The sequence below is a fragment of the Mastacembelus armatus genome, chromosome 22 (assembly GCF_900324485.2).
Source record: "Mastacembelus armatus chromosome 22, fMasArm1.2, whole genome shotgun sequence".
Taxonomy (NCBI): Eukaryota; Metazoa; Chordata; class Actinopteri; order Synbranchiformes; family Mastacembelidae; genus Mastacembelus; species Mastacembelus armatus.
In genome coordinates this window covers 15,106,945-15,395,302 of record NC_046654.1, presented here as the reverse complement: position 1 = coordinate 15,395,302, position 288,358 = coordinate 15,106,945, and the positions used below count along the sequence as shown (strand labels likewise).

The following is a 288,358-nucleotide window of genomic DNA, read 5'->3' as shown; positions in this document are numbered from 1 at the left end:
GGGTTCTAGAGCTACTTAACATTTCAGTTTCAATTCAGTAAACATCTTCTGAAGTTTATGTCTGAACACTTAGTAATCCTAAAGTTGCAGTAGGCTATGTAGTATAAGCATTAAAATCTGTAAGAAACATCTTCCTAAATTTTTTATTGCCCAATCGAACATAAAATGCCTCAGTAATTAAAACTCATTTATTTAACTTTAACTAATAACTAATTTATTTGCTGCTCCTGGGCTTTTAAGACAGAATGAATGACAATGAGTTCACGTGTTGAGCGAGTGCAGGGGGCGGGGCCAGGGACCGGGCTGAAACCTGATTGGCCCTTGCCCCGTCACTAGTTTTGACTTGCAGCACTGCACTTCTGTGCATTGAATCCAGCCCGGCAAAGTCATTATATATAAATGAATTCAAGAGGTATTTCACAGCCACAATAACCAGGTATTGTTTTTTTAGAAAATGAGCAGTTATGTACATTATGTCTTTTGCTCAGTCAGATCCATTGTTGTGGGCGGGCCTCTGGAGGTAACGGCCACCCAAATAGATAGCAGCACCTGTTCAAGCTCCAAGGCGTTTTTAAATAAATTTTACATTCAATATATTTGAAGTTAAAAAACGCATTTTTGTGAAAACCTTTTTTAATTGCCCAGAGCAGTGGGTGGGTGTTATCTGCTGTACGTCCGGCGGTCGGGAGAATGTGTGTACACTCAAAGTTAGCTAATGGTGGTGTTAGCCACAAAGTATGGGAAATGGCTCAAAACGTCCTCCTGTGGCCAGAGAGAGTGTAGGGAGGCTTCTGTCTCTCATTCAGACGTTACAGGGATGAAAACCCACAGTTTCGATGTTGAATGTTGTGTAGGCATCGGTGCTAGCACTAGCTTTAGCCACGAACAAGGCGTTAGCATTAGCACATGCTAACTGAGGCCAGGACAAAACCATGTAGGCAACTGGGACAGCTCTGACCCATGGAGTGACATTCGGGAGCTTCAGCTGCTTCGTGTGAAAACTTAAATGTCTTCACTGAAAATCTACTTAGTTTGCTGTACAAAGCGAAGTCCTAATTCTGCTCTCTCCCATGGTGCAACATCATATTGCAAAAACGTGATACATCGTTGTTCGCACAGTAAAAGATTTCAAGATTACAGCATGAAAACTGCAAATAAAGTTGAATACAAGGGTCAGGGTGCCCTGGCAGTCCAGCGGGAAGAAGACCAACCTGTTTATAGTGTGTAGAGGTGTATGGCTGTTTTGTAACAGCCTGGTGTCAATTGCTCATCATTTAATCAAGGAAACACTGGATTGTTGTGCAGACTGGCACTGCACCTTGGGACGACACACATTAGGCTGCAGATTAATCAGCACATCTGTCCTGCTGCATTCAAATGGCTGCAGGGCTTTAATGAACTTAAGGAGAAACTTTTCATAGATTATAAAGCCACTATGCACAACAGGTTGTGTCAAACAACATTCACTTTGATGTATAAATACAGGCTGCTTTAACCATGCATGCCAACTTAAACAAGTCTTTTACAAGTGTCTGACAATAGTTCATTAACATAAGCATAATTTTTGATATTTCTATACATTTTTCTTCTTCTCTTCTTTCCTGTTCTTAATAAAATCAATAAAAGATGTCAGTGGAGGAAAGTAACAGATCTGCTTCTGGGATGTCTGTTCTTATCAGATCTTCTGGTGTTGCCCTTTTTATCCAAGTTGAGTTGTTTACGTGTGTGTTGCTTACGTTATTTGTGTCATTCTGTACTGTACGAGATTGTTCTTGGTGATTAAACTTGTAGGACTGAATGTTGTAAGGAGCTCTGTGAGTTTCTCAGACAGGCAGATCTGAGGCTCCTCTGATCACAGGAAACCATTTGGTACTCCTGTTGGTGATGAGGTGTTTGACACACATTGTTGGTGAAAAGTTGCAGGGGCTTAAACATAAACCCTAAGGACTGTTGCTCACTGAAAAAGGCATAGTTAAAATGTCTATGCGTTTTTGATGTTGATCTACAGAAGAAGTATCTCGTCAGTTTAGGTGTGTAAACCCTCTTCCTTTTGACTTTGGGTATACAAACTCCAGAGGTTCCTCTTGATATGTTTTTTTTTTAACCTTCAATTTGTGAATAGTAATGCAAAGCCAAAGGATAAGTCCACTGACACAGTCAGGTTATTAAATTGGATTACAGACTAATGAATGCAACACCTCTCCAGTCTCCAGTCAGCCCCTGTGATTCCAGAGCTTTCTTCTTTTTCAGTCAGAGGGGCTTATCAAAATCCCAAGTTCTCTGACATGAGACAGTGTGTTAGATAAATCAGACAGAGGGACATTATCCAGCAGGGAAATTCAAAATGAAGTTTACAATCTGGATAGACTTCTACAGAAGTACTGCTAATTGCGAAAGCAATTTGTTTTAGAGCTATAACTCTCACCTGAGCTGAACCAAAAAGCACAGAGGGCTCAAATACAAAATATTATTAATGTGGAATATTAATCCAACAAGCTTGTTTAGGGCTGCACTGGGTATTTCTATTGATAGAGTGGCTCCAGGCAGGTTTTAATAGATAATCATTACACTGCTGTCCATCACTTTACACTGGAGGGAGCTGCAACCCCATTTAACTTTAAACTGGTGTTTGTAAGGGCAGCAGGCAGCAGAGGGATTGATTTGTTTACAGCCTTAAGTCTACATCCTGTTGGTTTTCATCTTTAAAGGCACTGATTTAGGGGCTCAGCATTGTCTGGGTTACACTGTGGTCTTGTCTGTCTGCCTGGGCATTTCCTATCTGGTGCTTTGATGGTGGCAGCTCACAATTCACAGCAAAAGAAATTAAGTTAGGCAGCAATACAAGCTGAAAAATGCGTTGTGTGTGCCAAGGTGAAAAGGGAATTTCAGACAATCAGCAGTAACATAAAACTTCAGAAAGGGACGTTTTGTGTGGCTGTCAATGTAAACATTAATAAAAACAGTTTCTGTGTAGCAGGAAAACAGTAGTATAGAAACAATAAAGGATTAATACTCAGAAAGAAATGACATGTTTAACATAAGAAACGTGCGTTGTTGCCAGCGGATATAATTAGGATATTAATGTGACTCTGCACTTCAAAGATCTATAAGGCATGGCCATTTGTGAAGTCAGTGCTTTATCAGCTTTCCATTCTGTAGATAGCTGATCAGTTTCTCCAGGGTGCATTTGAGCGGTGATTTCTGTCCCAGTAATATAAGGATCAATGGTTGGATTCTTTAAACCAGATTAAATGAATGGAGGTGGTAATGAGAGAAGCAGTTAGCCTACTTTGTGGCTTTGTGATTGATATTGCTTTGGATTAAAGATTATATTGAAGGACCCATAAAACACATGAATAACTTCATGCTCTCTGAGGCAATCATTGCACACATTGTAGGGTTTTCACTATTTTGAACTCCTGTTTGAGTCAGCGCTGTGTATGATGCCTGGTTACTGAAGAAGAGACAGCATATTATCCCCACATTAGCTTCACATCACTGGCTCCGAGTGAAGCATAAGACTGATTTTAACATTTTATTGATCATGTTGAAGGCACCTTTAGGTGCTAGTTTAAGATGCTGGGTTGAAAACTACCCAATTTGGGTAGTTTTCAACCATTGGGTGCCGGGTAAAATATTCAGTATTCAATCCAAATGCTTGATCATATTTAACATCAATGTTGGGTTAATTTTAGCACATAAACTGGTTGAATGTTTTGTTTAGATGTTGCTCTATATTAAATGAAATGTTCGATTGATTCTAATTCAAAAACAGCATATATTTTATTATTTTCATGTTTTCCAGTAAGTCTGGGAAAAAAACTGCCCAAGTCTATTAAACAGTTATATTACTTTAATATACTGGTCCATTACAAAAACCTTCCAGGTTTTGCAAATCATATGCAGTAAATAAAACACTATTAAACAATGTTACAATCCTAAAACATTTAATTTTCAGCAACACAAGAGAAGACACAAATTGGTCTAAATTTCAACATTATAATCTGCTCATTAATGCCAGAATGTAGTAACTGCCCAAGTAGGCTGGGGCAGCTGCTACAGGACAGGATCTCTCAGGAACTCACTCTCTGTGACTTCAAGTAATCTTTCTGCAGCACAAAACCATGCAGCCCTGCTCTCACTGGAGGTCTGACTCTCTATTACTTTAGGCTTCTGTATTTTACAGAAAGAAACTGCTACCCACTATACAAACCATTTAGTGTGTAGAAGCATAGATAAGATAAAGGAACTACTCTGAGCTGATGGGCAGCAGAAGAAAAAGATCAAGCCCTTTAGTGTGGATTCACTTCCTCACATCTCATAGACCTGGATAAATTCCCACACAGGAGCACACTGCTTGGGATAGTTAATGTCAAAAACAAAATAAATATGCCTTGAAACACACATCTACCAGTAGTGTGCTTTGCTTCAGATCCTGTCCCGCCAGAATGACGAATGCCTTAGAGCAGCACTGGTCATCATCACACATCTTCAGCCTGCTGGAGGTGATCCAAAATGTTGGTTCCAACTTTAGAAACAGAGAGAAAAATGAAACAAAGTAAACATTTTGTTAAAAGGCAAAGATCAAGCTAGAGTATCAATTTAGTGTTTAATAGTATTGATACTCAATAAAAAAGGAGTCCAAATGAAATCAGGTTAGAGAATTGCTTTCCTTTGTTGCAGCAACATTTTACTTTCACATTTCTTCTGTGGCTAAAAATGTGCTTGTTGTTAACAAATAACCAGCGGCATACTATCAATGCCATACAGCACTGTACACACACTTTTTCTCACTATCAGGAACACTAGTTTTTTTATAAACTATAAAAAGACCATCACATTTATAGTCAATCCTGCTTTTCTGTTTTGAATCTGATTGTCTACACCATTTTGTGAATGTAAAACTACGCACAGATTATAGCTTGGAGGAGAAAGCACACAGTACAATGTCCCTGGATCTGTGGATTTGCTAATGTACCAATGTAGACTATAATTATTAGTATAATTAGAAATGCAACTTTTATGTTTTTTGTGTTCAGCAAGACAGTTTTTTTCCAAGAACGACTAATATTCCAGTATGACTTATCGTCCAGAAAATATGGTATATTTTTTATTAGCTTTCCCTTTCATTCCTTATGATAAATTGATGGGATATAATGCAAACAAGATAAAAAAAAAAGGTCAGCCTGACTGAGGAATAGCTACTTCCACTGTTTCACATTACTATTTTTTACACCCACTCGAAGGCAACAACTGAACCCTCCTAAATTTAGGGATTTCAATTGCATTACATATAATGGACAATTGTGAATCCCGGGAATACCATGTCGAATGCTGTACTTATAGGCTTATGGTCAGTGAAGGCCGACCAGGACTCCTCAGTGCTGTGCCGAGCCACTTTTCGACCAACTCTAAATCATAGGTGGCAGCAACTCATCAGTTTCAGGTCAAGTTCCCTCTTGGCGTCTATAATTGAAAACACATTACCAATATGATAATGCTGAATATCAAGGTTTAAGTAACCAATATGTAGACTCAACATGCTGGCAATGAAGGGTACCTTACAAAAGGACAAAAGATACAATGCTTTATTGATTTAAAAAAAAGAAAGAAAAAAACATTTGCTTATCAGTTAAGCTATCAGGCCAGGAAGCTGCCAGTCTGTTCATTTTCTTTTGACAAAATATGGTTTAACCTTAAACAAAAACATGAAGAAAGCTATAATGTTAAATACCAAAAATAAAATAGCAAAAATAGCACAGCTTTTAGCACAAAGGTCCCTGCCTGAAAAAATAAATAAAAAGGTAAGACTATATTGTGGTCTGTGTGCTATCATACTGGCCCATTATAATCACGTTAACGTTAAAGCGTTCGAGAGACAATAAATTGCAGCGTAACATGGTAATAGTATAGCAGTATTTTTCAGTCATATTTGACTTAATTGGGTGTAAATGTGTATACAGACTTTAAACAATCTGTAAGATATTAGAGGTTGTGATAGCTCTCTGGTCTCTGGAGCACCTTTCCAGCTTTATATCCTCCTGTAATAGTCACACTGAACACTAGAAAAGGTATAACATCCTGAATTCTTGCCAGTGAATTAAACATTGATACCACCCTGTCTGTTTGCTGTGAAGGTAAAGCCATGAGCCATTAGCGTATAGTGGAAATATCTGCGTCCCAGGACCTTTAAAGCTTACTAAATAAGAAGTTACATCACATTTGTGTAATTTATACAAAAACCAAAGTTATAAAAATGTCAGGTTGTGTTTTATGGGACACAGTTGGGGTCTTTCTGCTAAGATGAACTAGCCATCACATATTTCCCAAAATGTCAAACTCTCCTTTAAGCCATTTGTGATTTCCCTATGATATGATTTTATTTGGTGTCTGGCCATTTAGTGACTCTCAGACTCTGACTGCACAATTTAATCAATGCAAAAAAAAAACAAAAAAAAAACACTTTGCTCTTTTCTTCTCTCATTGCTAATTGAAACATTGACATTTTATTTGCATTGTCTTAATTAACACAGTGGTTCTCAGCCCTGTCCTGAGAAACCACAGTGCTGCCGCTTGTCTGTCCTTCCAGGTGGTTAATTGCAGTTAATTACATTCACCTGGCACCACAGCTGTCAGTTTTCCCCTCACTCGATGATCGCGATAAAAACCAGTAGTGCTGTGAAAACTCCAGTATGGAAAATCACTACTTTGAAAAGAAAGCATAGGAAGAAAACTTAAAGCTATTTCTGCTGAAACAAGCCGGTCAGTCGATGAGGTTCAGCACTTTCCAAAAGCTCGAAGATGTTCAGTCAATAGAATTTCTTGTAATTTGAGCTGTGCATCCTTCTAACTTTCAAAGGATGTAAAGTCACAACCAGCAAGATTCACACACACTGCAGATAATTAGTGTAGCCTTTGGTGAAGTTTCATGGTGTTTACAGTCGCAGTTGTGTATTAAATTGGCTGGAAATAATAACCCCCTGTGCAGTCCCTGTGTCATTCATCTGTGACAACTGAGCTCCAGAGATTCAGAAGCCCTTTAATTTGTTGTCTCAATTCACTGGGGTGCATGTTTTCCTAACCTTTAATTTCATAACATCTTGTGTCTCATCCACCATCCAGGCAGAGGCGATGTGAAGAACAGTGGCATGGCTGCTACTTGTTGAGTAACACTACATTAAAAGCTATGACCAAACAGATACTGGGTTTTTGAGGCTGATACCGATATGTATTATAAAATGCTAGATCAGTTGATAGTATTTTTTTTTTAAACAAAAACATAATCATTTTTTCTTTTCTTTTTTTTGAATGCAACCACATACTGGTTAAAAAATCTACTTGTCAGTGCTCTCTGGTGAGCAAACTTATAAGAGCAACATTGTTTCTCAAATACATCAAACCCAATTTGTTGTGTTGACAAGGGCCCTATATACATGATTTCAATCATTTCTATTGTGGGCATCTGATGAACTTCAGTCACATTTTGACTTGTTTTAGTCTTCACCGACTTCTGGGGGATTTGTCTGGTTCTTCACCTCCAAAATGTTCCGAGCTAGCCTCTAGCTTTGTCTGTTTTTGGTTTGCGCTGAATGTGCATCAGTATTTTTAGGGCTTTTTCAGAAAACAGCTACGTTTTATGACCAGAACCAGCATTAGTGAGAGTTTTGAGGCTAAACCAGAACCGCAGCCTTGAGGACCAGAAGCTAACAACAATGAAAATGTGGGTGAGGTACGTTTTTGGAAAAGATCCAAAGGTCTTGTAAGACACACACGCACATTTGAAAAGTAACTGATCCACCTGGCAACGCAGGATGTGCGAATACACGACACCATCATAGCCTACACTGGTTTTCTGTCTGACTTAAACTATAATGAAATGGCGACAGCTGGAGAAAACAAAGAGAAGATATATGGGTCAGTTTCATGTTTGATGCAATGGCATTACTGCTAAATACAGTTTTTCTCTTAAATATTTTGGAGTTGCTCTTTAGCTTAAAGAATGAAGAATGTCATATGCAGGTTATAAACAATGCATATCTAATTTTTGGTCTTTTATGGAAAGGACATATTCCATATATTTAATGAAACTTTTTATTTAATTTTAATTTAAAATATTTTGTATATTACCATAGTTTAACTAAATTACACTTAAATTAAACCCAATATATGTTAGTCGACTAAAACTAAAACAAAGCAGATGACTAAAATATGACTGAGACTAAAATATCATTTTAGTCAAAAGACTATGACTAAAACTAAATTAAAATCTGCTGTAAAAATTAACACTGGGTAGGATGTCTGGATAATTCTCTACAGGCCTATCACTGCAAACAAAATTTTTCACATACACAGTCAGTTCATCTGTTCTTCATAGACAAATATTAACTAGTTCATGGCTGAACATCAGATTGGAGGATAGTAAGTTTCAGTTGACATTATATCATATGTTCAGGCACTAGTACTGTACCACATGCATTCAATAAACAAATGGAAACGGTATTGCTGTATTTTACCTGTCACTGTTTTAAGGATTATCTACTGTAATCTCCAGTCCACTAATGCCCTTATAAGGATTTCATTAACATTATTGCTGCTCTTGTGTAAAAGCATGAATATCCTTGACAACGTAGCCTTCTTTTTGTAGATATTTGTTTTATTTCCAATGCTGGTATGTATATCAATTAGGTCTTTTGCCAGTGCATGAGTGCATATCCTTTGTGTTAATTATGTGTGTCGCCAGAGGGAAGCCTTACCCTTAATATGGTTATATTGAAGAAAATTAATTATTTAAATTATTTTTCATTTATAACACTTTGCATTATTATATATTCATAATACTTTTGCTATCACATTTTGTGCTCATTGTGTGATGCCTCAAGTACTTTGCAGTCTGTTGCTCCCTTTGTGCACTTGGCTTGTGATGCATTCTCCAGCTATTCAACGCCCACCTCTGAGCCACTTGTCACTTTTTCATGGTTGTTATCTCTCAGTAACAAGAGCGTTTATGCAAGATTGTATAAAGGATTGGCTTGTGTACATTTAATGTGCCAATAAATTGACTTCGTTTTTTGTTTAATTGCACTGCTAAGGTGGATTCAGTGCCCACTTCTCCTTGAGTTAAGTGACTGCAGCTGAAAATATGCGGTGTTGTCTGCATAAGTCAGGAAAATGAACGGTTAATGTAATTATAAACATGGCAGTGCAGTTTTGCAATAGGGAAGCAAGGCTTAATGAGGGTTGTTTAATGTTTTATATTGTTTTCAGTGCTCTGTTGTCCTGTAAACACATTTTCACTAAGTGGACAAAACATATGAAAGCTTTAAATTTAACAGTTTCCATGACCACATCCCAATATGCTGGATACTTTGCAAACACTAAACTCAATGTAGCTGCTTCTAATTCTGTGTTGTAAATCCTTATCCTCTGATCACTCTCTTTATCATTCACTAGGTATTGGTGGTAAAATGATTTCATTTCACATATTGAACACCATCAGCCTCTTATTACAGGAAGCCACTGGGTTATGCTGCTCTCTCCAATTTGCCTCCCACAACATAGTAAAAATGAACGGCAGCTGCAGTGTTGCTGTTGCTGTAAGTCACAGGGCACTTGACCAGCGATAAAACAATTAATGCTCTTCCTCCTATGCCAACCACACTCTTTATTTACCGATTTCTATCGTAATAGATCTCTTTTGTGTAAGACAAAGTCTTAAAAAACTCACACCACAGTGAAGTAAACAGAACTATTTTAAGCTCTAGGGTCTTTGCAAACTCGTTTCAGACCCAGCCCCCTTGTCCTGCAGTTACCCTCACTTTCCTACCATTTCCACTCTCCTCATCCCACCTGCTTCCTGTGTCAGAGCACTTAAACCAGCCCAGTTCCTTTCTCTCCTCACCTGGTTGTCTCATGTGACATACCAGTAGTAGCTTTCCCATCTGTTTCTGCCTTTTATCCTGCCTAAACCTTACCTGCATTCCCCCCCCCCCCGCACCTGCTCCTCATTTCCTACATGCTACCTTTATTAAAGGTAAACTGTTTTTTTTGTTTGTTTTTGATTTATTTGTGACCCTTCCCAACACGACAGCTGTGGTGTTCTTGTAGAATTCGTGGAGTTGGGTACGTCCAGAACTTCAGCTATTGCTGCAGGTGTTCAGCCTGTTGTCTAGTGTATTTTCTTGGTCTCAAAGCACATGCTCCTTCCTGACTGTCAAAGAATAAACTAAATGTCAAATAACTTATTTAGTAGGAAATATTATCAGAGAAACTAGACTGAACCAAACATCCTTTTGTTGTGTACTTACTTTAGAGCATGACCTTTAAACAGATTTCTGAGTTCACAGTGTTGATAAACCACCTGACTCAACACTTGGACAGCAGCAACATCTGTGGCAAAGCGTATCAGCTGGAGGTGCTGCTGTTTGTTTAAGGACAAGCTGTCACAGAACCTAACATCTCAGGCGTTATGTAACCACACTACATTTCACAAGATCACCAAGAGGCTGGTCAGTCATCAGCCAGGGACAGGCCACTACCTTAGTGGAGTGCAGATGGACCTGTGGAAGGCTTATATAACTTTCCTACTTTGGCCTCAATACATTCAGTTTAAAAATGTCTATAAATGTTCAAGAGAAAAAAAAATACAACATGTTCTGATGTGAGAACGTTTAGCACGCGGCCAAACCGAGCTTTTATTTTTGGTCTATATCAGCTATGAGCCAAAACGCGAAATAACGTGACGTAACATGTCTATGGTGCAAACATACTTTTTACTGGAAAATCGGTCAGACAGCAGTTTGTAAAATTCAATGCTACCAACTTGATTCGCCACCTAGGAAAAAACAAAACAAAATGGAATACAGCAAGTATGCTCAGCCAAAGGCTGTTGCTGCACTGAAACAACAAACACTACCTGATGCTTTTAAAAGAAGACAATCATTTCCCAGAGACAAGGCTAAAAAGATTACAAAGAGGGTTGCTGAGTTTATCGCACTGGATGAAAACCCCATGGCTGTAGTATAGAAGACAGGTTTTCACTGTCTCTTAGAGTTTCTGGAGCCAAGGTACGAGCTACCCTCTTGGCGCTCTACCAGAGCTTTACAACAAGGTCCGGGACCACCTAGGAAATATTTTAGCAGATGCAACCACTATTGCCTTTACTATGGACATGTGGATTTCTGATATATGCCCGATGGCACTGCTTAGCCTAACTGCCCACTGGATTGACTTCACATTTAAGTTGAAGAAAGCTGTTCTGCATGCTAATGAGTTTCTTGGGTCTCATACAGCAGAGCATGTGAAACAAGCCAAATAAAATAAAAAATTTTAAGGAGTAGTTTGGTTGCAGCCATGTCTTTAATGCATTGCAGAGCTATTAAATTGTCAAGCACATAGGACTATATTGGAATGAAGTTGATGTACTTAATGTAGTTGCACAGTACATATGTGATCTAAGAAAAACACAAGATAAACCTTAACTAATCACCAGGAGGATATTAAATGATCGGGATTGGATCGGGGTCAAATTGTAACACCAATGTTGTACACCTTTGTCCTTCATGCTTCATCCCAAGGCTCACACAGTCACAGAACATCTTTGGCATAATGAAGTCAAGATGGCATGATTGTTTACTTCAAGGCCTTGGAGGGGAGACCAAATGGTGTGCCTTCTGTCCCTTGTTTCTTTCCTTTCTGCACAACCTGAGCGAGTAAGGCGACATTTCTGATGCAAGTCAGATGCTCATGACCCTTAGGCTTCACAGCTATCAGACTCTAGGGCAGGGAAAGAGTAATGTTTTGCCTGTCACTTTGTCCTTAAGACATTTTAAATTTAGTTTATGTGGGGCTCTGCAATTAAGTGAATTTTGATTTTAATTTTAGCACAAAACAATCACAAAAACAATGTAGTTGAGAAAAAAATTATTTTATTTCATGTTATGAAGGAAGCACACGTTCACCCGTCCCAAAACCTAAATTCACTCAGCCTATACTGTCAGTGAAGCAAGTCGTGTGTGTGATATCTGGTGGTGTTTATAAGTAAGCGAGTGAAGATGGTGGAAGGAGAGCAGCATAAGAGTTTTGTCAGTAAAAAAACTAGAACCAATTCCATTTTCTGGGAACGGTTTGGATTTGAGGAATCTGACATGGATCAAAAACATATTATGTGCAAGATTTGCTACATGGCGGTGTCTGCACCACAAGGTAACACCATGCATCTTTTTAACCACCTGAGAGTGTTTTTTCAATAAATGCAGCATTTCCAAAGTGAACGAGTAATCATGTTAAAGGATTATTTCAGTATTCACCAAAATAATCCAAATTTCGATTTTTTTTTTTTTGTCCATATTTGAGCAGTGCTAGGTTTAAGTTAGGTTGCTTCCTCTGCTTTTAAATTACACATACGGTACTTCTTGCAGCTATGTTCACCATCATTATTATTATTGCGTTAAACATCTATGTCATGTTTTAAACTTAAGTCCAATTCTTTTGATGATTAAATAATAAAGCTCAAGGTTGCATATGGAACAATAACACAAATATTTGGACAGCACTCACACTATTAGATAGCAAAACTTTAAATATGACAGTTCGTCTTGGGGCTTTGTTTGTGTTGTTACAACCTCCCAAATTCTTGGCTTCCAATAATGAGCCTGCTGGGTAGTGTGGGTGACACATGCGGCTATTAATTCAGGACAAATTAGATGATTGCAAAAGTGACTTTTACTTTATAAGGCATAATTACTGTCATCGAGATCTGGTAGTGTGTGCTCCTCATTTTTGAAAGGGCTGTCTTTCTCAAATTAAGTTTCCTCTTCTGACCTTTCAAGCAAGATTAGAAAAAAGAAAATTGAAATGTCATGTAATCTATGCTTTAATCACTGGGGATATTAATACAGTGAAATAACAATTTCTGTTTATCAATCCAAAATGTCAAAATGCAAGTAACTTATATTTGCAGCTTTCCCACTGTCACTATTTACTCTTAAGAACAATTTTCCAGGGGTCTGCAGGAGAATGATACAGACATAAGGAGAATACTTTGAAACTATATTACAGACTGTGAAAGGAAAATTGATGTAGTATTTGCTTATTGAATTACTTGCTTACTTGTTCTTCTGTAAATTATTTATCTGCATTATAGCTGTCATGTTTACATTTCTTCACATTTATTAGAAATATATATGTTTTGCATCTTAACTCACTACAAGTCTGTACTGGTTGGTGCTGTGCACCCATTAATTGTGCCTTTGTCTTGTACACTGTCTAATGTACTGCCTGCACTGCTTACATCGTGTGCACTCGTCCACTTTATGTAGGTTAGCAGTACTACATATGTGTAGTGACTCTTGTGACTCTTCGATATGTGTATGGTTCCTGGGGAATATTGTTTTATTTCTGTGTGCTGTGTTCACTGGACGTGGTCGGAATGACAATATAAAAGTTCTCAAACCTTTTAGCTTTACTTATAATTTCCATAGATAATGCACAAAGACTGAGCTGCAGTCTAGTTGGGTGTTTACTAGTTAGTCTGAGAAAACCATTTGGATGATGAATATTCTTATTTCAGGCTTTTCATCTATTTGATGCACAATTTATTAGAAATGTTTCACATCAAAGGTTGCAGTGTGAAAGTACATAGACATATGCATTGTTTAATAATTGATGTTTTTATTTTTGTTCTGAATTGAAATTTTTGCAGAAGATTTTCTGTTTCAGATGTCGTGGGGTGTCTTCTAATTCACTGTAAGATGATCCAACTTTCTCTCCCTATACAACAATGAAAAAGAGCCATTAAATGTCCTAAAATGATTTAACCTGTTCTTCCACAGTTAAACCACTTATGGCCAAGTCTAAGACTTTACTGCCATGATAGTCAGCAGTACTTTGAGCTAAGTGCTAACCTCAGCATTCTAACACGCTCACAGTGACCTTAATATGCTAATTAGCTGTTTACCCTGTACACTGTCTTAGCTAAGGTATTAACTTTCAATAACACTAAGTACACCTGAGACCTTGTTTTTGTTTATGTATTTAAATCAAAAATCATAAACTGCTCTAAAAAATAAGATATATATAATATATAATCATCATATAATCATCACAGTATCACACCAAGTCAGCAAAACTTCAGGGATGTCAAGCAACTGTGGATCAGTTTCACCTATTTTGCTGTAAACGAAAGCGACAGCAGGTGCAAAGCAAGACAACTCCCCAAAAGGGGAGGTTTTGCATGTAGTGGCCACAGACAAATGCTCTTTCTTCATCCTTCCAGCTGATCAGGGCTGTGGTAAGGCAACAACCCAGCAGCAGGACCGGTATCTGCTCTTTGCTTTGAGGAGTAACACAGTGAGAGTCCCAATAAAATGACCTCCAGCTGCTGCTGGTGTTTTATTCTGACCAAACTGTCTTAAACAGATTCCATGACGATGGCCCATCATCCTCTAGTATAATCTGTGCTCACAGCCCAGCACTGTGCAGCTTGATTGACATTCACAGGAGAAGACCTGAATTGGTAGATCCTCCACCAGTGCCCAGTTCTCTTCACAGAGAAGAGCAGGTTCACACTGGGCACATTTGACAGTCATCAAAGAGTTTTGAGACGCTGTGGTGAACATTATTACTGTAACGTCATCAAGCATGATCATCCATGCTACAAAGTACCACCACAGACTTTCCAGGAGCTCATTGATAGCTCACTCACTCCCAGGTCTGGGAGGAGATCCCTCACGACACCATCTGCAGACTCAGTCTAGACTGAAGTGGTGGCCTTACATTGTCATCACTATCCTACCATTATGACTAAAAATATGAAAATGAAAAAAGGAACATTTTGTTTCCTGCTATGTAAAACTAAAAATTGAAGACAGAAATCAAATACAAAAGTTAAAACAGCCTATAGATGACGGTAGTGCATGGAAATACTGCCTTCATTAATCAAAACATAAGTATACTATCCACAGAAAATACACAGTAAATAACAGAAAGCATTGTTGTCATTATTTATATGTTGAACTTATACTGTAAGCACTTTATTGCTATTTCAAGTGAAAATGTTTGCTAGCAATGTTGACGCATTTGAGAATGAATATTTTTCTGGGATTTAAATTCCTGGGCTTCAATCAATGGGTTGTGTTAAAAAAATCATAATGGTGAGGTTAATTTAATATGACTGATTTGTTGTTCCTTTCTTAATTGAGTAATGTTCAATCTATCAAATTAAATGCTTTTATAGAGCCTGGAAATTTGATAGTAGTTGATGTAATTAAAATTGCTTTACAAAAAAAAAAAGAGACGACAGTGTATCAAACTGTGGTGGGAAATATTGGATGTCAGCGTCATGATTAATGGATGTGTAATGAATTATGGCGTAATGAAAAGTGTTCACGTCTACAGACATTTTAGGATGTGCTTTATTTCTTCCACAGCATGGTTGCCATAGATGCCAGAAGTCTGTCTGTACCCCTTTGGTCTCTGATTCTGTCTGTACTGCTTCTATTTTGGTCTGCCTCTCAGTCCGAAGTGTCACACGGCACAGGAGGGGAGTAGAAAGCCAGGCTCACCACAGGAAGAGAAACTGAGTGTTAGGTTGTCTAGCCAGAACCCCGTAGAGACGTTAGCCCCACAGGTACATGCTAATGAAGATAGCAAAATCAATATTCCTGCCATCCTCCCCACAGCGACACACACACACACATTTTCTACCACTGTGTTTCTCAGGTCCATTGACTACACTCCCCATTCCTACACCTGAAGAATGAAATACAACCTCAGTTATTCTGTTAAACATCATTCATTCAGTAAGAACTTTGCTTCAACCTTTTATATGACTTATATTTCCCAGAATGGCTTTTGTGAACCATCAAAATTACATGCTTTTTCAACAGATACCAGAAATGTTAAAGGGACATTTATCTATTTATATATATATATATATGTGTGTGTGTGTGTGTGTGTGTGTGTGTGTGTGTGTGTAGATACATCTCTCTACCCTTATGAGGACAGTTGGTCCTCATAAGAATAGAAATATATGAAAACTCTCAACAATTCTCAGGCACATCTCATATCTTCATTATGCCACTTGTGAGTTGGGGGCCCCTTGTGACTTAATTAAAGTATGTCACATTAAAATGATGGTAAGATAAAGAGAAGTGTATAAGTGTGAGTAAGGTTAATAAAGAGTGAGACTGAATAAAAGCTGTTTTCTGAGTAAAAGTCAAACAGAGCAGATAAATAAAGAGAGCAGAAATACAAACAGCGGAGGTGTATATAGTAGAAGCAGAATACATCCCAGTGGCACTCCTCTCTTTTTTGCCCCATGCTGTGAGTTGCAGTTCAGTGGTAATAGCAGACTGATTTACTTGGAAAGCTGGATTCCCATCATCCAAGTGGCAATCCAACAGGAATATGAGGACTTCCTGTAAAGCCTTCAAAATAAAACTATAAGCACATCACACATGTTTTTCACATAAATCATTTTTGTATAGAAAAAGAAATCATCTGAAATGGTATGAGATGTCAGTGTTGCTGATCTTTGAATGGAGGCATGAAATGAAATCCTTCTAGCAGGAAAGATTTGTTTTGGGTTTGACTCACCCAGATACCGACCTTTTCTTAAAACCCAGATAGGCTTATCTTGGAGTCAGTGATGTCTATCTCTGCTATAATGATTCATTTCTTTCAACAGAAATTGATTGGAGAATTAATCAATACTGGTTGTCTGTAAGAAGCAGTTCGAGTTGATGCTAATGTGACATTTTGATCTGATTCCACACATGCATGGAAACAGAGTTTGAAGGCATTAGACAAAAAGAACTAATACTAGATGTGGGTCTAATGACTATCAGAATAACATAGATTCAAAAAGCAGTTGTGTTTCACTAAATACTTTGGTCAGATATTCAGCAGTACTAATCCTAATCTTTCGATGACTGGTCAAATACAGTGGTCAAATAAATGTAATCAATGTATCTGTGCAAAATGAATGCAAAAAGAATAAAATAATCAGGAAACTGTTCTCTAAAATGCACAACAATTGAGGAATCAAATGATGCTAATGATAGAGTGTCTTTAGTTATATACAACTGCCTCACCCACTGGGTGTCACTTGTTAAATTCAAGGGAGTCACTATCAAGGTGTCTACAGACTTACTTCTGCTCTTGTGGGTTCTTCTTATTTGCATAAGAAACACATTCATTCTGTTAATGTTGAAGTTTTATTTTTTTCCCAAAGCCCTGTGGCCTTGGCTTGATTTTATAAGATGTTCTCATAAAATCACTCCTTTATTAGCATCACTTAGCTGATTGCCTTGTAGCCATCCACCCAAGTGTCTCTCACAAAAACTGGACTGTTACTGAATACTCTGACTACTGACTTACTAATTAACTACCAGACTACCTGAATTTCCCTTTGGGGGTGAGTAAAGTTTATCTTAAATATCTTTCGTCTCCTAAATCTAAACAGAACTAGCTGTAATAAGCAGCTCTTCCTGAGTTATCCCATGTTTACTAGCTGACCTATTTGCCTGCTATATTATACTCCCACCTTGGAGAGTGTGTCTAATTTGGTTACTCTGGCCAAAATGATGGTGTACTGCATATTAAATAAAAACAGGTTATAATATTGTACTCCTACTGTAGTATTGATTTTGTTATGCTAATCCTACTTTAGGGCCCTAGCACAGACATATGCAGTAGTTGTGCTCTGCATTTTGTAACTGGGACTTTGTATTTCAATTAGCATAATTGTTACATATAAAAAGAATGTTTGAACCTTCACATATAAAATAAAAAACCACCAGTTCCCCTAACCTAAATATATAAATTATATATATAGGTCCTTGGTCTGCCCTCTGCTATGACCGATAGGAGTGCTTCTATGTTCAGTGGCAGAAGGGATTCTCAGATTTGGTCCCCCATACAACAGCAGCAGGATTGTAGACATACGCATACATTGTTTTTCCAGACTTGCCAACATTTAACGTGCATAAAGGTGTTGTCAGCCACTAAAAATTTAGCTTTCGTTGTTTCATAGTCTGTATTAGGGAATTAATTTTTGTTTTAGTTTAGGCTTTTACTTTGAAGGCAAAATAGCCTCAGTGTGTCTGTAGCTGCTGCTGCTGGCTTGACACAGCTCTCTCTCTCTCACTCCTATCTGTCTCTCTTCCTCTCTCTACCCACCGTCATCTAGCACGGTGCTGATCCTTAATTCGTTAAACCTGGAGCCACCGTCAGGAAGGATGTGCTGCCCGGTTATCGGAAACAAAAACAGATTAAAATAAATAAATAAAAGGGGGAAAAAAAATCACAGGTTCTTATGAAGGTAGTTTTTCCATGGAAGACAGTGGAAGGAGAACAACTCAGGGAGAAGATTGCATTCACAGCCTGTGCAAGTGTGTGAGTGTGTATTAGTCACAGAGTGTGTGCCGCGGACTCCCACTCAGTGGTGTAAAACGTGAAGGTGGATTTTGGCATGTGGAAGAGCAGGTAAAAGGTAAGACTCATCATACTTCGTTGACCCCAAATTGCTTTTACTGTCTTACAGTTAAGGGTGGGGATGACTCCTGTGATTTCAATCTGTTGCCAAGATGAAAGAAAAAAAATTCTCTGCACGACTCACTATTAACTGGCTGTTAACTGGCAAGAATCAGCACAGAAACTGTGAAACAGATATTGACTCATGATTTCATCAGCACACTATAGGCGTAGTCCCTATGAGGGCAGGAGGTGTGAGGATTTTGGAAAGGATGCAAGTGATTTTATAAATAAATAAATAGGAGAAGTGATGAGGTCCCTGTGAGGTCTGTGCTGATGAATGGAGATAAAAGCTCTGCCTCAGTTTGGGAGTGATGGATGTGTTGAAAATGTGGTACATTCACTGTGTGAGTTTGGGTGTGTGGTGACACTTGGGTGTCGGGGACTCAGTCACTGTTAATAAATGACAGATTTTAGGTTTGAAATGCATGTGTAAAATTTGGCCTGGGAATGTGACTGATTTCTTTTCGCTGGGGATTGTTGCAGCAAAGAGATAGCAACTGCACACTGGGTGACACGATGACGCTGACAGACTTCTCAAAGGTGGATAAAACCCTGCTCAAGCTGTACAGTAGGGGATGACACACTCACTGTAAGTTACCGGCTGGCGGGTCTGCTCTTAGTCAAAGTGGCCCTGCAGCAGAGGAGCACTGTCCTTTTTTTGTACCCCCCAGAGTGGACCAGGATTTCTAAAAGCCTGCGGGGTATGAGCTATAGTGTAGATATATCCTTTTAATGCGGATGAGTGCTGGCAAAGAACCTCTCACTTTACACACTTCTATCCTGACCTTAACTATGAGAAATAGGACTGAATTATAAATGAGTAATGCTCCAGCCAAAGGGAGTCAGCTACTGTCTCCTGTCTGACTTCAGCCTGCATTAATTGAGTTTGGCATGACAACGGTAATTGTGTGCAAATTTAATCTTGTTGGTCTCATCTTTTAGGGGAAATTGCCACATAAAGGGGCATTCAGGAACAATATTTCAGTGAGCTGTAATTTATCAAATAATTTTTCATCTGCGGATTCTTACAGCTTTTTTTCATTAGTATACAAAAGTATGCTTTTCTAAGTTTTCTTGCGACAAATGATTTCAGGTGCAGGTACCTGAGGGTTTCGTCAACTGCTGCCCCTGCTGTCTCTAAGCAAAAGGGATGCTAATGGAGGAGAGAGAGGATACAGGCGTTACCGCTGCAAGATAGAGAGCGAGAGAGAGAGAGAGAGCATGTGTCTGCAAGACAGAGAGAGAGAGTGTGTGTGAGGCGTTTCCATGGCAACCTGTCAGGGGTGTGTTTGGTCCCCAGAGACAGTGAGGAACAGAGGGGAGGAGAGATGAGAGAGGCGAGGAGAAAACTATCCCTCGTTAAGGGTGAGAGGGGGATGGGAAAGGAGATAATAGAAGGAAGAGGGGAAGGTGGGATTGTCTCCCTCCCTCCTGTTGTTTGCATTTATTTTCCCCTTCCCTGTGCTGCGTTCTCCTCAGTCTTCTTTTTCTTTCCTCATGCTGCCTCCTCTGTTCATTTGGAAGTTCGTCTCGGGGCTTGTCATATCTGTGTTTGGGCTTTTCCGGTTGTTACCAAGTGCAGGAAAGCGTTCACTAGTTTGAACTGACTCGAGGACACAAAGGCACCAAAACCGTTTTCCACTCTGGTTACTCTTAACCCGCTTTCACACTTCCTTGAAAAATCTTTATTGCCCATAGTAACCACTACCAGAATCCTCACCTCCGCACCCTAACCAGTCAAATTCAAACCCTTGCATTTGCCTCTTCTTCTCTCTCCATATGTTTTGTAAGATACACAAATTCGAGGAAAAACAACTTAAGCCTAATGCAAGAATTCAGGTCTTTTTAATGATTATGTAAAATGTCCTTACCTATTGTTATCAGGACAAATGGCACATACTGCAGCAACAAGTGTAACACATTTTTTGTGTCATTTTAGAGATCCTAAATCATAGTTTAAAAAAACCCATGATACACAGACCTGAGCTCTTAAGGTGACCTGTAAGACTGCATTACATGTATGAAAGATTTTTATATGATTTAGGTAGTAATCTTTAAATAAAGCGGAAATGGCTGCAACAAATAAAGACAGACAAAAGTTCTCCAAATGCTGAATTACAGAGACAAGATAAAGTGCTTGGAGAGATGAAGCCACTTGGCAGCTGGAACTGCTTTTTAGGTAACGTTAAAAGCTCTCAGAGTATTCTCAAAATAGTCCCAAAACCATAGTGGTCTCAGTTTTCTTATACTAGGTGGGAGAAAAATCTAAACGGTGGCTGTCTGTCAGAATCAGAATATTTGTTAATATAGGGTGTCTGGAGGTGTTTATACCATTCAATTGTTATGTAAAAGAGATGGCAAGTGAAAGGATGTACAAATGTCTAAATTCAGATAAAAGATAAATCAGCACCAAGGATGTACACACAGAGTAGCAGAATTCGAAAGATGCACCATCACGGGATAAAAATGACACCATGGCGTCAGTACAGCAGTCAGTGCGCTGACTGTCCTAATCTCTGTGCTGAATACAGATTTGGTCAAAGTAACAGGGCAGTGAAGGATCTTTCCTGCAACACATTAGCGATGCAGGGAGTTATGGAGTGTTCGGTTGTTATTGGAGACGAAATTTTAGTTTGACAGGAAAGACAAGGCTAGTCTGTGGGGCCCTTTGCTGGAGTGTGATTAGCATTGCAGATGCAGGTTTCTGTAGGCGTCGGTTTCAACAAACTCAAGGTTCCCCTGTCTCCAGTACATGATTAAAATGTAACAGTGGTGCGTGGGAAATTCACAAGAGCAGAATTATGCTCCAGAACTCAAAGAGCCTATTTTTTGCTCAGGTATGTTGCACCTCCTCCTGCACACTCTCCTTTCGCTCTTTCTCTCGCAGATAAATACACACAAAAGGGCTCAACACCCCTGGGGTTTTCAGCAGAGCCAAAATCAGCTGAGAATCAGCCATTATTTTCTATGGATTTTCAATATCATAAATTAATGTGTGAATCTGAAGGAGGACAGTGCTGGAATGAGAGTGAATTTCCTAGAAAAACAAAAAAAAGACATGTCCCAAAGACATATTAAGGCAGCATGGCAATGCCTTTAAAGAGCAACAGTCACCTAAAACCTTCAAAATAATCATAACCATAGCTAACAATAATCAGAACCTTTGGCATAACAATAATAATAACCATAATAGTAATAATCAACATATACTATAGACATAAAAAGATCATAATAATCAGCACAACAATAACACCATATTCACGCTTATGTAATCTGTTGACATTACATGTGACATTAAAATCAGTGCGTGTCACGGTCCTACCACAGGCAACCAGTATGATAGCACTGAGTAACAGAATGCATTAATATCAAGCTGCAGTAACACACAGCTGAACATGAATTTTCCATATTTATTCACATTGAAATGATACATGTGGTGTATTAAGGAGCACAGTGACCATACTGTTCTGTACTCTCACTGCAGTTACACATTGCCTCAGAAACTAATACGGTTATTTGTTGGCTTACTGTGAGTCAGTGCACATCCTTTTTTTTTTTTGTTTTTTTTTTTTGTCTTAAAATTTTCTAGAGAAAACAGCTCCTGGTTTCTCTGACGACTGACTAAAAACACCTTTGAGGTGCTAAAAGTCAAAATGTTTCCAAGTGTTTGCGAGTCTCGCCTCTATACATGAAAGCTCTTACCTCTCAGCGATGTCAAGATCACATAATAGCACACATCCTTCTTATTGAGGAACACTGAAAATGAAGCAACAAGCAGGTCCCTGGAGGACACACTCCTGTAGAAGATGCTTAGTAGTAAAATGGTTAAAGGACTTTCAGCACAGTGGGGTTCGGGTTAGTGTGGGTAACACCGGAGGAAGGCTGACACTAGCCGTTCCTCACAAACCTATTTCTGGATTATGTAAAATTACAGTCCGTAAAAGGAACTGCGCGCCCTTTTAAAGCAGTACATTCATTAACTCAGCGGTGTAGTTTTCTCCCTTCTGAATGTAATTTTCTGAGCTTCTGACAGTCAGTTAGCTAATGAGGACTTTAAGCATACAGTAATTTGCTCTTGGGTGGCTATTAACCCAAATATCCAAATATCACCTCTTTACAACCCTGACCACACACCTTGTTTTCATTGCACAAAAATGAAAAGTCACATTTTAGCTTAATTATTAATGTTGTATTTAGTAAAATGCAATGTTGTGCCCTCTTGGTTGTTTAATATTCATTGCTTTACCAAAACTTAACAACTGCTTAGATAGGAGCAAAATTTAAAAGGAGTAACTCCATAACCTTCTGTTACACACAATTTAACTCTTGCAACATAAAGAATTCATTCAACCAAATTAAGTCAAATAAATAATCATTTTAGTACTCTTCAGAACTTTGTGTATAAGCTTTCTTTGTCTAGCCCAATAGAAATTCAAGTGAATTCTTCATTTGTTGCAGTCACAGCATTGCAAAGTGACATTTGAGAAAACGTATTTTTAGATAATAGCTACCATTATTAGTTCATATTTCTAAGAGAAGAAATTGTTTTTGAACCACTCAAATACCTGGAAGTTTTGCTTCTATGCTGCAGGATATTTGTGTTTCTCTCGGTTTTGTAGCACTTCAGTGAAAACATAAGAGGCAGATAATTAAATATGACATGAGCAAAGAGCCAGATTTGAAACCAGATTGTTAGAGTATCTGCCCTCACCCTCATCTCTTTCCATTTTGGTATTTATCTCAACAAAAAGCCCCATAACCCTGCATCTCCAGCAGCTCTGCCTGCATCTGGCCCAAATTCTATCATTAGCTCCCCTGACCTCTCTCCTGCTGCCTCCATCCAACTCTGCTATTAAAACTTTACTTTAACCACACATACAGTAAAAACGGACAAAAACATACAGGCAAATAGATAGCATGTTGTGCAGCTGGTAGCAATGAAAGATTAGAGGGTTTCGTGAAACTTAAAATGAAAACAGAAGTCTGCAAGGAGTAGTTATGAAGACGGCACTGAATTGGATAAGAGAGAGGAAATGATGCCAGAAGGCAACAGGGAGCCATTTGGCAGTGTCATTTAAAGTGCACAAACTGCACAGCATAAAATAAAGTAAACCTGAAAAGGAAAAATGAAACAAAGCATAGTGTGCAGTTGTGTGGGAGTGTGATCTAAATGGGATGTTTTGACCTAAAAGCATAATGTAAAAACAAATAAGATAAGATCTTCTGCGCTCTTGAATTCTTAATCTCACTCCACTTCTTGTGGAGCCTTAATATGTGTGCAAGAAAGGCAAAACTAATATTGTCTGTTTTTTCTTTAATTTAATTTCTTCTTATTATTTTTACTTTTGTATTTTTCTATATCATGTATTTTTTAATATGCCTGCAGCAGCAATGAAGACAAATTAAACTTCACAAGACATGATATATATAGTAATTCATTACCTTGTGAAATAAGGCAGTGCCTACATTGTGGTTGTTATCATGCAACATAAAATTTTTTACTGCTAGCAAAATAGTGCTCCAGTATGAATAGATACAATACATGTTAGGGTTCCTGGTCCAACCTGGGTGTAATAAATGACACCAGGTGATAGACAAACACAAATCAAACTGATTTCCTGATATCGTATGCGCGGTAATAAAAGCAACTGCTGATTGCCTGTCATGTGTGATAGAGAGAATGAGAGCACCCGCTGTTGCTCGTTTCAGAACAAATATTGTTCCAATCTAAAATGGTCAATATGGCGTTATTCACCTCTGTGACGGGATGCCGGAGTGCTCAGCAATAGCACAAATAAAGACAGTGAGTGCAGATACAAACAGGTTGTTTGTTTGGGTAGGGAGTAGAGCAGTGCTCCCAGGGAACACCTGCTATACTGTAGTAATGACCCTGTCAATACGATTGGCCCAGCGAGCTGTACTCTTAATGCACTCACCCTCTCACCATTATAAAGCACTTCAAAGAACACAGAGGCCATTAAGCTGACAGTGTAGCGCCAGGCTTGCATGTTTCCAGTCGTGGAGCCCATGGCCTCTCAGCTGTCCTGTTGTGTGGATGCCAGCGCTCTGGCTGATCCTCTGTCTGAGAGCACACTCCTTGCCGTGGGGCCGTGCGGCTGGTTGATGGCCAAAGCCACAGCTTGGGTGGCTTTTGAGGATGACAGCATCAGCTCCCCATGCCCTGCAATAGCTGTGTCTTTCTGTGCTGAAATGTAGTCAGCCTGCAGAGCTGCCTGTCAATTTGTGTGATTATATCTTTGGATTTTCGTCTGTTCAGTTCTACACTATATTTGAGTGTATAAGGCCACATTCACAATGGATGCTGTAGTGGCCTACATCAGATTTATGTTTTCCTCCAAATGATACGTCTTGTCACGGATGTGTAAACAAACCAAATCAAATTTTTCAGATCAGATCTGGACCACTTGACTATCTGGCTGCAGATCCGATTTATATTGAATTTTTTTCACTGTGCAACAGCTGCCAGATAGGTTGGATCAGAATTCATGGTTTTCTTTTTTTTTTTGAACATCTCGCTCCTTTGCACATCAGCTGTCATCATTCCAGTTAGGATCTCTCTGGTTATCACACTGAATACATGTTGAGAATTAAAGCCTGTGATGCGCACAGAGCCATAGCTTTTACATTTACATTATATTTACTGTATTTACCCAAAGTTCAGGTGGGTTATGTCATGGGCTTCGATATTTTTATTTATTTATTATTAGAATTTCAAGTGCGCTCGCCAGCTACACTGTGATGCTTTATCTTCACTACTTCTGTATCTGCACTCCATGTGCAAAGGACTACAGGTGAGACCCAGAACCGTGTTGTTCTTAGCTGGTTTTGATTCCTTGTGGAAAAGAGTGAGGGACCTAAGATGTAATTTAGCATGATAGGTTTTATATAATTATGTGGGTAAATGTCAGACAGTTTGTCCATTGAAAGTCACATCAGTCCCCAGGGCGTCTCCCAGTTTGTGACTTAGTAATATTTTCACATTTCCATGTAAATAGGAAAAGTGACTGTAACTTTTATTGCAGAAAAAAGTTTGTACTGATGTGAGTAGTTTGACTAGATACATCAAAGGTTCTGCAGACAGCCACAGATGACTTCAATAGTTTTCACTTTACACACTGACTGTGTGGAAAACTTAGTTACAGTATGAGACAGACAGTGGTGGATGAGAAAGGAGCAGCAGAAATAATTACATTCAAATTCCATTCACCTCCAAAGTATTGCGGTGGCAGATGAAATCTCAGCAGTTGACATCTCAAAACCTGATCAAATAAAACTGCACCTTAACCACACCCACCAGTGATGTCACGGCGTACTGACGCATCCTGGAGTACGTCGTCACTAAAAAGATTGTATGAGAGAAGTCAAGGTGTAAAATATAAATTATATTTTAAATTTTGTTTTTAAATAGAATTATGCTAAAGCAAAAATGTTCCCATGGTGGCAAAGTGAATTACCTTTTGCTGATTTGAACTGAAAAATATTACTAACACTGTCGTGGAAATAAAACTGAATGTAAATAAAAGTAAACAAAATTTTAAATTAAAGGCCTTCACACAACAGAGGTGAATATCCTGAGCGATTGTTTCGTGTGCCAACAATATTTTTCAACGACAGAATTTGACTGTGCGAAAAGTGGCATTTGTTTTTGTCTCTCCCAGGTCGATTTTACCAACTTTTCGCCAGTGACAGGAACACCTGTGACCAATCACAATCCAACTTGTTGGAACTCCACTTAAAAATATTAAAGCAGCACTATGTAGTTGTGCAAATGTAGTTGTAGACCTTCGGCATATGGCACGTTTCACTCGTAGCCTGCGTAGAGTTAGCCAACAGCTAAGTATAAGTCGAAACGGTCTAACATGAAATTCTAAAAACCAGCGCCATGGCAGAGCCAGTGAAGGAACCAAAGAGGGGTTTGTCAGAGCCAGTGAAGAAAAAAGAAATTCACATGTATTCCACTGCCTATGGGGAAGCTTATACAGCCACAGTATTTATGACACTGGTAACAGTTGTGCTTCTCAACCAAAAGGCGGGAAACCGTGAGCAAAAGTTGCATAGTGTTGCTTTCAACCTGTCTTATTAACTTTGTTTCAGCTAATAGAGTTCTTTATGACATGTTTTGTAGTTTTGTAGAGGTGCATTTAATTCGCCTCTGAATTTTCTGCTTTTTTGTGATAAAGGCCTTTAATGTAAAACTAAAACTACTCATAAAAATCTGCTTAAAAATATAAAATAAAATGTTCCAGGCCAGGGTATAGTTTTAAACACCAACATAATTTTGGAGCAAACAGGAAGAATAAGAGCTTTGTAAAAGGGATGTTACAACCCCACATTCATGACATGCCTGGGTTTGTATTAACATCTTCCTGAGTGCAGCATTAATGCACACTCTGCAAAATGAGAGTAATTTTATGTTAATAATAGTTTGCCAGAATAAATGCTTTTACTGTAATGCTATGAGATTATTGCAACCCATCCAGCAAACACAGAGTCGTATATGAAAGTTTTTCAGTCTAATTATGCGGGAGCTCTGAGTTTTTGCTGAAAGACAGTTTCGGCAGAACAAGTATTTCGTAGCTATCTGAAAGTCACACATTGGATTGGGTAAGCGAACAGAGAGCTGGTGTGGGGACAGTGACAATTTGACGAGAGAACATCCTGACTGTGTTGCATTTTCCTAATCTTGCAAAATGTGCAAGCATTCCTTCTCTCTGTGTTTGTCAGCTGCTTTAGGGATTAATTAGCATAGTAGTGTTGGAAAGGGATCCACTGCAGAAGAAGGCTGTCCTTTATTTCACACACTGTTAGTATGGCCAGCATCATACTCCCTCAGAATCCTCTGACGAACACCATCATCAGTCTATGTTACTTTTAGCATTTTGGTGAGGAAAAGTCAAATTCAGTGTCATGTTATTTAACCTATATTTTAACTATAAAAATACAAATATACTTAAATTTCAGTACTTGTTGATTTAGCAACAAAAGTTGTTTCCTTTCCTTTCATCATATAGCCATGATGAATGTCATCTTTATAAAATTCTGTAGCTATGCCTGTATAAAAGCAAATATGTTTCCTGTTTCCTTCCTTCAAGATGCCCTGCCCTGCTCTGTTGGATTACATTATCAGAATGGATGTCCTTGCACAAAATTTCATTCAGTGTTTGCGTTCAGTTTCTTATAGTAGCTCTGGGCCACCTTCCTGTCAGTCTTCTGCCTGCATGGACTCCACCACTGAAGCATAACTGAGTGTTAACACATTTAGTAGGTATAGTAGAATCAGTGATGTGATAGTAAATACCAAACAGGTTTCAACTACCATAAACCAAGAAGTTATATTTTGGCTTTCATGGAACGCAGCCACTTCTCTCCTCTATCTGGAGGTACAGCACAGTTTGCTCAATAACACGACGTGGGATACATTAAAAGCAGAATAACTGCTTGTGTGCTTGAGTGTTTTACTTAAGGAAAATTCTGCTGCTTCACTTAAATTTTCCTCATGTTGAGTAAATTGCTCCAAATTTCACCCACACACACTTGCAATGTTGCGCAACACGTCATTAATCTGTTGTTAAGTGCATTAAGGGATTTTTCCTGTGATGTAGAGTTGTAATTTGCTTTTTGCTGTGCCCACATTACTTTAAACTGCCACTTCTGCATCATATTTCACATGGTAAGTAGTTTCTATGTTGTTGTTTTTTTAGGAGTGTCATTTGACTTATCCCAGATGGTGGGATGGTCATAAAGGCATTCTGCTGGGTCTCCCCCTGCAGAGACATTTAATTTCCCTTAATTTAAAAAATGGGATGTTTTTGAATGGTTTTGCTACTGTACAAAAAGAACTGTGCAAACTAACCTGCTGCCAAGCACATCAAATAGGACATGGCTTGTTGAGCTGCAAAACCTTGACAGAAATTAATTAAGGAATTTGTTGCTGATCGGTCTCTGAAAAGTAAGAATATAATTTCTGTAAGCAACAAAGTGGTTGTAATGTTTCCGGCCATTTGTCACTGTTAATGGATCATTAAATGTGTGGACTAGCAGGGTGCATTCTGGTTGCCAAGATATGTGCTAAGTGCACTCAGGACCTGAACAGGACCTCGATCACTGAGCTTTGCCGTATCTGGATGATAATTTGCAAAGCCACTTATCTCCACAAAATCAATATCTATTCATGTGGTATTTGCGCGCTTTCTACCCCAAAAACTTGTTTAGATGTTTGGTTTTTCAAAAATCCTGATAAAGTATTTTTGCCACAAACCAGAATGAAAATGGGGACAGTCGATATTCAATTGTGTTGTGCAGCCTTCTGATATAAGTGTTCATTATTGCACGCTTGTGCTCATAAAGGCACTGCACAAAAAAGAAATACTGAAGAATATCCAGTCGTGATTGGAAGTGTTTAGTGAAACGAGCACTGAAATGCATGGCTTGTGACTGAACAGGGAAGAGAAAATAAACCAGAATGTTGTTTAAGTATTTCCCATCTATTTATACAACTGAATTAAAGGTTCTGAGAGAAAAAAGTAACCCAGATTTAATCTGCATCTGCATACCCTAAGATCACCTGTACAGTGATCTTTATTTAAATAAAAGAGCAGGAGTACACATGCACAGGTCGAGATTTGAAGGAATACTAGAAAAGGGTAGTATCCGTTGGTTTGAAATGTCTTCGGTAGCCAGAGCAGCTGCCACTATTTACTCTGCTCCTCTGTGTTTCATTGATAGAAAATAGATGAGGTGCTAATGGATGCATGCCACCAGTAGCTCTCCATCCTGTGTAAGGCAGGGGCTTTGCTACAGAGGCCGCTTTGTCCTCAGCTTCACTGTATTGATTTTCTGGCATATGCTTGATTTTCTAGAATAGTACAATTTGTAAGATTCATAATGCCAGGGTGGCTTAGTGACTGCAAATAGACAAAGCCTGCTAAAGGATAAAAATGCATGGCTTCACACTGCCAAAAACGAGTCGAGCAAAATGATTTTCTGTGCTACTTCCTTAACTGGATGATCTTTAAACTAGCTTCCCCAGGAGTTTTGCTTTTTAAGATACCAGTCATTTAGTGGACTATGTGAAAGAAGCACATTTTAAAAATATAGTGGTTCATTCTAAACCACCCTTCTTTTTGAGCAGAGACAGTATGAAGTATAGGCATGTTGCAGCAGAGGAAATTTTCTTTTTCACTTAGTCACAAGGCTTTCAAGTGAATATCAGACTGTGCATAATGTTTTGGAATATTTATGCATGCATGTGAATTCGAGTTAGCCAGGGATTTCAGTGCATTTAGCGAACATTTAACTGGTCCAAACTCACTCCATTCCCAAAAGAGGTCACATGTGCCAGGCTCCAGCTATGATTGAAAGCAGGCAATTATGCGGCAGGTGTAAAACGCAGGTAAGCAGCCAGTAAGCTCACACACTAATTTAATGCTGCTACATTAGGTCTGTGGATACACATTCCAGCATAAACAGATCACAACAGAAGAGCTTCTGTCTTAGCCACAGTAAGCCTCAGTTTTATTTCTTTCACAGTTTTTGATAGCTATCTCCTAACAGTATTGTGTAAGCAATGCTTGTATTGTGGGAACCTAAAGAATTAGGGGCATTAAGTAATCACTGATCTTTACTGCTTGCTTGAATTAATTGCTCCAATGCTGAGAACCCTGATCTCATGAGAAATCCATATGGATTTCAACCAGTGCTGAAAAGAAGTAGTTCATTAACTAGTTAATTAAGAGTAAATGTTACTATTTAGTTAATCTTTTAGTAAATCATAAAGTAAATGAGTCTGTTATTAAGTAAATATGCCAAATGTTGATAAATTGCTGCTTTTCTCAGTTTTTGATCATTATGAACTAGGCATGTGCCAAATATTGAATTTTATGTTGCATCATGATAAGTCGACCTCGATGATAAGAGCTGTCCATTTTTTATTTGATATGGACAAGTCCTCCAGCCAATCACGGAGCAGAAATAGGGAAATAGTTGACAACAACTCAAGTGTCAGTGTAAACAATGAAAACACCCAGACAGACACAGCCCAGGGCTCAGAAGACAAGAGCATTGTTGAGAGCAAGGACCTGAGGACTTTAGTAGTGTGGAGGTATTTCAGATATTTAGTCTGCAAAACATAAGACATATATTTGACAAAGAATATATGAATGTTCCACTTAAAACAGATAACAGCAGTAACCTTTTTACCACCTGAAGCATTGTCTTACTCTAGGGCACATAAAATGCCAGACTTTACAGTCCCAGACCCAAGCAAGTGTTGGTGGACCCTTAAACAAGAGTCACACTTGTTGCACAAAAACACACTGAGTTTATTTATTTGGAATTGATCAAAGAATTAAGTTTCTGTTGTGTAAAACGTGAAAGCAGTTGTATAATGTACTATGTTTGCCGTGTTCAATTTTTAGAGAACAATAATATTTTACTCAAAATTAACCTTATACCTTCTTATAAGGAACCTTTAGGTTTGACTGATATAGTGCTTTGGGTTATATCCTGATATGTATTAATATCGACTGATATGAAAACAAATTATCATTATAAGATTTCTTTTCATATCTCCCAGCCCTATTATAAACTGAACACCTTTGGATTTTTAACTGTGGGTTGGACAAAACCAAATATCTGAAGACGTCATCTTTGGCACTACAAAAGTGAGAAGCTTTTTTGCTGTAGTTTTTCTAGACCAAACAGTGTGCTGCATAATCTGCATTATTCAGACTATGCTTGGGCTAAAAACCATGGGCTGAATGGTGGAGGTGTTCTATAAGCAGGTCACGTCTTTTGGCAAAAGTGTTGATCGTTCAGAATGGTCTTACTGAAAGACAGGATGAAAAAAGAGCGTTATTGGTCATAAATGGAGATAATGGCGCACACTTTCAGGAAATGATTCCTTGAGGGCATTCATAATTTTTGGAGGAATTTGGGAAATCCACTTTTTAAAAAACATCATAGTACAAAAAATATAACATTCATCACAATGTAGCAAACAAAATCACAGACTAAAATGGAGACACTCACTAAGTAATAACATTGCTATTACTTTGGTACACCTGCTGGAGAACTGGGGTCTTTAGCTCAGTGGAGTGCCACACTGTATGTGGTGTAGATAAATTGTGGTATTAACCTGTCAGGGGCCCCAGGGCAAAAATGTTTTGTTGGGTTCCTATTGATGTTCCTTTGTCACCTGTCAGCTCCAGGTTCCATCAAGTACAATGCACACACACACATGGAAGCCAAACAATACTTACATTCTGTTTAAATGGCCTTAGTTTGTCTGTGTGGTGGTTCAATTTAACAAAACTTTTTTCAAGAATATGCACCTTTTGTTTACCACATAAAGTCTTAAACACAGATCTATCCTTTAATAGACAGAGCCATAAGATTATGTAACAGTGGAGGGCACATCTGCTTTATGTAAGCAGTACACATTTCTAGGCAATTATGCAGTTAATCAACTTACAATAAATTATGTACAACCAATTAAAACACCGGTAGAAGCTGGGGTGGTTTGGGCCTCAATGGGGCCCCACAGTAGCTGTGACTAATTTGGCAGGTTGGGCGAACGTTGAATCCTTGTTTCATTCATGCCAGAACTGATGGATTCAGTAAGTGTATTTGAAACTTTATTTCCATTCAAATTAGATTCATGCCCAGATATTGTTGAATTTTAAACTATTACTTTTCAATCTGTGCAAAAATAACAAAGTGACCCACGCAGGTGATTTGATCATTCAGCAGTACGTAAGCCCACCTGCCTATGCTCATATTCTCAATTAACTTCCACTAAATGTCTGTCATAGTAACATCATCGTGAGCCTGCTCCCTGTGTCTGTCGTATAGGGTTGATGTAAATGACTCGTTCCTTTCACTCCAATGTCACCTTGGCTGTCACGCTGATTTGAATTCGTTTGGAGTCTGAATTGTCGGGAGTGACAGTGGAGACTTCTAATCCGTCAGAATGATTTGGTGACAGGCGAAAGTGCTAATCCTCCCTTGTTATTCAGTGCCAGTGAGGACTGTCTAATCCCTCACTGAGGGTCTGATGTAAAAAAGCGATGACGCTAACTAAACGGCTTTCTAGGAAAATGATAGGAGGGTATGGGAGCAAATTCACGCTTCCAGTGCACACCGATGTTAACTCAGCCAATATTTACTGCTGCTCTGTTTGTTTTGTCATTAATATCTTTTGATTCAACACCAGAAAGTTTTTCACGTGCTGACTGAAATCAAATTTGTGTAAACATAACATCTAACAATCATTAATATGTCATTACTGCAGTTTTGATTAAAATAAGTAGTAGTAGTGTTAGTAATAAGTAGGGGTTTTTACTCATTACTTTTACTCATTACTTTCTGAATACTGGCTTGAGTGCAAGTGATGGTGCTTCAGCTTATTTCACTCACTCCCTGCACAAATCCAAACTGATTTGAAGCCGGTGAGAACAGCTTTGGCACAAAACGTCCACATGAGTTCAAACATCTGTCTGAAAAAACTAGCCACTCCGGAGATCAACCCAGCATTCAGGCTTTCATCATATTCTTGTTATTAATAATTGCTAACAGACAAAATTACTTCCTAGAAATGTGAAGCTGAATACGGAGAAAATACCAGGTCCCATGCTGACATATTTTGTAAGTGGAAGAGACTTTCCAGGGAATGAGAATGTAAGCATGAATGTAAGTTCTTTAATTAGAAGCTGGGACTGAAAATATATTACAATCATTACAATTTTTTTGAAGACTAGCATTAATTATAGTGCTGTCGGAAGCATCTTGTTTTGGTTTCCGATATTTGAATTAACTGCAGATAATGTTTAATCTCTGTGGAAATAATTTATTTTTTAAAGGTGGAAATTATAGCACGTACTGTGTGCTGTGACCAGAGGTAGTATACAGAAAGTAGAAATGAGATGTTGTTTTCCATCCATCCATTTTCTATACCCACTTATTCCTAACCAGGGTCACAGGGATCTACTGGAGTCTATCCCAGCTCTCTTTGGGTGAAAGGCAGGGGTCCACCCTGGACAGGTCACCAGTCCATCACAGGGCCACATAGAGACAAACAACCTCACACACTCACACTCACTCCTATGGGCAATTTAGAGTCACCAATCAACCTGACATACATGTTTTTGGACTGTGGGAGGAAACCAGAGTACCTGGAGAAAACCCACACAAGCTCAGGGAGAACATGCAGACTCCACACAGAAAGGCCCCTGATGGGTTTCAAACCAGGAACCTTCTTGCTGTGAGGCAACAGTGCTAACCACTCAGCCATGCTGCCCAGATGTTGTTTTTTAATCAGCAAATGAAAACCTATCTTTAAAATGCAGCGGTTGATCACCTAATTATTATTGCTCTGATGCTGTTAAGTCTGGGCTTTATTCACAGACATGAATCATCTTTACTGAGTGAACGGGTCTGAAGCACGGAGTGACTCAGCTCAAGAGATTGGACAAAACAAACCTTTAATTGTAGGGTATACAACAAGAAATAAATAAAAAAAAAACAATTTGATTCAACATTTTAGGAAAATGCATTAGATGAGAAGATCAACTTCAAGATCAATTTCCTCTTGTCTGTCTGTAATAAGCAACAGTCAGCAGTTGATTAGCATGTTATAAACACTGAAAACAATATGAGACGTCCAGTCTAGGTTTGTCCACCGGGGACAAAGTCCACCTAACAGCTCTAAAACTCACAGTTCAACACACGTTTAATCTGTACACAAACCAATGTGGAGAAATTTGTGGCGTTATGGTGAGTAGGGAAGATCGTTTTGCAGCCAGGAGCAGTGACCTGTCTCTGCTGGTTAGACTCCCGGACTCACAGACCAAAAAGATTTGAACAAGGAAGATATGATGTGTTAGTTTATGATGTGATGATGTGCTGTGGCAGCGTTTCAATCTTCTTGTCAAACTATCACCCAGAAAACAAATATTCCTTTAATTCTTTAAAGAATAATTCTTTAAAGAAAACATAATCTTAAACTGACCCCGGACAAGTACGTGAATGCACAAAGAGCAGGATGTGCAGCTTCTTGTATTCATGTATTAGTGCTTGGAAGGTTGGACTTGATTCTTTCCAAGATACCATGTGTACTTTTAAACATCATTTTAAGTCTATTGCATCATACCTGCCCTCCTAATAATCTGTTCTTTCTGATCTCTAGTAAACCATCAGCTCTTCAGAAGACGGACAAGATGATGTAGGCATCATTTACATTTCACTTCTTAAAGTAAATAAAAATGCTTATTTATGAGGTTCCTCGCTGGTTTTAAATGAGAGTACTTCCCTTTGTTCTCATTTCCTGTGAAATCTCAAGAAGCATCTCTTGAATCTTGAAATCAAGGACAGACTTTAATCAATACTTGGGATCGATATGGGTACCATATAATTGCAACAGGCCTCTACTAGGACAGTACAAATGCCTCCCATGAGTTTTGTGGCAAACATAGAAATGTTGACAGCACGAGACCATTTAACGTCAGTGGGCTCCTTTTCCCCCATTTGTTTTTAGAGTAGAGAATAGATGTAAGTTAACACTTGACCTTTTAATGTGGTCATGCCTCTTTGCCACTGTGGTTTGATGGCATCTGAAATTTAAGGAGAAAGTTTTGAAGGTAGCCATGTGACTTCCTCTACCTGTTAAAATTGTAAATCATATGTTGCATTGTGTGCAATGCAATAGATTTTCCTCGGTTAGATAAAACCTTGTATGTGGGCTACTTTGGTTTGCAATATGGTTGTTAGGATTTCACACAAGCTTAACAGATAATCCTAAAACCTACCCTGCTGCAGTAAGTCTTGGATGGCACTGCAGAAACGTGGAAGTAAATGATAATGCAGTTTTGAAACACATTACATTACATTGTTTGCAGAAGATGCCATTATTAGAATGACTGCTGTAAAAATCTGCTGTAATATGCTAAGGCAAATCTCATTTTGGTGAATGGGGAAGGGGCCTATGAATCAGTGCTTGGTATACATATACCATGAAAAATGGATGAGTTCCACCTACTGAGACTAAAATTAGACAGAAACCTAATATGTGGAGTGTCCTTCAAGTAACACTCTGATTTATAAGCAACAACAAGAGAGAGAGGGTGAGAAAAACCTGCCATTCTTCAAAACACTTGCCAAGATAGGTAGAGAAACATAATGCCAGTCAACACGGCGTGGAAAATCAGATTATTCCTTTGACTGGAAGACCAAGCAGTGATTGAAATAAAACAATGGTGTCTTTTCAAGCAATTATTTCTCAAAATATGATTACTGTGTCCTTCAATGACAACTGTGCTGAGGGAGAATATAAAGTGGCATGAAGAATAAATGTACAATGTAGTATGAATATTGATTAGCAGTTACCACTGGGAGGCAGATTCATAGTTAAGTGTGTGTGTGTTGTTTAGAAAGAAGTGAAATCATGCAGTCAGGTAACATAAGTAACATAAAAGGATAAGGATAAATGGTTGCGTTTGTTATTTTTCACAAATCCCAGACAAAGACAGTAACCAACAGTGAATTTTATGGACTCACCATAAGGTTGAGAATCCAGAGCCTGGTTTAGCGTATTCGTCTGCAGCGTAGACCTGGACTGTTGTCCGAAAGCTATTGAACACGCACGACTGAGATAAGATGTTTCTTCTTCACTGTAAATGTAGGGTGCACCTGTTTTCAAAAAGAGCTCCAAAGGATGAAAACATTACCTTTTACTGTTTCTGAAATGAATTAACTGCACAACCTTTTATTTTAATTGAATTTAATGAACATTTACTTGACTCTAGAACTTCTGATATTGTCCAGGCATAAAATAACAAGACTTTAATGGAATATGAATTTGAATTAAGCCACGTCCAGTAGTCACTCTGAGGCTCTGGTTTGATCACCATAAATCTTGAGAGAAATGTCTGGCTCTTTAATGGCTAAATGCATCTTTCTGTTCACCAGCAATGCTGCCATTTGGTGCTGGGCGGGTGGTATACAGTGGATTTGTTTTGGGGTTTTTTTGCTTGAAATTACTGTGTAACTCAAAACAGTGATGTTTATGTTTAAAAAAATACAGTACAGTGAATAAAAAGACGTTAAATATCCCCATAGCACTGAGAGGGCCTGCAGAACAGGGTAATAATTCTCTGTTAATTTGTCAGTATGAGCGACTCCTTTCACCCTGCAAGCAATTCATGTTATTCATTACCAATATAAAAAATAATGACTAAAGCAGCTTTTGGACTCTTATGTAATTGCTATTAAATCACATGCTCTAATTTTGGTGGATATTCATTCCAAAATTTCAGGTCTAGTTATTTATTTATTTTTGCAAGAGTTATCTTTTTATTTTTATGGTGATCTTAAAAAGGCGAACACAATGTGCATTTAGTTTCTCTGTCCGCATTTAACCTTGTGCTGCTGCTGCTGCTGCTTTGTCATTAATCTTACATTCAATTCAGAGTTGTGCCCTGTTGAAGGTCTTACTAGGTCCGACCTGGTAAAATTGTTGTAGAAACCTTTACATCCAGACAGAGGGGTAAAGCAACGTCCCTTGTGAGGCTGCAGCACAGCAGGCGTACAACAAGCCACATGGTGGAAGACAGGATATGTTGCTGATGGCTCAACAAGGCACTGCTACAGAGGAAACATGGCCAGTGGTGCAGAAAGGAACTGTTTAATTGGCAGAGTTTGAATGCACAAGCACTAATTAGCCAAAAAGAACACGTTCAACTTCCGATTCCCAACAGCATCCTGAAAACTCCGCTGACATTTTGCTCTCTGCAGGGTGGTCAGTGGGTGTGCAGACTGCCACAATTCCCAGAATAGAAAATGTGTTTGGCTTGTTAGTATTTGTGGTGAATACACAGTGAATTGTTATTAAACTGAACTTCGGCTATACTGAAAGCACAAAGCATTAGGAATGCTTTCCTGGTGCCATAGTACAATTCAATTCTCTCTGCTTCGCTTCTTCTACATCTTCTATCTAATGGTGTGGGCATAAAATCATAAAATCATGACATAAAATCAGCTGGGATGTTTTTTCATCAGGTAACATTAAAAGAATCCAATTCCATCATTTTATGTCAATTGTCATGCAACGTATGTAATTTTACTCATATTGTCGCAGTAATTGTCAACATATGAAGCCTCTCATGCAAAATTCCATTATTCATGGTGCTATTATATTTGGAAATGAGCAAAGCAAGGCAGCCAGGCCTTTATTTAATATTTCAAGGGAAAACAATAGAATGAATAAGACTTCATGGTTCCTATGGCTGTGGCGATCCAACGTGACAAATGAAAACTTAAGAGAAAATACATGTTTGCAAATGAGTAAACAAGCGTGAAGATATATGTCTGGAGAAATAATAACGGCTTCTTTCCAAGGCTCTGTGTGGGAAATGCGCCATGTAAATGAATTCAAAGCCCGTGAGAAGAACAGAGAGGATTTATGGTAGAGTTTATTAAACACCACAACCACAAAAGTGACCCATGATTTTACCTTTAAAGCACATATTAGGGTAACAGTGCTAATATCATTTAGCATGAAGTTACAGCGCTGATGATGGCACTCACAAAAATACAACACAAAGTAGTCTTTTAACGGGCACCGAAGGGCGAAGAGAAAAGTGTAAAGTACAATTGTGCCAATAAAACGTATTATTGTGTTTAATTAATTAATAATGAATGGGTTCTTTGACGATCGATAGTGTAATTTAGAGTTGTAAACAATTTGTACAGTCCAATTAAGTCGTCCTCAGTATAAAATGCATTTGCTTTGTTCCTGTCAAAAGCCACTGATTTCAGAAGAGCTGTGATAATGAACAAGGATGTAATGGTATTCATTGACGTATAGGCCCACAGATTAAAATCAGCATGTGCACGGAGCATTGCTTAAGTGTTATGGAGCTCTCTTGGAAGAGAAGTAATCAGCTTTTCAAACTTTATTTGGTCAAAATCACATTAGAAATCACCATCAACCCCAGCAAACAAGGCTGTTATATAATCTTGTGTGGATTTCCTCATTTCTTCTTGTATTTCTGCTTTATCTTCCACTCTGCTCTCTTATTTTTCTCTGTTCTCACTCTCACAGTGACTCATGCATCACCCTACAGCTCCTTTTCGGCTGTCAGATTTTCTACAGTTTCACTGTGACTCTAATCCAATTCAGAACCAAATCCCAAAACACTCAACCCTGTAGGCTGCCCTTCTCAATGACCCCCTTCACCATTACCATTTACCCAGAATTCTGTGGGATTGTGTATGTTTTCCATTTTGCCCATGACACAGTTGGCTTGAAATATTTCTAAAAATATGGTCGGGCTTGAAGGAGTAAAAAGACCCTTATTCCAGTACTGTATGTGTGCAACTGAGGTCGGCCCAGTTCAGGCTATCAGAGACAGAGTCACATGCCAGTCATGTGCTGACTTTGAGCCTTTAAAGGTTTTTGCATAATGGTAGGAAGTGGTGACGTGTTGTCCACCAGGGCACCAATCAAAGGCTTTCAGTCATCTGAAGTACAAACATTTTTACTTCTAACTTTTCATGAAAAATGACAAATTGAACACAAGCAGCATGATAATGTCTAGCTAAAATGATGGAAATCACTTTTATTTGATTTGTACTCAGTTTAGCTCATGTCCCATCCACTAACAACCCCATGTTAGCGGATGGGACATGAGCTATGAGTTATAGAACAACCAGTCACCAGCAGGGAATGGACTTACAGTTCACCAACTTTTTTCACATTATATAGCCATTTATTCATTGTTAATATAAAATATTAATAGATTAGAAGAAGTATTGGACAGTTTTATATTATGGTCTAATCAGTGCTGATCAGTTAGAGTATAAATTTGGTATCTCTTCAGTGCTACATGAAACCCTTATTTATTTCTTTGTGTTTCTTAAATTTGGGACCGCATGTCCCATGAACTGGCATCTCCTGTTCTAATCCTTACTCATGTTGGAAGTGATTTCGTCCCCATCTGCCTTAGACTCCTTCCACCAAATGCCATTGCCAGAAAGTCTGAAAAGGCTTTTGCTGTGTTTTGCCTGAAAAACAAGCTGTTAATCTTTGGCTAATTCTGACCAGGTGCTGTGCAGTACTAAACAAAATAGGTGCTGCAGAAGCTACAAGTCTTTCAGCAATGACCTCATATGACTGCATTCAGTCCTACCAGTATTTGAAGTGATAGCTATAGTTTTGTTATGTGCCCGCCACTGTCAAACTGCCTTTGTTGGGTATATGTTTCTCTATTATCTTTTATTATCTGAGACCACATTCTGGCTTATAAACAGATACTTGAAGCATCACACACTGTTACATTAGAAGCTGTCAGCCTTTATCAGCTGCCCTTTCAGTCGGTCTGTGGAAGTAGAAGCGTGTCATAAAGGCAAATCACTAAAAACCCAAGGAAAGAAAGCAGAGGACAGTGGGCTCCGTGTGCCAAATATGGATTTAGACATTAAACGCACTGCTGGTCTTCAGCAGAATCAAAGCTGTGTCATTTCCAAGATTATGCGCTCATACAAGCAGTGAAATAATATTTTAATCCACAGATATAGAGTCTTTAAGCAAGAGTCATTATTTTATCTCTGTTTGTATTGTGAAATCTGAGTCTGGACAGATTTTGTACTTGTATGTATTTACAGTTCAGTTCATGTTATTTTCTCAGAGAAGCCGTTTCGTCCCGTAAACTTCAAGATGCAAGAGTTTGCTTTATGCGATATGAGCTTAAATAACTCACAAGGCTGAACAGAGCCGTGTTAAGACTGCATGCTGCCTGACACGCAACTCTACAGCAGATCACCAGACCAGTTCCCCACCGCAGCAACACACAACTGGACTGTAATTATTAAACAGAGAGCTAGGGAGCAACAAAGGCTGATGGGTAGAGGCAGAGTGATAAATGCACAAAGACAGAAGCAGGCTTGTGCAGGGATAATAAGGTAGAGAGACAGAGATAGTTACCAGAGCACCAGATGGATGGGCAACAAGACAGGCTGACAAATAGCAAGGCGGTCAGAATGACAGCTTGGAAACACCTTAAACTAGGCTCCGCTATACCAGTGAATCTGAATTTCCATGAATGTATTCAATCTGTGTTCTCTGAATGTGAGGACTAAAGGTATATGGAAAAAATATCAGCCTCCTTACTCTATTTCTTCCTTTTTTCATTAATGTGATTGGCAGACTACATAGAGCGGATTGGTAGTATGGGTTTGTAGTTGCTGTGGCAACGGTCTGCTCTTTGTTAAAGGCTACATTCCTGGCATCTGATGTGTCTGCGCTGTGATCGATAAAAAAGCCAGCCTGCAGGGACTGATGAACGGACTGGGGCTTTTGCCAGGCCAGGCAGGACCGGCAAGAGAAAAGGAGTTAGGTGGAAGATGTGTGAACAGGAGGACAGAGAGATCAAACAGCGATAGAAAGAAGAGTGAAAGAGGATGGAGATGGAGATGCGAGCGGTGCAGCTGCTGAGCCGGGCGGAGGGGTGAGTGCTGTGGGAAAGTGTGTGTGTGTGCGCGCTCTGCGGCTTCTTCTGCCTCATCTCGGCTTTTTTCTGAATGTCACTCACTTCACTATCAAAGTAAGGTACGTGTCTGTCTGTGTGCTCATCATTGGCTTACCTTGGCAGGATTTTGCTTTGCAGTGATTGACAGAGCTCGGCAAGCAGTCAAAAGGCTTTTTAAAGCCTCCTTTCATACTTCTAGCATTTTTCTTTGCCTTTATGAACGTGTATTCAAATTTCCACTGCTCACAGATGTGTCTTACATTTTTGCACACCTTTCTGACAAAGATAGCTATGAGCAGAATGCAGATACTACTGGTAATGAGGCAATTATGGTCAGTCTCTGGCTATACAACCATCTGTCATTTCAACAACCTGTGGCTGCTGGGGTTTTTCTGTCAAGGTCTGTGTCTTTCTGAGCTGTGGTGAGGTATGGCTCTCAGAGAACATAATGTTTTACAGTTTTACCCTGCGTCCTTTCCCTCGTTACCCCATCATTATCTCTTCTTTCGATAAACCCTCCTGTGTGGTGCCTGGGAATTGGAGCCACATTTCACAGAGTAAATGAAAAAATTGTAAAAGAACTGAAAGCAAAGCAACACACACTCTCTCTCTCTTGTATACTATAATACTCTACAACCTGCAAAGGTGACCCTAATGTGCTTCAAAGTTAGTTTAATTTTGTTTTTTGGATTTCCCATGTAAGGTGCACTTATCCTGTTATGTAAAGCAGAAAATCCTACCATAAGGACACTTTTTTTCCCTTCTTATCAGAGACAATCACTGTGACTGCAGCAATGTTACACTACCATATGGTGTAGACTGGGATTTAGTCTGCAAGTAATATGCAAACATTAAACATCCACTGGATTTAGCATGGGATTAGACTTAACTGGTTGTTGTGGAAAAGACAGGTCATTACAGGAACAAAAGCAAAACAAATATATGGAATACAAAGATGCAGTAATTTGCAATAACAAGCGATAAAGCAACGAGACAAATAGAAACTGCTGTGAGGATTATGTTAATGTATTCATCTGTTCCGATTCGCATTGCCTGTGGTTGTTACTGGGTTTCTTATGGATTTTCAAATTAAATATGTATTTTCCATGAAAAAAAAAAAAAGGTATTTAAAAACGGCATCTTATGACTATATAACTGTAAAATGAAACAATAAGCTAATGACATTATACAGATGTTTTTCCATTCATCTGACTGTGTAATGTATGTGCTGGCAAACACGGCTGTAAACTCTCTGTGTTTGCTTCTATAGGTGAATACAATTTTTCATTTTATTTGCTCATGAGGTTGTGTCTTAGATTGAACAAACACTTAAGATATTCCATTCGCTACACCACTCCCCCACATGCACACACTGTCATCTGTGACATCGCCACACACACACACACACACTCATACACACATGCAGGAGCCACACATCCACACAGGCATTTAGCCTCACTGCATTCATTTCTTGCCACTGGCCTGAAACATCTTCCATCCTCATAAAACATCTCCAGTTAGCCTGCAACCTTTTGTGCTAACACTGTGATGAACGTTCACATTTTTTCTGCTGCTGATATTTCTCTTGCTGCGTCTTGCCCTGCTGTGAGTTTAATTCTATTTTATCCACCTTGCCAGGGAAAGGGACAGTTCATTATGGGAGAAAAGACTTGGCAGCTTAAGCAGACATAAAGTGTAAAGGGTTGAAAATGTAAGGAGGCGGGAGGCACAAACAGGTGAAGACAGCCTGAGATGAGTTGACTGTGGGATATTCTAACTTATTTCTTTTTCATCTGTTGTGCCTTACAGGGCTTGTCCGTGATGCTTCTCTGTATGGACAAGAAGCCGTGCCATGACAGAGGGCAACGTGGGTAAAAGAGACATGCGACACCCATCCCCGCACCACTGCCACCTCTTCCTGGGCGGGGCCTTGCTGCTTCTCCTGGTTAGCTCAGCTCTGAGCTGCCCCGCCCGTTGTGAGTGCTCTGCCCAAAGCAAGTCGGTTAGTTGTCACCGCAAGCGCCTGCCCACCGTCCCTGAAGGCATCCCCATTGAGACTCGTGTCCTGGACCTCAGTAAGAACAAGCTACGCATCATCACGCCAGATAACTTCTCTTCATTCCAGCAACTGGAGGACCTGGACCTTAGCGACAACCTCATCACCGTAGTTGAACCTGGCTCATTTCGTTCCCAGCTTGCTCTCCGTTCACTCAACTTCTGCAGCAACTTGCTTCAGCTGGTTCCTGCTGGTGTGCTGACAGGCCTGACCAACCTCACCCGCCTTGACCTCAGCCACAACCGACTGGTGGTTCTCCTGGATCATGCCTTCCAAGATCTGCGCAGGCTGACATCCTTTGAGGTGGGTGATAACGAGCTGGTTTTCATCTCTCAACGGGCCTTTACAGGATTACTTGGACTGCAAAGTCTGACCCTGGAACGTTCCAATCTAACCGTGGTCCCTACTGATGCTTTGGCACATCTGCACAGTCTAGTTGAACTGCGCATGCGCTACCTGAGCATCAGTTTTCTAAAGCCTTTCTCATTTAAGAGGTTATCTCGTCTCCGCCGACTAGAGCTTGATTACTGGCCCTGGCTGGACACTTTGCCTCCTCTCTCACTGCACGGCCTCAACCTCACAACGTTGTTCATAACCAACACTAACCTGTCTGCCTTCCCCAGTGCAGCACTACGCAACCTGCCCTACCTCACACATCTCAACTTGTCCTATTGCCGCATCCAGCACATCCATCAGGGAGAGCTGGGCCAATTCCCACACCTCCTGGAGCTTCGCCTTCAAGGGGCCCAGCTGTTTTCCATCGAGCCTTTTGCATTTGCAGGCCTCAAATCTTTGCAGCTACTGGATGTGTCACAGAACCGCCTGGACTCTCTGGAGAGGGGAGTGTTTGCATCACCAGACAGCCTCCAGAGGCTTTGTCTGGGTGGAAATCCATTAGTGTGCGACTGCAGATTGCTTTGGCTGCTCAATAGCCACAAGCCCCCCTCTCTGCAGATTCTGGATGTCCAGCCTGAGTGCACTGCACCCGAGCACCTCCTGGGGAAAAATCTCCGTGACCTCAAGGAGCCGCTGGTCTCCAGGTACATGACCTGCACCAAACCACGGATTGGACCCAACACGACACAGCTGCTGATGACTGATGAGGGTCAGCCAGCCCGCCTGAGCTGCATGGCAGAGGGAGCACCTCGGCCCTCTGTGGTGTGGATTACACCTCACAGACGCTACATCACAGCGAAGAGCAGTGGTAGAGTGGAAGTCCGAGCAGATGGTACCCTGGAGATCAAGGCAGCAGAGCTACATGACAGCGGGGTGTACTTGTGTATTGCTAGTAACCCTGCTGGCAATGCTAGTCTGTCAGCTTCTTTAGCTGTGAAGAGCCTGGGCATTGGGGACAGACCTCACTATAGTAACAGAAGCTCAAACAATCTAACAGACTCTAACAGCACATGGGGGAATGGTACAGTACTGTACAACATGACAGTCCCTATAGATATTAAGACTATCATTATATCTACAGCCATGGGCTGCCTGTCCTTCCTAGGTGTGGTTGTCTTCTGCTTCTTGCTTCTGTTCGCCTGGAGCCGAGGGAAAGGACGCCATAAGAGCAGCTTTGATATTGAATATGTCCCTCGCAAATCCAATGGGGCAGCGTCAGAGGCGACAGAAACAAGTGGCCCCCGACGGGTCAACATGAAAATGATCTGAAAACGATGCAGAGTGACGTTCATGTTAATAACGTCAAAAACACGGTGCACACATATCAGTTAAAAAAAAAAAGTTTTTTTCTAAGACACAGTGGATTTGTGACAAAAGAAGGTGATGTGCTATTATAGTGGGTGTCGATATGACAGTGATCTCGTTATAAAGTGGACATGTGAATATAAAAGTGATATATGAAACCGTGGACGTGTTTATATGAAATAATGTTCTCATACAGTACACTGAATATAATACTATAACCAACATATCAATATGGCAGTGATATAGTGCTGCACTAGGCATGTGTTTTAGTGGTGATGTGATGAGTAATGATGTTGTCCACTCACCGTGACATCAAGGTGAAGGAGGGAGCTACTGGGAGTGACAGGGGGTCATCTTCGCGTGGCAGTAGAGCTACCATCACTGCAACATGTCAGGACTAAATTGTCTGATATTCATCTTAGCTGCAGTATGAAAGGGTGTTCATGTGTGCGCGAGTGTGTGCGTGTATGTGCGTGTGCATCGGTGTGCGCATGTTGCATTAGTGTGTTTCTTTGTGCATGTGCACGCATTGCCTTTGTTGTGGGATGGAACAATTAAACCGAATGATAGGGTCCAAAGCATTTTTACATGCCTGTGTTCTTGTTTGGTCATTGTAACAACAGTATTGTCACTGTTGAGTATAACAGAGGACTATCTATGTTTGTATGCAAAATCACATTTATTATAATCAAGAAAAATGCTGCATAAATTTTGAAATAGGTCAGTATCCACCTTGGAATGACTTCAGTATTGGAGGGGATTTTTCTAAACACAAGGAAATGTTAAAAAACACACAGTAGTTACAATGTGAAGCCAGAGCTTTGTCTTTAATATAAAGCTCACTTTCGAGCAGCACTACACACCTTTCTGAGAAATAGCAGTGGTCAGTGGCGTTATTACTCTGGAAAAGCTTCCAGTTATAGAGATGGCATGTTAAACCCATTTTATAAGATAATAAATCATGGGCGGATTTTCCTGCCAGACAAATCCCTTGATGTGATATAAAAGAGTTGGTGACCGGACACAGTGGAAAAGATTTACTGTCCGGTGCCCTGTTTGGGACAAGACAGAGTTGAGCCACATAGATTTATGGGTCAAATTTTTCCCCTCTCTCATTTTTCTTTGATCGCACCACTCCAAGCTAGTGTGTCCAGGTTCTTCTCTGAGGCACCGAGGGGTTCTGGGTATTTAATAGATGGCATTTTGAAAGTTGTAGTGGAATCTTGTATTGTTTTTTTTTTTTTTTTTTTTTTGTTGAAAATGTTTTCAGTGTTTAGAAAAAATAAAAAAAAGGGCAATTCTTTGTAATGCAGGGATGTGGGTGTTAAATTGTGTGATCCTGTTGTGATAAAATGTTTAAGGTTGTATAATTGTTTTCATATGACAAATTTATGGGTATATTTTCAAATTGAAATAAATCTTAATCATACCCCTAAGATTGGAGTTCCAGTTTAGAGTTTGTTTTGTGACTTTTCGTGGACCTGAACAGTTTTAGATCTATTATATATTATAGTATTATTATGATATTTATTTTGCATTCTTATTATGACCACAATATTTAAAGATTACCTAATGTAAATCATTACATTTATGTTCTTTCACTGAGTATTGCATTATTACAGGCTTGACTCTACCAAAATTGTCCAGAATTTTATTTATTACTATATATTTGTCATAAAATACAGCAGTAAACACTATTGCACGCTTACTAAGTATTGAGTTTATAGCCTTTTCCCTCTTATGTTTAGTATAGTATTAGGAGAATTTTCTATACAAGGTATTTGAATATTTTATTTATTTTTGCAAGATTTTTGACAGCATGATCTGTGTCCTGTCCAGAAGGGTAAAAGGGATTATTAAAACAGGAAGTGATTTATCTACCCACTAATGTTACAGGTGGCACTAGTCAAGGTTCAATGCTATATTCATAACACATCTAAATCAGGAGCCCTGTACATGGTGGTAATATACTGTGACACTATATAGTGCTTGGGCATTATAGTGCCACTCTACACGTTAAAAATTAGCCGCTGGTGTCAACACCACAGGGCTTCAAGGCCAAATAGAGTCATGGTGCCACTGCCTATGTAGCTTCTGTAATTCAGTGCAGTCTGTCAGTGAACATTTCTGTCATTGCTCTTCCAGAAAAGAATTATCCTAAGGTTTGCTTTTCATTTTCATTTCTCAGATAAATCACCTGCACAAGAGCCATTGCTATAGGGAATTAAAACATTACCAAGTTTAATAATGGTAAAACAAGTATTATTTTGTGAGTGCAAAATAAAAGACAACTACTTTGTGGCAGAATGGGTGTTTACATCATGTTGTCTACAAACAATCAGAAAGTGTTTCACTATCTGCATAGATACTTAATTAATCCAGGAAAGTGAATGATCAAAAAATGATGTGTCATGTGTAGACATGTGATTTGTAGCTGAGAAAGGCTGGATCTTTAGCCAATAGTGTAGTAAACCGTATAAACAGCAGAGTAATGAATAATGTTTGAATAATGTTTTCATATTTATGGAACATTTCTGCTATCAATAAGCTGTCTTTACTTTCCTCTATAAAAATAATCAAAAACAATCTAGAAATAAGTTCAAGATGTGCTATCATGGAAACCACCAAAAAGAAAAAGCTATGAAATGAATTACGGTGGTGGTGGGGGCCATCCTGTAAAATTACAAATATCCTATCTCTGCTGTCTTTTTAGTTATTTAGATGTTTTTGAAATATACACCAAAATATCAGTCAGTTTTAAGGTGGTACGCAAGTACATTACACTCAAACGTCAAATCATACATTAGAAAGCGTTCACATAAGTGCTCCTCCCCGCCTGGTGCTTCACTGAGTGCATTTGTAACTTCTGTCGCTGGAGTTTACATTATAAGTGGATGATGAGCAAAGCAGGATGCAGGAATCTCTGCAGCACACGACATTCCTCCACACTTCTCACAAGTGCACCTTCGATATTCAAAACTAGTTTTCCTGAAAAATGCATTTACTTGATGTGATAAGTACCATTTCTCTCTTACATCTGTGCAGCTTCTTTCCCACACAGTGCATGTCTCGTAGTTTTGGCTGAATTGGCTGAATTTTCTCACAGCAACAGAGTCATGCCATTGCTGACTAGTTCTGGTTGGTGTATTCATATAGATATCCATATGTATATGCATGAGGTTGCACACCCTGAAATCTGACTGTGCATCACGTGTCCATGTGGTCCAGATGGAAATTGGAAAACTGTGACTCTGCTCATGTTTTTGCTGTTCACACTTAACAGAAAACATCAAAACTGGGACACATGATTCAATTGCATTTGGGACACTTCAAACTGCAAAGTGTATGCAGCCTAAATAGCCTGTGGGCAAGCGTAACATGCAACATTACAGTACATGACCTGACATCCAGTGAAGCTAAAAACCTACACAACCTTCATCCAAGCCACATGCCTCACTGTAAACAGTTTTCAGCAGCTGCCTTCCTCACCGCTTCAACTAAAAATCAGATAAAAGGAAATGCTACCCTGACATCCTGCGCTACCTGAAAGCTTCTCTTTCAGACAACACACAATGCTATCAGGTTAATGGTAAAACCAATTTCAGTTTGTGTTCATATGTGCTTCAGTGGCTGAATGAAGACAAGATCACAACCTCTCCAGTAGGCTTTTATTATTTTCACTGCAGTTTCCTTCTTACCAAGACAGTGCTGTAAACACTGAGGAGCAAAAATAATTAATCTATTACTACACTTTCCTCCATTCATATCTCTCATAGATGGAGGGTTTCCGAATCCTACCTATTTAAGAAGCTGAGCTCATATAAGAGGTTAACGTGCAATTTAAATTATAATGTCAAAGATTCCCCAGCTCAGTGATCTAGCAAAGAAACACCGTGTTATTAGCGTTGTTTTGTGCCTATGATGAAAACCTGAATTATCATTTTCTGCAGTAAATATACAACAGCAGTGCTTGAAGTGAATAAACACTTAAGGAGTGTGTGGTGGTACTCAAGTAGAGGTGTTCACACTTTGGGCCAGGCACCCCTAAATGAATAATTTCACACATCATAAAGGATGTTCATAAAGAATCTGTCACAACCACGCAGCTGCATCAAAGGGCATGAATCAAAGTGAATCACAGACTATGAGGCTGAGTGCAGTGCATCAGCGTTATGTTTAGATTGGTTGTTAAAAAGGAGCCTCATCACACTAGAAATCCAGGTTTCCAGTGGTGGATGAGCCATTTTAATGTGGGATCTCTGACCGGCTGGCCAGGGACTAAAATGAAAAGAATCTGCCCAGTGCCGATAGGGAGTTTCGCAGTGGGGGTTATAAGTTCATCCACTCTCATGAGAGCATCTTTCTTCCACAGCCAACCTTAATTCAGTATTTTTCAAAAACTGAGCTGATGAGAACTGACAGGTTTTACTATATATTACTTTTACTTTACTTTTCTTTAAACTTTGTTTCTAACAGAGCTCATGAGGTCTCTGTTCAACAGCAAAAAAACAATATAATATAAAACCTATAAACACACACACAGTCATGTTTCACTATAGTTGTGAAGACACTTACTGACATAATGCATTCCCTTACCCTCAACTTAGCCATCACAACTAAATGCCTGGCCTCAACCTTTACCCTAACTCTAACCTAAACCTAATTCTAACCTTAACAATAAAACCAAGACCTTAACTCTCCAAAAATCTATTGAAGCTGTGAGGACCACCCAAAAGGTCTATACAATCCAAAATGTCCTCACAAGAATGATATCAGAGTAAATTGTGTCTACACAACTACAAAAAGACGTGTACACACACACACACACACAAACACACACACACACACACACACACACACACACACAACACAGGTCATTTCAGGGGACATTACGCTGACTTAAATTTATTTCCTTGTGACTTATCCCAACCTTAATGATAATAAGTATTTGCATAACCCTAACCTTAACCCAAGTCATCATTCTAAAATTCAATGATTTACACCATGGGTGACCCACATTCATTGAAGCCACTGTTCTGTTTGTTTTCCAACTTTCCCTGCCCTGCTCACTGCTGATCAGGTGATAGGAGCAGGGGTTGCTCGCCCCGACTTACATGATGGGTACCACAATCTGGTCCCCACAAAGAAGGCAAAATCCCCACAATGTAAGTGTGTAAACAGAATTCAGTCCTCACAATATGAGTAATTCCATGCATGCATGCACAAACATTCACAATATTACCAGCAGTTCTTCATTCTGGATGGCAACGAGGCAGAGCTCATTTTAACGTAGGTCATACTGTTTGCAGACATATAACCTGCACATATGTTTTCTCCCAGCAGCACATCAGATGGGTACCCCAGCATCTCCTAACATTTTGCTTCAGATACACTTTTTGGGGCTTTACACAGCAGCCTCATACTGTCACTACAGGCCACAGTGAGACATACTAGAAATCAGTACAATTTGTAAAATAATTTTTCATCACTCATATAGTGAAAAGAATTAGAATCATAAATGAAATGTTATATAACACTTGTGGCTAAAACACGTTTTACAGTTGTTGATTGTAAAGCTGTGCTGACCTAGCCTGACTAAGGGTATACACCTATAATTCACAAACCTGTTTAGTTTGCCATATCTTTAGTTACACCCGCTAGTAAAACACAGGTACTGCTGACTCCCACAAACTTCCTCTCACAGGCTTTTATTTTGGTACACTACTGCCTTCCACTTCCGGTCCCTGTTCGTGTTTTACCTTTACCACTCATTACCCTCACCTGCTTCCCATTTGTATAATGAACTAGCCAGTATTTAGGTCAGCAGCCAAGGATCACTTGGTGACAGATTGTGGTGATAGAAGCGTCTCTCGGGACTCTCCAGCGGTCGTTCCGTCTGCTTTTCCTGTGTTTCCCCTGTCTACTCACCTGCTTTTTCCCCTGTCTGACCTGCTTTAGTCGCCTTTTTCACCGTGTTGTAGTTGTTTGCAGTTACCTCTCTAGTGTAATTTCACAAGTCAGTTATGTTATCCACAGTGTAATGCTTGGCTACATAAACCAGCCATCATACCTACCACTATACTCAGCTGTGTCACCTGCCTTAGTTCTTATTAGTTCTTTACCTGTGCCTGTCATCCCCAGTGTTTCTGTCTAATTATTGTTACTGTATAATTATTTCTCATTGCTAGACATTACATTAGTGTGTCCATGTTTACCTGCCTCTGTCCTTACATCCCGCTGGTCTGAACTCCAGTTACTGTCATTAAAGCACCGTTCGCTTTCCACTGTAGCCTCCTCTCTGCTCGGTCTGGCTTCTTAACTTACAAATAGACTTGAATATCATAGAGCAAGAACCCAGTGGAACAAACAGCAAGAAAAGGACAGTGTTCTTTATTAGAAAGCTTTTAAATGTTCAGCAGTTACATTATACCAAAGGTCTGTACTTTATTACCTCATAATGTTTTTTTACAAAGTGATCCCAGCTTCATTTTCTTCGTTGCCCACCATTACATATTGCTTTTGACTCAGTTAAACAGATCATAATCCTGTTTCCGCCCTCCGAAATTGTATCTGAGCCACTTAGTTCACGTATTCGATGGTTATTTCCCACCTTTCTTGTAAGTGAGTCAGAGCTTGCTGTGTTCTTGCTTTCAATATGTCACAGGGCATAGTCACTTGAATCAGCACATTTCTTGTCTTCAAATAAAGGCCCATGTTTGTCTCTAACTGACTCAACCCACACGGTGCAGTGATCAAGCCATGCTCCACTGACGTCGGTGAAGCTATTATCAGGCAAGAAAGAACCAATCAACCAAAGACTTATAAACCATTTTCTTCCAAACAGTACTGAGGTTATTTCACAACAGATTTCCTATGCGGTGTTATCACTAACATCCCATAATTCATGGCACCAATCAGGATTTAAATTTGAATTAAACAAAGCTCTTGACAAAGTAATTTTTAAATGATGGGAAAATACTTCACATTTGATGCCAAGTTTTCAGATGCTTTAAAAATGTGAATTCCATTTTTTTTTTGTCTCATTATATTCAGGTTAAAATAATAGTAATAATAAAAAAGGTATTATCATAAGCTAAATATTATTCATAGAAAATGTTATAAACATAAATTAGATAATCCATACATGTCTTGTCAAATGTTTGAATGGGGAGGTGCTGCACTGCTTAGAGCTATAATGATTTAGGATATAGCTATGGTCCCTGTGGGTAAATTAGTTCCCAAGGGAAATAGGATCAAATCTCATGTGACATGACAAGTACAATCCCACATTTTAATCTAGAGTTCGCTCAACATCAGACTTATTGTATATTAACAAAAACCCGAAGCATTTGTCCTTTCAATAAAGAGGTGTGCTGTCCTATACCCTGTCCTATATATGCTACCTTATCAAGTCTAACCAAACATGATAAGCTTCTGATTGTTTTCTGACTGTCCCTGCCTTTCATATATTACCAGTCATTATCACTGCTACATTTCACCGTCTGGTTCCTCCAGACGTGTGTGCTGTTTTGATGCATGCCTCACAATAACCCGAATCAATAAAAAATATTGGAGTTTGGTGCAGTGGTTCTTCCCAGTGTCCTGGGGCTGGCCGATGATGTACAGACAATAATGAAAGGTCAGTCGCTAATGGAGCTGGCCTGCAGAGATGGCAAGTTCATGCCACCCAGGGACCCAGAAGGCCCTCAGAGAGTAGCTGCAGAAGTGTAATGTTATAGGCTGTTGGTGCTGGTGGAGTAACTTTGTAATGGAACCTGGTGTTGTGCAGCCACATAGCTGAACTAATTCTCCTCAGACCATCCATCACCAGAGGGGTATTTACAGTACATCACTGCAGACACAGTGGGTACATTAATCACTCTTCTCATCGCTCCTGATGAAAATGATAAGAAATTAAACACTCCCATTAGTGACTTATCAGTTCACACACCATTGAGGTAATAACATCACAAAAAAAACTTTCTTTACTTCTCTGTTTTAAGTGGCATTTTGAAAAACAAGGTGCATATTCAGACCAGAAGTAATCACTTAATGATGTAAAATCTTAGTCAAGAAAACAGATGGAGCCCGAGATTTATAATTGTGTTTACAGCTCGGGAATGGAAGTGTTTTCTGAGGCACCCACAGATATATTTCTGCATCAGAGGATAACAGAAGGAAGCGAGTACCATGTGTCTAAATCTCATGAAGAGGATGAAAAATTCTCATGGTTTTTATATGACTTTAGAAAGAAGCAATGCAACACACATTGGCTCAATTTAATACACTTAAGGATTTTGCTACTACTAGTTACTTGGACTGGTGTGCCAGGTACTTGGTGGCTGAGAGTTGCCATCTAAGGTAGAGAGCATTGCTGTGTGACTGGGATGTTTTTCCTTCACATTTTCTCTCAACTGAAAATGTGTATAAAACAGGTGGATGGAAACACCTTGTGACATTAGTTCAGCTGTTTTCTTCTTCCGTGGAGATTTAATTACGCTTCACGCCGGAGAGCAGGGCATTTCATTTTGATTGTCAGTGATGGCAAAACTGCACTCGCCATCACCTCCCCCATTTAACCCCGCTCTGGTTGAAGTCGAGCACCACTCATCTCATCTCTGTGGATCTGCCCCCATTAAAACACGGCTTGTGGCAAATGTCAGCGAGAGGTGCGGTGTGAAAGATGAGAGCAATAACAGAAAAGAAGCGCATCACATTGCATCAGTAGTCAACCCCCGGGGTGTGGATTGAAGTGATATGTTGTCCAGAGCTCTGGGGCAGTGTGACGTAGTTTTACAGACTTTACCCCTGAGTTGGATTAGCCTCAGCTGGGAACTTATGAAGATGCCCTCCCTTCAGAGCATCACATCTGTACAAAAATAAAAAATAAAAAATTACAGCTTCTTGCCTGCAGGCAGGCGGCCCGATTTGTGCTGAGGCCCTGGAGAATTACAGTCACGTTAGAGTTGTCCCCTGGGCTTTACTTACAACCCCAATGAACATGAGTTTTAAAGTTATTTTCAAGGATAAAGTATGGAGAGAAATATGTCATTTACATATTGGTAAATGTTATCAATACATGTTAATTCATCTTTTACTACTGCGCTGCAGTTAGCCAGCAAGTGAGATGACTGATTATAAATGATTAATTTGTGAGTTACGACTCCCTGCCCCGTTTCCTTCTGCAGATACTAAATCACAGCAGAAGAAAAGTAAAGCTAGGTGCTGATTAATTCAAACATTAATTCTCCTTACAACAAGCCTCCCAGTCAGCTTTAAATAGGCCCATTGTTCAATTGAAATTCACTCTCACAAGCCACAGTCGTCTATTCATGGCAGCGTTCTTGCCAGTGAGTCACCAATTAATTTGGTCTGTTCTGGAGGGCTGACCAATGGCAGTTACTTTTACACCAATCACATGTATTACAAGTCTGTTTGAACATGTAATCCTGCAGCCTGCTTAGACTTTACGTCTTGCACTAATATAAAAAAATGTGCCATTTGTGGGGGATACATCAATTTTAAGAGCAATTCAAGCTCATTTGTAGTGCAACAAATGCCTTGTTCTAATTGCATGTATTGGCCCAAGAAGGACCCTTGCATGTCAGCCTGCAGTCAAAGTGATGAGGCAGACGTCAAAGCCTTTAGTGGATGAAGAGGTCACAGCCATGCTCCGAGGGTCAGCAGAGCTAATTTGGCAGAATAAGTGATGGGAACTTGAGGGGGTGAATGTAATTATCAACAGAATGAAAAGCATAAGCAGACAAATAATGTAGCTACTGATGAAAGTTAGAGGTTTTTTTTTTTTTTTTAAACTACCTGAAGTTAAAACCAAATGTAAGTTGCTGCATAGTTTTTGGCTCATTACCACACAGCACAGGCACCCTGAGGATCACTGGTGCATCGGAGTTTGTTGCAGGGATGAGTGTGCTGCCCTTCTGTCAGATAATTTGTGGACAAAATGACAACTGTGATGACAATGGAAAACTTTGTCTGCCTGCTGAATTAAATGTTGAGTTAAAATACTGCTGTGGATAGAGGCTACATGGATCACCTGCTCCTAAATATATACCTTCCTGTCTCAGCAGGTACAGGTGTCGCTTGAAGCATGTGTGGAGAGAGAAGCAGCCTGAATAATCATTATAGCCTGCTCAGCTTTTTTTTCTCAAAAAGAGAGCGATAACCAGAAGAAGTGCCTGCGTTGCATGTTTCATATTGTCTGGTTGATTGTTTGATCCGGGATAAAAGACTCACGGGAAACCCAGACGGCTGTCTCTGCTTGGCTTGCTTCCAAAGACTGACACTGCTTGGAAACGTCTGGGAGTCCCTTGATGTCTTGGCGGTGTATAGGGAGGATGTCTAGAGGAATTTAAATCAGGAGAAATAAGAGTGGGGTTGACATGCAACAGGGTCTGAAGGCAAGGGGGTAATGAGAGCAACAGGGCATAAATGAACCCCCAAAGACACATCTCAACACACAAATAAATTTCAAGTTCATGCAAGTCATGTTTGTGATATAGGTCAGATTCAAACATCTAAAAAAAATAACAGAAAATGAGTACCAAACTTTTTTTAATTTTTGCTTTTTACAACTAAGACCAGGAAAAGACTTTTTATAGAAAATACAGTTAGGCTGAGGCAACTGAAACATTATGATAATGGAAAATGAAAAGTCAAATGTTAATTGCAGATTTGTGTGTAAACATGAATTCAGTCAGACGTGCTACATGCGTATCCGCCAACTCAAATTTCTCAGCTCTACTGTCTGCCTCGTTACATTAAAAATCCATTAAATTCTGTTCAGTGCATTGGCAGTGGATGTTGGCACTTTCAAATCATCCAAAATTTGGTGTGATTCCTTGAATACTGGGCCATTGAAAACCTACATTTAAAACTGGATTACACAGTATCAGTTCAGCAATAAACAAAGAAATCCAAATGTTCTCCAGAACCGGGGTGCTTCCCAAGACTGTGCCTGACTGTTCAGGTCTGAGTTCAAAGTTGATGAAGCGCCACTGGCGCTAAGACATATGGAGCTGGAAAATACATTCAAAGAAGTTAGGTAAATGTTGGGTCTTGACCAAAGAAAATCTATTAAGGACAAAGCAAACCTGTTAGAAAACTGCAAGGTGCTAATAGCAGTGGTGCAGATACAAAAAGGAGGCAACAAAGTGTGTTAAAATAGATTCCACAAAAAGAGAGAAGCTTTTGCCATAGATCACAGGAAGACATATTAAATGACTCAGTATACTGTAAAAGAAGAGATTTAGATACACTCTGCAGAGCTGCTCTGGTAGCTGTTGCTGGAATATTGTAAAGACAGGATGCACGTACCCGTTTGGCATTCAGCTTCCAAACTGACTGAAAAGAGCACGTGCATTGCCTTTTCATGGTGCATCAGAAAAAGAAAATACTAGCTGTGGATAATCAGCTCGACATACAAATGCGTACTTATGAATGAGGGGGACCAGAAAATACCAGTATCAACAAATGGCACAATTCCATGCAAAATGGCAGAGCAGAGTTGACAAAAAAGCCATGAGGAGCAGATGTGAGGCAAGAAATCACAAAAACAGCCAGTGGAGCTGGACTGGACTACTGGTCAGTTCATGACTGCAACTTTCTCTCAGAGATGGGTATGTGACTTTTTTGCATTTAAGGTGGAATTTGATCAAATCTGAACTGTATCATCAGGTTTTAGCGAAATGATTTTGTCAGTGCAGAATAAAGGTTTTTTGATTCTTACTCTTAAAGCCCTCTAGGGATGGTCTCTGGCCTAGACAGATAGTGGTTGACAGAATATGTGGTGAAATGAGCAACATAGCTATTTATAGGTAGCATATGCCATAACTATCAAAGCATATCATTCATTATGTCTCTGACCGTTTTTAAAGTTTAGCAATTTGGGAAAAGCACAGGAAAAGCTGAAATTTCTTTTATGAATTTGCCATGGAAAGGTTTGGGGTTTATTAACGTAGGATAAAGGTAGCATTAGCGGATATTGTGGAGGGGGTATTAGGGTAGCATGGAGGAAGCACCTCATTCCTAGCTTTTGGAGAATGTCAGGAGGGATCTTTATTTGGAGCACAGCAGCAAAGGTCTTAGCAGAAAGAAAGTGAAGCCCGGGGGAGGCAGTTTTACAGGCTGCTCATGCAGCACTTAGGCACTATAGCACTGTAGGGCAGGTACAGCATAGACAGAGTGGTTTGGGTGTAAGCCTTTCACAGCCTATTTGGAGCATAGCAGCAGCTGACAGAGGGAAATAGAGAAGATTCAGATGCAACAGGAGATTGGTGGGTGTCCGTGCGTAGGCCACGTTATGAGGAGTTCCCACAGCAGAGACACTTTCAATACCAGGGTGGAATGTTGTGTGTGTTGTGTTTTTTATAGATAGGCATTTAACCTAAATCATGATCTGTTCCTAACCCAAACAGTTATACAATTGGTATACTATGTGCTTATTGTTGCAACCATGACAACTAAGGTCTATGGTGTTATAACAACCTCTGAGTGGATATGAAGGGACTTCCTATGGGCCAGCTACATAGGAAGATAGCTGCAGATAGCTGCAGATAGCTGCCACTAATAAGAGCAGATCTTGTATTGTGGTCAGAAGCACAATGGGTGGTGTATTTTGCACAGATGACAGTACACTGCAGTAGAAATAGCCTATAAAAGGGGAAAAACTTATAAAGAGCTGGTAGCAGAGACACCAAATACAGAAATTTCCTACACATCACACTGAGCATCATAAATCCTGATGACACAGAACCAGCTCATATATTTTTAGATGTATTTTATTTATCTGTAACCAGATGCCACAAAACTTCTTGCAGCTCAACCAGGACACACCTCAATGTTTAGTTATAAGTACTAAGACTCAGCGAGAGGAGTGTTTTGTCCCTTGTCCAGGAATTACCATGAGCCAGCAGCCAAGAACATTTGGTTTCATCTCTGACTTAGAACTAAAGGAACATCACCAAATCTGCTCTTTATCATCTTAAATATAAAACTAGAGTGTGTCCATCTGTTATATCCAGCAGAGTCGACTTACATTACACCTGTTTCAAAGTGCTTAACACTGGCTGTCTCTCAGTATCTGTATTGATTAAAAATAATGTACTTGTTTATAAAGCACTTCATGGTCTTAAGCAACATACTTATCTGACATGCTTCCAGGGTATAAACCAATTCAGCCTCTCAGGTCCTCTGGCACTTCTTAGTTTTTATTCCTCAAAATAAAGGGGCCCTCTCACTGTCTGACCCTGAGGAACTGAGAGCAAGTGTTGATGTTTTTAAATGCAAACCTAAAACTCATTAGCCTGGATTTTAATTACAGTATTTACATTCATAATGATTCTTTTTATGTATTTAATGTATTACATTATATCTTCAATATGTTTTCTTTCTTTTTTTTCTCTATCTTACTGCTTTTTTAGCTGTTTTATCTAATTTGAGACTTTATTGGTTTTTATTACTTTATTGAATTCCACCTTTTTAATTTTTTATCTGCATTAGTCTCAAACTTTCTATTCTGTTCACATTTCTTCTGTCTCATTATTATAATCAGTTGACAGTAAAGCACATTAAACTGCACCAGTCTGAAAGCTGGTATAGAAATATTGGCGTATTGATGGGTAACATCTCAAGATGAGTGTCTGAGGCTGGATCTGAGCTGTGCTGTACAGTAGCTAGCAGCGTGACTCTGTTTAGCTGCCTATTCCAAAGAACTTTTTAAAAACTCATTATAATGATTGGCCCGTGGCAGTGGGCCACAGTGCAGCTGGGCAAGAGGAAATGAGGTTCTTTGAAGTTCCCTCTTTTGAATAGCAACACAGATCGTTGTTGTGCCTTGTTTCAAACCTGCGGTCTGCTTTGAAACCATACAAAGGGATCTGGCTTATTATTGCCCAACTGCCTGTCCAGACTTTACCCTTTTTAAAAACTGCAAAGTAATTGGAATCGGCAGCTTTGGCCTTTACTGAGCGTGATCATGGACGTGACCGACTTCTGATGCTTGTGATCATACTTATATTATTCGTCTGTATCGTTTTTGTTCTTCCCATTCCATATGCAATGGGAATGCGATTCATCTCAGCATTTTATGTTAATAAATCTTGTCATTGTGCCCAGTGTAGTATGTAATCGGTATGTCCAGCATCATCACCCATACATGACATTTTCAGATTTAACTATGAACATGTGAAGGAAAAAGAGCAGCTATTTCACAAAGAAAAGTGGGGTGGGGTGGAAGTTTGAGGGAAGCCAGTATTCATGGAGGCCTTTGAGACCACTCTGAGGGCAGTTTTGCCCCATTTCTTGTGGCCATGTAGGTTAGTGGACTGATGTTAGAATCTTAAATTATGCTGGGAATGGGCATCAGGCTGCGGGCCTGAGCGGATAACAGGAGCCCGTCTGTCTGTCTAATGTCAGATGAAAAGAGATGCTGTGCTGTCAGTACTCTCAGTCATGTCTCCCTAAGCACAAACACTGATGCTGATGAAGTGAACCACAGCTGCAGAGACACAGCCACAGACTCCATAACCTCAGAGCTTTTAGCACAGATCACTGCTCAGTCATCCACTTTAGCTCTTTGTATATACTTAAAATCCCCACTTAATTGTATTAGCAATTCATAAGGTATTTACTCTGCCAAACGCATTGAAGATTCATTTGAAATGACTTACCGAGATGCTACAGTCACTAAAGATAGAAAACTAACATCCTTCCCTTAAAGCTCTGTTAACAATAATGAGCTGTAATTGAATTTAAAATGATTAATATAATTGAATTTGAAATGCTATTTAGTGTTACACAAAGCATTCATATCAAAGTAAAAGAAATAAATGAAGTAGGCTGCATAATTACCACTAGTGTTTCTTTTATTTGACAAGACAAAAATGTAGCCACACTAGGAACTATGTGGGGCACACTGGGGATTTGACCTAAAACAACATGTGCACAAACACAAAAATAACATGCTGCTGTTTAGCAGGTACAGTATAACGTTTAACATTAACAAATCTTAGTTTATCATGATAGCATGCTTAAACTGGTAATCAGCACTATATATGAAGTACACTAGAATCTAATGAGAGTGTAATTTGTTTGGCAAAAATAGGAATAAACCAAAGTATTAGAGAAATTAGTTTTTAGCTGATGATGATGATGATGATGATGATGATGATGATAGAGAAATATTTAAGGATCAGTTTGTAAGATCATACTGAGAGAGAGGCATAAATTTGATCTTATATTTCTCGAGACATTTCACTCAAAGCTAGAAATTGGAACCTGAAATTGGTGCTAGAGGGTTTCATGAATGCTCGTGCAAAGTTTCATGAAAATCCAGCCTGTATTTATTGAGATATTTTCAGGACCATAAAGATCAGATTAGGCCCCATTCAAGCAGCTCAGAAGTAAAACCCATTTTAAAAAAGTGGTACCAGGAGACACAGGGATACTGTAATGTAGGTGACATACCAACCCCAACACAGTCTTGGTCCCGGTGCAAAATGACACCATTGGAGTTTGCTAACACTGTCTGTAAATTGGTTATTGGCCTAGCCTGTTCTGACTGTGGGTAGTAAGAGAGTCTGATTGCATCTTTGTGGTGGTTCCCAGCCACAGAGTGCAAAGGTAATCTAATCCTTACTGCCCTGTCATCATGTTATATTGTTATACCCACATACAGTAGCACGTGGGTGTGTTCTAATGTGGTAGAGTTAATACTAAAAACTAAAAAAAAGTTAATTTTAATCTTATCCTTGACCAAACTGAGGTTAATTGTTCTCCAAATGTCATTTCTGAGATTTTAAAAAAGATGCTAAAAGCCAAACAGTCCTGGACCATAAATGGGGCTTTTGAAGATGAAAAAAATTATAAAAGGTAAAACTAATCTTGAGGCACTCTTAGCAAGGTGTGAAGGAAGGTGATTTAATGTAGCGTGATTATGTTTGAAAACGAAGACCACTCTGCTTCACAGGATCTTTATCAGAGCAGAGACAATAAGATGCACATTAATAATACGTGATTCTAGAGTTTTATCTCTGAAAAATGCAGAGAAGACTAGGAATTCTTGAGATCAGCCTCTAACTGCAACAGAGCGAGGCTGCGGTGCTGCCAAGAGGTACACAATTTCGAGAGGCGTTTGACAGTCACCTTGAAAACTTCAGGATTAGGCAACTTTTTCCTGTAGCCTACTTGGCCAACTGTTCACACATTGTCCGAGTTTGTTGTTGGTGAGCTCTTAAGAAGAAAAGGACTATCAGTGACTTCTGGTTTTAGGTGGCTCATGGATATTCAGCCATAGAAAGGAGGGCTGGCAAATAAGAAGATATATTGTAGGCACTGGGAAAAGACAGAGGGGATGAAACACAGAGGAGCTAAACAAAATGAATGTTTCTAAGAATATTTTGATATAATTTACAACAAATTTTTATATGTCTTACAGAGACAGTAATACTAGGACTGCTCCGGTATGGAAGGAAAATTAGTCCTGGGAGCCCTGAAGAGCATAAAGCTGCAACCAGCATTGTGTTATTTTAGTTTAGCTAAAAAAAACTGGAATCAAGGGGAATCAGTCAGCCTGCTCTGTCCAAAGTTCACCAGGCTACATACATACCTATTTATAATGATACCTAACTCCTTTTTCTACTAGATCAATGACTTCCTAGAATCTCATAGTAATCATGAGGTTGTTATGAAGCAAATCCACATATTACCTAACATGTCAAACCATTCCCCTTAAGTGTTGTGAGAGATAGCAGATTGGCTTAAAGGGTGCAGATCAGTACAGAATAACTACTAAATAAACAAAGTTTAGGCCAGTAAAGAAAGGATCGTGAAATATGAGTAGACATGAACCAGCACAGAGCTACTGATCTATTGATCTATTGTGGCCTAAAACTCATCAAACTGTTTACTTCAGGGACCTCGCAGTTCAGAGGGAAGATATAATGCAGAGGAGGTTTGTGAAAGGATTAAGCTGAACAGAAAAGGCAGAATAGCCTGTAGAAAATAGCTCCTTGGTGTTTGGGGCCTATCCTCCACTAGTTTACTCAGTGAGATTTGCAGCCCTGGATTGTAGCAAGCCACAAGAGACTTCAGAAGAAATGGAAAATAGCAGCCAAAGATGAAACTTGAGGAGAATGGCTACCAGTTGTGGTTGAGAATATATAGAAACCATTCAGGACTGAGACACCAAAAATGTCCTAAATGGCAGCACAACTGAATACGACACCTTTAATGTTCAGTGTAATTGTGTTATATAATTAGGGCTGACTGTTTGCAGGAGCAGGTCATTCTCTGAATGGCTAATAAGCCATTTAGAGGCAAAATCATCCACCATGCCTTTAGTATCTCGCTGAGACCATTAGGAGTAAAATTACGAAATAGTAGTAAAGTGTGTAGATAAATATAGAGTGCATAGAGCAATAATAGAGCAATAAGTGTGCAGGTATTTGGGTTTTTACAGTAAAGAAACCATGTTTCTGTGACGGGATGGGGCTGACTGGATTACTGCAATGGATGAACCAATCCTTAAGATAAAACAAGAACAAAAATGATTAAAAGTCTTATAAATTTGAAAATGTCAAATATGTCCTCGAGGAAAAATAACACAATTACCTATAAATCTGTGAACACAGTTAATGTTCTCCTGGAGGAGGTCTGCAGTCAGCCACTCCTGGGAAATGGTGTGAATGCAATTTGCAGTGGTGTGATTGAAGGAGAGGGATGACAAAGAAAAAAAAAAAACAGTATTAGGTCTCTACAACTGAAGTGGGTCACCATTAATTTGGACCCCGAGCAGCCTCTGAGGATGAAACCAAAGGCAAACACAGAGTGTTTTGCCTGCAGCTCCATCCATTTATGTGACCACACTCCATGTAAATGAATTTAAATTAGAAACTGTGCAGGTGGTCGCCTGATATAAAAATGACATCACTGATTTACGGTCCACCGCCACGCGCCTTTCACTAGAGGGCGCTGCGCGGCTCTGTGGATGACGTCAGACGTACGTAGTAGGAAGACAACGGAAGTGCTGCTGGCTAATCACATGCTATGCAGTATGTGCTACCTGCTATTGAAGTATTTAACAGAAAAACTGCAGCGATGCCTTTTTAGCCGCGTTTGACAGTCTGTGTGTGGAAACGCCGCTTTGTGGCGGTTTGTCGCTGAACGAGTAAGTTACGACAGTGTCGACAGTGTCATTCCTCTCTTAGTGTTGGTTCAGCTAAAGCTAGCCAGCGAGCTAGCCTGGTTTCTAAAGCCCGAGTTAAACACTAACCTAATCTTTGGTCTTTATTCGTTACTGATTGTGACATTGTTGCTTTCGTTAACTCTTAATTATCCATTAATTTCACCGCTGTATATGTTTTATTTAACCATCTTAACGTTGCATCATAACGTTATTCTGTTGCAGAAGCTTTCAAAATAAAGTCACGTGGCTCTATGCGAACATACAAATATCCCAAATAATATAACAACTATAAATGTGTAATTACTGGGGAGTGTTTGGTTCTCAGCATACTGCAAACAGCAGTTTAATATTTCATTCATCGACATTCATACTGAAATCTGTTTGAAAAGCCTCGTCTCTCAAATCTCCAACAATCTAAATTAGGACGGCTCCAGAAAAATAAACATAAAAAGATCATATTTTCACAGAAAATAACTAATAGATATATACCGAACTGAATATAATATCACGGGGATTAGTATTTTCTGTCGGGTAGGTATCTAATAAATGTATGCATTGTACTGAACAATTACAACTTTAAATTTCTATGTGTTTGAACAGAGTTTGGTGAAACCTTATAGAAGATGTGCATCAGTTCATGTTGTTGTGCTGCTCTAGGCTGAATATCATTCACCCTAAACAGAGACATTTCCAAGCCGCACCAATGTCTTCTGGCTGCCCACCCCAGTCACCTGCTGTGGCAAAGTCTGAGGTAGCAATAGAGGGAGAATGCCCACTGCTGGCTGCCACTTTCGCCTACTGGGACAACATCCTGGGTCCACGAGTGCGCCACATCTGGACACCAAGGGGTGATCAGCTGATGTTCCTCAGCGATGGAGAGGTCACTTTCTTGGCCAATCACACACTTAATGGAGAGATTCTGCGTAGCGCCGAATGTGGTGCTGTGGATGTAAAGTTCTTTGTACTGGCAGAAAAGGGCGTCATCATCGTGTCCCTCATCTTTGATGGCGAGCTAAAGGGGGACAAGAACACGTGTGCCTTGTCCATTATACTACCTCAGACGGAGCTGGCCTTCTACTTGCCTCTACACGCCATCTGTGTGGAGAGGCTAAAACATGTCATCCGCAAGGGACGCATTTGGATGCAGAAGGTACCCTGCTATTCCCACTGATCTCTTGACTTTTCATTCCTGGACTTATGCTTAGTATTCACACAAGGGTAGGCAAATTATTAACCTTTCCACTCATAAAAGGTATTTAAAGCCTTTTCCCACCTTAGTTCCTGATTCCAACAGCATATTAAGTAATCTATCACCTCTGTTTTACTCATTTGGGATTACAACAACATTGGCAGGATAATAAAGTTGCAGTCTCCTAACACAGAGGAGTAAGGTAGCTAATTGTGTTTGAGAGCTCCTGCAGAGGAAGCTGGTGTGGAGGTAATAATAGTAGCATACAAAATGAAGTGACGCACAATATACAAAAAACAAAAGCAGCTTAAAAATACATTGCAGGCAATGCTGTATGGGCCCATTCCTCAATCTGCTGCATTCTGTATATATTTATCACATCCCTGTTAGTTTTATTTTTGACTAGTGTTCCTTTCGTTAGACAGCTCTTCCTGATCTAAATACTTTAGTAGATTTGGATTTTTTGGTAATTTTTTTGGTCCTCTGTTAGTTCTGTTGTGTTACCTTGTAAGCCCTGATACAGTATTTTCTTGTCCTGGTTGCTAAGGCTGGCTGTTGTCAGTAATGGCACTACAGACACTGATCAAAATGTGTTTCTTGGTATCTGTACCTCTTAATGTCAAAAAATCATGAAAGTAGGTTTTGAATCTGTAGTCACTGTCATAATCTAGTTTACTAGTTCAGATGGATCCTGGCTGTTTTTTTTAAGAATACCTGGCATTTATAGTAATAGTAAATAATCTCCTACAGACTTTGATGGATTTTGGAAGGCAGTACTGACGAGAAAGCACATTGCACGTCATCAGTCGATGTCTGACTGTGACATCATTATTATTATTCATATGCATGCAGCTCAAATTTATCTGAAATCGTCACATTGTTCATAGTTGAATATTTTAAATAAACACAACAAGCATTTTTAACACAGAGCCCTTACATTTGTTCTTGTTAGTGTGCCCAATATATGTGCACATGAAGACATTCTTACATTAAGTAAATCTTTTACTATATCTACATGTATATAGACCTGGATAGATAATTGTGTTGGCATAGTATGTGGTGCACAAAATACTTTAAAAGTTAGAAATCTTCACCATTGGTCCAAGAAGGGCCAGCTGCCTTTAGCATTTTTCTGTTGCTTCAGTTCACTGTTTCCTCTTTCCTTTAACTTCAGGGCTACAACATCATTTCAGTGCTGAGCCTGGAAATTGTCCCCATCATGAAGCTGTTGGCCTCTATGAAAACACATAGTGTGCCAGAGGATATCGATGTAAGCAACACACACACACGCACGCACACACACACACACACACACACACACACACACACACACACACACACACACTCCCATGTTCTCCTACCTGATGAAGGTGGCTAAGATACACAGTCACATGTTAAATTTTCAACACTTCAGTAGATTTCACTCATTTCATGTTTTCACTTGGCCTCTGTTTCTGAGAGGTTTCTATTATCCAGATTCTCAGATGCCTAGATCCCCACTCAGTGGGATTCAACACATTTGTTCTCTTCTGAATATGCCAGTTAAACAAAAAAAAAGAAGCTCTCTAGGATCTTTCTCTGCATGTGAGTGTTTTCCACACTCTCATACAATGATGTTTTTTACTGCTTATTTTCATGGTAGTGTCTGCAAATGTGCCCATCAGCACTTTTGTCTTTGTTAAGCCCAATTTTTTATAATGACTCATTTGTATCGCTCCTGCTGAGTAGATAAAAGACACCGTGCTAAATGATGATGACATCGGGGACAGCTGCCATGAGGATTTCCTCCACAAGTAAGCACTCCGGCACGAGCAAATGGAGACAGATGATGAACAATGCCCATTTAACACCCATCAACCTTCCAATGATGAGTAATGGCTCTCCACTTAGCCAAAGTTTCCTCCAGAGAAAGGATGAGCATGAAATTGCTGTAAAGTGTTGAAAGCCCAGAATGTCCATCCCAGCAATAAAGCTCCCAGTTGATCAGAGTTTTGACAGGGTTAGCGCAGCATCCTGAGAAGATGATAGCACCTGTACATGTATTTACTTCTACAGGATACTTATAGCTCATGCCTCAATGTTTTTTAATAGAAAGAAAATAACAGACTAAATGCATATTCTTTCAGATCACACAAAAAGTTCAATTTAGGTGTAGTCAGGCAATTTTTTTTTTTTAACCAACGTAATAGTTAAAGTATGAAAAGGTCAGAGTATGAGCTAACCCACATGAACAAAAAGGTAAATTTAAGAATTTGTAAGCAGATGAAACTCTCAGAGCCAGTTATCATCTTACTCCCTCCTCTAAGTAAAATTTCCTAAACGTTTTTTTGGACAGAGTTCCTCTGTTTCAGTCATTATTCCAAAAAGCTGTCATTAGTAAGTAGAGTAATGCTAATGAATCTAATTGGCTCTAATTTGCATGTCTTTGTCTCTTTGGTTCAGGGCCATCAGCTCTCATCTGCAGACTTGCGGCTGTTCAGTAGTGGTTGGAAGCAACCCAGAGAAAGTAAATAAGGTAAATTTCTTGGATTAGTGGCTGCACACAAATGAAATTTGTAATGCATGCAATTTCAAATGGTTTAAAGCATGCTCTACAGTTTGTTCTGAGTTTAATGAGGCCCTCCTGCCCATTTCCACCCTGTTACTGCATGTGTCAGTATTTTGAAATGTAATTCTGTGTTTGGCAGCACAGTTACTGCTGAAAATGTTTCCAAAACAGAAGTTATGTGAGAAAGCATGATAATTAAAATGAAGGAATATCTGAATTAGAAAGAGACACATTAGGCATGCTCTACAGTAGATGGATGCTGTAAACCATTTGCCAAATAATTATCAGATGTGTACACATCTTTATGCGTGTGTTGTTGTTTTTTTTTTTTCATAAATTTACACAACCCATATAATGCCAAAAAGTTGCATTTGTGTCACGGTTTATGTTTTATATAAAGTTGAATACACTCTGCAAAAAAAAAAAAACTTGTCTAAAGTCTTCTTCAGGTAAAGAGTTAAACGGACAGATCTGACTCTTTTCTTGCAGATTGTGAGGACGCTTTGCCTCTTCCTCACCCCAGCGGAAAGGAAGTGCTCTCGCCTCTGCAAGGCCGACTCATCCTTCAAATATGACACAGGCCTGTTTGTTCAGGGGCTGCTCAAGGTATCTCACCAGCTCGCTCTCATTAAACACTACCATGTGAGGCGAACGTGAGTCTGGTTGCTGTTCTGTTATGTCTGCTTGTTTGATCTTGCCCCGTCTGTTGTTCTGACCTGGTTTCTTTTCTATCAAATCAATGTAATAAGACTTTTTTTTTTTTTTAATACCCCACGTAAGGTTCACATCTGTTTCAATGCATTGAGGTTTTTTTGTTTGGTTTCTCCTGTGTGTTACTGCTTAATGTGAACATGCAGCACAATTTTCTACAGTTACTTGGTGTAGAATTCTCGACGTCAGCAAACTTTAGGGTTTTCGGGAAATTTTCATGTTAGCTACCCCTGTTTTGTGAGGCAGGAAGACTTCAATATGGCACACATGGGTCATGTTGTGGAGCTCATGCAGGATCTTCCTATAGATTTCCACATAAAACGCATTTAGGGAACAAATGGAACTTGCCCAGGGAGAAAGGATATTATGAGCTCCCTGCGTTCCAAAAGTCAAATTATTTATTAATGCTTCTTTACATATACATGAGACAGACATAGAATGTTTTGGTAAGCTATTCTGATGTTCATCTTTTATTAATTGTATTTTTATATATGCACAAATGAAGTCCTAATAAATAATTTTGCTTTTTGCTTGAGAAGCTTCCCATTGTTTCTTCTTAAAGGAACAGTGTGCATTGTGCAGTTGGGAGGGAACAGATTTCTTGCACACTACTCAGGATAATATAAACACACTCAAAAAAAAAAAAAATCACATGAGGTAATAAGTATATTAAAGGGGTATGCTGATTGTCAGTATGGGACTCCCCCCATTTTTTTTTTTTCTCAGGACTCCACGGGCAGCTTCGACCTGCCCTTCCGCCAGGTGCTCTACTCACCGTACCCGACCACTCACATCGACGTTGACATAAACACAGTGAAGCAGATGCCGCCGTGCCACGAGCACACGTTCAACCAGCGGCGCTACATGCGGTCTGAGCTGAGTGCGCTCTGGAAGACAGACAGCGAAGAGGACATACCTCCTGATACAGTCATCCACACTGATGAAACCTTCACACCTGACCTGTAAGTCACACACACATCTGTGGAGTGTTTTACCTGGAAGTTATAGTTCTATATTTTATTCTGTTTCTATCACATTTCTTTTTTTTATTAACAACCACTTTTCCTTTAAAATGCTAGTATAATAACCACTTTTCCTTTCTTCTTAGGAATATATTTCAAGATGTCATGCATAAAGACACTTTGGTGAAGTCATTTATAGATGAGGTAAGAATGCAGTACATTTCCTGCCACCGTATTCTGTATTGTTTCCCGTGAAAAAGCTTCCAAACAAGTTCAAATAAGAGAACGTTAATAAAGAAATGTGAGGCAGGGGGTGCTATGGTTAGTCCTGCAACGAGACAACAACAGGCTCACAAATAATATGCACTATAATAACAGTCAGTTTTATTGTCCTCATTATCATCATCTAGAAAGAAAATGTGAATAAATAAATGAAAGAGAAGCAACTTCCATAATTATAAAAGGAAAAAAAACATACTCATTATGCTAGGACAGTCTGCTTACATTAAAGACAGTCCTTAAGTATTTACTTCATCATTGCAAATGCACAAACAAAAACATAAATATGGCAACACCATAACTGCTTCTGCTTTGAGCCAAATATGCTGCTGCCGTAGTGTGTGTGTGTGTGTGTGTGGGGGGGGGTGTGGGGGGGGGTCATTTTTGTCTCACAGTGACATGATGGAAATGATTAAAGAGTAGACATGGTCCTTTTCATTCCTGCTATGTTCTGTTGGTGATATTGAAGTTGTTTCTGTATGAAATATTAACAACGCAAGTGTCAGTAATGGGAGGAAGTGAAAGAATCCGGACTGGTTCAGTTTCAGTTCAAATCCCTAATGTTCTTACACACCAAGCTGAGCAGTATTTACAGTCTCGAGTATCTCAGTATTATCTTAATATTGTCAATTTTTGAGTTAGCAAGCCAATCTTTGCGCACAAGCCCAAAAACGGCATTCCCAAAGTAGAACAGCCAGTGTATTCAATCCTTTTTGGTTACATTTATGAACCTGGGGCTGTATTCATAAAAATTATAGGAATCCTCTCAGAGAGTTCCTAGCTTAGCTTAAAAATGTTTAGCCAGGAGTCTTAACCTAAAAGTGATTTAGCACCAATCTTAGAGCAACTCTGAGTGAGGAAACAACATGGGGGAAGAACATTAACCTTTTTGTGAGTGAAAGGTGTGAATGTCCAGTGGAAACAAAATAAACTGTGTCACAATATGAGGTTCTGCGCTCTGTGCTGTACTAAATGTTTGTGTGATCATTTTTATGATGAAAAATTGTGACAAGACCTGAAGCATTTTCCCAGTTGCCAAATATCTCTGTGATGACTTTCATTTCTGGAATGGTGGCATGTTTGCACAGAGTAGGAGATAGGATAAGATTGGATAAACTTTATTAATCCCTGAAGGGAAATTTGTATAGTCTTGTAGCAAGAATAAAACATAGTAAGTAATAAAAGTAGTAACAAATATGAGCGCATCTGTAGTAAGATTAAACACAAACATTATTCCTGCATGATCTGTAACGTTTGGTTAACTCACTGTCATTTAGAGTGTCCAGCATATTTGTTTTCCCTCTTTTCGTCTTTCTGGCGTTGTCTCATCTGCTTAAGAAACTCCTTAGCCTTAGACTTTTTTAAAAGTCCTCCTCCCTACTCCTAACCATTTTTTATCCTAGGAGCTCTTTTAAGGGTTAAGATTCTTCATGAATAACTTTTATCTTTAGTACAACCTATGCCTAAATTTGAAGGGAAATTGTTGGACAAGCCCACAATTCTGAGGAAGTTTCTTAAAATTTGAGCACTAGGCGCTACTCTGTGCACTAGAATTGTTTATGAATTTTTACTCTTAAAAAGTCTGGTTTATTTGTCAAACTGATCTGCTATTTTGCCTGTAAAATTTACGTAACATTCTTTTATTTGTCTCCATCCTTATTATAAAATGTGCTGTTAGACTCTAATGCGTATTTGCATGAATTTGGCTCAGCTCTTTTGTTTGCTTATCTGTGGGATATCTCTTTGTTTTTTTTTACTGCTGTGCATAGTATATTATTGTTCAAAGTTGCTGATTCACAGGCTTGAGTGCCTTGTTATTAAACACAGGCCAGGACTTGTACCTTGCCACAGCAAATACTTGAAATGTGTGCTCCCGTCTCATTGATTCAATCTCTAGAGCCCATAGATACAAAAGATTAGAAGCTATTCCCAAAAGTCAGAACCCATCATCCATTTCCATGAAAGTGCTCCCAGAGTTGTGGTTACAGGTTTTTATGGTGACAACAGCAGTATGTTTTATTCTCAAGGTTAGCGCAGAGGAGGAAGGGGTGTGTTGTTCCGACAGTTTCAAGCAGAGCCGTAGCCTGGACTACTAATTGACATCTTGTGTCCTACCCAGGTGTTCATGCTGAAGCCCGGCCTGTCCCTGCGGAGCACCTATCTGGCCCAGTTCTTGCTGCTGCTCCACAGGAAGGCCCTCACACTGCTAAAGTACATTGAGGACGAGACGTAAGAGCTGTCACTAATAAGACTTTAATCCAAATAACAAAAGGGATTGCCATGGGGAAATAGTCCACTGCACTCACACACACTGCACCACAGGAAGAGTCACATAATCTAAATACCAGAGCGGCTAATTGACTTTTGTTTCCAGCCACCGCTTTTGCATTGACTTTGTGTTGCAGCCACTGACCTTGCTTTAACAGCGATATTCACAACTGCCTCCCCATCATAGGACACATGGCCAAAAATGCCCGGCAGCCTTTCAGTCTGTGGCCTGATATAACACACTTTCCTAAGTTTGGATTCAAAATAGTCCCTTCAGTGTTTTTCTGCATCTGTTAATATTGTCTCTAGGGTTTTGCTGGGGTACAACACACAATGATAGGAAACTGACAACATTAATTCCAGTTGAGAAACTGCTTAGTTTTGAAATACATCTAAATTGTTGTTATGTAAATGGACAGTAAGGTTGCAGTGTGAGATTTCCAATGCAGAAAGTAGTGTCCCTGTACTTGCAGCATCCATGCATAGAAATGCATGGAAACATGGCAGAGTAATTCTGATTCATCTGAATGGAGGTGTACATCAGACACTCAATGAATAAATGAAGATGAAGAGCAGTATGTCAAAGACAGAGTGAAATATGTGGTCAGATTACCATGCAGAACTGTCGTGCAGGTTACTTTTTGCAGGAGAAGCAGTGTAAAGAACACTGCACTGTTTTTGCTGAGCAGTAGAAACAATTCCTATGATCAGATGAGTCATACCTCATCCTGCTCTGGAGGTGTGTTGAACAATAGGTCTACAAGCGAGGAGTGTTTTAGCTTCTGTTTTGTTACTCCTAATGCAATAGGGTACATAAGGAATTTTTTTTCATGTTCAGTTGAAATGACAAATTTTAGACATCTGATGTTACAGTAGTGACACCACAGATATAGGAATAGCATCCCATGAAATAATGGATTTCACACTTTAGATTTTGTATAATATTCACAAGTGAGTGAATGGTAGGTAACAGATGGCAGCTATCCCATCTATGAGACTAGAAAGAAATGGAGCATAGGGTTTGAAGCAGTGAGGGAAAGTTAAAGCAGAGGAGTGGCAGGAGAGACATGAGGCGAAGTCAGTGCATGAGTCAAATGACGTACTGCTACTTATAACTCATTCAAATTTGAACACACAGATGCAATATTGATATTCTTAGATTTAGTGACTTACACTTCCTCACAATGACATTATCCTGTGCGTACATATCCATAAATACAGTTAGAAATCACAGAAGAAAGATGCTCCTTGTACTTTGTAGTGTTGAAAACACATTTCTAACCTCCAGTTGTCCGTAGCACCAGAATATCAGACATGTTGTTCCTTGCAAAACTTATAACATGCTTAATATGATTGTATAAACAAAATACTTGGTTTTAAGGTAAGTAAGGTAAGTTTAACACCTTTCTGTGTGAAAAGAATAGGGGAGGCATTTGAATGATTTCAGTATTCCCCTCCTCAATTTTTACACTTTAAAAGTGAAACACCCCACATTATGTATGTATGTACAGTACAAAAGAATAGACTGTAAGTAATGTGGTACCTTGGCACTTTTGAGGTTATGGGAAAATATCATAAGCGGTACACTTATCTTTATTAGGTTCTTGCAATAGAGTGTGCAGATATTTTGATCAACAACTACATATGCAGAGCAGAATTAGGCATATGGATTGATCAAAAGGAGATGTATAAACACTGCTTTGATAAATCCATGGCAAAACTATGAATAATTAAAAAAAAATCAACTGATCAGTAAATTATATCAGCTCTAATTTGTATATAGCGAACGATTCCTGAAATTGGTGAGTCAGGCTCACATGGCATGATGTTAATGAAGATGATTTGTGTTGGGAAGAAACTGGGATGAAGGGTCTGGTTGCCTAGCGACACAAGGTGATGAATCCTCTGCATCATCCCAGAATGACAGCTTCCCCAATCTAAACAGCACAAGAATAATGCGTTGAGCAAGAAAATGCTGTAAAAGCACATTCCCTCGCAATCAACACAGCTCAACTTCTGAGCAACTCTGCAGCAGCAACAGAGATGTTTTCCCTCATTATCTTCCCGATCAATGTGCTATGCCATGTTTTTATGATCATCAACTTTTGATGGCCCCACACCGTTAATGCACCTGATTTAAACAGTCCCCCAGAACACACATCAGCAATAAGTGAGAAACCAACAAGGTAGATTTATCCTATACTAAATCCCCTGAATTACCATCTTTGTTCAGTTTCTTGTAGAACTAGAAATAATTGTATCTCTGGTCATGCTCTAGGCCATCAGGGTTACAGTAACCACCTTCTGACTTTGCACCAGATCCCTCGTTTTAAGCCCCAGCAGGTTATCTGAGACTCTGCAGTCCTACATGTTTTCAGCTTCCTCTGTGTTTTTTACAGCACCCTCCCTGTGGCAACCTGCTCATTGCTCCATCTGTACTTGACTCATCTTCTTCTCTGCTTCCCAACAGTGAACTTCCCACCACTAGCAGTTACTCCCTGTTTGTTCTAGTTTTTTTTCTCTAGTTTTGCAAAACCTTGATTTTCTACTGTTTATTAAAGATTTGAAGACTAAGCCCAACTTCTTATTTATTCTGCATAATTGAAAAAAAAAAAATTAAACTAAGAATATTTCGATGTCCTGGTACAGACTTTTCTCCTATATAAGTTATAATGTTGGTCAATGTCAGACTTGTTCAGCTTTTACATTTAGAGTCTAAAAAATAAGGAATTTAACATAACTGGAGATTGATTGTTCAAGATTTATGAAGAACTTTTGCCAGTATTTGCACTCACTGAATTTATCTAACACTATGTAGAACTAACTTGATGACATAGCTTTTCATATTATGCTGGTCTTCTGCAAGGTTTTAGGTGGGAAATAAAAGCCATATCCACTGCTGAACAAAGTCATTATATGCAACATTAAAGTTGAAAGGCAATAATACAGAGAGAAGGATTTGCAAGAATCAGTATGGTAGCACTTCTCTCTTTACGTCTGCCCTCATGTCACTCCCATAAAGCTGCTGGATCACAGACTGGCACGATCAAACCTGCTCTTCCTCTTCTCTTCCTCATCCTCACCTCATTTACATGTTTTGACTTCAGAGCATCACATCCACTGTGGTTACACATATAGCAGCTTCTTATATCTGTGGCATCTTAGACTGCCAGTTTAATTACACGCCTCCACTAGGATTTAAGAAAATCTTTTTTGAACAACTGAAAGTTTGAGGAAGCACACACATGGGTTTGGAAAGGTTCTTGAATTGTTGAATGAAAAACAGTAATGACAACAACAACAACAAAAAAATGCATTCATACTAAACATTTATACACCTAAAATTTTGCACAGAAGAAATTGCTAGCTTTATTTTGGCAACTACTCATTCATTTTGTGTCATCTATGCCAGAAATTTCAAAGCTGCACTATTAAATCCATAATTTGTATTAAATGACTATGTGCGATATGAAAGGTGTTTGTACTGACAAACCCATAAGGATTAATAACCCAGCTCTGTTTTCAGTGGAAAAGCTCTATAAACCCCATGGTTCCTTTTCTTGCCCAGTAACAAACAGCAAATGTAAAACCATAGCAACTAGCTGCTGATCATAGTGGATTGTTTATCAGCTAAAAGACCCAGATATTTCCCCTAGGAGGTAGCAGACACTAAAAAGATTACCGTTTTTCCGGACTATGAGTCGCATTTTTTTTTTTTTTCCTCTCCTCTGGTTTTTCCTGTGACTTATATAGTGAAGCGACTTATTAGTGTATATTTACTGCCATTTGTTGAGTAGTCACTAATGTAAGATGGCACTGTTAACTTAATTGAAGATATTATCCCACTGAAAAAAGTAAAAACGCTTATGTTCACTCTAAACCCTTAACTCCTAGTGTAACACGAGTGAAAATGCTGCCCAAAAGAAAGAAAGAAAGAGCTATACTGCAGACATCAAGCTACAGGTAATAAAGTCTGCAGCTGAAACAAAGTTTGGACTGAGTGTCAGCATTCAGTCAGCCTCAGAGAGGAGGAGGAAATGCCACTTCATCTCCCTCCACCCTGATGTTGACACATTTGTTTAACGTTACTTGACACGGATGAATGAATTTCGTAATGCACTTCTGCTTGTTGTTGTGTCTATGTTCTTAATAGGCTAATTTAGACTATAATTAGTATAATTAGAAATGAGAATTATACACCGAATATATGGTTTTTTTCTGTTCAACAAGGCTGATTTTGCTAAAAGCAACTTCTACTTTGGTGCAAGTTATAGTCCGGAAAATATGGTAAAAAAAAAGATAAATATAATCTAATGCTAAAAGCTAAAGGGAAAAGAAGAGTGAATATTAAAAATTGGCACAAACACTAAATGTTAAGTTTATAAAGAAATTCTGTCTGTGTTGTGTTTACAGTTTGTTATACAGTGGCCAACCAAGCAGTCAATGCAGGTGTGTGAAGTCAACTATAAAAAAGTTGATTTTGAATTTCAGGAAGTAGGTAAACATATAGCACAGTATACAGAAGGTATTTAACCTGAGCCAGTGCATCAGACATGACAGATAATGGGCATCTTTATTATTAGACACGGAATGAGGTCTATACACAGTCTGTTAAAAATAGTTTGGAACATCTCAACATGTATTTGTCTATGTGGGACAGTGCACAATAATTGACACTGACACTGTAACTGTGCCAGCTAACTTGCACCTGTAGTCCCATCCATGTCTAATACACATTCATACATATTGATACCTATGGGAAATTTAGAGCCACCAGTCAGCCTAACCCGATAAGTGTGCATGGACTGTGGGAGGAAGCCAAGTAAAGCCTCACAGACATGAGGAGCACATGCAAATTCCACACAGAAGGTGACAGTGCTAGCTGCTGCGCCAATATGGCAGTAATTTATGAATCAATATACATTTTATAGATGTTAAATTTTTTTCTGATTATACAGTAAATGTTAAAATGATGAAAATGTTACGAAACATCACTGTGATTTTACTTTTCAAATGTGTGAAAGCATTATAGCAGTCTTGTATATGGTATTGTTAGCAGCCCGAGGTCTAAGGGCACACTATTTTACAGGTGCCTTGACAAGATTGTTTATGCTCAGTTGCCATCCTGCAGCAGCATACATAATTCATTGTGGCATGGTATTTCTGTGCACAGCTGTAACTCAACTAAAGGATAATGCAAATCCTCTGACCTGAAGTATTGCAAGTTGTTAACAGCCTCCCTATAATGTCTTTCTTCCCTCCCTCCACAGGCAAAAAGGAAAGAAGCCGTTTCAATCTTTGCGCAACTTAAAGACGGACCTGGATCTGACGGTGGAGGGAGACCTGAACATTGTAATGGCTTTCGCTGAGAAGCTGAGGGCAGGACTGCACACGTTTGTGTTTGGGAAGTCCCTCTACACCAGCATGCAGGAGCGAGATGTCCTCATGAGCTTTTGACTCCAGTCTTTTCCAGCACTTTATGTATTAATTGTTAATGGAATCTTTTTTTTGTTTGTTTGTTTTATTGTTAGATGGAAAGCATGTACACGTGTACTCGTGAGACAAAGCAACCATCAGCATGGATATCTGTTTCTGCTTTGCTGCAATGAAATGAGTGCTTTGCTTTCCTTTTGTGTCTTATTCAAGGCATTAATTTTAAAGGCTAATTGTTACTGCTGTTATGAGCCATTAGAATTAAAATTTTGATATACTGCTGTGATCAACTTGTAAGCATAATATGAGTTTAATATTTGTAGAAGACTTAAATTATTCTCTGCGGGATGAGTCATTTATGTATTCTATACCTTCAGTTAATAGAGGGTCTGTATTAATTTATGGTATTAAAATTGGCTGAGGTATCCACCAGGACGTTAGCAATTAAATTTAAATTATATTTATTAAAACATGCCTTTATTAGTTTTTCACTGCCTGTGTTATACAGCCTCAGCCATTGAACTTTGTGAACTGTTGTAAATTCAATTAAGAAACATGCATGCTGAGTATGAATGGTGCAGAACAGGTGACATTGCACAAAGGTCGCTGAGTAATCATAAAATGCAGCCATTTCATTTCAAACAAAGAACAAATGCAACCTCAAATGAAATTTTATCGTAAGCACTCCTGTCGTTTGGGTTATCCAGCTTGAATTTGCTGCAGTTGAAAGTTAAGCAGTTTAGTTCATGTGCTTTGTGTGTGGCTTCCAAAAATGCAAGTGATTCTTACATAATATAATAATAAGTACCATTACAACATATCAACATTTACATACAGGCGATGTTCATCAGAGTGTAGTCATTACATATGCATTAAATAACAAATGATTTTTTATGTTTTCTCAATTTTCTCCCTTTCTTTTATAATTTATTGAATACTTTGATTTAACACTGACCTTTTTTTTTAATTACCAGTGTGCGCACATGGGTTAATCAAAAATAAATGCTGTAACAACAAACAAAATGTTTACACTGTTTTCAGTTCTTTTAGAATTGATCAAAGTGATAGATGTATAGATGTAAAGTCAAGTAACCTCCTTAGGAGTTGACCAGCCCAAGCTCCTCACGACGAGCTCTAAAGCTGAAGTTCCCCTGTTATCAAAGGTCCAGTTGCCCTCAGATATCAAGCAAAGCTCTGACTCACTGTGTGATGTGAAAAGGTTCTTTATGGTTCTGATGTCAGCATAAATACAGATCAAACAATAAAACTAGAAACATAGATTGTTCTTATGAAACATTTTATCCTCCTTAAAAAGCTATAAGCTTATGTTAATTGCAGATCATTTTTATTGCTGGTTTAAACCTTTTCCAAAATGTCTTTGTATATTTCACAACATTTAGTCTTTAGTGTCCCAGGATCTGATACCGAAACCCTATAATGCAGATATACAGTTACATAGGCAGTGTCTCTCCACAAATTTAATTGAGGTACACTATGCATATTCATACATATCTATGCCATAAATTGAGTGTGCTGTTTTATTTACGGCTGCTGGCAGACAATTAAAGGTCCTTCTCTATTTTTAATCCTGTGGCCAGAACTTACTTAAACATCACTCTGATTTCTTCTGGCAAGCTTAATTTTGGCTGACCAACTATCAAAAGACAATGCTGGATGCTTCTTTTACTAAAAGAATATTTTACTTGATGTAAACTACTGTAGTTACATCATGTAACATCTGGCAAATGGTTGTTTGTGTCCCGGTGGAGGTATGTACTATGCAATAACAGCAGCACTGGGTGTAAATCAGCCTTGAGAGTACACCAGCTCAATCAATTAGATGCATATAATCAGTCCAGTGGGGAGCTGTGTCTATAAATGTAACCACCCCTTTATGATATAGATGAATAACATTGAATATAATGCAATAAATAGAACTGGTCTGTGGGGTCAGGCAGTATTAAGACTTAAAAGTAGAACAGTAGAATCATTGAGGTGGAAATAATTACCATCTTCAGCTGAGGCAGTTCATGAGCTGTGGAGTCTTCAGAAATCTGATTACAGTTTCACTGAGATTATCCATAAATGATATCAGCTGTGGAAAGTGCTTTCTCTAAACTGCTGGCTGAATAATGGCAGCTTGAATAGTGAAGTTTGTCTATAGTTGCCTCCAGCAAGAAAATTATAATTAGGTGTCCTCTGGAGGGTCTTGAACTGCTGCATATTTAATGCATGAGTTGAATGAATAAAGAGTGAAGGAGCAGTTAATCACTAATAGAATATCTGCATCGACTGGGACCTCCTTCGGGAATTTGGTTGAAGGAAGCTTCAGAAGATGGGGGGAGAAAGGGTTCATGTGAGATGTAGTTCCTTTTACAGACATTGCTAGAATAGTGTTGCTCTTGTGGGGACAACAAAAAAAAAAGGCTTTAAGCCTGGTGTTTGGCACCTTTTCAGTGAGACGACTCCTACATTTTCTTCAGGGAGACTTTGTTGTTGTTATTGGAGGAAGGCATGACAGCAGCTTCTTACCTTACACTGTACCCCAGAGTTCAAGCAATTCTTAGAGACAACAAATTGATATGTACCCTTAACTGTTTTTTGGTGCATTGGACATTCACTTGTCTTTGAATAAAACAGCAGATGCAGTGTCCTCTTGTATTCTCCACTTTAATTAACTTGCATTAAGTTGGGCATTTTAGGTGTAGCACTGACAGAAGCAGCTAAAAATTCTCAGAAATATAATTGTAGATTACGTGTCAAATGGACACAGCTACAAAAATAACTCATGCTGGCGTTTTGCTGCAACAGCACTAAGGGATAGTGGCAGGGTTGATCCACCACTTTGGCCCAGACTGAAACAAGCATTGGATGCGATGAAATACTATATAGAGATTGATGATCATCAGAGGAGCAATTCAGCACCACCATGAAGATTAAATTTTTTTACTGAGAACACAGGTAGCAAAGCTTCGATTACCTGTGTTAAATGCCTCAACATCTGCTAGTTGTTGAACACAGAACATTCATAAGTCCCAGATGATGAACATTTTGTCAGATAACACTTGTTTGAGAAGAGCCTTCAATAAAAAATTAAATACAATATTCACAACAAGAAAGTGTGAACCAGGCTGAATATAAAGTGGTGTTTTTTTTTGCTGGCTGTTTTCAGGGACACAGCAGTCAGTTTTTATAATGTAGCCCAAACAAGTACCATGCTAATGACTCTTAGTCCTACAGTATGTGGTGCCTCTAGCACTACATTTCACTGCTTCAGCACTGAACCTTCAATTCCCTACTGCCCCAAGGCCTTGTTTTACTGAAAGAGATTTGGATGGAAATCTGCAGCCATGTTGCATCATGTGAAATTTCCTACAATAAATAGTGAATCCATTCTGGGTTTGTGCAGAAAAGAAACTGATTTACAATCCTAGGCCACATCCGTTTTGATGACTTTCATTTGATGACACAAAAAGCAAAAGTGAAAATGTCAACATTAATCACAAACTTCAGCAACTTTGATTCTCCAGCATTCTGATTCTGAAAATGCCTATTTTTTCAAGTAGCTTATGTATATGTGCAAATTAAAGCAAAAATGATTTTTTCTTCTTTTATTGTATCAAATTGTATTAAAATAAAAATTATAAAATGCTTTTATTGTCTTCTGACTTATCTTTTACTTTTTGACTGGATTTGTCTATGAATTAGTTTAATTATTTTTCAAAAATTATATGTTTTTTGGGGGGGTGGTGGTACTGTGATAAAGTTAATGCAAAGACAATTAAAAATAAACATGAAAGAAACATATGAATGTTATCATGGTGTGAACCACCAAAACAAAACAGCACTGCTACAAATGCTACAAAATACTAGAAAAACTGCAAAAACGTTCGTGTTGATAGGTAGAAAATTCTGTCTGTCAACTCTGTACGTGGCGTCGCTCACGCTTTCATTTAATTGGTCAGTTTCTGACTTGCCTTTTTTCTTATTGGTTGATTTTGTCACCGCTGGCGACAGATCAGGAAGTGATGTTAAATGGCTCTTTGCCAAGTAAATATTCACCAGAGGATGCTAGCTGAGCCCGTGTCGGAAACGATAGAATCACAGCAACTCCTGCATAACTGGAGCAAAGATGAAACCACTTGCTTTATCGAGGACAATAAGGTATTCTGCGATCATTAAGAGACTTGTTTTCACTGTTTGTAAAACGGAAAGTAATAGGGTGCGGCCTGTTGTCGTTAGCTTGCTAGCTCACTGCTAACGTTGTGATATTTAGCTGCATTATTCCCAAGCTAAAACGTCCTTGTCCAAGAGGCTGCTGGCTTCACTGACCGGCTCAGCAGCTTCTTCTAATAACATTTCCAACACCAAACAACGAAACACCTTAGGCTGCAGCTCGTCACTGGAACATAACTAATGCTCAGGAAACGAGTCAAGACATGGGATTAGCTGGGTGTGTGGTTGGTTTAAGGTAGTTATGGCTCTGCGTGTCTGGTCGCATATTAACTAAAGTCTATAGGTAATTTATCCCCTTATACACTTTATCTACCTTATATGTAGACAGAGAAATGATGTCGGTGATAGCTTTATCACTTAAAATGTACACAACGCTTCATTATGTCTCATATTAAGCAACACACAAGTCAACACAATACCGAAAGTGCTCCTTTGTCAATTACCTGTGTGCCCAATAAGCGTTTGCAGCAACCCCGGCCAGAATTAACTAGGTGTTCTTGTATATGATAGGCAAGGTCAGATTTAAGATAATGGCCAGAGGTTTGGCGCAATGAGCAGGGCTAATGTCCCAGACATATTTGTTAGACTGCGTTAGTTCCGCTGTGTGTTTTCAGTATGGATGTTGTTACAGCGACATCACTAAATATCTTGGCAGTTTGTGTACCTGTGCTGAGAGGCTTAGTGCCCAGGCATGCTTGTGTGGTGGTTGCCAGACAGAAAATATTATCCACTGTTAAGAAAGTTGTGGTATTCTGGGAGCATCACTAGTAGCTGACTATGCTGGAAATGCTTAATTTCCCCACTCTGTTTAATCTAAGGAACCACTTCTAAACCAAAACTAAAAACACTCAAGTTACAGGGAACTGTGATGAGTCATTTTCTGGGATGGCAATGTCCGTTATATTAATATCGAAACTCATGAGATGAACTGTCCTTACAGGAAGGTACTGATCCTTACAGGTTTACTGAGTCCCAGTCAGTCAGGTTATATAAAAATCGTGGTGAGGTAATTGTGTTTATGCTTTCAAAAACTCAGGTACTATATTAGTTATTTAAACTAAAGTTGACCACACAAATTAGCATTTACCAGTGGTGTTCAAAGTACTCAACTTCATTACTTGAGTGAAAGTATAGATCCTCCTGGTCAAATATTAGCAGTGCCTTGCTCAAGGGTCTCACCTCAGTCATGGTATTGAAGGTGGACAGCTATTCGCTTTGTGCCACCAACAATTCCTGTTAGACCTGAGACTCGAACCTGCAATTTTCAGGTTACAAGTCCAACTCCCTAGCCATTAGGTCACAACTGTTTACTGGAACAGCATAACTAGAGAAGTGTTCATACAGAATCACTAAATGGGAAACAGAGGAAACTTTCTTTAGTGTAAATTCATTAATGGACCAAACGGGGACTAAATGTCTAAAATAGGTGTAACCTAGGACTAAACCAGGCCTAACCCAATTCTAAACTGAGATGAATCCATGTTAAAATCAGGACTATCCAAACAAAGACTGAAGGTAGCCATAGTAAACCAGTTCTGAACTAGGTCTAATCCATCCATCCATTTTCTTCCACTTTTTCGGGGCCACAGGTCAGGGCAGTAGCCTAAGCAGGGATACCCAGACTTCCTTCTGCCTGGTCACTTCCTCCAGCAAGTCTAAAAGTAGCAATGAAAATTAATAAATGATTAAATATCAAAGTACCACCAGGATGTGCTGCTATACAAAATTTAATATGGTGAATAGACAAAAGCACCACTGTTATTTTACATAACTTTTCAGCAGAAGTCACTAGGATTTAAAGTTCACATTAGAAAAACTAGCAACATATCTAAACATTAAACTGAAATGACACCAGGGCAAAATCAGGTCTAAACCAGGACTAAGCCATTACTGCCATGTACAGCACCAATTGCCTTATCTGATCTCGATGTAACCTGTATGGCAAAACCAGTGGGACAAACCTTCTTCTTCTTCTTAGCATGTTTAGTCACCACTTACTAAGTGGTGACTAAACAACAAACCCAAAGTGCCTCAGAGAGAGTAGGACTAGCACCTGGCAAGTGGCTGGTGTTAAGTGTCCTATGAGATCCATTAAATTACAGAGTATTTGAGAAATTTGTATTAGAGAAATTTAGAAATTGCGTTACTGTATGAGTGAGGGTGCTGCATTCAGCTACGCTGGTTTTCCAGCCAGCTTTATTTAAGATGTATTAGATGAGGATTTGTGTTTGTGTGTGTAACAGTATTCAAGCATTTTGACTCTCAAGCATGGCTGACTAGGATCATAGTATGCACGCTCACACGATCACTCACAGACAGACACAAACATGTGCAGCAGCCCCCTGCCACACACAAACAAAATAATCTTTCCTGTAGGAGCAAACTGGCCTCATGACTTGCACATATTGTATAACATATATATATATATATATATATATTGTGTTTTGTGCATAAGACTTAAGTCTCTTGTCCACAAATTGGACCAGTCTAGTTCATTTTATACTTAAATTAATTAATAGCATATTATTATATTATAGCATAATAGAGTATAGCAAGCGCTGTGAGAAGGCAAGTATGCTGTGTTGTTTAATTTTATTTTTGTGTCAACTATTTACGCCTCTTTTACTTTTGCACATTTTGCGGAAGATATAGCTTGTCATTAGATATACTGAAATTTTCATCCAACCATTCAACCATTACTTTGTAAGGAAATGTTTTGAACATGTGCATATTCACTTAGAACAATTGCTTCCTTTTATTTTATATAGCTAATATTGCCCTTTGCATTATTTTTTTTTCCTGTTGCTGTTAGAAATAGGTTGGCATAATTAGAATGTATGTCTCAATTTATATTAGTTTTTCGCATGTTGTTCTGGGGTATCTGCAGGTCTTGAAATGTCATAAAACGCATTGGTTTCAGTTGCTTCTTTTCCAACTCCTGCGTAATAATTAATTGATGATCTTATTAGGAATTAATATTACATGCAGCTAGTCTGATATAAATTAATTCACCTTACTGTTCTTACAACAGTGGTTACAATGCTATATTTCAGGTTAAACAGCTTATTGTACTTACTAAGTCTTCTTTTATGCTTAATGAACCCTGCAGTAACTCTGTGTTTGTATGATTTACAATGTCTTCAACATTTTTTTATTTAGGAACTATTTTATTTAGGTTTAGATGGTTCTACCGCCCTGAAAATCATTTGCATTGCCCATTGGTACACTTTGTCCTTCTTTACTGTGTTTTTCCTCCCATGTATTTTTGTTCCTATGCCATAGCAATAAGTTGACATTTGACGTTTGACGTTTTGGTTTTAGACATCAGACTGAAAGCCTGTAGCCATGGATGGGCATGTTCCCAAAAACAATGAAAGCACCTTCCCTAGCTACGTGGATCTTGATGACTTTCTAACCAAGCACAACTCAAATTTCATCTGGCTCCTCGTGGGTAAGAGCTCTGCATTTGCACAGTGGGATGAATATCTAGAAAAACAGATATTTTCTTGAGGCTTTACTGACAGAACTGTCAGCGCTGATTTATGTTGCTGTTTAATGGCCTGCCTGTTTTATTGAAGATATGCAAACTCCTATTTTAAACCAAAATAAAATTATTGTTAAAGTACCTCTTAAAGTTATTATTAAGTACTCTATTACACAGAGTTTTGTTCATGTAATCCAGTGGGGTTCAAATATTGACTGTGTTGATGTTCACACAAGGATAGCACAGTATCAGAGGCATAGCTGTAGCTCATTTGGCAAATGATAAGGACAAATTCAATAATTAATGTCCATTTATGTTAAGTTCTTTTGACAAATATGCAATAATGTTAAATCAATTAAAGTTTGTTGCATTGAGGTACACAGTATAAATATAAACATATTGTTCCCAGTGTGTTTAAGAGCTCAGTTAATGAAAGATTTTTACCTTATTTGCTTTTAATCACTTAGTCATCCTGGCTGTAGCTTCACTTCATTGTGATTAAATTGTATTAAAGTGTGACAAATGGTTTCTGGTTATTGCTCACTCTAGTTGTATGTCAGCAGGGTAAAAAGATTGCATGGCTCACAAAATGAAGCTGGCACATTCTTTGTGTCAAGCTCATTGTGTTCAAAGGATTAATCTTTGTTGATCTTATAAATAAAGCCATTCACGTGTAAAAACAGAGTTTGACTGTACAGAGGGGGCATTAGTGATCATACTTAAAGCAAGAATTTTAATTAAAACTGAGCTTCAGTTACCTTGATATGTCTTTTACTGACTGAGTACCATGTTGTGTTTTTCTCTCTCAGCCACCATTCTGTCCTGTGGATGGATCATCTATTTAACTTATTACAACTCCCGCAACATTGGCCTCATCCTCACCCTCATCATCAACAGACTCTACAAAGATGGCTACATTCACATTGGTGTGTTCATAGGGAGCTTTGCCACGCAGTGATGAATAGGGAGGCAGAATGCTGCCAAAGCGTTCACTTCGAGGCGTTAACTCCGTCTGCTGAATATTTCATGATGAGCCAGGTTCTCTCAGTGATTATCTCCACAGAGCCGGAACAGCCAACTGCAAACAACACCAAATTGAATTTCTTCATATAAATGACATAAGAATTCATTTAGAAAATATCTGGAGGTTTTAATCCAAACGGAAGTTTATCATTGTTTTTTAGCAAGTGATAAGGTGCATTGTCAGGTGCATCTGCTCTATAATATCACACTAAATACACCACGAAGAAGCAGAACACATCATGTAGATGCTCCTTTGTAGTGTGATATGTGTGTGTTGAACATTTTATCAGCAAATTGTCAAAATCATACATTTATTTAGCTTAACTTTAAGGTGACAGAAACCTGCAGCAAACTGGCTGTGAGTAAATAGCAAATGCAAGAGTAATTACCAAGACAGCATTACATTTTTAGTGTCTCTTTTCTAATGTGTAATTACAAAGAGAGTAGTCATTTTAATTGATTTGGAAGCTCCAAAAGGGGTTGATCCACTGCTAAGGTGATATCATATATCAAAAGCCTTTCAAGACCACAGACACTTGGAAATAAAGAGAAGCAGAAAGCTTCTTAGTTCCTAGTAACCAGCACAGTGTCTTGCTTAGCAGGTTGGGACATGCTTGAAGCTGCATCACTGGCAGGGCTAAGTTTTTTTTACAGGGAACTACAGATCAAAACAGGCTTTCTAGTGAGAGGACCTTTGACCGAGTTACACATCCTGTCTTCAGTCAGTCATGTGGAGACTACCAGAAACAGGAAGTGTCAGCTGCAATGATGATAGTTGGATGTGGTCACCCGTGTGTCATGAATTATTGAAAACAAAGGGAAGACTAGAGCCAAGCAAACAATAAAAGAAAATCATGGTCAGTTGGTTGTTTTTCTTGCTCACTGACCCACTTGTAGTGCAATTAGAGCCTAATTATTTTTTTATCAGTACTAAGAGGCTTAATGATCCCAGCAGCACATGGATGAGCTTTTTTTTAAAAAAAATATTGCTTATGCAACCCTCTTATTGCATTTTTATGGTGGTCATTTATGATGATATGATAATAGCAGTGTTTCTAAGGAAAAATCTGAACCTAACATTGTATTTGAACACTGCTCCACAGGCTCCTTCTCCTTCTCCGTGCTGTCAGGGAAAGTCATGTTCAGAGATGTCTATTACATCAACCAAGACATGTCTATCAGGTATGACCAGCACTACACACTACACTGCTTCTCTTCTGTTCCTCTGTGATCTTATAGTTTGCTCACTGATTGTTTTTTTTTTTTTTTTAAATGTGGCAGAGTACAGGATGGCTTCCTCATATTTCGTTGGTGGAAAATGTATAACCCAAAACAAAAACAGCATGGTGAGTTGACTGTGACTGTTCTTTGGATACGCTCTGTAAATAACTTTTTTTTTTTTTCTATATATGAAGAACTAAGGAGTTTGTAATTAGCATTTTATGACAAATGCATTTGATTTTTGCTTGGCTTGAAAATAGGTTTATTTGGATCAATCAGCAAATTATTTTATTAATAGTACAAATTAGAGCTGACACAGTTAGTTCATAGTAAATTACAGGGAATTAATCTGCCACAGTTGATACCTAATTGCTTTATTGTCTCCTTTCATGTCACCAGACCCAAAGGCAGAGACCAGGCTTTACGTGACAGTTAACGGCTTTGAGTTTCACGTCTACAATCGCACTGATGTCTACGCTCGACTGCAGGAAACATTTGGACTGGAACCCACACTCCTAACACCAAGAAAAGATGAAGAGAGGGGACGAGAGGACAGAAACAAGACTCTGGAAAGGTGTGACCAAAGGCCTCATTTTAAAGCTGTTTTTTTTACTTTAAGATGGTTAACTAGATGTAACTAAATATTAGGAGTAATATTTACCTTAAGAAGTTATAAGAATATCTCTGGATAAATTGTCTAGTTTTGCTAAATAATAAAGAAATGGAGTAGTAAACAAAATGTTTAAATGCCATAGTTTTTATTTTAATGTTTGTGCTTCTCAAGTATGTCTGAAAAATTACTAATTACTGAGTAGATATTTTTTTATTTTTTGCAATCAAGGAGTGCAGTTTTCTTACACTGCAGTTCACCATTGTTTAAATTACTACCAAAGAGCAGCTTCAGAGATGTGGATGTAAGCGCAAAAACAGGAATTAGTAATTTTCCAACGGAGAGGATTGATGAAGGGAGATTTGATGAATAAGCTGCGCTTCACACTTCCTTTACTCTGTCTCATCACAAAAAGTGTTAGGAGTATAGGTACAGGAGAGAGCTACTGTCATTTCCCACTGACATCCACATTTATTGTGTTGACTGGGAATATGGCACTACTAAGCTGCTGTAAGGCTGAATGTCTTCTGGTCATTGTACAGTGTGAACATCAAAGCAGAAAGTCCTGACCCCACATCGTCTTGGCGCTCCCTCATTCCTGTCATCAAAGTTAACATCAGCACTGTGAGTACCTCAGTAATTCAGTGTATGAAAGTTGGCCAGGGGGTCTAAGTGAGGAAGAACAGTTCACCTTTTAAACAAGTCTTGAGGCTGTTGTTTAGAAAAACAAGTCTTTATGAATGCCAAAAACTTCTTTAAGGGACCTCACGTGTTTGCTCTCCTGTAGGGTCGTTTGGCTTTTGGGAACCACCACCTGCCCCAGACTTTGTGTGTGAACTTTGAGGATGCCTTCCTGACGTACGCCACAAAGCCTCCATCCAGTCACCTCGACCAGTATATGCACATTGTTAAAGGCTCTCTGGAGAACGTGCGTGTCATGCTGGTTCCCAGTCCACGGTATCTGGGCATGCAGAACGATGAGTAAGTCCTAGTAGCTGAAACGTTTTACTCAATAATTAATAGTTAGTTAAAGCACGCTGCTGGAGAATCCTTCTTTTCTCAAAGGCTGGTAGTTCAAAAAGCTTTTCTATTTAAAGTAAGGGTGAAGCTCATATAACAGAGTAAACAGAGTAATTTTAGTTTTTATTCATTCAGAGCAGTTTTTACAATGTCTAAACATCATTTTTCAGTGCTAAAACTACTTTCTCCAGAACACAACAAAGATAAAACGCTCGCTCTTAACATCAAAATATCCTTTGCTACTAGAAAATGAGCTCATTATACAGTTTAAAATGGATGATTCTGGGCACCCTTCTCTCTGTTTCGTCCTATTTATTCTTCTGTATGTAATGTATAATGTGAATCATAAGCACAGTCGGGCAGAGGACACACTATATTTCTCAGCTTGTTTGCATAAAAGAAAACCAAAAAATTGGCTTTTTGGGCCACATTTATAAGGAGTTAATTCAAAATAAATAGTCATATTTGACTTTATGGGTTTTTACTTAATGCACAAGTGTTTTACTAATGCATAACTATAACTTCTAGTCTGCTGAAACTAGAAGCTGCAGCATTTGAAAGGTTAAAGCTATCGGATATCTTTAAGCTTTACTGCAGTGACCAGTGACATAAAGTAAAAATGTGTAAGGTGAAGGCCACTGCATTTATGAAATTGAAAGAGTGTCTTCATGCCCAAATTGCGCTTACATGTGGACTGAACACTTCATTCATGTTTGCTCATCCTGCTGTAACCGTACTTTTAGCTGTGACTAAATTTCTTGTCTAGACCTCCCAGACTGATGGGTGAAGGCTTTGTGGTTATGCAGTCCAATGATGTTGACATCTACTATTACCAGGATGAACCTGGTATGCACACACACATGCACCCAGAGACCATTTAAAATATAGGCTTTGAATACTGTACTTCATTTCATTACTAGCAGAGGAATCTGACTGATATATTAGCATTGCTTGGCTGATGATGAAATTAGCGCAGTGAACAATATGTCAATCAGCAAGCCGTGGGTAGTAAAGGCGCTCTTTGGTTTGGCGTTTGTGTGTATGTGCAGGTCTGGTCCCTGTGGAGCAGGAGAATGGGGAAGAGGCAGAAACATGCAGTGAAGATGATAAACTACAGGACTTACCTCCATGTTGGGGTTTGGACATTGTCTGTGGCAAAGGAACTGACTTCAACTATGGGCCATGGGCAGATCGCCAGAGGTACGTGACACACACATAAATTCAAATATGATCGGTCAATTTCAGCATTGTAAACAGCAATCATTAGCATTAAAATTTGGCCAGAAACCCTGCTAAATTCTTAGCAAATAATAAACACAAATGATGCCAAGTCCTGCATGTCCTCCACGTCTTCAAAACTGCATCTTTAATGTGATGATTTGATTAGTCAGAGCTATTTCACTGAGAGCAGTTCAATACGAGCCAGTTTATGATACTGGAATAGTAAATGACAAACTTCTGAAAACATAGCACCATCTTGTGTGTGTGTTTTAAGAGCTACAGATACAAATGTAAAAAATGTATGATTAGTGCTTTTTAATTTTGGACTTATTGAATCCTCAGAAAGAAAACAGCTGAGATTTTCAATGCTTTTGATTTGGTATGAGCAAACACAGCCTTGCATTTACCTGAGTGTGTATCTTTCTCAGGGACTGTCTGTGGAAGTTTTTCCTTCCAGCTGATTACCAGGCCATGAAAGTGAGCGAAGTTGCTCAGCCAGGAAAACCCAGGCAGATCCAGGCCTTTGAACTCCGCATGAACATTATTGCTGACGCTACCATTGATCTGCTTTTCACAAAAAACAGGGTGACTCTTCTTTTTTCCCACCCCATTTGATCTTCCTTCCTCTCCTCGCTGCTTTCCTTTCTTTGTCTTTATTCCTCACCATGTTTTAGCTACTGATGGTGCTTTATGTTTTATGCTTTCTCAAATTTCCATCCTGCAGCACTGCAGAGGTTTTTACAAATCTAAGTATGTGAAGTGTATGCTAAATAACAACTTAAATGCATAATGAATAAAAACATAAAAAGGCTTGTGTCAGGGGAAACTGACATTTTATTATGTCTTTTGAACATATTTTTGTTCTGAAATGGTGGCTTTCCTAGGCTTTTTAAGGCAGCCGAGTTGCCCTTTCTAATAAGTTGTGACAACATCTGTGTTTTTTCTGTTTGCTTTCTCTCTCTCCCCCATCTTTCTGTTACTAGGAAACCAATGCCATCCATGTGAATGTAGGTGCAGGCTCTTACCTGGAAGTCAACATCCCCATGACTGTAGGAGAGAATGGTAAGCATGTATTCCAAGTGCAGTAGACCAAAATCTTAAAATGCATTTTGTAATCATTTCAACCATTGAAAAAAAAAAAAAAAACTATTTTTGTACTAAATATTTTTCACAGTGAATTAGCAGGACTAAGGAGTGTGTAGTCAATATATCAAAAATGATTACTAAACCCTTGGTAATTATGTTGCCTAGAGGGCTTTATTTGCACCTATTAAGTAGGTCAGAATCCCAGCATGGCTATAGTCAGGGTTTTTTTTTTACCAAATAAATAGTCATGCTCATGACTGAAGCCAAAATAATGGCTCAGTAGTGTCTTTGTACAAACAAACCAATACTTACAATACAGGAGCTTTGCACTGTATCTGTCTTACTTCAGTAACTATTGTACTGAGACTTTACATTTACTATGCATGCTATTCATATGTAGGATCCTATGAAGCTGTGTGTTATGTAAATAGCATTGAAATCATTGATTATTGACAAAGACAAGAAATCCCAAAACAAAAGTGGTGTCAAACAAGTTCAAGACAAAAGTGGAGGAGACCATATTGACTTATTGCAGTTCTCTGCTGTTCTTTGCTGTAAAACTAAGCACATACTTGTCAGTCGGTAGGAACTATGACTACGCTTTACTACATGGGCTCAGTTGAGTGTCTTTCTGTGTAATACTCATTGCAAGAACTTAGTTGCAGCTTTGGGAATTGATGGCCTTGATTTTCTGCTTCTGTCTCCTGCTCTCAGGCTACTCTCCCACCATCAAAGGTCAGCTGCTTCATGTGGACACTACCAGCAGCATGCTGTACAGGACTCTGCTAGAGGCTGAGATGTTAGCCGTAAGTGGCAGGTTATTGCATACGAAACTTTTTAGTTGACTTTTTGAGAAAAGTTTGTAAAAATTCTCATTTTGAAACTGCAAACCCATTTTGCCTCTATCTTTTATTTCAGTTCCATGTAATAGCAAGTTACCCTCGGGTGTGGAACATGCCTCAGTCATGGCAGTGTGAGATTGAAGTGTACAAAGCCACCTACCATTTCATCTATGCTCAGAAAAACTTCTTCACTGGTGAGTACCACAGCAAACACATAGGACAAACAACAGACAATCAACATACACTTGAGTTTTAGTAAGCTTAGATAATTAGCTTTTGGCACTTTTAACAGTGATATCCATACAAGTAAAGAAATCACTCTGACCTTCTTTTTAGATTTAATCCAGGACTGGGCAAGTGACAGTGCCCCAGACATCTACTCCTTTGTCCCCTATTCTTGGAAGTTCAAGATTCTTTTCCACCAGTTTGAGATGATCTGGGCAGCGAACCAGCACAACTGGATTGACTGTTCGACCAAACAGCAGGAGAATGGTATCAAAGATGCTCTTTTTAGATACATATTCTTTCTACTGTACATCACAGAGTGATATGTTTTATGCAAGAACCAGACTAGATACTTTTGCCAAATTTGATGAAAGTAATTGATATTTTGGACTTTAGTTAACAGGTTAAAAAAGACAGGTGTTAAGTCAGACTTTATTTTATGCACATTGCCTAAATTTCTACAACAAACCTTTTTAACCTTTGAGTCAGACTTCAAACCACTGGTCTATTTTAAATATATGCAGACATTTAAGTGCGACAATAAGGAAATTACACTGCAGATTTATGTAAGGAGCCATACAGCTAGACATTAATGATTTAAATACTTCTCCTGAAATGAAGCACACGATTTTGTCCCATTGGGGAAAAAAAATAGTGAGTGAGTGATGCAGTAGTTTAAAGTCTTTGTAGTGTAACAAATAGACCTGCCATTATGTATGTCTGCACAATTCAGACCTAGCCATGAAGGCAATCGATACTTTAATGCCTCTTATACCTCTTATAGCCCTGGAAACTGCTGCCCATGACATGACATATTATACAGTACATATTCTACTTAATCCCAGAGCAGGCCAAACTAATCAATCGCCTTATTGATCTTCCGTAGTGTACCTGGCAGCGTGCGGCGAGACGCTCAATATAGACTTCACTTTGCCATTCAATGAGTTTGTTCCAACCACCTGCCATACCCGCTTCAGTTTAAAGGTAAGTTGTTCCTTAAGTGAATATGATTTGTTCCTAAAATACTGGAACTACAGTGAACACACTGTGGATTTTCCTATTGGTTAAAGGCTCATTTTGAGATTCATATGCTTCTGTTATGCACCATAAATGGGAGTACTGTGACACAAACTCTGAACGTGTGTGGGTACATGCTTTGTCCTCCTCAGGCAGAGCATACAGACATGCGACTGTCCCTGCCAGAGTGCCACCCGAGCCGCTATCCCCTCCTCACCTTGGCCAAAGACTACCAGAACATCAAGCTGCCCCCTGACATGTTCATGCCAGGCGAGAATCAAGGAGCTCCCCCTCCCAAACCCACAAAACCCCGGTGGAGGAAAATCACTAGCGCAGAGTGAGTGAAACCTGGGAATTATTTCCCTCTAGTTCTGGGCAGAAAGTGAGCGTGTTAGCAAAGAGCAGAGTGATTCATCACCATAACACTGACTCACCATCAGTGCTGAGGTAGAAGGTAGTAGGTGGTAACTTCAAGTAAATGTACAACCAACCTTCACTTTTCATGCTTTGGTTGGCTCAGTAGCTGCTGACTGTTGGTTTGAAGTAGCATGTAATTGCCTGTCTAATAGGACTATGAAACATTTTGGATTGTGTTCCCCTCAGCTGTGGGGAAAAACAATTATATATTCTTTTACCACCTTTAGGTTTAGGTATTCATCTTTTGACATAACGATGAGATTTATAAACTGCTGCACTATGTGTGATGTCTGTCCTTTTCCATTTGGACCCATTATTATGTAGAATACTGGTCTTCATCCATTTTAGTCTCCATGAGTTTTTTGGAATGCAGGGTCTGTTTCCAGACCAACATAAAGGGCTATGAAAGTTTGAAGAGTTGCTGAAGAGATGCTGAAGAAGCTTTGCTTAGCTTGGTAGCACATGCATTGTGCGCTCTGTACATAATAACTCAAAGCAAGATAATTTATTATGTATAACCCAAAGCCAGACTGTACTGATGGAGCACTGTAAGAGGCCCACTTTCCCCCCTGGGAGGTAACGATTGAACTGTATCTGTGCTGCAGAGAAATCTGGTGTGACCCATTTGCTGTCTCTTGCCTCTGCTGTGTGTCCTCGAGATGAACGGTTCATAAAGCAAACGATGAACTGGAAAATCCACTTGAAATGGTGATAAACTCAGCATTATGACTCTTCTGACTGTACATGTTTCTTCCTCCTTACATCAGTGCTGGCTGGGTGGATTGCTGGAGTGTTCCCAACTTCTTGCTCATCATTGACTACACCTGGCACCCCATTTATCCCCAGAAGGCTGATGAGCAACTCAAACAGTCGTGTAAGCTCACTTTATTATCGTTTCTTTGTTGTTTTTTGTAAAGCCACACATAAGCATGGGAACTGTGTTATAATCTTAGTTTGCGTTTTCTTTGCCTTTCATGGCTGTTTTCCATAATCTTGTCTAACCTGCTAATGAATTGTCACCCAGTATCTGAGATGGAGGAATCCATGCTGTCAGCTTTGCGGCCCCCAGAACACACCTCTGTACCCCACAGTGCGCCACCCCGCTACTCCTCTACATCTGCCACAGCTGCCCACAACCGGGTGCACACTGACCCCTCAGAGCTGCCCCCTGACAGACTTCATGTGGAGATGGAAATGTCGCCAGATTCCCAAATAATTTTGTATGGGCCTTTGCTACGAGCACTGATTTCTATCAAGGTACAAAATTCTTTAATAAAAATCTTGTTTTATTTTTTTTAACTATCTCGTTAATGTTTTTTGCACTCAGTGTAGTTAGTAGTCCAGTTTAATAATAAAGACAAGTTGTGTAGATTTTAATGAATAACATAAGCACCAGGAACCCATTGGTATAACAATAAATTAAAAGTCCCCATTCTATTAGAAGTCCTCCTGACATCCCTGTCTACACAGGAAAACTATTTTGGTGAGGACGACATGTACACAGACTTTGAGGAGGCAGTGTCCAGCCCTGTGTTGTCCACCTCAACCTCCTCAGGCCTTGGTTGGTCTCCTCTGGGAGTGGAGGACACAGAACACAAGGAAACCCCAGACATTCATCCCCTTGCCCTGCGCCCCTGGGATATCACTGTGCTCATCAACCTCTACAAAGTCCACGGCCGACTGCCAATAGTAAGACTGATGACTGTCAGTAGTAGGTCAGTGGTTTGGTTTCAGAAAGAGAAAGCCGTGTAGAAATACAGCAAATAAGCTGCAGTCAAAGATAATGAAACTATACCACTTAAAAATGCACTGAGGTCTGTATGCCAGACATGGGCACTACATTTGAAGTATAAAAATAGTGTGTACAAGTATGTTGCATACTTTAACTGCCTTTTGTCTCCTGGCTTGCAAGGAATATTTTTATAAACCTGTAATCCATGCTTTTTATTGTAAGTTAGGGTGTGTTTATGTTTATGAAAGCATGATTCTTAAGACTGCGTACTTTCTCGTGTGCCTCCAGCACTGCAGCAGTGAGGGTCCCGAAGGTCCATCCGGCTTCCTGGAACGCCTGTGTTTTGAGATGAAAAAGGGTTACAAGGAGACGATGCTTCAGCTGCTCCTGTCTCCCATTCACATCTTTATCAGTGACAACTACCAGGTATGAAGCACAGCTACATACCCCTCTGATGCTGCTTATGTTGGCTATATATGGTGCATACATTATTTAGATTTAAATTTCATTTGTATAAAAGCATAAAGTAAAACTAACTTACTGCAGTAATACATATTCAAACGATGTGTCATGTTAATAGAGCAAACATCACACAAAAACTTCTTTAATATAGTAAATCAAAGGGTGACTCACTCCTTGGAAAACACCCTGAGTAAAGCCTGCAGCCAGTGTTGTATAATGTGAAACATGCCAAACACAGCCACGTTTGCTTATGGTATATTCTTATTGAATTTCCACGCTCTTGCTGTAGTTGGATCCTGTTTGCTGCTCAAAGTGAATAACTTTCCCTAATACCTGTCAAAAGGGATTAGGGAAAGTTATTCCCTTAAAAATGTGGTGTTCATCTCTCTATTCCAGTTTTAGCTGTTGCTATTTAGCTGTTATTTCCTTTTGTTTTAGCTGAGTTTTATGATGTAAGCTAAACATTTGTTTGTGTAAATCACAATCACAGCGTCCCACAGCAGATGGGGTGCTAAGGGACGGCCACCTGAGTCTCTCTGGCCTACAGATGAGAGCCCATGCCATGTTCTCTGCTCAGGGCCTCCCCCTGGGCAGCGACACACTGGAGTATGCCTGGCTGATCGACATGCAGGCTGGTGGGCTCACCGGCAGGATCACAGTTCCACAGGTAGTATGTCTGTGTGAGTGGAATGTAGTAGAGATAAATGTGTGCAGCCTTGGATTACATCACAGAGCATCAGCCTGATAGGAGTGTTTGTGTAACTCTGGTCAAGCACTTTTCACACTGTGTTTTCTAAAGCTTGCTTGTATGAACCATGTATAGAATATAATACTGTATAAAATATCCATGGAACAAATACTACTTAATAATGTCAGAATGATTCATAATCTTTATGTTATACCTTGTGGTGGTGTTATATTTAATTGTATTATTTTTTTAAATGAGTTTAACTCCTGTTTTTTATTGTGTGTTTGCCCTTGCAATGAGCATAATTAACGTAATTTTGAAATACTAATGTTGTGTTTCTGTGTGTGATTCTTAGTTGGCTAGTATGATAGAGTGGGGTGAGTCTTTCATTTTCCATGTGGTGTCCCGAGAGTTCCAGCTAGATCAACCAAAGCCTTCTGTCATCTGTCAGCACGGAGCTGACCGCCGCATCTGCGATGCTAAGGTACAGTTAGGCAGTATAACATGAAATGCCAAACAATTGCCGAGCCTCATGTTCACTTCCTTTGCTGTGGCTGTCTAACTTTGGTTTGCACTAGTTAACAGCCATGTGTGTATGAATGTCACATTGGAAAGCTTTTAAATTAGCTCATTATAGCTGAATGCTTTTTTTTTTTTTTTTTTTACGAGATGAAACTTTGGCCAGAACTGTCTAGTGTGAAAGGCAATGTGCAGATGACATTGGATAATAAACAGAGACCACAGTGGACCTTTCTGTAACAATGGGTGACTCAGAAAGTACACTGTTGAAGAAACAATTTCTAACACAAAAACTATTGATCTAATCTCGGAATCTATACATAGCATGCATATATATCACGTATGAAATAAAGTTGTTTCACAAAATATCTTTTTTGTATGAGAATACTAACAAGGATATTTTTAAAAACTTTGCCTGAGAGCCCTCATTAGTTTCTGACAGCTAAGCAGCTGTGGCTACAGGCTATGCAGCAGCATGCAAAGCAGAGACTAAACACTTGTCTGACAAGTCAGAAATGGCTTCCTTGCAATCATTGAAAAGTTTCTGGTGCTGAAATTATTGTTTTTCAGATGAGCTGCCTGCCAGGTCACTGCCGCACATCAGAGGAACTGAAGTACACCATGACCCGACTTGCCATGGATGGAGTTGACCTCTTCATCGTGGAGCACGGTTGTGCTGCCAGCATCAAGGTAATTAGCAGCAGCTACATAGTTGTTTAACACCTGTCAGCTTAGAAACAAACGATAGGTTTTTGGATTATTTACACATCTTTTATTTCTCCTTTCTGTCTTTTCCTCCAGACGGGTATTATTCGTTTGGCCAACTGCAACCTTCACAGCCAGGCAGTGGGAGAGGGCATCAGTGCTGTGGTACAGGACATAAACATCCGACAGTACATTGAACAGCAGCAGCAGTACAGTGAGACAACCAGGCTGCAGCCGGCTGGACAGGGTCAAGGTCCGGGTCAGCCGTTAGGTCTCGGTCAGCCCCCTTTGCTGCGACGCTCCGTCTGGCTGGAAGCGGGTTCAGTCAACCTGAACCTCATCACGGCAGATATTGCCCTGGCCGCTGACCACCCGGCCAAATGTGAAGTCCAGAGGCATTTTCTGGAACTACACGATGCTCAGACCAAAAGGTAGAAGCCACCCACTGTCATCTGTTAATTGCTTTTTTAAGCAGTTAGCAGATGACACTTTGTGTGTGTGTGTGCATGCTTTTTGTGTATCTTTGTCATTGTGTGGACAGAGTTGTGTTTGACAGTAAGAACATTGTGGCTGGTGCTCTAACTTCAGAGGGCTGCTTTAGTGTTTAGACTTGGTTTCAGGGCTAAAGGTATGTTGAGGATTGTGGTTGGTAAGGTTAGGGTAATGGGCTAGGGAATGCATTATGTCAATGATAGTTGACGTAATGCACAAAGATAGTTGTTGTGAGGATTTTACACATTTGTTCCTCACCAGACACTGTAGCTGTAGATCATTGGCCACTATTGTTGACATTGTTTCTGTTTTAAAAACACCATTTAAAGACATGTCTAAAAATTCTTTTCAGATTCCCACTACCACAGGTCCATTCTGTTCTTAATTGTTGCTTTCTTCATCATTTTCGGTGATTAACTCTACCTTTCTCCCATTTCTACTCAGACTTTGGTTCTTATGGCCAGAAGAGGCGAGCATTCGAAACAAGCGCAGCAGGAACCGCTGTGGCTGCCTCGGAGGCTGCAGGTTCTTTGGCGGCACCAACGTGGGCTTAGACTTCTTCAAGCTTGAAGAGCTGACGCCCTCCTCCTCATCTGCATTCTCCTCCTCCAGCACTGAGTCTGACATGTGCTATGGTCAGTCCTTGCTACAGCCTGGGGAGTGGATCATTACCAAGGAAACACCCAAAGTGGATGGTATGGATTTGTTAACGTGTTATTACAAATGTTCTGATATCCATCAAAACAGTGTTTCTGCCCCAGAGGTTGCTTTGGGTTTCTTGTGAATATAAATATTTGTTTTAGTTCATTCAAACCATCTGAGGTTTATTATTTGAGAATTTGTGAAACATAAATGAGAATATATTAAGCTTGTTGTCATTGTTATGTCTGCCAAATGTATCTGATGAGACATGCATGTGGTTTAAAAATGCTGAATGTACCATGCTGATATGGGAACTGTGAACTTACATGTGCTTCATGTGAGATATAATGGAAAAGACATACCAAGCTGATGCCATAAGCCATATTTAGAGGGTGTTTGGTCCATGTTTTCTCAGGGAGAGTAGTTGGATTGAAAACAGACGCCCACTCACCATGCCTGCCTCCTGAGCTGCCTGAGAGGCGCGGTCAGCAACACCTGAGCCTACAGGTGCCCCAGCGCTCCCACAGCTCTGCCTCTTCCTCTGAAGAAAATAGTTCATCTAGTGCTGCGTTACCATTGCTGGCTGGAGAGAGGGACACCCCCTCGCCAAGTACAGAGGAGCGTGTGTTCCCTGCGAACAGCAAAAGCACTGCTGAGTGAGTAGTATGCAAAATAACAAGCTCCATGGGTTGTTGTCTATTTATCAATTCTTGATTTTATTTTAAGAAGTATAAGCATATGGAATCTATAATATGACAGCACAAGCAAGATTTCCCATGTCTGTGTAGATAGTCCTGAATTATAATAATAATAAATTGATTTATTGCCCTTAAACAGCCAGTAATTCTCTTAATTTTTCTCCTGTTACTGTGCAGCACTCTAACGGAGGTCCCAGAGGTCTCACCAGTCTCACCTAACAGCTCCCAGGATCGCTCTGCAGTGCGCTCACCGCTCTGTTCCCCTCTCAAGCGCCAGTCATCTGTACACTCAGGTCGGCTGGGCAGCACCAAGAGCCTGTCAGCTGCGGTCTTCACAGACAAACCTCCACCAGTTCTGTCTGGAGGCGTCCAGTTCAGCAGCGAGGTTTCCCGTAGCGATGAGAACGTCCTGGATTCACCACGTCAGCGCAGGAGCTACGGCTCCTTTCCCTTCACCCCATCAGCAGACTCCAGCACCTTCCATCAGTACCGCTCTGCAGACTCCAGCATGTCAGTGGCTGACAGTGAGGCCTACTTTTCAGCTGCTGAGGACTTTGAACCAATCAGCAGTGCAGACGAGGGTCCAGGGACATACCCGGGCCGCAAGAAGAAGAGAAAGCAGCAAATGCAGCAGCCACAGCAGCCACCATATCACATGGAGAACTACAGGTCAGCTTAGACCATAATGTATTTCATAAAATAGTGAATGGAATATTATGCAAACAGAGCACAGTTTCAGTGCAGATGACAAAAACCTTTGAAGTTACAGAGTTTGAAAATTTGAGATCAGACTGGTTGGAATCAAGTCCAAAGTTAATTGTAGGATTAAGATGACCATAGATTCAAGACAGCTCACAGTAACATCAAAGAGCCTCTTGTTTCTCATGTGCAGAGCAGATGAATGAATGACCTATCCAGAAACTTCTGACTTCCCAGATTGCTTCAAGTGTCAGTCCTTATTATTAATGTTAAAAGGCCATTTTCAAACCTTTTTCCCTCTATGAAAGTAAATGACAATTTTTGATGGTGTGATTATAGTCAATGATTATAATGTTAAGAATAATAATAAGAGTTTATAGAGTATAAATCATGTGAAAACATTGTGCCTTCTTGAAAACACAAACTAATGTACTGAAAGGTAATGTAACAGCGACATACTTCACACCGACCCTAAAGAATTACAACTTCTGATTACTTGCAGTGACAACTTTGCCATGATTATAAAATGCCTTGGTGGGGCGTCATGCAGGAATAGATGGTAACAGTGTCATGACATTTTAATTTTTAATAACCAACAGTTTTGAATGTCATTATGTAAAGTAACTTGCCCTGAAGCTAAACACGTTGCTGCTTTCACTTATTACTTTGATCCGATCATGTATGGATGGATGTGATGTAGAGGCGTTGTAGCAAATTAGATGTTTGATCCATGGGCAGCCACTTATTGCTGGTGTGTTTTGCAAATTGGATTTCAGTTTTGTTGTGCTATTGCCTTGTCATTTTTCTATTACCTAAAATGTTCTCGCATTGATTTCAGCTCGCTTTTTGACTGATACAGCCTCCACAGAAACAAAAATAATCCTTTCAGTCTTATGAAAGGTTTCACCTTGCATACGCCTGTGTAAAAATTAGGCTGAATTCATGAGCATAAATCTGTGTACAGAGCAGAGGTTTCATAGATTCTTGCAGGAATGCTGTTAAAAAGGTGGGTGATATTGTTCAATCACAGTTGATATATTGCATCTAAATGGAAGTGTACAGCTTAATTATGAAATAGAACCGTCAGAACAGCAACATAAAGTATAAATGGTTGTATAGCCAAACGTTAAGGCACCCCTCTTGATAATATTTATTTTAAATCCATGTTTAAATATTTTCACCTCCCTCAGCCGGAGCTCCATCTATCACAGTGTCGAGGGTCCCCTCACCTACCTTCTCAATGGAGAGCTGATCACTGAGCCACGTCCACTGCCCATGCCGCCAATACTCCCCCCTCTACCACCCCAGCCCCTGCCCAGCCACACATCCCAGGCTTCCTTTGTCTCAGCCCTGGCCATGGAGGAGGAGAGCTCAATGGAGGTGGAGAAAACAGCTGAACCCGGACCAGTCACCCGACAGCCACATGTCATGGCGTGTTACCAGAACTACCTGGCCCACTACCAAGTAAAATATTTCAAATTTATCAGTTTTTAGTTTAATTAATAAGTGACAGTTAATAGGATTGTCATAAGTTAATTGTCCTACTCTCTCGCTTTAGTTTAAAATGTATTTGTTTTATTTTGCCCTTCTTCCAGGTCTCAAATTGGTCTGTCAAGCAGCCCACCAATAAGAGGACTTCCAAGTCTTCTCTGCACCGCCCCCTAGATTTGGACACACCCACCAGTGAAGAGAGCTCTGCCTCTTTTGACCAACTCTCTGTACCCAGCTTTAAGGTGGCTTATGATGTTTAGTCTTAGTGTGTGTGTGTATTAACATATTTATAATCTTTACAGTAAGATGCTTTACGTGAAGTGGTGTATTCCTAAAAGTTTAAGCTGTAACTTTTTTTTTCCCCCACTTCAGGTAATTAAGCAGGGCCTCTCAGCCAGCTCTCTACTAGACAGAGGACTTCAGATGATGGGGGAGAACAACAGGTATTTAAGACACATTTTCCCCATTTCAACTTTTAAATCTGAATTTTGAATGGCAGCACCCAAGTGATGAAGTGCATCACACTGATCTTTTAAGTTGCAACCTCTGGTGTTTGATTCATTTAATATGCAAAGCATAATAATAGCTTGTCTGTTCTCCATAGTACACCATATACCCCCCTGGATAAGAGAGCCATGGAGAACACAGACGAGGACACGACAACAGATGACTGGACTCTGGAGCAGCCGTTAGCTCAAACCAGGACCACTGCCATTGTGGAAGTGAAGGGGGCCATCAATGTTGTACTCACACCCCTTGTGGCTGAGTCCTTGGACAGGTGTTTGTTTTTGTTTTGTTTTTTTTAATCTGTGTGTTTTTTAAGGTCTCAATATCTCTTTATTTAAAACAGTGTTTTGATATGTTTGTCATGCTGCTTTTCTTTACCACACCTCCTGGAAAAAAAGATTTTTACTCTCACTTTGAAAAACCTGGTTAAAAAACTTTGGCAACTTGTGGGCTGATTTAAAATCTTTCTCTCACTGCACATTTAATGTTAAAGTTTATTTTTAGCCAGAGGCTAAGATTTAACCTTAAGTCCCTTTAATCTCTGTTCATACTAAAATTCTTTAAAATTCTGCTCACAGATTTTTAGAATCTACAAGTGTGACACTTAACTTGGCCTGCTGGGTTAACAATGCTCTTACAAGCATCCACAGCAGCTCTTAGCTCGAACAGTTTGGCAATGAATTAATTAGCTAGGATGTTCAAGAGTGGCCAAGCATGTACTGACATAGTAAAGGTCAATTTTATATCTCAGTCAGTTTTGATAATACCCTTGTTTCTTAAGTCTTTATGTTACAAAAGTAAAACAACTGAATTAAACTAAATATTTACAATACTGCATTTCTTTAAAATTGTATTCCACCTGTCTGGATATCCTGTCTGTTTCAGGTACATTGAGTCCATGGTCCACTTTGCCAGTATCCGTCACCCTGCAGCCATTCTGGATGACCTGCATGGGAAAGTTCTCAATGAAGCCTATCAGATTAGCAAATCCACAGTCACTGAATCTGTAAGCACAACACACCCACAGATTAACATTATTTCTGAGTTTGTGATTTAACAAAATCAGCTTCTCACTTTAAAATGGCTCTGTTGCCTACTGACTGCTCTCCCTCTCTTTTGGATCTGGATCCACACAGAGCCAAACAGGCAAGCAGGAGCACAAGCTGTCTAAGACAGAGGGCACAACCCCTGGCTCCCTCAACATCTCCCATGGCCAGACAGACCTGTCTGTCAAACCAGATAATGTGAAAATCAAGGGCTTGCAAGCCAACGTCTCCATCCCCAAGGTAAGACCCATGACCTTGAATAATGAGAGGCCAGCAGGGTTCCTGAACATGATGAAGCACATAGTCATGAACACTGCTGTAATTCACATATTTTTGGTTAATATACAGCACACAGTGTGTAGAATAATTATAGTGGGCAATCTCATAAAGCCATAGCTCATCTGGCGGCATAGATTTGTAAACATACCAGTCACCTTTCTTAATATTTTCTCAGTTATCTCAGTAATAAAATACTCCCAGGCTTTTCTCTTCCTGCTCCCCTGAATGGAAGATTCTGTTTTTACTAAATCTTTGACTGGGTATGTAATAAATAACTTTTATTTGCAGCAATTGCAATAATGATTTTGACTTTGCACTCTGTTTATCTTCATATAGTGAGATCCAAAACAATTTGGAAAAGTAACCTCACAAACAGTATGACTAATCTGGCTATTACTGTGTCCATCCCTGTAGAACAATAATGTGACTTTATAAAGCTATTCCTGTGAGCATCGTTATTATTTATGTCCATAGCTTTTGATTTCAATATTTTACTGCACAGTGGGGTTTACTTCAGTTATGTGCTCTTGTTTTTTTTGTTTTCTTCTCCATGCAGGTAAACCTTTGCCTCCTGCAGGCCTCAGTAGAGGAGGGCTCGCCGTCATGCTCCAGTAAGTGCGTCACCCATGTGTCTCTGGTGGCGCTGTGCTTTGACAGGATTGCCACCCAGTTCAGGATGAACAGGTAATGTGTAGACTACTCCTCATGTTGTACGTGTGTGTGTGCCTGAATGTGTGGTTGAGAGAGAGAGAGAGAGAGAGAGAGACTAAAACTTTTTGGAGCATGTCCACAGGGCTAATAGAACTGCTATAAATTAAACTTCACATGCTTTAAAATGCCTGCTGGCTCATTCAGTTGTAGCTGTTTGTCATTTTTTCATCTTAAAACCAGTAGGGGTCATAATCTTTCTAATTCATTTTTCTGTCTAAGTACAAAAAAAAAGACAATATTTTTTATCATACTTTGGTATCCAACAGCAGTCAAGGTGAGATGCAAACACACATTTGCCTTTGTTCCTTTTAGGGGTATTGTAGAGGAGACACCCAACACCACAGAACATGGCCGGCCTTCTGTCATGTTGGAGAAGTATGCATCAGCCACTAAGATGCAGCCGCAGTCGTCTGGCTCTCTGCGCTCCAACGCTGGCATCGAGAAAGGCAAAGAGATCGCTGCGAGGCTCAATGTCCACCGTATCCACAGCCAACTCCGAGGCCTCGATTCCACAGGTTGGTTCAGTAAAATGGTAGCCCTGTTTGATTCATTGCACTTCTTTTGGAGACTGAGCCTTTATATGAACTACCTTTTTTACTATTGTGCCGCATGAAGTGTGGCAAAGTAACTTTTACCTGACCTACTAAGCAATAATGTTAAGGCTGTCCTGTATATTTTGTGTTATTTATTATTTTAAAAAGCAGATTTTGGGGTTTTTTTTTTCTTCTTCTCTCAAACATTGCAAGGAAGAACATGATAATGTGGCATTTTCTAACAGTTTTGTTGTTCCTTCTCCTGCAGACATTGGCACATGTGCCATTACAGCCATTCCTTTTGAGAAATCCAAAGTGCTTTTTGGCCTGGAGGAAATGGAGGAGTTTTCACTGGTAGATGAGACAGATCCCCAGGCCACAGCTGGCGATCTGGGCCGTTCCACAACATCTCTGGAGAAATGGGGATGGATCATGTTTGAATGTGGCATTGAGAACCTCACAGTCAAAGGTAAACATCCTAAACTCAGGAGTTACATTCAGCATATGAAAAATACACAGGTCGGTTCAAGGAGGTGTGAGTAATTGTGTACACATTTCTGACTGTATTACACATTGTGGTGCAGGGGGCCGCCAGTCTGGAGCTATTCTTTACAATGCATTTGGTGTAATGGGACGCTCAGACACTGGGGGGAAGACTGGTATGTCCAAGTCCAATGGTTCGACAGGCTCTCAGACAGGCAGTGGTTACAGCACTGACGTCTCTGATGACAACCTGCCAAATGATGCTATCAGCCCTGCTTCTGATGTCAACGAACACTCCGACTCAGACGACCAGGTGGGACACAGGAAAGCTCCACTTTTGATAGTGTTAATTTTGACTCGTGACTCAAAATTTTGAAATCTCATAAAGCTTAGTTCTTTATCACGCAACCCGCATACATTACTTGCTATGTAAGAATGACCCTGAGGCAAGCTGGTAATTTCACAGAGTGAAAATAGTGTCACAGAAGGTGCAGGTGTATGTGCATAGATGGATGGATGTGCAAATGCCTTTATTACCATCTTCTGATTAGGATTTAAGCAATTATCTTCCTGACACAACATTAGTACATTAAGATCAGATGTTTGTCAAAAACTAGACTTATTTGAAATAATCAATTTGAGCCTTGTCAGAGTGAGAAGAAAGAGATCAAAGTGATTAGACTAGCACAGGCCCACTGCCTTATTTTTATAATAAGTCATAGTTGCATATCAGCCTAAAATTGATGAAGCGTTCTCTGGTCACAGTGGATAGCAGTAAATCTGTTCTAAAGCTGCAATGCTAGAACTCATTCCCACCAGCAAATCTCATCCACCTGTTAAATCCTTGTCTTCTCTGCTTCATAGGATGAAGGAGTTGAGTCAGATGACCTGAAGAAAGACCTCCCCCTCATGCCCCCACCACCTGACTCCAGCAGCATGAAGCTGACCATCAGGGAGATCTGGTTCAGTTTTGCTGCTCCAACTAATGTGCGTTCGCCTGCACAGGCCATCTCCAGGTATGATTAAACTGACTGATAAAATGCAGATATTTACAAAAATGCTTTCATGTGGCAGCAACATAACATGCCATATTAAAATAATATCAGAGTATTGTCTGCTGGAGTAAATTTTTATGAATTGCTCTCCTACGTGCCCCTGGCAGTGGTTTTTAGCTGTTGTCAGCTGATGCAGACCTGTCAGCCTCACAGATTGTCAAACTGACAGCTGCACTCTGTTTTGTGTGTGGATCTGGGTTTAATGACAACTCATCTAACCTAGTGCACCATGTACCTGGGGCCTGCAGCTGAGAATAAAGGACCAAAAGTCAATTCTTAATCATTGCAAGCAAAGACATCATGATAATACATTGGTTACAGCTGTTAGCATAGTACCTGAAACAGGAGATAAAGCTACAAAAATGGGTATAAAGTGATAAAGCTCATCTGACTATATGTTTACAGGCAGTTGAATCTGCTCAGCACAGCCACGCCTGCCATCGGAGCCTGGTTGGTTCCCATCGACCAGCTCAAATCTTCTTTACGCAAACTGGACATGGAGGGTACACTGCGTGTGTGTGCTGTTATGGGCTGCATCATGACAGAAGCTCTTGAGGTCAGCATCTGTAGACCTGTGCAAATGATAATGTGACATCATTATTGAACCAGCGTATTATCAACCTGTAAATGTATATTGGTCCAAAACCCGCTTATGTCAATGACAACAATTCGCTCGTTTCAAATACATTGACAAAAAGACATGATTAGTTGAACCTGACTAAGCAGATTTCTTAAGGCTTCTTTGGCATGTCCCAGCATCCAATTTCTCATTTTCAAACCACAGTTCTTGTTTTCTTTGAATACATGCATTTTAAACCTTACCTTGACACCATTTTGTCATTTCCCAACAGAAGAAGAGCATCCACATCCCGATCCGCAGCAAGTACAACCGAGTTACTAAACGTGCTCGCTACTTACACGAGAATCCCTCCTGCATGCTCTGTAACATCCTGCACCGCTATCTGCAACAAGCTGACTACTCTGTCATAGAGGAGGCTACAATGGTTAGTGCAAGGCCATCAAATCTCAGTTGTTTTCTTGCTTTAATCTAACAAACTTTAACTTCACAATGCATAATTATATGGATATTCAATTTAATTGTAATGTTGCAATTTAAACCTACTGGCAACTATTGAAATTGCCTATTTGCTCCTCTTCACAAATGCAAGGGGTCCTTTACCAGTTTGAAACAGTAGCATTAATCCTGTTCTTTCCTCTTCTTGCCTTCCCAGAATGATGGGGTTCCAGCTCTTGTGACTCTAAAGAAAGGCCTTGTAGCTTTGGCCAGACAGTGGATGAAATTCATTGTGGTAACTCAGGGCTTCAAGGCGATTGGTCTGATAAGGCCCAACCAGCTAACCAAACCCAAGGAGCCTCAGCTGAGTGTGGGTGAGACGATGCTGGGCCTGGATAATGGTGCTGCGTTGCAAAGTGACACCAGCGCTGATGGAGCCGAATTTGAATTTGACGCAGGTGGGACCCTTAAAGCTTTCACTGTGTTGATATTATGTTGACCCACACTCCATCTGTTGCCACAGATGGTGTGTTAAACTCTTAACCCCCATTTCTGCAGGGTTGTGCATAGCAATAAACAGACTGTTAGCACTTGTTAGCAGAAGATGAAATTTATGAAATTATGAATCTTAAGATTTACTTCTATGGCAGTCATATAAACCTTGTAGGAGTTTTATTTTATGTAACTTTTGTGAAGCCACAGTGAGTGAACACACCATGTTGCTGGAGGGAGCATGCAGTCGTCCCCCGCCAAAGGAAGCCAACACTGGTACTGTCAGCGGAGTGGAGATCATGAGGAAGCTGTCCAAATCCCATACCCACAGCGAGTCTGTGCTCAGGATAAAGGTACAACTATGAGATGTTGACTAGTGTTGCTGTTTGTCCCAGTAATGTCCTGTTAGATAATAATGTCATTTATACATGATTGTACACATTTCCATATGTACTGTAAGAAGTCATCATTTGTATGTGCATATTATATATTAACACAGCCTTCACATCCTGTACATGTCTCCCACAAATGGCATGTAAACCAGACTGTGTAAATGGCAGGGTGTTATACTACACCCACTCTGCTTGTCTAATTATAAAGAGTTTCAAAAACAGGGTTTCATATAAAAAAATGATGCCATCTGCATATGTATTTAAGTATTAGCAAGGGTTACTTCACTTCTCCCAAAAGAGAAAGATTACATGGTAAGTTATCAGAGAAGGCTGATCATGTCTAGCTTTGGGAATACTGTTTTCCTTTCCTGGAGTGCATGAACAAGGCAATATCAATAACTTTGTCATTTGCACTGAGGGTTGAACCAGGACCAGCAATTTGAAGACATTACCTTAGGCTGTGGAGACTTTCATCACTTTGTGTCAGGTTAGCAGTAACCAGACCGTTGTACTGGATTGAGAGATTTACTTGTTACTCGGCTAACCTTAGCTTTGAACTAGCGCCTGCTTTTGAGCTTATGTTGTAGGGAGGAGAAAGAAATCAGGTGGAGCACCTTTGAGGAAGTTAACATTTCAGAGTGGTACTGCATCCTAGTTGTGATGAAAATATTCTCAACATTGTGTCTGGCACTATCATGGAAACAGTCCAGTCATGGTTGATTTTTAAAATAGTCACCTGTTGCTCATGCAGATTGATACTATATGAATGTAACCTCCTCTCAATAAAATGCACATTTGTCCCACCCAGGGCTCCCATCCATACCAGTCGCTGAGCTACACCAGCGGTGACACAGCGGCTGACTCGCCTGCCCATGTGAGCCGTGCGGGCCTGCCAGCCAAGGACAGCCCCAGGAAGGAGAGTCTCCTGAGCAATCTGACGGGCAGTTTTCGTAGTCTGCACAACCTGCTGGATGGCACACCTCAGAAGAGCGAGCCATCAGCCGCTGCCGCCGCTGCAGCCAAGAGCAGCTCCCTCACTCGCACAGGTACTCATCCCTGAACCTCTATTTATTACACTACTGCAAACTATAGTGTGTAGAAGATTCTGGCAACCACTTATTAAAGGTGTGAACTTGATATTTTTTTTTTTTTTATATTATTATAACCTGTCTGCTTGTCACTTTTGCTGCAATGCTGACCTCTGCTGTTCAGTAATGTGAAAAATAAAACAAAATAGGCTTTCAGAATGGTCCCTCTTTGGGCACATGCCCACTGTGAGCCAATATGCCATGAGTTATTAACTTCACTGTGCCACATTGAATGAAACCTGCTAATTAAACTTGCTTTTTGAAAGCAGAAACACTTCATTTAAATATTTTAAGCGGCTCTGAGGGTTTAATAAAACAAACCAGAGTGGAAACTAAATATGAGTGAAAAGAAAAATATGTTTGGTCTTTAGGTGTATAGCAATAGCTCCGTAGTTGTAACTTTTAAAACCCTCCATTTTAAATTTACAGTAACTACACGTGCTTCTATGATGCAAGCTGAAAGTTCTCACAGAGCTGCAGGCAGTAACTATGTGATGGCCGGTGTTTGTTTTTTTTTAGGCTGATCCATGATGTAATGTGCTCTCAATCTGTTTCTTCTTCTCTTCAGGAAACAGCTTAGGGACAGACATGCTGACAGAGCACCCGCTACTGTCGGAGCCCTCCCCCGTCAGTTTTTACAACTGGATGTCCAACGCTGTGGGCAATAGGACAGGCGCTGGAAACCAGGAATCTCCAGTCATCCGCTCCCAGCACAACAACCTACAAACAGGTTAAGCACTGTGGACTCAGTTTGCTTTAGCTGGTGAATTTTCTCTGTCAAAATTTAAAATATATTTCTTTTAAAATATATTTGATATATTTATCATTTCTTTGGACTCATAGGAGCAAACTTTTCTGCCTTTTTTGACATAATGGTGTTAGAATAGTCAGGGATTGTTGCTCGGTGTTGTGCTGATGGTGTTCGTGAACTAATTTGCTAGAAAGCAGCTAGTTTGTTCACCTCCCTTAGTTTAAGAAGAAGAAGTACTTTATTAATCCCCAAGGGGAAATTCAGTTGTTACAGCAGTTATTAAATTTGAGATTATTTAAATTATATTGATTAATAGTAATTCATAGAGTAATTAATAAAGTAATTAACTATTTATTTGGGGGGGTTTGTGTGTGTGTGTGTGTGTGTGTATGTGTGTGTGCGTACATGTATGTGTGTGTGTGTGTGTGTGCGTGTGTGTGTGTGTATGTTATTGTTAATATTGAGGAATTATAGAGTCTTATGGCCATGGACACAAAAGACTTCCTGAATCTTTCCCTCACCAGAACACATAACCCTATCTATCTATCTTTTAATAGTTTAATCAAACTCTGTGTCAATCTCTCCCAAAGAAAAACCTGGAAACAGGTTGATGTGTTGAAAAGATGAGATTAACTTTAGTCATTTTGGTCATAAGTGTGTTAATTGGAGCACCAAAAATTAGGCATAATTGCAAAATGGCAACCTCAGTCTATAATAAGTTTTAAATGTTTGTTTCCCACTACCAGTACAGTTATTGATCACTGGGACTCCAGGACTCTTTTTAAATCATTTTTTGAATCAGTATGCCTCATGGGTCATTAATTGTCAGTCAGTAAGGCAGCCTGCTGACAGGTTATTAAAAATCGGCTTATGAATGTAAAGTGTGGTTGATAGAGTTAAAATGTAGTTTTTTTTTTTTTTATATATACTTGGAGTCCATTGTTATTTGGCTACAGAACTGCACATGAAGAGTTGTCAATGACCGACAAAGTCGTATTGATAACCAATGAAACACATATTGAGAATACGAGTATGTTAGGAGTTTAGCGGCCAGAGGTTTTGTTCCTATCTTACAGCGTTGCTCTTTGCCACCCTCTGTTCCTCTGTGCTACCACTCATAATAGGAGTTAGGACCAGCTGCACTCTGCTTTTGTTTCCTCCTCACCCAGTATCAACTCACCATTTGGAAGCATCTTCACCATGTAGCACTTCTGATTGTGTAGGTACAATTACACACGTGTAATGGTTGGATTTGTGCCCAGGGTTATAAGCTCTGTCATTATCTATTCACACATCTGCCAGTTAGTGACAGCACAGGTAATTATTCGGAGCAGTTCCTCATAAACTATTTAAGTTTATATGATTTAGCTGTTTAGATTTCCACATTGTCCATAAAATGGTCATAAAGTTTCTCCTAACAATTTCGGTAATGTCAGTGATGCCCTTTTTTTTATTCCCTATAACATCTTTGTTATGAGGGCTGGAGTGGTTAAGTGTTTCGCCTTACAGCACTGACATTACTGCCAGAGCTCATGTGTTCTGGTGAGAGAATATTTTGGCCAGGAAACACAGCAGTACTTCCCAGGAACTGCCAGGTATTACAGTACCTGTATCTTTTTTTTAATAAACAACCACTTGTCCACACCTGCAGGTGGGATGTGTAACCTACCCACAATTCCCTCGGCGTCAGACTTCAACACAGTACTCTCCAGCGACCAGAACACTCTTGATGGGACCCACTCCCAGCATTCCCAGCATAGCACAAGCCAAGACGATATGGCCGACATCGAGGAGGGCAACCAGTGCCCAGCTGCTGTTCAACTGGCCGATGCTCAGGTGCATATGTTCACTTACTGTGCTTTGTCTAAATCATTATTAGCCTTCAAAATAATGTCTGCAGCTCATGTGAGTTTGTGGTTTTACAGTGGGCATAGTTTTTATTAGTGTTTACAGTTTGACAAAAGCCAAAACATTAAGGCTTAATTGACACTGGTTAGCAAAAAACTGAGTTTGCTCTTTGAAGGAGAGAAAGTGGCTTATTCCAATGGTCTACTGTTGTTACAAGTCATCATTCTGTGCTCATAAAGGCTGTGCTCACACTATAAGAATATTTCACCTGTATGACTGTTTTTGTGATTGAAGGTTCGTAGTATAGTGAACAAAAACTTGTTTCTGTTCCTTGATATGTGTTTTCTCCATCTCTCCAGGTTGTTTTCAAGCCTTTGCTGAGCTACACAGGCATCCAGGCTCAGGACACCACTCCTCTCAGTTATAAGATGTATTTTGGAGAGCACCTGTCTTTTTCTGGCAACCTCGAGTGTCTCAGAGCAGACATCGTTGACTCTGACACCTCCAAAGAGCGCAAGAACAAACGACCCAAGAGGTGAAATAAACCTGAACCGCAGTGTACCATCACTGCAAATTACAAAATGATGTAATTTTCACAGTAGCTGGGAAATGCATATATAACCTTCACTGTGTCTGTTCTCTATAGACAAGGCATGGTGAACCTCACTCCACTTGAGTTCAAACCTGCACTGCTGATTGAGACATTCAGTGTGAATGCAGTGGTGATGGAGAAGTCAACTAGTGCTCCTCAGGGTCCCACTGCCGTCCCGCTCTCCTTCCACGACCTCAACCGGCGTCACTACAACACATTCCACTGTGATTTCACAACAGCCTGCCAGGCCATCAGCCAGCGTGTCGACATGGCACTGGTGCGTCTCATCCACCAGTTTAGCACCATGATAGATGACATCAAAGCCACACAGACTGATATCAAGCTGAGCCGCTACACCGCCGGCTCAGCCTCCCCAACTCCCACCTTCAAGGCTCGGCCGTACCGCCATTTCCGGTCATCAGACTTCAGCCGCAGCTCCCGGGGCAGCCTTAACGGAGCAGGTCGCAGTGGAACCCAAACCTTGAAGAGCAAGAGAGGGGTCGGAGGAGGGGGAGGAGCAGGTACAGGAGTAGCTGGTGTTGGTGGAGGTTTACCACCTAACGGACCGCCATCAGGCATGGACACACTGGGGAGACGGGAACCACGAGGACGCGGCTCTCTCGGGCGCTCAGAGCGACGCACCTCAAAGGTAACAACGACGGTATGTTTAGGTTACTCGCTCAACCTTGCTCCTCTGAGTAGAATGAGAGAGACAAAGCTCAACTATAGGATGAAGAAGGGAGGTTTGTCTCATAGTGAGAGTTAGAAATGAGCAAAAGAGATTTGTGTCAGCTCTCTAAACAACAAAACACTCACTATGACAGACATAACTGTGAAAGCAATAAAAACTAGAAAGAAATTGTCAGAGAAGTAATCTAAGGACATCACATTTGGGCACTTTTATTGTATAGAAATAGGTTTAAACTCATTCAAGACTATATAACAACTCAGTGGAATTTATTTGTTTGGCAACATCTTATGCTCAGTCTTTGTAAAACGTCTAGACCTTTTCACTACATCACACTGATTCTCAGAATGCTTCAAAGTATGTTTTTCCATCAGGTATTGATGTTGGAAAATGCAGCAGCAGAAAATAAACTTGGATCCCATTCAGAAGGTTTACACCTTCAATGGATTTTCTCAGCAACTGCAGCAGGCTGTTTAAAACTTACATTGTTTCTTAGCGGTCTCTATAATTCCTTAGTCTAATTCCCTGTCTAAAATAAAATCACAGTAAAATCTCTAAAATAATTGTGGAGGTAACATTTTCTAAACACAAACTCTAGAGGGAGCCAGTAGATAATATGTTCGCCGAACATACACTATTCACTGAAGCACAATGTGATCTATTAAGAAAATATTTAATTCAGCCCACGGCTTTCAGGCAGAATTATAAGGTTATAGAATCTTCTCAGAAAATCTGTCTGCCTGGCTGATTATTACAAGGTAAGTTATTTTTTCTTTGGAAAGTGGGAATGTGATCTTCAAACTTTCAGAAGCAAAGTGCTTTTTAAAGCGTAGAGATTTTTATTAAAGTAAAAGATGAATAACAGAGGCTCATGCCAACCTTAAAGTATTTTTCCAAAGTATTATTTACTTAGGAACCTCTGTGTGCTCCATAAGTGAGTTACCATCCTGTGAACTGAAGTTCATTTCACAAATATCTGTTGTCAGTTCACAGATTTCCTTAACAGAAACTGTTGTGACAGCTTAATAACTATACTGTCACAGTAAACAGGCAATAAGGGAAGAAAAGTCAGCATGGTTACTTATTCCTCCTTCAACTCCATTAATACATATTGTGCCATTTGTTTCATAATGTTGAATATTGTGTAATGTTTTCAGGTGTCGAGGAAGGGCTCCCGCGATGTGGCGGACCACATGGCAATCCAGATGGACGATTCCGACTCCATCACAGTGTCAGAGCAGAGCGAGCCATCAGCAGAATGTTGGCAGAACATGTACAAGCTGCTCAACTTCTACTCCCTCATCTCCGATCCCACTGGCATCCTGGAGAAAAGCTCCCCAGAGAACTGCCTTTCAGGTGGGAATCAGTTTCTGCCGAGCCTTCTTTTTATTTTTGTCGTTTTTCACACCCCTACTCTTCTTTCAGCTCCACTTTCCACTTCTACTTTCTATGCCTTCTTTCCACAGATTATTTGCACAGCATCTTGATGTACCTTCTGCTTTTGTTCTTCTTTTCTACCTATCTGTATCATATTGAATACCTTCCATTTGCTGCATTATTATCTTGTCAGTTTATCCCTACATTACTCCTTTCTGCTGCTTTGACCTGAGGAGTTCATTTAATGTAGCAGAGTGTCTTTTTGAGGAGTGGCAGAACAGAACTCTTCATGGTTCATGGAAAAAATGTCTTCAAGGGCTAAAACTTGGCACAGTCCTTTATTATGTTGCAATTCTCATCACAAACTAGATATACAATGTTCAGTTAGGAAATCCACCATTATTACAACCTGCCTTTGAAACAGAGATATGATGCTGATTTTTTTTTATTTTTTTTATTTAATCCTTTCACTGGGTTTTGGTACCCATCTCTACAGCTGGTTGAACGCTCACTTATGTTAGTTATTGTCTGTTCAAAAGTAACATTTCATATCTAACTAATTAAATATTTGAGTCTTTGAACAATAGGGATTAAAGGGTTACTGTTTGCTGCCACAGTATTCTTATTTTCACTCTACCAGTGGAGTTAGCCTCCACTGGTAGAAAGGCCGTTTGACTGACACGAGGGGCAGTGTCATACATGTTGCCTGTTAATCGGCTTAATATGCTCAGCTGTTGGCCAATGGTGATTATGTTAAAAATCAACCGAGTAAATCAGCCAACCTCTTAACTTTGTATAACCTGTGAACAGCTCTTCTATATGTCTGCTTCTACTTTCTGCAGAAGGTGGGCGCCGGCCCTCAGAGCCCCTCTGTAAAGTGATCTTTGAGAACGAGCAGCAGGACCCCACCACGCCCAACAAGCCCCCAGGTGCAGGCGGGAGGCGGCGCAGCCTGGTGAGCGCTGAGCCACAGCACGTCACACTTATTGTGTTTGGCATCGGTATGGTGAATCGCACCCACCTGGAAGCAGACATTGGCGGGCTGACAATGGAGGCTGAGCTGAAGAAGATCCATGGAAGTTTTACGCTAAAGGAGAAGATGAAAGGTGGGAAGCAACCTGTGTGTGTGTGTGTGTGAGCTTTGTTTTTTTGATATTTTGTTGGCATATTACTATATACTATTTATAATTATATAAATATAGGGCTGTAGCTAATGTTAATGTCAAAATAAATGGCACTTCATATTTTTACTAAATTGTATTTAGTTCAAAACATTTGCAGTTTTTGTTGTGTGTTTAATTGAAGATAAATTAAAGGATAACTCATTATTGCTTGTAGCACTGGTGATTTTATTTTTGTTTAACCTCATTTTGTAACCGTCATGTGTCCTCAGATATCCTGCACCAGAAAATGACTGAGACTTGTGCATCAGCTCATATAGGAGGGGTAAACATTGTTCTGTTGGAGGGCATAACTCCTGACATCCAGTACGTACAATCTGTTCTTCACTTGAGCCAAATAACTAATTGTGATTTCAAAAATATATAAAAATTAAGACATAATTAAAATATAAAAGTTTTCTTCTTGTCTTGAAAGGAAACCCTTTAAAAGCAGGCTATATAATTATACTTTGAATTACAGTGTGTGCATTGATCCTACCATCTTTGAATAATTGTTTGTTGCTTGCAGCTTTGTTGTGTGCATGTGGTAAATTCATAATCATTTTATTCAGTAATTTTTATACCAAAGGGGAAGATTGATTTTTAACTGTGCTTGTTATTTTATAGAATAGTCTATGTGTTACTACTTGCCAAAATGATTATGTACTTTTTAAAAGATGAATTTGAAGAATACCTTATTCTGAACACAACCTAACATCCACATGGCTGCACTGATGTCAAGCACCTCCACCTCCATAGTTAAAACTAAAAAGTAGTAGCAGTATTTTCAACAGCAGCTCCTTTCCAGCCAAGATTTTTAAGTGGATTCTTTTCACAATGCTGCACAATAACCACACTAATCCGGTTACAAGCTGTGTAGTCATGCATTCAGACTGGCCCATGTGTCACCGCACTGCTTTGATTCAGTTACTTACGGCTTCTTCAATAAGATGAATTTTCTGATCTTGTTGTATCTAACAGATTCTCCTGCTGTGAAAATATAATTGGGACTTTGTCCTATTTTCAGGCATTATTCTGCAAATTAGGTTTATGTGTTTTAATTTTGTTGATGCTGACAAACTGAAACTTCGTACTTATTGCTCACTTATTGCTTTAAAGTTGACCAGTAAAAATTATTGCAGTGTCACTGGGACTGTTAAAATCCCTCAGTGGTTTCAGTTGGACCCCTTCACTTTTTGCATGCACACACGCACATGCACACGCACGCACACACACACACACACACACACACACACACACACACAGCCAGCAGTCTACAGTATACAGTCAGTAACCCGTGTAATGACAAAATAAAACCATGTCTTTAGAGTTAATTGCAAACTTGATCAACTGTAATCTCATGTGTGTAAAATTAACTAGAATTCCTTAGTCTGAGTCAACTGCCATAGCAAGAGGCTGCCACCACCATGCTTCACTACAAAGATGGTATTAGCCAGGTGTTGAGCAGTGTCTTGTGTCCTCCAGAAATAGTGTTTGGAGTTCTGCCTAAAAATTTGAGTTTTGTGTTATCAGACCAGAAAATCCCACACCACCTTTATAAATGCCAAGCAGTCTGTAAATTCTTTTACTCAGCGTGGCTGCTGTCATGCCACTTGTCCATAAAGATCCATTTGGCAGGTTCTTCTATTTCAGCAGAGGACTTGTGAAGCAGCTGTATGTTAGACTGTCTCCTGGGAACATTCAATGCTATAGAAATGGTTGTATGCTGTTGGCCTGATTTATGCCTCTCCTCAATTTTGTTGACTCCATTCTAGTTGTAGAGAAGGAGAATAATTAAAGCCAACAGGATGCACTGGACCCTGTGGAATATCACAGGGTTATTACGGATTATTGAGTATAGACTGATGGGCTAAAATAACAAATTTGTCGATTTAAAATGAAATTTTATATATCATATTGATCAGTAAAGTCTTCATAGCAGGAATGGGTCTGAATACTAGCCTGTCATCAGAAAAGGAACCTTAGCATCTAAAACAAAAATGCATGTAAGAGCAGTAGCCTCACATCTGAAAATGTTTTTATTTCAAGTGCCTCCTATTTGAAATGTTATATTCTCACTCTGTCTCAAAACTGTTTCACACTTTCTTCTGCTCCTCTTTTTTCCTTTGCTTTCTCTTCCTACCACTTGCATAGACTGGAGGATTTCCCAACATCTCCTACCAGCACAGCTAAACAAGAGTTTCTGTATGTTAATACTGCAGTTTAGGACTCACATTCCTAACACAATTGCCCTAATTGTACATCCTTCATTTGTCTGGATCAGCTGTCTACCACATTTACTTTCTGTGGATAGTTCTCTCCCTGTTCAGGTGTTGTGTGTGTGTGTGAGTGGTTACAGAGGCCAAGAGTAACAGATCCTGTTGATTTCATGAACCAGAAAGTTGCCCAAATGCTGAAATATCTGTTTGATATTTCAGGATATTGTGCCTGTTCAATAACATAAGCCATCTAAGAATATATTTCCTGCTAAAGCCATGATGAGGATTTTTTGTCTCATTAAGAGACCATAAATTCAGCTGCCATAGTGTACAGTTCATTACGGTATTCATTCGTAGTGAACCGCGTCATTATCATAATTGCTCATTCTGTCTGTACCCAGAAAACCGAATGTTGTCGTCAATCTGCATGCTGTTTGACAGTTTGATCTTAGGTTGCATTCTCACTAATATTTTTACATCATATGGCAACAAAAAGTTACTTTTTGGTTTATTCCATTTTACTGTGTTTCAGAACGGTGGTCAAATGTAACATCGCCAAGTCCCAGGCCTTGTACAGTGCCCAGCGAGGACTGAAGACTAATAATGCAGCTGTCTTGAAAGTTGGAGCCATCATGATCAACATTCCCCAGCACCCTGCTACTTTGCACAGCATGATGGTCCGCAGCTCCCATCAACTCTCCAAACAGATCTCCGACCTGATCCGCCAACCTTCCAACATGTATCTTTTCATTTTTCTCTTTTAAATAAAGTCCCAATTATTGACTTGAAAATAAATGAGAAACTCTCAAAAATGTTCTACACTTCTATTTAAAATTCTAAATGGATCCAGTACACAACACCTACTGTCATTAGATTGCTATTTGTCCTTAATAAAAATCTCATAAGAAGTCTTTCAGCTACATATTTGTAGAGCAGATCCACACTGTTGCCAGTTAACTCATTTCAAAGCCTGTGTGTTGTCTCTTTATATGGTAATACTCTGAATTATGTTAATATATTTATAGAGTTGTAGTTGTGCTTAGGATAACAACAAAACAACCTGTAATTTGATATTCACTGAAATATCAACCAGTATCTGCAAAGCTCTGCATAATAACACACACATAACCAAATCAAAGTTTCAGTTTATGGTTTTAGCAGTTTGCCTTAGAAACTGTTTGGTATTAATGTGATGTGATGGAAAATTCGATGTTCTCTGTTCTAAATCCAGTCCAACCAGCAAACACAGCAAAAAAGTATTTGATGGTATATATGTATGCGTGATAGTAGTATATATAAGCCTTCACGTATTCAAAGTCATGTTTTATTTTACGTAGTTAATGAGCAAATCTTGCCTGGGCCAATGAATGCTGTTTTTCTCCTCTTACAGTCAACCTCCTAATAGAGAGGACACCCCCACTCCACAACCCTCTGACAAAGCATCCAGCATCAATCAGACCCCTGTAGAGGCCAACGAGTTCCCCCAGCTGCCCGAAGGTCTGGAGAAGAAGCCCATCGTCCTGAAGTTCAGCGCCATGATGGATGGCATTACCATTGGGGCTGCCCTGCTGCCCTCACTGAAAGCTGAGTACAAAATGGGTCGCATGAAGAGCCATGGCATGACAGGTGTGTATGAAAAGAGATCTGACAGAAGAGACTGGCTCGTTGCCCACAATGTTATATTGATCTGCCTTTGTGCTTCCATTACATCCAAGTTAGGTTTTACATCTGTGTTAGGTTTTCCTCCTTATGTTTGTTTTTATTGTACAAATATTGTTTTACTGGAAAAATTGAAAGCAAAATACTTTTAAAATCTCATCTTTTAATATCAGTGTTAATATCAGAGACATACTTAGTCACTGAAATAAAGTAAGTACTAATATTATGTTTTTTCTGTCCTTTATTTGTCTACATTTAGGGGCACAAACCAGTTTCACCTTCGAGTTGCCAAACCACAAACTTTGTTTCCAGTCAAAAGTGTCCCCAGTGGACATGTCCACCATGCCACCATCAGCCAGTCTCACCCTGCCTCCAGTCACCATGTCAGGTGAGTACATCATGGAGGACCATGAGAGCCACTCAGACCAGGGCTGGGCACCGGACGACTTTCCAACAAAGCAAGGAAACTACCTGCAAGGCAACTACCTGCGCTGTGTGGCTGAGGTGAGGTGATGCCCTGATTGGACGTTTCACATTTGTATTACAGAGCAATGACTAAAAGCTATTTAGTTATTTAGTCAAGAGGGGTCACAGACTTTTCTTCTCTGATTGGTGCAGATTGGTTCATTTGAGCACAACCTGACCACAGACCTGCTCAACCACCTGGTCTTCCTGCAGAAGGTTTTCATGAAAGAGGTCAACGAGGTCATTCAGAAGGTGTCAGGTACTATACCAAAGACCAACACACAGTTATAAATTCTAAGACAAAGCCTCATGTAACAATAGAGCCTTGACAAAACTATATCCTTTGTTGCTGTAATGGCCCAGTTTTCCTCAGATCAGTAACACTGACTGATCCTCACAGTATTCTGTAGTCCACAGCTGCTGCTTTAGTCACTTGGAAAAAAAAAAAAAAACATTTTCAACACAACACTGCTCAAGGCACTGGCCTGGATCCAGTGGTGTTCATTTCGGCAGCAGTATTGATAGTCATTTGTTTCACTCACTAAACTTGATTGATGTAATTGCCCAACATAGAGAGAGAACGTTTTATGCAGTTTTAGGATAAGAAATAGTCCTTAAATGTAGCTGCAATGGGACACCACATGTTTACATACACACACACACACACATGCATGTTATATAGTTTCTCCAAGCACTCTGTGTGAACTTTTGAGATCAACTTATGAACTTCCTGTGCATGCAGGAGTTGAGCAACCCATCCCACTCTGGAATGAGCACGACACCTCAACAGATGCAGACAAACCAAAAATCCTGCTTTATTCTGTCAGCCTCATGTTCAAGGTATTTCATGTTGAGTATAAAATTGCAAACTGTCTGGAAATTTTAAGCTCCAAAATTTGTATTGTTTAAACCCAGTGAAGGGTTTCTCTCAAGAGATTTTTGTTGTGTTTTCAGTGAAGGTTTGAGGAATTTTATGAAATTTTTTTTTGTTCGCAGGGGATCCAGATGACAGCTACCACTCCTTCAATGCGTGCTGTGCGCTTTGAGACTGGCCTGATTGAGCTGGAACTATCCAACAGGATCCAGTGTAAGACTCAGCCTGGTGGCAGCAGCAGTTACCTGAAACTGTTCGGCAAATGTCAAGTGGATCTCCATCTAGCCCTCGGGCAGATAGTCAAACACCAGGTACAGATCTGCTGGTGAAATAAGTGTTTTCATGTATGGTGTTGTACCACAGATACAGAATCCAAAGTTTCACAGTGTTTTGTTGTTTTTGTACCTGACAACTATGTGACACCCATTCTCATCTTTTTGTACAGGTATATGAAGAAGCTGGTTCAGACTTCCACCAGGTGGCGTACTTCAGAACTCGGATCGGTCTGCGAAATGCTCTGCAGGAGGAAATCAGTTGCTCCTCAGACAAGGAGGCAGTTCTCATCACGCTCAACAGGCCAATTGTTTTTGCCCAACCAGTGGCATTTGACAGAGGTGCAGTTTACTCTTTCTCTACATTGCATCAAATCAAATGTTAAAAATGGCCTTATCTCACAAATCTGATTAAAGAATTGGTGGTGTCACCAATATTACTCATGATTCTCTGCGGCTACTGGAATAAAAACACCCAAAGGGAAGAATCCAGTAGCAAATGATATTAGAGATATTTGTTTCTCTTTTCCCTTCAACAAGTTATCAGGCTGTTCTGCTCATGTTAATGCAACTTATTTAACAGTGGTCGTTAAAGATGGATGACTCAACAAAAGTGGTCAGAAGCCTACACGACTTGTTCCTTAACATTTCTGATCCCAAAGCCACCTGTGTAAAAGACTTTCTCTATCTAATTTTAAATTCTTCTGCCCACCCATGTGCCATCCTGCAGCTGTGCTTTTCTGGCTGAATTACAAGGCAGCATATGACAACTGGAATGAGCAGCGCATGGCCCTCAACACCGACATCCACATGGCCACAAAAGAGGTGGTGGACAAGCTGCCAGGCATTCAGCAGACCTCAGCTCAGGCCTTCAGCACCCTCTTCCTGCAACTGACTGTCAATGACCTGGGAATCTGCCTGCCCATCACCAACACATCCCAGGTGCCATGCCATGCTTGGTTTTAATCTTGCATAGTTCATAGTGTTTTTATTTTTTATGTTTCCTTTAGGAGTCTCATTCTGACTATAGGTCTTTCTGATAACATTTGAAATGTTTTTAATGTTCTTGTTTTGATAAAATATGCATATAGAGAGCATTTTTGGGGAAACGCTAGATATTAATCACTGATGGTCCATATCATAATTGTTTTGTTATACTTAGAATATGTCCATAGAGACGCGATATACCAGCTGTTATGTCACACTTATTTCCATAGAGAGGACATGTACCAGTTACGGAGGGCATCAACTCTGAAGCTGGGGCCAGCACATCAGTAGGCCAGCATAAAAATGCACGAAAAGTAACCTACAGTTTATTACATCTCTTGTAATGGCTTGTTGTGGGACAATGACTTACTCTGATCAACGCATTTCCATACCACAAATGAACTGCATCACAAGTGTTCTTCTGCTTAAAATGTCAGGTCACACAACATTTCAATCACATTCCATTCGCAAAGCTGGTATAACAACTAATGAAGCTTGAAATGGTGTCTGAGGTGTGTTGGGTGTGTACTTTCTAAAAAGAGGTTATACCAGTTGGTGATTGGGGTCTTATCTGTTGCTGAAATGAAAATACTTTCTGCTGTGAAATGGTATAAAAATACACCAACAGTACAGTACAGTGCAGTGGTGCACTTGGGAGGCTTTGGAGTTACTACTTGTGCTGGAAAAAGCATGTGGCTGTTTGGAGTTCACCTGAGTTCCTGCACTAATTGCCCCAGACCTGCAGTCTAATATGTATCCAAATGATAATAATCATCAATTAGAAGGTAAACATAGACTGACTGCTTTTCTGGGACACATGTGAGTTAATCGAGAAATTCAGGGTTATCTGGACAAATCTGTCCTGCAAGTAAACACAATCTAACAAACTAAAAAGCTTGGTAACATTTCACTCGTGGGTGTATTTACATTAGCAGTCCTTATTAATTCTCTGCTATAGACATTTTAGATATGACAGCCATCATTATTACTGCTTTATTATTTATTAAAACTATGATTAGAAGTAATTTATCAGTATTACTCATGTAAATTCATATGAAAAATAATAGTAATGCGTTTACGTGAGAAAGCTGTAGAATGAAATGTTACCAGCTAACACATGGAAGTGGGTTCTTTTCCCCTGTATAATTCCTCCTTTACCTAAGGCCTGGGTAACTCCTCTGCTTGACCTTCTGCCAGGCCAACCACAGCATAGATTTTGACACCGGCTCAGCTCTGGTCCTGACCATCGAGAGCACACTGATCACTGCCTGCTCCTCCGAGTCCCTTGTGAGCAAAGGACACTTCAAGAATTTCTGCATCCGCTTTGCCGAGGGATTTGAGACCTCTTGGGACGACTGGAAGCCCGAAGTCCGAGGGGATCTGGTCATGAACGCTTGTGAGTGATGCCTTATAATTGTGAAACTTCTCATTATTGATTTTGCTTGCGTTGTCTTTGTGTTGCAGTTTTAAACACAAATACATAGGGGTTTAAGTCTCTTTTCAGAGGTAGCAATGTGTTATTCACTATTTGTGTGTAATCCTAATATCCTGTCTTATGACCTGACTTAAGCATATTTCTCATTATGCAGCATTGCTGAAATATTGACTCTGTGTGTGCGTGTGTGCGTGTGCGTGTGTGTGTTTGTGTGTGTGTATACATAGGTGTAGTCCCTGATGGTACATATGAAGTATGTTCCAGGACTACAGGGCAACCCTCTGCAGGCAAGTCTATTAACTAAGCTCTAGTGCATAAAATATGGATCAGTCCCCAGAGCTACACAATAAGCATGAGACTACCTTCTTAAGATTCTATTTTGCAACAATTTCATTTACATCCTTACTTGCCTTCTGGTATCTTCCTCCTCAAAACAGAAAGCAGCAGTGCTGGTACCTGGACTCTAAATGTGCTTTGGAAAATGTGTGGTATTGACGTGCACATGGACCCTAACATTGGCAAACGCCTCAATGCTCTGGGCAACACGCTGACGTCACTGACAGGCGAGGAGGACGTAGACGACATCGCTGACCTCAACTCTGTCAACATGGCGGACCTTTCGGATGAGGACGAGACAGACTCCATGTCACCCACCATCCACATGGTCAGTCAGGATTGGGCATACAGTTGGTACTCCAAATGTAGACAGTTGTGTTTCAAATTAGTTTTAATGACACAGCGTAATGTTAAGAAAAATATGTATCTCTCAACAGTAGATGTTTTTGTTTTGTGCTTCTAATAAGGAAGTTCTCAGAATCAGTTCTCATACTCAGTTTCTTTAGACGTCACTTAAACAGCTTGATATTGATTATATTGATCGTACTTTTTGTAGCAAACACATAATGGAAATGATCAGATTTTAAATGGAACCTTCAGATTTAACTTTAAAACAATAGCGGTCAATGTATGATTGAAGAATCAATCGGTCAAAGGCTGGCTACACACTAGATGATTTCTAATTCTTATTTAATTTTAAAAACATAGGAGACCGTTTTAACCGATTTGTACATTATAAAACCGACGCACTAGACTATCAGACCAGACTGGGAGTCCACTTTCCTGCCATCTGTAGTAACAATTTTACTTTGGAGGTTCTACAGATCAAACGTGACTTTGTGACCCACGCTTTTTTATTGTTGGCTCTATTGTGGTATATCTTGCACTATAAGTTAAATAGACACTCGTGTTCCCTACAATCATTGGTGGGTTAAAATCAGGCATGAAATCATGTAGTGTGTAGCCAGCCTAAGAAAGAAATTTAATAAGAATACAAATGATTTTTTCCTTTTTTTTCACCTAGTTTTGGAATTTTCTCGTTTCCAGTCTTTATGCTAAGGTTAACTGGCTGCTGGTAGCCTTATATTTAATGTATATATATATACGGAGTGCTGTCACTTTTCTCATCTCTGCAGGAAAACAATTACAGTTTTCAAGATGTCAAGCTATTTCATAAGCATTTGATCAATATATTTGGAAAAAATCATACCTGGCTTACAATAAAGCTCCAGAAGATAGAGTCTGACAAAAGGTCATCCACCTGTCCCTGCCGTTTACAGAGTCCAGAGAGCCAGCTCAGCCCTCGGCTTACATTAAAGAGGCGTCTGGTAAACCGTATCCTGGGCTTCCCCAGGCCACAGAGTGTGTCGGTCACAGCCGACAGCTCAAACTGTGCATCGCCTTGCCTCCGAGCGGGCAGTGTCAGGGCCCAAAGACCTCTCTCCTGGGCCTGTGTATGTAGCCACCCACAGTGTTAAACTCTTCTCTGGGTTGACAAAATCACTTGGGAGGTGGCGTTACATTGCAGTCACCTGCAGTTAATAGATGAAGGTTGTGCACTGCAAAATGCTGAGCATGCTATTTTATGCTTTATCTAGATAGCATGATAATGGAGAATAGCGTTGCTTAGCATTTGCTTTCACTGCCCTCCTCATTAAGCTTCAATGATGGGTTACACAATTCCTTGTGGCAATAAAGCTTTATTTTCTCCTCTTCTAGTTAGAGTGGAGTGGTGATGGTGGTGGTGGTGGTGTCTTCTGTTTTTTGAGATTTTGTGTGTTATCATCCCTGGTGTGTGGATTGAACTACAGTACAAATAACCACTTGTGATTTAATCATAATCAATAACCTTTAATGAGACAAATCTGGGAAGGATGCATTCTTATTTACAGTAGCTGCCTGGTGGAAATTAACCTGCTTTTCAGGAAAACATATTTTGGGCTTTGATCAGCAGTGTTGTTTATTTTGTTCCAAATTTTATCACATCAATGTGGTTGGGTGTTTATCATGGCTTTGACCCAACAGGAGACTATTGACCCCAGAAGGCAGATGGCGATGGGGAACCAGGGGACTGACGCTCGAGGGAGGAAGTTCACCAAGAGAGTGGTGGACATCAGAGAGTTGAACGAACAGGCCAAGGTCATCGATGACCTCAAGTAAGACTGATTTCTACCTGCTTGTTCAGGTTCTACTGTATGATCTGATCATACTATTTAAAGCTTCCACTGGTGAAAAAATGTTTAATCCTATCCTGTTGAAGCTATCTACATCGTCTTTTCATAACCCTAGGAAATTGGGGGCCAGTGAAGGAACCATTAACCAGGAGATCCAGCGCTATCAGCACCTGGAGTCTGTGGCTGTCAACGACATCAGGAGAGACGTCAGAAAGAAACTGCGTCGCTCCAGCATGAGGGTAAATTCACATCCATTCACGTTCAAACACAATCACCTTAAAGTAATACCTGAGCATTAGCTTCATTTATGCCTGTAAGAGACCTGTGTCTGATTTTGCGTTTGTTTTTTACTAGGCGGCCTCGCTGAAGGATAAGTGGGGTCTTGGCTACAAACCAAGCTACAACCGTTCCAAAAGCATCTCGGCAGCAGCAGGAAGACCACCTCTAAAAAGGATGGACAGACAGAGGTAACTAGAGGGCAGTTTCCCGGGTATCATATTATCCTAGAAATTGCTCTATTAACAGTGCATTTGATGCCACATGACTGAGTCAGTTCCCTGTGTGTCTAGTTCCAGAATAGGGGATATGGATGATCTGCCAGATATTCGTGTGGATGCTTCTTCTCCTGGGCCTCGAGTCACTTTCAACATCCAGGACACGGTAAACTTACTTCTACAGGCGTTTTCCATATCTTACAGAAATATGTCTTACGGCAAAAGCTTCAACATACTAACATACTGTATTGTAGATTTTTCACATTGATGTAGAAGTGTGCTGTTGAAACGTTTGTTTTAACCAAATCAACATGTTAAGTAGGTATTTTTATGTTTTGTGGCATTTTATGTTGAAATATCATCTCATCCTCCATTTCTGTGCTTGTTTGTCAGTGTGATGGATTTTCATGTACATGATGTTGTGACTCATATGATGTCCTATGGTTATGGGGTTTTGTAATTTATTTTAAAGGTGATTTTAAGGGAGTGACTACTGTGCTCTCTTGTTTTTCTTTTTTGGATGAGCTCCTTTTTAATAATTCTTTCATTCAATTGAAGATTGATAATCAGGCCTTGGATTCTGCACCCGCCAGTTCAGGAGTGGTATTCAAGGTATATGGTTTAAAGGAATAAATTTGACAAATAGAAATATCTAACCAGAACCAACAGATACTTCTGTTTCCTCCTCACTGTGATTACATTGACTTTGCTGACAGGATGTTAAATATGCAGTTCAAAACAGGATGATGAAATGAGCAGCAGTGTGTGCAGTTGCATAACAATTTAGTGTTAACCTGTCTCCTTTATTCTTAGTTCAGAGATCATCTGGATTTGTATTTATACTGTATGTAGCACCACATTAAAATTGATGTTCTAGTCTTTTATCACTTCTCTGATGAAACTCCAGTGCTATTCCATCAGCTGCAAAGAGACTGTATGTAGGAGTGTGAAGATTGCTGACCTGTCCATGGTTATTTATTTGCTAAGCCCAAATCAATCATGCTTTCAGAAATTAATTTGCTTGCTAAAAAGACTCTGTTGATGTGAGTTTTATTTGAAACCTGTTTTGTTGCACATTGTCATCCTGTCTTGAAACTGCATAGAAACCCAAATTAGCTACTCTTCAAATCTTGACATGAGGACTGATTTCTAACAACTATACATGGTTAGCCTCTGAACCAGTCTCAGCTATTGTCTGTCACGAGTATTACATAAAATACCAATTTAGGATAAGATTCAAGATGTACAACAGTCTAAATTTGACATGTCAAACATGGATAATATAACTTACCAATTTTTCATTATTTTGAGCACCATAAAGAAAATAGTTTCTAATAAAATGTATGGTGAAATGGACAAATTTGGCATCTCCAACCTTACTGACTCTTTCCCTACCTGAAAGTCTGCAGACTTAAACAGCATCACTTTGCTGTGTTGTGCCATAAAACACAGGCAGGTTATCCACAAAACTGAACTTTGTGGCACATATTGAACAGTGTAGCAGATTTGAATCTTCTAAGCAATGGCCATATTTGTTCAGTGTTATTTCATTTCATTTGAAATCTCTCTGTATATTTCGGACTGCTACTTGGCCAAGCACAGTGATTTCCTTGATATTGTGAGGTTGCCAGGCAACCAGCAGAGACTTCAGGACACTGAATCTAATTTCTGATTTTAAAAAATTCACACAAGAACTAGCTTTTATTGACAGGAAAATATTTTATACTAACCTAACTGCCGTCTTCTTAATAATGCAATTTGGACTGATGGTTAATCAATCTATGAAGCGTTTGCTTGGGTTATTTTCCCTGTTCCTGATTAAATGGTGATGATTGTAGCGGTAATAATAAAATCATTTTTCTCATTAAAAGGCAGCAGTTGACAGAGTTGTGGGGCTTTGTGATATTTGCAATAATCACTCCTAAAATGATGGCAGACCCAGACTGACTCTGTTTAAGGCTGTATGGCTTGATCTGTCAATCCTTCTGTGGTCATTTGGCATTAACCACCTACTGTCTCTCCTTGTCCGTACACTTGTCTGTCTGTTACAAGATTATTGCCTAAAAAGAACAGACTTTAAATGGTCAGAGGAAAAAAAAAAACAAACTGACAAGTAAAGCCAAAAGTTGTTGTTGAGCTAGCCTTGAACAAAATCTTAAGCCTGGATAGTTTCCAGATGCTGTGAGCAAACACTTTCAGCACTTGCATCAATGTTCAACAGCAGTCAGCCTTTGTCAAAAGCCGCCTTGGGTATTTATTGTGAATATTAACAACTGGAATTCTTCTTCAGCTGTCGACCTTTTTGGGCTTTTTTTCCCAGTCACTGTCTTGAGAATGGGTTTCACTTTTTCTCCTGTTCGGGTGTCACCATCAACCTCATTATCCTCCTCGTCTCACATGGTCTTTCACTTCTCGCAGAGAGTGCATGATCTCTCAGCTCCTCTGAGAACTGTGTTGAGCTGGTAGGGTTCTGCCATTGGACATGTAGTCAGAAATCTGGTGATTATTTAAACTTAGTAAAGACTAAATGGCTGAAATCGAGCCCAAAAAATCCCTTGTCCAATCCACAGAACACTATCTCCTTCAAAGTTATGATTCCTTGGCTAGCTTCCTACTTCAAACATCAGCTACATCAATACAGGATTGATGGATTGATGTTTCTAAGTAAGAAGCACTTTATGCAGATAAAAAAATTGTCCCTTTTGTGAGTTTGATTTCTTTTCCCTTCTCTAAAGTTTCCTGAGGAGACAGAGGTGGACCTGTTGTCTGTCACCATTGATGAGCCATCCCATCCTCACCATCACCTTCATCTTCATTCTCCATCTGTTATCGAGGGCAACCACTCAGTGTTCAGTGCCCCTGGCACCCCTGCTGTCTTTTCACCCATAATTCCCTTCCAGCACGACGACATGAGGCGTGACGACCTGTCCTCTACTTCCTCTGAAGACTCTGAGAAGGAGGATGAATTTGAGCGCGAGAGGCCACTGACCTATCGAAGGCCTTTGTGAGTCTTATTTTGTTTTTGTCAGCTCGGGTATTCTTATGATGAATGTTACATGAAGGAAATGTCATTAATCTCACATTATAACAGTCTTAAAGGTTTGCTTTTCTGATTTATGTTTTCTTCTATAAATACAGTTTTCAGAAATCACCGAACAATCCTTTTATTGTCTTCTCAGCCAAGCGCCTCACAAGAAGCCCACAGGATTTGCTGCTGTGACTCAACTGTTCAGTGAGCGCTGGCCGACCGCACCTGCCAACCGGAGCTTTAGTGGCACAACGACTGAAAGAAACATCGACTTCGAGCTGGATGTCCGTGTGGAGATTGACAGCGGGAAGTGCGTCCTTCACCCCACTACTCAGCAACCAGAGCATGAGGACGTGTCCTTCAGGAGGTACTGCCCAGTATTTACTCTGATAACCACAGATCGTCATTTTAAGTCGTAAATGTCGTAAACATTCAAATCAGACATACACTATGAAATATAATGCTGTAATTCAGAGCAGCGTTGTCAGCTTCTTCTCAGTAGATGCAGGAACTGAAGAAAATAATGCAGGCCTTCTTAATGATGGTACTCTTCTCCCTGCTGGTTTTATAGGAGTTGTGAGCGCAGCCTCAGGAGTCTGGACCAGGAATCTCCCCCCAAGAAGAAGAAGCTGCAGCCAACCTACACCTCTACCTCCCATCTCCTAGCTGGAAAGAAATGCCCCTCCTCTCTGCAGACCAAATCTAATGACATGGAGACCACAGTCTTTTACATTCCAGGAGTAGATGTTAAGGTTAGCATCTTCCTTAGCACCCAGATTGTCCACAAGTTTCTACTCCATGCAGTGGGTTTTGTCCTTTTAAATAAATATTTTTTCTTTTTCTTTCTGCCAGTTGCATTACAACTCCAAGACCCTGAAGACAGAGTCCCCCAATGCCTCGCGTGGATCCTCTCTCCCTCGCACTCTCTCCAAAGAGTCAAAGCTGTATGGTATGAAAGATAGCAGCCCTCCCAACCCTCCCAATGCTGTCCAAAGCAAGACTAATTCGCTCCTACCTCCCCCCCCCCCACCTATTCCATCAGGTACTGAGCATTCCCTCGTTTTTAATTGCATGCCCTCTCAACATCGTAGTCACCGGCACTCTATGTGGACCCACTGAATCAGATGCATGTGATTTCATCTTTTACTTTAAGGCATGAACCCAGAGGGTACCTTTAATCAAAGGGACTCATGCATACTGTTTCACACCACAGAGGGAAGACATTAAAGACTGTTTTATGAAGCTACTCTTCATATGATTGCAGCTATTTAAAGTGTTGTAGATGACATACAGTCCAGGCTACAGATGAAATTAACTCCCATGTGTCTTTGCAGCCAAAGGTAAGGGCAGTGGAGGGGTAAAGACAGCCAAGCTGTATGCCTGGGTGGCCCTCCAGACTCTGCCAGAGGAAATGGTCATCAGCCCCTGCCTGCTGGACTTCCTGGAAAAAGCACTGGAGACCATACCGATCACCCCAGTGGAGAGGAACTATGCCGGTGGGTTTGTTGGACTGTATATGAGAACACTTTTTTCTCTGTCTGGCATTTGCAATATACTTACTGCTTATGTCTTTGTGCTCCTCCACCAGCTGTAGCTTCCCAGGAGGAGGACATGGGTCAGTTTGATACAGTGGAGCCGCTTGAAGAATCCACCACCTCCCTGGTTTCCTCTTCCACATCAGCGTACTCCTCCTTCCCTGTGGATGTGGTTGTCTACGTCAGAGTGCAGGTAATGTCTTGTGATTGTTGCAGTTCACTTTGTTCAGAGGAGAATATTAAATGAGCCACACTCTCCAGCAGTACCCTGCTCCACCTCTGAAAGAAGAATTTCAGACTCTTAATATCACGTGTGTCTCCAGCCCTCTCAGATCCGCTTCAGCTGCCTGCCCATGTCCAGGGTGGAGTGTATGCTCAAACTTCCCTCTCTAGACCTGGTTTTCTCCTCTAATCGCGGTGAACTGGAGACTACTACAGCAGCCCACCCCACTGACGGTTCTCACCCATCCTCCTCCACTCCTCCAGGGCAGCATATCCCCAAAATACCTCCCAGCAAAGGTCTGTAGAGCATGACATAGCATTTTTGCTTTAGAAGATAATGTGGGGAAGAAGAAAACATTTAATAAAGTCAAAATCTATCAGTCTAAAGTCTATCAGACAGTGCAAGCATATCTCTTAGCTGTCACTGAAAGTCAGAGTCCTCTGTGATTTAATGTTCCTCACAGCTTGATTTCTTGCCTTCAATACTTTGCTCTCTGCTCTGTCTTTTTGCCATATCCTGTATGTTCTACTGTGACTTTTGTGTTTTGCTGTATTACAGTGCATCTTAGGTCTTATTTTTTATTTAGTCCACTCACATCAATAGTAAAAGTACAGTTTGCTCCAAAGCTATGAGGGTATTAATATTACAGTATTACATTAATATGCACATGATGCATTAATTTTTCAGCAGACAGCAGGTTGGGATCTCTGCTTTAATTAGCTTACTCCTCTCTGATATTAAAATGTGACTTTACTATTTGTCTTAAGTACGTGCTTGTGATAAGTGTCAAACTTAATCATTGTGATTCACTTCCTACTGTAGTATTTCAGTTACTATAATTACTGCCTCCTTTGTTTTTCCACTCTCCTCTGCATCCTTCCAGCGTCTCCTTTGCTGGGGAGCCCTCTGGGCAGGAGCCGCCACAGCAGCAGCCAGTCCGACCTCACCGGCCCCCCTAGTAACTCCTCAGGCCTTAGCTTCACTGCCTGCATGTCTGACTTTTCCCTTTACGTCTTCCACCCCTATGGCGCCGGAAAGCAGAAATCTGCTGTCACAGGGCTGCCTCCGGGCCCAGGGCCTTTAGGTATGGGAAAAAGGGATATGTTATTACGTGCTAATGATACAAGGATACAGTGTTTTACAAAAATGTGTGTCTTGTTTGTAATCCTCTTACTGAGGATAAGATTTCTGTAAAATAATCATGAACAAACATGACCTAGATCTAGTATAAGTGGGAACAACCTTGACAGCCAACTGTTCAATGTTAAATCTTTGAAATTGGAATAAATTTGATGATTATGATTTTATTGTGAAGGTACAGTAGATGAGGAGCCATCGTCAGTAACAGGAAGAAAAGACTCGCTAAGTATCAACCTGGAATTTGTGAAAGTCAGTTTATCCAGGATGAGACGGACTGGAGGCCCCACCTTCACTGAGAGCTTCATTCCTGGCAAAGGTGGTAAAATGGACACCACCCTCATCAACATCTCAGGTACACTGTCTTCCCCATTCAAGACATTTCTCTAGGAGACAGTCAATAGATTATAGCAGTCCTTCCTTTTTAGGCAGTGCAGTTTTGTAACGTCTCACTTATAAATGATAATATTCCCCTTGTAGCTGTGTGTGACATCGGCTCAGCTTCCTTCAAGTACGACATGAGACGACTTAGTGAGATCCTGGCCTTCCCGAGAGCCTGGTACCGGCGAAGCATCGCCAGACGCCTTTTCCTCGGAGACCAGACAATCAACCTGCCAGGTGACTGTTAGGGTTGGTTTGTTGAGTGATATACAAGTATGGTATGTTTACACCACTTTAATGCTCTGTAGGGAATTACTGCCTTACCTGAAAATTTTATCAAATGAGAACATTAACAATGTGGGCAGCTTTTAAGCTTTTATGTGACATCTAACAGAACAAGTAGCAAGCTTCTCTATGCCTCTGACAATGTTGCTGTTTTTATGTGTTTTTCCCAGGAGTGCTTGCTGTGTCAGTTGGCTTTTGTAAAAATGTAATGTTAACGTGGCTTCAAGTAAAACGAATACCAAGAATAAAAGAAAATGTTTTTCGCGTATACAGAATGATGTTATTAAATTTAGGATTTCTGAACATGTTTGCTTTTGTCTATATACTCACCTCTACGACTTTAGCTTGTGTTCATTTTTAAAATCCCATCTCGCTGACCTTCCTTGAGCCAACATTTTCTCCCTCTGCTCCATGTTGACATTTTCAAAGTTGTCTTACATCTCTGAAAGCTTACATCTCTCAACCTTTACCTTGTTTTAGCCTCTGGCCCCGCGACCCCAGACTCAGCTGAAAACATCACGCAACATCTGTCTCCTGAGTCCAGCCGGAAAGCCTACTGGAGGACCTGGGACGGCAGCACTGGGACGCAGCACATGCCCCAGTCCCCCAATGTCTTCTCAGACCACTCAACTGGAAGCAACATGTCACCGGGTGGCTTGGGCCACCTCAAGTCACCTGCACCTGGTCGCACCAGGAGCGTGTCTGACTCCTCTGCTCCTAGGAGAGGTAATTACTCTTGCTGTTTCAAAATGGACTTAAAACAAAAACACATAGTTGTCAAATATGTATTACCGAAACATGTTTTTCCATGTAAAATGACTTGAGCTACAATTTGGGGGAGCCTCCATAGGACAGTGTAGATGCCCATAAATGAAAATAGAAAATAACACAATGAATTGATAACATCTTTCCATAATCTTTGTTCATTCTCATTTAGATTCAGTGACAAAAACATCCACTCCTTCCTTCAGTAAAAATGGTAAAGCTGGTGGTCAGCAGGGGGCGCCATGGGAGACATTGGTGGTATTTGCCATCAACTTGAAACAGCTCACTGTCCAAATGAACATGAGCAACGTCATGGGAAATAACACGTAAGTGGTCATCCTATCTGTACTTTTTGCCAGACACGCTCAAATCAGAAATTAAAATAATGAACCTGGCTGAAAGAGAAACACATACTAATTTTTATGATTATTTTCTGGTTTTAGTAACTTCATGTGTAAAGTTTTCCTTCTGAAATTGCTGTGTTACTAAGTTTATATTAATCATTATTAATATGACAAATAAAACATTGCGTTTTATTGTATTGCATTTTTAAATATATAAACTTCTTTTCCAGTTTTACCAATCAATGGGAAGTACTGCAGTATCAAAAAAAAAAACAAAAACAAAAATATCATAGTTTAGACATTGACAAATGCCAGATGCACACCATCTTCTGCACAGATGCATATGGTGTTCACAACTATCTAATATATAGAACACTTAGAGAAGTATCTCTTAAGTGCTATCTTTATTTTAACTTTTTTCCACAGCATACCCCCAGCAAACATTCCATACTGTCTGAACAAACAAAAATGATGGTGCAATAGTTAATAAATATTTATACAAAAAGTGATATCTATATCATTTCCACCCTCAGGGATTCAAATAAATTCAGAGCTGCTTAAACCTGGCCTCAAACTGAAATGTGGAAGTAAAAGGTCTGCCAAATGAGTTTAGGCGGATGGCACTGTTGAGCAGTGGTTTGTGCTGTTGGCTCTTATTGCAGTAATTTGCACTTTTATCTCCGGCTACACATTCATTCTGCATCTGATATTTTTGCCTTTCTGGCCCTTTATCACCCACTCTTATGGGCTCAATTCATCTCTTGTAACTGGAATATTTTGCTGGTCACCACAATATTCGTTCATTACAACTTCCATCTCTTCAGTTAAATTGGAACTGAAAATCCTGCTGAATCAGAGTCAAACACAACACCCTTATAAGTAAGGCAGCACTGTTTTATGAGGTCTGTGTCACCACAAAGTGAAAAACGTGTGGACTCTGAGCAGCACACACACACCTCCTGCCTTCCCCCTCCAAGCCTGGCTACATTCGGCCTCTCTAGCTCGTATTTTAATTATTTATGGCTTCACAAAACCTTCTATCCTAAAAACGTATGCAAAGGTGGAGCCTTTGTTTAAAGCAGGGGCTTTATTGACTTTAGGGATTATCCTAAGACTGGGCTGTGGGATAGACGTAGTTGCTTAGATATTGGTAAATAATGGCACGTTAAATTGAAGCACTGATATGTGTGTACATAATGACATGTTGGTCTAGGAAATTTGACAGGACCTGTCAATCAGATCATTACTTTAGGTCGGCTGGTCGTTTCCCACAGAGCAATTGTACATATTCAGCTGCATTTCAGGAGCACTCATGGTCGTATTTGCCCCCGCAGCTGGACAACCAGTGGGCTGAAGAGTCAGGGCCGACTGTCTGTCGGCAGCAATCGGGACCGAGAAATTAGCATGTCTGTTGGCCTCGGCCGCTCCAAGCTGGACTCCAAGGGCGGGGTGGTGGGTGGCAATATAGACGTTAACACCCTGGAGATGGTCTGTAAGTAAACACCGCATCAACTTTCCAGACATCTGCTGTTTTTCTGCAACTCATTAGCAGCTGATGCTCTAGTAGAGTGCTATGGATCTGAGCCAGAGTTCAATGCAGCGTTCTCACACAACACTGGGAGCTGTGCAATGATCAAAAGACACAAATACATTTTCTGATTTTATTCTTACTTTTTTATACTTTATTTAAATATATGTTTTCTTTTATGTATTGCATTTGGTGTTTACAAACCTAAAACTAATACAGGATGTATTGCATCCATTTGTAATTAAGTGTACTTCATCAGACCAATAGATGCACATGATCCGCCACCTAAATTTTGTTTTGAATATGGTCTTTTTCACACTAATTTCTATATGTAACATTTAGACAACAATATAAAGCATTTTTCAAAAGTAAAAAAAGGTAGAAACAATCTAATCTGTTTGCTTATTTGTATGCATCAATAAGATTAAATCTGTGTGGAAATTCATTCATATGCATTCATTCCTTCTTTCATATTCTTTTCTTTTCATCTTAACTGCATCAACAGTTTTTCTCTTATATGAGTCTGTCACCATGTTTACGTAGAAATAATCATTAGCCGGTATAGTGCTAATCAGATTTCATGGTTTTCTAGCCCACATTTCCGAACACCCCAATCAGCAACCCAGTCATAAAATCCAGATCACCATGGGGTCGACAGAGGCTCGTGTGGACTATATGGGCTCCAGCATCCTGATGGGAGTGTTCAGTAATGCTGACCTGCAGCTCCAGGACGAATGGAAGGTCAACCTGTGCACTGCTGACACTAGCCTGTCAGAGAAGAGGTATGAAATGTCACCAAAGACTAATCAATGACACATCTGGTTCCTACAGTGCATCATATTTAATATAATCCTGTTTTATATCGTCTTGTTTTATATGTATCCTTTGTATTTACTTGTTTAGTTTGGTTCATGTAGCCAGATAAAACATTGTGATGGGAAATTAGAAAGCTCATAAAAATGTGTGCAGTAAAAGTCCTTTAAAATACAGGTGTTGGATCTCCCCATTAGGCCTGTATTCACTTTCTTAGGAGTGTTAAAACCTAACTAACCAGAGAAAACAACTGCAAGACATCAGGCTTTATGGAGAGGAACAGACAAATGTTTACATCTACACTGCCAGGCGTTCTGAATGCTTGGCAAGCCAGCAAAACAGTAGGATGTCAGCACTTGAGTGCATGTGCTCTTATACCTGGTATCAACACCAGAACAGAGGAATTACACCAGATAATAATCAGTGTTTATGATCACTCAAAGTTCAGTTATCTCTTATTTGCATACTAATTCTACCTGCTTACTTGTCTTCCTCCAATCTGTTTCCCACCCACTCTTTTCTCCTCATCTCCTTCCAGTGAAATCTTCATCCATGGAGACTTGCAGTGGGACATTTTCCAGGTGATCATTTCACGCTCCACCACACCAGACCTCATCAAGATCGGTATGAAACTGCAGGAGTTTTTCACTCAGCAGTTCGACACCAGCAAGCGGGCCCTTTCTACCTGGGGCCCAGGCCCCTACCTGCCCCCCAAAACCCCCGTCATCAGTGCTGAGAAGGGAGCAGCTGAGCTTTGTAAGCACACCTTCTTCTGTACTGCTGAGCATAGTGCACATCGTGTGTTTTAAGGGCCCAGTTGTTTATAGGAAGTGAAATGATTTGTAATTCTAATGAGCTTAATTTGTAGCACTTTATCAAACAGATGTCAGGGTAGTTCAACAACTAAATGTAATCAGAGAGAATTCAACTCCAAATGTACAAGTAGCATCAATTTTGAAAGGCTGGAGGTTATATAAGGATAAAAACAGCATAATATGCAAATCTTGATCTTGTTAGCACTGACAACATGCCTGATGTTCCAGTCAGAATTGATTTGTCTGCTGATTCCCTCTCCCCTTCTCATTTTGTGTCTCCTAACCGCTTTTCTCACACAGACACGGATGTGGCCCATCACCGCCACTGGCCTGGGGTGCTGAAGGTAATCGCTGGATGCCACATCTCACTCTTCCAGATGCCTCTGCCTGAGGATGCTGTTCAGCTGGGCGGTTCAATGAGCCTCCATGGCAATCACATGACCTTGGCCTGCTTTCATGGGCCAAATTTCCGCTCAAAGTCATGGGCTCTGTTCCACCTTGAGGAGCCTAACATCGCCTTCTGGACAGAGGCACAGAAGATCTGGGAGGACGGTGAGATAAAATGTTCATTACTGGGACATCTATTGTATGATGGATATTATTCAAACTGGCTATGCAACAAATGGAGAGAAGTGATAATATAGCGACAGTGAAATGCAGTAAGCAGTAGTCTCACCCAATATAAATGTATTAGTGAATGAGTTTTGATATTGTGCTGTCTTTTTAATAACTGGCATCTGTTTTTTTTTTTTTTACACCCAGGCTCCAAAGACGACTCCACATACATTGTCCAAACACTGGATTTCCATCTGGGTCATAACACGATGGTGACCAAACCCTGCGGTGCCCTCGAAAGCCCGATGGCCACCATAACCAAAATAACCCGGCGGCGACATGAAAACCCTCCACATGGGGTTGCTACTGTCAAAGAATGGTTCAACTATGTCAGTGCCATGAGGAATGAAGGTCAGTCAGGCCTTCCACATATAGTATACACTACAGGAAAAATGTTTTAGGCTGCCTGTACTTCCTCCGGTCCATGATACCTTCCTAACACTTTTAACACAATGGGCTAAACGTAAAAAAGTGCAGAATGCTTCATGAGTTTATATGAGGCTTCAGCAGCCAGAGTTAGCCAAATGGAATGTATTCTCTTTTTTTGCATGATTTTCCTGTTTGTTTTAATTTAGCAAGGATCCCTGTATAAGTGGTGATGATACTCTTTTGATCTGTTTAATCATTGTCCTGAAATCTTATATTAGCGTCGCCTGAAATTTTACCTGTTTACATTAGGAAAGGCCGGCAATAAAAAATATTATTCTACTTGTAAGAATGAAAGAGTTTCAAGACAAAAAGATGAAAGAATGTAAATCTAGCCTGAGCAATAACAGATCATCTTAATAAAGTCAGTCTTGGAGAGGTTATACTACTCTGATAGAAGTGTGATGGAAGAAATACTTTAAACATCTCTCAGTATATTGTAGTACAATCCAACAGCTGTTCAATCAACATCTAAAACAGTATAAACAATAACCGGACATGATCATTTTAATAAAGTTGAAGTCATTGAAGACGTTGTTCATTAGCCTGCAATTTTCTTTTTAGTTTCAGTGTATCTGATCAACTAGCAGCTGATTTTAAAAGATTTTTTTTTTCCCAAACATATACTTTCCTTGGGCAGCATTTAACCAGGCATGAACAAGAACCTTGAACTCTAAAACCTTTTGATATTTCTATCTTGTTTTTCAGAGTTGAACTGGCTCAGAAACGTGGAAGCCAACAACCAAGAGAGCGGAGCCGCTGCCAAAAGCTCCAGTCTGCTGAGCAGCTTCCGCAGCTCCTCTAGCTACAACCATGAAACAGAGACCATCTTTGCCCTGCCCAGAATGCAACTGGACTTCAAGTCCATCCACGTACAAGATCCTGATGAACCTTGTCTTGCAGGTACTCAACAAAGTAATGTGAGTTACATCAAGGCACAAGCCCCATCTGTTGAAGTGTTTTCGTGCACTGCTTTAAAAATCAAACGATACCTTTTTATCATGTCTGGCAGCGAACAATGTGTGAATTGTTGCCTTGACTACCATGACCCTCTCCACAAAGAACACATCATCACTTTCCTGCACATAAATGTTTGATTTATAGAAAAAAACTTTTGTTCTCTATTCTGGTTTAACAAAATGTGATTTCACTCCAAAGTGCTGGTGCTGCATTTGTCAATACTCAAATCTCCTTTTGTGAAAATACATTGTATTAAGGGAATAGTTTGACATTTTGGGAAATATGCTTATTCGCTTTCTTTTTCTGTTTTATGCTGAAGTCAGACCAAAATTTGGGTTTAATTTATTTACATGTGAAATGTTCCACATTCACTTTTGGTCGTGAATTGATTTGCATCCTTCACTCTGAGTCCAGTCTGATTGGGTTTGGGAAAACAACAGGATGACTGCTCATCCAGGAAATGCTGTTAGTTTGTTTTCTTGTCTTATAACTGTGCATTGAAGTAGCACAAGCAGCAGAGAAGAAGGAAGTTGTTTGGCTCCAGTGACTGGCAGAATTTAATGACAGTCATCCATCCATCCATTATCTGTGCCCACTTATTCCTACCCAGGGCCACAGGGATCTGCTGGAGCCTATCCCAGCTCTCTCTGGGTGAAAGGCAGGGGTCCACCCTGGACAGGTCACCAGTCCATCACAGGGCCACATAGAGACAAACAACCTCACACACTCACACTCACTCCTATGGGCAATTTAGAGTCACCAATCAACCTGACATACATGTTTTTGGACTGTGGGAGGAAACCAGAGTACCTGGAGAAGGTTATGACTCCAGCCCCTAATACCTGTCCCCTTCTGCTTTTGGCCGGGCCACACTGTCTGTTTTGTCAGTCAAAATGCTGGCAAAACTGATTGTACCTGTACCTGTAGCCGGACATATACATATCCGACTGAGACAGTAACTTCCGGGAGTCTTTGCTGGTTGCCTGGCAACTGCTTCCAGCCATGAAATAATCCTGCAGAGTCAAATTGAGGTTGTGCCAGCTGACTTTGTGTATGATTAAACAAGTGCTACATAGCAAGTTGATGAAATTATTGGGAGATATATATATATATTTTTTTACATGTTTGTCAGGTCCAGATCCTTTATTCACTTTGTTGTTAGTCATTTGTTATTTTGTTTTGCTTTTTTTCAACCCAGACTCGAGCAGCAAGCCCAAAGTGGAGTGCAGCGTTGTGACAGAATTCACTGACCACATCTGTGTGACCATGGACGCTGAGCTCATCATGTTCCTTCACGACCTGGTGTCAGCATACCTGAAGGAGAAGGAGAAAGGTTTTACCTTTATAACTTTCATTCATTCAATCAGTCCGTGAGAGTATGATTGTTGAGTCATTTGAGCTGTCCACACTGTGTGGGACATATTTCTCACTGAAATTATCCAAAGGAAAATAACAAGCTGAACCACATCTGTATCCGCGAGGTTGTTTGTATGCTGCCGGACACGTTTTTGGAGAGAAGCACGCAGCTCTGTGTTATTTTCACACACAGCGGGGAGGTCAGGGAGCCCAATGCAGGCGGCATTTCAATGTGTTTTCCTATTGTCACAAAGGAACAAATTTGGTCTCTTTATGCCGACGCCCTGCCATTCTTCATGACAATTAAAATAGCATCATTACTTTGTTTTGTTGATTGTGCGGCTGAGAACAAAGAGAAAAGAGCAGAGCCGGGACGGTTTTCATCAGTGTTTGATTAATCCCGGTTAATGGTAGTTGTGTAGATGGGTATTTAAATGCGTATAGAGTCTAGATCTATACCATCGATGTGTCGACTGTTCTTTCAGGGATATTAATGAATGTTTATTGTGCTTTACCTCTGGGTGTTGTTGAAGAATGTGTTTGCCATGCTGAAAAGAAAACATGAAGGCAGTGGTGCATTTAAAGCAGCAGCCTTCTTGCCTTTCTTCTTCCCTGTGTGTCCTTAGCCCTATTTGCCCCGCGGGTGTTAACGGCCCGGCCGGGACAGAAGAGCCCCACCGCTCTGCACGACGAAAGCTCCACAGACAAAGACAAGGACGACACCATCAACTACAAAACGGTGGACTGGAGGGAGTTCATGTGCAACACCTGGCACTTGGAGCCGACTCTGAGGTGAGCTTCACACTCAACCGCTTATATGACGAAGGCAAATTGAGTGACAATGGTCATCGAAATCATTGTGGGGGAAAATAGACAAGTGACATTTGTGACACCGGAACTGGATCATTCCTTATGAAATTGTGGCCACACCAGATTTTATAATGATGCACAGAACAAATATGCAAAACCAAAACACAGTCATGCATCTTTGTATGAGACTATGAGGTTGGTAAAAAAGAAAACATTTTCCCAGAGACACTGGTATCCTATACTATACTATTTATTGAAAGAGCATGCAGCTGTGTGTGCATTTCCAATATTTCTTTCTAGTAGAAAGAGTAGATTGAACTGAACACATGGATCTAAGTTCAAGTTGTTTTTGTTGCATGTGTTGACGACTTTGTGTTAATGGAGGTATACTAAGGTTCTGATGAGCACAGTGGTAGAAGTATAAATATAATATATATATATATATATATATATATATATATATATATATATATAGAAGTATAAATGTTCCTTAACAAGCAGTAAAATGTGCTTAAACTATCAAAAGTAAAAGTACCATAACATTATCTATCGACTTCTTATTTTTACTGATGCAATAATGTATAAACATTAAGTTATGTGTTTAAGTACAGTACTCGTCAAAGGACTTTGCTGTATTTGTTCGTTATTATTGAGAACAGAGTGAAATCATTTGTAAAGACTAAAACATGTGCACGAGTGAAATCGGTTTTCCCTCGGTCTTCAGGCTCATCTCCTGGACAGGACGTAAGATCGACCCAGTGGGCGTTGACTACATCTTGCAGAAACTTGGCTTCCACCATGCCAGGACTACAATTCCCAAGTGGCTGCAGAGGGGCGTGATGGACCCACTGGACAAGGTGCTGTCAGTGCTCATCAAGAAGCTGGGCACCGCCCTGCAGGACGAGAAGGAAAAGAAAGGCCGTGACAAAGAGGAACACTGAAGAACACTTGATCCACTTTCATCAAAGCTGTGCATATGTTCTCTACAAACACTGGATTACTGTACCACACTGGCCACTACTGTACAACATATTTGTCAAACAAACCCGTTTTATGTGGTGAAACCTGTGAATTTCAGCATAGTTGTTTACTGTGGTGGATGCCACTAACGGCTCTGACTGAAAACTTTTGCACCCTTATTTTCTGTATATTTTGAACAAAGTAGAAAATGTTAGTATTACTTGACCGCTTCGATGGTAAATCCCTGCCTCTTTTACCCATTGTAAATGACCCTACTGAAATCGCTTGAAAATGTATTTTAAGGCTTACCAATATTTCATAAGAAATGATTTCTTAACCATTTGCCTTTTCTTTGTTTCCCATGGAACACATGGTACAGTAGATAAGCTTTATGAATGTCACAGCATAGATCTTCAAGAACAGCTGAGTGACCGTCTTCTTGATTTATAGATGTGAACAAACAAACACTGGGAGGTTACAGCACATCATCAACACAGTCATAAAGATGACATGAACTTGTAATTTATAATTTGAACCAAGATCTTTATTTATGGTTGGGGTGAAATAATATGTGTTAGCTTGGTGTGTCAAGCTTATTTTTGTCCTTTTTTGTTTTTATAATCCATGCAGTAGAACCAGTGTACATAATTAAATTTCTTAAATGTGTTGATTTCCTAACTTAATAAAACTGTTGCCATTCAATTTTAAATAGGCCTCAGAGCTGTTATTTGGCATGTTCTGCTGGGTAGAACTGAGACTTGTAAGAGGCAATGATTTTGACCTTTTGTTTTTTTAGCACAATATGCCTAATTTCACAGAGGAGCAATACTAAATCACTACCACTTTAATAATGTTTCGTTTCTGCGTGTGGTGAACTTAATGTTAACTTAAAGCCTGCGGTGTGGCTTTTACTGTTTATTTTCCAGTCTGTGAAATGCATCACAAGTGACTCTCAGCCAGGTGTTTATAACTTCAAATGAGACTTTAATCTACTGGGAATGGGTTATGTTTTTTGAAAAAGCTTCATATTGAATATCTGAATCAAAGCTGTATTACATATTCTTTCTTCAGGCTGTAATTTGTTTCTGTTCTGGATTTTTTGGGTCAATTAATGAACGTGTGTGTGTAAAACTACAGTATTCGCTTAGTAATTTAAAACATCTTCCACCAGTATCTTTCGGTATTTGTCAGAAAACCTTGGCCTCTAATCCATGAAAAGGCTGCTGTGCTCACTGCAGGGTTTCGCTAATACAGTACTCTTGACTGTAAGACTCCCTCCACTGTGATTTTCCCCCCTCACCACGAGCCTTGTTCCACTTTTGGTTCCATGCCATGGTTTTGCATTTTTGATGGCGCGTTGGTGGGTGAAGGAGAGCGTGGTGGCACCGTGGAGAGGAAGTGAGCTGCTGGTTTCTTTCTGTGATGTCTGCTGTGAGATTACAACAGTGTCACCTGAGGAAAGCAAGACAGATCAGCGTGAGAGCGCCCTGAAGTCTTCGCTCTTGCTTGCCTGGACCAGGCAGTCTTTGATTTTTATTCTGTCTGCTGTACAGGCTTTCCTTTGAAGTGGTTTCTATTTTACATATTGTTACACTGTACTTCTTTTATTTGCTCCACTATGGTACTCACATTAACATGAAAGCCAAGCCAATGACCAGTAGATGGAGTCAAAAGCCAGTCGTCCCACAAGCTGAACTCCTTAATGACAGATCATAGCACTACTCTATACTGCCCTACTGCTGAATTGTAAAATAAGAACAAAGAAAACATTAAATAGATATGAAGTGGTAGGAGATGTTGAACAACTCAAATTGTCTCTTACTCCTGGATCAAACATTTCCTGGACGGTGTCCACTGAGCTCTGGATTGTCCAGTGAGCAACCAGGACGTGATCGGACTGGTCTTATTCAGGTGTGGACACAAAAAAAGTGAAGTATAATTTGGCTTTTATTAGGAAACAGGATTTACAGTGGGTACGGAAAGTATTCAGACCCCTTTAAAGTTTTCACTCTTTGTGTCATTGCAGCCATTTGCCAAAATTGAAAAAGTTCATTTTATTTCTCATTAATGTACACTCAGCACCCCATCTTGACAGAAAAAAACAGAAATGTAGAAATTTTTGCAAATTTATTAAAAAAGAAAAACTGAAATATCACATGGTCATAAGTATTCAGACCCTTTGCAGTGACACTCATATTTAACTCACATGCTGTCCATTTCTTCTGATCCTCCTTGAGATGGTTCTGCTCCTTCATTGGAGTCCAGCTGTGTTTAATTAAACTGATTGGACTTGATTAGGAAAGGCACACACCTGTCTATATAAGACCTTACAGCTCACAGTGCATGTCAGAGCAAATGAGAATCATGAGGTCGAAGGAACTGCCCAAGGAGCTCAGAGACAGAATCGTGGCAAGGCACAGATCTGGCCAAGGTTACAAAAGAATTTCTGCATCACTCAAGGTTCCTAAGAGCACAGTGGCCTCCATAATCCTCAAATGGAAAAAGTGTGGGACGACCAGAACTCTTCTTAGACCTGGCTGTCTAGCCAAACTGAGCAATCGTGGGAGAAGAGCCTTGGTGAGAGAGGTAAAGAAGAACCCAAAGATCACTGTGGCTGAGCTCCAGAGATGCAGTAGGGAGATGGGAGAAAGTTCCACAAAGTCAACTATCACTGCAGCCCTCCACCAGTCGGGGCTTTATGGCAGAGTGGCCCGACGGAAGCCTCTCCTCAGTGCAAGACACATGAAAGCCTGCATAGAGTTTGCCAAAAAACACATGAAGGACTCCCAGACTATGAGAAATAAGATTCTCTGGTCTGATGAGACCAAGATTGAACTTTTTGGCGTTAATTCTAAGCGGTATGTGTGGAGAAAACCAGGCACTGCTCATCACCTGCCCAATACAATCCCTACAGTGAAACATGGTGGTGGGAGCATCATGTTGTGGGGGTGTTTTTCAGCTGCAGGGACAGGACGACTGTTTGCAACTGAAGGAAAATGAATGCGGCCAAGTACAGAGATATCCTGGAAGAAAACCTCTTCCAGAGTGTTCAGGACCTCAGACTGGGCCGAAGGTTCACCTTTCAACAGGACAATGACCCTAAGCACACAGCTAAAATAACAAAGGAGTGGCTTTGGAACAACTCTGTGACCGTTCTTGACTGGCCCAGCCAGAGCCCTGACCTAAACCCAACTGAGCATCTCTGGAGAGACCTGAAAATGGCTGTCCACCAACGTTCACCATCCAACCTGACAGAACTGGAGAGGATCTGCAAGGAAGAATGGCAGAGGATCCCCAAATCCAGGTGTGAAAAACTTGTGGCATCATTCTCAAGAAGACTCATGGCTGTACTAGCTCAAAAGGGTGCTTCTACTCAATACTGAGCACAGGGTCTGAATACTTATGACCATGTGATATTTCAGTTTTTCTTTTTTAATAAATTTGCAAAAATTTCTACATTTCTGTTTTTTTCTGTCAAGATGGGGTGCTGAGTGTACATTGAGAAATAAAATGAGCTTTTTTGATTTTGGCAAATGGCTGCAATGACACAAAGAGTGAAAAATTTAAAGGGGTCTGAATACTTTCCATACCCACTGTATGTTAAGAATGTTATTTAATGTAGTGAAGCTTACCTTACAGAACTGAATGTGCCCAAATGCTACAATAAAGTAGCACTGTATGTAGTAGCGCTAGAAAATGCTTCATTAATGAGAAGGTTAGTGTTTTCAAAGTTAGAAGTTTGGTACCAGTTTCTAGCAGCTGAGGCTTTATGAGGTGAAAGCAATGACTTGATAATGGCTTTATAGAGCAGTTAAAAGAAAAGCTCCGGGGTTGTCAAGTTGTGTAAAATGTTTGTGCTTATCCTACAACGCCACAGCAGCTTCACCTTTCCAGTTTATAGTATTTTCATTAAGGTCAGAGAAAAAAACATTTAATAATAATTTAGTTTGATACATTTGATATTTGTGTTTTCTTGCTGAGAATTATGGGAGAAAACTGATGCCACTCGAAACGTGAAGCTACAGGCGTTGGTGACTGGAAGCAGCTAGTTTCAGCAGCCACCAAAATGAACTGGAACTAAAAACATATTTTCCTGCTCATACTTAGCTACTTTTTTCTGTTTGAGATGGAAAAAGTCAATCCTGTAGAGCCTCCTTAACTGTGACATAATACTCAAGACTGTAAGATTAGTACACAGCCGGACCAATGGAGAGGGCACCTGAGGGCTCCATAGATGTCTCAGGGCCCCCCAAGGCCGCACTCTAATGGACGTTAACTGCATTTTTTAATTACAGCAGTTTGTCTGGCTAATTTTAAATCACATGGAGAAATCAGACAAAAGTAATGTGGAGCAGACAAAAGAGAAGAAGAAAACAAGATGAGCTGGAAACCAGCAAGATAAAAGTACAGTATGTGTGAATGACACATTACAGTATTTTGCTTTAGTGAGCATCCATCTGGAGAAGGAAGAAAAATTTGTCATTTTACGAATGTTCCCCTTTGTTGTTTGTCTTGTTATGTTTCTCCAGCAGCACACAAGCCGAGGCACATTAGCAGGAGCAGCCAGTGAGGAGGGAAAAGGTCTGAGGAAGCTCCTTAATTCCCACTAACTAAACAGCCCCGACTCATACTTTGGCTGATGTTTGTGCCCCATTATTCAAGATAAACTTTATTACTCATTGGTGAAAGCATAACATTGGGGGCAGCAAACGGCAGATTTATTGTCATTATTATTATTATTTTCCATTTTAGGTCCGGTCTTCTCTGCAGACCAGAAGTCCTTCCATTCACCTGCAGCCGCTGATCCTGCTGTCTCTTCAGTGCCCCAGGTCAACATCTGCTTAGAGCACCATAAAGGCTTGGGCCAGCCCTGATAGTTAGTTACTCTCTATATCACACGTGACAGCACCACTAGGCCACAGCTCCTACTCTGCTCTCTTCCACCACGAAACATCATGTTTTTATCAAAACCTTTATCTTAACAAATCTCAGGTTTTTAGTGTCTTTATAGAAAATTTCAAATTATGATTTGTTTTTTTTTTTTGTTTTTTTTTTTACAGAAGTCCTCATCAGCCTAATGATGTCCTAAAATGTCTCTGAAACCTTTTTGAAAGATGAGCATTTCCTTTCATTGTGCCCAGGCGGGACGATAAAGACTGAACTGCACTAAATTGAATACCGCAGGGTGGCGTTTTGATGTTCAGCAACTAAACTGTCTTAATACAAATGAGCAGATTGAGAGTTGAGCTACTTCTTGATTGACTTTCTAATTGCTCGTTCTGCTTCATTAGCTTTCCCTCGATTTATTAGTGTATTATTCAGTGTAACAATATGGTTTGAAGTGCTGAAAGGAAAAGCTGGTAGTTAGTATAAACAGCTTAAACATGGCTGGTTGTTGAGTGCCCGATTAGTGGCTTTCTGGTTGACTTGGGAAATGCTGCCACACAGACTACATTAGTCTTCACTCACTGGGTGGTGACCTCCCTCACTGCTGTGTCTGAATCTGCTTGCCATGAACATGTGCTGTGGCTGCAGCGCTCTTATGTAGACTAGACTGAATATGGTGCCTCACTACTAGGGTCCCTGTGATGGACTGGTGACCTGTCCAGGGTGTACCCCTGCCTTTCACCCAAAGAGAGCTGGGGTAGGCTGCAGCAGATCCCTGTGACCCTGGTTAGGATTTAGCGGGTCTTTGGAGCTTTTCATCGTCTTTCACAACATTAATTTGCTTGTGTGTCAGGCAAATTAAACGAGCATTGCCTGTGTATGGCCACTTGGGGGCAGCACATAGGTAACCCACATAACAAAAGAATGTGTCAGCAAACCGGACTAACTAGACTGGCTGGACCAGTCCCTGCTGACAGTGGTCTAGTCTAATATTTTCACCAAGTCTGAGCTACATGCTAACTCTGTGTGTCATTTAGTGCTGCCATTACCAGCTCACTTTAATGATGTTTGCCATAACATCTTCATAAGGTACGTCTGTTATGTTGACACTGTGTTCCACTCAGGCGCCCCCCCCCAAAAAAAACACACAAAAAAAAAAACCCATCAGTGAATGTGGATTGAAACAGTGTCCATGTAGCCATTTAGCAATTTTAGTTTGACATACCCATATCAATATTCCAGATGGATGTTGCGAAACAGCTGAGAAAGACCAACAATAATTTCCAGCCCATCTAGTTTTATGTCTGCCAAGCTGAGTCCTGCCATTTGCACACGCTCAGTACTGAGAGAGACAGTTTCAAACCAGTCGATGGAGAAGATTACATGCCTTCAGGACCAGCAGGCATGTCACACCAGTGACTGCTCTCACCTGTGGCACTTGTCAGACTTATCTCAGGCAGTGAGAGATAGAGCCAGAAGGAGCACACAGGCTGGATGGTAGTCTGTTAGAGCCCACGTCAGCCAGGGTAACCAGGGTGCTAAAGTATGAAAGCCTGGCCCATGGATCTTCAGAAGTAAAAGATGTAGTGTTGTCTTCAGATCCACTGTAGTTTTAACCTCCCCAAACTTTTTTTTTTTTCCTTTTGTTGTTTGATGAATTCATACAGCCTGGTGTTTTAGATCAACATTTCTCTAGGCACAGTGTGAACTTTAGATATTTCTGCTATCTCGCTCTCATCTCAGTGACCCATGATTATTCAGATTTATGAAAATGAGGACGTGAGGTTTGCATCCTGGGACTATTTGCATTAAAAGCCTCATGGGCCAATCACCATTTTTAAAAAGGTTAATGAAGATACAATAGACATGAATATACTTGATTAAGGCTAAAGATGCTAATATTTACATTTTCGTTACTTTATTGTGCCTTTTCCAAACAGCTGTGACTAATACATTCAGAGAGAGCCAGATTACATGTGCACGAAGGGAGTGTGCGTTTGATTCAGGATCTTTTTTGAGAACTTGAGCAATGGAATTAAGTACACGCTTGAGATCAACAAGTCCACCACATTAGGCTTTTAAAAACCGAGAGCTTTAAGAAGATTCCCTTTAGATATTCTGATGAGTCCAGAGCATTCAGCTGCCACTCCTGAACTATAAAAAAAAAACAAAAGGGATGCAGCCAGGACATTACTCAGTCCTAATTCCTTTAGAACTCAGTGCAGCATTTGAGGTCTGATCATGAAATTTTAATCAACTCACTTAAGCACTAAGGTGGGTATCTGGCTCAGCATCAGATCCCATCTTTCTAACAGACCTCTGCCTGTTAGACAATTCATCTCTTAGAGGCACAAAGCTTCCTAAAAAAAAAAAAAAAAGCCCACTGAGCCTAATTCAATGTCCTGTTCATTTGTACCCCATACAGTACAAGCTCCCACTTGGAAATAGCTTTAAATAAAACCATTTATTTTCCCCTTTGGTGTGCTGACAATACCATTATATGGGCTGTTACAACTTAGTGACAACAGACACTTACACCCATAATGCCTATAGGTAAAGGACTTACAAAAATGCAAACCTTTTATTTAAACTGTTTTGTTGGAAAATGATGAATTCCTTTTGACCTTCAGTTTATACCTCTTTAGTTTTGGCTACTTCATAGTTGGAGATTTAAAGTAACGTATATGATCATAGGGTTTATTCTTGTCTTATACTGGCTGGTGGTTTTTAGAGGGTTGTTCAGTTATTGGCACTGTTTTTGTTTTCATTTTGGAGGTAGGTATTTCTGTTACGATGTCATTTCAGCTTTTTTTCCTTACCCATAGTTATTTTATTCTTAGTGAACAGCAGTAACTTTAGTTAGGGCTTTGTACCCTTCACTTTATACATTATCTAAGAGAAAACCCTTTGGAATTAAATCAGAGTATGTGTCCTGATGATGAAAATCATTCACACTTTAGTTGAAAGTTTACTTTGTTCCTTGTCAGAAGTTCCTGTGCAGTTCTGCTTCCCCCTATAAGGGCTGTGGAGGTTAGAAACAGACGCGTGTTTTGTAGGGTTATGTTTTGTCTAATGGAACAGTTTGGGTTGAAAGAAGACAAGAAAAACAGGGCAGAGCAGGAGGATGATGTACAACAGAGGTCCCAGGTCCCAGACTTGAATTCAGAAGGAGGTGATGGTTGCCTTTTAGCTCAGCACGAAATCACTCAATCCATCTGTGCCGACAAACACCTATCAATAATGAAGCTAATGGGAACTAGAGGGATGATTTCTTCTGTTAGCATCAGTTAAAAGCCTGTCAGGAGCCAGATGTTGAAGAGGCCTTTGATTTGAGCAGGAATAGAGAGAGGTGGCTTTGCAAATGTCTATGTTTCAGCTCATTTGGAACTTTAAGTAATTTCTAACTTTACAGAGATGACTTAGTATCAAAGACAGTATTTGGAAAGATTTTCCTATAATAGCAGATTGTGTTATAGGGCAACTGGTTTCTGTAAATGAACATCTACAGAAGCCTGAGCTGCCCTTTGTGTTTATCTGAAACTAACCAATATGATGAACATGGTAACTATTAATCACACTGGGACCCTATTGTTAACATTTGCTCTACCTCAAATCACAGAGCAGACATCATGGCTCTGGACTTTTAGGAACCACTTGCTTTGGTTCCAGAGTTAAAATGTGAAAATTAGATACTGATTTGATAAAGACTGCATGGAAAACAAGATCAGTGGCAATAGATGATGCACTGATGAAAAACTGTCCAAGAGATTTAGGAAAATTCTTTAAATGTTACACATTTTTTTTGCTAAGATTTGAAAATATGGCAGCTTGTATAACAGACGTAGCACAGAGAGAGAGAGAGAGAGAGTGAGAATGCAGGAAGGACCTTAGGCTGAACTCTGCCCCTCATATTGTGTGCAGAGGATTACTGTCTGATGAGTTTTTAGAAAAGGTTGTACAGTACAAGAAAGACAGGCACCGAACCAATTAACAACACTGTCCTTAATGCCAAGTAAAGAATTCAACGCACAAAAGCCCCGTTAAGATATATAGGGATTAAATCAGGAGTTTCACCAAAAGTCATTTTTTAACATTCACAATATAATATTGTCCTTCTTTAATCAGGGCAGCACCCCGTTCTGGGTATTGTTCAAAAAACCAGACAGAAAAGTTTCAGAAATGCATTACCCATCAGAATCACAAGTTTAGATAAGGTCTCCTTAGGAAAAGTTTAGCAACCTAAAGTTTAAAGGTGGCTGCTGCAAGATGTCCTCAGTTCCCCCTCACAGGCTCCTCTTTCAGAATATAATAGGAACAAGACCAACACCAACGTGCATCATTAATCTGAGTCGCTGAGTCAAAGAAAGGTCAGAATTCAGCAGAAACTAGCCAGCAACGATTCCTGAAAGAGGCAAAGATCCTGAGAAATTTAACTCTCGACACTTTTGCTGAAGTTTTATTTTCATCAACAGAAATCGGCCTGAAGCAGAGTCAGCTATGTAAAACACAACCCCAGAAAAGTGAGCATTTTTAGATATGATATCAGAGAAAACACGTCACTTTGAAGCTTTGACACAAGGGTTTCAAAGCCCTGCTGCAGTTAAAGATGCAAGAGAGAGATCCAGAGAAATATACTCGCACAGGGGCTTTGGAGCTTTAAATATCACTGACTGATGCTCGGACATACAGAAGTCGACCAGATGTTAGAGCTTCATCACACTGGAATATCACTTCCCTTCATGATAACAGAACATGTGTGATATGAAGGAGTCATATCCAGACTTGTAACCACCTTGTGAGAGTTTCAGCTACAGATTTAAGCAGACTGAACTTAGACAAAGGTGTAGGTGTTATCAGTCCCATAGCTTTAGAACATATTCATGGCACAAGAAGATTGTCATCGTGCTGGTGATCTCACTAAAGTGAGAAAAGCAGCTACTGTTTTTGTCCTAAAGTCATTAATCCAAGCACAAATGCTCAGGTCAAAGAGGGCAACACAAGATCAGCGGGTCAGACCAAACTTGAATGTATTCAAGTGACTCCTGACACTGGGTCTGAGCCATTTTTAACAATCCTGTTGTAAACAACGTGCCTGGGCTGGGAGCGATTTGTGCTGCCTGGATCTCTGCGGTACACTCTGTCTCAGTCATCTCTGGTGCTTATGGCTGTTTCTGCTGTTCTTGTTGAGACAGAAAGTTAGTGTGCTAACATCGACGCCTCGATTTCTTTTTGACGTCCAGCACATTGAATCACTACTATTATCAGTGTATTTACTAAAGAAAGCTTCCAGCACACAGCAGGTTGAAAACACATTTGCATTGAGTGAACATAAATTAACATATTGCTTTTATCAGCCGGCACAGAATTATGTTTTTCCATATGAGCAGCTCTATCCATGGAGTCCGTGAAGTGCTTTTGGCTCTGATGTTCCAGCTTTCTTTCAAACATTAAGGCTGTTTTGTCTTAATATTGGGTTCTGCCTTTAGAAATCTTTAACTAAAAACCATGGCTGCATAATGAATTCCACGAGCCTTGCTGCATTTGCAATAAGTTTGATATATTTTTTACTGAATTCCTTAACCAGCTTTAAAACATCACATATAACATATAATTTCAGGCTCCTACGTGGACGCCTGTCATTGAAGTGTGTAGTTAAAGTAGCTTCCCTAACAATGGCTGCTTTTAAAATCCCCTGATGATACCTTTCATACAGTCTGATGATAGTGTTGTGCTGTGATATAATGCACTGTAGCACTGTTACCCATCCAGACATGGCACACAGTCTGTCAGGTGTCTGTGAGTCTCTGTCTTTAACCTGTGTTGCTCCTGACAGTGATGGTATTTGTTCTATAAAACTGCCTGCGCCACTAAACTCCAGCAGCAGCACCGGCTCCCTCAGGCCAGCAGTGAGGAGTGAGGCGTAAGGCAAAAATAATAACTAAAAAAAAAAAAAAAAAAAATCTGACCCATCTCATCTGCACAACAAAAAATTGGTCCAAACATCCACAGAAAATTCATTTGTGGCAGTATCCATTAAAATTTGAGGTGCTCAGGGCAGCTGAGCTTCACCTGCACACTGACTTGAAGGACTGGATTTTAGTTAGAGCTGCAGTGATTTTCATGGTGTAGTTCTGGATCTTGGTGATGTTTCTTGCCTGAGGCACCATTGGATTGAAGTCATACTCCTCATAATGTTGTCCGCCATTGTCTCCAAAGCATGAATTAAAGATGCATATGAAATATCTGCTTGATGTATGCGCTCAAGAGGTGAAACGGCAGTGAACGGGTTAATGTCCTGCGCTTTGACGCACAAATGGTTAAAAGGAGGACAGGCAGCAGGTGGAGAAGCATGCAGGCTGATGAGCATACACACACGCGCGCACACACACATACACACGCGCACACACACACAGTGTGCTGTCAGATAGGGCTGAGCTGTGGACTCACAACCATCGACTGCTGTCTCTAATTTGGCCCTGCAGCAGGTAAAACTGCTGCAATCGCAAGATAGTGCCAGTTTGCCATCCTCCCAGAGACCACAGACATGGTTTCCTTTGCCTCTGTCGCTGAACGGGACGCGGGTGACAAACACTTGCAGTCGATCGCTGGATAAATGACTTGAGAAACTCTCGGCCAAGTCCACGGACGGAGAAAGCGGTTTTATGGGAAATGAATGTGACCGGGAAACAGCAACCTGAGCTGATCGAGCGACCCGCCAGCCTTTTGGTTCCAACTTCGGCAAGTATCATGTTTATTTGGACTTCAATCATAGCTCAGTTTGTCCGATTCTCTTGACATGTGAGGTGTATAGGAAGAGGCGCAAAGCCCATACACGCTGTGGGTTTCTTTGGTGTACAGGGGGAACTCCAGACTGCCTTTAAAAAACCGACGATTATCTGTTTCTTTCTTAGAAACACGTGAATGCTCAGCCGCGTTTGTCACAAACTTGGTTTCTAAATCAGAAACATCATCTCCGCAGTTCGGCGTACACTCACTGAACTATGACGCTCTCACACGAACTTATAACTTTTCATTTAGAAAAATCACCCGCTGTCATCCTGACGCAAACACCGTCCAGGGCAGCAGCGGCGGCTGTGCGCGATGCTGGAAGTTGAGAACAAATTTGGTTGAAACGCAGCAACGCGTGTGTCATTTATCGTCACACATATGCCGAACTCACCAGAAGATGATACCAATTCCCCAAAGCCCATTTGTCCTTTTATACGACACAAAGAAATTGACTGACAAGCAAATGCACATTAAACTAACAGATATGTGACTGCGGGCTGGCGTGACGAAACGGAGCGCGTTTTAGGCGATTTCTCACTAGTTGTGCCTTGATAGCAGTTGTATCCAGAAACACATTAACTCAACTTTACATTTTGTCAGTGTGTTTTTAGACGTCAGTGTTAGTCAGTATGTATTTGAACATGTTTCTGATTTATCTCCCTCGAAATATCTGTCATCAAATTATAAACCTCTTCCAGTAAGTTCCACATTCAGTCATTCATGTTATTACCTGCTGGATCTATAGTTGCACTGTAGGGATGTCTTAGTTATATTATGACTATTTGTTTTCAGTCCCAAAGGCTTTTATATTTAATTGGGGATGTGGTTGGACTGTGAAGAAAATAAATGATGATGAGCTTTTTAACATTTGCTGCACAGCATTCAGCTGTTTTTTTTTTTTTTTTTGTGCCTCCACTGGACATGTAGTGCCTTTAATTTCATCAGTCCCCAGAGTCCTTCTCTGTGGCCACTTTCCATTCACTAAGCATTTGCTTTTAAAACTGGATCCTTCAGCCTCTGGAGACCCAGGTCTGCAGCTTAATTCTGCTTAAAGTGTGTTGGCTTTTCACACATATCCCAGGCTCCATTTACCACTGAGGGATGGCTACTATTATACTGTGAGCAGTTTCTTCCACAAACACAGCAATGTCTGCAAGGATTGTAGTCAGTCAGGCACATTTATGATCACCTGGTGTGCAGTTTCGGTTTGCGTTAAGCACAGACTCCATTGTGCTTCTAATTAAATTTGTCATATCACTGGTTTTTAAACAATTTTCAACAGAAAAGCATCCAGTTATTTGGGTTTTGAGGCTGAATTAATGTTCAAAATTGCTAAATGTAGACGCCTTTTTCATATGTAGGGACATTTTGCCTTTGTCCTGCCTTTGGAATATTCCAGACTCAGGTTTTGTAACATAAAACACAGCTATAGTCCTACAGCTAGGCTTTGTGTCCCTACACACTTTTATTCCTGAGATGATTTTCGTATTCTGCCAGTTCATGTCAACCCTTAAAAACATGTTGTCAGCTTGAGCTCTTATTTTATTTAATTTTTTTTCTTTGGAAATGACCTTCAATTAAATTCAGATCCTCAAACAGATCTTCAAAATTCTACATTTTGCTTTCTAAAACATGCAAATACAGCTCCCTCATCATGGCACACTGGGAGCATCAAAGAATAGTAGTTGTTTTCTTGTTTCTGAATCATGATGAGTATTCACCATAATCATGGTCATAGCAGAAGAAAGAGGTAAATGAAAGGCAGATTGCTGCTGTAAAACAGGTTTCAACAGCTGTCTAGATCCAGTACCTTGAATCCTCCAGTCTAAACAGGTCTATGCCGGTGTATATATGTGTGTGTGTGTGTTTACTCTGGTTGTATGTTTGAATTGGATGTCAGGATATATTAGTGCTATGATGGACAAGCATGACTTTGCAGGGGGTTTTCCTGCCTCCTCATGCTGGGAGAGACTCCATCCATGTCTCCAAGCAGTATTGTTATGTGAAAACATGAAAATGCACTAAGCAGTAGATATAATTCAATGTTATTACAAAGGCTACAGAGGTTTTTGACTGGGTTACAACAGCTAATTTCATTACTGAGGTTTGTGTATAAAATCCAGCCTCAGGGGGCAGTAATGAGCCCATTATGGGTTGAACTAGAAAACTTAAATGGATAAGTGACACAAAGGTTAGATGTATGCTTCAACAGAAAGAAAAATTAAGGATGACAGGTTTTGCTAAGTTTCACCATTGAAACATCATTGCTAGTAAACAAGATACTAAATACTCACTTTAGATCATTTAGCAAAACATTAAGGTAACTTCTGCACCTCCAACCTGAAAAAAACCTTGTTACATCTGTACAGTTTCTCCTGCAGACCACTGCCTGTGAAGCATTACAGCTTTCTTTGTCAACACTGTCTGAACGAACATGGTAAACAATACTGTCACTAAAATATTTGTAAATGTAGTCACACACAGCCTTACAGAATTGCACTGACTGTTGGTGATATTGACATGTTGGTCAATATAACCTTTACAGAGGGAACAAGCAGTTAAGGACAATCCAAAAGTCAAACCCCTAACATGGAGTGTGGTGCAATATGATTGTCAGACAATCAAGCCCTGGCTTGTCCTATTCTAACCACATTACAAATAAGTGACATGCATGTCATATAAAATTCCCTACCCCTTGTGGTCACATGCTGAGAGTCTGGCAGGAGCTGCAGAAGTATAATTATACCCCAGTGGCATGTGAAAGTCAGTGCTTTTGTGTTCAGGGAGCCAATCATATTTTAACCAGATCACTCCTTTTGCCACATGAACATGTCTTTAACATTTCTTTTTCCCAGAACTACTCAGGTAATTGGAAAGGACACAAAGAAGTCAGAATTTATATGGTAAAACAGAATATTGGTTTCTTAAAGCAGAATATATTTAGTCTCAAATTTCTTCCTGTGATTGGAGCCATGCTCTTTAATAACCCTCCAAGAGTAAGAATGCAAACACTTGGAACATGTAGTTCCAGTCTTTCAGGCATTTCCTCCTTTTGCTGTAGTTAATGTTTAGCAATGGTGAAATATATATATATATATATTCCATTATTGAAGTAATTACTAAACCTGGTAGTGATTAGTCTTAATCAGGTGGTGTTTTCATTTTTAAATGTCAGGAGGATATGTAGTGTCATAGACTTATACATCAAAACAAGTTGTGCTCTCAATGTTAAGAACCTTTCTTGAAATGTTTCCATAGCAAATAAAAGGAAACCCGTCCTCTGCATTATTAATACCCACAGTGTTTCATTAGCATTTTTATTTAGATTCAAGGCAGGAAACTTATGCATTTTAATGTCCCCATTCATTTTCCAAGTGAGATATAAAGGAATCTACCTTTTCTGTCTTCCAGCTGTTAGTGGATAGTCGTGGACACTTTAAAACAACTGCACTGAAAGCAATAGTTGTTTGGTGTCTGAGTCTCATTGTTGAAATGGGAATAAAATAATTTGGGAAATATAAACAATCCTAAATTAGTTCCTCAAAAAACTACATTCACCCCAGTTTACTCCTCCCTTTGTGCCAACATAAAAACTCCTAACTTAGACCAGGCTGCAGTTTTATGTTGTGTCTATATGAGACAGCATATCTTTTCAGCAAATACTTAAAAAAAAAAAAAGAGGTAAGTAGAATGTCTCAAGACCAATTAGACTAATTTCTTTCGTCTAATTGTTGTCTCTCAAACTTACCACACCACATGCAATAATTTCACATGTGGGAAATGGTGGCAGTGCTGTTATTTCAGTAGTAAAGCTCTGTGTAACAAGTCTGTTCAAACAATGAATATACAGTGAAGAGGAAATACACCAGTTTGATTTAGATTTTCCAGAGAGACGTTCTGAGGTAGCAGTTATACAAGGATGATTGTAGAAGATGTAACTCTACATTTCTGTGGGTTTTATGCATACGGGGATAATGTGATCTTGGCTCTATATATCAGGGGTGACCAACCCAATTTTCCTTGATGGCCACTGTCCTGTTTTCCAACTATCCCTGCTCTACCCACTGATTACATGGAAGCTGGAAGAAGCTGGAATTGACTTTGACATCCCCTACTCCACCCCCTGCGATGGTATCGTCCAGCTTCTGTTTGGTTGATCCTGGTAATCGGCAGCGGGTAGGGCTAGGGATGGTAATCAAGAACCATTCCCTAATTGTTGGATCCGTTGGAATCGTTCACTCCCTTGCTCATTCATTCCTTTTATTGATACTGATGTTTTTCTGACAGCTGTGCTGTTTCATCAACCTCTACAGCTCCACTGTTGGAAACTTGAAACAAGGAGGAGTTGTAGCAGAGAAGGAGAGCTTTATGAAGTGTGATTTTAATTTCATGAAGATGACAGTAGAGCTATTTACTGTAAAATAATCAAAGCACCTATATGTCTTTTGACACAACAAATGAATGAATTGCCACTCTTTCCAAACCGAACAGCTCACCCGTTAGAGCGTAAATATCCTGTGTTAAGACATTAGCTCCACATAGGCAATAGAAAAAGTCAAATACTATTATACAAATATTCTCTTGTTTCATCTATTTTAGAAGATGGCATACTGTTACTGCACATGGCTCTATGATTTCTATAGTGAAAGCGTTGTGTGTGCAGCATATAGTGCTTCCTGCCAGACTCTGGTTTGTGTCTATATACACGTTCACTAATGTGCACAGGAAGTGTTTTGTTTTACTGTATTTCTATTAAATACTGATGATACCTTGTGTTTTTGTGGACATTCAATGGACGTGGCACAGAAAGGTTTGCTATATTCTATAATGATTTGTATTTCCCCAAATTGTGAACTATTCCTTTAAAGAGGTTCACTGTGTGCATTTGAGTGTTTTTAGTCTCTGGCTCTAACTGTAATTCCTTTTCATTACATAGGCTTTAATGCTGGTACCATCAGTACTGGTGTGTGGAATGTGAAAAGTCAACTCATTTGTCAAACCCTCAAATTCATCTGCACTGGCATTCTTTCATATTTTTAGCTGATCATGAAGAGACAGAATTCAATGTTGTTAAATTAGGTTTGGACATTTTATTCTTCAAAATGAAAACCTTGTTTGCCGCAGTTTGTCGTTTCACCCATCAAATCCATTTTACCAGATAAGACAGCTGTAAGTTAGCAGGTAAGATACTAACTTCTTTGTGCTGAAACATCAAACCTTGTCATTCCCATATTGAAAAATAGTAGATTCCAAGCTTTTAAATGAGGTATCACATGAATATGTTCTCCCATAGAGACACAAATCTATTCATAGGAAATATTAACGTAAGAATTAGATAGAATACGACATTGAAATTTCTAGTCAAACAGTTTTGTATTGCTTGAGCTAGACCTCCAGTTTAAGCCTGTGAAGATTTGTGCTCTGTGTGTTTAGTGTGCCACAGTCGGCCGTTGCTGCAGGTTTACCCAGCATGCCTGAGTCATAAGCTTTTGCTGTTTCAAAAACGCATTAAAAACAGCTTTTGCTTCTGCGTTTCTAAACCTAATCCGTCACTATAAGTGAGGTGACTGGTGACTTTTCCTTGTACAATATATGATAGCACGACTTTTATAACAGTCACTCGTATTTGAAGTACTGTAGGTCTCTCATGCAATAACCAAATCCTAAGACGGGCATTGTTTTTCAGATTTAGTTTGACTCCTTGCCTGCTACCACTCTTGATTTAAAGAAGTAAAAATACTAAATGTGGTAATAAACAGCGTGGTAGAAGCATGTTAGGAGAAATTACCATTTAAAATCGCATATTGTGTTCATCATTGCAGCTGTACCTCTGGGTCCCTCATTTTTAATGCAATGATTTTTGGCAAACCTATTCATATTTTAAGCTTTTTTTTTTTTTTTTTTTTTTTACGTTGAAGGTGCCAGCCAACACTGTGTGGTAGAATTTGCAAACAAGAGGTAAATTTACCACAGAATTGGCTCGATTTTTCAAACTTGCATGTTGGCAAAAGTCCAAGCTCACTTTGGGAAAATATATGTGCTTGCAGTTTTGCTGTGGGAGCCAGACTTATCTGCTAATTTATCATTGGAAATAAACGAGAATGTGCCCTTTAACCATCTATTGCAGATGGTTATTAATACAGCAAACACTTTGCTCCAAGTTATAACTCTCAGGTTGGATTTTGAAGTTTAATGATAAAAAGTTGTTTACTGTCAAATGAAACTGCATATCTGTAACAGTTTCATTACTGACACAACCCCAGGGTACAGTCAGTTGACCCTTACAAAGGACAAGCTAAAAATAGTGCTGGGTTCTGCTTTTAAATGTAAAGGATGGAGATGAAAACGTGACAAAGGTAGTAACACCTGGCACCATCACCCAGTACTTGACATACACACAGGTCCACACTTTTGTGCTTAATTTAGACTTTGGTTTCAAAGTTGGTTTAAAATGTCCAGGGGTTTTTTTTTTTTATATTTATCCATGAAATGTGTTATAGTGTTTTTTTTTTTGTTTTGTTTTTTTTCTTGTCCAGTCCATTTTTATACACATTATCAACCTAAAGGTTCAGATGAATGAGATTTTACTGTATTCTGGCCTGTAGCCAGGAGAGGAAATTAGGAGTGATGTGTGGTTTTGGCCCGAAGACAGTTCCACTGATCAAAATTCGTGAATCGCAGCTGAAGCTGTATGAACTCCATAATGAGAAGTTTCTTAAGGGACAACCGAACTGATGGAGCTAAAGTTTGATTCACTGGGGACGACTGTAAGAGAATGAAGGCCAGATGTTTTTATTATTATTATTATTATTATTATTTTGCATTCCAGTTATGAGATGTTGTGTGATGTATATAGATAAAAACAAATGTGTTCATCTAGAGAGTATATGCACAGAGCTTTGGTTGCTGGCTATCTGTGTATCAGTAATGTGCCTGTGTATGTGCTTTTCAAGGTTGTCAGTGTGTGGAAGGTTTAGTTCTACCGCAGCTGAAAACAAACTGATGAAGATACGTGGCAAAGGATACCATGAGATACATTTTATTCACCCCAGGGGGCTAATCAGCACTGAATGTTGTTAGTTATCACAATAAATTAATAAGCTACATAGTGACTAAGTGAAATCATTAGCTTTTTCTATTTTGGTTTTGTAATTTGGCAAGACTAAAAGTTGTGGACAGGGAATGCAAGAGTAAAGAGTAAATGGTTTCAGTTCAGACAGAGCTTGCCCAACACCATTTACAATTCATAGACAACTTGCCAATATTTTAATATTTTAGTTATAATCTTTGATCTGCTGAACATTAATTTGGCTGCCACTAAAAACTCTTTCTGCCTTATAGACAACAAAAAATTAAATTACAGATCTAAAGTGAAACTTTTAGGTCATTTATAGTTACCTGAGAATCAGTAAGGGATTATAAAAGATTCAGCTTTAATAAAATGCTGTTAAACCCCAAGCCAACTATTTCTGCACAGGCCTTAGGAGTTACAAAAAATTAGTTTTATGTTTCACCTGTGGAAATATTTCCATTCTACAGAAACATCATAGTGTGGTCTCACTCATACAGTGCTCTCTCCCTCCTGGTAATGCTTCATTTCTACTGATCTTAAAATGTGGCACTCAGTGAAATAGTCAATAAGAATGACTCCTTAGCATAGTTTCTAGCTAGAAAAAAACCCCATCCTGATGCTTATGATCCACTGAACATATTCAATCATATTTTTCTGCTTCGGTTGTGCCAAGCCAAATACGATCCCGCTCTCAAACACTTTTTTACTCTGAAAAATGTACTTTACCCCCTCTTCCCAATGGGGCCACAACTGTGATTTCTTGAAGGCCATTTGCAGTTGCTGTCTCACACAATTCAGAGGTGCTACTTGTAAAAATCATGACATTGCTCTTGAATCCTGCTGCTGTTGAAAACAACTGTCGTGATTTGAGCTGTTTGCTGTGGCAGAACAACAGTCCTCTCTGTTTTGTGTTTAAAGCAGCTATGCTGTAGATATGCTGTGAAATCTGGTCAGCCGTGCACAATGTAAATTACAGTGTGGAGGACGGTGATCTGTGTTAAATATATTCCACACAGGCCTACCAGTTCAGCAAGTTGTAATCAACCCTGTGGTCCTATCATACCCAGAAAGTCTTCACTTTTCTGTCCTTTCCTGCTCATGAACACTGCTGCTGGTGCCCTTTGGTGTTAATTATCTGGTTTTAGTGTTTGGGTGCATGTTTTGAATTTATTCAGTTCACTGTAGGTGTTTCTTCCGTTGTTGTTCTTACCTGCAGTACACATGTAATATACTGATGTAGTGCTAAAATACTAATGATTTCCATGTAGTCCTACACAGACCGAAGCTGCAGCTGCATGGATGTCCACAGTGTACTGAAAGTCCTCATTTGTCTTAAGTTTGGTCTACGTGGGCACAGCTGCTTCTTTAACTGTCAGATTGGCCAAGATTGGTTATTTGTGGCTATGAATTTCCAGGATGTCCGGACAACATGAGGTAAATCTTAAATAGCTGACTGCATCTAAACTTAAAAGGATGAAGAGAGACTATTTTCATGATGTGTCTGTGCAAGTTCAGGTTTCAATATGAGAGGAAATTGCTGGTGAGGTCTGAGATCTGTTAGGTGAGGTGAGTTAATGCAGACGGCACAAATAAGCCAGTAAAGATCGGTGAGAGCTCAGTGTAAACTTACTGGTGTTCATTCTATGAAAATGTTCATTTCACCTTTTTCATTACCTATGGGACTCTCTGTGAACATACAGTTTTTTTTGCATTGCCTGGTCTCTCTACAATGCAAATATTTAAAACCAAATTGTCTTCTCCTCATGCATCGCAAATGTGATCTGCACTGGCAACATGTTGAAATGCACTCCTCTAGCTATTGTGACCACTTCAGACACACTAAACGTGAACAAAAACTCAGCCTCGACCTGCTCTTGTCTTTGTAAGTGCAGAGACTCACACAGTGGGTGTACTGTGAACTGTCTGCAGCAACCCCTGCTGAGACTTTTCAAAACAGTCTTTATTATATGAGTGTCTTGTGGATATCAGTATTATTACTTGCAAACATTGATGGTTTTTGCATTGAAGTTGAGATGCTGTTTGATTGTTCTTTATACTTGCAGCTGATCTTAATACCACTGAGTTCGCTTGAATTGTGCTCACCGAATAAAACCTTATGCACCGAGTCTGACTGAAGTGATTTTGATTTGAGTTCTCTCACCCACTGTCTGTGAAAATACCCCCCAACTAAACTAATTAACTATACATGTCCTCCCTTTGGCACGATTTGTACTTTCACCACCTACTATAACGTACCGACTGCTTTAGAAAGATGTAGCTGTGATTTTTTTTTTTTTTTTTTTATTCCTACTGAGGACTTGTTGACCTCAGAAACCAGTTTCATGACCTTGTGTAAATGTTTAATTATGGAGGTAGCGTGGTGGAATTTTTTTTTTTGTTTTTCCACCTTGAAATTGATTTATTCGTAGAAAGTAGTGAGGGTAACTTTTTTTGGAAAACTTTTAAGGATTCTCTCACTTGATGTCATGGTCTTCATACAGAAATTTTAGACCAGTGAAAAAGCAACTTTAAACTGGGAAAGTGTGTGTGTGTAAGGATTTGGAGTGAAAGAGATTCTACACAGCTCCATTTCTAGTCTGGAGTGAACACACAGTAAATTAGACCTGGCTTGAATTATGTTCTGGGTTAGATCTCCATATTAAAATTCCAGTGGACCTGGGAAGACCTAATGTGGCACTCTTGTGACTACTACTGTAATTTTCAGCTGAGGTGATAAAACAGCTGTTTATATGACAACTTTTACTTTTTTAAAGCTAGGCTGCCATCGACAGTATGCATCAGTCAGAGGTCACTTCATCACAGCTCTTTCTACATAAATGTTTGCATGATAAAGATTTCAGAAAATATGATTCATCCACATATTATATGGACAACCTTGGATCAACCTTCCACACAGTTACACTAAAAGCACAAACACTGGACATTTTAAGTTTCACTGTGGATGTATTGCATTGCTGCTGTACTGGATTGCATTAGGTTGTCCCCCCTACGGTTTGGCTGTAAGGTTTTAAAAGGAAAAGGAGGCCACGATTTGACCACAGTCAGCACAACATGAACATGCTGTCACAAGTTTTTAACTCACTTCTGCCTTAAATATATTGCGAGTGCATGCGCTCCTGCAGTGACTGTGTGATCTGAATGTGTTGACCATAATATGTTGTGGTCCCACATGCCTGCACACGGTCACACGTGAATGAGCTGCCAAAAGCACAGCACTGATAAATGATAAACCAAAGAGCTGCTACATTATTTGGGAACATCAGTTCCCTTTTCCCACACATTTCCCCTCACTATGGGTTTCTTTTTCCTGGGGGCCCAATCACTAATTGAAAATACGTAACTAATCCATGATTACCACGGGAATTCAAAACACTCGCTATTACACTAAAGTCAAGCACAATAGATGTTGAATTTTTGCAGGTTTTAAAATGGGAAATCCCCCTTAATAATGGCCTGCCAAACCAGCATTGTAACTCATTCATCAAGCCAAGAAAGGTTTTCTTTCTTGTCAGACCCCACATCATTATTTTAGCACCAAAACAAACATGAGCACACTGGTGGGTTAGTTAGTGGGTGACTTCTGTCCCTCGACAACATTCAAAAATTTGACAGGACTCAAGTGACCAGACCAAACTCACAGCAAAGATTTATCTTTTAACCTCAACACTGTGATACAGTAGTTGAGTAGTAGTTGCGTAGCGTGTGTAGACACTGTGTGTCCTATCGCAACACAACCTATTCTCTAAGTACCAGGGAAATCACAAAAGCTACATTTCAGCTAACAACCCTGACTCCATTGCTTGTGGGACTGAGATTTTTTTTCAGTGTACGCCCTTGAAGAACACAAATGTAGTGTAGACTCTCAACCCCCAACTCATCAAAAGTTCTTGTTTTTGATATGAAGTCTACAAATAAGCTGCTGTTATTAGTACTACTGTAATAGTTTCTCAGATTCTTCATTATTCTAATGCTTCCAAATGTCTGTAGCCAAAAAAAATGTGTACACAAGCCCTCATTACACTGGTGCCTCCTCAGCAGAGTTATGTAAATCGTATGTTTGTGCGATTGTTTACATATGTATGAAGGTCATATGTAATCTGCTCTTGACAAAACAAATAATTAGCTTTGTAATGTGATGTGTTATTATTTAGACTTAATAGCTCTGTAGTTTGACAGAAATAATAATGAGAACATGACAGATAGCATAAGAGGTTGGGTGGTGACAAAGTAGGTGGTGAAACCTTTCCTGCATTATTACAGGCACTCACTGAGACTAACTTTGCCTGTTTTGGCTCCTCTGGATGTTTCCACCATATATTTTCACACGGCTGTGACAAAGCTTTAATAAACAATCTTCTTCGGCAGGAACACAGCTTGGCCTTCATTCCAAAGGCTCTTAAAAGAGAATTGGTTGATTATCGGCCTTTCTCACCTACACTGGCCCTTCCAAGTGTACACTGTGTATGGAAACGTCAGTCTTTTTCTGCTGCATTTCACGTTTTCTTGTAAACAAATGGATATTTCCTGTCCCTGTCTCAAATAATCAATTAAATAAAAAGAATTTCTGTGGTCCCAACACTTTAATTACAGTTGCCTGTCCAATAAAGATTAGCAATAACAGTGATAACCCTTATCTGTGACATTGCATCACGGCTCATGAATAGAGTCATTTGTTTAATAAGAGACATTGTTAAAACATTAAAATGTTAATAATACTTCAGCCAAAAAGGAAACTTGTTGGATAAAACCTGCTACACTATCAAATGAGAGTGGTTGGACACAATAACAGAAATACAGCAAAAATATATTGCAGTAAATCATATCTTCATGAAGCCTTCATTACCAACTCTCTGTTGAGACTGAGAAAAACATGTCCACATGACATATAGTACATTTTTGAGGCAATTGCATGTCATGGTGTATAGGACTGCTTAATGTTTGTGTTCACTTATTGAATATTATAGTTTTTATTTTTTTTAACCTTTCTCAGTAATTCAGTATTTTCAACCAAACAATAAAATAGTGTAGGAGTTTGTGGAAGTGACTTAATTGTTTTCCTCTGATATCTTTAACATCACAGGTAAGATCATAACAGAATCTCAGGGAATTATGTATCTCACTGCTGTGCTTTGACATTTTTAAAGGTTTGTAGACTGGGGCAGCTGTTCTCATAGTTTAGAACGCAGTGACAATTTAAATTCAATTCAAAAGGAAACATTTAGACTGTAAGTCATACACGAGATAAGACAACACACAGTATTGGTTGTTTTAACACTGTTTTGAAGGAACCTTCAATGACAAAATGTATGAATTGTTTTGTTGTTGACATGTTATAGCTAAATAACTTAATGACTTCAGTTCTACTTTCTGAATATACTTTTAAGAAGAAAAAAGTAGTCAACAAAAGTATATAATTTGTTACATTAGTCCTATTGAACACAGATCTTTTTAGGTGTTGCATTTTTTATTTTTCTTGTTTTACCTTGAGTTTTATTCTCCAGTTCTACACGAGACAGAACAATGTTGTTGTTTTGGACGATTGATTTCCTTTTTCCCTGCAGGCTGATCTCTGTTCCCTTTGTGTACATGCTATGTTTGTGGTATAGACAAGCAGTTACACAGCTAGCAGTGTGTGTGTGTGTGTGTGTGTGTGTGTGTGTGTGTGTGGCACCTAACGTGTATTACACGCATCTCAAAAATGTGGCTGACTGATGCAGCACTGTTACGTACTGATAGCGCAGGACAGTTTTTTAAATATCACGTTTTAGTTTCGCGAGGTCTCGTACCACAAGCTCTCTTCACACCCCCCTAAGCTTCAACTAAGTCATTCACTTAATCTTTAGAGGAAAAAAAAAAAAAACACTTCCTGAGCAGTTTTGAAGGTTTGTTTGACTTTACTTCTTGCTTCTTTCATTTATTGTTTGCAGATAGTGTCTGAGCAGTGAAATATCAGAAAATAAAGCATTACGTTGGAGGCTTGGATTAATCTGCACTGTGCGGTGTACTCTTCACCTCTGTAAAATATGATGTGTGATGTTTTTATTTTTTATTTTTTGGCTGTTTTCATTTCTTTCCCAAAAGTTAAATTGTTCAGTGCAATCACCCGAACTTTTGTTCATCCCTTTTTTGTAATGTAAATATAGAAAATTCAAATCAAATAATCCTTTTTTTTTTTTTTTTTTCCTCTTACACAAAGTTCACACTTTCACACTGTCAAGCAAAATCAATTAACCCAAAACTAAAACCAGGCCATTGGGGTACACGAATGACACATTGAGAAAAGAGGATTAAAATATTCATTGTGTGCATAATTGCTCTCCGTGGCAAAATGTCAATGCTCTTTTCAATTCCAACAGACAAAATCTGGAATTGCTTTGCTGTACAACGAGGAGACCAACAATACCTACGATGTGTGCCTGAAATTGACCAGAGAGGTATTAACTATACAGAAGCTGGATGTGGTTTGCACAAGTGGAAGTGAATCCCAAGTAAATGTAAGTGCGCCCGAGGGCTTGAGACTTGCAGTATAATTCATGTCATACTGTTTCAGTCTTCACAATATCCTTTTTGCCAATAAGAAACTCCCACTTTCTAAAGCGCAGAACTGTTGTACTGCGAAGACAGGCGACTGGTGGTCTGGGCTTAAGCATCAAAGTAAGTAGATAAGTTTTGATTGTGGAGGGGCTCAAGTGGAAATAAAAAGGCTGCAGAGATGACTGTTTGTCTGGCAGTCAGTCTCACCATCACAACTCACCGACATTCATACTATTCTTTCTCTCCTGCCTTTCAGGGAGGTGCAGAGCACAACGTGCCTGTGGTTATTTCTAAGATTTTTAAACATCAAGTCGGTAAGAAAATATTTTCTTTCACTCCTTTAATGTGGACTTCTAATGGTTTGCAATGCATTGTCATATGTCTTTGATTATAGAAATATCACTAAAATTAGGAGATGAATATTTACAGGTGACATTAAATTCACAATTAATGTTTTGTGTTTTCTGTATAATTAGTGATACAATAATAAATCAGTGATTCCTCCTTTCAATTCTGACCAGTCTCCCCTGTCACCATGCTGGCTGGATGGCACTAGCGAGGTGATGAGCAGTGCCTGGGGTTCTTGACCACTTACTCAGTTCGGTCTCTGTGCTCCTGGGAACACTCAGAGCTTAATGGCTTTTTATACCCTTGTCCTGATCTATGCCTCTCCACAGTCACCAGTGTCTACCTTGCACTTGATGGCTTGGTTTTTGTCCAGTAATGCAGTGTGAATTGTGAGACCAGCTGTGTGCCACAGGTGGACTCCAGTCAGGTTCTAGATACATCTCAAGGAGAATTAAAGCGCAAACTGTGGATCTGACCACAATTTCATATTGAGAAGAAATAGAGAAACAGTGCGAAGAGAAATCCAGAAATAGTCATCAGTGTGGAAGAGTAATGTGTCCATGCTGTTTGATTGCTGGAAGAGAAAAGTCTTGTTACATTGTGTTGAGTTGACAGAAGTGATGACCTGGCAAGATGCAAGAACATCACTTTAATTTGTGTTTTTGCCCACATCTCTCTTAATACCTTTCTGAATGCAAGAGAATCATGTCTTCATATCCCAGAGGATGTTAAGAACCCTATTCACAGAGCTTAACAAATCTTTTCACAACAGAGCTTTCATATTTCCTCCCATGTCAGTGCAAATGAGTTTATCTCGTGATTAGTTTCAGATTTCATGCTTTCCTGTGTTCTTTTTCTGAGCTGCAGGATGTTGCCCGAGATTAGTCAGAGACATTGATTGCTATTTGCACCACATTACCAAGTATGAAATGAGCAATTATTTTTTAATGTTTTCATTAACCTCTGACACTTGACAATTTACGCCTGCAGCCGATCAGACGGGGAAACTATTTGTCGGGGACGCTGTGTTGCAGGTTGGTAAATCACTTCATGGCTTACTGATTTAACGCCGGTTCGGGTCGCAGCCTAGAGAGGCAACTTGTTGCACGTTATGTTTTAACCCATTTTTATTTTTGACAAAGTGTAATTTCGGTGATGAAATAGGAAGAGAATCATTTAGAACTTTGAACCGCATGATTTTAATCAAACGAGTCTTTTCATGTCTCTCTGCTCTTGTTGATAGATAATACTGCGCTCAAAATATTCTGCCAGTTTAAATAAATTCTCAAATCTCATTGTCCCAGATTCTGGTGTAGATTAGTAATATGGGAACAAAAAAAAAAAAAAAAGCTTTTGTACATTATAAGAATCATTAAAACCCCAAAGTGTCAAGTATTTAGTAATGATATTCATTTAATCTTTTTGGAAGTCAATTTAAATCAGTGTGGCAGGTTTATTGGGTCTGCTGTTTATCTAGAATATCAAGTACATTCACTGGACAGCCAAGCAATATTAACATTCATATTGGAAGTTATTATGAATTGTATTGTGAAGTGAGTTGCTGTTGCTTTCACCTTTGAATCACCACTGGTTCATATTTATTTGCAATATGACTTATTTGAATTGTCAGCCCACATAATATTGCATCTATTTACATACTTTAAACCATGGCATGAGATCCTGAAAATTGAGGGCTGGGTTTAGAAACCTGTAAATGTGTGGGTGAAAACATGTTTGTAAAATTATTAAAAATGTAATGTCCTCATTCTTCTGCGATAATAAACATTTTATTCAGCAGAGTAGGAAGCAGATTCTATCTAGCTGTTGTTGATTATGCAACACCAGGGCTGCTGAAAGTTGTATTTAGTCATTTTGGGCCTGTTTTGCTTCTATTTGTGGTCATTTCATGGTGAATTTAGTGGTTGCTTTGTGCCTCTTCATTAACATTTTATTTTGTGTGTCTCAATGTAGTCATTGGGCATTTTTCATCTATCTCTCTCTGCTTGTCTTTAGTTTTAATTTTTTTTTTGTCTGTGGACATTGCTGTTCGTTTTTAGCTAAATTTTGTCTTGCCAGTCATTTTGGTCCACTTCTTAGTTGCTGTGTGTCTCTTTGTGGCCATTTTTGTTCTCTTTTTAGTCACTGTATACTTCTTTGTGGTTGTGTTTTGTTAATTCCCCCTCACATATTCATATTGCAGTAGGGCACATGCCACCACTTTGGCTCCAAAGATTTGCTAACTCACACACATTTTCCATGAAATATTTACTTATTTTTCCCTCTCTCTGTTGGTTTCTTTAGGTCAATGGCATAAATGTAGAGCATTGTACTCATGAGGAAGTTGTGAGTATATTTGTAATTAACAGAATGATGTATGCATTTATTGCTGATCTATCCTTCTATCCTCCTCCCACGTTTCACACCAAATTCCAGTGGGTAGCAACAGGGAGGTGGGCCTCAAAGCTCTGAGTTGTCATCTTGGCAGGAGGCTGTTTTTCTGGTTTACACTGTGACAAATTGAAAAGATTGAAAAGGAGTGGATCGGAATCAAAAGCTGCACAAGAACCAAGGGCAGTAATATTTGGCAGACTCTCATACGTGGACTCCAGTCTTTCTTTTGTTAAATTTCTCTCTTCAATTCAGCTTCTCACTTTTTAAATACTTCCCATTTTCTCTCAGCATCCCCCATCTCTCACACACAAACTCATCCTGTGTCTGTCATCCTTGTCTTCTTGTGCAGCCCTAAACAGCTGTTCACTATATTCACCTTCAGAGTGTCAGAACGTATAATGAGCTGCTTCTCTTCAGAACAAAATCCAGAGCTTTTAATGGCAGGCTGTCGCACTCTCAGCACTGACAGCTGCTCAAGTTAAAGTAACAAGGGCTACCACACATTGTTGGAGAGGGTAGCGTGTGATCTGATAGCTGTGCAAATATGGGGAGAAATGTAAAAGTGACCTTGCAAGTTAGATAATACTTTTAAGGGTCTTTTATCTCTTTTCCAAGATGTGTGGAGGGAAGAGAGATTACATCATTTGAGCCCTAAATGCGTCTTTGAAACCATGACTCCACATCTTTGAGGGCATATTTTATATCACTTAGACATCAGATAATCAGACTTTCGAAGTGTAATTGCTTTATGTTGTCAGCTGTCACTGTGCTGCTGCCTGTGAATGAGACTTGATGAATGACGATTTAAGTGAAGCCTTTAACATATTCTTCACTCACCTTCTGTTATGTTTTGTTTGTGCACAGCTCGTGTACGGCTCGACACCAATGTGGCCTGTTTCATTTATATGAGATTACATTTTATCTCGCTGCATCACTCACAATCTCTCTCTCTCTCTCTCTCGCTATCTTTGTCTATCTCAATCTCTCTCTCTCCACCCCCCTCGCTCCTGTCAGGTTCACCTCTTGCGTACTGCTGGAGATGAGGTCACCATCACCGTTCGGTACCTGCGAGAGGTTCCATCATTTCTAAAACTGCCTCTAGGTAAGAGTCTAGTAGTTTTGATACCATGTCAGCTCACAATAAAGTGCATTTAATCGAGCATTTTAACACATACAGAGTAAACCACGTTTATGGGAGATTGACTTTTTGTTCAGCTTTAATGCTTTAAAGCTGTTCGATAGGTGAGCATTTATTTCACAGCAATAAATTGTCATGCTCAGTGGCCTGAGGTGAGCAGTAATGTCAGAAACACACAGAGCTGCAGTCCCTCGCTTCTCTACTCACCTTCAGCAGCTTGAAGAGATGGAAACAGAGACAGTAAAATCACCCGTGCAGAGCTGGTAAAAAGTGAGAAATGAGATATGCAGGCAGGTGGGAGAGGTGAGGAGATGATAGTGAGCAAGAAAATAAGAAGTTGAAGCAATTCTAAAGACAAAAAATACATTATGAAAATCTTTTTTCTTTCAGCTCTATAAATGATTTCACCTGATTTTATTGTAGAGATGTAACAATTTTATTACAGTTGATTTAAAAAAAAAAAAAAAAAAAATCAACAAACGTTATTTCTAAGCTGATAAAACACCAATGGTTATGATCTTTCATGTCTTTATTCAAGCCACCCATTAAACATACAGGGTGATGCTGTAATGGCAACAGGCCTTTTAATAACTGGTTGAGCTACATTTGGCAGCAATAACCTCAACGAGGTGCTTCATTTTGGACCATTATCTTACAGCCATATTCTTAGGATGTCTGGCGTGAACAGCTCTCTTGATTCCGCAGCATCTCTGTCTTTGTGTCTCTGAGGCCGTTCTGTGGTGGATGTTTAAACTCTTTGTCCTGCTGTATCACCCAGCTTCTTCTGCGCTTCAGCTTTCGGACAACCACCCTGACATCTGGGGGTATTCATTTTGTCCTCCACAATAGCAAGTGGTCCAGGTCCGGAGGGTGGAACTAATCCCAAGTCCTGATGCTCTCTCCAATGTACTATACTGTTGCTATGCTTTTTTCATGTTGGTACAGGGTTCCTTTTAACACCATATACAGTGCTGTGTGTTCTTCCCAAACAACTGTATCTTTATTTCATATGTCCACAAGATAGTCTCCTAGTAGTGTTGTGGAGTGTCATAGTGCCCTTTGGCAAACTTCTTCATGTGCTGTAGTGATTTCTGGTGAGAGCAATGGCTTCCTCTGTGGTGTCCTGTCATGGATACCATGCCTGTTCACTGTTTTGTGTATGGTTGACTGATGGACAGAGATGTTTTTTGGCTCCAATGAGTCCTTTAGCTCTGGAGTTCTTATTCACCTCACTGAAGATTCTGCATTCTGGAGGGTGTCTGGCTGGGTGCCTGATTCTTTGGAGAGTAGCCACATTAACAAATTGTCTCCATTTACAGACAGTATGTCTTGACTGTGGTGTGATGAATATCTAAAGTCTTTGAGATTACACTGTGACTCCTTCCAGCTACATTCAAATCTGGACTGTAGGTCTTCTGGGATCTACTTTTGTGTTTTTATAAGTCGAGGTAGATCTAAACCACAACTCCACTCTCATTTCATTTGTCTCCAGTGTTGCTAACACCTGACCCCAGTTGACATTTAATGAAATCAGAAGTGTTGCTATCACTTTTTCCACCATAACTTTGTATTTTAATGGGTGTGTTTAATGAAGACATGAAAGATATGATATGTGTGATTTTGGTGACGATCAGATCGCATTTCATGCTGAAGGTCAGGAAATTGCAAACAGTACCATTACTTTTTCATGCAGCTACATGTGGTCGAAAGCTCAGGGAAAAGCTATGAAGTAAATTTCTTTTTTGTCAAAGGCAACAATGCATGTCCTCAGCTTCTTATCAAACAGTCATGAGCATGGTACAGTATCAAGCCTCTCATCTAACCCTCCTGCAAGCAAACAAAAGACACAAAATGCTGAACTGTTCCTATAAACATGAGAACTTGGCATTACAGTAAATCTGAGGCTTCAGATGTTCAGTCATGTGTGAGTGTAAACACCCAGTCTGCTGAGCCACCAGTAATTGTTGTCTTATGAATTAGCTGTGAGGAAAAATAAATGCACACCATGTAATACAAATTATTTCAGTCTCTGCCAGCAAACATAATGGACGATTTGTACAATTTACCTAATTATGAAGCGCACACAGATGTGGAAAAATAATTAATACTAATAGACGTGCATGAATATTTATAGCTCAGTTGATAAACCACCACATTCTCTCATATTGAAAATGGAAGCTGTGAGAAATGAAGCCGTCATATTTTGTGGGCGTCAGTGCAGAGATTTTTGGGGTTTTGCTTTAAGGTGTGTTTTCTTTCAAAAATATTTTTCATGTTGTATTCTTTGTAAGTCATCCTTTGTTTTACTGTGGAGAGGCCAGCAGGCGTTTTCCAGACTTGACTGTACTGCTCAGCTTAAAGGCAAAGGAGCAGAATGAATTCAATAACAAATTTTAAAATGTAACTCTGCCAACTTGAACCGCTGTGTTTGAGGTATAGGTGAAACTCCACTTATTTTCTTGTTATTTTACAGAATGAAAAAATAATATACATGAAATTGGACTACATGTTTAAAAATCATTCCTCTTAAGCCTTTTTTTATAAAGAAATAATCCTTGTTTCTTTCTTTGCCAGGTTCCCCTGGTCCATCCATAGATCACAGCAGAGGATCCTCTCCACTCTTTGACAGTGGCTTACATTTAAATGGAAATGGAAACACAGTAAGAAAAATCTGTTTTGATATTGCAAGTGTGTTGTTGATTTGCTGTCTGGTTTATACAAATAACTAATGCGTTCATATTTATCTTCAGCAGAGTTGCAGGTTTAACACTGTGCATTATTTATAGTAATCATTATTAGAGAGGCCATTGACTACAGTCATTACCACCTTCTAAAACATCTGTTACTAAAATGTTTCGATGTATTAATGCATTGAAAGTTGAATAAATATCTTTTTTTATTCTACTTACGTCTGATAAATATAGCTGACTGGTAATTTTATCGACGTCTTTTAACTCAGTTACGAATGTCAGTACTATTCACATTGGCAATTGATGTTTCTAATGTGACATTTAAATTACCCTATAGGTTCAATGTGTAACATTCAGAGCGATCTATTGGTACAAATCGAATATAGTATTCATAAATATGTTGTCAATGTGTGAACACTGGTAAATACTGGCGTGTGTGTGTGGGGGGGCTCAGAAGGCTGCATTCTGCAATCCCACCACTAGATGCTGCTAAATATATCACATTTTACTCATTGCACCTTTAATTGGAGCAATTATTAGTAATTGATTTTTGTTTGTGATAAATAGGTAATATGTAACTTATTACCAAGTGGCATATACATCCACCTTGCCTTTGCATAACGTTTTCAGCCGAATAAGAAAAAAAATATCCAGCTACGTTAGTAATCAAGCATTAGCATGGCAGGGCAGCAGGAGAGAAAATACTACCAATCAGCTCTATTCATTGGCTATAGATCTTCTGTTTTTATCTCACTCAGCTCACTCTGCAGGGCTAACCACCAGCCGGCCAGCAGCAGCACTATCAGCCACAGCCTGAGCCGCAGCCTGAGCCACTGCCTCTTTGTGGACTGTGGCTCGTACAAATCCGCTTTAACTTTGACGTGTTATTAAATGTGAAGTAATCCATAAAGTCTGCTGTGCGTACATGCTAGGAGAGTGTTCGGATGTCTGCTGTGTGGGTCCCAACCCCGAGAGCTGACCTCAGTGGAGCTGTTCCCCTGATAGAGCGAGGACATTTAAACTTATCTCAGCCAGACTGCCCTTGTTGTTCTTCCACCCCAGAGTAGAGTCAAAATAGGTCAGAGGGTGTAGTAAACTAGGGTGTTAACTGCACTGACATAGAGAAGATTTTGAGGCAACTTTTGTGGATTTTATAAATCCAAATCCCAACTTCTATGACAGATTAAAAAAAACTAGTGCAAAAAAATGCTCAATTTCAAATTAAATCATTCTCAAATGGCTGATATCTGAGTGATAACTCTATATTAGCATTTTTATAGCTTTTGCAGAAAAAAACAAGTTCTCTTCATTTTTAAATATTAAATGTGAAAATTCCACAGCAATTTCCATTTCATGTCTGCAGCCACATGATCAATGTATAATCACTGTATACAGCAGCAATAAATCTGCTGTGCATGCATCTATCAAAGCCTGTGGTTTAGTAGGAGGAAATGAGTCCAAAGGAAGAACAGTCAGTCAAAATCATGAATTTTGGTTCTAAATTAATTTGCAAATCCATTATTGGCTTGTTGAACTTGCTTGGTATTAAAGCAGTGATGGCAGTGATTAGTGTATACTGCTGCCATGACAGGTGGGGGTAGTTTCACTGTAGCTGATTCCACAGGGAGATGTTTCAATCTTACCAGAGCACAGTGTGGTGCACGCTGTTCATCACCTGTATCAACATGACAAGTTCAGCACTGAGTCCCAGAAAACGTACATTACATGTCATGGCTGTGCCCATCTTAGAGGAATGGCTCAGGTTAACTCATAATTACCAAAGAAATGTCTATTAATATGCACGGGTGTGTTTATTACGCAGAAATGTAAGCAAACCGGACTCAGTGTTTACATGTTGTATATCAAGTAGAAAAAAATTGAAATGTAATTTGTTATTTTCCCCAAAGCCAGAATTTCATTGTTTTATTCATGTTTTCAGAAAATTGCATATTTATATAGCGATCTTTAATGAAAGTAGTAGTTCGGAAGACTGCATCCATGGATTGTGATTTCATAAGTATTACTTAGAAAAAGCAAGGAGGACAGCAGGTGGCCACTCAAACCTTTCATTGATAATGTAGATTTAAAGTGTTTCCATTTAAATCTGTAGCAGGAGCTGGAGAAGTCAGAATATCCTTGTGCATTTCTTACAGTCCTCAGTATGTCCACAGGGTTTATCAGAGGAAACATATAGACCCTGACACACGCCCACCTATTAAAAAAAAAAAACCAAAACAATACACAAATGAGGTATGATTCAGTGTGACATAATTTGTAAACTGGCAGAAAAAAATTAGGAGTGGAAAAACACAAAATAGCAAGAAATGGCCTCCTGTTAGCTTTTGCTCATGTCAAGTGAGATTCTTCTTGCCTCACAAATAAGGACTATTATTTCAGTGGTTGTTCTTGGTCTTAGAGTAATTGCTTGTTGTGTTTTTTTTTTTTTTCAGTGCCGAATAACTCGTGAATTCACTTTAATGTTCAGAGTATAGTGATAGGACGCCTCCAGATAGAGATTTGCAGAAAAGTAGGGCAGCTCATAACTTTGCCCTCCCTAAAAAGAAAAAAAAAAGATATTGCATGTCATTAAGTCAACTGCATTGTATGAAATAGTCTGCAATGGAAAGGGTCATTAAGCCTGAGGTTGGAATGGTGATTCAGCTCATACATATTACACATTCTGTAGTAGATGAGATCAACTGGATGCTGTTTGAACAAAGGTTGTGAGTTTCTCATCTGTGAATTTTTCTTAGCAAAGGCAAACACTTTTTGTTTTGATGACTGATCCTTTAGAATTTAGTGGACTTGAACAATGAAGCACCACACTGTGTAACAGTGATGTCAACTTGTTACCTTGTTTTTTTTTTTGTTTTTTTTTTTGGTCCAAATCGCTCATCATCCATGTAAAATGTGCAGATCTACTAAAAATATGGAATGTGTGCAGGCAGAGGCACTTCTGATCTGCGTCTGTAGGCTGTTACACAGTTTTAGTGGTACATCAACCTGACCAATGGATAAGTCTATTATATATTCAAATAGCAGCTTCCCATTTTTATCCAGCATAGGTTTTTACTGTTGCTGGTTTAAAAAGTCAAACATGTTGCCAGTTGGTGCTAATTAGTGTCTGAAATCAAGGACAGGCCAAAATTAATTTGCTGTCATCAGGATTGTGTGATTTCTAAAAACCTGCGGGAAGCATCACAACATAACACAGATGTCGGCAATCTTTAAACAGCATTGACCAATCTGACTGGACAACTCTGACAGAGTGAGACATCTTGAGTAAAAACCTTCAGCTGGTCACAGCAGGTTCAGTAAGAATCTCCTGGTTTATAATTTGATTCATAGCATGTGAATAAGTCATGCAAATCAAATTTAGTTCTCAATCAGGACCCACCCAGGAAACAAGTTTCTGTTGGATGTACCAAAGTCAGTAAGCTGCTAATGTGTTAATGTATAAATGCATATTTATGCTGCTATTTACACAGTACTACATTTGTTTTTGTTTTTTTATACTGAGCTTATTTGACACAAACGTTTCTCTCATAATGAATTGAGTTTTGTCTCATTTTAGGTTGCGGCTACAAGAAAATAAAGTTTTATTTATTTACAATTTTACAACCTTTCATAAGTTGAACAGTAAACATAAGAGGATTGCAAGCACTCAATAAATAAGAAAATTCAGTATTAGGTGCAGCCTGGCTAAAATGTTAAAATCCCAACCCAAAGTCCAGTATAAGAATCAGTAGCCTGTACATGTGCAGGTCTCAAGTAAACCCTTTAGTCAATTTTAGTTTTTGCCCATGAGCTACACCTGCTGCGTTTTTAATATTTTTTTCATTAAAAGAAAAAAAAAAGATGCATTACTGTAAACAAAAAAATCCATTCTATTAGTGACTAGCTAGTGAACATAGTGGAGTATCTAGCTGCTAAAACTTAAAGCTATAGTTGTTCTCTGTGTCTGCTGAATGTGTAAAGGGGCGTCTGTGAGCTAACACGTGAGCCATGACGATGAGATGAGATAAACTTTATTAATCCCTGAAGGGAAATTCATATCCGCCATACGGCTTTAATCACTGTTGTCTTTTATAGTCAGGCTTATATTTTGGTGTCAGGATATCACAGCAATTTTCTCAATACATTTGAGAAAATATACACATGTACAATATACATGTACAAGAATATTTATATGCCTTTATGCCTTTTTCTAAAACATTTGTTATGAGTGTACTGGTTGCATTTGACTAGTTGGTTACATTTGAACAACCCAACTACAGTAACTAGTCTACAGTTTCAAACAATCAGCGTATATGAGCTCACTTGCCGGCTACATTTTCAGCTAAGTAAGGAAATGCTTTGAGTCTATTGCAGCAGTTAAGCTTCATATTGCTGTCCATATCTGTACCTTAAACGGCTCCATGCTGCAAGGCCAGCTGATCTCACTGGGGGATGTCGAAAGTCATTATGGAAAATGTAGTAAAAAAAGGTCAAAACAGGGGAGACAAGTTGAGGGAAGGTTTATACAGCAAAAAAGTAAGCTGCCCTTCCTTATCACAATATAATTCCTACAATGCTACATGGCAGCAATATGCGCACCACCATTAGGTTTATTACTCTTCCCTCATGTAATGATGAAAATTTAACACTGTTTCTCAATAATGCATAGTAATAATAATAATGCATTAATTGTTCATTTTTAATCTGCACATTTTAAAAGGTTATTAAGTTAACACCAGAATTTATCTCCATTTAAATAATTTAGGTAAAGGCTCTTATTAGAAATAGACAGTTGATCTACAGCACATTTCTGTCTCGTATCTATTCTGCTGCAATATGTTAGACCTTTTCTGTTTGTTTTGACAGTATTGCTCTGTTATTCGGGTACACCACCATTTTTGGTCCTGAGCAGCTGTTGGTCAGATTGTCATGGAGTTAGAGCACACATTTACGGCCTGTTCACTTTGGTGATCCCTTATTTTTCTTTATTTTGCCACAAGGGGGTTGATATTTTTTGGTTTTTTATACACATATTGTAATTATTGGATGAGTTGCCCTGAAATTTGGTACATCTTATTCAAGATGAACCAGAATAACTTTGACAAACCTCTAAATTTACCTTTACCACTGTCGTCATAATGTTCAGTTCGTCCAGTGTTTTGGTTTATGATCAAATGCCTGAAAAATAAACAGTATGCCCATCAGCCTCAGCTGTATTTCATGTTTAGTGTTAATTACCAAATGTGAGCATGCTAAAACACTAAACTATAATTGTAATAAAAGTTATTCTTCCTAAAAACCATTATATTGTGCCAGTGTTGTTATTGAGAGCAGGTTAGATACCAAGAGTGGTTGAATCAAATTTCACCTGTGATATTCTCACTGAATATTTCTTCATCATACGGTTACAGAGTGAATGAATGAACAGTTATGGCTTTACTAGTGCTATCTAGTGTTTGCCTTGACATTAAAAAGAAAAAAAGGTACATGCTTTCAAATAGCTATGTCTGACTCATGTTTCCTTTGAAAATCACCTGTCAGTATCCACAAAGGAGTGTTTGTGCCACTGTGGCTTTGGTTTGTAATTTTCATCTCCTGAGTAAAAGCACATCAGTGTAATCCACTCTGACATCCTGATAGGTTTCTGTTTCCTGCTACCTCATCGGCTCAAGTGGAGCCCCACTTGAGAGTTAAGTAAAACGTTTGGCTCTGGGTTGACATCAATGGAGTGAAGGATGATCATTTTTGTAGAAATGCAGTAGTTAGTGGTGAGGAGCTCCCAGGAGTCTACATGCAACAGTAGAAATGTGCAATTCATGTTGCAAATGTTTAAGCTGCAGTTTGAGCCACCCATACCGTTCAAACCACAGGTCAACATACCACTCACCCAGAAACTATGATCTAATTTAGTCAGACATCATGAACAAGAGAAAGTGTGTGATTTGGTTTCTGTGTGAACGCACACCTGTGTGTGTATAATTATAAATGGATTATGTGAGATTGTTTGGAAGAGTTTGGGGATTCTGTGCTGATAGATGATCTGTTCAGGAATGATGCATTGTTTGATGTTGCTAAAGCTTCACTCATTAGTTAATGCGTAATGCATCTGTTCATCATTAAGTGTGGTGTGATTGGCATTTAAATGTGCTTCTGTCAACATGCTGTGCCTCAGGACATTTAGAATGAATGCATTTTGATGCAGGGCTTCATTAAGCCTTAAAATTTGGAGCCATTATAAAAACATCTAAAACATGTCACAGTTATTGTTGTGATGCAACAATTCTCACCCTGACGCCAATGGTAGTAGAAAAATCAGTTAATAAATGGCTGTGGCATTGGATTATTGACTGTGCACTGTTCAGCAGGCTTGTAGTTAATGATTGCTTAAAGTAGGTATATGCTGCTCTGCACTCCTTCTAAAATCACCTCACAGAGAACTCTTCTTAGAGCTTGTAAGCTCTCTTTTCTGCATCATCAATAAATCTCTCAGTTCTGATAATGTACCAACTGCTTTTAAACGGCCATGCTCACTCCTTTACTGAAAAGATGTAACCTCAATCCTCCTACTCTAAGGAATTATAGACCAATTTCTAATCTTTCCTTCATGCCTATTATGTTACAAAAGGTGGCTGCCTGCCAACTTGCAGCCCATCTATCCAGTTCCAATCCTCTTGATGGGTTCAGATCCAAACGCATTCCTGAATTGGCAAACGACTCATTAACTCACTGCAATTGATTTTTATCTTACTTCTGTCTTTCTGTTTAGTGGATAAAGTGCTGCCTTTGACACGGTGAAGAATGATGACACGCTCCGAGATCCTCTTTGGTCTCAAGGGACTAGTGTTGCCTGGTTGTGCTCATATCCAAGTGGCAGAACACAATGGGTTGTACACAGTTACACTGTATTTTCTAGCTCAAAGGTTAAACATGGTGTTTCTACTTGTACATTGTTATGCCGATGACACTTGAATCTATCTACTTGGTCCTGCCAGCTGTACATCAGTTCGATCATCATCATAATCGAACATACATTTTGATGGCTGCACAGTGTTATTCAGTCCAGAATTTTGATATCTTTCATGTATGTTACTTTTGTGCAGCTTTAATTTTTCAAAAACGGCCTTCTATCAATCATGTGACCCAAGATGCAAACAGTATTATCTAATTTAGACACCAAAAGGTTATGTTCACACTTTTTTTTTTTTTTTTTTCCGTTACTGGTCTAACATATGTGATCACAGAAGTGCTGTCTTGATGTTTTTGAAATGACTGTCAAAGTGAGGGTGTATTTTCAAGTCCTCCTCCTGATGTACAAGGCTTTACATACGTTTTCTTTCTCCTACATCTTCAGCCCAATTACTTACTACTTTATAGACTCTTGATCCTGTTTATTTTTTATTTTGTGTATTTCTAAATTTAACAAAAATCCCTCTGGAGATGTAATAGATTTTCAGTTTGCAGATACTGAATTCTTATTTGAAGACCTAAGCTTGTATGAGAATGTTTTCAGTTTTTTGCAATAATGTTAACACGGCTGCAGCCCACCCTGACCCTGAGTTGGACCAAGTGGTGTAGAGAAGGGATAAATGGATGGATAACACTGTACTGACATTTTCCCTAAATATGACATTTTATTCTTTGTAAAGGATGTCCTCACTATTATACAGCAGCCAACATCGCCCATCATTTTATTTCAGTTGTGTAAAGTCTTCAGGTCAATGTCGAGGATGAAACCTTAGCACAAAGGATTTTCAATGTGAAGCATAGAGAGACCTAACGATTACACGCTTTTCACGTCTTCGTAATCTGAGTCGATTCTAATATAAAGAAAGAAGTACTGACCATTATACTGCTGGTGAATGGCTGTGAAGTGCATTCTAATATGAAATCTCACTTGCTGCAATGTGCATTGCTGCAATTAGAAAGTATCATAACCCAGTGAACAGCTTTCAAAAACAAAAGCTGTTCCTAAGCCACATTAAGACCTTCATTATTGCTATAAGACAGACATCCTAAAGCTGCAATCTTAGCTTTTCCTAATGGCTCATTACTGCCTTTTAAAAGCAGAAATGCATCTTTGCATTTGCAACTTTCAGAAGCTCATAGTGCAGCTTCACATTTTTCATTAATCTCCTGCTGTAATGACTTGCATTCAAATGCATGACAACAACAGCCACTGGATGGTTCCAGTGGGGTACCTTTAAAGGAATTGCAGGTAAACAACAGGAAAAAGAAAATCCAAAGGCGTAGTCAATGAACTAGCAGTGGTAGGAACATGAGCATTCAAAAACTAGCAAACAGTCCAACAGGAGCAAAGGCAAAAGGTAAAGATTCGAACACTTGCATGAGATCATAGACAGAAACTGGCAGGTAATACAGACTGGAAAACTATGGCAGGCAAGGCACAATAGCCAATCTGGCACCCAATGTATACAGTACATAAAAAGGAGTTATTAGGGAATGATGGACAGGTGGCTGAAAGCAGGGGAATGCAGAGTATGAAGGGAGGGCGAGACCCTGGATCGAGAGGGGAGTGAATGTTATTGCATAAAAAAACAATGCAGTATGAATGAATGGCTGACCGAACGGTCAAGACACAAGCATGACTTTATAACCTCGCCTGGGATTAGGGCCCCTGAGATTTTATCTGAACCTGTTTCATTCTGTTATTAATGAATAGCAAGAAGAATCTGTTTCTGTGTTTTATTCACTTCTAGATGATCTAGATTCTGATTCTGAAATATATATATATATATATTTTTTTTTTTTAATTTGTGGATGCAGCTATATACAATACAACAAAAATATATGCCAGTTGTACATTTATAGGTACAGATCAGTGTTATTTGTGTTCAGTTAAATAGAAGTTGTTTTCCTGGAAAGCTAGCTATTTCTCTGGTGACAGATAATAAGGAGCCAAATAAATGAACAAAAACAAATTAATTCTAACTTCCTTTTGAAGACCAGAAAGAAAAAAAAACTGTTGGCCTGTTTGCCTCAACTCTAATTTCATGCTGATATCTGGAGTAAGTAACTAAAATGGGAATAGGAAAATGTAACTGTTAATGTTCTGCTGTATCTGCTTCATTAACATCGTTAGGCAACACCAAAGTCACTGCTGCTGAGATGCAAGAGGTGGACATTAAGTTTCAGTGCACAGTGAATTTCAATTTTAATGTGTAACTTTAAAACTCAATGTCTTTGACTAAGTAAATTGTACGTGCAGTCATTTTATACAACCCCACTGATCTGACTCCTAATTTAACATGTTATATATATGTTATATATAATATAATATATTATAACAGCGGGGATAATTCAAAACTCCATTCTCTCCACTACACACTTCAAACTCTAAGGTTATGTCATCACCTTTGCAATGGAAACAATGGAAACACAGAATTAGTAGTGGTAGTAGGAATTACACTGCAGTATATTTAACATTTCAATACAGTTCATTAATGTCATAGTTCATTAGTATCATATTGTTAATTAACTAATTTGAATGATAATTTGAACACATGGGGGGAAAAGTGCTGCTGTTTGTACTGGTGTTTTGGAAGCCAGGTGGCTTGTGTGGCCTCAGGTGAGACAGAAATGCAGTGAACAGACAGTACAAACAGTACCAGGCCAGGTTGTCAATTAAGCAGCAGTGGTTAAAAGTGCAGGTGTTTTAATATTTGCTCATTAACTCAGGTTAAGAAAGGCTCTTTTTCCACATGTAAATGGTACAAATGTTTCATTCAGGCCTCATCCTTAATGATCAAAAGGACTTGGCGGGGGAAGCAGGAAGCTCATTGCATTGTTCATGTATTCCATGCAGGCTGCATCCCCCCCTTCGCCCTCAGCTAATGAACCAAAGTATGAGAAGCGCTGGCTGGATGCTGTCTCCCTGCCCTTGTTGATGGCCAGAGTCTCCAGATACAAAGCTGGCACAGATAAATTAAGGTAAGGGTAATCCAGCATGATATAATTCACCTCTAAGGTGCACAGTTCACTGGGCACAGTTGTTGGCTTAGCAAGCACTTTTCATTTAGGTAGGAGGATGTTAATGCCAATATCTATGCATGGGCATAAACGGCTTAAAAGGTCACCGCAGCTGTGAGGCTGTGGCTCAGAAGGTGTAACTGTGAGAACACTGGTCGCACTTGTAAATGCATTTCATCATTAGGCCTGTCCTTTTTTTTTTTTTTTTTTTTCTTTTACTGATTTTCATGTGTGTCGTAGTTTCACTTTTTTTATTTTTTTATTTTTCTATTTTCTATTTTTAAGCTGTGGGGCAAAATAAAACTAAAGTGTGCTGTTCATTATAGTCAACATTTTGCAGTCATCGCACATACAGAGGCATGCTAATATTCATGAGACAGTTACTCCATCCCATCATTTATTATGTAGTCACTGTTTTTCAGTTTGATTGTTTTTGTACTTGGTGATAACAGCCAAGTCTCATTTGTGGGCTTGGCACCTACTGCAAAATTTTATCATCAAAGTCTGATGAGAAAAGATTAAGACCTTTACATGTTTACATAACTTACTATGACATTTTTTATTCAAATTATTACTGATGTTAAAAACTACATTTGGTACCGTGTGTTTGGAACACAACAGGTACCCTAATGACGCATTTAATTTCTTCTTTTGTAATAGCTTTTTGGTGAAAGTGGAAATGAGTCACCTTCAGTATGAGTCTGTCTTATAGTTTCTTGCTCTCCTGCTGTAGCTGAAGCAGAAGTCTCTGTAGGGCGTGTCTTGGATGCATAATTCAAGAAATTGCAGCTACATAATGATAATAAATAATGGAACTCTGTTTGGCACAGTTAATCAAAATATGTATTAAACTTGTTTATTGGACACTTCAGTGGGTATTTATCCAATTTAAAGCTTTGGACAGCTGCCAAAGATAAGAAAATGGTTTAAAAAAAAAAAAAAAAAAAAACTCTAATATGCTATGCTCCATCAGTAGACGTTAAAAGTGGTGGTTAGTTACAGCAGAACAGTTCTAGGTCAGTAACATGAACCATTCACAGACTATAACTTATTTTCTTCGGTCAGCAGCTTATAAGAGAAACAAAAGGAAGAGGATTAAAAAGGAACAAAAGAGAAAGAATTCAGAATGAATGCTGAATTTTTGATAATGATAATACGTACGATGATGATGATGATGACAATAATTATAATATTTATCCTAATCATTATTTTGTACAGAACATTACACTGCAGATGTTTTGCACTGAACAAGACAGAGCAATTAATTACAATCATGTCTGCAAATCTGTGCCATGTTTTGACCTATTTCAACAGTGGTGTATGTTCAGAACAGATTTTTAAGAACCTCTTTTTTTCCATCATCTTAGAGCATCAAATACAATAAGTGGTGAAAAGTACCAAAGTGACATTTGTACATTTTGTTACTGACACTAATGTAGTTAAAACTTGTGAAAGATGTTATGAAGTGGATTTTTTTACATTATTAAATCTGATTTTAAATAAGAACTGAACAACAGGAATAGGCCAGCATGGCATGTTTTTAAAGCATCAAGTGGAAGCACAGAAGTATATTGAAAAAATATTATGAATGTTTGAGCAGTAGCAGTGATTCATTTAGCCATTAACGTTATACCACATGAACGAAACTTTGTCATTGAGGAAGAGCTCAATCGTGCAGTGTCAAAATGCATATAAATGTAATCAAAACATAAAAACAATTAGAACATTTACTTAAATATCATAAACTGTAAAACTATAAACTATAAATCCATATCCTGCATTGGTGAATAATGATAAAATGCAATATCTCAATATGAAGAAGAAATTAGATGTGTGGTAGCATAATTAAAAAGTGTACTTACTTAAGGTATAACTAAGGAGCCCACAGTAAAGCACCTACTCCTTGTCAGTAGCACATCACTGTCTGAGGGGTGTTCACATGCCTCCATGAGGAGATGCTCTTTAGGTTTTATTTGGATGAATAATACGCAATACTGATTCCGTCAGATGTTTTAGTCCAATCGACAGTTTAATGACCACTAAGTGCGAGTGAAATATTGAAGAAATGTATTCGGGGAGATTTGGAGCTTAGTCACACTGAACCTAATAACCCATGGCTGGATCAGGCATAGCAGAGTTCAGTCAATAAAGAGCCTTGCAGGCAGAGAGCACGTCAATATCAGTGTTTACTCTACAAAATATGGCTGACATGGGTATATCAAAATACACAAATACCAAGCTAATCAGTGTGAATGTCAATAGGGGTGAAGAGCTGAGAATATTTCACATGATGATCTCAAAGGAACATGTTCAGACCTGTGTTTGTCGGGTCAGATGAGTTATGATAATCCTTTCTGGTCTTAATTTAGTACAGTTATGATCTGTGATTAGAAAAATGTCATTTTGTTTTGAGTCAGGGTTACAAAATGGAAGTGTTTTTAGTGATTCGACACACATGCTTACATGATTATTCACACCTTTAATTAGTAATCTGATTTGGAGTTTTTATGTGTTTAACAAATTGAGCTGTAACAGCTAATTTGTTTTTGTTTTTATTTGCATGCAATGATTTATTTAGACATTTTAATAAGGGTGTTTATAGAGAATTTAAAATGGGTGTTTAAGCTGTAAGTAATGGTCAGGTTTGTACGACTTCAGTAAAAGGCCTTGGGTGTCTGTGTTTCTAATGAACCATTAAAAGAAGTTAGTCACTTGCAATTACAAATGTTAATAAATCACAGGTTATACAATTTATCAAGGCTGCAGTTGTAAATGGGATTTGGTCCATATGTCCTGCAGCAAGATAAGTGGCCCATTGGAAAAGGGTGTGAACCAGAACTATGAACTAGTGAGCTAAAGATACGAGCTGTGTCATGGTGCAGGTGGTTTTTCCACATCAACCTGGCAATGCAAAAGTTGTATTGGCATCCAACTAATCTATAAATCATATAGTAAATTAGAGCATAAGTAAATTATGTATTAACCATTAATAAATAAAGTGGGACTGAAATCAGAATACCTAATTAAATGTGCTAATGTTATCAGAAATTAATTCCTAAAAGGCCGTGAGGAAAATTCAGGATTAGTCAGGATATTTGTTGAAACCTGAGCTACATATGTTCATGTGTCGCCCTATGCTTTGAATTGTGTGTTACAGGATGCATATGTGCAGACTGACACATTCATTTTCTAAAGGGGGAAGTTCCTCTGTTTCTCATCTTAAGCTGGGCAAACACTTCGAGTTCTGTTAATTGTGTACACTGAGTTAAGTCACACTACATGTTCCAGCATGGCTCGAACCTGCGACTTCATTGTTCACTCTGTTCATTCCAACAACCGGGCACGATGTGAGTGACCACACTGAACATTTAATTAAACAGAACTCCTGAACAGGTTTCATTGACAATTCCAGTAAAGTTTGGCCCTATTCTCAAAGTAGTTGGGGGGCGATTGATTTGAGGCTAAAATCTCTCAAGTTTCTGCCCAGCTTGAATTTTTTTAATTGTGTACCTACTAGTAGGAGCCATGTGTGGTCCAATATGCAATTTAGGTGGAAACTAGAATCCTCAGGTCTCCAGCTCTTCAACTTTTCAATCGAAGATTGCTGGTTTTTTTTTTTTTTATGAGGGAGCAGTAGAAATAATTTTAGGAAATTTAAGCAAGTGATATAATTTTTTATCAGATTGAAATAATTCTTTGAGCAATGTATTTTATATATGGCTAAGACATGTCAAGGATAGATCTTTTAAATTGTATGGTCAGCTATTACAGGGCGGCTCAGAAGGTAGAGCTGCTAACCCACCTATCACAGAGCTGACAGTGGACTACTGTGTGTGCATGTGTGATTGGGGTGTGTGCGAGTGTGTGAGTATGTGGTTGAATAAGCCATAATAACAGTAAAGATACAAAAGCACTGTATAACTGTATTGATATAGTGCATACAGGAAAAACACCTAGAAATCCACAGATCTGTCCTCATAGCTGGGAGTTTACCAGTATTTTCATTCTTTTTCCTGAGCAGCTGCCAGTTGTGTCACTGGGAAGATGGTGTTATTACTCTTGTTCCCATCTAATGTTGGCATGGACTTGTTGTTGTGTCTGGAAGGTTATACAAGGTTGTAGAGATCCTACTAGTATTTGTGCTCCCAGTAGTGAGGACAAAGTTTTTCTCAAAGTTTTTCTTTCCATTACCCAATTTAAATCCACTCCATGAGGGGAACTGGGGAATTGTTCTTGTTTTCATGTTGAAATAAAAGGGAAAACAAGGCCACACGGAAAGCTGACGGCAAAGAAGCAGAGAGCAGACCTTCTCTCTTTTCTTTGCTCACATTTTCCTGACAAGACTCAAGTGTCAGAGCAGCTCATCAGCCTGACAGTGACGCATTCTCAGCCTTTTGTTTAAGCTGTCAAAACAGATATATTTGAAAGGAAAGGAACCTTGCAAATTAATAGGGCTTTGTCTACTGGTCGGTTTCTTATCTAAAAGAGAGCAGCCATTTGCGTTTTGTGTTACCCATCAGTTCTGTATAAATTACTTATAGAGTCATCCTTAAAATTTTGATCCTGGTGGATTTTGGTGCCGGCGTATTTTATATTATAGCAAACTCTCCTTGTAGAAGCTTTTGGGTTGTTGCTGCTGACCACAGTGACGCAGTGACTTAGCATTTACTGTGTAAGGTGACACAGCAGCAGCAGAGTGTTGTTATTCCTATAGTGAGTGATCAGCTGTGAGATAAAATTGCACTGGAATACAGGCATGGAAATACAGTATGCAAGCAGGAGCAAAAATGCGGTCTGATTTCACAGATATCCTATAGATTAACTTTAATTAAAAGATTATGATATTACACTTTGATGATCTAGGACCTTGTTTTTATTTCATCTGTTTGTTATTGGTTTGATTTATTGTCTTGGATTCCAATTTGAAATTACATCAAAGCACTTCTTGGTAGGAATTCAAGAGCAAGTTTTTCTCATTAATTCTGCTGAATACAAAATGCCCCAAAGCCTGTCTGTTTGCCTGCCTTCCTAATCATTAGACATGGCACGTTTTCCCTCTCATCGCCATTTGCACTATAACTAACAGCTGGATTCTTCCCAAAAACACCCCTCATATGTATATTCTTCTTCCTGAATGTTGACTGGGTGACATGTCTCTGCTCTGTCTCAGTGGATTTATTACTGCCTTGTCAGCAGGCGGGGCACAGTAATTTGGGCCGCTGGGAACGGTGCAGATGTATGAAAGAATCACGCTCTTCCTAGATCCTGTCTCTCAGTGAGGCTGTCCTGCTCGCTCCAGGTGGAAGGGCTTTGGCAGCTCCTCCTTAAACAGTTGTGCTCTGCCTGACATTGATCCGCCAGCTGTCCGTTCCTTTGATTAATCTCTTGCTTTAGTTTCTTCATTCATTGTACTTTCATGCCTTCTCGCATTTCCCCCATTACTTCACAGTCTCAAAGGTTCTGCATTAATTGAAAGAGATCTGACTGATAGACTGTAGAGTCTGCGCCTGTCATTTCATCAGTTGTTCACTCTATCTCTGCAGTATAGAGGCATTTTGATGTTTCTAGTTTGCAAGGCAAAGCTTTTTTTTAAAAAAAAGGATTCTGAACAGCCATTAGTGATGCTTTATAGTCATACAAAGCATAGAATGAAGCTCATTTGTGTGAGGGACTCTCACAAAGAAAGAATCTGTGCCCTTATTAAATAAAAGAATTACATTTAAGTCCAGTGAAAAATCACCCCTGGAGAGCCACTGGGTCAGTACACAGGCAGCAGAACATAGGATTTTAACAAGCCTATTGCAGATCTAGTATGAAAGTCATGCTCACCAGAGGATTTGTTAGGAATGCTGACTTTGTAACATCTGACCTCGAGGAACTTGTGTGTGTGTGTGTGTGTGTGTGTGTGTGTGTGTGTGTGTGTGTGTGCGTGCGTGCAAGAGGTGTTTGGTTTAGGAGCTGTTTTCAAACATTTCCCTCTTCATACTGGGCATTTGGGGCTTCTGTTGTTTATCAGGGTTCACCTCACATACCTCCAAAACATCTTTCCCACTTCTCGTGTGCACCTACCTAATATTTCTGAAGCTTTTAGATTTTTTTTTTCTCCCCCTAATGTTCCAGGTTCTCCACGCCGACAAATGGGATCGCTTAACCAAAACATAAAACCATTTTTAATGATGACAATCTCTGAGGCCAAAAGTAGCAGCAGTGTGCAAAGCCAGTGAAATTAAATGTCAGAAAGTATCATATTTTGCTGATCTCTCATAGATGACCTCATCAACAACCCATCAGCAGAAAAATGTAATTATGTTAGTAAAGCAATACGTTTAACCTAGAGGCACTCCAAGGGGATGACATATTCCTAAAGTTTACTCAGATGATGACGATTGCAAAAAACTTTGTACTGTGTAAAATAAAATCCTCATTTCCCCTTGTAAATTCTTTATGACAGGTAACTTTCTCAAGCTGAACTGCAAGGTGTATTATTTATTTCTTAGCCTGTTTGAGGAGGCCGTGCAAAGAGCTCATCCCACTTCTCTATGCTTGTTTTCTAAACAGTTAGTTCAGGACATGAGCACTTGAAATTATTTACCCTTGATATTAAAACATTAGAAACACTGACCATTTGACAAATAGTTTGATATTGTGTCAGAATTTTATTTTTTTTTTTGTGGCACTTACTGAAATTCACTGTAAAGTTTACAGCTATTTTTTCGTATATATCGAAATGGGGATGGTCTTGATCTTCTCATCTACCCTTTCTAGAAAAGCATCAAGATCTACTTCCTCAAAGTATTAAACTAGTCCTTTAAGCTTTTGACTGCAACCTGAATTCATTGCATGGCAACCCAGAGAGCTCCAGTACAAATTAACCATTGGCTGAGCTCTGCTTGATGTTTTGTGGAAGGTGGTCATTTGATTAATTCAAGTTTTAAACTTACCACATGTTGTATGTGATGAGAGGAATACTGCCACACCAACATGACCAGCAGAGTTCATGGCATATAAGGTAATGAAAGGGTCGGTCCAGAGCATCTGTTGTAGAGATATTTTCATAATTAGGCTCATGAAGAAGCTCTACTGTACATATTGCAGTAAGTAACTTGTCTGAAGTAACTACCTGCTCCAACTACATTTTCTGCGCTGTTGCCTTCAATCTTCTTCAGCGCTCATGTCTAATTTTGACCTCTGTGCTCCTCCAGGTCCAACTGTTTTGAAGTCTTCGCCTTGGATGAAGCCAGCACCAATATTCTTCAATTTTGCACTGCAGCAGAAAGCACAGACTGGCTCCAAGCAATATCTACAAATATCAGTGACTTGACACAGGAGAGTGTAAGTCCATCTCCAAACATTAGACGCTTGGCTGGATGTTCCCATGAGTCTTTATTGAAAATAAAAGTGAAAAGAAAAGCTGTGATTGTCACATAATTTTAAATACGTGTACTTGTGGAATGTGAGTTTATTGGAATAACACTGTGTAATGCATTAGATTTTTATCTTCTTTTTTTTTTCCAAGTTTTTTTGTTTTACATAATTAGTTATATTCCATCATCTGAATAATGTGACAGTAATTTTAATGACATAAATGAGCAGATTATTAGTTTATGGAATCATCTTTTGAAAACAGATAACACCACATTAATAAAAAAATTGAAACATGTAATAAATTTGTTTTGCCCATAGTTGATACATGTCTTTTTCCCCCCTCACACACAGACTACGGCATAGCATGGTTTTAATAGGCCCTTGCTGACAAGCACTCATTGAGTCGCAGTGGCACCTCTCCACCTCTGCTGACAAAAAAGAGGCTCTCTCATACTTAATTAATGACTGCTAAATAGTCATTCGACATGTGCACTTCTCCCTCTCTCATTTCCTCCAATTTCACTTTGATTATCACACTGATGATGTGACGCGTTTTGGGGAAAGATGCAGACATACTGTATGCCCGTGCTTGTCGATTGCACAGCTGCCTTTTTTAAAAAGCGTGATTAATTCATGCCTGCATCACCTAATTACGGACGTGGAGTGTGATTGCTAAATGGCCAATCAGGAAGTAATTGTGTTCCCGCTTTGGGAGAGAGCGGAACTTTTGTTTTAATGACCTACAACCTTTAAATAGACTGCCACACCGTTGGGGTCCTCTGTGTGCTTTTCATGTGAATGATTTATCTGACATTCTGGCGCACTATTTGATGCTGCTTAGTGTTGGTGCTTAGTGTATTTTAGAGAGACTACAACTGAAAGAATTGGGTAGCTTGTTAGTAGTAATAATAATATGACATATAACAATGTACCTTCCGTATGTATCTGAAGTGAGACAGTCCAGGAGCAGCCAATCATCCAGACTGTGCTGACACACAGTGTTTTGCAGCATTTTATAATAATTAAAGGAGCAGTTTCCAAACTAGTTAACCAAATCTGATCTGTTTGGCCACACACTGAGGGCTTAATTCACTTTCATACGTTTTACACAATCCTGGGTTTGACATTATTCCCATGGTTTTTTTTTTTCCCTCACACAGATGCTGACAAAACACAATTAAAGTTACTGTTTACAAACATATTACTGTGCAAGATTATAATTTAGGTGTTATTGTATTTAGCCATTATTTGTGCATCCGTGGTTCTAAGTGCTAAGCAAATAATGAGGAAACTACAGAGCCAAAGCTGCATAAATAGATGACACTTAAAAAAGTTAAACATGCTATGCTACCAATAGCTAAACTCATTAACATGAGTGGTCTCTGATGAAATATTATTCACAAACTGTATTACTTATGGGAACATTTTTCTTGAGTTGATATTGGCCATTACCTTTGTTTATTGAATTTGAGTTTTCTAAAGTAAATCATGTAAAAAAATCAAGGGGAAAGTTTATTAAGCCCAACATTTATTTTGGGTTTGAGGGCCAATACAATCAAGATAGCTATATATTGGCTAACAATAATATCTTTTAAAGATAACATAGCATAAACAGTCTAAAGGCAGATCCCTCCGATTATTTATTCGCAATTGTGATACAATATTAAGCAGGACATTTTCCAGTTGAAAACCTGTCAGTCTTTCCTGGTGACAGTTTCCAAATAACATTAAACCTACAGTAATTTGACAGTTTTGTTACTTATTAGTCAACATATCCATGATATTGATGTGTCTATAATATGGTAATATTGGCAGATATATCACCCTGGTCATGTGATCAGCCTAGCTGTAGTTTCTCACTTTGTATAGATATGATGAGCATGGATTTGATTATGGCCAAACACTGATTTATTTTAATTACATGAATAGAAGAGAATGTGCATATATGTATGAATATTTGACAGAAAATGTTAAACCATTTCTGTACCAGCTGTACTTCCTAAATAATGTATACCTTTAATTAGTATTAATTATAGTAATCAATGCATTTTCACTTTCCACTGATTGTCTTTTTATTTTTATTTCTCTCATAGATAAAGACAGTCAACAAATACTGCTCTTCAGATGATCAGGTATGGAGGCACTGGCAAAATAAGTTCAATTTTGGATAGAAATGGAACATTTTTGAAGCACATCTTTGTTAGGGGTATGGGTGTAGTTGTGTAATTCTGTTTATCACAGCTGAATTCTTAAGTGAGACTGTGTTTGAAGGAAGGAGTCAAGACCAGATGATTTAGGGGTGAGTGTGCTGGATGCAACAGTACAGTGCGCAGGATGAAGCAGCAAACGCTGCTTCACAGAGTGCAGAGAAACTACCCAAGTCAGACTTATGTAGATCAAAAGTAAATTGTTGGAGTGCAGCTGAGAGTGCAGCACAGCTGTACAGAAGGGTATTTGTTTATGTTTATGCAACACTGTAAATCTTACTTGACGTTTGCTATTATGAGTTGTTCATTGACCATGATCATAGGTTTACTGTGTATATCTTTTTCATTTTCAATGAAATAATGACATTGTAAATAATTTACATCTCTGCAGATTGTTCACATGGGCTGGGCGTGTGAATGCCCAGAGGGCAGTGCTGCTGGTCGAACCTCTGTTTTCAAGTTTCTGGCACTGAGAGGACCATATTTTTATATCTTCAGAAATCCCCCGGTAATTAGTCTTTTGTCATTTTCTTATTCAATAAACTTTAACTTCTGTGGTTTTCAGTTAATGAAAGTAGAGTTCATGGTCTGGTACTCTTGCATTTCAAAGTCAGATTTCTATATTTTTGAAAGAACTGCAATACTGTAATCAAGCTTATTTTAAACACATTTACAATGGTTTCATTTAAAATCTTAACTTTATTCCACTGGCCTATGTGGCTCACAGTCTACAATTGAGTGCAAATTAATAATCAGTACCCTGGATTCAGCTCAGCATAGGCATTTGTTCAGGGTCTTTCTGAATTTGTTTTTGAATATAATAAATGTGATTATTTCTGTTGCTCTGCTCATCTGTGACCGCCCCCCACTGTGTGCCACATGGTTTGTTTGTTTTTAAACAACTTGGCACCATCTGGAAAATCTTATAGCCTATGCTTCAGTCATTGCAAATGTCAGTATTTTTTTTTTTTTTCAAAATTAATCATTGAAATAAATTGAATCTTAAGCTGAAACTCACCATTGCTGTTATAGCTCTATAAAGTTTTCTTCTTACCTTCATTCAGAATGTTTTTGCTGAGACAAAAGTTAGTCTGTAAAGCACATTATGGAGTTAAAAATGTACAGCCAGATTCTGCAGCTGTGGATCAGGAGGTAGAGGTGGATCAGTGTGAGTGTCTTTGGACAAGGCATCGAACTCAAAATTTCTCAAGTCAGCCTGCTGTGTATTAGCTTACTGCCATTGGTGTGTGGGAGTGTATGAATGCAGGCTCAGTTAATATGACCACCCATTCAGCATTTAAGTGCATTTGTTTATGCATGTAGGTTGAATTCAGCCTTACTGACATTCAAAATGGTTCCGCTCTCTGATGACATTGACTCTCTGCAGGCGGTGCAAGAGAGTACTCAAAAGTCATTTCAGGCCGGAGGAACCTTTTTTGTACTTCTTAGAACCTTTGTTCCCATTTCTTTGTGTGTCTGCACCGCAGGAACTGAGAACTATAATAGCTGTTTGAACATAGTTGGGGGACTTTTTTAGCTCTTACCTAGAGTAAGTACTTTTCAGTACAATAGGAACTATGTTTACATTGAATCATTGGACACTAACCAATTAAGCAGCAACAGCAACTGCCATTTTTAAAAGTAGTGTAAACAACAGCTTTCATGTGCAAAAAAAAACCTCACAAATGGACCAATGCCGAAGTCTGTGCTTTGTTGAGCAACAGAGAAGATTCAGAGAGATCTTAGTGGATTAAAGTGAAATTTACACTAGCATTGTTGTTTAATGTTATGCAGAAGTGACGTTCATATGCAAATATTAACTCAGTGTTGTTACTGGCAGAGTGAATGCAAACAGAAGAAAGGCCCTTATTCTGTAGTTCTTGGGTTCAAGTCTTAGTGGCGTAGTTCCCAGAACTGATTCCCCAAAGCTGTTTGGTACAGACGCGTCACAGTTCTGTCATATCACAAATAAATAGAGAACAGCCTTTATTCAACCAACCTACAATTAGCTTTGTTTTGACAGAATTCAGATGTGGTCAGTCCTGGCTATTAAAACAGGTCCAGTATCTCGTCGTAGACTGGACCATTCCCACCTGACGGCCAAGGATACTAGACAAAGGCTGGATCCTTGTGTTCTCTGTTTGTTTGTGATATGACACAAGTGCTGCCCTCCCATTAGTATAAAAACCACTGTAGGAAATGTGTCTCTTTCATCTTCTTCATTGGTTTTTCTCAGGTTAATTACATTTACTCTGTGGATGCTGGGATTTGCAGCACCAGGGTGGGGTGTGCATAATATGAGACGTTCAGTCTCTCTTGACCTGTCTTGCCTTCTGTTAGGGAGCTTCTCTCACCAATTAACACAGTTTGACAAGCTATTCTGTTTAGTAGGCTCCAAAGAAGCCTTTGTTTGTTTGGTGGCTGTCTAAATGGCATTTTTCTCTTCTAAATATAACAGGCCACAAGAGGATTCCCATCATGCTTTAAGCGTCACATTATGGACCTATATGAGCCTGTGTGTTCGGGCTCTTATATAACCCCGAGTGTTTGCTATCACTCTTTGTTAGGTTTGTAAAATCTTGACAACTCTGTGTTTGAAGAAGGACCTCTCACCTCATGATGACAGTTGCAGCAGGATGGTGAGAATAGATGCCATTAAAGCTGAAATTCAGCATCTCAAGGATGTGATGCAACATTCCTCAATCCTTTCACATAAATAATAGTTGAACGTTTTGGGAAAAAACACTCATTAGTTGCATTGCTGAGAGTTGGATGTGAAAGCTGATACCTCGTGTGTACGGTAAATGTGACGTTAGCTTGGCGCAGCACAGAGATGGGAGCCTTGGAAATAGGTTGGCACAGTGAGAACCAGTCACCCAGGAATTCACTGAGAATCAGCCAGGAAAATAACCCCATCAATAAAACTACAACTATTTGTACAGATTAAACAAATGAGATATGGGTAGTGTTTCTGGGCTTAATGCTAAAATGAGATAAACCAGTTGCTGGCTGTAGCTTCATATTTACCGTACAGGATTGAGAGTGATATTGATGTGATTTCTCTCTAAGCAAAGAAGCATATATTCCAAAATGTCAAATGATGAGCCACAGTGTTCCCTCATGAATTTTGTAAAATAAAAGTAAGAAGGTCGCCCAGCAATCCTCCATTTCTAACCGTGGATTCTGCCAGCCCTGCCCTTTGACAGGGCACTGTGGAGGAAATGAAATGCTTCATCCGTTCAGGATAATGTGGATGTTTCATGCAATGCTTGTGGCGATGTGTAATATAAGTGAACATGGATTATGCCTTTGCTAGGAACCAATGCATTTCACCCTGCTCGCATCTACAGGCCAGCTCCACAGCAGGCCTGCTTTCTGTAGCGTGTTACATGGCTGTCTAAATGGCACATATTGGCAGTTCCCTCTCTACATCAGTGCTATGTGTAAGATTAGAGACAGTCACTCCAGCTGTTGGTTTCTGTGGTGGGGAAAAGCTGGGCTTGTTGATACCATCAAACAGGCCTGTGTAGGCCAGGCTGTCTTTTGTTCTGCCATAGCAAGGAGAGAACTATCACTGTTGGAGAGTTTTCAACAGCACAGTGGATGGTGCCTGCATTTCTCTACAGACCTCAGTCATCAGTGTCCTGTACAAAAGTTTCCAAATTCTTTTTGGATTTAGATTGTTCGAAAAGATTTGTAATGTGCGCATAGTTGGATATAATTGGCTTCCTTCTTCCCTCTGCAAAGCCTTAGTAAGGGCACATAAGTATATGGTACAAAAGCTGTAAAGTACACAGTGTTGCAGGAAATGTCACTGATCTCCTTTTTACAAAACAGGCCACAGGCAAAGAATGCCAAGATTTTTCTGATACAGACGAAAGTCTTTGTGAAGTTGGGGCTGAACTAAAAAAAAAAAAAGTTAGTGAGAGAAATCATCAGCCATAATTTTAACAGATTGCTTTAATCATAATGGATATGTTGTGGAGTCACTAAAATGACTTTAGGCATTATGCAGCTGGTAGGTTGTGAAATGCCACACCTGTCCTCTAGCTTATGATGAAATATAGCTTGTATCCCTGAAGTATTGTCTTTTATGTAAAAATGTGGCCACTGCTCACTGTAGTGTTCTGCACACTACTATCATAGCCATTTATTTTAACCTATGGAAACTTGCAGCCCCACTCTACTAATTCATATCTGTTAGTGATGTGAATGAGTGAGAAGTGTTGGTTTGGAAAGGGTTACTATTGCACTGTAACTGTATGTTAAACTGTATTCATCCTTAAAAACCCGTGTAACATTAGTTTACACTGAAAGGTTGACGAAGATAACAAATATGTATGTAAAAGATGAGTCTGGTGTATTTTTCTTTGTAATCTCATGAAGAGACATAAATCAACAATATGTTTTTCTGTCTGACTGCAAAATTTGAGATAATTAGATTCCTGATGAGACAAAATCTTGCCTTCATTTCACTGTGGCGACCCCTGAAGGGAGCAGCCGAAAGGAAAAGAAGAAGAAGAAATCTGTAACACACAAGGCTGCAGCCAAACTTGACAGGCAAAAATCACACACCCAAAACTACATAAAATGTTCGTGTTTTCATAGTAAAGAAATAAATGTATCACCCAGTACAATGATATTGTTCAATTAGGTGTATTTAATTGATTTTGCACATCAGTTATGCTGTCTGGCATACAGGAATTAGATTAATGTTATTGTAAAGAAGGTCATCAAAAATATGCATTAATTACAGAGGCATTGTTTTCTATCATGTTTATTGTGTTCAGGTTATTACTGTTCACAACTTACTGTTAAATCACTTTAAAAACCTCAGTGCTGACATGCCTGCAAAAATAGCCGCTGCTGCTCAAACTGGCAAATAGTAACGGTAAAGCTCCTGTATTTAAGCCAATCTGCATGTGCAACAGTTATTGGGCTTCATTCTGGGCCAGGTACAGCTAAAAGCATCTGTGCAGCTAATCTGTTATTGAGCTTTCATTTCATCTGTCTTTTTTCTGGGGTTTAGTCGAAGTATTCTACAATATGAGTACATTTTACTGCACCTGTATCAGATGTTGAACCTTCATGGTCTGAACAAAGGAAACAAAAGTGATGGATTTGTAAAGCACAGTTTTGTTAGCAGAAAAAAAACCAAAAAAACTGCTGCTCCTCAATAAAAATTCACCCGCACAGCAGCGCATATAACTATGTCATGGTAATGTCCATATCTGTATTCATAATATCTGCTGATGTTCTCATCTGTTAAATGTTAACTGTTAGGTGTGCTGTCTAAAAACATTGTCACCATGTTGGAATTAACTACAGCTGCTTGACTTCTTTATAGCAGACATTTAGATTTATATCAGAAATAGCACAAGTGTAATGAATAAAATGGCTGTTAAAATGGTTCTGTTTTGTATAAGCGTCTCAGTAAGACACTTGCTGTAGTAAAACCTATGCTGTTCTTCAAGTGAGTACTGGAGTTACTCATCTTCGCACTGGTTGTTACAGTAACGCTGTCATTTCTGTATGTGTTACAGCACTGGGATGCTGTAGTCTTAATGAATAATGCAAGTGATACTGTACCTTCTTGATGTAAATGTTTTACTTGTGCAGAGCGCAACAGGATAAATCCATTTTGTTCCCTGACACTGGCAGCCATGCAGGAATTCATACACCTAAGCTGCTGCCTCACCTTCATTTGCATTTAAGTTTTGGATAAGTAGGTGTCACTAGAAAGTAGAAAAAAGCTGTTTTGCTATGCTGCCTCTTCATCTCACACTCCTTGATGTTCATTTCTTAGATCAATGCCACTGACTGGGGACAAGCTGAAACAACGTATAACCTCTATGAGGTTCTTTTCAAGGTTCATAAGGTATGTTAAGAACGTGGCGCTGTCTGATGCTGCTCAAGACACTGCAGTTTTCATCTCAGAGTAGATGGCTGTTTTTTTTTTTTTTTTCCTTCTTCTTTTTTCTGAGTATAGTTGAAGAAGCCTTCTAAATAGGCTGTCTTGACCTGAGAGGATATTTCTGATGCCCAAACTAGCATACATACAGGTTTTCATTTCAACGGTGAATTAACTCATTTACTTCTCATTCCACCCAAAGGATTAAACATTAAAAAAGTTAAGAAGCTGCAAAACCTTTTCCCCAACATGTAATAATGAAAACCTTGTGTTACAGCTGTGGATGGCTGAGGACTGCTGGCTCCAGGCCAGGCTCTACTTGGGGCTGGAGCATTCACCTGAGCAGCAGGACAACGAGTCTCTGTGCTTCAGTATTCTGGTCGGCCACGGCCAGAGCCACACCTTCAGGGTAGAGCTGGCCACTGACCTGGCTATCTGGGAGAAGTCCTTCCAAAGAGCTGTCTTCTTGGAAGTGCAGCGAATACGGGTGAGCATTTCTACCTCTAGCGTTGCAGGTTTTCTGTTACTAAAGAAAGGAAATCTGTTTGAGTCTGTCTTTTTGCTGAATGCTACTTGGATTAAAGGAGTTCTCAAAGCAGGAGAGCCTCCCACAACACCTTTTTCTAGCCTCAAAGAGGCAACATGAAATGTTTGATGCTTTGTGTGCTCTCACTTTAGTTTTTAAAAGAAGGCAGATAGGTACCATCAGGAGCCTTAGATGTCAGCTAATATGTAAAGCATTCTGCAGAATACAAATTCTGACAAAGTCACGAAAAATAGAAGTTTTTTTCCCCCAGTGTTATTTGAAAACTAATATTAAGGTCTAATGTCATGGTAAGTTTTCCTTGCTGCATGTCTGGATAAATGATGTGTTATCAGTATAACAAAATGTATGGGGTCTGTGGGATTATGATATTTCTGATTTGAAACAAGCAGTGTTTGTTCTGATATTTCACTGGTAAAATACAGAAGGAGGTTTTGCATTTTTTAACAGCTAATGGGATTTTATCATCCTCACTGTTGCTGACTGTTTTATCCAAAGACAGATATTTAGGGGGGTTTGTCTGAGTGTATGTGATGCTGAGTAACACCTGCTGTGTGAGCTGCACTTCATGTACTAATCCCTGATCCTGGATTGACGATTAGCCTCACAGACCAGGACAGATTATTTAAACATGAATGGATTTGGCCAAATTATCAGGAGAATCATGTTTGTTTTTGTTTTTGTTTTTTATTTTAATCAAGGAACTATCTCAGTGCCACACACAGAGTACATAAGTGCTCAACACAGAGTTGCAGATTCATCCTCACCCCTACACTGTAGTGTAACTGTATTGTGTCTGTTATGTTGCCAGGGTATGTTACACTTTAACCTCATGTGACTTGTTAACTTAAGTTGCAATAACAAAGCTAGACAACAACAACAGCTTGAAAACAGTTCATAGCCTAATGTATTTAATTTGTAATGAAGTTTTTAGCAAACTATAGTGTTGCTTAAGACTCACTACATTAGTGCAAAACACTCATTTTAAATGTGGGGGATTGTTGTTTTGCTTTTTCTTCACAAGTATTCTACTTTAAAAGTGACCGAATGTGATGAGAGCTGTTTCCTGTTGACACATTATGTGTATAATTGAATCTTAAATTGGTCAGCACTCTGTTTTCTATCAATGATATTGTTCATTTAAATGCATTTGGAATGAGAAATCTAAAGAGTTAGACCTCACCTCAGTGAGCCAATAAATTACCTCTGAGAAAGTGTTTCTAAGAGAGTAAATTGTGAAGCAGAAGCAGTTGTCATGTCCGTCAAGAGGCACAAACATGGACACTCACTGAAAAATTTAAGAGGCAGAGTTCAGACCTTATTTTTTCTGTTTTTTTGCCATTTTCAAGTTCGATTTGAGTTTAAATTTTTATTACGTGCTTCACTATATTTTTATTTACTGCTGAGAACCCGCATACAGGGTCAGTTGGATCACTTTTAACGCCTCACACTGCAGATCAGTGAGCCTGCAGCCATTTCATGATGATACATGTCTGTAATTTAGTGTATTTTCCTGTCATGAATTACATCACTCAAATTATCTGATGTGACTTTGTGAAATACAACAAGATAATAACTTTTAGTAACAGTAACAAGTAGAATATGTATGTTTTATCACGGCTCCATTTTGACTCACCAGGCATTATTTATTTATGAGGAGGCAAGTATAGCAGGGAGTCCAGCAAAATTGACAGTCTGAGGTATTAAATATTAAAGATATTAGATAATATAAAGTATTACAGTATAAGTGACATGGTAATCTTAAGGTATAGTACTAAGAAAGTGTTTCAGTGTTCAGGTTGAACTGTGAAAAAGTGCAGTATGTTACTGGAATTACTGCATTGTGATTGTATGCCTCCAGCAACCATCCAAGTTTCGCTTTACATGCAAGTTAAGACTGTACAACACTACAGACTAGAGACCCCTGAGTTGTGGCTGGTCAGTTTGATTTGTATAGTGTGAGTAGAAAAGTCACAGGTTTTGGCCGAGCAGAAAGGCTCATTAAAGTGTGTGGCATGACTTAACACAACGTATAAAATCAATAACAAATTTGCAATGTGTGCTTTACATAACTCTTTCCTATTTCTCCTCTCTGCCTGTCACACTTTTCACATTTACTTTATTACATTATTTAAATTCAGTTGTGAGGAGCTTCGTTCTCCTGCGTCCCCTTTGCAGAACCTGAAAACATTATAGCACAGAAATAGAACATGGAATTTGTAACGAGGGCAATTATTCATTTTAATAAGAGAAGCTGAATTAAATGACCTAAAAAAAAAAAACAAAAAAAAAAACACTTTGCTACAAAATGAAGCTATTTTGTGCATGTTTTCTTGTCACATTAAATGTGGAGCTGATTTCTTTGATAAATTGTTGTAACACAAAATTGTCATTTATCAATCTGGAGCAAAATATTTGCAATAAACTCCAAGACTGAATAAGAGACATCTGTGCATGATTAGGCTTTTCCCTCTTTTTCATTTTCTTATTAAACGGAAACCTATTATTTCTTTTAGATAAATCTTAAGACAAAGATTAAAAGAGAAAATTTAATATTCTAATTTAAAAGAATAATTCACTTACTGTAAGTAACTTCACATATTAAACTTCTCTATTTAAAGTAAAACTTTATAATGATTCATAATATTTTGTGTAATGAGCTTCCACATAGCGATAATCACACATTGTATGTGGAAATTATGAAAGTATGCCATATGTCAAGTCAGACTTCATCATGGAAAGGCCAATGGTGCCTTTTATAATTGTACCCTGTTCCCACCCATTTACCCTCAAGTTCAGCCAACCAGAGATAAAGGCCAAAAACACTATGAAGCCGCAGGGCTCTGGTGCTCAGCGCCCTTAAGTAGGGACATTTATAAATATTACAAAGCAGAGCACCTGTCAGAAGACATTTGAGTCATTAGCAGACTGAAAACCTTTCCGGGTCAACATGGCAACCAGATGTAATTATAAGGCATCCTACTTCATAGTAAATGTGCGTATTATACCAGCATGACTCTGGCACAGGGCACTAGCTCTTTAGCAAAAACCATCAATCTGAATGTCTCAGAGACCATGTATAATCCTTTTATGTTCAGAGGGTTCATGTGGTCACTGAGAGTTTAGAGTCATAATTCCAACAGGCTCAATTACAGTCTCCAGTTAAATCTGTATGTGCTAATTCCTAAGGCTTAAAAAAAAAAACTTGCCACATGTAAAGAGGAGACCCATGTACTTTATATACAGCAGCATGAGATTTTTATTAGCTGAAAGTGATGAAAGTAATTGACGTTCAGTTAATTTAACTTTGACCTCAAATACACTGACTTTCACATGGTGTGTCTGATGGGGTTGTAGTATTTCTGGGAAGCAGACATCACACCATCTGCTTTTTATATTACGTAAGTGTCACATGTATGATTGTGTGTGATTGTCGGAGTATCGTGACACCCTCGAACACCTCGGGTTTGTCAAAGAATAACGGAGGCTGGGGATGTTAATATTGTTATTATACTAGTTATTTGATTTATATAGGAGGTTTATGTGATCCTCTTTGTTCTGTGCACTACCTCATGTAAACTATTAACTGTAGGGCATTTGCTCTGAACCTGGTGTTGCTTGGACTGGTCACATAAAGCTGAGATTTACTGTAGGTTTTAGTTTTTCATGTGAAAACGCTTCAAGGATGAGGACAGAATGAGTGGTGAGGGGGTAAAAAGGTCAGTATCTAGTAGTATGAGCAGTACGCAAAGCTTCAATGAGCATTTCACAGGGAAGCATCCAGTTTGACCATAGAAGTAGACATCTAAATTGTATTACATTGAGCTAAAAAGAAAGGTTGATAATGGACTTCATTCCTTTAGCAGAAGAAATAATTTCCTGGTTTGTTACTGCTCAAAATACTTTCTAGGTGATCCCATGTGCATGACTGAGGTGAGTGAAATCAGTGTCGACTTAAAACACTCCACCTGTGACCACCAACATACTGTGGGCACATGCTGTCATTGTAACTAAGAGAGTCGCTGGGGAAGAAATATTTAATTCATGTGTTGACTTAACCTCTAGAGTTAGAAAATCAGAGCACGCTTTATTTCCCTCATGCAAGGCTCTGCGGACACACTGCACTATCCAAGCAGTGCATCTGTGATTTCCTCAAGTACTGTGCATTGCAGAAATGAACCACTATCAAACCAACAAAGGTAGACATTCTTTTTAGAGATATTTCACAATACTTTAATTACTTCATATGCAGTTATTGTTCAAAGAAATGATCAGTTTCACAACGACAGAGACATGAGAAGTATATTCAGTGTATTATATTCTTTATACTGTGATGTAGTGAAATTATGCAGTTTACTGAGCCATGTTTGCTTCTTTCAACGCAGCACCTGTCATAGAAAAAGTATGATCAAAATATATATAAGAAATGACCAGACACAGTCACTTATATAGTACATACTGTGCTGCTGTTAAATAATGAGCCTCTATATCAGGGGTCTCCAACTCCAGTCCTAGAGGTCCACTGTCCTGCTTGTTTTCCCACTATCCCTGCTCTTCCAGTTTCTGATTGGCTGAACACACTTGATTCAGTTAATCAGCAGTGAGCGGGGCAGGGATAGTGGGAAAACAAGCAGGATAGTGGACCTTGAAGACTGGAGTTGGAGACCTCTGGTTTATATAATGAGGAGCTAATGAGGATGAACAGAGGGGTCTAACCCAGGAAACATGCTGCCAATCAGAGACTGCTGGTCCAAAACATGGTACAGAGGTCTTACCATCATACATGGAAATTTTACTGAACAGATTCAAATTTTAAAGACTGCATATGTGCTCTGTGCGAACAAAGCTTGGCAGGTACAATATATCAACAAGCCAGTGAAATAGTACAATAATTTATAGCTATCAGGCTGAATATCAAGACCATCTGCTTCATTTTTCATTTGCATGTGTAAAGTTTGAACTTGCCAGGTTTCCATAAAGTAATGCAGTCCAAGAAAGTCCATAAGGGAGTCCAAGTAAAGTGCTAGGATTTGTATGTTTTGGGAAGGTTAATCAATTTCCTTCCCCTGCTGTGGACACATTACCTGGTGGTGTGTGTTTTCAGTACAGAAGCAAATACAAGCTGCAGGAAGGAAGAGGGATAGATGTTATGGATGTGCTATCCCGTTTCTTTTTGCTTAAACAATGTCAAGTCAAACCAGGCAACGTTATGATATGCAGGGGTCTTTCAGTGCCACAGTCACCAGGTTGGCTTTTAACCAGCTAACAGGGCTGAACACAGGGTCTGAATATTACACCATGTTACACCCAAGAATTGAGCAACTACAATGATGCTGATGCAGATTTCAGTGTCAACTGATGTCAAACTAATGTCAAACTTCTGTTTGCATATATTTAGACTTCAGATTTAATGTACATCTGTAAATCTGGGCAATATTCAAGATAGGTCTATGCCCACACCACAATAAAAGCAGTGAAGTGGGTGTTTAATGAGGCTATTCTCTATTTATGACTCCTAGTCATGGCAATCTGAGCAGTTTTCACTGCATCACTATAAAAGCTAACACTATTAAGATAATGTAGCATTTTTTCAATCTTTAATGATGCAAATGTGGGACACCATCCTTTGGGAAACCAATGGACATGTTGAAGGATTTCAACTTGCTTGTGATTCTCTGTTCTCTAGCTAATTAGACTAGTCTCCTGTGGCTTCTGAGGAGCAGTCAGCTGAGTCCAACATAGGCTAACCTTCAAATTCACTGGGTATGTGCACTATATAAACACTGCTGATAGGGGCTGTAACTGACAAAACTGTCCAGCCTGCATCTTCCTGCATTTTCCTTTTTTGTAGATGATGAAGCTCAACATGGCGTTGATGTGAACTTTTAGCTCACAGCAAGAGTTGAAATTGTGCTATGCTTCACTTGTGGTGTATTCTTCAGGCTCCAGTGGCAATTCTGTGAGATTCTTGTTTTCCTTGTTTATAGGGAAAAAATATAATAAACTAAACATAACTGATAAGCAGATGTTGCTTTAAGTAAATGATATCAGTAATACCCCAGTACCAAAAGGCTCATATGGGTTTGTTTCACTATGGGACTCTGAGCTGTGTGAACAATTTACTGCTTTAAGTTTTAAATAAAAAGCAACACATATGCACAAAATCCAGATAGAGGATGAAAAACTACAAATTAAGAAAGCAAAGATGTAAAACACAACTGGGGAAAATTGTAGAAGCTATTCCTTTCTTTGCCTCTGGATGGCAGACTTTGGCATTTTTATACATCTTTCCAGTTGAATGATGCTGACTGGACCTGTCAGACGTTTGAATGAAATGAAACGAAATATGATCATGAAATGAAAATTTGAATCAGTAAACTGTATATACATATATGTATACATATATATAATAACCAGGATTCCAATAGTATTTTATTTTATATAACTTTTAGAATATGTCTGATTCGATCAGTTTTTATTTTAGAGATACTTGAACCAGGCCAGGGCAAAAGAATTTCACTCCTCCACCTGTCGTCTGAAATTCCCCACACATCCTTACTTCTGTCAGATTTGGCTAAGGGGATTTTCTTAAAAAATATATTTCATGTTGCTAATTCCACAAAATAAATAAATAAATAAATAAAACACTTCCAATTAGTGTAGTGTGTAGTCACAGCTCACTATGTCACAACATTAACATGTGGTGACAGCAAGAACTTAGTGACTGGTCTGCCTCTGTTTTTTTTTTTTTTTTATCCCTGTCACAGCCAAACTAACATTACCTCTAAAACAGGGGGTTTCTGTGAGCAGACAACAATTTCAGTAAAAGAACTGTACAGTCATATTTACTACACACTGCACTCTAATTAAAATCACTATGTCCCCGCTGTGCTCTCAAGTGAAAGGAAAAACAGGGATGAAAATATGAGAAAAACATAACACAAATAGAAAATCAGAATGCACTTCTTATATTGGTATTCCAACTGAGTGGACAACGCGGCACAAAAATGAAGTCATGTGGCAAGAAAAGCTTTCAGTGGAGTATTGCTCCACAGAGAGATGAAAGCTCACACGTCAGTGCTTTCAAAAGACCTGTGAAAGGAAGTGTGAGACACGTGCTTGTTTGTGTTGCAGCAGCAAAATGAATGTTAAAGATTTATGCCTTCCAAAATGGATTTCCTCAGACATGTCTTGATGGTATCAGGAAGCTACACAGGATGCTGCCTTTGCCAACAGCTCATGCAAGACAAAAAAAAAAAAAAATATAGAGAGAGAGAGAAATTTGCTCTTGTTATCAGATCATCCAAGCCCAACATGTCAGCCTTGACACTTTAACACTTTCTTTGATGCCCATATAAATCAGTTGCCAAGATCAACATCCTGTCCAATCACATTTACAGACTGCTAAAATACAGCACACTTAAAGGACAAGAAAACAACTGCTCAGAATGTAATTTGATGGCCAAGTATGTTTAAAGCACGCAAGCAATCTGCGTCAGGTTTCCAGTATTTTTTTTTTCAGTCTATTGTCAGACTAATCACCTGTACAGAAATTTAGTTATGTGATGATAGTATTCATTGCACACACAATTTTTTATTATTATTTTATTTCAGGAAATGAAATTTCCATTCTGACATGAGAATTTGACTTGACTCAATGGGCATTGTTATTTAGATGATTCATTTGATCAATGGGAGGTTTAGCCCATAGACAGGATTTGTTTGTTTTCCCTATTCAGAATTTCTGATCTCTGTATCTTGCAAAATATTTGGTTCTAGCAGCTTGGTTAGTTAGGGAGCACTCACAGTGCTAGTTGGTTAATTACAGCTGCTGCCTATACTAGGCAGTTGTGACCTTGCTAGTAATAGTCAGCCACCAAAACAGGTTGGCTGTCAACAATGCAAACCTGCTAGCTCAGCTTGCTAAGTGTCAGTCACAATTTATTCAGTCATTTGTAAAGACCTACACTCTGACAGAGGAGGTCACATATAACAACACAGCTATGATAGTTTTCATTCATTTTGGTCTCTCCATGCTCTCATCAACACTCTTGTTAGACTGCTTGTTAGCAGTAGTGCAAATCTGTCTGTCAGAGTTCACCAAAATGTATTCCTTTAAAATGAATTCATTTCACTGTGGCATTTTGAAAGGCTCAATCAAACCAAGAATCACTGCAGGTGGAGTCTGTGCTGACTTCCTGATTATTCATTGACATTTGTACCTTTATACACACAGGTGTAAGTAATACCATTAATGTGCCATTCGAGGTTCCTCTGCTGTGTACTCACTGACATGGCACCTAAGAAAAACAGAGCAATCCTTCCTGAGTATAGGAACATCTGTGCTTTTGCTGCTATGACAGCTCAAAATGTTGTAGGCAGAAACGCAGTGTTATATTAAATAAGACAGTAATTCGTGCTAGTTTTGAGATGTATGATAAATCTTAAGTGATTTTTTTTTTTTTTTATTCAGCTCCTGGTAATAGTTGGCTGCATTTGCTGCTGCAAACTGGGGAAAAAAATTAAGGAGATAATTCATTTACATCCAGCACTGTCATGTTTACAAGTCCTAATGTGTTTTCTGTTCTCTATATTGCTGTGATTTTGGATGCTCACACAGAGAAATGTACCTCAGTGCATTTTGCACAGGATGTTAATAAAAAAAAAAATGCTGAACAAGATATCGATGGATATCATTTCTTTCCCCAACAGTCCAAAAGCTACATGTGCAGCAGCCAGGGGAATGTATTGTGCTTCACTATAGACTTTGGGCTGGGGTTCACCTGCTCAGAAGGCACTTCAAAGGTAAAATATTACTCATTTACCATTGTTGTTGACATCTCTGCTTCACCTAATAGGCACCGCAGTCTGAAGTCTTTGTTTCATGTGTGGACACACTTTATATTCGTGTCCCCGTTCACTCAGGCTTCTATTGTACTTGGAAATGTATTTCAAATTAAATAAAAACCACATTTCCCTAAAACATGTAAAGATAGCATTTCAAATGTCTCAGATTTAACACAGTTGGCTCTTCAAATGATAGCCTATGCTATTGTTATAAAAGGTACCTTGAGAGATTGTTCTGGCAGCCTTGCAAAGTGTTGACTCAGCCCTGCAGTGGATAGATTTTATGTTCATTGAATCTCTTTGAGAAGGGTACAGCACTTATTTCCAAACTACTAATGTTCCTTCGTTATAAATTATATGTTTCTTCAAAGCACCGATGCACATTAAAATGTCACTTATTGATCATGCATGTCTCTTTGTAGTAGTAGTTGTAAATCCCTGTGCTTGTGTGTGGCATAATCCCCTTCCTCCCCTTGCAGAATATACTGTGGCGATATAAGTTCTCTCAACTTAAAGGCTCCTCTGACGATGGGAAAACCAGGGTAAAACTCCTTTTCAAGAATGCTGAAAGCAAACAAATAGAAATGAAGGTAATGAAATAGTTATTTGATTTTCAAAAGTCAAGATACACAGTAACGTTGAATTAATTATTTCTCCCCATGTTCGCACTCACTAACAGGTTAATTTATTGAACTTCTAGTGAGGCTTCCTCCCGAGTGTCTTATGAATAAAAATAGCCCACTAAAATTTTCAAGAGATCTCAAGTTTAAAAACTCTGCATTTTTATTATGAACATCTTGTAATAATGGATTTCTCTCTCCGTCCTTGATTTTTTTTTTTTTGTTTTGTTTTTTTTGTCTCTCCAGGAACTAGAGTTTGCTAATCTGACAGCCGTCCTCCACTGTATACATTCTTTTATTGCTGCCAAAGTGGCCTCCATGGACCCTCTCTTTATGTGCAGTCAAAGCTTCCCTGGAAACTACATGAACAGTTAAGAAGGCATGTCCTCGTCGTGAATCAGCAGTTATTTTATGCACAGAACAGATTGACATGCATATCTTGTTCTTGCTATTTTTGTATGAACTACCAAAAAAATAAATATTTGTAAATGACTGTAGAGGTAAATAATGTATGAAATGCTGATGGAAAGGACGGATGGACAAGGAGGAAAAAAATACATTCAGAACAGATTCTTCTAGTTTTTTTTTTTTTTTTTTTTTTTTTTTTTTCTCCTGTATTCATTACTACTGATTGTGACAGCAGGCTTCCCTGTCTATACTGGCACTTATGGTAGCACCGGTGCTTCCATATTGTGTCCCATCATTTGACAACATGACAGGATTTCCAAATACGGCAACACATCTACCTACATCTAGTAAATACATATTCATTGACTAAATGAATCTAATTCCACCGTACTTACTCACATTTACAATACACTAATTTAAAATGTTAACTTACTCCGTGTTTCTCTAGTTTGCTTATCTTTCTTTTATCATGTCTGTGATTGGAGCAAGACAAAAATAACAAAAACACCTTGCAATATATTTCACTCTCATAACTCAAATAACCACTGAATTCAAGCCCCCCGATATGGTTCCAACTAAAATGAAGCACTGGGCATGAAGGCAGCATTTACCACAGGGCTGCTTTATTGGCTTGGATTAAATTGTATAATGTTTGTGCTGTTGTGTTCAACTTTTGTATCTAATAAAGGCAAAATGCCTTAGTTTCTCTTCTATCTGGACAGTAAAAACGTTTCACTGAAATGGAATTTCAACGTGTTGTTAAAAACCCACTTTTATCAAGTACCAATCTAACACAGTGGAGAAAAAAAAATCCTTTCCTTGGTTGCTTTATGTAATGTTTTTTTTGTGTGAATATGAAGATTTTGTGTTTTCAATAAATTCCTCAAAATTGTTTAACCTCCTATTTTGCGACATGTCACAACTCAGACTGTTTGAGTGTATACTTTGAAAGTGATGGCGTCAGCAGTGGATGTCACTGATGTAGGATCTGCTGGACCAGCCGCTAAACTGCTCATCCCCTGCTTAGAGTCATCTCGCCAATATGTTGGACTGCTGAAGACAAAATGTGAGTTGCCTCCTTTTCTAAAAGAGCTTGTTTGCTGGAGAGGGTCCAACTCCACTGCATGTGCCTTTCCTACTTGTCAAAAAATGAGCTGAGCCGCAGTCTAGCACTCGTAAAATGATTCGACTCCTCCCTGATGATTTCGATTTTGAAGTATGTGACCTCAGAAGACAGTTTATTTTAAAGGTATATTTCAACATTTTTGGACTTTTGGAAATATGTTAATTCACTTTTTTTTGCTGAGAGTAAGGTTTATGTGAGGTTTCATGTTGGACTATTTCTATATCTTGACTTTCTGGAGTCTTTTCTTCACTGTGAGTTTGCAGCAGAAACTCCACATAACCCCTTGAAAAACCGCAACTTGTCAACAAACTTGTATGTACAACATAGTTTTTGAATGCATTTTAAAAAGTTGTATGTGAGTTTTGAAAGTGTGGGTAGGCACTTTTTTTTTTTAACCATCAGACAGACCCAAGCTAGCTGTTTCCCCGTTTCCATTCTTTATACTACTCTAATCTAGTTTTCTCCTGGTTGCCTTCATCTTCAACAAACTGATATAACAGTGGTATGCATCCTCTCATCTCTCTTTTTTGCAAGAAAGTAAATAAATGTATTTCCCAAATTGTCAAACGATATTTTTTTTTTGCAGGTATTTCATATATAGCTAAATCTTAAGTGCTTGGTGCCAGCTCCCACTGTTGGTGTGAGGGATGAGTTTCCTTTTGATGTGAGTCACCAGCTGCCTCTTGTACACCTCGAAGGCATATCTCACACAGATGTAAATGCTTGCCCCATGGTCCCAACTTCACAGTCAGACACAACAGTACATGTTTCTAATACTCTGTCCAGTGGCTTCTCACTGGTGAGTGATCACAGGTTGTGTTTGAGCTGGAGGGGTTGCTGCAGGAGACTTGAACCATGGCTTTCCATGATGATTTTTACCCTACATTCATACGTCTCGCAGGATGTTTGGACAGAAGTAGATTCTGCCATCGGTAATGTATGGAAGTTTAGTTTGAAAACAAGAGCAATGGAATGGCTAATGTAGTGTCAGGAAATTGAATCAAAGGCTCTAATTTGTAGACAGTTTAAAATTCACTTGGCAAATGAAACAGGCCTACAACCCTGCACTGCGGAACCCTCATATTATGCACTGTAATCACAAAAAAAACTTTCACTTAATACTGCAATAGGTAAAATTATATTTGAAATAATTTGGGTAGATCTAAAAGGCCGACAATGTAGGTGTTTCATTGTTGTCACACAAAAACACACACCTGGGTTGGGCTTTACAACTTTCACAGGAGGATTGACCAGGACAATGAACAGCTGTGCTCAAACCTGCCTGATGGGTTCATTACTTGAATTATTGTGGTGCACTGATGACGTAGCAGTGAAATGTTCTGATAATCTCTAGCTGGTATGTTGTTCAAACAATAAGGAAGGGACAATGGATGTCAGTCTTTATTTGGTTGCTATGTACCTGCTGTAGCCAATAACAATGGAAAACTCACCTTTGGTTTTGCCATATGCTATTTTACTTTGGACTCTACATCAAAGAATCCTGGAGGATACAATGTCTTAAATCTGTGCCCACAGCTAATCACTGACCTGACATTGACATGGAATTAACTTTGAGCTTAGCTTAATTTAAAAAAACAAACAGAAAACCCTCAAATGTCAAACAAGGTCAGCATTTAGATAAACAACCAAATTCACCTGAACGGTTAATAACTGCATAGTTTTGGACATATCCTCGATGGCCCTTAGGGACAAAGTGAAAATGTGAAAGAAGAAACATTAAGGAAATGCACTGCAAATGTTTTTAGATTTACAGTGCATGTCATGTATGTACTTTGATGTTTCTATGTGCTTGTCTCTAGGGACCACAGGACTTGTGTTGTACAGTGTATCTTAAATGTTCCTGATGGACTGAGCATTCAGCAAATACTACTATTCTGATATCAGCAAAACGTCACTTTGCCACTATAATAAATAATTTAAATGATGCAAATATCTAAATAATGAATAATTACAGTTGCATTTGATCATAACATGGATTTAACACCTCATAAATAACTAAACTTCAGAGAAGTAAGATTTATTGCACTTCTGTAGTGTCAGCTATTTTTTCTATCCTGTATATAATGATAATTTCATTTACTCTAAGTACTCAGTGGTGAAAGAAGTTCTGACACCCTGTACTTATAATGAAAGTATAAATACCACAGTACAATAGTACTCTTTTACAAGAAAAAGGCTCAATTAAAAATTTTACAAAAGTATTAGCAGCCAAAAGTAAAAGTACTCAATGGTCCATGTCACATTAAAGCATTTTGAACTTTTGGATCATATTTATTGATGCAGTGTTGTATATATAACTTTAATGATGAAGCCGGTAAAGATGGAGCTAATCTTAACTAACATATATGCTTAAAATTTACTTTACATTTTGCTGGGTAGCTTATGGATTTCCCACTGATGGTCGATAAAAATTTATGACTATATTGTTTTGTTTTATCCATTTGGAATTTCCATTGGGATGAATAAAGTATCTATCTATCTGTCTGCCTGTCTATTGATCTATCTATCTTTCTATCTATCTGTGTATTGATCTATCTATCTATCTATGGATTTAATAATGAAAAATAAGTAGTAACTAAAGTTAGAAAAATAAATGTTATGGAGTAAAAGTAAGATATTTCCCTTTCAAATGTAGTGAAGTCAAAGCATGAAGTAGCAGAAAACAGTAATAAGTGCAGATACCTCAAAATTGTACTTAAGTACAGTGCTTGAGTAAATGTACTGTCTTTCTCATGGCACTGAGTCAGATTATTCATATATTTTCCACAAGTTTTTCTTTGGATGTTAACTCACTTCATTCTAAATAAACTCTGATTCATGTGTTGAGAGGTTTGGGCTTAAACACTTTTGTGTTGAGGCTAAACCCACCACCATGACAAGAGTGCACAGACAGACACAACTGAGATGATCTGTGCTCGCTGCTGAAGTCACTGGCAGCTGCTGCCACACACACTCAGCATCATGAAGTTGCATCAGCACCATGTCAAGCATGAATTTCAAGTACACGGCTCAGCTATCAATGGGCCGTGACTCTCGCTGTTGACTCCGCTGGCGGCACTGAACCCTGAATGCTAACTGAAGTATTTGAAGTGATGAGAAGTTTCCTGGGCAACTTCAGGACTGTGTGTGGCCTTTCGCACCGTTAGTAATCCCTATATTCTGCATCTGAAACTCAGAAAATAGGCCTGGGAGGATGGAGGCATGACCAAGACAGCAGGACATGAACCCATTAAAAGAGTTCGATGACTGCTGCTGACACTGTGTATTTCTATTTCAACAATTTGGTTTTAAAAGTAAGGTTTGATAGTATGGTAGCAGCAATTATGAGAACCTGTGAGTGCAGTCAAACTGACTTTGGCTACATGTTAGGTTATTTAGTTATAACGTGATTCTCAAAGGGAGGTAAAATTGTTGTTCAACTTTACGTGACTTGCCCAACGAAGCTGATGTGACCCCTCACTGAGAAGTCACACACTGTACATACACCGAACACATTCATTTAAACATATCTCCATTAGTGCGACCTCACTTTACCTGTGTGTCTCTTTGTATCAGAGTTTCAGATTAAGGCCATGTCATGCTAACGTGTAAAACTTTTTGTGGAAATTACAGTTTTATTAGCACTGTTGTGTTTGTGGATTTGAAATCCACACTAATTCTTTGCATCAGGTTCACTATGGTGAACTTTTATTAGAAAGTCTGACCAGTAGCAAATGGTTAAAAAAAAATAGGCCATGCACAAATGTACAAATGTGCAAATAAACATTTTAAGAACTTACTTACAAGTTTTCTCTTGTTGCACTGAATTCCAGGACCTACCAACCGTGCAAGTGGCTGAAATAACAGAGGGGGAAAAAGTACTTTTAAAGTTATTCAACCCAAGACATGAAAAAAAAAAACAAACATCTGAGCTGCTCTGGTGTGGGCTGGTTTACTTAACCTTGGGAATGGGCTCCCTGCTATGTCTGAATTCATAAGGACTGGTTCATTTGGTCAACTGTGTACAAAATGACTTTTGTGCTAAAAGCCAACTGTGTTTTCTGTTATTTCAATTTATTTTTTCTTGTAATGTTAGTCAGTTTTTCTACTGATGAAGCCGGCCATTTCAACTGTGAGTAATCATTTTTTTTTAATAATTGCTTTTGTTGAAATCTATTTTCATCTAAAATGTGTAATAATCAGTAACTGTGGTTGAAATAGGAAGAATGGAAGGATGAATGAAGCGGAGAAAGGCAATCCATCCATAGAAATCAATAGTATTATCTCTCACTGAACTGTTTTTCTGTATATACCTGGCAAAATAATATGTTAATGTCGCTTTGTATTGAAACCAGTCTGCAGATTTACTTACTACTAAATCTGACACAATGACTTGAATGTGAAAATGCTGCATGTAAGGCTGAGGAGCTCTCATGTTGTAGAGACTAATGATGCCACACAATTGAAATGATCATTATGTATTGACATGTATGAGGCTCAGCAGTCTGTGTTAGGAGATACACTTAGATTTGTAGTATAAGTGCTAAAATCACAGTGTATAATACTCCATTATAAGTAGAGCACAGCAGTATTGTTAACAAATTTATTTAAAGTTTCATATATAATGTTGTCATCATCCATTCCACTGCCTGTCTCCTGTTTTGTAGTGTTTCCTGTTCCTTGTTCTCACCCTTATTACCTGATTCATGGCTGTGATAAATTCCTTGATTGTTTACCTGTGCCTTGTTATCTGCTGTGTCCTTGATTTTTTTTTAAACCCCAGCCACTTTGCTCTCACTGCTGGTTTGTTGTTTTCCTGGGCCTGTGTCTTATTTGTTCCCCTTTGTTTTGCTTGTTTCTCGTCCCAGCTCCCTGGTGGCTCTAACTTACACTTAAGACTGTTCCCCCCACTTACCACAGGACTTCAAAAAACCTTAGGACTTTATTGGACTCTGTTCTCCCACCCCCCACTGGACTCCGTGCCATGTATCACGTTTGTGTTATTTTCATGTCCATCTTTTGTGACATTCTTCCCTGGTTTCCCTTCACCTGTCCACACTCCTAGCTCCTGAAAATAAACCCGTGTCTGCCATTCTGCCTCTGCTCTGCCTCTTTGTTTGTCTGCATTTGTGAATAATTTACCTAGTTACTTTCCAACACTGTATACAGTTGGAATTCTGGTTATAGATTATGTATACTTTAATTTTTTTATGTTGTTGCGACTCTATATTTTCCAGCTACATCTGTCAGAGAATTGCTCATCTCATCACATCAGGAAAGCCTTCATATTGTAAACGAAGCCTTGCTCCACTTGAGACAACGGTAATGAACTGCCAAATGAATGAAAAAGACCTGTCTCCCTTTGAGACTCAAGAGGCCTAAACTTTTCTTTTTACCTCTCCACTTCTCTGCGTAGACGGAGCACACGCCAGTCCTCCACGCATGTGTTTACATTCCCTCGGCAAACTGAGCCTGAGACCCTGGAGATTTCCCGCGCCGCAGAGGTTTTTCTAACAACTCTGCAAGTCTTAAAGAACAGAGCAAGGCAGAGATATAAAAGGGATGTCACGACACCAGGTAGAATTGCTTTCTGTCATTAAATCCAGAGGTTCTCACCTTGAATCAAATCTTTAGAGACAGTTGGTGGACACCATTTTAAAATGGGTCTTATGCAACAAAAAGTTGTGTGTAATTGATCCAAGGTTCTTACCACTTTGAATATCTTTCATGAGCTGACTGCTCATAAAGGATATTTAATTAGATTTTATAATATATATTTTTAACTTAACTGTACATCAACTTACCTTTACTGTGCTAGAGCTGTTGTCATGGGAGGATGTGGAGCTGATTGCAGAGCTTTCTCAGTGTCTTCCTGCCACACATCCACATGTCTGTCAGCACAGCCACCTCAACAAATACCGCTCCATATCTGGCCTCTGCAATAACAGGTAGCTAATCGACTTCTTACCCTTGTCACCAGTCAAAGAACACGGACTACATGAAGTAAAAGATACTGGGTACATTATAAGAACCAATAATACAGGCTGGACCTGGAGCCAAAGTAAATCTGTATGTAGAATAGGATAACATTTAGTGTCCTGAAAAGTGAGATTAGGTAAAGCCCTTTTGGTAATCACACACATATTCACATTCACACACATCTAATTTAGTGAAAATAGTAGAAGCCCAGTTTCCTCTTTTCAATGTCAGCATTTAGGTAACAGAATCTCTTCCAAACTGAAAATGAAAAATCCATTTCATATTCACCATCGTAATAAGGGGGAATCTTATTGGAGTTTTCTTTTTCATTTCAATCTGAGAAATAATGGTGCAATTTGAAACTTTAATAAAACTTTGATTTTCACATTTATTTTGGATTTTATTATGGGTTGCCATGGTGGTTAGCACTGTCGGCTCACAGCCTACTTGCATGTTCTCACCATGGCTGTGTGAGTTTTCTCCTGACGCCAAAGACATGCAGTTTGGAGTTAAGTTGATTGGTGACTCTAAATTGACTCTAGGTGCAAGTGTTTGTCTGTCTCTATGTGTCAGCCCTGTGATAGACTGGTGATATGTCCAGGGTGTTCCTCACCTCTCAACAAATCTCAGGTAAGTGTTAGATAATGAATGGATGGATTTTGTTATGGCATTCACAATCGATGCAATCACACAAAAGTTACACTGTGATAGATGGTTTGATTTTAAAACAGTCCCCTAGAGACTACAGTTTCTGTATATAGATCTAATGTGCAACCATTAATAAAAATATGGTACAAAATCAGCTTCTGGTTAACAGGTTAAGGTTAAGGAAAGATCGAAAAATTTGATGGCAACGTGAAACAATATACAGAGGCATGTTTACCACATGTTTACCATAATCATCCATTTCATATATTAGTTACATTGCTTATCCTGTAGTCATGGGTGTGGGAGCAGAAAACCATAGATGTTCCAGATTTGAACTAAAATACTTTTCTTACTCAAGATGTGCACTTTGGCCCTTATTTCTACTATTTCACCTATAGAAACTTTATAACTTTAATCCTTAAAAGGAAATGTAAGCAGTTGATATTAATTTGTCGTTGTTGAAAATGCAATATTTTGAACTACTGATGGCAGAAAACAAATGCTGTTGCATTCAGTCAGGTCTTATGCTGTTTTGCGGTGCAGTATATTTGGAAATGCTTTGTGATTCTTTTTGTCAGGCAAAATCCTCACTGGGGAGCAGCCAACACTCCCTTGGTCAGATGGCTTCCAGCTGAATACGAAGACGGGGAGAAAGAGCCCAAGGGTTGGAACCATGGACGGCTCCATAATGGATTCCAACTTCCCCCGGTAATCTACAAAAAGCTGGCCTGATGGACACAAAAGTCTTGGTAGAGAAATTAGAAATGAAACAAGCTCACCCTGCAACACCAAGTTAATGTTGCATTCCATTTACTTTGCTGACCTGTTTTACAGCAGATAAAGTCCAGAGCTGAGCCTGCATGAGAGATGACACAGATTACAGCTGCATTAGAATTTTGTGGTCTGCTCTTTAAAAGACACTATTTCCATAGCTTGAAAGCGGTTGGTTTCCAATCATGCAGAAAAACATAATTTCTCTGAAACAGCAGATGAAACTGCTAAGCAGATATTTGCATTGAATTTCAGTCTTAATTTATTCACTTATTACACAGGGTGAGCTCTTTCAGTAGAGCTCATCAAATATGCATCAGTTGTATCCAGTTTACCTCCATCTATATGAACTACAATTTACTGAAGTGATAAAAAAACATTTCATACTCTTTGAACCTAACTATTCTATTTTATTTCAAAGGAGCTTGAATAAATAACATATTGGTTTCTTAATAATGCGTTGAATAAACCAATTTCTAATCAGGTGCGAAAGTTCTTTTTGTTGGAGAATTTAGGATATGAAAGAAAAGCTTGACAGAAAATATCACAGCCCCTTTGTTGAGCTCAAGTCATTTATCTATTTAGAAGTTAGTTAATTAAAAAAATGAACTAGGTCACACAAACAAGAAAGCTCTCATCCATCACAGCCCTTGACTGGGACATGATAGGCCTTTGTTCATTTCTGTTGTTCATGACTGATAAATGACAAGTCACTGCAGAGATGACTGGGGGAAAATTGCAGTCGCAAAGTGTAAAAGTTAGTGCACACTGTCATCTGACATAAATCCTACTGTATCAACAGCCACGGGAAGTCAGCAAGAAAATACTGCGCAGCTCTTCTCAAAGCAAAGAAGACATTTATTCTCATCTCCTGGTAGAATGGGGTCAGTACATTGACCATGACATAACCTTCACCCCCCAAAGCACCGGCAGTGCTGCTTTTTGGACTGGCATGGACTGTTTGAACACATGTGAAAATGTGCACCCATGTTTTCCCATTGAGGTAAATGAAAAGCACCACAGTCTCTACGTTTTGTTCACCTGCTTCTTGATTGTTCTCTGGCTACAATCCTGTATTTAAATGGAATAATTCAACACTGTGTAATACGCTTGTTCACTTCTTCTTGAGAAGTCCATGAGAGGCTGGGTGCCATATTTAATGTGACAGTAGGACTTTGCTACTCTAAAACAAAAAATGGTCCAGCTGAAAAATCATACAGTCCATTTTACAGGAAGGTTTTTCTACCCATTAAAAAACTGAATACATTACTGTTACTCTGTGAAGTGCTGATATGTGAATTAATTTACCTTTGGACAGCGTCATTTTTCGCTAAGCTTGGTTAACCAGCTTCATATTAAAGCAGCGACCTGACGGTGTTTTCAATCCTCTCATCACAGTCACCACTAAAACAGTGCTCCTTTAAAATCCATTGAAAACAACACCAAATACATCTTATAGATTACACGTGTTTTAAGATAGTATTGTCTTTTTGTCTTCTCTACAGACAGACGATATGCTCTCTGGTGCACAGGGCTGCATGCCTTTTTATCGCTCCAGACCAGCATGCCCCATCAGTTTTGGGTCTGATATAGGACAAGCTCTGCAGCGACAACAGATGAATGCGATCACATCCTTCATGGATGCTTCTGTTGTGTATGGCCACACTCCAAAGCTGGAGAGCTTCCTTCGTGACCTCTCTGGTCAAAATGGGAAACTCGCAGTAAACGATCAGTTCACGGATCCAAAAGGAAGACCCTACCTTCCTTTCGTAGCCACTCTGCCATCAGCCTGCCACCAGGAGCCGCAGGGGGAGAGAGTGGAGTGTTTCAGGGCTGGAGACAGTCGGGTCAATGAGGGTTTGCCCCTGACCTCTTTACATACACTGTGGTTTAGGGAACACAATCGAATTGCAGAAGCATTGAAACACATTAATGATCATTGGAACCCGGAGACTATTTTCCAAGAAACACGCAAGATTATTGGAGCTCTGCACCAGGTATGTGACAACTAACTAAAATTGTTTCTCCATGTCAAAATGAAAACCTGTTTTATGGCACTTAAACATCCCTGTGGTGACAGGCCACAGCAAAGAAAGTAACATTGCACAACATAAACATTAGATTTTTACCTTTAAAAGTTGATTGTACCTTTAATTCTAATTCTAACAATTGAATAGTTTCAGATACATTTCTAGTGATTTTAAATGAGCATTAATGTTTTCTGCCAAGCAGAATAGCTGCCATCTTTTTCCCAGCCTCACAGAGATCTGTAATTAAACGTAATTAATTGACTTTTAGTCAGCCATGACCTTGTGCATGTTTCAGCTTTGAGGTAAGTGCTCTTAATGCTTTTTTAACACTGAACTTGCATGCTTCCCTGATACTCTAATAATTCTGTTTATTGCTGCAACCAGCTGTAGCAGCCTAACTAGTCTCCTGACCACTGACAGGCCCATGTTGCTCAACAGTCTCCTGTCGCTGTTTCAGCAACTGTACCCATGAACACCTCATTCTTGCTATACAAGGTCGAATGTTCTATAAAGTTTCTGTTTACAAACACAGGATGCCTGAGGGGAGACAAACTACCATTTATGAGTGCGCTGATTTTATAATCTGCAGATGCCAGGAGTACAAACGTGTTGCAGTTGTTATTAAAAAAAGTGAAGAGTGTTGTCTAAAAAAAAAAAAAAAAAAGACAAATCTTTACAAACATGAATCTTTATGACATGAATCGTGTCTCATGGTCATTACACTGTTCCCAGTGCAGAGAGACATATGCTTTGACCGGAGCTTTTGAAACTAAAAAGGAATTCTTGCATTTATTGCAGAAGAACAGTAAATCTTTACAAAATCAATAACAAGGTTAATTAAGTTTTTAGGAACTGCACTCTGCAGCTGGGTGTTGAATTCATAAAACTGGCTATTTGCCTAGTTCTGAATGGAGGCCAGCTAATTAACACCATACATCATTAAAACATTATCACAATTAATTTTTTTTTTCCTTTTTGTATCTTTACACTTTAGAAACTATGCAGCTTAAAATCAGATGAAAGATGCATAATGAAGCGCTCAGTAATAGCTTCAGCCTCAGCATTAGCTCAGAACAGTATCAGTGGCAGTTTCTTTCAGGCATTTTCTATAAGCTTTTGTTTGGCACTTTAGAATTTATTGCAACGTCTAATTTCAGATGCTTGGTTGAAATAATACCAACTCATTAAATAGGACATCAGTTATTTCCACAAATGACAGAAGCTAGGTTCAATGAAACGAGCACAAAATGAACGTTTTAGAAAAGAAAAGTGGCAGAGCACACTATAACTGTTAAGATGTCCCTTTAAGCTGTCAGTCATATCACATGATCTTCATTACCTGATGGAGTTTGACCAGTTGTACGTGAATTATGGATTTGAAATTTTTTGAATGTGAAGTTTCTGAGCCAACACTGAACTGAAACCTTAACTGTGCTTAGAAAAAAAAAAGGAAATATTGAAGTCTACAATTATGTGTGATCGAACTCTCAGAACAGTTAATAAATGGACATTGTAGTATTACTGTTGACCTGTTTTTAGGGTCAAAAATGACCTTTGAAACTTAGATTTTTTAAATGATTTAATTTTATTTTAATATATTTGCTGTCTTTGATGATGGATGCAAAATGCATTGTCTGGATGGTAAAGGAATAGCCAAGATGTACCTATAATGAATGATGATGACTGACTGCTACTTATATATATATATACATATATATTTATATAAGCATGCTGACAGTTGAGCAAGACCTGATATATATCGAAGATCTTCTATGGGGAACTTTCTTCTGATTTAATTGATTCAGAACTTCCAACCCTGACAGCTGCTGTTTTAAGTTGGATGACTGTAAGAATCGACCAGCTGTGGAATCCACTGCTTTGCTGTCATTGTTATTTCTCAGGAGAAGGGTCTGTCACAAATCACCTCAGCGGTGGTGCTGAAATTTCCATAGTAAGAGAAGCTGGCTTCCAACAACTCCTCTATACCCATCTTTAATGATTGTAAGATCATTAAATCAGCTATAATCAATATTATATTACACAGTATGAAAAACGATGCTCGTAGTGACAAAGTCAGAGCTAATTTTCACTCCACTTGGAAGTTATCCTCAGCTCTGTGGAGCATTTCAGAATCCTACAGCTCATTACTTTGGTTTTCTGGCCTGCAACCTTACTGTTTTTGTTTACTCTCACTCATAGCGTGTTTACCGCCAACTGCAAATGAATGCTAATGTATAAATGGGCAACTATACACCAACAAGTTTGTCATATAATATAAACTTAGAAGGTAATAAAATGTAAGTGTTTGTTATGTATTTACAACTTGTTTCTGCTCCTCTGGCCAGAAAATGCATCATTGCATGTTTAATGAAACATGAATATTTTGTTAAGAATATTCTTTTTAATATTTCCAGCTAAGCAACATTTTATTCCTTTCCTGTAATTTCTTCTAAAGGGGAATGAAGCAACAGATTGTCTGGTTTAGGCATTAATCCTGCTGTTTTTGTTCACTATGTTTCTTGTAAATCAGAAACTACGCCCTAAATGGGTTAAAATGGTTTTGCTTTGAATGGCTTCTTTTTCTCACTTAATATCCAGCTAACATTACTTTGCTGTGCTTAGTGCAAAACAAATGCACATTTCAGCAGGTATGACTTTACAGCACACCAGGTGCCCAGAATCACAACCCTTCATTATATAACCATATATATCTGTCGTGAAAAAGAAACCTTCATGATGCATACCAGTCAGCACAAGCACGGATTACTTTATTTATTCACTATTGTCTGCATTTGTTTTGAATGTAGAAAACAAGACTTTGTTGCTGCTGTTACCTTTTTTTTTTTTTAATGGTTGCTTCTAAACATCTATGACTGTCAGGTTATAAGCAAAGACAATTGGCTACAGGGCACAGAAATGTAAAAGCCCCCCCCATCTCTGTAGGAGTAAGAATCATGCATTGAGCACCCACAGGATTTGTAATCAGCTTGTGTCACCTTGTAGCTGTTTTTCATCTCTTTTTGGTCCGTTTGTGTCCATTTTTACTTGTTTTGCATCAATTTACATTCATTTACATATTTTTACTTGTGTAGTCTATGTTTTTGTAGATTCCTTGCTATCTATATTTTGGCTGCAGTTAATTTATAGACCTTTGATTGACTCCCCATTGAATGGTTAAGTGCCCCCACATAATTATTTAGTCTAGTAGCCCCCTGACCCCCCCGACGCCCCTGACCCCTCAGGCCTCTGGGCCTGTGCCCAGTAGGCCCATGCAGTAATCCATCCATTACTGGACTGATTGTTGATAGCAGCTATTTCATTTACATGTACATTTAAAGTATTCTAGTGGTGCTGATGGGGTTATCCATTCTTCACATTATATGATAAACAAAATATGTCTTAATGGAAATATGTCATTGCTTCCACTGAAGGGAACCACTGACCCAGGTTCTAGACTATAAAAGTTTATGAGCAGAGGGAGAATAAGTTTGCAATCTTGCAGATTTTGGGAGCCTGATATTTGACTACAGCAGAGGATTAACAGTAGGTATTTTCAGGTGACTCAGGGACAATGGCAGAGGAAAGAGATTTACAGTATTAATAAGAAGTGGGTCTATGGCAGAGGGCTTGTTTAAGTAATTTTTGAGTATAAAAGGCAGGTGGGGGATTTACATACTGTGGCTGTAACCATGACAGCTTGCAAAAATCCTTGTACTGGAAGTGGAGGCAAAAGTGACGGACTGGCTGATCTGACCAGGCTGCAAACTGACAGATTATAACCTTATTTGTTGTTACATAGACAAAAACATCTGAAAGCTGAGATGGAAAATTAAAGAAAACATTAAAATGATCTGTTTTTAGTTCTCAAGGATCATTCGTGAAAGAAAACATAATTCAGGAACCTACATTAGATGATCAGCACAGAAAATGTAAAGATGTACTTTAAGCATAGGAAATAACAGTGTATATAGAATAATAGTTAAAAAGTTGTTAAAAACATGTCATGTAGCAGTGTTAGTTATATATTTCAGCTCATGCATGACTTCCTGTGATTAAAAGATAAACAGCTTTGACAGACTCAGATCTAGTGTTGTGAAAAGACTAAAAGCAAACCAGTCAAACATTTCCATGGAAGGTTAGACATGGTCTGTCACTTTACAGTTCTTTCTTTCTGTTCTCTCCAGTGTGTAGCCATGCGTGTCATTTCAGTGCAGGCTGTGTTACTTTAACACAGGAATGACCATAAAAAAGATCCAGTGCAAAACTAGACTGAGAAATAATGTTTAAACCACCATACAAGCCAATTGAGATGCTTAAAGGATGTTTATGGCGTTTTATATGTAAAGGTAGATAATCTGCACTGTGTTAGATGTTACAGTAATAGTAGTACATGTTTTGAGGGTCAACTTGTTTGCTGGGAGTTTAATGGAGGATTGAATCAGTTGCTCTGTATTCAGAGACCACACTGGTCTGGGGTAATGGTTGAGGTGGGAGACTCTGGTCTTTATCAGAAGAGAAGAAATGCAACACTAGGTAATTCCAAAGTTGCGTTATTTTTCATTTTGTTTTCTCTTTGCTGACTGAAGTGGCAAATGTGAGCCATATGTGCATGTACGTTTAGCATTCAACACCCATTCTAACCCTGCCCTGTGTATCATGACTCCCGGAGAGCTGTGTGCAGTCACTGAGGTTAAGCTTGCTGCCGGATGGTCTGTAAATCCCTCCAAATTGTAGGGCAGGGCTGGGCAAACCATGTTCCCTGAGGGCCACTGCCCTGCTTGTTTTCCAACTACCCCTGCCCTACCCATTGCTGATTACTTGGATCAGGTGTGTTCAGCCAATCAGAAATGGGAAGATGCCAATTCACTTTGTCCACTCCACCCTCAAAGACCTTGGGTTGTTGCAGGCTTTCCTGCTTGTTGAACAGCGATGTCTGCTTTTCTATTTTTACGTATGTTAAATGCAAAACATGCAACATGAGTGTGTGGAAGACTTGGAACAGTTTAAAAACACCTTCAGTGTTCAGGTAATTTAAACACAGCTGATCTAATAAACAACAGTGAGAAATAAGATGAAAGTGGAGTGCACAATAACCTGCCTGCCTATAGCCCTAAAAGTCGATGTACGGCTTTGCGTGAATGAGCTTGATTGGCTGTGGGTTTGTTAATTACCTCCTTGGAACACATGGCTAATTTAATGAAACAACAGAATATTATAATTCCAGTTCCAGAAGTATGTTTTTGTTTCAGACAAACAGACAAACATTAAATTTAATGAAGATGCATGCAACTATTCTTTACAGCTCAGCCAATTAATTAGCGACTTTAGCTGCCTCCGTTTTCAGTTAGGAACACTTGTCCATGCTGGAAAAGTAAAAGTGAAACAAATTTTAATAACATTCACTTTTTCTAAGTGTCCCAGTAAGTGATGGCACTGAACCAACTTTGCACAATAGCAGGGTCCTGGCACAGGCTCACCTGGAATGCTGTCATTGTTATTGTCATCAGTTACATCTGTGCAGTTCTTGATTTTGTGGACCGGCTGTGTTCAGGCTTCCCTGCCAAAACAGAAATCCAACCTTCTCCCACCACTGTTAATTTCTGCGCAAGAAATACATCACAATAGTGCCTTAGGTAATATAGTAGTGTGACTAATGTTCAGTATAATATTGCTAATATTAATTTTGAGCCGTCTGCCTGTACCCCAGTGTGGGGGGAAAAAAAAAATCCAGCTCATTGCAGCTTTCAGCTTATTGTCGGTCCATATGGACAGATTCCCCTACAACCCACTAAATCCTCAGGCAGCTGTTCCCAGGAAACAAGCTCACACAGTGTGAATGTAATGCAGGATGCGGTTTTCATTCTTCATTACTGACAAGTCACTGTAAAAGCACTACTTTAATGCATTCAAATATGTGCTGTGGTAGTAATAGCTAACCAAATAGCTAACCAAAAAATAAATAAATAAATAAATAAACACTTCCATGCCAAGACTAGTGTGCAATTAGCTGGGCAACAAAATAAACTGCTAAGTGTTGTTAGACTGGTGTTATTAAGTTGATGCTAGTGAATGTGGTTGCATTTATTCATTGTCACTGTGTGTGTCAGACACAACTTTGAAGCATGGATCACAGCTTCGTGGTCTTTACAGAGAAAAAAAGGGCAAATGTTTAAAATTCGCCCTAAGTGGGTAAATGTGATCGATGACAGAGTCTGTAGCAGATGATAACAGTGTCTAAATCGTCTGACTCTAACTGAAGTATAGGATTTTCACTATGGAAACAGAGAAATAGTAATCATACCATACAGGATTAAGTGTATTTACTGCTTACAGTTCTGAGTTAAAGTGGTCAACTGTTTCAACAGCTGCTGGAAGTTCCAGATATTTGGACAAAATCAGCTGCTAAAATAATAATTTTAAGACAGACTAAGAATTGGGAGTCACTGGGCTGTTCTGCTACTATGCTTTTTTCCAAGACCTCAGCCAAGAAGGCAAGTTTAAGTAATGGATCGATGGGTCTAGATGCTTGTTGAGAACTGGTTGAATATGTCTAAATCAGAACTAGACTTAACTAGTAATAAGGGATTTATTTTTTACAGATAGAGTAAATGGACAGAAACTTCTGTGTTTCCATGCTTGTAATATAAATTATCTTGAATAAAAATCTTACAATTTCTTTAAAGGCTGTAAAGATTGAATCTGTCTGAAAAGGCACTGAAATTTACCCCCGCCCCCCGGACATTACTTTTGCCACAGCCCGTCTCATACAGTATTAACAAAGAGATGGCAGCTGGGTTTAAATGCATAGGGAACATCCTTCTTCCCACAGTTATTTATAGAACTTGGTTTTTGGTAGTGACATGTAAATGTCATAGAACAACCCAGACAAGTGCATGCTGTACTCGTACTGAGAAAACCGTGAAATAGGTTACTGTATGGAAACATCTTCACCTATGCTTGTTTTTTATTGTCTGCAAAGTCCGACCTGAATAGTATGATGGGTACATTTTGTGTTAGTAAAAAGCTTTCAGTTATTATTTGACTCATTATCTATTTCCCTGGGATAGGAAGTAAACCTCCAGCTCAGTCAGTGAGAGAAGTCAGGTGGGAGCAAGCAGTTGAAATTATTCATACTTTCTTTTCAGGGCTTGCAAATGGAAAGGTCAGAAGCCATTTCAGTGCAGAATGAAATTCTATTATTTGCAGGACACTGGGGGAAAAAAATCAGCTAACAACCTTTGGTTTCTATCTGATTTGCACCTCAGTTGTGGTGCACAGTTGTCAAGGATATTGGTTCTCCAGTATGTAGTGTAGAGAGGTGATATTTCTGCATATTAAGTGGCCAAGAAATAGCAGGATTATTGTAAAAATCTTTAACTGGGCAGACCTGTGCTGTTTGGTGTGTTTCAGTCCATTAACTGAGTGAGCACTGAGTTTATGAGCTAAGCCACCAGAAAAACAAAAATAATTCAATATGTGAATTTGCTCTTTTCTTGGATTGAAAAGACAGTCCAGTAATTCAGTATTTCGCTTCCATGAAGTTTACTTGAACTAGCTATTGATTAAAGAATCTTCAAAACTGGAGCTATGATGTCCTGACTGTTAGCTGAAAACCCTGGATCCTGAATTTCCCATAATGCACCTGGTGTGAGTAGTAATCCCTATATGATGATGATGATGATGATGATGATGATGAGCTATGTTGAACAGAAACCTGAATGCATGCAGTATATACAGTGCACTGTATATAATCAGTAGTCAGGCTAAATGGTCTTTTAAATGTCGCACATGGATGCATCATGCAAATATATATTACATGGATGAAGAAAGCTATCTAGAACTGCAAATGCAGCAGTCTAAAATGTAATTAAATTAAAAAAGTTTGCAACAAAACATATTTAAAGTATTAACACTAAAGTTATGCAGAACAAAATTGCTCCAGTAACTAGTAATGTCACTGTACAGTATATCGCATTATTCAGCTGTTGTTTGTAATTTTCCTTTTGCAGCTGCTCAAGGAAGACATAATGTTAATTACTTTACAGTTGGGCAGAATAACCAATGCTACTTTTTTCCTGAAATGTTTGCAAGCGTTTGTGGGAGTTAAATAAATTAAATCACCCAAAGGGCTTCTAGAGAAAAATCAGGAAATGTCAGACACAGTGAAACCACTGGTTTGATCTTTATTCAATCAACACTATTAGCTCAGTACATTTTGTGTGTAAAATATTATTCTGAAAACTAAATATATGACTGTCTCATAGATGTAGTGGAGTAAAACTCCAACATGGAATTATAATGGAGATGAATTATTTCTACTTCTCCATTATAGTGAATTATAATGGAGAAGTAGAAACAAAGGAAAAATTAAAATACTCTTTACCACCACTGCATGAACTGTTCCCCTGAAATCACAGTCTGCTGACTGCTCCTCAGATGGTCCCAGAATTATCTGAAGCACTGAGACAGTCCAAGCTATGTTTTCTTCTCACTGATGACGTGTCTGATCGGCTTCAGTTTATGGAGAACGCTGCTTGCAGGTCTCTAACAGATAATAAACACATTAGAATGTATTTCTTTCTAGGTTTCCAGCTGGGATTGTGTGCTTGCACTTGATCTTGTTTCAGTCCAACTGCGGACTGTTGAGTCAGTTCAGCAGGTTTTCCAGTTTTGAGAGAATTTATATTAGAATAGCATAATTTTTCAGATTGGTGTCTTCCAAACAGAGGGAAGTGATGTTTTAAATTTGTGACTTGAAAACTACATGACACCAAATATGATCCCACTAATGTGTGTGTGTGTATGTGAATTTGTGTGCGTGCATGCATGTGTGATAAGCATTAAGATTCAGGTGGTGAACTGAGGCCTTTATAAATAATGATGAGGTCAGATGAAACTCTGCAGTGAACTGTGAGGAAACAATATGTGCAATCATATCTTTTCTTATACAAATAATCATCTCACTGGAAATGCACACAGTCCTTCCATGTAAGATTTCCTTACATGACTATCTTAAAAGATTTTTATTGCTTCTTTATGATTCTCCCTCTCTGTTTTTGACTCCCAGATCATAACCATGAGAGATTATGTTCCAAAAATTATTGGCCCAGAATCTTTTGAACGTTACATCAGACCCTATGAGGGATATGATCCGACTACTGACCCCTCAGCCTCCAACGTGTTTGCTACTGCTGCATTCAGGTTCGGCCACGCTACCATCTCTCCAATCCTCAGGAGGCTGAACGAGAGCTTCCAGGAACATGAGACCTTCCCCCACTTGAGATTACACAACACTTTCTTCAGTCCATGGAGAATAGTCAAAGAAGGTCAGTACACTTTTATGAAGCTGCCTATTGGAACTAATAATGTATCCTGCAAGCACACTAAATGCACCGTAAAAAAAAGAGAATGTGAAGTAAATGGAAAAATACTCTATTTAGGTCAGCATCAGCACTGACATTTTTGTTTTAGTGTAACAGTTAGCTGCATACAATTCTTGTGGCTCATGTATATTTGACCACTGAATAGACATTGTTATCTCGAGCTGATGCCTCTAACATGTCTCACAAGCTACCAGCAACTGACTTCCTGTTTTTGTGTGGCATTCCTATAGTTTCAGAGAAAGTATGTACACAGCATGGATGCATGCTACAAACAATAAACAGCATTTATGTCAGTTATGCTGTAAGCAACAGATAGGCTGTAGGAGATGTGTTAAATAAAGCAGGATGTATGTTTCCATGGATAATGAGAGTCACCTTGTGGGCTACAACATGAGCTGTGTGTTTTGTTTTTTTTTGGGTCCCGTATTTGTTTACATTTTGAAAAATGAAAATGCTAAATGTGCTATTAGTCATTCCTGACTGCAGTCAGTCACTTACTATGAGGAAAACTTACAGCTGTGGTGATCCTGAGGCAGATTCTGGATGGACATCAGAAATGACGAGACCTTTACAAAGTGCGAGTCACATTGTTTATCCAACACCTAATACACCAACACCCAACTGAATGCATCTCATGTATTTAAACTATAATGAAGGGAGGTGACGTGTGAGACAGTGGTATGTGTATATGCAATTTTTCAGCTTAAGGATATTCATAAATAATGTGAATAAATGTAACTAGTAATATAAGACATAAGTATTTTCATTTTGTCAAAGTAGCTCTCAGGGGAAGAAAATGTTTCAATATATAAAGTATAAAAACCTGTTATGATATGTCAACCCTGCTGCCACTCACTACAGTACGTGCAATAATCCATTTTACACACTGCAGGGACCTTTTCCATTCAGTATTAGTTCCATTAAGTATTAAGTCTTGCTTATTATATATTTATGTATAGATTTATCAAATACAGAAGATGCACTGTTGATGTGCTTATAGCTAATAAAGGCATATTTCAGTCGTGTTTTCAACAGCACTGGCATATAGTGGTATCGTCCTTTAAATTGGTATGATACAGTATTAGCATTCATTTGGAGTAATGTTTATGTCCATCTGGTGAGTGTAAGTCTAGTATTCACTCTCCTTAAGCTCCAGCTCCTGACAGTGATATCTGGCTCCTTATCTAACTGCTCCACCTATTCTCTGGCTTGGTCGGTCTGCTGTTTGGCACTGTGCATGTACTATACAGTGGGTTACATAGGAAAACAGCTGCCTGCAGCCAAAAAACAACAATGTGAGAGTAGTGAGAATGAACCAAAACAGTCAAGTGGAGGGCAAGTAGCTGCCTTTATTTCAATTGATACTTTATGTAAAATGTTAATTTATAATTTATTAATGCTTCAATATGTAACACCTTTTTTATGACTTTTATAAAAATGACCTTTCTGTCTCCCCAGTAATAAGCTAAATGACTTGCTGACCTGCAGTCCATACCTTGCTGCAGCGACTCAAAAGGATGTGTTCAGTTGTTCTACTGAGCACCTCTATTCCTTCTATGAAACCATGTGTTGTTATGATAAACAGCATATTCATCCCCAACAGTCTGTTCTTCCTCTTTGTTCAAATGAAATTGTTTGGACACCAGTGAGCCCAGGGGGAGCAGCAAATCCAAGCTTAGGAGTGATACACAGACCTGTTTTCTGAACAGCATAAAAACAGTTTTCCATCCAGAGAAAACGGTGCTCAACAACCGTATATCTACTATTTTTCTAGCACTTTTTTTGCTTCATTTTTGATAACACACTAGATTGGTTAAGGGTGCGTGCTTTTTGTGAGTAGGCCTGCATCCCACAGACAAAAAGAAAAATGCTCCTTTATATTAACTGTAAAAAAAAATAAAATAAAATAAATGTGTTAGCGTTTACTGTTTTGTGTCTAGGTGGGATTGAACCAATCCTGAGAGGTGTAATTGGAACTCCAGCACCAGATGTTAGTGCAAACAGGCTGGTGGCAGAGGAGGTAACAGAGAGGCTGGTTGTCCTCAATGTACCACAGCACGTGGACCTGGCCTCACTAAACCTGCAGAGAGGAAGAGATCACGCTCTTCCAGGTAAGCCCGTGGGCTGAGGCTTAGTGCCATTCAATGGCATTCACTGAAGCGTATCAAATCAGAGTGACGATTAACAGCCAATGCCCTGCTTAACCTTAGAAGTAGTTCTTTTGTCATTCCTTTAGTTAACATGCTTAAGCACGGTGTATTTATATCTCTATGATAACAAAGTACCTGTCTGTCAAAGCATTCACAAACAGTCCTCACCACTGTTCTTATTGCATTACAAGTGAAGACTAATACCACTCTGTCTGTATGCCAAGTATGACAGTATGAGGCCACAGCCAGGACCAGCTGGTCAGCCTAACTTAGTTCAATTGTCACATAACAAAGTGTGTTTCTGTTTGTTGGGGAGTCATTATTTTGTGTTGAAAGTTGTATAAAGCCAATTGAGACTCCTGAGGAAGCTGTGCAAAAACTGTGATGTTGCTGGAGGCAGTGACAGGTGCGGCTGCAGACTACAAAGTCTGAAAATGAAACCAGCAGCTAGAGGCTGCATTAGCTGCTGCTAGCAGAACACAGTAACATATAGTGTGCTGAAATTACCTTTCAGGATACAACAGTTGGAGAGCTTTCTGTGGACTGAAGCGCATTAAGACATTAGATGATCTCAAAGATGTTGTGAGAGACCACAGGGTTGCTGAGAAGATACTACAACTATACAAACATCTAGACAATATTGATGTTTGGCTTGGGGGGCTTGTTGAAACCTTATTGCCAGGCTCTAGAACTGGGCCCCTCTTTGCATGCCTGATTGGAAAGCAAATGAAGGTGCTTCGTGATGGTGATAGGTACAACAACACTTGCTCAGCACATTCAACATATTTATTGAAAAGTTTCATTTTAAATTGCGAGATCAACCTTTTTTTTTACAGGTTTTGGTGGGAAGCGGAGGGTGTGTTCACCCAGCAACAGAAGGCTGAGCTTTTAAAAGTTTCTGTGTCTCGCATCATCTGTGACAACACTGACATAAAGGAAGTCCCCCTCGACTCCTTCAGATTGGGGGAATATCCCTCTGACTTCCTGTCTTGCAATCATGTACCATCGATGAATTTGGAAGCTTGGAGAGAGGGGAAGGGCCAAGGTGGGCTTAAGAGACTTGTCGGGGTAGCCCCAGTTGTAGTATTAAAAAATAATACACATTCCTTAGAGTTTTATCATTTCATGACACATTTATGTGAAAAACTTTTATCACTCTCTTCCAGACATAGAGCGCTGTGCCTCTCCAACAAAGATAAAGAACGGGGATTTCATATTGTCCTCTACATCTGGCAAACTGGTGGCTCTGTACTCCTGTTACCATGGTTACAAATTAAAGGGTGCTGCTGCAGTAGTTTGTGATGGAAATCAGTGGAGTGATCAACCCCCTCAATGTACAGGTATGTGAAACTATTATTGCTACAGGCTGGTTTTATATTGTGCTTGCAGTGATGTCCTGCTGTTTATGTGGTGTACTTTAACATTAAAGGCAGGGTCCACTCTCAGCTGGTTGATCACTTATTGTCTTTTATGAACTTTTAAATGTTTAAACATAGTGGATACTTTGTCTGTGGTGCTGGACCACCTTGGTAAGAGATGGTTCAGCACCACAGACATGCCTGAGCACATGCAATAGGGTTGACAGGCAATAATATAGGGCTATTGTCTGACTGGAGCTTTACTGCTCTCTGCTGGTTCTAAGGGAGGAAAGAAAACATTTTTTAAAGCAGCGCACAGGGCTGACACATAGAGACAGGCAAACACTCACATTCACATTCACACATTTACAGGGAATTTAGAGTCACTAATTCATTCACCCCAAACTTCATGTCTCTGGACTGTGAGAGGAAGCCAGAGTATCTGGAGAAAACCCACACAAACATTAGGAGAACATGAAAACACACCTTCTGATTCTGGGAAACCACACCCATACTTTATGACATTATTCTGAGAAACCTAAATATAATACTCCATCCATCATTTATACCCACTTATTCCTAACCAGGGTGACGGGGACCTGCTGGAGCCTATCCCAGCTCTCTCTGGGTGAAAGGCAGGGGTACACCCTGGACAGGTCACCAGTCCATCACAGGGCCACATAGAGACAAACAACCTCACACACTCACACTCACTCCTATGGACAATTTAGAGTCACCAATCAACCTGACATACATGTTTTTGGACTGTGGAAGGAAACCAGAGTACCTGGAGAAAACCCACACAAGCACAGGGAGAACATGCACCAGGAACCTTCTTGCTGTGAGGCAACAATGCTAACCACTTATCCACCATGCTGCCCTAAATATAATACTAAAAATAGTAATCATCAGTCTCCTCATTAACACAGCTTACACAATTCAATACTAAATCAATAACAATAAACATGCATGAGACCTATGGACAAAATGCCACCAAACAGAGGACTATTAGCCTAAAACATTCTCTTTCTGTTTAATTGCCCCTACCCTTCTGCAAAAAAGTTTCTCAGTCCTTAGTCACAATAAAAAGAAAATTTGCTTTGGTAACAGAAAAACACCACGTGCATGTCAGCATACAGGTGTTGCACTGTTAACACCCTGTCAGTCTTTATCATAATAGCTGTTGTATGACATGATTGATTGTATTTGGGTGACTGAGAAAATGTTATGTGATTTTAAAAGCTTCTGTGTATTCTTTTGTTTTTTTTTTTTGTTTCACAGGGAATCACTAACTTGTTGACAGTGGCTGTGGAAAAGCTTCAAGTACAGTATAACTTCCAATGTTCTGTAACTTGTTTAAAATGTATATGCTCTAACAATAATTACAGTAATTTACACTAAACTGTGATTCAAATCACTTTGCGTCGTGCTTTCCTTATGTTGTACAAATTTGTTTCTTGTATGTCTCGACACTGTCAAATAAAGACAAAATGTGAAAATAATCAGACACTAAGTGCTCTGCATAATATTCTCTTAATTCAGAAATGCAGCAGTGGCTGATGGTTTAACAATAGAAGTACCTTTTTGAAATCAAGATCAAGTGAGTCACACTGTGCACACTACCCATTACCAAACATAAAACCCACAAGCTTCTAAGAACGTGACAGACTTACCATTCTGCCTTAGAAACGGCATCTACATTATCAGACAGTACACTTGATGGATGCTTACTGAGGTCACAAAATGCATTTTTGCACATTTATGTTTGCATTTCCATCACATCTCTAACTGTTTACACATCAGTGAAAGATTGAAAAAGTGATGTCCTGTCTGAGGCGCAGTTAGGTTTGTTGTCGACTCCATCTCTTCAGCTTGCTCTTCAGGAGGCTGTGTGGTTTAAACGTTCACGGCATTATAGGAAATCTATGTCACATAATCTAAGGAAGGGATTCAGAAAAATAACATCCCTGTGCTGCGGCTGCATGGGGATGTGATGTTTAAGGTTTTTTAAAAATCAGATGCCAAAACAGTTATTTTATCATTCATCACACGAGGTTAAAAGAAGAAATACAGGACAAGTTTCAAAGCAGTGACTCATGAATGCGTGCTTGCATGGATAACCTAGGGAAACTTTTTAATAGATGTCACTATGTTGTTTGACTACAGCCCTCTGTTTTTTCACACATGCTTCCAGTCATCTAACTAACTGCAATATCTTACTGTGACTCACAAGGTGACAAGGAGATTGAATAACCTGTTAGATTACTTATGAACTAAAACAAATCTGAAGATGAAATGCAGTGGTACAAGTTTCAAGTTACGGTCCTCACCCTTTAAGCCTTTGTTTGGATGTGTTTTTGTGTTATGGTGTTTATGTGCTGATTTTTGTTTAGAATTCCTACTTTACAAGAGGTGCTTATCCTCCTAGTCTTTATATTTTATCTTTATAGTTATTGCTATCATTATCTTTATCTTCTCTACAGAGAATTTTATTTTTCCTTTCAATACTTAGTATATGAACAAGTGCAAATGTTTGTGACTCAAAATGTGCCTAAGCTTCAATCAGCGCTGAGGATTTATATTTACAGATTTATGGGTCAATTAACTAATTCAAGGAAGCTCATTATAATGATTTTAACACAGCCAGCACAAAGTGATACAAGGTGGGCTTCTTGTCTTTGGAAACACTGGAGCAGGTCTCAAGTCAAAGTCAAAGTCAAAGAAGCTTTATTGTCACTTCAACCATTTATAGCAGACGCAGTACACAGTGAAGCAAAACAACGTTCCTCCTAGACCAGAGGTGCTACACAGAACACAAACAAAGTACAGTGACACAGACAAACATAGAGCTATGACAGAGGTAAAACTAAATTATAATTTTAAAAAAATAAAGATTAAACTAAGAAAAATTAAACTACACTTAAGGTGCATTCTTGACGTACAACACAAGTGCACAGGAAGACCGTGCAGACAACATATAGGCCGACTTTGTGCAAAGAGCAGTAAATGTACCACAATGGAGCCTATCCCATTGTGGTAAGACTGTGCAAAGAGTGAGACTGTCATATTCCGGAAACTAGGTTTCCGGTTCTGGGATTTTATTTTGAAGGGACTTTGATAACTGATTTTCATAAGGCTCACCCAGACCAGCCGGGTGGGTCGTCGGGAGCCGACCATTGAGGGGGGGGTTCTGTCATATTCCTGAAACTAGGTTTCCGGTTCTGGGATTTTATTTTGAAGGGACAAGGGGAAATGCTTGGGCATTTTTTGTTTCTGAACTTGATTTGATTGCTGATTTGTGTCACCTGTGGACCTTTGCTTAAATAGCAGGGATCGTGTGGACACAAATTGCTGGATTGTTTGTTACCATACTCCCGTGAGGATTTACTCTTCTGCTGTTTGTGCTCTGATGTTTTGCTACTGGATTGATCGGAGGAATCTCCAGTTCACAGCAAGTGACTTTTCGTCCTTTTTCTTTGTCTGCTGTGTACGCTTCTAGAAGAAGCCGGTTAGCACCCTGCACAACTGGGATTCGGAGGAATCGCCAGTTTGCCCCAGCGCTTTTCTGTTTTCTGTCTAATGGATACGGCTCGGAGGAGCTAGCTTTATGTTCCTAGTACTGTTGAGTCCACGAAGAGGATTTAGACTCGATGAGGGGGACACATTTTCTCTAGTGGATTATTTATCTGACTGTTCATAGACACTCAGAAGTCCTAGGAAGCACCTACGGGGATCTCCGCTCCGGTGGAGGTTCAGGTGCGTCAACTTACGTTTGTTTCTGTTTTTTCTATATTAACCTAGTCTCTTGTTTGTTCCCTGTTTTCCGAGCCTTGAGACTACCCCGGCCTCTGACTGACCACAGAGGGAACAGCACATCGTCAGATATTGCTCTGCGGACCTAAGACGGACAACTCACTTTATCTCCAAGAACCAGCCCGGCGGTACCGGTCCTGGCCACCGGAGAAACCACAACCTTCCGACTCGTCCTGGATTGACAGTCATCACCTTTGGCCTTCAACCAGACCCACGCTTCATTTTCTGTACTCCCTAATAAACTTTGGTATACTCTGCTTCGGTTTCTGGGTGCTTGTGTTTGACGGGGTCGTGATCCATACCAATTTGTAAACAAATCATGACAGAGATAATGTGCAAAGAACAGTATGTACAGTGATTGCAGATATTAAAGTGACAAATGTAAACAGGATTAATATAAATATAAATGTAATGTAAAATGGTCCGTCCATCCGTCCGTCCAGCTCAGCTCAGCTCAGCTCAGCTCAGCTCAGTTCTCTGTTGAGATGCCTGATTGCCTGAGGAAAGAAACGGTTTAACAGTCTGGTTGTGCTGGTCCGAATGCTTTGGTACCTCTTTCCGGATGGCAGAAGGGTGAAGAGTGTGTGGTAGGGGTGTGTGGGAATACCCACAATGCTGTTAGCTTTGCGGATGCAGTGTGTGGAGTAAATGTCTGTGAAAGAGGGGAGAGAGACTCCGATGATCTTCTCTGCTGTCCTCACTATACACTGAAGGGTCTTGTGGTCCGAGATGGTGCAATTCCCAAACCAGGCAGTGATGCAGATGCTCAGGATGCTCTCGATGGTCCTTCTGTAGAAGGTGGACAGGATGGGAGGTGGAAGATGAGCCTTCCTCAGCCTTCGCAGGAAGTAGAGACACTGCTGGGCTTTCCTGGTGATGGAGCTGGTGTTGAGTGACCAGGTGAGATCCACCGCCAGGTGAACACCAAGGAATTTGAGCTTTGCTGATGCTAATGTCCTGATGATGGGGGAGAATAGGGGCTACTGCACAAGATTTTAATACATTATGAAATCTCAATCTCAATCTTAGCACATCATCTTAAGAAAAAACAATGCAGAAAAACTGTGGGAAGATGTTTGATTTATTTACAGCCTCTTGTTTTACAGCACTAGGTTACGAGATTTGCCACACCTACAGTTCAAGAATTTCTGTTGGCAAATGAGTTGTGAGCTTTGATGAGAACAAAACAGATGATGCATCTGCTACATAGAAGCAAGTCATGGTCCAACTTCACATTTATGGTTTGGTCGTGGTGGAAACCTTTGTTTCAAAGAGAAAAGTTCTGGATATAGAAACTAAATGCAAATGCCCCACATGTTTTAAAAGACTCATGCATCTCATTTTCTTTTAACAGTGTAAAATTGTGATTAAAAATCTTCCAGATCTTTGCATGATTTTAGTCTTTACTGATACATGAGTATATTCAGTATATTCCATGTATTTCTTGTTTTGTGTGTGTTAGTTCTCTGTCCCTGTTTTGTTTTCTTTCCCCTTCTTTCTTTTTAATATGGACCTAACAGTCTGAAATACAGTAAAGTTGACTGATTGATTGACTGATTGATTGATTGATTGATTGATGGATACCTAGAAGCTGGAGACTAGGAGTCAATGTTTCAGGCAGTGTCTGGGTCTATCAACAGGTATTCATGGTGCCATTTATAAATGTCATCTCCCCAACACCTTTTGCACTCATGCAGCTCCACATCAGCACTCTCCCACCACCAAGACATGCATTAACTGTGGTGGTCACGCTAAACATTGGCTGGATTCCCTCTGAGCCACAGAACTTTGTGGTCTCATCTGACCGAGGAATATGCTCCCAGTATTAATGAAGATTCTCTTCATGTTCTTTAGTGAAATTTAATCATGTAATTCCATGTTAAAGATCAAGCAGGTTTTTATCTTAGAGGTTGTGAACATGAAATGTCCTTCTTTTCTTTGATAACCCCCAGGGCCAAGGTTGAAGCACTTGCCCATCTGTTTTTCAGAGCTCCACGGTGCAAGTAGTCCACTTTCCATCGTGTCATGTCAGTAGGAAGTCAGTGGAACTGACTACTGTTGCTGTTTCGACTGATTTGTTTTTGATCATTTGAGTATTTCAAAGTATTTCAAGAGGAAATACTCTACTTGCCACTGTATCACTTCTCAATAATTGAATGGCATTTAAAAGATATTGCACAGGAATATACTCACTTCAGTTGTATACTATAAGTAGGCATCAAAGAGCTAAAATACATTTCTATTTGAAAAAATGTTCTTACTGAAATCTAATGACTGTTCTTCCGCCAACCCAAACATATCCATATTGCTGGTTCAATCCTTGGCTTCAATAGTCTACATGTTGTATTGTCCTTGGGCAAGACACCTGCCCCCATGTTCTGCTAAAAACAAGTTTATGTTCATTGTGATACAGTTCTAGGACAGAACTGTACTTTACACTGACAATATCTGTCCAAAAATGTAATGTAATGGATTAAAGAAAGTGTTTCTCTGAAATACAGTGGAGTAGCATGCAACAGAAATTAAAGTACAGTACAATTGCTACTACAATACTGACACCACTGGTAATGATGATATTGCACTTATTATGATAAAAGGACTCATGCTATAGGATACGTGAATGTTGCTCAACCTACAGGAGGACGAATAGAAACTGGAAATACATCCACTGGACAAATTTACACCTCACATTGTGCATCCATTATATATGTTGAACAAAAACACAGGAAATATGTTCAACTTAATGAAGCAATAGTGAGGGTGCTGAGTTTTACTTCCTAGTAAGTATAGTTTAGTGGCCACAACAACACTCTATCTCTAGCCTTGACCATTGTGTGATGGATATTGTCAAAGATGGATGTTGTAAAAAGCAAGATTTTTTATAACAATAGATTAGATATGAAAGAAATCATGACTTTTTTTTTGTGTTGATAACAGGAAGAAAGAGAGAGAGATAGGCTGTTAATAGAGAGTCCTTCTCCCTCACCAGCTAACTATGGCCAGATTGGTCCTGTAGCTCCACCCAATCATCTACCACTGAGGGTGTCAGCATTGTCAGAAGTAAAATGTTGGTGACTCACATTACATGGAACGAAGTAAAAATATCCTACAGGTGTGGTCGAAAAGTTCTCAGAAATTGGAAACCCAATAAAAGGATCCAAATGCTTAAAATATTTGTGCTTCCAGCAGCAGTAACTGTGGTTAGGGTTGACAGAGAGCAGAAGCAGAGCAGGACAATGGGTGCTAGACCAGAGCTCCCAGCGAGTCCAGTACAAACATCAATTAGTTTGCATTATCTAAGGGGTAGGCAGATGACAGCAGTATAGAGCAATAATGTTTTCTAGCTTCTTTTTCTGCAGAGATTCTTATGAAATCAAAGTGTCAAATCAAAGTCTATGCGCCGACCACGTGATGTGGGATGATCTATCTCCACATCTCCATGGATTTTGACCAGTTCATGTCAGAAGCTCCAGGCCAATTTTTATTCCCATTAATCCTATTTTCATGAACCTGTACAATGTGTTTTTTACAATATGTAATGATGTAGCTTTTAGAATTTCGTGTTATATTTGTTTTGAAGGGAAGCACGGAGGCTTAGTGGTTTGCAGCTTTGCCTCACAGCAAGAAATTTCCTGATTCAAAAGTGGAGTTTGCATGTTCTCAATGAGCTTGTGTGGGTTTTCTCCAGGTACTCTGGTTTCCTCCCACAGTCCAAAAACATGTATGTCAGGTTGATTGGTGACTCTAAATGGAGGTTGTCTGGTTGTCATCTTCTCACCAGTTTCACTGTAACTTGGTCTTGCTGCAGTTTTGTGGTAGGGTGTGTCATATAGTGGAATGCTGACAGGTTGATGAGCAGGTTGGCCTTCTTTGGTACTTGGTACATTTGGTACGCTAAAATTTATTAGCAGTCTTTTATTTTTCATATACTAGTGCCATGTACAGGGACAGGGAGTATCTTTTATTTTTAAAGACAATCCAGCTTAATTACTTACTTACCGTTCACTTAACAGGATATTTTTAGCTAGAGAAGTATTCCTTGTGTAATTGCTGTGTGCAGAAACATTATATTATTTATTTATTATATTATTATTTTAACCAGATGTCAGAGTTATTGATGCTAATGTCCTGATGGATGGGGGAGAATAGGGGCTACTGCACAAGATTTCAATACATTATGAAATCTCAATCTCAATCTTAGCACATCATCTTAAGAAAACTAACCAGTAAACAATGCAGAAAAACTGTGGGAAGATGTTTGATTTATTTACAGTCTCTTTGTTTTACAGCACTAGGTTACGAGATTTGCCACACCTACAGTTCAAGAATTTCTGTTGGCAAATGAGTTGTGAGCTTTGATGAGAACAAAACAAGAGATGATGCATCTGCTACATAGAAGCAAGTCATGGTCCAACTTCACATTTATGGTTTGGTCATGTGGTGGAAACCTTTGTTTCAAAGAGAAAAGTTCTGGATATAGAAACTAAATGCAAATGCCCCACATGTTTTAAAAGACTCATGCATCTCATTTTCTTTTAACAGTGTAAAATTGTGATTAAAAATCATCCAGATCTTGACTGGCCCTCATTGTTTTTGGATCTTGTTATTGATAATGAGCTAATAGTTATGGGTGTTGACTTTTGTGGTTGGCGATGGAAGCAGAGGACCTATCCTGAGGATTACCGGCACAAATATTTTTTGGATTACACTTCAACATATCAATGGTGAATTAACTTATCTTAATGCCACAATGTGTAGAATTAAAAAGTTGCAGACTTTAACACCTCAGAGTGGTAGTATAAAAAAAGACAATATGGTCAGTATAAGGTGTGACCGAGCCTTTTCCCTAAGCAGAAGCCAGCAGCACAACAGCAGCTGCAGGATTTGTGTTTGTGAGTGTTGAAATATATTTAGCCAAAGACTGATATGCACATTAGTATAAATTGTTATGCTAATGTAGACAGCCACAGTGATTAATATCACCTTGATGGGAAAGACAGAGAGGTGGACATTAAAATGGTTGTCAGAAACCCAGCAGTCAACTTTAGTTTCTTATGATAAGGGAGGAGGTTTTTGCCAAAGTTTAACCATGAACGTGACCTAAAAGTAACTATAACTTTACCAAAAACATTGAAAAACTGTAGCCACTCATTTGACTTGTGATATTGGTTGGTTAGAATGGCACAATTGGTCATTCAGATGTACTGAAGTATAAAGGAACTAATTTACAGAACAACAACATTTGTCATATTAACAAACAATAGTAACAGCAGCATTAGTTATAATAATACTTAGAATGATCATGTTTAATCATAACCTGTAATTTGTGAAATCTGTTTATATAATAATAAAACTGAGAGCACTTTCACACTGTGTCAAGTTAATCCTAGTGGAATTTCTGTCTTCTCACAGATCATTCTGATTTATGTGCACATGCTTCTGCTTCAATGCAGATTATTTTTGAAGTTGCTGTGAGTCATGATTTTTGCTCCACCTCAGTGTATACCTGGCTCACCTCTGGTCACAATCCTCACTTTTCTCTGACAGAGCAAAGGACATAAGACAGGTGAGACCAACCTGTTGTTGAATCAGGTTGTAAATCATATACTGCTTGACATTATTTTTACTATGTTAATTTTAAAAGAAACAAAAGACATTACCTACATCAATTGTTGAGATTTATACTGAAAATCTACAATGTGAATATTAGAACTAAGATGTGTAATAAAGCAAATGAAAAATAAGAGTAGATGCATTCATCTGTTACACATAAAAAAAACTGTACAATTTTGCACTGCATTTATTTTATTTCACATTAAACATGCAAAAACACCAAGCGATGCAGATGTGTCTGACTATGATCATTTTCCTTTTATGTATGTATTTATTTATTTATTTTGTTCATCCTTATCTCATTACCCTCTAAAGTTACAGTGAATAAATTTGAAGATCGGGTACAATAAAAAAAAATGAGGAGCTGAGCAAACCATTGTTTCCACAATGGGTGGTCAAAGAACTTCAGCGCAAGTTCTGCTACTCTCGGCCGTCGGGGTTGGTAAGTACTGGTAACTCATTGCTTTTTTTTTTGTTTTGTTGTTTTTTGACTCTACCAAAATTCAGATGGGGTTCACTCTCTGTTCTGCTGTTACACATGTTAAATACTCAAATAAAAATGTACCTATTTCTTTTTATTCTCACAGTATGCCTGTTCTCCCTGGTCTCTGCAACCGTAAGTCTGTTTGGTTTTATTGTGGCACTAAATGTAATACACAATTTTATATCAGTACAAAACACTGAATAAATGTGCTTTGCTATAATTTTGTATTTCAGTCAAATTCAACATCAGGTAAGGAGAATTTATACTTTGATCAACTTATTCAATACTTATTTGTGATATTAAGCATGTGATTACATACTTAATGTCTTAATACTGTGTGATCATGTAATTATTTGTTTTGTTACTTATGTTTTTGTTACAGGTACACTGACATCTGAATACAGGTCAGTATGCAAATTTATAATAAAACTGTAATGTAACATTAGCATAATAATTCACATACTAATGTCCAGCAGGAATATATTATTATTTCTGTTAGATTTAATTTTGAAAGCCTACATATTATTACATATTATTTTGCTCTAAAAGAAATGCTACCAACACTCCAAGCAATGATTACCAGGAAGGCTGCCAAACAGCGAACGTAAGCGATGCTGCTCACAAAGTAAGTCTTTCAGAATTCTAATAAATTCACTGTAGTAAATTCAAAATGCTCCATAAACCCACTGTAACCTTTAAAACTCAACATCAACCAGTGTTGATAAATGACACCCCCTGGTGTTCAGTACCAGCATTAACAGATACCAGTCACTTTTACATGCTGCTATGTATAACCAACACATCTACTGAATCTATTCTTTCTAGATATCCTCTGCAGTGGACACGCTGGCGGCAGAACTGTCCTGTAAAACGAATAAAAATGGAAGCTTACCAGGAGACAAGTACAGGACGGTGGAACAAAACCTTAGAGGGATTGTGGAGTTGACTTTAAGAGCTATCTTGGACCTGGTAAAAGAAAAATGAACTTACATTACAAATGTCTACCGTACATGAATCATGCAACCTAATTAATGACATCAGTCAAAATAGTGAAAATGATCTGTTTTCAAAGGTGATTAAAGCATCTGCATAATATCATAAGTATGGAATTATTACATGGTAGGTTCATGCCATGACATCAGGTTTAACCTGTTTAAATTTAAATTCCCACCTTATGTCCAGGATATGCTCATGTCCATACATGAGGACGTTAAGATTTTGACGGCAACATAATTATTTTAATATTTCCTTTCATAGTTATAACAGATGACAAGTGCCTGTATTTGTTTACAAACAAGACTATTGACATATCATGTAAACACATTTTAATATTATAAAATGTTAACATATTGGTTGGTTAGATTTACTGTTTTATATTTCTTTACAGTATTACACTAAAATATTTTGCAATACTGCTTCAGTGTTTTAATAATTGATGATGCAGCTGCATTATAGTTTAGCACCTGTTAGGACTTTAAATAATGTTGACATGACAGCTATTTTCAGTGTGCTTTAATTAATGGTTGATTGCAACTTTGTTTTACAACAGGGTGGCAATGAGTCCGGATTCAATGTTCTGGATATATTTGACATTTTGGACGGTCTAAGTCTGGGTAACCACAGTGACGTTAACTTCATCAGACTGTGGTTCTCAGTAAAGATGGCTCCTTTCTTGCCCTATGTCGACCAAAGCTTCCTGATCCAGCTCAGCAGTCAGAACTTCAGCTGCAGTTCCTTCCAAGAATTGTAAGTGAATAAAAGTCCATTTCACCAATGAATGCAGATCACGTCTAACAGGAAGTTGTTAGCAAATGAACTTGATTGTTGTGACTGGAGCTAATAAAATAAACAGCCACTAGATGCATGTGCATATATATTGACACGGGACCTTTTGTCAATCCCAGTCCTGCTGCAACTGAATTCGACCACATGGGAGTAACTGGTGTGTTTGGTAATGTGACAAAAGAGAGCGCACTGGCTGCACAATAAAAACTAAAATGAAAATATCACAGATGTTAAAGGGGCCACCAACAATGAGCAAAAAACAGCTTGTTTCACTCCCTGTGAAAAGCTGATACATCCCCATTCACACACTCTTTTTTTCTTTCAGACCGAATGATACTTTAAAGAACAGCTGCCTATGCATGAGAAGCAAGTAGCAATTTTAAAGAGTAACTAAACTTACCTTCCTGCAGTTATAAACAGGTTGGGTGGGGTCCATTGTTGGGTGTGGTTCCAGTTGTAATAGGCCACTGCAACAGGCTGGGAGAGAGAGAGAGCAGGAGAGCATTAGGTGGAGTTACAAATGCAGCCGACACACAAAATGTTTTATCAAAAGAAGTAAATATAGCCTGTAGTCATTTCAGACTTCAGTCATGGTCAAATTCATACTTGTTTTCAATAAATTGTTTCTTAGTGCTATATAGACTATATGTAGTTATATATATATATATATATATATAAAAATTTCCCGTCTCACCCCTATGGGTGGTGTGTGTGTCTTCCTCAATCTCGGGTCCTCTACCAGAGGCCTGGGAGTTTGAGGGTTCTTCGCAGTATCTTAGCTGTTCCTAGCACTGCGCTCTTCTGGACTGAAATCTCTGATGTTGTTCCTGGGATCTGCTGGAGCCACTTTCCCAGTTTGGGGGTCACAGCCCCGAGGGTGCCGATTACCACGGGGACCACTGCTGCCTTCACCTTCCACATCCTTTCTAGCTCTTCTTTAAGCCGTTGGTATTTCTCCAGCTTCTCATGTTCCTTCTTTCTGATGTTGCTGTCACTTGGGATCGCTACATCTACCACTACGGCTTTCTTCTGTTTTTTGTCCACCACTACTATGTCCGGTTGGTTAGCCATCACCTGTTTGTCGGTCTGTATCTGGAAGTCCCACAGGATCTTAGTTCGGTCATTCTCCCTCACATTTGGAGGCGTGTCCCATTTTGACCTTGGGACCTCCAGCCCATACTCGGCACAGATGTTCCTGTACACTATGCCGGCCACTTGGTTATGGCGTTCCATGTACGCTCTGCCTGCTAGCATCTTACAACCTGCTGTTATGTGCTGGATTGTCTTAGGGGCATCTTTGCACAGCCTGCACCTGGGGTCCTGCCTGGTGTGGTAGACCCCGGCCTCTATAGATCTTGTGCTCAGGGCCTGTTCTTGTGCTGCTACGATCAGTGCCTCTGTGCTGTCTTTCAGTCCAGCTTTTTCCAGCCACCGGTAGGACTTCAGCCACTTCTTGTATCTGTCGGTGGTACATGCCATGCAGGGGTTTGTCCTGCCATGATGGTTCTCGCTCTTCTTCCTCTGCATCAGGCTTCTGTTGCCTGAGATATTCACTAAGTATTCCATCGCTTGGGGCCATCTTCCTGATGTACTCATGGATCTTGGTTGTTTCATCTTGGATGGTGGCTCTGACGCTCACCAGTCCCCGGCCTCCTTCCTTCCTCTTAGTGTACAGTCTCAGGATGCTGGATTTGGGGTGAAGTCCTCCATGCATTGTGAAGAGCTTCCTTGTCTTGACATCAGTGGCTTCTATGTCCTCTTTTGGCCAGCTTATTATGCCTGCGGGGTATCTGATGACCGGCAGGGCGTAGGTGTTGATGGCTTGGACCTTGTTCTTCCCATTTAGCTGACTTCTTAGGACTTGCCTTACTCTCTGTAGGTATTTGGCTGTGGCTGCTTTCCTTGCGGCTTCTTCCTGGTTCCCATTTGCCTGAGGGATTCCAAGGTACTTGTAGCTGCCCTCAACATCCGCTATGCTGCCTTCTGGGAGTTCAACTCCCTCAGTCCTGACAACCTTCCCTCTCTTTGTTATCATTCAACCACATTTGTCCAGTCCGAATGACATTCCAATGTCGTTGCTGTATATCCTGGTGGTGTGGATCAGTGAGTCGATGTCTCGCTCAGTCCTGGCATACAGATTGATGTCATCCATGTACAGGAGGTGGCTGATGGTTGCCCCATTTCGCAGTCGGTATCTGAAGCCAGTCTTAGTGATGATCTGGCTGAGGGGGTTCAGGCCTATGCAGAACAGCAGCGGGGACAGAGCATCTCCTTGGTAGATGCCGCACTTGATGGAGACTTGTGCTATCGGCTTGAGGTTGGCTACTAGGGTTGTTTTCCACAGTCCCATTGAGTTCCTTATGAAGGTTCTTAGGGTCCTATTGATGTTGTACAGTTCCAGGCATTCCAGGATCCATGTGTGAGGCATTGAGTCGTAGGCCTTCTTGTAGTCAATCCAGGTGGTGCACAGGTTGGTCTGCCTGGTCTTACAGTCACGAGCAACCGCTGTATCCACCAGTAGTTGGTGTTTTGCTCCCCTGGTGTCCTTACCCATTCCTTTCTGGGCCCCGCTCATGTATTGAGCCATGTGCCTACTCATCTTAGCCGCTATGATGCCCGACAGGAGCTTCCATGTTGTGCAGAGGCAGGTTATCGGACGGTAGTTGGATGGGACTGCTCCCTTTTGGGGGTCCTTCAGGATCAGGACTGTCCTGCCTTCAGTTAGCCACTCTGGGTGGGTCCCATCCATTAGCAGCTGGTTCATTTGAGCTGCCAGGCGCTCATGGAGGGCAGTTAGCTTCTTTAGCCATATATATATATATATATATATATATATATATATATATATATACAGTGGGTACGGAAAGTATTCAGACCCCTTTAAATTTTTCACTCTTTGTGTCATTGCAGCCATTTGCCAAAATCAAAAAAGTTCATTTTATTTCTCATTAATGTACACTCAGCACCCCATCTTGACAGAAAAAAACAGAAATGTAGAAATTTTTGCAAATTTATTAAAGCACTGTATATATACCCCTGCCTTCCACCCGAGAGAAAGCTGGGATAGGCTCCAGCAGATCCCTGTGACCCTGGTTCAGGAAAAAGCGGGTATAGAAAATGGATGGATGGATTTCTTTTTGAAGTTGTTTTTTAAAGCGCAACTACAATAAATTGTGTTGTCTGACTGCAGAAGTAAAAACTTACCCTGGTCCTCTAGTCAAAAAATATGTAATGGTGAGGATTATATTATCTGTGTAGATACTAGAGAAGGTTTCATGGTACAAACAGATAAGTCCTTTATTCAATACCAATCTAACGTTGGTGCCTAAAAATATTTTCAAAGGATTGAAGGCATGAGCAATGTACTGGAGACATCAGAAAAACTTGAGGGAAAACTGATCTACACATACTTCATTCAACGCTACCTATCAAGAAAAAACTTACCAGGTAAAAAGATAACAATGTCCTAAATGTGGAAGAAAAAAGAAATGTCATTTATGGCATAAAAATATACATGATTGCTATCAAATACAATATTTCATGACATGTGAAACTTTATTTTCAATTCACAGACAAGGGATGCATACGGAATGTGAATGGCAGTGCAGAATGGCTGCAAAGAAACCTTGGCAAATTCTCAATTTTTGCAAAATTTGAAGACCTCAAAAACCTTAACAGCAATTTCTCCGCAGTAAGTAATGTCATATGACGTGAAAAAAATGAACTTAATGATTACATTACTGTGTTTGAAATTGTGAAGTTTAAAAGATAACATAATAATTTAACGTCACAGACAGAGGTGTTGGAAAAACTATCACCAGACCAAAAGGCTGAACTGATCCTGGATCCAGCCAGCAATGCATTGGAGAATGAGACCATCGTAAGGAAGGTGTTCACAAGCTTGACAAAGTCCCATGATAATAAGCAGCTCAATGAGTTCTTCCACACTTTTGCCAACATCAGCCAGCAGGTGAATGCTTCATTTTAAGATTGCCATATTTTCTCAGAATTGCCTGACAAACAAACCATAACATCTTGTCCTGTTTCTTAAGGAATGTTTGCAGAAGCTAATAAGGGGTCGAGATTTGACTCTAAGTAGTAAAAAAAAAAAAATCCAATCGATATCTTTAGGAATGAGTTGCTGCCGATGACACCTTAATCACACTCTTGATGTACTGAAGGGCAAAGATGTGTCATCACAAGTGCTTTCATGTCTATGGTGACTTCAAAAAGGTCAAATGTCCTCGTGAACTGCAACATGAATCTTGTTTATTTCCAGAAAAACATCACCTTCATCACAAATCCAGCTGTACGAGACACCATCTTGAATCTGACCTTGACAGCCCTGGCTTCCCAATTTGAAGACTTTGGACCTGAAGACTTTAAGCTGTGGTTCCAGGTCAATTTGGCCACTGTGATGGCGAGCCTCCATCCTGCTAGCTTGGTGGTGATTCCCATGAACATCAGCTGCGATTCCTACAAAGCTATGTAAGAGATGATGTTTCTGCTGAGACTTTATGGGTGTGCATGATGTCAAAGTGGTTCCAGACAAGTGACAATGTTTTGTTATCTTCCTTCAGACTCACTGGTCTTCAGCAAAGTTTGCAGTCCCTGCCACAGTCCCTTTCACAGGGTGTGCGCTCAAGTGTGGAGACGCTCAAGGACACATTCACACGTATGTGGCAGAACGCTCTGCTGACTCAGTTCTCTTTCAGAAAAGGCAATTACAACTGCTGTGATGACAGCTGTATTGATGCCTTGATTTTATTTTTCTCTTAAACAGGTTGCTCAGTTCCAGATTCCTTCCAGGTAAGGTCATGTCGATGAATGTATTACATAGAGTTTCCATTATTTGATGAATGTTTACAAGACACGGGTTTGTCCCATTAGCATCATTAAGGTGGCCATGTGAAGTTATTTTAATCGCAAGTAGCTTTTGCCACTAGAGTAACAATTATGCTTTGCTTGCCTCCAGTGCCAGGAGACCCCAGTTAACGGTAAGTCTGTAAAATACCTGACATGGTAGTTTGGATGACAAAATCTCATTCTGAAGGTTCAATGTCTGACACACAATATTGTCTCTTCACAGAGGGCCTGATCTGTGATGGAGTCGACAGGTAAGTGATTTCCCCTTTTGCCCGGTGCTGAGATTGGATAGGTACATTTCTTTTACACAATCTCAATAAGGTGACAATTGTTTTTCTTGTTATTGTTCTCATCAGCTCACAACTGGAACGAACTCTGAGTGTTGACAATTCCTCTCAAACCCTGTGCAATTTTACCATCACTCAGCATGCCTGTTCCTCGGTAAGATTGTTTGATGGAAGCTGTACATCCCAGAGAAAGATATGGCTTTTGCTACATTCCAATCCTTAGACACATGTGCATATGCTCAAAGGGTTTGTTACTTTATTTCTTGTGCCATTTGTTTCCAAGGCTACACATCTCACCGTCAACAACATGGCAACACTGCTGAAATGCTCAGAGGAAAGCCAAGTGACATACCTGCCAGAGGTCTGGAAACTTCTCTTTCAAAAAGCTTCTCCTGTGCTAGACCAGGCTCTTGAGTCATTCGCCACCACGGTAAATCAAATCACGCAATTGCGCAAAATTGCTGTCTCCACGTGTGAATACTGTTTCAAACCAAAATGACTTCTTCAATTCCAGGCCTCCAACATCAGCAGCCCATTCTTGGCACCAGCTCTTGAAGCTCTTGGAGAGGTGAGAATTGCCAACTTCAGCCAGACACAGCTGCAGACTGATGACTTTGTCAGCAGCTGGTTCCAGAGGATTCGCCCGTTTTTGGCCTCTCCATCTGCCAACTTCCTCTTCTGCCTCAGCTCCAAGAACTTCAGCTGCCCTGCGTATCAGACTGTGTAAGCAAATGAATGACATATTGCTCCACTGTCAACAGATAGGTAGAGGCATCTGCCTCTTCGTAGTTGTTTAGATGTTAAAAGCCGCCTCTCACATTTCAGCATCCAGGCATTCAGCAGCCAAAGGCCATCCATGGACAACAAAACACAGCAAGCGGTCTTCACCCACTTCATCAAACCATTCCTCTCAAGGAACGACTCAACAGGTAACGGCAGGCGCTGCGGCTCAGTTTGCTAATGTGGACAGCATGTGGTGGTATTAGCCTTCCAATGCCTTTCTTTGTGTTTTGCTTGCAGATCCCGGCTGCGTCTCATCTATCAGAGGCAGTAAAGAGTGGCTACAGGCAAACCTTGGCAACTTCTCTGTTTTTGCAACCCTGCAGGAATTGCAAGCCCTCAATCCTAACTTCTCCAGTGTGAGTGTGCACTGTAGTTGTAGTCTTCTCCTCCCAAGTTAAAGGCCTTACCTGTGGTTTCACAACCGCAGCTGTTTGATATCATATCGATTCCCCTTTGCAGGCAGACGCGTTGTCAGTGCTCACTCCTGCTCAAGTTGCAGAGCGGACGCTGATCTCAGGGGCCTTGAATGACACCGACTACATGGGCCGCGTGTTTGATCGTCTTGAGCAGGGCAATTCTCTGCAAAATGTGGAGGAATTCCTGACACAGCTGACGGCAAAGGGACAGGTAGCCTGCTTTTGTTACTGGGGAAAGGAAGATCCTGGGTTTTTTGTACCTAGTGTAGGCAGTTTGCTTGGTATATCTAGACCTCTTCATCAGTTGTAGGGTACCTATTCATAGCAAATATTTGGATGCATCATTGCAGCCTTTTGTATGATGTGCTTGTCACAGGTAAACTGTGTGGTGTTTAAATCTTCTCATGTTGTAATTTGACAGGTCCTCAAAGTCCAACCTGCTGTGAGAGACACTGCGATGAACAGGATCTTCACCATCATCAGTCCCCATTTCCCAGACTTCAAGGAACACGACTGGTTGGATTGGTTCCATATGAAACTGGGTCCATTCCTCGCAAGTTTCAGTCCAGTGATGCTGGAGACTGCAACCTCAAACATAAGCTGCACAAACTACCATGCTGTGTGAGTAGCATTTCACCAGCACACAAGATTACATTGCAGCAAAGTAGGAAAATAATAATGAGGGACTGGGTGAGAGTGTTTCTTTTGTTCCTTTGCAGTGTGAGTGGGATAGCCGGTGTTTTCTCCGAGATACCAGAGCAAACAGGAAAAGCCATGGCACCCGTTTTGCTGGGCTACCTGAGAAACTCTACCAATGTCATCAATGGGCCAGGTAGGGATGACACAGTAAACTGCCCCATGTGGTTGCTTGTGTGCCTTGCTCATGGGCTTGAAATTGAGGAAAGATACTTTGAAATGGCAGTGAGATGCAAACTGTCACCTGCCTTGTGTCATGTGTGTCAATGTAAAATATTCTTTGCTAAATGATATGTGTATTCATTTCTCTGCGCTGGTCTTAGCTTGCAGAAAGGAAAATCAGAGCGATGCCAACTGGCTTGAGGAAAACCTGGCTCTCTTTTCCCTATATACAACATACGCTGACCTCAAAGACTTCCACCTCTCCTTAGTGAGTCATATATTTCACTAGCAATCTTCCTCCTCAACAGCAGCATGATATCCAGCACTTGGAAACACTGCACACATGGCTGGTTTTGCCACGTCAAAGAAAAAAGTAGCTTATACATCCTCTCTCTATGACCTCAGGAGGCACTTGCGGACTTCCTCCCACCAGACCAAAAGGCTGAACTGATCCTGAATCCAGCCAGCAATGCATTGGAGAATGAGACCATCGTAAGGACGGTGTTCACAAGCTTGACAAAGTCCCATGATAATAAGCAGCTCAATGAGTTCTTCCACACTTTTGCCAACATCAGCCAGCAGGTGAATGCTTCATTTTAAGATTGCCATATTTTCTCAGAATTGCCTGACAAACAAACCATAACATCTTGTCCTGTTTCTTAAGGAATGTTTGCAGAAGCTAATAAGGGGTCGAGATTTGACTCTAAGTAGTAAAAAAAAAAAAATCCAATCGATATCTTTAGGAATGAGTTGCTGCCGATGACACCTTAATCACACTCTTGATGTACTGAAGGGCAAAGATGTGTCATCACGAGTGCTTTCATGTCTATGGTGACTTCAAAAAGGTCAAATGTCCTTGTGAACTGCAACATGAATCTTGTTTATTTCCAGAAAAACATCACCTTCATCACAAATCCAGCTGTACGAGACACCATCTTGAATCTGACCTTGACAGCCCTGGCTTCCCAATTTGAAGACTTTGGACCTGAAGACTTTAAGCTGTGGTTCCAGGTCAATTTGGCCACTGTGATGGCGAGCCTCCATCCTGCTAGCTTGGTGGTGATTCCCATGAACATCAGCTGCGATTCCTACAAAGCTATGTAAGAGATGATGTTTCTGCTGAGACTTTATGGGTGTGCATGATGTCAAAGTGGTTCCAGACAAGTGACAATGTTTTGTTATCTTCCTTCAGACTCACTGGTCTTCATCAAAGTTTGCAGTCCCTGCCACGGTCGCTTTCACAGGGTGTGCGCTCAAGCGTGGAGACGCTCAAGGACACATTCACACGTATGTGGCAGAACGCTCTGCTGACTCAGTTCTCTTTCAGAAAAGGCAATTACAACTGCTGTGATGACAGCTGTATTGATGCCTTGATTTTATTTTTCTCTTAAACAGGTTGCTCAGTTCCAGATTCCTTCCAGGTAAGGTCATGTCGATGAATGTATTACATAGAGTTTCCATTATTTGATGAATGTTTACAAGACACGGGTTTGTCCCATTAGCATCATTAAGGTGGCCATGTGAAGTTATTTTAATCGCAAGTAGCTTTTGCCACTAGAGTAACAATTATGCTTTGCTTGCCTCCAGTGCCAGGAGACCCCAGTTAACGGTAAGTCTGTAAAATACCTGACATGGTAGTTTGGATGACAAAATCTCATTCTGAAGGTTCAATGTCTGACACACAAAATTGTCTCTTCACAGAGGGCCTGATCTGTGATGGAGTCGACAGGTAAGTGATTTCCCCTTTTGTCCGGTGCTGAGATTGGATAGGTACATTTCTTTTACACAATCTCAATAAGGTGACAATTGTTTTTCTTGTTATTGTTCTCATCAGCTCACAACTGGAACGAACTCTGAGTGTTGACAATTCCTCTCAAACCCTGTGCAATTTTACCATCACTCAGCATGCCTGTTCCTCGGTAAGATTGTTTGATGGAAGCTGTACATCCCAGAGAAAGATATGGCTTTTGCTACATTCCAATCCTTAGACACATGTGCATATGCTCAAAGGGTTTGTTACTTTATTTCTTGTGCCATTTGTTTCCAAGGCTACACATCTCACCGTCAACAACATGGCAACACTGCTGAAATGCTCAGAGGAAAGCCAAGTGACATACCTGCCAGAGGTCTGGAAACTTCTCTTTCAAAAAGCTTCTCCTGTGCTAGACCAGGCTCTTGAGTCATTCGCCACCACGGTAAATCAAATCACGCAATTGCGCAAAATTGCTGTCTCCACGTGTGAATACTGTTTCAAACCAAAATGACTTCTTCAATTCCAGGCCTCCAACATCAGCAGCCCATTCTTGGCACCAGCTCTTGAAGCTCTTGGAGAGGTGAGAATTGCCAACTTCAGCCAGACACAGCTGCAGACTGATGACTTTGTCAGCAGCTGGTTCCAGAGGATTCGCCCGTTTTTGGCCTCTCCATCTGCCAACTTCCTCTTCTGCCTCAGCTCCAAGAACTTCAGCTGCCCTGCGTATCAGACTGTGTAAGCAAATGAATGACATATTGCTCCACTGTCAACAGATAGGTAGAGGCATCTGCCTCTTCGTAGTTGTTTAGATGTTAAAAGCCGCCTCTCACATTTCAGCATCCAGGCATTCAGCAGCCAAAGGCCATCCATGGACAACAAAACACAGCAAGCGGTCTTCACCCACTTCATCAAACCATTCCTCTCAAGGAACGACTCAACAGGTAACGGCAGGCGCTGCGGCTCAGTTTGCTAATGTGGACAGCATGTGGTGGTATTAGCCTTCCAATGCCTTTCTTTGTGTTTTGCTTGCAGATCCCGGCTGCGTCTCATCTATCAGAGGCAGTAAAGAGTGGCTACAGGCAAACCTTGGCAACTTCTCTGTTTTTGCAACCCTGCAGGAATTGCAAGCCCTCAATCCTAACTTCTCCAGTGTGAGTGTGCACTGTAGTTGTAGTCTTCTCCTCCCAAGTTAAAGGCCTTACCTGTGGTTTCACAACCGCAGCTGTTTGATATCATATCGATTCCCCTTTGCAGGCAGACGCGTTGTCAGTGCTCACTCCTGCTCAAGTTGCAGAGCGGACGCTGATCTCAGGGGCCTTGAATGACACCGACTACATGGGCCGCGTGTTTGATCGTCTTGAGCAGGGCAATTCTCTGCAAAATGTGGAGGAATTCCTGACACAGCTGACGGCAAAGGGACAGGTAGCCTGCTTTTGTTACTGGGGAAAGGAAGATCCTGGGTTTTTTGTACCTAGTGTAGGCAGTTTGCTTGGTATATCTAGACCTCTTCATCAGTTGTAGGGTACCTATTCATAGCAAATATTTGGATGCATCATTGCAGCCTTTTGTATGATGTGCTTGTCACAGGTAAACTGTGTGGTGTTTAAATCTTCTCATGTTGTAATTTGACAGGTCCTCAAAGTCCAACCTGCTGTGAGAGACACTGCGATGAACAGGATCTTCACCATCATCAGTCCCCATTTCCCAGACTTCAAGGAACACGACTGGTTGGATTGGTTCCATATGAAACTGGGTCCATTCCTCGCAAGTTTCAGTCCAGTGATGCTGGAGACTGCAACCTCAAACATAAGCTGCACAAACTACCATGCTGTGTGAGTAGCATTTCACCAGCACACAAGATTACATTGCAGCAAAGTAGGAAAATAATAATGAGGGACTGGGTGAGAGTGTTTCTTTTGTTCCTTTGCAGTGTGAGTGGGATAGCCGGTGTTTTCTCCGAGATACCAGAGCAAACAGGAAAAGCCATGGCACGCGTTTTGCTGGGCTACCTGAGAAACTCTACCAATGTCATCAATGGGCCAGGTAGGGATGACACAGTAAACTGCCCCATGTGGTTGCTTGTGTGCCTTGCTCATGGGCTTGAAATTGAGGAAAGATACTTTGAAATGGCAGTGAGATGCAAACTGACACCTGCCTTGTGTCATGTGTGTCAATGTAAAATATTCTTTGCTAAATGATATGTGTATTCATTTCTCTGCGCTGGTCTTAGCTTGCAGAAAGGAAAATCAGAGCGATGCCAACTGGCTTGAGGAAAACCTGGCTCTCTTTTCCCTATATACAACATACGCTGACCTCAAAGACTTCCACCTCTCCTCAGTGAGTCATATATTTCACTAGCAATCTTCCTCCTCAACAGCAGCATGATATCCAGCACTTGGAAACACTGCACACATGGCTGGTTTTGCCACGTCAAAGAAAAAAGTAGCTTATACATCCTCTCTCTATGACCTCAGGAGGCACTTGCGGACTTCCTCCCACCAGACCAAAAGGCTGAACTGATCCTGAATCCAGCCAGCAATGCATTGGAGAATGAGACCATCGTAAGGACGGTGTTCACAAGCTTGACAAAGTCCCATGATAATAAGCAGCTCAATGAATTCTTCCACACTTTTGCCAACATCAGCCAGCAGGTGAATGCTTCATTTTAAGATTGCCATATTTTCTCAGAATTGCCTGACAAACAACCATAACATCTTGTCCTGTTTCTTAAGGAATGTTTGCAGAAGCTAATAAGGGGTCGAGATTTGACTCTAAGTAGTAAAAAAAAAAAAATCCAATCGATATCTTTAGGAATGAGTTGCTGCCGATGACACCTTAATCACACTCTTGATGTACTGAAGGACAAAGATGTGTCATCACGAGTGCTTTCATGTCTATGGTGACTTCAAGAAAGGTCAAATGTCCTCGTGAACTGCAACATGAATCTTGTTTATTTCCAGAAAAACATCACCTTCATCACAAATCCAGCTGTACGAGACACCATCTTGAATCTGACCTTGACAGCCCTGGCTTCCCAATTTGAAGACTTTGGACCTGAAGACTTTAAGCTGTGGTTCCAGGTCAATTTGGCCACTGTGATGGCGAGCCTCCATCCTGCTAGCTTGGTGGTGATTCCCATGAACATCAGCTGCGATTCCTACAAAGCTATGTAAGAGATGATGTTTCTGCTGAGACTTTATGGGTGTGCATGATGTCAAAGTGGTTCCAGACAAGTGACAATGTTTTGTTATCTTCCTTCAGACTCACTGGTCTTCAGCAAAGTTTGCAGTCCCTGCCACGGTCCCTTTCACAGGGTGTGCGCTCAAGCGTGGAGACGCTCAAGGACACATTCACACGTACGTGGCAGAACGCTCTGCTGACTCAGTTCTCTTTCAGAAAAGGCAATTACAACTGCTGTGATGACAGCTGTATTGATGCCTTGATTTTATTTTTCTCTTAAACAGGTTGCTCAGTTCCAGATTCCTTCCAGGTAAGGTCATGTCGATGAATGTATTACATAGAGTTTCCATTATTTGATGAATGTTTACAAGACACGGGCTTGTCCCATTAGCATCATTAAGGTGGCCATGTGAAGTTATTTTAATCGGAAGTAGCTTTTGCCACTAGAGTAACAATTATGCTTTGCTTGCCTCCAGTGCCAGGAGACCCCAGTTAACGGTAAGTCTGTAAAATACCTGACATGGTAGTTTGGATGACAAAATCTCATTCTGAAGGTTCAATGTCTGACACACAAAATTGTCTTTTCACAGAGGGCCTGATCTGTGATGGAGTCGACAGGTAAGTGATTTCCCCTTTTGTCCGGTGCTGAGATTGGATAGGTACATTTCTTTTACACAATCTCAATAAGGTGACAATTGTTTTTCTTGTTATTGTTCTCATCAGCTCACAACTGGAACGAACTCTGAGTGTTGACAATTCCTCTCAAACCCTGTGCAATTTTACCATCACTCAGCATGCCTGTTCCTCGGTAAGATTGTTTGATGGAAGCTGTACATCCCAGAGAAAGATATGGCTTTTGCTACATTCCAATCCTTAGACACATGTGCATATGCTCAAAGGGTTTGTTACTTTATTTCTTGTGCCATTTGTTTCCAAGGCTACACATCTCACCGTCAACAACATGGCAACACTGCTGAAATGCTCAGAGGAAAGCCAAGTGACATACCTGCCAGAGGTCTGGAAACTTCTCTTTCAAAAAGCTTCTCCTGTGCTAGACCAGGCTCTTGAGTCATTCGCCACCACGGTAAATCAAATCACGCAATTGTGCAAAATTGCTGTCTCCACGTGTGAATACTGTTTCAAACCAAAATGACTTCTTCAATTGCAGGCCTCCAACATCAGCAGCCCATTCTTGGCACCAGCTCTTGAAGCTCTTGGAGAGGTGAGAATTGCCAACTTCAGCCAGACACAGCTGCAGACTGATGACTTTGTCAGCAGCTGGTTCCAGAGGATTCGCCCGTTTTTGGCCTCTCCATCTGCCAACTTCCTCTTCTGCCTCAGCTCCAAGAACTTCAGCTGCCCTGCGTATCAGACTGTGTAAGCAAATGAATGACATATTGCTCCACTGTCAACAGATAGGTAGAGGCATCTGCCTCTTCGTAGTTGTTTAGATGTTAAAAGCCGCCTCTCACATTTCAGCATCCAGGCATTCAGCAGCCAAAGGCCATCCATGGACAACAAAACACAGCAAGCGGTCTTCACCCACTTCATCAAACCATTCCTCTCAAGGAACGACTCAACAGGTAACGGCAGGCGCTGCGGCTCAGTTTGCTAATGTGGACAGCATGTGGTGGTATTAGCCTTCCAATGCCTTTCTTTGTGTTTTGCTTGCAGATCCCGGCTGCGTCTCATCTATCAGAGGCAGTAAAGAGTGGCTACAGGCAAACCTTGGCAACTTCTCTGTTTTTGCAACCCTGCAGGAATTGCAAGCCCTCAATCCTAACTTCTCCAGTGTGAGTGTGCGCTGTAGTTGTAGTCTTCTCCTCCCAAGTTAAAGGCCTTACCTGTGGTTTCACAACCGCAGCTGTTTGATATCATATCGATTCCCCTTTGCAGGCAGACGCGTTGTCAGTGCTCACTCCTGCTCAAGTTGCAGAGCGGACGCTGATCTCAGGGGCCTTGAATGACACCGACTACATGGGCCGCGTGTTTGATCGTCTTGAGCAGGGCAATTCTCTGCAAAATGTGGAGGAATTCCTGACACAGCTGACGGCAAAGGGACAGGTAGCCTGCTTTTGTTACTGGGGAAAGGAAGATCCTGGGTTTTTTGTACCAAGTGTAGGCAGTTTGCTTGGTATATCTAGACCTCTTCATCAGTTGTAGGGTACCTATTCATAGCAAATATTTGGATGCATCATTGCAGCCTTTTGTATGATGTGCTTGTCACAGGTAAACTGTGTGGTGTTTAAATCTTCTCATGTTGTAATTTGACAGGTCCTCAAAGTCCAACCTGCTGTGAGAGACACTGCGATGAACAGGATCTTCACCATCATCAGTCCCCATTTCCCAGACTTCAAGGAACACGACTGGTTGGATTGGTTCCATATGAAACTGGGTCCATTCCTCGCAGGTTTCAGTCCAGTGATGCTGGAGACTGCAACCTCAAACATAAGCTGCACAAACTACCATGCTGTGTGAGTAGCATTTCACCAGCACACAAGATTACATTGCAGCAAAGTAGGAAAATAATAATGAGGGACTGGGTGAGAGTGTTTCTTTTGTTCCTTTGCAGTGTGAGTGGGATAGCCGGTGTTTTCTCCGAGATACCAGAGCAAACAGGAAAAGCCATGGCACGCGTTTTGCTGGGCTACCTGAGAAACTCTGCCAATGTCATCAATGGGCCAGGTAGGGATGACACAGTAAACTGCCCCATGTGGTTGCTTGTGTGGCTTGCTCATGGGCTTGAAATTGAGGAAAGACACTTTGAAATGGCAGTGAGATGCAAACTGACACCTGCCTTGTGTCATGTGTGTCAATGTAAAATATTCTTTGCTAAATGATGTGTGTATTCATTCCTCTGCGCTGGTCTTAGCTTGCAGAAAGGAAAATCAGAGCGATGCCAACTGGCTTGAGGAAAACCTGGCTCTCTTTTCCCTATATACAACATACGCTGACTTCAAAGACTTCCACCTCTCCTCCGTGAGTCATATATTTCACTAGCAATCTTCCTCCTCAACAGCAGCATGATATCCAGCACTTGGAAACACTGCACACATGGCTGGTTTTGCCACGTCAAAGAAAAAAGTAGCTTATACATCCTCTCTCTATGACCTCAGGAGGCACTTGCGGACTTCCTCCCACCAGACCAAAAGGCTGAACTGATCCTGAATCCAGCCAGCAATGCATTGGAGAATGAGACCATCGTAAGGAAGGTGTTCACAAGCTTGACAAAGTCCCATGATAATAAGCAGCTCAATGAATTCTTCCACACTTTTGCCAACATCAGCCAGCAGGTGAATGCTTCATTTTAAGATTGCCATATTTTCTCAGAATTGCCTGACAAAACAACCATAACATCTTGTCCTGTTTCTTAAGGAATGTTTGCAGAAGCTAATAAGGGGTCGAGATTTGACTCGAAGTAGTAAAAAATAAAAAATCCAATCGATATCTTTAGGAATGAGTTGCTGCCGATGACACCTTAATCACACTCTTGATGTACTGAAGGGCAAAGATGTGTCATCACGAGTGCTTTCATGTCTATGGTGACTTCAAAAAGGTCAAATGTCCTGGTGAACTGCAACATGAATCTTGTTTATTTCCAGAAAAACATCACCTTCATCACAAATCCAGCTGTACGAGACACCATCTTGAATCTGACCTTGACAGCCCTGGCTTCCCAATTTGAAGACTTTGGACCTGAAGACTTTAAGCTATGGTTCCAGGTCAATTTGGCCACTGTGATGGCGAGCCTCCATCCTGCTAGCTTGGTGGTGATTCCCATGAACATCAGCTGCGATTCCTACAAAGCTATGTAAGAGATGATGTTTCTGCTGAGACTTTATGGCTGTGCATGATGTCAAAGTGGTTCCAGACAAGTGACAATGTTTTGTTATCTTCCTTCAGACTCACTGGTCTTCAGCAAAGTTTGCAGTCCCTGCCACGGTCCCTTTCACAGGGTGTGCGCTCAAGCGTGGAGACGCTCAAGGACACATTCACACGTACGTGGCAGAACGCTCTGCTGACTCAGTTCTCTTTCAGAAAAGGCAATTACAACTGCTGTGATGACAGCTGTATTGATGCCTCGATTTTATTTTTCTCTTAAACAGGTTGCTCAGTTCCAGATTCCTTCCAGGTAAGGTCATGTCGATGAACGTATTACATAGAGTTTCCATTATTTGATGAATGTTTACAAGACACGGGCTTGTCCCATTAGCATCATTAAGGTGGCCATGTGAAGTTATTTTAATCGCAAGTAGCTTTTGCCACTAGAGTAACAATTATGCTTTGCTTGCCTCCAGTGCCAGGAGACCCCAGTTAACGGTAAGTCTGTAAAATACCTGACATGGTAGTTTGGATGACAAAATCTCATTCTGAAGGTTCAATGTCTGACACACAATATTGTCTTTTCACAGAGGGCCTGATCTGTGATGGAGTCGACAGGTAAGTGATTTCCCCTTTTGTCCGGTGCTGAGATTGGATAGGTACATTTCTTTTACACAATCTCAATAAGGTGACAATTGTTTTTCTTGTTATTGTTCTCATCAGCTCACAACTGGAACGAACTCTGAGTGTTGACAATTCCTCTCAAACCCTGTGCAATTTTACCATCACTCAGCATGCCTGTTCCTCGGTAAGATTGTTTGATGGAAGCTGTACATCCCAGAGAAAGATATGGCTTTTGCTACATTCCAATCCTTAGACACATGTGCATATGCTCAAAGGGTTTGTTACTTTATTTCTTGTGCCATTTGTTTCCAAGGCTACACATCTCACCGTCAACAACATGGCAACACTGCTGAAATGCTCAGAGGAAAGCCAAGTGACATACCTGCCAGAGGTCTGGAAACTTCTCTTTCAAAAAGCTTCTCCCGTGCTAGACCAGGCTCTTGAGTCATTCGCCACCACGGTAAATCAAATCACGCAATTGTGCAAAATTGCTGTCTCCACGTGTGAATACTGTTTCAAACCAAAATGACTTCTTCAATTGCAGGCCTCCAACATCAGCAGCCCATTCTTGGCACCAGCTCTTGAAGCTCTTGGAGAGGTGAGAATTGCCAACTTCAGCCAGACACAGCTGCAGACTGATGACTTTGTCAGCAGCTGGTTCCAGAGGATTCGCCCGTTTTTGGCCTCTCCATCTCCCAACTTCCTCTTCTGCCTCAGCTCCAAGAACTTCAGCTGCCCTGCGTATCAGACTGTGTAAGCAAATGAATGACATATTGCTCCACTGTCAACAGATAGGTAGAGGCATCTGCCTCTTCGTAGTTGTTTAGATGTTAAAAGCCGCCTCTCACATTTCAGCATCCAGGCATTCAGCAGCCAAAGGCCATCCATGGACAACAAAACACAGCAAGCGGTCTTCACCCACTTCATCAAACCATTCCTCTCAAGGAACGACTCAACAGGTAACGGCAGGCGCTGCGGCTCAGTTTGCTAATGTGGACAGCATGTGGTGGTATTAGCCTTCCAATGCCTTTCTTTGTGTTTTGCTTGCAGATCCCGGCTGCGTCTCATCTATCAGAGGCAGTAAAGAGTGGCTACAGGCAAACCTTGGCAACTTCTCTGTTTTTGCAACCCTGCAGGAATTGCAAGCCCTCAATCCTAACTTCTCCAGTGTGAGTGTGCGCTGTAGTTGTAGTCTTCTCCTCCCAAGTTAAAGGCCTTACCTGTGGTTTCACAACCGCAGCTGTTTGATATCATATCGATTCCCCTTTGCAGGCAGACGCGTTGTCAGTGCTCACTCCTGCTCAAGTTGCAGAGCGGACGCTGATCTCAGGGGCCTTGAATGACACCGACTACATGGGCCGCGTGTTTGATCGTCTTGAGCAGGGCAATTCTCTGCAAAATGTGGAGGAATTCCTGACACAGCTGACGGCAAAGGGACAGGTAGCCTGCTTTTGTTACTGGGGAAAGGAAGATCCTGGGTTTTTTGTACCAAGTGTAGGCAGTTTGCTTGGTATATCTAGACCTCTTCATCAGTTGTAGGGTACCTATTCATAGCAAATATTTGGATGCATCATTGCAGCCTTTTGTATGATGTGCTTGTCACAGGTAAACTGTGTGGTGTTTAAATCTTCTCATGTTGTAATTTGACAGGTCCTCAAAGTCCAACCTGCTGTGAGAGACACTGCGATGAACAGGATCTTCACCATCATCAGTCCCCATTTCCCAGACTTCAAGGAACACGACTGGTTGGATTGGTTCCATATGAAACTGGGTCCATTCCTCGCAGGTTTCAGTCCAGTGATGCTGGAGACTGCAACCTCAAACATAAGCTGCACAAACTACCATGCTGTGTGAGTAGCATTTCACCAGCACACAAGATTACATTGCAGCAAAGTAGGAAAATAATAATGAGGGACTGGGTGAGAGTGTTTCTTTTGTTCCTTTGCAGTGTGAGTGGGATAGCCGGTGTTTTCTCCGAGATACCAGAGCAAACAGGAAAAGCCATGGCACGCGTTTTGCTGGGCTACCTGAGAAACTCTGCCAATGTCATCAATGGGCCAGGTAGGGATGACACAGTAAACTGCCCCATGTGGTTGCTTGTGTGGCTTGCTCATGGGCTTGAAATTGAGGAAAGACACTTTGAAATGGCAGTGAGATGCAAACTGACACCTGCCTTGTGTCATGTGTGTCAATGTAAAATATTCTTTGCTAAATGATGTGTGTATTCATTCCTCTGCGCTGGTCTTAGCTTGCAGAAAGGAAAATCAGAGCGATGCCAACTGGCTTGAGGAAAACCTGGCTCTCTTTTCCCTATATACAACATACGCTGACTTCAAAGACTTCCACCTCTCCTCCGTGAGTCATATATTTCACTAGCAATCTTCCTCCTCAACAGCAGCATGATATCCAGCACTTGGAAACACTGCACACATGGCTGGTTTTGCCACGTCAAAGAAAAAAGTAGCTTATACATCCTCTCTCTATGACCTCAGGAGGCACTTGCGGACTTCCTCCCACCAGACCAAAAGGCTGAACTGATCCTGAATCCAGCCAGCAATGCATTGGAGAATGAGACCATCGTAAGGAAGGTGTTCACAAGCTTGACAAAGTCCCATGATAATAAGCAGCTCAATGAGTTCTTCCACACTTTTGCCAACATCAGCCAGCAGGTGAATGCTTCATTTTAAGATTGCCATATTTTCTCAGAATTGCCTGACAAAACAACCATAACATCTTGTCCTGTTTCTTAAGGAATGTTTGCAGAAGCTAATAAGGGGTCGAGATTTGACTCGAAGTAGTAAAAAAAAAAAAATCCAATCGATATCTTTAGGAATGAGTTGCTGCCGATGACACCTTAATCACACTCTTGATGTACTGAAGGGCAAAGATGTGTCATCACGAGTGCTTTCATGTCTATGGTGACTTCAAAAAGGTCAAATGTCCTGGTGAACTGCAACATGAATCTTGTTTATTTCCAGAAAAACATCACCTTCATCACAAATCCAGCTGTACGAGACACCATCTTGAATCTGACCTTGACAGCCCTGGCTTCCCAATTTGAAGACTTTGGACCTGAAGACTTTAAGCTATGGTTCCAGGTCAATTTGGCCACTGTGATGGCGAGCCTCCATCCTGCTAGCTTGGTGGTGATTCCCATGAACATCAGCTGCGATTCCTACAAAGCTATGTAAGAGATGATGTTTCTGCTGAGACTTTATGGCTGTGCATGATGTCAAAGTGGTTCCAGACAAGTGACAATGTTTTGTTTTCTTCCTTCAGACTCACTGGTCTTCAGCAAAGTTTGCAGTCCCTGCCACGGTCCCTTTCACAGGGTGTGCGCTCAAGCGTGGAGACGCTCAAGGACACATTCACACGTACGTGGCAGAACGCTCTGCTGACTCAGTTCTCTTTCAGAAAAGGCAATTACAACTGCTGTGATGACAGCTGTATTGATGCCTTGATTTTATTTTTCTCTTAAACAGGTTGCTCAGTTCCAGATTCCTTCCAGGTAAGGTCATGTCGATGAACGTATTACATAGAGTTTCCATTATTTGATGAATGTTTACAAGACACGGGCTTGTCCCATTAGCATCATTAAGGTGGCCATGTGAAGTTATTTTAATCGCAAGTAGCTTTTGCCACTAGAGTAACAATTATGCTTTGCTTGCCTCCAGTGCCAGGAGACCCCAGTTAACGGTAAGTCTGTAAAATACCTGACATGGTAGTTTGGATGACAAAATCTCATTCTGAAGGTTCAATGTCTGACACACAATATTGTCTTTTCACAGAGGGCCTGATCTGTGATGGAGTCGACAGGTAAGTGATTTCCCCTTTTGTCCGGTGCTGAGATTGGATAGGTACATTTCTTTTACACAATCTCAATAAGGTGACAATTGTTTTTCTTGTTATTGTTCTCATCAGCTCACAACTGGAACGAACTCTGAGTGTTGACAATTCCTCTCAAACCCTGTGCAATTTTACCATCACTCAGCATGCCTGTTCCTCGGTAAGATTGTTTGATGGAAGCTGTACATCCCAGAGAAAGATATGGCTTTTGCTACATTCCAATCCTTAGACACATGTGCATATGCTCAAAGGGTTTGTTACTTTATTTCTTGTGCCATTTGTTTCCAAGGCTACACATCTCACCGTCAACAACATGGCAACACTGCTGAAATGCTCAGAGGAAAGCCAAGTGACATACCTGCCAGAGGTCTGGAAACTTCTCTTTCAAAAAGCTTCTCCCGTGCTAGACCAGGCTCTTGAGTCATTCGCCACCACGGTAAATCAAATCACGCAATTGTGCAAAATTGCTGTCTCCACGTGTGAATACTGTTTCAAACCAAAATGACTTCTTCAATTGCAGGCCTCCAACATCAGCAGCCCATTCTTGGCACCAGCTCTTGAAGCTCTTGGAGAGGTGAGAATTGCCAACTTCAGCCAGACACAGCTGCAGACTGATGACTTTGTCAGCAGCTGGTTCCAGAGGATTCGCCCGTTTTTGGCCTCTCCATCTCCCAACTTCCTCTTCTGCCTCAGCTCCAAGAACTTCAGCTGCCCTGCGTATCAGACTGTGTAAGCAAATGAATGACATATTGCTCCACTGTCAACAGATAGGTAGAGGCATCTGCCTCTTCGTAGTTGTTTAGATGTTAAAAGCCGCCTCTCACATTTCAGCATCCAGGCATTCAGCAGCCAAAGGCCATCCATGGACAACAAAACACAGCAAGCGGTCTTCACCCACTTCATCAAACCATTCCTCTCAAGGAACGACTCAACAGGTAACGGCAGGCGCTGCGGCTCAGTTTGCTAATGTGGACAGCATGTGGTGGTATTAGCCTTCCAATGCCTTTCTTTGTGTTTTGCTTGCAGATCCCGGCTGCGTCTCATCTATCAGAGGCAGTAAAGAGTGGCTACAGGCAAACCTTGGCAACTTCTCTGTTTTTGCAACCCTGCAGGAATTGCAAGCCCTCAATCCTAACTTCTCCAGTGTGAGTGTGCACTGTAGTTGTAGTCTTCTCCTCCCAAGTTAAAGGACTTACCTAAATTTTTCCGAATCTTGCATCCTCTGAATTGGCATTCAAAAAAATTAGAATCATCATGACATCCAATGTTATCTAAGTTAGAAAGTATCATTTTTGAAAAACATTACCTACATTTTTCCTTCACATAATGCCAAATAGTTTTTTATCCTTCTCATTTTTCCTTTTATATGCTTCTGCATTCTTTCCTTACATGTTTATGTTCTGGAGCAACACCAGTTGTTTTAATTCTTCGTAAACATGCAGAATAGAGTATTTTAATATATTTTACCTTTTTTAAATATAATTTAGACAAATTGGAAATGAAGTGAAAATGAATATATTTTTTTCTCTTTTGTCAAAAACTTTTAAAGTTTTAAATTTTATTCATTAAAAATTAAGGAATACACACCATAACTCAAACCATATATAAATCAAGTACATTTGCTGGTCAGTTGTAACAATTTGTGTGATCATGTAAACTTTATATTAGGTAGTTTCACACATCATGCTTTGTATCAACAGGTCCTAGTTGGCTAATTAAGCGACTGCAACATGGGTCCAATTTTTACCTCAAATATAGTACTACATTGTTAAATTAGAGTTGGTGTTGTCTTACTGAAATGCTGCTTGTTACTTTCAGAGCGAGGTTGCAGATCATCTCACTTTCACTCAGCTGGCTGAGCTTGCAACAGATCCTTCACAACTTAAGACAATGCAAGACGTGGCAAAAATCATGACACTCGTCAAACCTGTTGACTTTGGTGCTTTCTTTGACATTGTGTCATCGGCCATCAAGGTAAATATCTACATGCCTGACACTTGCCTGTCTTTCTCAGTATTGCTAACATTACTGGATACATTCATACCTGTAGTATTTTTTGGGGGGGGGAGTCATTTAGTGGTATTTAGAAGTAGTTTTTTTTTTTTGTTGTTTTGTTTGAGCTGTTGCATAAAGATGATAAAGATGCCACAATGTTAAATTAAATGTAAATTGTTATTAAATTGTATATTTTTAAAATTCCACTGAAATCGAGACACATTTTTAGGGTTGACCAAGCTAAAACCAATACAGGCCAAAAAGCTCAGAAAAAAAGTTGCAATGAAGAAAAATTCAAATAGAAGCTACTTTAAACAGTTCCGTTTTTCACATTCAAGGGGGCAACCTTAACATGCACCTATCTTTTTATATATATATATATATATATATATAGTGACTTGTTGAACAAGCTAGCATACCTATAGTGAAATAAATGCCCTTACTAATGTTGTAGTCCAGGCTAAGCTAAGGTACAGTACCAATTGAAACATCCTTAAACTTACCTGCAGGGTTGCTTATTTTAGGGGCAGAATCAGGTGGTGTTGTTTCTCCAGAAAAAAAAAATAGCTTACTGGATGTAACCAAGGGATAATTGATTAATAAATGTTAACACATTCAAATGAATGCATAATGGTTTTACTTTCATGTAAACTATTTCATTTATTTTAATAATCTCTAAAAACATTCTCCTAGGTACACCCAACAAAGTACAGACAAGAGGTGAAATCTGCCTTCCTCCAGGCAGTATTCGACAAAGCCAATCTGTCCTCTCCAGCTGTCAGTGACACAGTGTTCCAGCTGTGGCTCAGGGATCGACTGAGCCCTCTACTGGACAACCTCTCTCAAAGCCTGGTGACACCTTTGTTTGACATTGGGAAGAACAGGGGTTGTAACAGCAGCCAAGAGATGTAAGTATTTCTATGATGATGGTGATCATTGTAATGATACATATTCTTGAACTACTTGGAACTAAAAGTTGATCTAAATTCAGGATCACATTGTTGGACACACTACATGTGACACTCAGCAGCAACACGGAAACTGAGATCTACAAAAGCATCCTCCTCTTTCTCCAAGGTCTGTGCAAGAAATAATTACACTGCAGTACACCTAGAAAAGTAATGGCAATACACATCTGTGCCAAAGAAAAGTTGCTGTGATTATGTATATATATTCTCAGTATTCATTTGTGTTTTAAACAGGTCCAACACCACTCAAGTGTTACAGTGGTGGAAGCTTCTACATCTACCTGAAAAACACTTTCCTCAGCTTTGGCTTTCCAGATTTGTCCATGTTCATGTCTCTTCTGCCACAGACACGCAAGTCAGAGGTGACGTATAAAAATGCTTACCTAAAGCTTTTTTAAAAAATTGACAAGCTCAGGTTGAAACACAGTTATCTACTGTATTTTCATTTCTAAGATTTATCGCCAAATACCTATTGATTTCAGTTTTAAATGTTTTTTTTTCTTTTTTTTCCCTCCAGCTCATTAATACCATTAGCCCCTCAGAGCTGCGTCAGTTCCTCAGCCGACCAAATGTGATTGATCTCAATACTGACATGTGTGATATTTTCAACAACTACAACAGCATTCCTGTCTTCCTCGAAACTGTATGTCCTTCTTTTGTATGTTACTGCAATAGATATTACTATAACTCCACATTTATGTGTTGATATTAGTAGAAACCTTGTTGCCTTTCATTCAGCATGTAAATACATGTATATGCCATTAGGAGGATGTTCCAGATGATGTGAAGAAGATGATCTTGCCCTGTGTCTGGCCCATGGCTTTGAGCAGCAACAACAGATCAGAGGTTGATTTGTGGTTCAGTGTACGGTTGAAGAACTACCTTCGATTCCTCAGCAAGAGCCTTATAACCGCCACCGAAGTCCAAAATGCTTCATGCGTTGCCTTCCAAAAACTGTAAGTGTCATTTTTACAGTGTCGCAAAGTTTTGTGACAGACTAGTAAAACAAGATTATATGTTGATATTTAGTTTGTGGGGTTGTTCTCTTCATTAGGGTCTCTGTAATGGGACACAACTTCTCATACAATGGCTCTGACTTTGGACAAGGTGATGTCTACACCACCATCAGGACCTACCTGATGACTGGTAAGATGCATTTTAAGCAAACGTGTACAGCAGATGTCATGGAAATTTATATATATATATACTGTATATATATATATATATATATATATATATATACATAGGTAAATATATAAATATATATATATACATAGGTAAACATATATAGCAAATTAAATTACCATCATTGACATTGTTGTGTGTTTTTGTCTGTTTCCATAGATTCTGGAACCAGATGCTACAATGCCAGTGATGCAGAATTAAACTCGACCTCCTGGTTTGTCAATTACATCGGCAACTTTGTGACATTCATCACTCTGGATGATTTTAGCACCTTCATCTCCCGCAGTGAAGTACGTCATGTTCAGACTTGAACCACAACAAAATATAGAAGTCTTTGGTTATACCTCCTGGTATATTACTATAAAAAATAAATTCATCTTTATTAATCCCTGAGGGGAAATTCTGTTACCAGCCATATCTTTCACAATTGTAACCTACTTTTCATGCTTTTATTTTAGTGTTACTGTAATACTTACTGAATTATTTGTTCCCATTTTTTTGAAGAATAAAGTGTTCTTGGTGGATCAAGCCAATCTGGAGCTCTTTAACAACGCAGCAATCCCAAAAAATGTAACTGACCACTACGTCTCTCAGCTTTTCAAGTTCAACCCAACCTTCAACCCTGTCAAGTGAGTACAAATTTAACAAAAAATGTCCAATCATGAATATGATTTAGTGGGTGAATGCTGGTTATTCCATATAATAAAATGGTTTCTATTGGTTGGTGCCTGAGGTTGAACGATTTGTCTCTTTTTGTCAAGGCTTCCAGGCTTGTTCCTGTGCTCTTCTGAGGTCCCACGTGAAAGATATTCTTCTGCGAATGAAGCTGACACTATACTCATTTTGAATGAGATGAAGAAGTTCTGTGGTGAAACAATGGACCCTGAGGTACTGCACTATCATTGCTACCAATGTTTTCAACACCACAGACACTTTTTTCAGTTGCCATGATTCTGAATGGGAATAGAGTATTTCAGTGTGAGGTTGTAATCCTGGTGTATTTGTTTGTATCACTTTTAGCACTTTTAATAAAGTGCTGTGTTGGTACATGCTAGTAGTGTACTGTATATGAGTGCATTAGTTTTGTTGTTATGTTTATCTGTGTAGGTCGAAGTATATAGTATCCACCAATGCCACATGTCACAGCATTTGTACCCTAAGCTGCTGTGAAATGGCCATACCAATTTTTCTTTGTCTATAGGTGTCTGCTACTCTCGCATCCAACATTAAGACCATCACAGCAGAGACATTTGTGGCTCTTGGCAGTGCCTCCTCAGGCCTGACAACCAGCCAGATCACTTCAGTTCCCCCATCAGTGCTGCTTTCCTCTATGTCCACCTTGAGCAACATTAGCACCTGGAACCAGGAGCAGGCCACCACAATCGTCCAGTCCATTACTGCAGCAGGCTTCCAGGTAAAGGCCCCTCTTGCCACTTTACAATCATGTCAAATATGTAATGTTTTGACCCTATCAATTTTCTCTATTTGTATAGTTTTATTATTCATAAATGACATAGAAGTACTTTACTTTGACCTCAGCCTTGATAAATGTAAATGTGTTAAACAGATCAACTCTGGCTCCTCCCTGGAATCCCTTGGCACCCTAGTTTCTGGCATTTCTTCAGAGTTACTAAATAATGTTCCAGCCTCAGAACTGCTCAGCATTTCCCAGAGCGCCACCTTTGTCTCCAACATACAGGCAGCCCCAGATGTTGTACAGGAGGGCTTTGTCAAAAAGGTATAAAGTCCTGATTTTACAACATGTGACTCACCAACTAATTTTTTGGCACGTTTTTGGGTTTTATTTGACAAAGATTTTAAAACATCCTTTTGAGGGAATTGGCTTTAAAACATTATGTTTCAATATTTTCAGGAAGACATTACTGATCTCAGATTGAGATAAAAAAAAAAAAACTAATATTAACACACCTCAGCTCTTTGTCAACACACTTATGAAATTGAAAGTGAATTTTTATTTTGGTTTTAAATTTGTTTTCCTATTAGATCATATCTGTGGACCAGAGTCCAGCTGCAGTAGTGCTGAACGTCCCTGATGCTCTGGCAACTGAGATCCCACCATACCTGCTTGCATTTCCCAATGGGTCCATTGACATGAGTGTAATAAACAGAAAGAAATGGACTCAGTATCAGGTCAGTATGTACTTTTGTATGCATAATAGAATAAACACAAATTTGTTTTGGTTTTTTTCATTTTTCTTTTATTTTTTATTCCTGAAGTCACAGGTCAGGTAATACACAGAGAGAAATTAAATTTATTCAGTTTTTTTCTCAGATGTTTTGCACACAGTTTGCATATAGTTTGACTCCACATTTAAATCAAGATAAATACAATTATTTTAACCCATAACCTCCAGTTACTGTAAATTTACATTGTTAAATGGGAAATACAATTCTGTTTAATAAATCTTTACAGCATAGTCTGAATCAGATAAATATGTGGTAAGTATTAATAAAAAGGCCCACAGTACGTCTAGTCCTTTTCCAACATCTAGTGAAAACTACTGAAAAATGTTGACAGGTTTAGTTAAATGGAGCACAGTTACAAATAGAGGTTTTAACTGGCATTGAAATTGATTATTGTTGTTCTAGGCGAGCATCTTCTTTGGGAGACTGGCTGAAACAAGCTTTGACATCGATCAGTAAGTAAAACTTCTCTATAACTGTGTGTTGTTTATCCCCCCCCCCCTTTTTTTAACTTGTGTTTTGTGGTTTTCTGTTCTCCTCCACAGGCTTAATTCTTCTGTGCTGCAAGGCTTCACATGCACATCAGTACAGAGAATGACGAGCACCAGGGTCCAGGACTTGATCCGTGCCAGCAGACCAAGGAAAGACAGGGCAAAGGTGGTGCTGAAGGAACCACAGGTAAAGTCAGATTAAATACATGCGAAATTAAATTTAATTGAAACACATTACTGTGGCTCAAGTTGAAAATAATGCAAGAGTCATAGATTTTAAAAATAAGTTACATTATGGATTACCAACTTATATCACATTGTTTGGTGTTATCTCATTGTTTTCTACAGCTGACTTGCATGTACAACCTGATGGATGGACACATCTCCCAGAGCTTCACAGATTATCCCTCAGAAATGCTTCTCTACTTCAGGTCAGTATGCCTCTGAGCAATTTGTTGTACTGATCTTATAATATGACAATTACCTGAAAAAATACAGTGCATACTGTATTTGTTTACATATTTTCCCATCTTTACATTGATGTATTACAGCAACGAGGATGTCCAAGGAGACAACTGCAGATCATACTTTTCTACACTGGGGGTTGCTGACTTCACTGTGGCCTCCAGCATTTTGAACAAGAACTCGCTGCTGCTCAATCGTGCCAGGACCTGTTTGGTAAGTGCCATTAAAATTGGTCTTTACTACAGAAACAGGCAATACAGCCTTATTTCAAACAAAGACCTTTACATGCAACAGTAAATGAAAAATTAATGTAAAATCAAACATAAAAGCTGTTATGCAAAAATGTTCCATTGTTCTCTATTTTTAACTATATAGGGTATAAATGACTTGAGTCTGAGCAAAGAAAACTTGGCGGTCTTAGGAAACATGGCCTGCACTCTGGACAGCTCTTACATCCTGACTGCTGATCCTGACATCCTGGAAAAACTCAAAGACTGCAAAGACTTCTCTGACAGCCAGGTGGCTGCCATAGAGACGCAGATGCTGTCCGGAAAAACACAATATGGGTACAGAACTTAAATCAAACTATTGTAAGATCTATTCGAACTGCATTTCAAAGAAGAAGGATGGCAATATTGTAGATATTTCAAACTATACAAATACAATCAAAATTAATTAATTGTTCCTATGTCTACAGTTTATTTTGAGTCAGTCCCACTTAGATCATCCTGCTGATGTAAATACTTACTACTGCACCAGATACAGAAAACAGTCTAACCAGTCTCCATGCAACAAATTCTGCATCCTATGCCACTATAGCACTACACTGTGCATGAATATGTTGTCTTCTGTTTTCAGAAATCCCAGCACTTGGACCGAGGAAACACTGAAGAACCTCGGAGTCCTTCCTCTGTATTTCACAAGAAACATCTGGGGCCAGTTCAAAATTGTATGTCTTTTACTTTGACTGCTTCTCATGTTCGGTGATGTGGTTGATTGAATTGATTGAATTTAATGATACTTAACGTACTAAAGTAAAAGGTAGCTGATACCCATTTTACATTTTATTAAAAAAAAAATATTTCTGGCATGTCATTTGTAGACAACAAAAGGCAGGTTCCTGAAGACCTTCATGCCCAACCTGAGGGAAACAAAGACAGAAAAGTCAAAGATGAAGGCGCTGTTCAGAGAGTGCAGTGCCCACAAGATAAAACGAGGAGCAGGTAAAGATTTATTGTTGTGTTCATTTTTACGAAGCAAAATCTATTACTGGACCTCAAACTGGCAGCTATATTGGTAATCAATTAATTGTTTAAAGTGAGACTAACCTTTGGTTAACACCTGCTGCATTGATATAAAGTTTGCAGCCAAAGGTTTTTGTGTATTACATAGAGAAAATGTGATTTATGGCTTATAATCTCACTTTTCATTTATAAATTTTGGTTCTTTCCTTTGTAAGTTATAGTACATATTCTTGCTCTAAATCATTTTTAAACATTTGATTATTCTGGCTTTAATACATTTGATTATCCAGTGTTTTGTCCTGGTCCTATATTGACAATTGGATAAATTGACTATTTTGGGATTTATGATCATTGGTCAGACAAAAACAGAAATCTGAAGACATAACCTTGGACTCTAGAAAATTATGATGCGACTTAACAGCTCTCTGATGTTTTATAGACTAAGTGATTACAGTAGCTTAATAAAGAGAATGATGCCGCTTTTGGTAATCCAGCACGACATTTTGTGTGACATTAAACTTTTTTGTCTCTCATAATTATTCACAAGGCTGCACCGTGGGTAACATCACTCAGGTGACAGTTAGCGATGGTTCCTTCCCCTTTGGCTACGACCAGGTGCAATTTGACCTTTGCCTCGACATCCCTGTTCTGAAGGACAGTCTCAGCTCCATCTGTGAGAAGGTGGATGACACGGACTTCCAAAAAATCATTCTGGAGAAACTCAACCAGGTAGTTTTTGTATATGAATATAATTGCAGAAAGATGGGAGACATACTGTAGTATCAGGTATACAGTAAATTAAAGTAAAAAGTAAAAAAAAAAGGGTAAAAACATAAAGTGGAATTAAAAACATGTCCAGAACATTCGTGAAATTATCAAAAAAGAAAAGCTACACGAATCTACCAGAACACGTTTAGCATCTTTTGAGACACAGTAATTGTGAATTTTTTAAATGTGGATTAATTTATATTTTACCAGACACCAATATTTTGCTGTCACATTTTTTTTTTCTTCCAGGCATTCCCATCTGGTGTTTCTGATAGCAAAGTCCAGCTGCTTGGTTCAGTCTCTCGTGCAGCAACGCTTGATGATATCTCCAAGTGGAGCATCACCAAAGTTGACACACTGGCAGCACTCATGAAAGCTGAGGATGGACCTTGGGAGGCAGCTAAGGTACAGAGTTGAGGGATTCCCAAAACTACAAAACATTTCAACTTAGAATCTTAAAACAGACTTACATATGGTGTTATATCAGATGCTGATACTGTACCTGTATACATTTACTCACTTGAAGTATTTTCTTTGATGCCGTTTAGAGCAAAGCAATCATCACTAAGTACCTGAGTACTTCTGGGAACTCACTGGGCAGCACTGAGCTGAACAGTATTGACTCCAATGTGTGCTCATTAGACATCAGCACACTGAAGGACATCACCTCAGACAGTATCAGGTGGGTGTCAGCACATAACTCAAAGATACCTATGCATGGGTACCGTGAGTGATGCTATAGACTTACCAACGTATAATGCTTTGTTCTTGCTCCTTCTTAGATATGCCAAACCTCTAAATGTGGCGTCATGTTCATCTGAGCAGAAAAGAGTGCTGTATGAAACCAGTAAAATTTCCTTCTCCTCCCTACGTGTCTTTGACACCAGCTTTTACAACTTATTGAAGTCCTATCTCGGTAAATATCCAAATATCTGTCCTTCTGGCTATTTGTCCATTTCTAATTAAATTGCTCTCTAACTTCATGTCTCCCTTCCTGCCCTAACAGGTGGAGCACCACTGTCAGACATAGAAGCACTGTCAACCCAGAATGTCAACATGGACATAAACACTTTCCGGAGTCTGGACCCTAATGTGATTGCTGTAAGGACACTTGTTAAAGTGCTTGTAACAGAAAGGGGTTTTGGATGGAAGACATTAAGGAATTATAGATAAGGGCTTTGAATTCAAAACATTAAGGAAAAGTTTCATAAAAAAATTAGCAAATCTGTCTTCTTGTTGGGATTTACATGAGAAGATTGGTAACATTCATAACATTAGTCTAGCTAGCCTGGCTATATACAGAGGTAACAGAAATCCACCTACCAGTAACTCTGAAGCTTATTAAATAACATGTTATACCTCCATTGTTTATTCCATTTTCAAGTTTACTTTGTCTGTAGATTTTCTGTAGTGGCACAATGTTATATGATATTGGTAACTCAAATCCTCTCTAGCTAATATACAGTAGCATACTGTAGTATTAGCACCGTGCAATGTGCCCATATGTGTATGTGTGATCACCTTCAGGGTTTAAATGTAGTAATTATTTTTAAATATGTTATATTTTGACATTTTAGGAATTCACAAGACACAAGCTTTTAAATCTGTTATATTTTCATTGTTGCTCATTGTCAAGTGTGGTAAAAATGTTGGAACAATTCACTTCACTGTTTTTTTTTTTTAATTCACAGGGTTTGACTGTGACCAATGTGAGGTTCCTCATGGGTAACCAACTACAAGATCTGAAGACATTTGAGAATGACCCTGTGGTTCAGGCCTGGGTGAACAGTAAGCTGCAGTCAGACCTGGACACACTGTCTTTGGGCCTTGTCAGTAACAGAAGCGATTCAACCACTACATCACCAGTAACATCTAGTTCAACGTCAACATTGGCTCCAACATCAGGGTCAATATCTTCATCAACATCAGCATCAACATCAGCATCAGCATCAACATCAGCATCAACATCAGCATCAGCATCAACATCAGCATCAGCATCAACATCCGCATCAACATCAGCATCAGTATCTGCCACCATTTTAACAGAGGCACAAGGTAAAAATGCATATCTACTGAGCTTTATGCTTATACTTTGATTAACTTTATTCTACAAAATAAGAGTCCCAGGCATGGCACTCAATCAAGAATTGTAACATAGAAAAAAATATATGTTCCAGTTGTTTGTCAGTACTTCACACTGTGGTATGAGAACAACAAGTCAACAAGACTACATAGATAGCAAACTAAAGAACTGTAACCTACAAGTACCTACCAGCAAGCAATTAAAACAGTGTGTGATATAAGGTCTTTTGTGCTTGTGGTGTGTTGTGGTCATCTGTTTGCAGCTGGTACAGATTTCAGCCACAAGGGACCATATATGTGCCACATTCTGTGCGTGTATGTGATTACACAGCTTGGATTTATTTAGTGTGGCTACCATCAACCATCAGTAATATGCAGTAAAAAGGTTTTGACAGTAGATGAAATAGAGTTACTGTTTCCTAACTAGATTGAATCTCATTCCACAGGAAACATAGGGACCTCTGGTGCAACAGGGAACTCTGGTGCAACCGGGACCTCTGGTACAACCCAGACCTCTACAACAACAGCACAAGGTGAGTACTTTTAATTAATAATTTTCAGTACCAGTTTACCCACTGTAAGTAAGTATGTTATGTTTTAATGCATGTGGTGTAAATATAATATTGAAGCTATTTTTAACCATGGGAATAATTTTAAAAACTATCAAAATAATACAATTCTGCCCCAATGATAAATGTCATTTCTGTCTGATTACATGTGTTTGGTTTTGATTTCTAGCTGAAAACAGAAGTGGACATGCTGTAGTTGTACAACACTCCATATTCCTGGCTGCTGTGCTGGCAATTGTGCTGCAACTACTACTGTAACTAGCCTGAATACATGTGTGACTTAAGTATCTTAATCAATAATTACAACAGTTAATTTCTCAGTAATAACCACATCTTAATTGTGATGTCTTAACATTATTTATTCATACCTAAACAAAATTGTGTCATTGTAACTGCTTAATTTTTGCTCCAGTCTATCTCTTTATGTTGTATCTTCCATAACAATCAGAAAAATCAAAATAATATGTTTGGTGATTTGCATTTTACTCTACACCTACTGGGACTTTGAACTTAAGAGCTGTGGAGGGAGATTCATTTATATACTATCATTATATACTATCATTTATGTTCAATCATAAATAAAAATCATTGAAAAAACAAATCAATATAATTTTTACTGTATCACAAAATTAATAAATGCATATTCAAATTCCTTACCCTTGTGCTTGTCTCTTTCTAAAGATAGTCAGCACTTTACACACTACACTCAAATCCAATGCTACAGATTTGAATAGTCTATTTAGTATCAGAAACTTTACTTTCCTTTCAAAGCTCTGACATAAAATGGAACATTGAGGGTCTGGCTTATGCTAAATCTTTGTGGCACAAACAGCTGATCAGAAGGAAACACAATGAAACTAGTTTCCCTGATATTTATGGAGAAAGCAGTTCACACATTTCAAAAGTCAGGATTTTTGTTTGGCATGTTCAAAAGGCTGATTTTTAATGAGACAAATGTCTTGTCACATTTCAAAATATCAGCTAAACATTAATAAAAACAATTACAAAATGGCATCTTTCCCAATATATTAATTTGCCTTAGCGATCCATCAATCTGATCTACCATCAACTGGCTGAAAATAAAATGAGCATACTTAAGACTTTAATATTACTTGCACTATTAAACGAAGGAACATAAAACAGGTTTATTAATATATTAATTAAAATCTTAAAGTCACATTAAGCAGATTTATCCTCTAGTTGTTGACAGCTGGGACATGTGCCAGGCCCATCCACGGTGGCCAACAAGGGCAAACGCGCTGCAACTGCCAAAACACACGCAACAGAAAAAACACACGCAAGAGAGAAAACACATCCAAAAGAGAAAACACATGCAAGAGAGAAAACACAATGGAAGTGTGCCAGGCCGATAGGGGGACACCGAACTGAGGGATGCAATGAACAAAGTTTGGCTAAGTTTTACAGAGGCGAGAGAGACACATGTAGTGATATAAGCCACGTCTCATTTCGGAGGCTGTGCAATGAGATGCAGCTAAAGTTTTGAATTGCAACAGAATGTGCATCCTCTAATGATTGCTCTCATGTGCGCTAATATGTGCTAAAAATGTTCTATTACATTTGTTTACTTGATCAAAAGTGTCATACAACGTTGGGAGACATGGGGAGGGGCCCTGTTGTATCATTATCATCGTATCCTGTTGTACACCATTCACTTTCCAGTTGCTGTTGGAGTAAACTATATATATGTCGAGATTTTGATTGATAAGCTATACAATATTATGCTATTAAAATGCTGTTAAATGCTTTATTAATGCATGTGAATAACCAATCACACATCATTCACTTTCTATTTTTTTGAGCCTGTATGGGAACTATATATAACTTTCCTGAGAGTGTGTTCGTGTTTCCAATTGGAATGCACCTGTGTGCATCCAATTAAAAAAAGTTCCTTAGTTAGGTTTCCGCTTGTAATGAACTTAAGTGTACCGAGCCACAGCCAAAGTCGCTTGGCTCAAATTAATGAGCAGAATCTTTTAGCAGACAAAGTTAAAGACAACACTGGGCAAATTTAATGATACCCAATGGCAAAGTCTGTATGGTCAGGAAAGTACTGAAAATAGTATCATTATTTCTGGACTTTCAATGAAAGAAAGGCTTGGGATTTTCCAAGTGTGATGTGTCAGCAGTTTTAGAAGTTTAAGGGCTGGTGCATGAGCAAGGCTAAATCATTTCATCATCAGCCTGATTGTACTGTATATCTTCCTGAGATTCCAGTAAACTTTTTTGCATTTTTTGCATTCTTAATCCTCAATATATTTGCAAAGAGGTAAGGCTCTGACCATCACTGGCACTGATCAGAGGTTTTATTCTGGACAATGCCTTCCTTCTGCTTCTGCTCTGCACACCTGCCTCTCATTCTCTTGTTGTCCAACCCCGTCTGCCCCATGCCACACCTGCCTCCACTTATTTCATACCCTGACATGGTATATTACACTTTTTAGTTTATTTATCTGCCTCAGTTCTCTAGCCCTTAGTGTCCTTAGGCCGGGCACACACTGTGCGATTTGGGGTCATTATTTGGTCCGTTTCGACATCTTGACTGTCGTACAGTCTGACATTATGGCCACTGAAATCCTACAGTGCGATATCATGTTCATACAGTCTGACAAGCCCCAATCGCAAATGACTATTAAAAATTGCACAGTGTGTACCCGGCTTTAATGATTTCTTGTGTGATCCTTTTACTTGGACTTTACTTTTCTCTGCTTCTGTGTACCTGGATTCAAAGTGAGCCATGTCTTTTCTTTTTGTGGAACAATAAATCTGTCTTACAACATCTGGCAGCCAGTCTGTCCTGAGTATCTGCTACTCTCTTAGGAAATCTGCTGTCTTTCCTGGAACTAGATACATTCATCTTTGGATTATGAGCCTCCTCAGCCAAACTCTAGGCAAAGAGTAAGTTTCTGTGGTTTAACTTGTTTGTGCTTTCTCTTTAGGGGCTACTGTAGGAATTGGACTTCAAGGAAAACTAAACCTTTTTCTGCAAAGAAAACACAACAAAGGGTAAGCTGTTGTTTGTTTATTTTTATGGCATTATTATATTCATGAGAGAATATGCAGCTCCAAGCACATCTATAAATTTCCATAGAGATTAGTAGGGTCCCATCCAATACCATGAGTCCATCCATCCATTTTCTATACCCGCTTTGTCCTGAACTAGGGTCACGGGGATCTGCTGGAGCCTATCCCAGCTCTCTCTCGGGTGGAAGGCAATACCATGAGTAACTACTGCATATCTAACTGAACCAACAAATAACGAACAACATTAATAAAGGTCTTATTAAACGAGGTACGGAGTATAGTCAAATTAGCTGACCCTTGATTAAATTGCTGTTTACCAATTATGTAAACTAGGAACATTTTCAATTGAACTTTGCAAACCACCTCTGATTACAAAATATTATAGTATTAATGCTAGAATGAGTGACCCAAAGAATGATTTGTGAGCTAATTGAAATCAGATCTTTTTAGAAGTAAGTTTTGAAGATTAACTCCTTTTAGTAAATTACTACTTTGAAACCAGCTGGTTGTTACTAAGAATTTGATATATGAAGACTACATCTTTCCAAAGCAGGGTGTGATGGTGTGGACTTTGGAAAAGTGGGTAGGTTTAGCAATGAAAGAAACTCTAAAGACCCTTTATGTAACATGGAGAATCCTGTGTTCTTAGAACCTGTGTTCTAAGATGTCCTTCAAAATAAAGTCACGACACCTTTATTTTGAAATGCATCATTTTATCTACATGTTTTACAGTTTGTCTTTTTTTGGTTCCCCTGACACAGTTGTTTCTATTGATTTATAAATTTAAGTAGTTATTACTAGGCTACTTAACAAGATCTTGGAGAGTGAGAGGATACCTTAGGAATGGAGGCGAAGTGTACTGGTGCCCATCTTTAAGAACAAGGGAGACGTGCAGAGTTGTGGAAACTACAGAGGAATAAAGCTGACGAGTCACACAATGAAGTTGTGGGAAAGAGTAGTGGAGGCTAGGCTGAGGTCAGAAGTGAGCATTTGTGAGCAGCAGTATGGTTTCATGCCAAGAAAGAGAACCACAGATGCAATATTTGCTTTGAGAATGCTGATGGAGAAGTACAGAGAAGGCCAGAAGGAGCTGCATTGTGTCTTTGTAGATTTGGAAAAAGCGTATGACAGGGTGCCGAGAGAGGAGCTGTGGTTTTGTATGAGGAAGTCTGGAGTGGCGGAGGAGTATGTTTAAGTGGTGCAGGACATGTATGAGAGATGTAAGACAGTGGTGAGGTGTGCTGTAGGGGTGACAGAGGAGTTCAAGGTGGAGGTGGGACTGCACCAAGGCTTGGCTTTGAGCCCCTTCTTGTTTGCTGTGGTGATGGACAGGCTGACAGATGAGGTTAGACAGGAATCTCCGTGGACCAGGATGTTTGCAGATGACATTGTCATCTGTAGTGAGAGCAGGGAGCAGGTGGAGGAAAATCTAGAGAGGTGGAGGTTTGCTCTGGAAAGGAGAGGAATGAAGGTTAGCCGCAGTAAAACAGAGTACATGTGTGTAAATGAGAGGGACTCAAGTAGAACGGTGAGGTTACAGGGAGTAGAGGTGAAGAAGGTGGAGGATTTTAAGTACCTAGGGTCAACAGTCCAGAGCAACGGAGAGTGTGGGAAAGAAGTGAAGAGACATGAGCAAGCAGGTTGGAACGGGTGGAGGAAAGTGTCAGGTGTGATGTGTGACAAAAGAGTGTCAGCAAGAATGAAAGGAAAGGTGGACAAGACAGTGGTGAGACCAGCAATGTTGTCTGGTTTAGAGACAGTGGCACTGAGAAAAAGACAGGAGGCAGAGCTGGAGGTAGCAGAGCTGAAGATGTTGAGGTTCTCTCTGGGAGTGACGAGGATGGATAGGATCAGGAATGAGGACATCAGAGGGACAGCTCATGTTAGATGTTTTGGAGAAAAAGCCAGGGAAGCCAGATTGAGATGGTTTGGACATGTTCAGAGGAGGGACAGTGAATACATTGGTAAAAGGATGCTGAGGTTAGAGCTGCCAGGAAGGAGGCCTAGAGGAAGACCAAAGAGGAGGTTCATGGATGTAGTGAAGGAGGACATGAGGATAGTTGGTGTGGGTGAGGAGGATACAGAGGATAGGGTTAAATGGAGGCAGATGATTTGCTGTGGCGACCCCTGAAGGGAGCAGCCCAAAGGAAAAGAAGAGATCTTTCCTCAGGATCATTACTGAATTTTCTAGCACCAAATCACATTTTTTTTCTTGGTGTCACATTATTTATAATGTGATGAGTGCTGGTTGAATTTTTTGCTTAGGGCCTCAACAGAATCACCACTGACAATAACAAATAGATAAACTTTATTAGGTGAATTCCTGAAGGCAAATTCAATGAATCAAATAGACAGTATATGAAATTATACTGTTATTTACAGATGTCAGGAAAATGTTTTTTCCTTATCACCTTATTATCACCGACCCTGTATCGAAATGTGACAGCACGAAAATAAACTCGTCACTTTGAAAATCAACCAACCCTGCCGCCACGCGCTCCCGTCTCTCCGGCACACGCACGCAAAGGTAAAGTGGATCTGAAGCACTACATCCACTTTACCTTTATCTACCTGTATTATTATTAAAATGGCACGACGATTTACATTATTATCCCAGACAGTAACATGTACTCCAGGTTATTAAAGAAAATGGTAACAAGGGCAATTCATCATAAACCCATGCATTTGTTTTCTTGCACACATTAGAGGAATGCTGTGTAGATGCAGCTCTGTGTGTGTTTGAATCCTTTAATCTGTCAACACCAAAGTGTGTCAGCAAACATCAGTCCAATCCAGGGACCATCAATGGTCCAAACAGAAAGAGTTCAGACAGCCCAGGCTTTGCACTGGTTGCAGTCTGACTGCAAAGGCAAAAGATCCACAGAAACTAACAGTGGTGTCTGTTAGGACCTGTTGGGGTTAGGACTTACTGCATGAAGTGGTAGAGTGCAGATAAAAGTATTTACCAGCTTGGCTAGGATAGTTTTTTCTCAGAGTTGTAAAAATAAAATATGAAAAAATGACTTACAGAGAATATAGGCAGTGTATATCATCTATTTGTGCACTAGAAAAAATTACATTGCTCGAACAAAGTAAAATATGTAACAGTACTCATGTTGACCTTTACCTCACTGAATGATCTTTATTAACATCAGCATGTCATAGTATCATATTTCATTTGTGTACATACCTACATACAAACCTAAATGTCACATACCTGAACTGTGAGCAGCCTGCTAATGTCAACCATCTGGTCATGTAGTTACACAGCACAGTATCATAGAGCCACTAGGTGGCACCACTGAGAGGACTTGGCAGCAGGAACATGATGGGAAAATTAATGATGTCACTTGAGTGTTCTGGCACTTTTAGTTTCTAAAACTTTTTACCTTAGTGTCTCCAAAATATGTGAACAGGTTGTTTTGGCCCAGTGTGGAACTGACATGGAGCCCAGAGCTGGTGAGGGTGCGGCAGATAAACCTGTCTAATGAGGATATGGACACACAGCATTTTCTCTTGCAGTAAATCTTTCCTTAACTGCAGCACAGACATCAATCAAACTATAGAATAGCAATGGGGACTGTGTTGTTTATCAAGTCAAACAAGGGTAAAAGGTGTGGTAATGTAACTGCACGTGTACTGCCAGCAGATGACAATGCAGTCTTTCACAATACACACAAAATGACCCTAAAGGCGACAGAACTGAGCTTCTGTGGCTCTACTGCTAATTCGGTTCACAAAGTAACAATGTCCCATTTATCCATTGTGATATCCATCCATGTTGAGACTGTATCTGATCTGGTCTTGATTTATCTGCTGATGTATCAGAGATCTCTGCCTCCGTGCAGCAGGGGGAAAATGAAAACTGTGAGAACACAGGTTTGTCAAATTATATATCTATATAAAAAAAGTATCACTTCTTGATTAAAATACACTGCCTGGCCAAAAAAAAGTCACCACCTGGATTTAATTAAGCAAAATAGGTCACAGGCAAATAGGTTAAACAACCATGTCGAAAGACACATCCCATGGTCGTGGAAAAGATGTTAGTCTGTTTGAGAAGGGTCAAATCATTGGCACGCATCAAGCAGAGAAAACATCTAAGGAGATTGCATAAAATTACTAAAATTGGGTTAAGTAGTATCATTAAAAACTGGAAGGGTAGTGGGGAACCATTGTCTTTAAGGAAGCAATGTTGTTGGAAAAAAATCCTGACTGATCATGATCGGCGATCACCTAAACGTTTGGTGAAATCAAATAGTAGAAAAACAACGGTAGAACTCAGGGCTATGTTTAATAGAGAAAGTAAGAGCATTTCCACACGCACAGTGTGAAGGGAACTCAAGGGATTGGGACTGAACAGCTGTGTAGCCTTAAGAAAACCACTAATCAGTGAGACTAATCAGAAAAAAAGGCTTCAATTTGCTAGGGAGCATAAAGATTGGACGCAGGAGCAATGGAAGAAGGTCATGTGGTCTGATGAGTCCAGATTTACCCTGTTCCAGAGTGATGGGCGCATCAGGGTAAGAAGAGAGGCAGATGAAGTGATGCACCCATCATGCCTAGTGCCTACTGTACAAGCCTGCTATGATGTGGGGTTGCTGCAGTTGATCAGGTCTAGGTTCAGCAACATTATGTGCCCAAAGAATGAGGTCAGCTGACTACCTGAATATCCTGGATGACCAGGTTATTCCATCAATGGATTTTTCCTTCCCTGATGGCATGGGCATATTCCAAGATGACAATGTCAGGATTCATCGGGCTCAAATTGTGAAAAAGTGGTTCAGGGAGCATGAGACATCATTTTCACACATGGATTAGCCACCACAGAGTCCAGACCTTAACCCCCATTGAGGATCTTTGGGATGTGCTGGAGAAGGCTTTGAGCAGTGGTCTGACTTTCCCATCATCAATACAAGATCTTGGTGAAAAATTAACACTGGACGGAAATAAATCTTGTGACATTGCAGAAGCTTATCGAAACAATGCCACAGCGAATGTGTGTCATAATCGAAGCTAAAGGCGGTCCAACAAAATATTAGAGTGTCTGACCTTTTTTTTGGTGGCGACTTTCTTTTGGCCAGGCAGTGTATAAAACAGTTCAAACTGCCTGGATGGGGTTCTGTGAATCATCATTATGTTGATACTGATGATGTTGTTTTCACTCTGCCCTCCCATGGGAGGCAAAGTCAAAAATCTGTCAGCACAGTGCTGTTTGTTTATGAGACACCAAATTTAGAGAACTGGCTCTTCTAAGTGTTGTAACCCTAAAGTGTTACGTTAGAGTAATATTCCTTAATAAATGCTGTAGTTAGAACATTGTAACTGGCTCTCAGGGCACATTCAAACATGTTTATAAAACCAACGTCCTGTGTTGTTTTAACACTTCAGATGTCCCATCAGCCTGAGTCCCTCAGTGTTTCTGTAGTGTTTTGTTGTTATATAACCGCTGTCATTCAGGTTAAGTTCCATAACACAAAGCTGATGTACTTTGTCAGACAAGGTAGACAGAGTTTGTTTTAAAAACGGCTGTGAATTTACTGTTTTGTGAGAAAGAAACACCCAGTGCAGCAGTTTGTCTCACCGATGTGTTTTTAATACTTTTCATATAATTATAATTATAATGAAGAAGCTAAACCAGGGCTCAGTTCACAGACATTACACCGACTACACACCACTCACTGTTAGTTTCATACTCTGTGTATGAAAACTCTGTGTAAAACATAGAAAATCAACAGCCCTATCTTTTCTAATTCATTCTCTTTACTGGGTTGTTTTCATTTTAATTGTTTTGTTTTTCTCTGGTTGTTTCTGGCCTGGCTATAAGTCTGAATGTCCAAACTTTTCGTTAACATGCAGCTTCAATGAAACCCTGTAAATCTGGGCCTAAAAGTAAGATGTGGGTTAGGATATTGTAGTATATTTGTCTTTCTTTAAAAAAGTAGGAAAATCCCCACATTGTGTAAGCATTATTTCCTGTAGGTCTTTAAACTCACTGACTCCTCCACACTTTCTCTGTATATCTGCCACACAAACAAAAAAAGCCTTTATCTGTTTATTATAAATGTATTATATTTTATAGTATTGTAAAATAGTATATATAATAGTATAATAGTACATTTTAATCAGTATTGTCTTAGTAATAACGTCCTGTCCTTTCTTACTGGGTGAGTAAGTCACACCATGTGAAAGTGAACACACCTCCTGTGGTACATACTTGTTCATGAAATCCCCAGAGAGCTTCAGTAGTAAATTTTAGGTCCTGACTGCACTTAATCAGAGGTGGAGTAGTGTTTCTGTGTTACTGTTTTTAGTTCACACATGCATGGTAGATTATTACAGTTCACTGAAAAGCTCTGATATTTTTTGTTCTGTCACATTTGAGTTCAGCTCCAGAAGTTTTCCACCAGCAATAAAGTATATGTTCACAGGGATCTTAATTATATTGAAAGCAAAGCAGTCTAAGTAGTAATATCACCTAACAATGCAGTGTTGCAACACACAGTAACTTCCCTGTGTAACAGCTGATGTGAGCATTTAGTACAATAACTTCCTGTCTCAGGTTTCCTTACAGTAGTTCACCCACCCACCCACCTTCACTGGCTGAGACAAATCACCTGATAATAACAACACAACTCTGTCGCTATGCAACATCACAATAAAAACAAAAACAACTCATAGTTTCACTTTATTTTCACACAATTTAATGGGACAAATGGAGTTTACAGAAGTATTAGTAACTTAATGATATACAGTACAATGACTGGGCATTACAATACTGTGTATAATTATACATATTAAATATAAAACATCTTAATACACTTCAGAATATTCAAATAATTACGAATATTAGTGTATTCAAATATGAATATACATATCAGTATGGTTTCATATGTTATAACCCAGCTTAGTGTATTATATAATGGTATGAACATGTGTAAAGTTACACAATATGTTATTATGGATACAAAAAATATTTATATTATAAAAATATAAAAATATTTGAATTATTTATTATATTAGATGTTATCCATACTAAGAATATTTAATATTTATAATAAAAATTAATAATATTTAATGCAACATGTATTTCTCTGTGCTCTGACAGTGGGGTTACTATAATTCAAATCATTGAAAGGGGCACTCCCTGGTGTTACGGGTCTTCTAGCTTCCACAGCTTTGGATTACGTTAACACCAATATGGGGGTCTGGATCTGGTTAATGAATCGCTAGTGGGCAGTGGTCCTCAAGTGTGCTCATTTGTGCAGCAAAGAGTCCCTCAGCTTCAAGAACCATTCACTTGTACAATGACAAATCACAGATAACAACTATCATGGCAACTACTATCAAGGATGACACTGTTAAAATACTACTTATACTTTGTAACACAAACCATGCTACTGAAATGAGATGCTGCTCTGTCAAATATAACTTTAGCCCAACAAACGGCCTGCTGAAAATACTTGTGGCCAAAACTGGCAAAGAAGAATTCAGGTCTGTGTTATCAGATTACCATGATGGACCTGGTCTTACGATTACATTTACACTGTTAAGACACATCACAAGCTCTAACTTAACATCTGACATGTATGTATAATAACAGTATTTCTCTAAAACATTTACATAAAGCAGTGGCTTGCTGATTAAGCTATGTCGATTTATTTAATGTTAAATGTGAGATTAATGTAAAATACAGATATAGAGTTGTGATCAGATAAAAGTCATACATCCAGTATAAAAATTTAAAGGCAGAACATCTATCTACTTCTATCCCGCCTCCACATCATCACATCATTCTTATTTCAGTGTTTTGCACATTTACATTAGTATAAATGTCTCCGTTCTGGTTACAGCAGCACTTCCTGCCAATGATAGAAGAACATTATTCTAAACAGTGTAGATATGTGCAATGCATGTCACTTTATATACTGACTGATATAAGTTAAAAAAGTTCTTACTTTTTGAGCTCTTTACGCTTCCAGTAGACGATGCCAAAAACCATCAGGGGGGCACAAATGCCAGAAATCCAGTAGACATAAGCATCTGTCAGGTGAAAACAGTGTTTGACAGTTAATCTACCAATAGACATTTTATTCCCCCCTAAAGTCCAACAAATAATGCAGTTATCAAAGGTTTTACAATTCTT

At 39.5% G+C, this 288,358-nt stretch overlaps 6 protein-coding genes across 20 annotated transcripts; all 6 read left to right on the top strand.

Annotated features, from left to right (window-relative positions):
• The first annotated feature begins 42,927 nt into the window (after window positions 1–42,927).
• On the top strand, window positions 42,928–44,796 carry lingo2b (leucine rich repeat and Ig domain containing 2b). Its single transcript, XM_026293546.1, has one exon. The coding sequence runs from the start codon at window positions 42,928–42,930 to the stop codon at window positions 44,794–44,796; it is 1,869 nt and encodes a 622-aa protein (XP_026149331.1).
• Window positions 44,797–62,853: 18,057 nt separating this feature from the next.
• c9orf72 (C9orf72-SMCR8 complex subunit) lies at window positions 62,854–77,066 on the top strand. Of its 4 annotated transcripts, none has more exons than XM_026293959.1 (10): window positions 62,854–63,016; window positions 63,717–64,184; window positions 65,398–65,493; window positions 65,952–66,016; window positions 66,666–66,738; window positions 67,261–67,377; window positions 68,209–68,444; window positions 68,591–68,648; window positions 70,843–70,952; window positions 76,262–77,066. In XM_026293959.1, the coding sequence occupies exons 2-10, from the start codon at window positions 63,738–63,740 to the stop codon at window positions 76,446–76,448; spliced, it is 1,389 nt and encodes a 462-aa protein (XP_026149744.1). In that variant the 5' UTR covers window positions 62,854–63,016; window positions 63,717–63,737; the 3' UTR covers window positions 76,449–77,066. The 4 variants fall into 4 exon arrangements, with proteins under 4 accessions (XP_026149744.1, XP_026149669.1, XP_026149584.1 ...); XM_026293884.1 differs by having other exon boundaries at window positions 63,692–64,184; XM_026293799.1 differs by having other exon boundaries at window positions 63,635–64,184.
• A 3,383-nt stretch (window positions 77,067–80,449) lies between these two features.
• On the top strand, window positions 80,450–142,576 carry kiaa1109 (KIAA1109 ortholog). Of its 12 annotated transcripts, none has more exons than XM_026293020.1 (90): window positions 80,450–80,588; window positions 83,982–84,111; window positions 84,954–85,070; window positions 86,271–86,349; window positions 86,449–86,513; window positions 86,788–86,962; window positions 87,541–87,622; window positions 87,786–87,979; window positions 88,785–88,864; window positions 89,068–89,218; window positions 89,668–89,824; window positions 90,223–90,301; window positions 91,040–91,131; window positions 91,244–91,361; window positions 91,504–91,659; window positions 92,279–92,376; window positions 92,562–92,746; window positions 93,594–93,700; window positions 93,851–94,083; window positions 94,297–94,515; window positions 94,847–94,984; window positions 95,511–95,687; window positions 96,064–96,192; window positions 96,798–96,917; window positions 97,029–97,363; window positions 97,869–98,119; window positions 98,482–98,722; window positions 98,942–99,433; window positions 100,654–100,927; window positions 101,059–101,196; window positions 101,327–101,397; window positions 101,559–101,732; window positions 102,347–102,467; window positions 102,598–102,747; window positions 103,343–103,470; window positions 103,810–104,012; window positions 104,299–104,499; window positions 104,615–104,826; window positions 105,378–105,529; window positions 105,974–106,124; window positions 106,420–106,572; window positions 106,801–107,041; window positions 107,280–107,428; window positions 108,276–108,513; window positions 109,124–109,285; window positions 110,958–111,142; window positions 111,514–111,689; window positions 111,801–112,407; window positions 113,592–113,790; window positions 114,654–114,917; window positions 115,205–115,298; window positions 117,723–117,929; window positions 118,581–118,816; window positions 119,109–119,353; window positions 119,468–119,573; window positions 120,057–120,154; window positions 120,311–120,499; window positions 120,634–120,802; window positions 121,191–121,402; window positions 121,678–121,761; window positions 122,645–122,843; window positions 123,110–123,169; window positions 123,320–123,546; window positions 124,499–124,672; window positions 125,244–125,374; window positions 125,508–125,631; window positions 125,747–125,859; window positions 125,962–126,052; window positions 126,445–126,498; window positions 128,622–128,890; window positions 129,066–129,281; window positions 129,486–129,666; window positions 129,767–129,863; window positions 130,249–130,410; window positions 130,503–130,642; window positions 130,773–130,968; window positions 131,556–131,756; window positions 131,988–132,164; window positions 132,290–132,427; window positions 132,956–133,201; window positions 133,413–133,566; window positions 134,919–135,076; window positions 135,705–135,894; window positions 136,464–136,681; window positions 137,041–137,292; window positions 137,503–137,706; window positions 138,490–138,684; window positions 139,940–140,074; window positions 140,724–140,889; window positions 141,632–142,576. In XM_026293020.1, the coding sequence occupies exons 2-90, from the start codon at window positions 84,006–84,008 to the stop codon at window positions 141,846–141,848; spliced, it is 15,450 nt and encodes a 5,149-aa protein (XP_026148805.1). In that variant the 5' UTR covers window positions 80,450–80,588; window positions 83,982–84,005; the 3' UTR covers window positions 141,849–142,576. The 12 variants fall into 12 exon arrangements, 11 of the variants coding, with proteins under 11 accessions (XP_026148805.1, XP_026148507.1, XP_026148338.1 ...); XM_026292722.1 differs by having other exon boundaries at window positions 129,767–129,956; window positions 131,994–132,164; XM_026292553.1 differs by having other exon boundaries at window positions 129,767–129,956.
• A 10,572-nt stretch (window positions 142,577–153,148) lies between these two features.
• sntg2 (syntrophin, gamma 2) lies at window positions 153,149–209,776 on the top strand. The gene is made up of 17 exons (XM_026293674.1): window positions 153,149–153,492; window positions 166,993–167,130; window positions 167,234–167,290; window positions 167,427–167,484; window positions 168,509–168,552; window positions 169,820–169,861; window positions 170,924–171,011; window positions 173,622–173,707; window positions 183,558–183,682; window positions 190,924–191,053; window positions 193,180–193,218; window positions 193,685–193,801; window positions 199,100–199,171; window positions 199,482–199,691; window positions 208,461–208,553; window positions 209,075–209,185; window positions 209,462–209,776. The coding sequence occupies exons 1-17, from the start codon at window positions 153,424–153,426 to the stop codon at window positions 209,588–209,590; spliced, it is 1,608 nt and encodes a 535-aa protein (XP_026149459.1). The 5' UTR covers window positions 153,149–153,423; the 3' UTR covers window positions 209,591–209,776.
• An 801-nt stretch (window positions 209,777–210,577) lies between these two features.
• Window positions 210,578–233,286, top strand: tpo (thyroid peroxidase). Its single transcript, XM_026306153.1, has 13 exons — window positions 210,578–210,689; window positions 215,987–216,071; window positions 216,166–216,326; window positions 216,568–216,697; window positions 217,955–218,084; window positions 218,950–219,150; window positions 219,653–220,144; window positions 229,245–229,503; window positions 231,501–231,671; window positions 232,225–232,462; window positions 232,547–232,755; window positions 232,877–233,050; window positions 233,207–233,286. Exons 1-13 carry the CDS (start codon window positions 210,578–210,580, stop codon window positions 233,284–233,286), a joined length of 2,442 nt encoding a protein of 813 aa, XP_026161938.1.
• Window positions 233,287–249,180: 15,894 nt separating this feature from the next.
• LOC113129808 (uncharacterized) lies at window positions 249,181–277,684 on the top strand. Its single transcript, XM_026305926.1, has 98 exons — window positions 249,181–249,251; window positions 249,344–249,438; window positions 249,547–249,572; window positions 249,739–249,760; window positions 249,853–249,880; window positions 249,986–250,070; window positions 250,200–250,346; window positions 250,431–250,639; window positions 250,742–250,845; window positions 250,937–251,055; window positions 251,159–251,326; window positions 251,537–251,736; window positions 251,835–251,947; window positions 252,135–252,241; window positions 252,379–252,555; window positions 252,865–253,073; window positions 253,166–253,260; window positions 253,369–253,394; window positions 253,561–253,582; window positions 253,675–253,702; window positions 253,808–253,892; window positions 254,022–254,168; window positions 254,253–254,461; window positions 254,564–254,667; window positions 254,759–254,877; window positions 254,981–255,148; window positions 255,359–255,558; window positions 255,657–255,769; window positions 255,957–256,063; window positions 256,201–256,377; window positions 256,687–256,895; window positions 256,988–257,082; window positions 257,191–257,216; window positions 257,383–257,404; window positions 257,497–257,524; window positions 257,630–257,714; window positions 257,844–257,990; window positions 258,075–258,283; window positions 258,386–258,489; window positions 258,581–258,699; window positions 258,803–258,970; window positions 259,181–259,380; window positions 259,479–259,591; window positions 259,779–259,885; window positions 260,023–260,199; window positions 260,509–260,717; window positions 260,810–260,904; window positions 261,013–261,038; window positions 261,205–261,226; window positions 261,319–261,346; window positions 261,452–261,536; window positions 261,666–261,812; window positions 261,897–262,105; window positions 262,208–262,311; window positions 262,403–262,521; window positions 262,625–262,792; window positions 263,003–263,202; window positions 263,301–263,413; window positions 263,601–263,707; window positions 263,845–264,021; window positions 264,331–264,539; window positions 264,632–264,726; window positions 264,835–264,860; window positions 265,027–265,048; window positions 265,141–265,168; window positions 265,274–265,358; window positions 265,488–265,634; window positions 265,719–265,927; window positions 266,030–266,133; window positions 266,225–266,343; window positions 267,017–267,172; window positions 267,887–268,101; window positions 268,185–268,270; window positions 268,396–268,523; window positions 268,679–268,804; window positions 268,927–269,117; window positions 269,216–269,307; window positions 269,506–269,636; window positions 269,851–269,975; window positions 270,108–270,234; window positions 270,548–270,760; window positions 270,914–271,084; window positions 271,351–271,497; window positions 271,957–272,006; window positions 272,097–272,229; window positions 272,391–272,473; window positions 272,594–272,720; window positions 272,883–273,073; window positions 273,366–273,456; window positions 273,610–273,730; window positions 274,299–274,480; window positions 274,769–274,924; window positions 275,068–275,201; window positions 275,302–275,435; window positions 275,526–275,620; window positions 276,211–276,574; window positions 277,048–277,134; window positions 277,340–277,684. Exons 1-98 carry the CDS (start codon window positions 249,181–249,183, stop codon window positions 277,426–277,428), a joined length of 12,087 nt encoding a protein of 4,028 aa, XP_026161711.1. The 3' UTR covers window positions 277,429–277,684.
• The last annotated feature ends 10,674 nt before the right edge of the window (window positions 277,685–288,358 follow it).

Coding starts and splice junctions, on each gene's coding strand:
- lingo2b (XM_026293546.1), top strand. CDS start 42,928: ATGACAGAGGGCAACGTGGGTAAAAGAGACATGCGACACCCATCCCCG.
- c9orf72 (XM_026293799.1), top strand. CDS start 63,672: ATGTTGTTGTGCTGCTCTAGGCTGAATATCATTCACCCTAAACAGAGA. Junction 64,185..65,397: donor GACGCATTTGGATGCAGAAG/GTACCCTGCTAT, acceptor CTTTAACTTCAG/GGCTACAACATCATTTCAGT. Junction 70,953..76,261: donor AAGTACATTGAGGACGAGAC/GTAAGAGCTGTC, acceptor CTCCCTCCACAG/GCAAAAAGGAAAGAAGCCGT.
- kiaa1109 (XM_026292553.1), top strand. CDS start 84,006: ATGGATGGGCATGTTCCCAAAAACAATGAAAGCACCTTCCCTAGCTAC. Junction 129,957..130,248: donor CCCCCCACCTATTCCATCAG/GTACTGAGCATT, acceptor GTGTCTTTGCAG/CCAAAGGTAAGGGCAGTGGA. Junction 132,165..132,289: donor CACCCTCATCAACATCTCAG/GTACACTGTCTT, acceptor TTCCCCTTGTAG/CTGTGTGTGACATCGGCTCA.
- sntg2 (XM_026293674.1), top strand. CDS start 153,424: ATGAATGTGACCGGGAAACAGCAACCTGAGCTGATCGAGCGACCCGCC. Junction 173,708..183,557: donor TAAATGGAAATGGAAACACA/GTAAGAAAAATC, acceptor TATTCCATGCAG/GCTGCATCCCCCCCTTCGCC. Junction 193,219..193,684: donor ACTGCTCTTCAGATGATCAG/GTATGGAGGCAC, acceptor ACATCTCTGCAG/ATTGTTCACATGGGCTGGGC.
- tpo (XM_026306153.1), top strand. CDS start 210,578: ATGGCGTCAGCAGTGGATGTCACTGATGTAGGATCTGCTGGACCAGCC. Junction 218,085..218,949: donor ATGGATTCCAACTTCCCCCG/GTAATCTACAAA, acceptor CTGTATCAACAG/CCACGGGAAGTCAGCAAGAA. Junction 229,504..231,500: donor ATGGAGAATAGTCAAAGAAG/GTCAGTACACTT, acceptor TTTTGTGTCTAG/GTGGGATTGAACCAATCCTG.
- LOC113129808 (XM_026305926.1), top strand. CDS start 249,181: ATGGCGAGCCTCCATCCTGCTAGCTTGGTGGTGATTCCCATGAACATC. Junction 250,071..250,199: donor CTCAGCATGCCTGTTCCTCG/GTAAGATTGTTT, acceptor TTTGTTTCCAAG/GCTACACATCTCACCGTCAA. Junction 253,261..253,368: donor GCTCAAGGACACATTCACAC/GTATGTGGCAGA, acceptor TCTCTTAAACAG/GTTGCTCAGTTCCAGATTCC.